This window comes from Rutilus rutilus (genome assembly GCF_951802725.1).
Source record: "Rutilus rutilus genome assembly, chromosome: 15".
In the NCBI taxonomy this organism is placed as follows: Eukaryota; Metazoa; Chordata; class Actinopteri; order Cypriniformes; family Leuciscidae; genus Rutilus; species Rutilus rutilus.
In genome coordinates, this window is record NC_140220.1 from 20,497,994 (window position 1) to 20,786,351 (window position 288,358).

The window sequence follows — 288,358 nt, forward strand, 5'->3', positions numbered from 1 at the left end:
AATGCTAGCCACATCTTTCCACTTTGTTTTACACTAGCAGCTACAGTAGTGACGGTACAGGAGTCCATGCTCAGTGGCTAAAACTGTTTAAATGCAAGTATGAAAACAATATACCACTAAACATTATTAGCCAAACTCATGCAAAACATGCAGTTTGAAAATAGCTTTCAGTTAGTGGGGCTTCTGTAAGAATGTATCTGGAAATGGTGTATTTTTTCTACGACCAATCAACGCGCCCCTCATTTGCATTATTATAATGACCGTCCACGACAGCCAAAACATCGCATCAGATCTCGCGAGACAATAATGCCTTTAGAAATAAGGGTCTGAGGGGCTCTGTGTTGATTTTTTTTCCACTTTTCTTTTTTAGAAGTGCCTGAAAGACTATAATAGAGCATTGGGTATCCAAGGTAACACAACATTATGACTCCTTTAATTGTTTACTAATAAACCAGTTTTTTATGTCAGTGTCGGCTGGAAAGATGAAGTTGACGATGCTGACTTGTGATCTTTGCAGTAGTGAACACGCCAGAGAGAAATCGTTAGCCTCATAGCATAATTGCCTAAGTAATATTTAAAAAAAACGACTTAGGCAATTATGCTATGAGGCTAACGAAATGCACATTTCAACGGGATGACATAAGCAGAGAGCAGTCTGTTTTCTTTCTTTTTGAATTGTTCTGTTTAAAAGTAGACATTTCAAGCTTTCTATATATTTCTCAGGTCTGTGAGGCAAGTAGGCTATACCTTATACGCTGAGTTTCGGTTCATTAATGAGACGAGCTCCAGTTCACGCGCCGGCGCCTCCGTGTCGTGATTATCTATTTTCTAATATATTTACTTATTATTTATTAAATCCAGACAATTGGTTGATGAAACATTGATTAAAATTAAGATACAATTAAAACAAAATGAAATTAAATGTAAAGACAGGCTTTGTGCTTTCTGTTTGAGGTCTCTGTGAAAGTTTTAAAGCAGTCTTTTAGTGCCGCTTTCAGAGCGCTCACGTCCGTAACGGAGAACTGTCCCGTCTGTAACATTGTTTTTTTTTGTGTGTGTGTGAAATAAATTTCTAAATAAATGCGACTTATAGTCCAGTGCGACTTAGGCTTTATATGTTTTTTCTTCTTCATGGCGCATTTTTTGACTGATGCGACTTATACTCCAGAGTCCGGAGCGACTTATAGTCCGGAAAATACGGTAAGTTATTTATTCTTTCTGTGCGGCCCAGTACCAAATGTTCCACGGACCGGTACCGGTCCGCGGCCCGGGGGTTGGGGACCCCTGGTCTAAGTCATGGAGGAAACCATATACCTCCCGTGTCTTTGTGCCCTCGACGTCGACTTTTTCGACTGTCGTGAGTGCGAAGTTGCGGGGATATTCGGAGATGCCTCGGGTTGAAGAGACGCTCGCGAGCTATCTCTCGCCCGAATCGGCATCTTCGATTAAGAAACCTACCCTCCCCACGAAGCCATGTATAACAACATCAGCGCTCATGGGTAAAGTATGCTACTATGGCAGTGTTACAGGCGTACCAGGCTGACCTGTTGAAGGACTTGAGTGCGGGCAGTGCGATCGACGAGGAAGCTTTCTCTGAGCTTCGTCGAGCCACAGATCTGTCTCTCCGTGCGACCAAGCACGGGCCGTTCAATGTCGGCTTTAGTCAGCATGGAGAGGCACCTGTGGCTTAATCTGAAAGGTATCAAAGAAAAAGATTGTTTGTTTCTATTAGATTCCCCTGTTTCTCCCTCTGGCCTGTTTGGCGACTCTGTCAATACTGTCGTCAGCAGGTTCAAGGAAGTCAAGAAGCACGAAGAAGCATGTGTTCAGTTCCTTCCTCGCCGCACTCAAGGGGAGGGGCCATCGGCCACCCAACCTCGCCCCGGTCCTTCAAAAGCCAGGGAGGTGAAGAAGCAGAGTGTGGCGGACCGTGCTCCCCCTCGTAAAGATTGGGGACAGGCTCGTCGCGCTCAGCAACCTCCCAAGCCAGACCTCAGGACTATTATTAATAGAAAGAGGAAGTCCTGATGGTCTGGCGCCCAGTCTGGTGGGGGTAGCCCCCCGTGGGACGGGGCGCGTTCAAGATCTAATCGCCCCTTCCTGTTACCCCCACGAAACCTCTCCATCCCTGCCACCTCTCGTGCTTCGGGGGGCAGCGGTTTCCAGCGAAATGTTATCTAACATCCCCTCAAAAGGAAGTGTTAAAATTGATACCACTCTCAGAGAGTCTGGCAGCGTGGAAACTTCTGCCAGGCATTTCTGCGTGGGTATTAAGCACAGTACAGATAGGATACAGAATCCAATTTATTCGTCGTCCTCCGCCTTTCAACAGCGTGGTCTCCACTTGCGTGAAACCGGAGCTGATGCACGTACTGTCACAAGAGCTACAAAATCTTCTGAGCAAAGAGGCCATAGAACATGTTCCTCTTCCAGAGAGAGATTTTGGCTTTTACAGCAGATACTTCCTGGTTCCCAAGAAGGATGACGGGGGTGCATCCAATCTTAGATCTTCGAGGCTTAAACTGTACAGTCAAAGCGCTCAAGTTCAAGATGTTAACCGTCAAGACGGTCGTGTCACAAATTCAACATCACGATCGATCTGAAGGACGCATATTTTCGCATAAAAATATTGCCACAACACAGGAAATTCCTGAGGTTCGCTTTCGGGGGCGAAGCGTACCAATTTCGGGTTCTTCCATTCGGCCTAGCCTAGCCATGCCACAAAATGCATGGATGCAGCACTGGCTCCATTACGACTCCAGGGCATTTGCATTTTGAATTACATCGACGATTGGTTAATACTAGCACAAACACAAGAGATGGCACTTCAACACAGAGACATCGTGTTAACTCATCTAGTTTCTCTAGGGTTGAGACTCAACACCAAGAAATGTGTTGTTTCTCCTGCCCAGAGAACGACTTATCTCGGGATCGTTTGGGATTCGATCACGATGCGGGCACAACTGTCTCCCGCTCGAATCGAGACCATTCGGCAGACCATGAGCAAAGTCAGGCTAGGCTCCTCTGGGGCTGTTGCACATGAGACCGTTTCAGTTGTGGCTAAAAGCCAGGGGATTTCTTCCAAGGGCCAATCCTCAAAGGCAAATAAAAGTAAAGCGCCGCAGGCTTCGTACACTATCTCTGTGGCTCAGAACCCGGTTCCTCACCTTGGGTCCCACTCTAGGGGCGCCTTGTCGTCGCAGACTGTTAACGACAGACGCCTCCCTGATGGGCTGGGGAGCGGTCTTAAGTGGTCGTCCAGCTCAAGGGGAATGGGAGGGTCATCAGCTCGATTGGCACATCAACTGCCTCGAGCTGATGGCCGTATTTCTGGCCCTGAAATATTTTCTCCTTCAGTTGAGAGGTTGTCATGTCATAGTGCGGGTGGACAACACAGCAGCAGTCTCTTATACAATTCACCAGGGAGGTCTGCGCTCGCGCAATCTGAACAGAATAGCGAGGCAGATTTTTCTCTGGGCCCAGGACAAGTTCCTGTCACTCAGGGCAGTGTACATTCCAGGGCATCTGAATGTGGGAGCGGATTTACTGTCCAGACAGAAACTACCGATGGGGGAATGGAAACTCCACCCGGAAGTAGTGAAACAGATTTGGACCAAATTTTACGAAGCAGAGGTGGACCTCTTCGCCTCTCATCAGACAGCTCAATGTCCCCTCTATTTCTCTCTGAGTCACCCAGCCCCCCTGGGTCTGGATGCGATGGCGCACACATGGCCCAATATTCGCCTGTATGCATTTCCTCCAGTTTCTCTGCTCCCGGGAGTTCTAGCCAGAGTTCGCCAACAAGGGTCTTGCCTCTTACTGATAGAGCCACGTTGGCCGAACAGAGTATGGGCGATTCCGGAGAGGAGGGACCTTCTGTCTCAGGCGTAGGGCACAATATTCCATCCCAGGCCCGACCTGTGGAATCTTCATGTTTGGCCCCTGATGGGTACCAATTGAGAGACACTGACCATTCTAAGTGCTAGGGCTTCCTCCACTAGAAAGAGTTATGCCAGCAAATGGGGTGTTTTTGAAAGGTGGTGTGTTGCACACAATGTAGATCCGGTCAACTGCCAGATTGCTTCAGTTCTGGACTTCATGCAGGAGAAGTTATCAACAGGCACATGCCCCGCCACTCTCAAGGTTTATGTGGCTGCTCTTTCGGCTTGCCACGCCTTGGTTGACGGGGTGCCACTCGGGAGAAATCCTCTGCTCGCTCGTTTCATTCGTGGGGCCAGACGACTGAGGCCTCCAGTAAGAACCAAGATCCCTTCATGGGACTTAGCTATAGTCCTCGAGGGTCTGGTTGAAACCCCCTTTGAACCTAAAGAATCAGCGTCTGACAAACTTCTGACTCTAAAAAATGTTTTTCTTATGGCAATAACTTCTTTGAAAAGAATTGGGGATATGCAGGCTCTGTCGATCTCGCCATCCTGCTTAGACTTTGCCCCAGGAATGGTGAAAGTGATTTTGCATCCTCATCCTGACTACCTGCCTAAGGTTCCTTTCTTGACTGTACATCCTGTCACTCTCGAGGCCTTCTGTCCTCCGCCATTCATAACGCCGGAGCAGGAGAGATCTCACAGACTGTGTCCAGTCCGTGCTCTTCAGGCTTACATCCACCGCACTAGCCAGTGGCGTAAGTCAGAGCAACTTAGGGCTCACTCCACCAGGGAGGTCGCCTCCTCTAGTGCTTTGGCAAAGGGTGCCCCCTTACAACTTGTTTGTGATGCGGCAGGCTGGTCCTCTCCGCACACATTCATAAGATTTTATAGTTTGGATGTTCATGCTACTCCGGGCTCTCACGTCCTTGAGTCGACGTCACAAGCCAATGTCTGAGGCCTTCTTGCGTTCTTGTGAGCACACCTGCACAACCGTAGGGGTCCAGACACTTTCAAGCACGGCGGCGTGGGTATTCTCGTTCCCAATGCGCTAAGCAGTGCAGCATCGATTGTAGCTTTTGAAAGGAAACGTTCCGGGTTACTTGACTGTAACCCTGTTCCCTGAAAAAGCGGAACGAGATGCTGCGCTACTTTGCCGTGCTGAAGATGTCCCGGGACTGCTCTTCAGACAAAATATCCTGACGATGCACCTGTGGCTCATCTATTTATAGCCTCGTGTCGCGGGTGCGCACCGATGACGTCATCGACCGAGGCTATATTACCTCCGGGTCAATTCTATTGACGTGTTACACACAATATTCACAGCTGGTCACGATTAAAGACATTCCCAATGCGCTAAGCAGCGCAGCATCTCGTTCCGCTTTTTCAGGGAACAGGGTTACAGTCAAGTAACCCGGAACGTTTCTCAATGTTTCAAGGCATGTGATTGGCTGTCCGCTACTGATGTCACAATTTCATGTGCACGCACTCCACGAAAGGATCCAAGCCTGAGTTGACAGAGAAAGTTGATGATCAGCGTTATGGTACCAACAAACCCAACTATTGGGTTGATTTGGTTTTGTCGAATTGAAACTTATCCCGTTACCCTGAGTGTGTTCAACTACATGTTATGGGCCCCAAGTCTTAATACACTAACTGAACTCATTGCCCCAAGAATAAAATCTAAAATCTTATGTGCAATATTTTATGAACTTGATTCCAGACTGATGCCATTACTGTCCAGATATTTGCATTATGTTTTATGTAGCTCAAACAGTAGGACACTGTGCCAATAAGGTCATGAGGTTGATTCCCATGCAGGGATTGAATGAACTGATAAAATAATACATGCGATAATGCATTTGGATAAAAGTATCTGCCAAATGCATAGTTTGATGCAACAGAAACCAGTGTTTAATTCCCTTTGTTTGCAGTTGCTTACCATACTATTCAACTGTTGTCACATTTGATGAAACTCAGCCAAGATGTATGGACAGAGGCTGCAGTTCAAATATGTAATAGCTGGTGGTGTTGCCAAGCGACAGGTTGAATGCAGGTTTTGCTAATGGTTAGTGTTTATTATATTCATAAGAATCAGATGGGCTACAAGCAGGTCTATAAGCACGGATGAAGAAAAACCTAATTTTTACTCCCTGGTTTTCCTCTTCTTCTAATTACTTGTGTCCGCTCACTACATCTGGTCTCTCATGCTTTTGAGATTTAATTATAATCTCTTTCACATAAAATATGTTCTTCAATCCCACACACTGTTTCATTATATCAGTGTCTTTACCTTTGCAGACCAAACAGCACAGTTGATGTGTTCATTACAACAAATTTAATGCAGAAGAGCATATATGGACAACGGTTTACACCTTAAACCATGATATTGTCGATATATATATATTTTTTCTTATTTTTTCTTATTGCTCACGCTCAACATTTACACAAACTCCTTGTCTTATTGGAAATGCATCTCAGCCTGAGCACAAGGAAAGCTGGGGAGAATCTCTGAAAGGCTATCGAGCAAGAAAATGTCATCTGAGCTGTGAGCATTTGAACCTTGAGAGAGTTTGGGTGATATTCACTCCTACACAACTCTAGTCAATCTGGCTGAGCACACGCTGTTCCCTGCTAAACACACACATAAACACACATGCACATACATAAATACGCTCAAGAGCTCACAGATGCAGGCAAAGGTCTCTGTGTTTAGTCTTAGAACTCTCTGTGCTTTTGCTCATTAACCCCAGCATTGCTGTTATACAGAACATATAAACCCCAAGCTGCATATTAATTAAAGTCTAGAAATGTTTGTCAAATTTAGCTCTGTCTTAAAAATCCATTTAGAGTCTTCATTGTTTAATAAAACACTGGATATGCATGAGTCATAATGTCCTTTAAACCTTCATGGACCAGTAAATATATAATATTGACCATATTTCCAAATGTGATTTCAAGCCAAAATGGAGTGAGACAGTATTGTAGCCTGTACATGAACTATTATATATTTTAACATTTCATGAATGGATTTGAAAGTGCAAACATAATTTAAAAATGTGAGAGATATTCAACTGCTGTTTGAACCATGCAGTTAACAACAATTTAATGTCACACTAGCACATGTTTGAAACAAACCCCCATAGTCAACATTTGAAGTGGATAAAAAAAGTTCATCAAAGCTGTCCTAAGACAAGAACGGGTATTGTCCAAAATTCATGTATAACTTTGATGAAAGGTTTTGATCCACTTCATATGTTGACTACTTGTAGTTCACTTGAACGAGTGAATGAAAACAAGTGAGTGAATTCGGACACAGAGTTCGCCGGAAGGGTTGCTGCTATAGTTTGTCATTCATTTTAAACTTAGCAAACTGACAGCTCCAGCAGTAATGAAAAGATTGATCTTGAACTAGCATGTATAAACCTTAATTAAACAATTTAATAAAAAGGAATCTATACCTGTATGATATTACGCTGTAGCCTCATTGGACCAGCGTTTTAGAAAAGGCATGGATGGATGATTCAGCGGTGGACGCATCTTCTGGTCAGATGAGGGAATTAATTTGGCGTGCGACTCTCACAGTGCATTATGGGTATTCATTGAGAGTAGGCTATAGCCTACGGTTGTACACCACTGATCTATATGAGAACATTATACAGATCAGTGTTGTACAATTGTTATTGCGGTGCATTGTGGGATTGAATGAGTGCACTCGATAATGTCCACTATGGTTTCGGACACCACTAAATGGCTGTCCCCTCAAATGATGCCCTATTTAAGGGTATAGGGAACAAGGTGTGTTTGACTTGAAGCACGCTGCGCAGACCGATCTGCATATGACATCAAAGTACCGCGAGATTGATTTGAAAGTATTCCCTTCTCTCTAATCGCTCTCGCGGTATGTCACACACCGATCGGTCTGCGCAGCGCCGCTTCAAGTCAAACACACCTTTTCTTAATAGATGTCAGAAAGACCTGAGAAAACATTAAGAAATGTAACAGCACAACAGCATTGAACAAAGACAAATTCAGGGAAAATTACAGCATTTTCTCATACAGTATTTTTAAAAAGTCTAAAATATCAGGGTGTGAAAGATTGCTATTTTAATTTTATTAAATAGGCTATAATTATTATTTATTCATATTTATTACATTATTAGAATTGACTTATTTATTATTTTTCTTAACCCTAATAAATAGCTAATACAAAATTTAAATAAATAAATCATGTTTTATCTATTCTGCATTACACAGGCTGAATCAAATCTATGGAATCATGTGACTAATATAGGTAATGTTAATTATATCAGTCATAAATCAGGCTATATCTTAATGCAGGAACCATAATTAGACTGTGGATCCCGCATGGAACGCTGTCCCCTTGGAGCAGCGATGAAAAATTAACTTTCACAGTTCACATTGCTCGAAGAATGATATACAGGATAATGACAGATGTGTGCTTCTGGGTGCGTGGAAATAGGCTACGACGTGACTCACAGTAAGGCAATTCCACATCCCGTGAAACGGTTGCGCTCTGACCTGACGCAATAGCCCTTTTTAGGAGACATTCGTCAAATAATTATTAGGCTACTAGGCCAGCAGCGAATGCCTGTTGCTCCTCTGATTGAATTGAAAGAAAAGTGCATGGGCGGAACTGGAATTTCAACACCGGGACTAATAAAGCTCAGCCATGGTAAATCCTTGATAGCTTTGACGTTTCTTTTTAATGTATCCGTCAGCAAATGAGGGAAAATACCATTTCATTTGGAGAAATCTTAAATGGAGCTATCTGATCTCGCAATTGAACGAAACTGCATCTCTGGAGGCGAAATCTCCAATTCCATCAGGTGAGTGAAATATAGGCTATGTGTTACGTCAATCAATTCGCGTGTTGTTTTTAACCATATTTGCACGTACAAACGCAATATTTTATTATGTTAAATGTTTTCTAATTTATTTACAGCATGTTTCTTTCCCCCTCTCCCTTTTTCAGAAATATCGAAATGCAGGTCTCTAAAAGCCCTTTCATCGCCACTGTCAATGCAGTCACATCGAGGCAAGAGCTGCGGTGGATAATCGAGCCAGTGATGGCCAGTGAGAGGCTGGACCAGACCACAGAACCAACAACAACCGACAAAAGAAATTTACAGGTATAAATACTTAAAATATGAAATATTAAGGAATTTTCACTGAATATTTTTTCAGGGTTAGTTTTATTTTAGAAGTGATTTCTGTATATAGATAAAACAAGCACAAAAATGATAAACAAAACATAAAATAAGACAGTTATAGTTATAGTTACAGTTAATGTCTATAGACAGTTGACTGTAGCCATTGAGATGACTTGGAAAAAGTGTCCCAATTAACCTAAATTCACCCCTATTTGTGTTTTGCAACTTCGAAACCTTGTACTGAGATATAGCGCTTGTGACAAATTCCCACTTCCCAGTTTGACAATTAGCTCCTCTATATATAATAGGCCTATAACTATCAATAAAGATCAGTAAAGCAATGAAGGACAGAGATAAATTATTCCAGTTTTTAAAATAGTTTTTTTTTTTTTTTACAATTGCTAAAACATTTCTCAATGGTCATACAAATTCATACCAATTTGCACGTTTACTTACTCTTTTCAAAACTGTTAAACTTAAGTTCAAAACTTAACATAATATAAAACTGAATATGACAGTAATTTGCTGCATTTCTACTGTAATACCATATTGAAATATATTCTAAGTCTAAAAAAATTAAATACTATCAAAACTGTTAGATGTAGCTGAAGCCCTACACAGGTGTTAGTCTTTCAATTTCATTACCATCTATACAAAAGGGACAACTAAAGAATATTTTTGTATTGTAATGTAAACATGGATCATGTAACATATACTGCAGTGACTTCTAAATAGCAGAGAGTGTCACTCTTGTTTTGTACAGAAACTTTACAAAAGAAAACTTTGTTATTATGTGTTGTTAGTGTTTTTAGGTAATTGGTTTTGCTAGTGTTATGGAAGAATATCTTGATTTGAGACAATATGGTAGCTTTAGTGCATTTTAAATGGGAAATTAACTGCTGTGCCAAGTTGAAAGTTGTTTGAAGAACTGTGTGAAGAGTTTTGAAAAAGTGACCCAAGTATTGAGAAATGTGTCCTAGAGATTGAAAAAAAGAAACTGTAAGTTATGTTATATTGTTATATTGCTTACCAGTTGTTTTGTTCCATTATTAGCTCAGTCCAGATGAAGAGGAGAAGAGAAGACGGAGAAGAGAGCGTAACAAGATGGCTGCTGCCAAATGCCGCAACCGTAGAAGAGAACTTATTGACGTTCTGCAGGAGGTGAATAATAGGGCTGTACTGCAATTTCTTTTATTTAGTGTTCAGGGTGGTGAACATGTATCTTGTTTGTCCAGTTCTAACTTGGGACTTTTGTAATTGTGCAAATAATCTGTCACGAATGACATATAATGAATGAATCATCCAGGTATTAAAGGGATAGTTAATAATAAATTATTTCATCAATTACTCACTCCAATGTAATTTCAAACCCACAATACTTTTGCTCATCTTCACAAGTGAAGATATTTTTTATGAAATCTGAAATATTTCATTGTCATTTAAAAGTCAATTCACCCAAAACTCGGACACTTCAGAACGTTGTTACGATTTCCTGATTGGTCTAGGGCAGGGACGCAACAGCAAAATGGATTGTAGTGAATGAATACACAACAGCATGAAACTACCCCGTCTCAAGCCCAAGAACTGTTTCACAACAATAACCTAAATAACCACATTATATTTCACAATAGACAAGTGTTTATTTAAAGGAGCCGTATGTAAGATTGTGGCCAACACTGGTACTGCAATCACTTTCAAATTACTGTAGAGCGGTGTATCCCCTCCCCCTCCCCCCTGACTCGAGGTTGCCAGATAGCCTGCAGGATCCAGCAGGAACGTAGGCTGCTACGCAGCAGTGGTAACTAGAGCAGAGCTGGCAACCCCGAGGCCGAAACACTACTGACTTTGTGATTGGTAGATAGGTGGAGGGTGGGGCTTCAGGCCAAAACACAAGATGACAACATCAACATCAGTTGAGGGCTGCAACTTCACTTTTTAAATGACAATTTCCTGGCCGGACTACTGTTGTCAGTGATATAAGTATTTGAAATGAACATGATTTCTTAATGTCTAGTGACATATCAGGGCCATTTTATGATTAATTGAAATACATTTCTTACATACAGCTCCTTTAAGCAAAAGAAAAGAATTGGGTATCTATTTTTTTAAACGGGGTATCAAAAATAGGGTATTGCTTAACATAACCAATCAAACTCCTCATTAACCAAACTAAAAGAAAAGAAAAGAAAAGTACAGCAAAATAAGCTAACTGTCTAGATAACATACCAGAGCCTGGGGCCCAACAGATGGAGGCAGAGATAGTGACAGTGGAGACCCCCGCAAAGCCATGAGGACAATGACCCAGAATTTGATGAGCCAGCGCTCCTCGACTGGCTCTTGAGAAGTCTGCCCCCATAGCCGGACTTCAGGATGTACCTGGTTATTGGCTCTAGCCTCAGGTTGAGGTTCTATCCGACTCTAGCTCAGAGATGGACGCATTAGGAGGCCTTGGTTATGTGGTGGGAGGCGGCTCTCACACATGGTCAGTGACAGGCGCTAACTCTGGCTCACGACAGGTGCTAACTCTGGCTCAATATCTGTGGTGGGCTTGGGAATCAAATTCAGATCCGCAACGTAAGATCTCCCATGCTGTCTAGGACACTCCAGGCTGGGGGCGATGAGATCTGTCTGAAGCAGGCAGAAAGATTGCTGCTGTCGATGGAACGTGTGCCAGGGAGTTGGAGATGGTGTTGTTATCCTCAACGACTCCCACGGTGAGGGAGGATCCGCACAGTCACGAGGTGTAGTCTACGAACTCAGCGAAAGAACAGCGATGCTCCCTCAACAGCAGCATCTGGTCAGGTATATTGTCCATCCCACTCCAGAAGAGGTGTTTGAGTGTTTCTTGTCCCAGCATGCCTCGTTCTAGAGCTCTAGGAAGCCCTCTACATTTTCCTCCAGCGTCCAGCCGTTTTGGAGGAAACAATCCTTCTCCATTTTGTTTAGGTTGGATATTCTGTCACAAACACTGTGGTAGTGAACAAACGCATGATGCAGGATAACTCACCAAAAGATACTATAATGAACAGAGAGTAGAATCAGGAATATACACAGTATAAATACACTAACTACATTTACCAACAATGAGGACCGACAAAGCACTGAACAGAACAGGGAGTAAATGAGGGCCCTAACGAGAAACAGGTGAACAAAATCAGTAACTAAGGAAACCAACTTGGGCTCAATAAAGACTAAACTAAGGGTCCGTTTACATGACACTGTTATCAACTAAAACCTGAAAACTTTTTATGCAGTTTGGCCATTTATTTACATGTCAATGGCGTTTTGGGAGCCTGAAAACACGGTTCCGTTATTGTCTCCATGTAAACTACAAAAACACGAATTTGTGAAAACAGTGACATCATGCATGTGCGTATTTCGTGTACATTCTATAGGCGAGTTTGTTTCTTTACAAAGTGACATCGCCAACTTCTGGCATGGCATGATAGTGCAGCGTTTTTAGTCGTTTTCGCTGATCCGTGTGAACGGAGATCGCTTTAACAACGTTGTAGTCTGTACGCGAAATATGCAAAGGAAAAACGTTTTTTGTACATCGTAGTCGTGTAAACGTACCCTGAAAGGGTATACATGAAACCAAGACACATGTACTGAAAACAAGATAGAACCCTAACAGTTCCGAAGATTAACACAAGTCTTATAGGTTTGGAATAACATGAGAGTCAGTAATTGATGACAGAATTTTCCTTTTTGGGTATACCCTTTAACAACACATAAATGAATGTTTTCATAGTTTCGATTAATAGTTTTCAGTCACATGACTGGCGCAAAGACCTGGGGGGCAAAACATCCATAGAACTGCGGCACAGGCCTGTTAATTTTGTTAATCCACGAATATATAGATCACTTCTCAAAATACGAAAAACAAAAATATGTGAACAAATTGCAAGTTTTGGATGCTTGTGATCCATATACAGCACCTGCTGCAGTATTTCAATCACTAAAAACAGAAGGACATTCGAAAACACTAAACGTGAAAATATGTGATATTAAAAGATCATCGGTAGGGTTTATACTGAATTTGATAAGCAATACAGACAAGCAGATGAACCCAGAATATGAATGCAACACATTCTTTATAATTGTTTTCTATGGAAAAACCCTTAACGAGAATCTGCATGTTGCATTTATATTCTGGGCTCATAATCAAACCTGCACAAAAATAGTATGCATAAGTGTAGAATTTGGTCTCACTATATTAGTTCTTAGTACAAAAATGACTGGTAAAAATTACTGGTGGGCAATGGAGGAAAGCCTCGTTTCTAAGTGTTTTACGTAATGTGAAAATTATGAATTGAGAAAATGGAAACAATTCCATTGGACAATCCAGCAGTGTGTTTCAGGGAATTTGGCACTGTTACGTAATTACCAGAAGCACATGCTAATGAGAACCAGCTGTGAATTTGTTTTCAGGAGACCGAGCGCCTGCACATGGAGCAAGTCGTGCTGCAGAGGCAGGTGAGCGTCCTGCAACAGGAGAAGGAACAGCTGAAAATGCTGCTGGCGTCCCATGCATCCATCTGCACATTGGCACAGGACAAGCCTCATTCCTTGGACACCTTTCTGTCAAGAGAGCTACTACCATCCAGAATTTCCATCGCGATAAAACATGAACCTTTGGATGATGTTAGCGGATCAGAGAGTTTGGCGCTCCAACATGCAGACATGCAGTGGAACTGACAGAGAAAAGCCATGACTTGCACTAAATTCAGTGAAGAAGATGATGCACTAGCGTTTTTTTAATTCAGTGTCTTTGTAAATACCTCATTACCCTTACCCAAGAGACATTCTGCATTCAACATTCAACTTTTCCTGTGGTAAGAAACCCATTCCAGATGGGGGTGAAATCACTTCTGGTGCTCTGTCATAATATATATTTTTTTCCTTATTTGTTGATTGACATGATAATGTCTATTATAACATTTGTCTTTGAAATAGTGATATTTTGTAACAATGGCTGTTAATGTTTGGTATTTTTTTAATGTGGTAAGCCTGACTCTAAATGCACTGACCGAGAACATCCTGATGTTGAACATATTGAACATTGTTGCCAATCGTGCTGACTGAGGTACCAAGGTAACGTTATCTAGTTGGCTTTAACGTTAATGATTTGTAATGGTTATAAGGCACCAGTTTGAAAATTATAAACCAAATCAATGATGTTTAACACATCACAGCGCATCATTTTCTAGCCAAAGTCTGTTTATGAATTTATAACTGTCAATTATCTTTAAACCCCCCCCCAAAAAAAACATGTTTACATTTGTGAACTATAATAATTATATTAAATATCAGAAATATGTAATTTCATTTTTGTGTGTGCTATGCTGCAAAGTTATCAGCAAATCTCTGTTTTGAACAGAAAGCACAATAACTGGTTATACTGTTATACTTTTCAGATTATATGTTACTTCATAAGTATACAAAAACATTATATTCTATATATCCTGTCTGTAAAGGACCCACTGACTATCATTGTATAGACAAAAATATAACAAAACACTAAAACATTTTTCAAAATATCTCCTTTTGTGATTCACAGAAGAAAGAAATGCACATAGGTAGAGTAAACGATGACACAGTTTTCATTTTTGGCTTATTATCCCTTATAACTTTCAGTACATGCAACAAGACAGAACTTGCCCCATGGAGGCTATTTTGACTTCTGCAAAGGAGTGGCAATACTCAGGGACATGAAGAGCCCCCTTCCCCATTCCATTACAAAAGGAGGAGGATTTCCACTATGCTGTGGGCATGAGTTCCTGTTTGGGATTTGGGAATTTGACTTTCAATTCACACAGGCTTTTGCGTTTTCTATTTAAAGGTCACAGGATATTGTGAAAAATCCCCCAAACTTTTAATAGCTTTCTTCAGGTGTGAAGAAGGAAGAGTGCTGTCCGGTGTTCACACGGAGATGGAACCTTGAGTCACATTTCCTTTGAAAAACAAGACGTAGTATTTTGCGCAATCAGTAAGATGGATACCTACTGTAGGCCATATGTTACTCAATCAGTAAGAAGGAAGGAGATAACTCCTTTTATCTCAACATAGAGATCAAGACAAAATAAACCACCGATGAAAAAAAATTACTGACTGAAAGAAGTGTAATTTCATAGAAATAAATAATATTGTATGCAGATTAAAATAGTAAACTATTTTAAATTGTAATATTTGACAAAATTACAACAACAAAAAAAGTTTTTTTTTTTTTTTCTGTATTTTTTTTATCAAATAAATGCAGGCTTGATGAGCATAAGAGACTTTCAAAAGAATTAAAAATAGAAATGTTTCCAAACATTTGACTGGTACTGTCCTGAAGTGGAACTTGTCCATTGTTCATGTGATGATAAACAAAAATAAAAAGTTTATTGGCATCAATGGTTCGGTTTCATGAGGAGCCTTAAACATCATTGAAAAAAAATAAAAAAATAAATGTTCTTTGAAAATTGTTCTTTTAAGAACTGTTCCTTGAATGGTTCTTCTGTATGGCATTTTTGGAACCTTATTTTTAAAAGTGTACTCTGCAGTATGACAGGTGTGAATTTGCGGATAACTGACTTCATACATCGATTAAACACCTTAAAGTATAATTAGGCCTACAAAAATGACTAAGAAGATTTGAGTTTTGAGTTCTCTTTGCCATCGAATGTTTTCATAGTCTTCATACTTGCCGCATTGAATATGTCTATATTTAAACTAAAATGTATCTTGGAACCTATTAAAGAGCAAAAAAAAAAAAAAAAAAAAATCAGGAAAAATCGTAGCCTCTAGCAAATCCGGACAGGTTGACACTCCTCGCGTTCACACTCGCAGGCGTGGTTCCGAGATCCACTTCCTCCTCACCCGCATCATTACGTTTGTAACACATCACCAGAAACTTGGGAGACTAGCCTACAACAGTGTTTGCTTGGATGTAGCTAAGCAGAGAAAAACAAGTAACGTTAGGCTACTCCAATATTATTATGGCAGACAAAGGACCTATTTTGACCTCTGTCATAATTTTCTACTTGTCCATCGGAGCCGCGATATTTCAAATTCTCGAAGAGCCGAATTTGAAATCAGCTTTTGAAGATTATCAAAATAAAACTGCCCATTTATTAAAGAAATATCCTTGTTTAAAGAAGCGTGATCTGGATGAAATAATTGAGGTAAGCTGATTTTTGATTCCACAAGTTTAGGCAAACGGTTTGGTGGTTAGGTAAACATTTCAGAAAGTTTTCAAGTGTTTTGAAAGTGTTTATCAAGCGTCGATTATTGCCGACGTAAATCATAACCGTTGCTATGGTGTTTCTCAAGCACAAGCGACTTAAGACAGTCTCGTCTGAACTTAATGTGAGTTAAAAGAGCGTTTTCAACCCTTTTTACCTGGTTTTGTTACGCATACGCATGGGCTACAGAACCTTCATCCAAGTATGGGCTATACGAAACCAAGCGAAACTTTGTCGTAAACGTGTCACATCTCTGGAGGTGACGGGGTTCGCGATCTTAAAAAGACTGAAGCGCTATTGTTTCATGTTTGTGGACTTTTCCCCCCACGGGCAATAAAAGTGGCGAAGTCATTCTTAGGAATGTGCCTTTGCCAGTCAATACAATGTACACTCGTTCAGGCGCGACAACGCACCAGGAGAAAGCGCGCGACCACGTGCTCTGTGGTGCGAATATGAAAACAAAGCTAGTTTGTTCATTTAATGTTTGTTCCGCGTTGATACAATTTATTAGTAGGCTACTATTCAAAACTACCTTCAAAACTTTTAGGTCTAATCATAGTAGCCTACTATTTCCCCCCAAAATTACCTTGTAAGTTTTAACATTAAGTTCCATAACATAGGCTAAATGTAACAGTTGACTATTTTCTTTTACATCTCATTCTGGTTCATTTGACTATCATTTAATCCAGCAGATAGTAGTTAATAGTTAATTAATAAACCAAGGTTTAATCAACATCTAAATGACATGTTTGAAACGGGATAATTGCCTGCTTATTTCATTTGGTAACCACAGATGTTTAATTTGTCTCCAGAGAACATGATATACTGCAACAGAGAAGAACCAGTCAATTCCATTGCAGACGCTACAAAATTACTGAAAAGACGAACTAGTTTAAATTCAGTCATAGGCTATAAGAACATGAAGAACCCCAGTGAGTATGCAGGCTATAGTATTGAGTAAATGCTTGTTTCACAACTTTTAGTATTTGATTTACAGTATTGATACGGGCAGTAATGGCATATACTGTGTCATATCTACACTGATCACAACTTTTAAAACAGTAAGGATGAATATTATTCATGTAAGAGTTTTTTTGGTTTGTGTTTTCAGTTTGTTTTGGGATTGTAGCCTATATGTTTTCTAATATGAGACTTAACATTTTAAGTACTGTAACATTTGTCATTTGGAATCTCTAAGGCTCTAATTGTTTGATATTGAATTAGCTGATTGTTAAATTTGACCATAGTGCTAACATGATTATACAATTTTTTTTTTTAAGAGCCATCATATTTGTTTCTTGGGCGTGATGTAACATGATGTGGCAAAATAAAACCTGTTCATCAGGTTTTCCTACTACAATACTGAGGTGATGTTAAAGGTTCCATGAGGATTTTTGTAGTGACCATTTTTTGTTTCCCAAAGAACCTTTCAGCAAAAAGTTCTTAACATTTTAACAATCTAAAGAACCTTATTCCTATATAAAGAACAAGTTGTGCAATGGAACCTTAGATGCCAATAAAGACCCTTTATCTGAATGTAATATACTGTTATTCAAATAAGTGAGCTGGAAGATGCTAAATATAAGTTGTTTTTGTTGTGTTTAAAGGAATAAGAAAAGTACATATGAATTGTTTCAGTGATATATAAAGTCAGAATGAGATCAAGACGGTAGGGTGTCCTACTCTTTTAGTCATTTTGGGTAGGGTGTGTTTGTTTGCTTAGCCGCTAATTTAGGCATTTAAATAATAGCCATGTTTACCGTCTGCAGAGATAGGCTGACTCTTGTTAGTGTATATCAAGACAAGGCTTTTTGTTGATATCTCCACAAACACTAAACACTCTTCCTCTTTTCCTGTTGTTTTGGCTGTCTGACGTATGGAAGCCTGTTTCCGTCTTTGAGTAAAAAATAAAACGGTTAACTGTAAGATAAGAAATGAAGTTGCAATCGTGAAATACAATTTTAATTTAGTCACAGTTGTGACATTAAGTCTTATACCTAAGTCAGTTACCTTTTTACTCAGAGTTAAAGCAGGTTTCTATTGCTACTAATGTTTGCAACACAAATGAAATAAACCCTAAAGCTGCATCTGATTATAGTTTGTAAAGGTGAAGAGTTCTTCTTTCATCCCCATTGTTTACATACAAACATTGTGTATTTCTCTTCTAGTTTCAGACTCTGTTTGCAGCATACTCATTTGGCATTTGTATTTATTGTTATATATTGTAGTTAATATTTTGTTTAATGTTTCAACATCAGGTTGTGGCCAATGCAGCTGGAAGAGGTGTGACTGTAACAACAGAGAAACAATTCAACAACTGGAGTTGGGAGAATGCAGTTATTTTTGCTGCCACAGTCATCACTACCATAGGTAGATATTCCTATAGAGACATGTTTTGACTGTCTTCACTGACTTATAGCAGGCTTAAGTTAGAACTAGGGATAGCTCGATTCCACTTTTTATCAGAGCTTTTATCGATACCACTTTTATCGATTCTGTAGCCTTGTGTATCTGTCTATACCAATTCAATACTAGTACGTATATATATATATATAAAATTCTAGGCTGTCGATCTACGTAATTACATTTAAAAAAGTTGATTGCTGACGCAGGGCAACAACTTACTGTGTGATAAAGCCTATAGGATGCAGCTAGATGCCCCTAAAATTCAAAATGTCAGGGCAAAAATGCCCCTGTATGAGTTGTCTCGTCATGATAGTAATATCACCCAAGTAACGAGCCCAATATCACGAGTGTTGTTTTTGTCCCGAATAGCACGAGTGCAAATGTGATATTGATTTTATACAACAGTTCAATAAATAAGAAGTTAAAATTGTGTTATCTTTTAAACACAATATTGTTTGCTTTGCACAATTTTGCCAATTTTTTGAACCAATGATTCAATGGCTCGTTCACCAAGAGAGCAGTGGCAGCTCGTTGGGGGAGGCAAATTTGGGGGTGTAAATCCATAGCCGGTGACTTGTGCCTCCGCTGGTAAAAAAAAAAATTAGCCAATCACCATCGAGTATTTCGCTTACAGCGATTAGGAGTGTTGAGAAAAGTAACATGGCAGAGGAGGCTAGCCTCCCTTGGTATATCAACCTATCATCGACAAGATGTAAATTACGTAATATTAGTTTGAACTGCTACTGCTGCTGTAAATATGGAGAGTAGAGATATAGAATATTTGATCGCAAACAAATTTACTAAACTACCATTCAAACAACAGTTACAAAATAAAAATGAAGGAAGACTCCATGCCTAAATTGGATATAGGCTATACAGCAATCAGCTTCACTAAACGGCCGAACGTGCCCTTTTAACACAGACATTTAAAAGAAGGATGGATTTTTTCTTCAAATGATAGGCTAGGACTAAGTGGGTGAACTTATATTTACATTGTCTTGATGTATGTGTCGTTTTCTTTAAATATTCTGTCTGCAAGTGACCAAAAAAGCAATTTTAAAGCAGTTAAAAAAATCTGTGAATTTTTCTCTTAAAATTGTGTGTGCCTCCTCTATTTTAAAATCTCCCCCTCCCTTTCTTTATCCCCTCAGACTCGCGTTTCGAGGTTTTCTGAGGCTCGCAGTTGTTACACTTACAGTGGTGAAATTACAAACAAGAAATACACATTCTGAGACATAAAATTAATAACTGGGAAATTGGGAATTTTATTAACATTAAATTGTCCTTCCATTTTCACCTCAGAATTTTGGGTAGGCTGGGCCTCCTTTGCCTCCCCTGACGAGCCGCCACTGGTTCTTTGGTGGTGGTTTGGTGTGTCCCTAATTTAACAGCGAGTTAAACCACCATTCAGAATCAACTCCAGAAAATTTCTTTTAAACAGTAACGTTGATTTAATTCTGAATAAGCTGGGTTAATTCATCCTTAAAAGAACGATTTGTTGAGTAAAAATAGTAAATCTTTAGTTTTCAGTGTCAAAGCAATATTATTAGTATTTGATTGAGTCGAGTGTCACTTGGATTTGTAAGATCTCCAGATCTCCTAATGACAGAAAACAAATATTGAACATGGACTTGTCTACTCAATGATTTCAGGTTACGGTAATGTTGCTCCGAAGACAACTGGAGGCCGTTTGTTCTGTATCCTGTATGGACTCTGTGGCATTCCTCTTTGCCTCACCTGGATAAGTGAGCTGGGTACCTTCTTTGCCGGCAGGGCAAAGCGTCTGAGTCAGGTGCTCCTCCACAGAGGCCTCACTGTGGTAAGAATATCATGATCAGAGCCTTTCACTTGTCTAAAGAGAAAAACAATGCTTTTACCGTTTCCCTGTGATTGTTTTCTCCTTCACTACAGAAAAAAGTACAGTTCATCTGCACTATTATATTCCTTTTATGGGGTTTCCTGGTTCACTTGATCATCCCAGCCTTTGTGTTCAAGACCATTGAGAACTGGACTTACTTGGAAGGCCTGTATTTCTCTTTTACCACCGTGACGACTGTTGGTTTCGGTGACTATGTAGCAGGTATGTAGATTTGTACATTTTTGCTTTCGTGAAATGGTCTTAAACAATTACTCAAACTGCAATATGTAAGGTTTTGTAATACATTTATATCATGCACACTTGCACAGATTGCTACACAAGCTGCAGGACACTATTAGCAGCGTGTCTAAGTGTTCAAAGCGCCAAATGCGAGTAAAAGTCCGTTGAAACGGTGTTACTCGCCAGTTGCCCGGTAATTTTTATTTTTTTTATGCATTTTGACAATGCATGGTGGTGATAATGTGATCATGATTTAGTGCAATCATCAAATCGCAACAGTTGTGATGTAATTATAGAAATATATAGTCTGATGGGGTGCATGTTTCATGAGAACTGTAACAGCACTGTGTTTTCAGTTTCGATTCCAGGAATCGGATGCTTATATAAAATTTCTGCTTATTGATTCCTGTGTGTGCATTTTAATGTTATTTTTAAATCATTCAAGCGCATGAATATGCGAAAGAGAACTCAATTCAGCACTCGCGTGCTGTTTTCTATGAGCAAACATCCGCACAGAAAGCCGTCTCTCATAGTGTGCAAATGCTGAATTGGGTCTTTGGCATTAAAAAGTTAGAAAACCCCTGGTATAGCCTACTCTTTGAGCCCAGTGGAGAGGGGGCGTACCTTAAAAGTACATGGCCCACTTTCAATCTGAGATGTAGTGCAAATCTTGGGTTCGCCATTCGGAGTGCATCTTCGCTCTGTCCATCGTACACCATACATTGTTTCCTGCGATTTGTGATTCTGTATAAACATATGCTTCTTAAAAACAGCTTCTATGTGGTGTAAAAATAGCTCTATATAGGTGTATGTTTTGAATAAAGAAAATTCACTTTTGTTCCTGTATAGGTGTGAACCCAGAAGCCGACTACCCGAATCTCTACAGATTCTTTGTGCAGCTATGGATCTGCCTGGGTCTTGCCTGGTTGTCACTGTTCTTCAGCTGGAATGTGCATATGGTGGTCGAGGCTCATAAAGTGCTGAAGAAAAGGAGGCTGAGACGCCACAAGCTGCCCATTGATGACGTACCGGAAAAAAAAGAAGTAAAAAAAGCCCAGAAGCTGCCACGTCTCACTGGCGCCATCGACATCTTTGAGTTCATGTCTGAGAAAGTTGAAGACTACACCGATGTCATCCGAGCTATTGGAGCAGCCGAGAGAAGGAAAAAGAAGCAGGAGGAGGAACTGGCACGGTCCAAGAGCTGCAGTGACCTACTGCAGGGCCTGATCATCCCACTCGATCACTCTCCTCGACTGAAACGGCGGTTCAGCGTCAGTGCGAACATGCGTATGGACATTTCTGGAGAGTTAACGGATGGCCTCAACAACAACCAAGAGGAACAGGCACTACTGAAAGAGAACCACAGAGACCAAAAAGACCCTAAGATTGATAGAAAGGGAATTAAGAGAGCTGAGAAGCCTGGACTCTGTTCATGGGAAACCAGAAAATCTGACCCATCAATCTTTCAGAGCCCTGTTCAAAACCCTACCGTTACTACCAGTAATAGGGGTTCAAGATTCTCAGTATCCAAAGTCTCAGAAGACCATTTAGTAGGAAAGAGAAAAAGCATTGGTTGAAGAAGAGACCGATCTACGAGGTCTTCAAAAACAAATTCAGCTCTGCTTTAAATCAGTAGTAGGGGATCAAGATTCTCAGTGTCTAATGTGTCAAAGACTATTTGTTAAAGAGAAAAAGCATTGGTTGAAGAAGACTGATCTACAAGGTCTAAAAGACTGCAATGTCTTCAAAATCAGTAGTAGGGGATCAAGACTCTCAGTGTCTAAAGTTTTGGTAGACTATTGGGGAAAAGAAAAGGCATTGGTTGAAGAAGACTGATCTACTAGGTCTAAAAGACTAAAGCAAAGACTGATCTACAAGGTTGCAGATAGACTGGTCTACAATGTCTTCAAAACAATTCAGCTCTGCTTTAAATCATGAATTTTCAGATGTGAAGATCATTATGGTTGAGCTGATACTAGAGGAGCTAAAAAGAGTAACTTCAAGACCCAAGAATGTTGCTCTGATATGCAGACAGGTGCATCCTCTTGCGAAATCAAGCTGCAAAATTATTCATCGCTTTTCACAGTATTGAAAAACATTCAGGTAACACGCAAGGTCTTGCAGACAGTCTGTGACCAAGATAAGGATATGAGGGTTGGCAGAGGAAATTAAACCGATTTCCTTCCGTGCTCTGGACCTTCACAGACATTGGACAGTTTGGGTGTGGTACTGTGGTTTTAACCATGGGTTTTTCATTCTTTCTCTGGATTTATGTTAACAAAATGACTGCCAGGACAAATCTCTGGCTATGTTTGAAATGGAATACTAGCACACTGCTAACTGTGCAGTATATACTGAATAAGGCGCTCTTTTTTTTTTTTTTTTTTTTTTAAAGTTAATACAACTGTAGCTCGTATGCCATTGCTGTACCACTAGCGACACAAAAGGAATTGGAAAAATGATGACTTTTCAAGCAGGTAGCTTGGTCAGACAACCAGATAGCCCTGCCCTGAACTCACGCCATTGGTTGAGCCAATATTGCTGTGTCGGGATGCTCAAACAAACAGAGCAATGTTTTAATACCATTGCAGTGTTTTACAGTGTTGTCAGATGGAATCAGTTAAATATTAAGCTGAGATTGTCAATATCCATATTTTGTATAGCTAGATGGAATAGAAAATGACATCTATTGAACCGGGAACTTCCCTTTAAAAATAGTTTGTGAAACAGTATGCAGTATGAGTATAATGCTGTTGTTGTCACATGACCTCATTGTATGTATAAATCTGTTTTATCCAGTTATCATTTATGAGAAGGTTTTACCCAGTTTTATGTAAACAAACAGTACATTCTGAGTCCGATCAAATAACTATTTAAGAAAGGGCTGTTAGAATTGTGTGTTAACTGTTTGAGTGTGCTTCCAGTTTATTTCCTGTCAAACTGGAAATGAAAGGTCAAATTGATCTCATCTCATCTACATTGTGGGATACAGTATTCCACACAGTGTTGTTTCATTGTACTGAACATTTTGGCAAATGTTGTAGATTGCTTTTGCAATATTTGCATACTGCAAATAGCATGCCATGTAGTTAATGTAGCCTATTTTGAATTCTTAAGCATACCTTCTGTCTTGAATGCTGTGGCTGTTAAACTGTTTGGATGCGTTTAAACACGGGCCGACTGAGGAAGTACCTACTCAGGCTTCCAGAAAATTGCCTCCTCGTGAAAGATTTGTCTATGGAAGATGTTATGGGACGTAACTTGATCTTACCACCTGACTGACTATCGATTTTTATCAAGAATTTTGCCTTCCATTCTTTTTGATTATCCTTTGTATTTTCTGTTCTGTTTTGTAAACCACTTTTGATAATAATAAAAAAAGTATTTTTTCACAGTATGCCTCTTTTTGCTGTTGCCAAACCTCATCCGGCCTGTTGTCAGAAGTGATGAAATTAGTTATTAAGCATGACTGAGCATAAACACCTAAGTTCTTCTTAGTTAAGTCCTTCCCATTTGCATTTACAACATTTCTAAAAACATTTATCTTCTCAGTAAGATAAGGTATAAAAGTGTATTTGAATTACATTATCAGTTAACTGTAAAGTTGTTTTTCCAAGCATAGTAAATGATTGCATAAGTGTTTTTAAATTCAGATTTTATTAAATGTTTACATTGTTCATAGATTAAAAATGAACCTGAATCAGCGTTAACATACATAATGCAGCATTTACTTCCACAATATGAAAACAGATGACAAAAATAATGAGTTTAATTACTCAGATTTGCATCAGTAACATTTAGGCATCAGTTAAATAGTTACATTTAGACAGTCTTCAGCAGCCCTACTTTTTGTACATTTTCATGTTAAATATTTTGCAACATTGCTGGTGTGAAACAGTCCTTATATCCCTTCATAAAATAGAATTATGTATGTGAACTTGCGCTTTGGTCCTATATTTATTATGAATTTATTCTCTTGATGCTTCAGCTATTACCATGCAGTGCATATTTGCATTTGCATATTTGCAAGTCAAGTAAAAAGGCAAAACCTCAAGTAGTTTGAATGCTTATGCAACTGCCAACAGTACAGTTATAGTTATGCTATGATGTGAATAAACAATTGGTACAGATGGCAGAGCCAATGGCAGTGGGTCAGTTCAGTGTTCTGTATAGTATTCATAAGGCGTCTTTTTTTTCAGTCGGTCACTTTTCTCAACACTGTAAAAAAACAGCAGCTCCATTACTGCTATCCTGAGGAATACAGTCTCAATCACTAAGTGGTCAACAGCACCTCCAACATGGAGGATTCCTGTACAGTTCAAATTAAGGTGCAGTCGCATTTACGTTTAGGAGAAATTCCATGGACGAAATAATCATTCCAGTAGTAATCAACGCGATTGGGAATTTAGCTTGAAGAGCCCATGACTTGAAAATTCCCCCACGTGGATTTTGCATCAGATTCACGATTTTGCATCAGATGCAAAATTTACTCCGTTAACCGATATAAAGCTGCTTGTTTTAGAAGTGACTACTAAGCAGTGTTTCATGCATTGACAATGAATGATAGATCAACTTTGCCCGCACAATTTCGCTGATATTTCGTTAACGTGACTGCGACGTCACCCACTTCTTTCGGAATAGTTCGCTCAAAAATCAAACGTTCTGTAATAATTTACTCATATTCATGCCATTCTAAACCCTGTATGACTTAATTAAAGTTGATCAAATAAGGCGTGTCAAACTCCCAAAATTACACACAAAAAAATATCATAAAAAGTAGGCTACTTGATTTTTGTACTAAATTGCCAGTTTTCTGAAGCCTAAAGATAGTTTTTTTCTGTGATGAACGAATTGCAATTTAAGTTGATAATCTTGACATCAACTGAATGATTCAGTAATGAACTAAATGACTCAATGATCTGATCATTCCGGTTGTTATTTCTGACTAATATACACAAAGTGTCTTTTTTGAAGCTTGACAAGTTCCAATTGAATAATTGAAATTGCATGGAAGAGAATTAACATTTTTTAAATGTACTCCTTTTGTGGGGTTTGGAGTGACATGAAGGAATAAATTAGGATTGAATATTCAATTTAGTGTGAATAAATCCGTTAATATTTACTCATACTAAATCCTACTAAAGCCAGTGGTGTCTAAACTCCTGCAGAGTTTACCTCCAACTTGCCTCAACACACCTGTCTGGAAGTTTCTAGAATGCCTACTAAGACCTTGATAAGCTGGTTCAGGTGTGTTTAATTGCAGTTGGAGCTAAACTTTGCAGGACAGTGGCCCTCCAGGAGCATGATTGGACACCCCTGTACTGTACAGATGACCAAAAACCACATTTCACTGCTTCCCCCTATGGATTAAGGAGCGTGTGCCACTGGCAGACTTGCTGTCCCTCTGACTCTTTCATCTGGGTCCAGTGCTCCTCTTGTTCTTCTGTGGTGCTGTTGAGGCCCAGAGCGACCCAACCCACCCGCTCTCTCCTCTTCATGCTGCTCCGCCTACTGTACACCGACACCTGCAGGGTGACCTCAGATAACTGGAATAGTGCCACCTGGAAGACAAATGTCTCTTTGTAGCTTGGGTTGGGCTGGCCATGGCAGACTGAGGTCTTACATTTGGACATCTCTTTCCCTTTGGAGTCCACCATTGTAAGCTTCACATAAGTGTCTGATGGAATGGGAAGGGAAACAGTGAGTTAGCACCACCTGGTGGTGATGTTGATCTCATGCAACAAGTCAAACACATGGGCTATTTTCAGAAAAAAAATACTAGCTAACTATTTACTAAATACTGTGCAGTATACTGCATACTATTTTAAAGTGAAACAGTTGGCATTATAACATGATGAATATTACAGTAGTATGCTATATTATCACATGACTTTTTTATCACCCATTTTATTTTCATGCTATGCACAATATATATACAGCAGAAATAGAAAAGGTATGATGATAGTATGCTACTCATAACATGGAGATATTGGGTGAATCATAATTTGCGTACAAACTATATATTATGTCAGATTATAGCAAATGCCAAATCTTAGCACATTGGCAAAATTAGTTCCCGCCTCCAGTCAATTACACCAGCTCGGACTACCTGATCTACTCGCTCAACTGTAGTAAACGCTACACAATGGCAAGTGAAAATAATTGGTTTAATTCAGCCATATATGTTTGAACCAGAAAATGATTCAGAAGAAGAAGAGGAACAAATTTATCTACAAGTTAATGTATCAGAATGCTAATGCGTTTTTTGTATCGCTCTCTACAACACCAGATACATTACGTAATTGATTTGATGCCTTGGCTTGACTACGTTATTAAACAGCTAATAATGTGATGCTAATGTTATACAAACCATGTTCCCGTTTACCATCTCAGAGTCAGACAGCTGCTTTCTAAAAACCAGCATCCTTAGAAACGCTTTGAACAACTTAGAAAGGGATTAGCTACATGTTTGTGACGGTAGGAAACAGGCGTGTCAAGCTTTTTTGAGACTGTTTTTGGTACACTGCAGTTTTAAGGAGAAAATACTCAGCAAAGGTGTTTACTGATGAATTTCCACATGGTCTTGTTTTAAAGCACATTAAAAACACCACATAGACATACAGGGGTTGGACAATGAAATTGAAACAACTGGCCAATATAGTGTTGTAGGTTTCAAAAGCTCAAAAGAGGACAAATTGTTGGTGCGGGTCTCACTGGCTCATCTGTGACCAGGACAGCAGGTCTTTGTAGTGTATCGAGCGCCACAGTATGCAGGGTAATGTCAGCATACATCCATGAAGGAAGAACCACATCCACCAACAGTAACTGTGGACGCAAGAGGAAGCTATCTGAAAGGGATGTCTAGGTACTACCCTTGATTGAATCCAAAAACATAAAACCACATCTGTCCAAATCACTGCAGAATTAAATGAGCACCTCAACTCTTCTGTTTCCACCAAAACTGTTCATTGGGAGCTCCACAGGGTCAATATTCATGGTTGGGCTGCAATAGCCAAGCCTTTGGTCACTCGTGCCATGGCCAAAAGTCGAGTTTCATTGGTGCCAACAGTGTAAATCTTGGGCTGTGGACAATGTGAAACATGTATTGTTCTCTGATGAGTCCACCTTCACTGTCTTTTCCACATCCAAGAGAGTTACGGTGTGGAGAAGTCCCAAAGAGGCTTAACACCCGGACTGTTTCTGCCCAGAGTGAAGCACAGGGGTGGATCAGTGATGGTTTGGGCTGCAATATCATGGCATTCCCTTCTGTCACTGCCAAGGACTACCGAACCATTCTGGAGGACCATGTGCACCTAATGGTTCAAACATTGTACCCTGAAGGGGGTGCCGTGTATCAGCATGATAATGCACCAATATACACAGCAAGACAGGTGACGGAGTGGTTTGATGAATGTGAAAGTGAAGTTGAACAACTCCCATGGCATGCACAGTCACCACATCAAATTTTTTTTCAGCCACTTTGGGGTATTTTGGAGGAGTGTGTCAGAAAACGGTTTACTCAACCAGCATCACATAGTGACCTGGCCACTTTTCTGGAAGAGGAATCTTCAAAATCAAAATCCCTCTGGCCATTGTGTAGGACATGTATCTGTCATTCCCAAGACGAATTGATGCTGTTTGCCTTCAAAAGGAGGCCCTATATCATACTAATAAATCACTGTAGTCTAAAACCAGGCGTTTCAGTTTCATTGTCCAACCCCTGTATAAACAACATTAAAAACTTTACGTTCAACTCTGTTAAACGTGTTTAAATGTCTGAATATTAAATCATTACGCATTTTTTTGGGTAATGAAGTTAGCAAGATGATTACTTTGACATCACCGTTGCATTACAGTTAGTACCAGTAGAATTTATATATAAATGATGATTCACCAATGGGTGAATTATAAATATTCCTCATGCCTTTATCAAGTGATATCACTGAAATAGGTGTCCTGAGAAATTACACTTTAGTTGTTTCTATAAATCTCACAAATGTCTTTCTCTTTTGAGTAAAGTAGAATCTGAGTGTGAGCTGCAGGTGCTGGCTAATTAGATAACTGAAAAACCTAGAGAAAGCTAACCGTTAACATTCCCATTCTCCACGGCAATTGCTTGGGATCTCGCAGAAGTATGCAAGTAGAAATTTGCCATCTTTACTCATGGGCACTCAGTTCTATAGCCTGATTGTTTTGAGCCAATCAACTGAGCCATAAATGCCATGTGACCAATTATTCTAGAGCTAGAGCCACAGGAAGGCATAGGCTGCATCCAAAATCGCATACTTCTCTTCTATATAGTAGGCAAAAAACAGTATGTGACAATAGAAGTATGTCCGAATTCACAGTACTCATAAAAGAGTAGGCAAAAAGTATCTGGCTCAAATTGTAAAAGGATGGTTTGGAGGGAGTATGGAAATAAATGTTGTGATGTACTTTCCATCAAGAGGTGCATACATTTTTGGTCAAGATCTTGTATTGACAATGCAAGAGTCCAGCTCTCTGTAAAGTCTCCTCTAGCACATCCTAAAGACTTTCAATTTTCAGAGTTTTTCCTTTGAGTTTTCCGCGTACAGACCCATTCACACGGATCCAAGAAAACGACTAAAAAATTGAGGCAGTTGAGCACAGCAGGTAAAGACGGAGAATCTGTTAAATGGGTGGTTTTTACATTTTGACATGGCAATAAACTTACCTCTCATGATATACAGTTGCCCACTAATGAAGTGTTTTACACAACAAAACAGGCCAACTAAAGGACAGGACACAGAAAAAGGAATATGATAGAAAATACAGTGACAGATAAAAAGAGAGCAGTTCAATTTACAAGCAGAACAGAAAAAGGAAAAAACATTAAGACTGCACATGCATGAAACAGGTTTGCTTTTAAAAGGATTATGCAGGTGTATTTCTTACTTGGCAGTTTATCCGTGGCAGAGTTTTTAAAATGGTTGCCCTTAATAACCTCGGCGGACAGTCTCCCTGTGGTGGAGTTGTAGAGGAGACCCAGCAGAAGCTCCGGAGTGGAGGATTCTCCAGTTGAGCGGTGCGACAGAGCTCCTGCACTCCGAGAGACGCTCACCACTGATCCACAGCCCTGAAGAACAGTGACATTACAGGATTACCATTATAAAATGGATTGTTATGACTCTGAAACCTGATTGGCTACGGATAATGTATCCTGCATGCACACAAACACTGCTTACAGGAACTGAGGTGCCAGGCTCCAGAGTGACAGGAAGAGCGAGCTTGCCCTGCATATTGAGTTTGGTTAAGTAGAACACCTTCTCCCCTAGGACCTTCTCCTTTTTCATGCGCCGCACACTGTAGAGACGAAACCGGACTGCATAGTCCCCCAAGGCCTCCTGCTCCACACACGAGAACCGAAATGTTTCTGTGAAGACGGGACAGGGTCCCTTCTGCACTCCTGTTTTGGCTCTCTGCTTTTTGGTGGGTAGTAAAACCAGGTGGACCTGCCAGGAAATGTTTCCAGTGCTCTTAAGTGTTGGAATATCTGTGGCAGCGGTCACTGTCACCGCAAGCCGTTGTTCACCAGGGTTGTATTCGAAGGCCACATCCAGTGTGCCATATTTCCCCAATGCCTCTGGTTCATATGTTTCTGGAAGGGGTGGGATTAAGCTATCCTGTCAGAGAAAGGGAAAGACGGGTCATGTTTGATGGGGGAAATGGATGTGCATGTAAAAAAATTAACAGCTCAAAATTTTTGAGGGTACCTGTGTTGGTGACACGGCAAGTTACTGTATATAATTTTGTTCATGATCATTTTTCCACTCTCCTGCTTACTCTTAGAAATAATTTGCCCACTTGTTGCTTTTTTGTAAACATTTTGTTTACATCTATGTAAACAATATGTTTATAAATCATTGTGACTGCATATCAACAATCCACACTGTAATGTGCTACTGAAACTGTTATGATTGGGCATAAATGATCAGAAATCTTGTTAAGAATGAAGGTTAGAATGGTGGCAAATGCTACACACATCCATGAAAAGTAAAAAGCTAAATTACCTTTCCATTTTACTCTTACAATATTAAATTGATCACGGACCGTTTCTAAACACTGAATAGTCAGTGTTATACAATAGGCATTAACATACGAAATGCGCCCGGAGACGACAGAAAAACACACGGAGAGCAGCAGTTTTAGTTTCTGCTCTGACAGCCACAAGATCACGACAAACGCTGTGAGTGTGTGTTAGAAATCAGGAATGGTAAGAGAACATTGGGCTTGGTACGTTTTTCGTCTTCCAACCAAACACGATCTTTAGCCGAAAAAATGTAAGTTCAGTCTGGCTACCGTGTTTCCCATAATGTTTACGCATTAGCTCAGTAGGTGCAGAGTCTTTTGTGGCTGTTGGCTTTTGTGGCATTGGACCACATGAGCGTTTACAATACGAAAGAAATCCGGCCAAATGCGTTTTCGACTACCTCTGGAAGTGGTCGAAAGTGGACAAGCTCAAAACGTTTTAGACCCCGTTTACACCTGTATTTAGCGTCGTCAACTTGTGATACGATCGACCAAAACGCATCCTAATGTACCACCAGCTGTAAACGGGGCATTAGTTTCAATAAATGCTCTTTTTGGACTGGAAGTAAGTTTTGAGTTCTGAGAGTAACAGTACAGAATACTATGAAACTTTATCTCCAAAAATCAATCAAGCAGTCTGATCTTTGGAGTAGCCTGAAGTAGCCTGGCTTTACGTACAAGAGGTCTATATCTACATTCAGGCTTTCAGTGTCTCCAATCACAAGCAAACTCAAAGGCAAACTTACCAGATGTGGCCAGAATGAACCAAACCTGCCACAGCCAGAGAATCCATGAACTGTTGTCCTTGCTCCTCATAATTAAAACCATCAGTGATATGACTCATTCATGTGACAATGAAGTGATATTTTAATAAACAGCTGAAAATGTTACTGTTACATTGGTCTCTAAAAGAGAGGACACTAGTGAATGGGAATTCAAACAGACGGAAATGTAAAAAAAAAAAAAACATGGAGAAATGGATGACAGGGGCCAGTTGTATAAACATCGCCATTATGTTAAGACTGTGTCTTAAGAACTAGGACGACACTAGCAGTTAGTTAGGGGTAATCAGTCTTACTTTAAAGTTTCAAAGTAGACCAATCTACATTTTTATGTACCTGACTTGATGGTTATGAACAGTCTTGATGACTACCTTGTAAGAATAGTCTTAGCAGTTTATGCAACCGGCCCCAGGTGTCTTAGTTTATCAGTTTGGCATTGCATAAGCATTATCGTGGATGAACACAATATTACTCAAAGAAAAGAAAATGGATTAAAAAAACTAATCTCATGTCAAAAAACAAGGGATTGGTGAAAAAAGTAAAAAAAAACAAAAAAACATGCAAATATTTGTCACAACATACACTGAAGTGAACAGCTCTCTTGGAGACATAACAACACTGTGTGAGGATTTTGATAGTTTCATTGGTGAATAAGAGCATCGGAGGGTGGGGCCAGGATTCTCATAGAAGAACACATCGGAAACGACGGGACGAGGGGCTCACCTCCGGGCCCAAAACGGCTGTGCTGTCACTGGGTGCATCCTCCTCATAGCCCTTATTCAGGTAACTCTCTGTGTCCTCAGGGTCTTCACTGCCCTCACTTCCACTGCCCTCTGCCGAATCACTGCGGCCCCTTGAGCCACACTTGAAATCGTCTTTGTCCAGGTATGGTGGAGGCTGGAGTTCATTCAGGGAACTTGAACCTTTTTTCCTTTTAACTGGTTAGTGAGACAGAAAAGCAAAAATGATTACATCCTGATTGCAGCATAATTAAGATTATTTCATCATTCAGACAGTGTACAATATTTACCCTGCTCAGCTGAGGCTTCACTGCTGCAATCCTCATTTTCAGCATCCCTGTTTTTCCACCCACTTCTATGCTGGTGAGAGTCTTTGTGTTTTTTTGGTGTTTCGTCCTCACTCTCAGATGATCCTTTATCTGGACAACCCCCGTCTAAGAAAGAACAGAGAACTTGATTTACAGTCAAAATACCCTAATGTAAACTTTTTACACATCAGTGGTATGCAAAAGGTGAGAGTCATTGTTAATTTCTCACCCTCTTGTAATTTATAACCCATACCCATGTTACAAACAAAACTATTGACACCAAACACAAAAGTAATGATTGTTTCCAAACAGGTTTCCCTCCTACTCCACACCCCAAGTACACTTCCATTGTTTGAGGAAACAGGTAGTCCTGCCACAAAACTGACACAACTTTTTAAGATAGAAGTTGACAATCAATAAATGGCTCATTTAAAGTCATCGTCAAACTGGGATATGCAAGTATTTTACAGTGAACACATTACACTCTTCACCTATAAAAAGGAAAACATCAGTAAAGGGAGGGCCATCACTAATATTCACCAGGCCTGGAACATAATTTTCATGGGTGCGTCTCAATCAGCTCCCTAGTTCAGTAGTCAGGGCACTGATCAGGGAGTCGGCCATTATAAGGGCTATCTCAATCGCAAAATCCTTCCAGTGCACTGGAAACGTTTGCCCCCTAAAAAAAATCCCATAATGTACTGCAAAAATCAAGGAGCATCGATGCTCACTATGCTCCCTTACCGGAAACTAGGTCACATTACTGAAGCGTGAAGCATAAAAATGTTCTACAACGTTGCACGTTTATGTTGTCTGTAATCATGTCGCTGGAAATTGAGTAATAACTGTCCCAATGTGTGGTGAACCAGGGTCCTTATCAGTGCCCGGATTCATATACACAATATAATAATAATAAATAATAATTCGTTACATTTATACAGCGTTTTTCTGGGTACTCAAAGTGCTTTACATGGAAGGGGGGGATCTCCTCAACCACCACCAATGTGCAGCATCCACCTGGATGATGCGACAGCAGCCATATTGCGCCAGAACCCCCACCATACACCAGCTTACTGGTGGAGAGGAGACAGTGATGAAGCCAATCAGTATATGGGGATGATTAGGAGGCCATGATGGACAGAGGCCAAGGGGAAAATTTGGCCAGGCTGCCAGGGATTTTTAATGACCTCGGTTTAACATCTCATCCGAAGGACGGATATACTGATTCACGACCTCGGGAGCTGATTGAGACGCACCATATGAGCTCAGTTCCAAGCCTGCATCAACACACATATTTGTAGTTATCAAGTATCCATAAAGATCTTAATTTGCTGTTTCACGTGTATTTGATTAATGCCCGGTACATATTGTACGGTTTTGGGCTGTCCCAGATGGAAGATTACCAATCGTGGCGATTTCTGTGGTTTTGGCTCCTACGTCGTACAGTGAGAGAGATTCAAAGCCGGCCGTTGTCACGGTCTTGCGACCAAAGATAGCCTGCAATAATTTTCTGACAGTGTCAGAAATTTAGCATGATTTAGCATCTTAACATCTACTGACTAGCCATTAAAAATGCAACATGAAATGCCGTATTGATCAAAGCGCTAAAACTTAAAACTACTTACCTCAAGCTCCTTTTCCTTAGCCATGACCACGTCCCTATTCTCATCTTTTGCTTCCTCCTCTTTTTTCAGCGCACATAAAAAACGCAATTGCCAAAGTGCGATTCATCTTGCTCTTTTTGTTTACCACTAGCGCATGCTGATGACGTTTTATTCTTCTATACTAACTTGCGTCATAGCCTATGGGCCCTATTTTAACGATCTAAGCGCAAGGTCTAAAGCGCACGCGCAAGTGCACTTAGGGCGTGTCCGAATCCACTTTTGCTAGTTTAACGACAGGAAAAATGGTCTGCGCACCCGGCGCATGGTCTAAAAGGGTTGTCCCTATTCTCTTAATGAGTAATGGGTGTGTTTTGGGCGTAATGTGCAATAAACCAATCAGAGTCTCATCTCCCATTCCCGCGAGTTGCTCTCGCGCCATGGCGGATTGCTATTTACATGGCGGAATTTGCAAGTGGAAAGACGCTTCTCTAGCGAGGAAACGGATCTGCTAATGCGCAAGGTTAAAGCACACAAGCAGACCATCTACGGGACAAGCCGGATTCCACCTTATGTACACATTAATAATATTTTACATGATAATACTTTTATTTTTAATATTTGGCATGTTTGTGTGCTGCTGCGCGTGAGTAATACGCTTTGTGTGCCCTGAGTGTGTAATAAGCAGAGTGTACGTGCGTTGTGCACCCGCCTATAGGCGCATATTAATAATGCGCCCTTTATATAAAAACTTTGACTTTAGACCATGTTTCAGTTGGTCAATGGCGCATTCTATTTCAGTTGCCTCAAAATAGCAACGCACCAACCATGCGCCTGAACACACCTCATTTTCAAACCAGCAGTCCATAGGCACACAAATGGGCGCAAATGCATTTGCTATTTAAAGGAACACTCCACCGTTTTTTAAAATAGGGCTTATTCATCTTCTTTCCAACATTTAGATAGGTGGGCAAATGCATTTTTGTCTCAGTGCATGCATTGTTTTAGTTTGACAGGGTCGGTGCGAGCTTATCTTAGCTTAATGAATGGAATCCTTTGTTGCCAGCTAGCATGTCCTGAGTAAAAGTGATAAAAAAAAAACGTAAAAAAAAACGAATTACTTCTTGTGGCCTGCGTATTCACAACGAGTACAAATAGCGATGCAGATTAACACTAGGCGATTTCCTAGGCAGATATTGACTTGGGACTATATTAGGGTGAAGCACAGGCGAAGCACTGGTACTTGAGCGCAGAGATATCACGCAACACATGAAATCCCACGACTTCTGTCAACATACCGGCGTGAATAGTAGCTGGCTATTTTTCCTACAGTACATGAATGGCGATGAACATGGCTGATTTTGTGAGAGACGAAGAGGGTGACTTCTCAGACAGACCATACCTCTATGAACCAGAGTTTTCAGAATATGAGCTGCGTGCTTTGGAAATAGAACGACAGGAGGAGGAGGTTGCGATCGCTCAACAGGTGGGGTGGGGTGGGGTGGGGTGGTGCAATGGATAAGACACATGCCTTTGGTGTGAGAGACCCGGGTTCGAATCCACTGTGAGACACCAATGTGTCCCTGAGCAAGACACTTAACCCCCAGTTGCTCCAGAGGCGTGCGACCTCTGACATATATAGCAATTGTAAGTCGCTTTGGATAAAAGCGTCAGCTAAATGAATAAATGTAAATGTAAATGTAAATGTCAACAGCCTGAGGACGTGAGGATGAGAGCCAACACGAACTGGTGGTGTGAATGTGGGGGAATATGCCAATCTATGCCGACTGAAATAGAGTGTCTGTGCTGTGGCGAGTGGGACAAGTTACTGCCATCGATGACCAGGCTCAACGCGTCAGATCAAGATGAGCGTGTCCGCAGTTGTGTCACAGCTACCGAGGATTTCACGGCGTTGATCCATCCTGCAGTAGTATAGATCGACCCATATTATACCTGTATTCACAAGTTGTGGGATTTCATGTGTTGCGTGATATCTCTGCGCCCAAGTAGCAGTGCTTCACCTGCGCTTCCCCCTAATATATTCCCAAGTCAATATCTGCCTAGGAAATCGCCTAGTGTTAATCTGCATCGCTATTTGTACTCGTTGTGAATACGCAGGCCACAAGAATTAGGTATTGTTGTTGTTGTTTTTTATCACTTTTACTCAGGACATGCTAGCTGGCAACAAAGGATTCCATTCATTAAGCTAAGCTAAGCTAAGCTCGCACCGACCCTGTCAAACTAAAACAATCCATGCACTGAGACAAAAATGCATTTGCCCACCTATCTAAATGTAGGAAAGAAGGTGAATAAGCCCTATTTAAAAAAACGGTGGAGTGTTCCTTTAAACAACGTGGCGCAGGAGGTGAAAATGATAACTGCATCGGGCTGAAACAAGCAAAAAACTCTTGCGTCACGCCTGGCGCCGCATTGCGCCGGATGTATGATAGGGCCCATCTATTCAATATGTGTCATCATCGTAGTCTACATACATGTCATACCCAAGTTTATTAGATCCATGACGTACAGTGTGATTTGTAATGCTCTTATAGGGTTGCCGAAATCGCAGTCTGTAGCAGGCATAAGATTGGAGGTCAAATTTTCAGGAAGGTAGATCTCCAGGTACACGATTGAACACCCGTGGACTAGGCCAGTGGTTTTCAATCCTGGTCCTGGAGACCCAAAGCTCTGCACATTTTGTCTCCCTAATCAAACACACCTGAACCAACTCATTAGATGATTAGTAGAGACTCCACGACCCGAAATGAATAGCTGCGTCTGAAATCGCATATTTCTTGAGTAGGTGCTTATTTTGAAAACATGTAATCCGGACATACTACATTCACCATGCTGTCATTTTCATGTGACCTTCCAGCATCAGTTGCGCCACTTCACTGCCATTGACAAATCCTCTCACGGGATAGTAAAGTGTCCATCGTAGGCGCACTTCAGAATCTCACCGCAAGTAGTAGGTCATCCGGGTTCTTTTTGCCTACTCTTTTTGAGTACTGTGAATTCGGACAAACTTCTTTTGTCACATACTGTTTTTCGCCTAGTATAAGGATGTATGCGATTTCAGATGCAGCCAGTGTGTTAGAAAAGGGTGGCATCCAAAATGTGTACTGTTGGGAGGACTCTGGGACCAGGGTTTGGGACCACTGCAATAGTCCCTACTTGGCCACCCTGGCCACGAGACAATTTTCCAGGTTGTCCTCCCCTTGTGACAGCCCAGGGCTGTGTTTCTCAAAAGCATTGTGTCAAAAGTTAATTGCAGAGACCATTGGTGCCAATGGTTCAACAATCTACTTTAGCATACAATGCTTTTGAGAAACACAGCCCTCATCAGGAGTAAAACAGAAAATATTATGAAGAGAAAAGTTTTAAAACCTATAAAGCACTATCCATTTGTATGTGTCAATCAAGGGGTGCAATGAGAAACCAAAGAGAACCAGTGATACAAAACCAGAAGAGCACAGCAGCACAGCAAGTCCAGCATACAGTCTCACCTCTACCCTCTTTGTCCTTCTTTGCCTTTGATTTTGACTTTGAGCTCTTTGACTTTGATTCCTGAGTGCCCTCCTCCTGTTCTTCATCACTATAGACTTGTCCTTTCTTCTTTTGTTTTGATGTTTTACCTTCTTCACATGATGCTTTGTCTTCATCTTCATCTTCTTCATTTTCATCTTTTCGTCTGCCTTTAGATTGTGTCGTTTTCTCACATCTTTCAGAACAATCATCTTCCTCAACACTATTGTGCTCTCCATTCTTTTCATACTTTGATGCTGATGTAACAGGATCAGCAGACATTTCCTGAGAGTCCTGTTCTTCCAGACTATCATATGGGTGCATCCCATTAGCATTTTCATTGTGGTTGTCGCCTTCATTTTTGTGTTTGCCGGACAAGGAGTTACTTTCATCCTGAGAGGCAGACTCTACCTTTTGTGATGCTTGGGCACTGTTCCCTGTCTGGTTGTCTGTGCTCTGAGATGAACTTTGTGGCTGGTTTGGGTCCCTCCTTTTACGATACCATCCTTTAGCAGGGGTGTGACACCACTCCCACTCATCATCCTCAGCTTTTCTTGCTTCCTCTTGTCTTTTTTTCTCTCTCTGGATTTCCTCTTCATCTATTTCAATAGTCCACATAGAGTTCTTTTTTGATTTTCGGCTCTTTCGACCTTCTCCATCAATGTCTGCAGCATTAGCTTCTGTCTCCTGCCGCTTCAGCTTGCTTTTTCTCATGTCCTTTTGGACTTCGTCAGTAGACCCTTCAGCCTCCTTTTCATCCTCTTCAGTTTGTACTTTATTGATGATTGTATTGACCTGCTCCGTTAGTTGGTCACTGACAGTGTAGGTGACGTCACTCACTGCAGAGGACAAATCGTCCACAGCAGTCGAGACAGTGTTTGAGACAGAGTCCAGAAGGGAACTGACGGAAGGGAGACTCTGTTGGAAGTTCTTGAAAAATGCCATTGCTTTGTGCCTTTGGTATGTGTCTGCTAACTGACCGCAAATTCTGTTGAAGAGTCAGCTTGAACATTAATCTTCAGTTTCATCAATAACATTTTGTTTGTAAGTATCTCATATTTAAGGAAAAAGGATATACAGGACATACAGGTGTTTTAAAACCTAGTGAGCTAACTTGATATAGGCTGCCTATAAGGGCAACCTGCTCACAGATCTATTTGCTTTCGATACGTTTGAAAATTAGAAATAATTTTAATTTTAAATAATTTTAAATGGACTTTGATGGCTAGAAATGCTAGAAAGACTGCTCATTTAACCCTCAGATTGTGTTAGAGTAATTTTGACCCGGAGAGGATTTTCTTTTCCCCGAAAATGCTAGTTAACGTTATCGCATTAGACTAAAACTTACTAACTTTGCTTGCCCAGTGAATAACTACTTCCCCCCAAAAATGTGAGAATTTTTTTTTAATTTGTTGTGCCCACCCTTCCCCCACATTGGTGTTCACAATTACTTATAAATTACTTATAATTACTTATCATTACTCTATATGATCACCAATTATTAGATGTAATTTTTCTGTCAACTTGTTTTCCTTCAACTAGCACAGGTTTTGTATTTCTTTTTGGACCTGACCAAAATGTTGGCAATATTGAATACAACTTTTAAACATTCTGTACAATTTATCACACTACTGTGCTTTAATGTTTAACCAGGAAGTTTGTTTTGAAATGCTTTATCTTGTACAAAAATGCACAAAGTCACACTTGTGGTGTTCCAAAAATGACCAGCCTGCAAAAAAATTGCTTATAAATCTCTCATTGAAATATTATGACCAAATATTGGATTCAATCTTTTTGTCAACTTATTTTCTTTCAATTACCACAGGTTTTGAATTTATCTTTTTAAGTATATTTAATTATACCCAGGCCTTCAGATATGATACACAGCCATATATATAACTGAATTGTGAACACACTGACAACTCTCCAAATATTTACCTTGCAAATCCTTGTTAAAACCCTCAAAATGTGGCAAATCACTGCTTGGGCTCTCCACTGACAGCTTGCTGCTGAGGTAAAGAAAAAACAGAGCGATCACGGCCATGAAGAAAGCAATGGAGGACAGGACACCTAGCAGTTCAGGAGATACTAAAGGAGAAAAGAGAAACAGAGAAAGAGAAAGCATAGGGTTGGAGGACAAAAGCTGAGAAAGTAAAGGTCAAGAGCTGAGAACTTGATCTACCCAGATAACAGATAAGCAATGTAGATGGTGATGGATGCTACTGTGATGACAGGGCAACAAACCTTGGTATAATTTTCTTAAAGGAAAAGTTACATTCTCAATGTCAATATGGAACAAATCACACTGCCATTGCTCGATTACCATTATTTGTATTAACATGGACAGATGACAAGACATAAGCATTTTAGAGATGTTTACTAAACTTTCAGACAAGTAAACATGCTAAAAATTGCATAAGATCACTGAGAGCAAGTTTTTAACAACCATTAAACCTGTACAACTGCAACTCACTTATAAGTCATACACAAGTCACTCTTTACAAGTGCAAAGTATAGACCAAAAATAAAATAAAAAATTGTGGGGACCAAAAGTTATGAACACAAATAAAGATGCTTCTATTTTGCAAGATAAGAATATTTGAATCTAAACCTTTAGTGAACCTCCTATTTAGAGTAGAAACACGAGAGTAAAGCACAGACTTTCTCTGCTTCTTCAACAGACCATGAAATACATTAGTCGCAGTTTATTTAAACCTAACAGTGCATTACGATCAGCAAAACTGTAAAAGCACTCAACACTCCAGCAAATATTACCACCGTTTGCAGGTAGCAGGAGTCCATCAATGTGTCTTAAATCCAATTATCCCGCTGTTCAGACAGTTTGTGGACAACAATACCTTTATATATCCTCTTCCAATGCTCCTTATTCCTCATAGACCAGTTAAGCCATGATATTTAAAAGGTTGTGCCTTCTATCCCTTACAGTGAGTGAATCTATAGCTCCTGTCTTCAATCTATCTCTCCCAGTGCTGAATAATTCACTAGTCTAAGGTAATCGGATGCCCCTTGACACTTTGTGCACACAATACTATTGGACCTTCCATTGGAACCTACCCTACATTAAAAGAAACTGGAACTGGATTGACAGGGATATAAGTGGCAAAACACATGTCCTTATGCTAATTGAACCATAGATAGACAGAAATATAATTTGAAACACCACCAAGTTTAGATTGTAAAGCAGTGTTTGCAGTGAATAGCATTTAGAATAGCACTGAATAGCATTTTATACTGTACATGTCAAGAACAAATATCTTTGTACATGTACTTAACAGTATACTTCTCAGATCTGTGAGTTACCCCATTTGTGACAATGCAACCAAATGCAATTTTGCTAATCCAAATGAACTAAAATCCCATAAGGCAAAGCCTCAATGCTCAATATTTGACATTTCACCCTTAATCTTTCACTGCTGCCAACTCTTATGTAACAAAATCTTCCTCTTTGCTATGTGGCAGTTATAGACAGAGATAAAGACATGATTATTTAAATATCAGGGACTAAGTAGTAGAAATTGTGTTGTTTACACATAGGTCTTCCGGCTCGTAACATAATCCTTCGCCATGAATTAATAATGACGCTTGTTTTTGTTCACCAAACTTGATAGGTCATTCATAATTGATAGAAGTATGGGACAAGGGAGGTGAAGGGGCACAAACTATTTACTTATATTTGATCTAAAAGTATAAAGCATTACAGGCAAAGCAAGTCAGGCACAATTGGTGCATGTTATCATGGAACAGGAAGATGCTCTCACCTCGTCTAGCGCAGATGAGTTCATGAACACCACAGCTCCGCCCTCCACCTGAGGACAGGATACACCTCTTTTAAGATAGCACTTGTGATCACGAAAAAGCCTATTGACTCTTTGACGTCATAGCTATATATTTGTCACTGACTTTACAATTCATATTCTAGATGCACACTGCAGTGACACCGTTCAAAATAAGTATATGTTGCCGTGACATTTTGATTAATGAAGATGCATATCTCACTTACACACACACACACACACACACACACACACACACACACACACGCACGCACGCGCCCACACACACACACACACACACACACACACACACACTCTCTCTCTCTCTATCTCTCTTGAAGGAGCATCATTTTGTACACAGTGTGCTGTACTACACCTTTCTGGCTCAAGCTATTCCATTTTCTTTCCATTATTGTCACATACTATTCTTAAAGCAATAATTCACCCAAATATGAATCACTGAATCAAAAAGGTTTTTTTCTGATCATTTAATCACCTCATGTTGTTCTAAACTTGTTGACTTTGTATGACTTTGTTATTTCTTTGAAAACACAACAGTAAAATTTTTGAAGAATGCCATTGTCTGTCTTTTCAATGCAATGAAAATGAACGGTGACTGAACGTTGTAGGCCTACCACACCGTATAAAGTGGTAATGTGCAATTGATATAAACAGCTATATTTACTTGATTAAAAATTTTTTTGTTGGTATTTTTTCTTCCAGTGCAGATTCGAGAAGTTTAAGTAATTAAACATTTAAATTAAAAATGTAAAAAGACTAATTTTGTGTTCCTTCGAAGAAATAGTCAGACAGGACAAACATGAGTGGCAGTGACCGGATATTTTTAAAGGCAATTTTGCCTTACTGCTAGTTTCTTTACTTCATAATCTCAGGCATTTCCACTTCTAATTTTCAAGCCCATATGCAAGTTATTTGGTGTCTTGAGATTTTTTTAAATTTGTTTTATTTTAACTGACCATGTAGGCTAAGTTATTGCCCCCCCCCCCCCCCCCCCCCCATCTAGGTACCATCTAGGCTGGCTAAGTTAATTGTTGTTGTTTTTTTCCATGTCAATGTCATGTTACATGTCAATATCATGTTATCTTTCAGCAGTATATATCAGTAGCCAACCCTATTATTAGGCTACCACAGTGCATTTTGTAAAATAAAGCTATTATATTATTAAATACCTTCAGGTATTTTATTTTATTTTTTACACATTTTTCTTGTTTACTAATATGTTAAAACTCACAGAAGAGTACAATGTATCAGTAAGTAAGCCATCTTGTAGCATTACTAATCTAACTTTACGTGGCCACCTGGCTGGTCAAAGACATGAACTACACAACAGATGGAGACCTCGCTCACATGCTGTTATAAACACTGTCGTTTTATAACGCGACGACATCACAACGAAAAAACAAACAGACTCAAAATTAAGCACACTATAAATGAAGACTTTAACCACTTCATTAAAAACACGTTATTGTGTTCTACCCTTTAGCTGTCATTTCAGAAGCGCTTACGTTACTCCATATGGCTGTCCGCAATGGTGCAGTAGCACTAGCTATGGCCACGTCAAAATAGATTTAAACTTACACTTAAAAATAAATCGCTTACGTTTAACATTCCTATAAACGTCTCGCGCAAAGTACGTTCAGACTGACCCTGTTACATGTTGTTAGCCATAAAGATCACGGTGTACTCTAGCCACGCTGGTCAGTGATGATACTCACCCTCAAACGCCATGATGCTGTGAATGGGACGTGATGAGGGGTGGTTAGATGTGAGAGGAGGAGAGGAGAGAATCAGTGTAGTGGGACAGTGATGCATGCTGCAGCACGCATGACACATACACTGTAAAAAGTCCCAACGTGCAATTGCAATCATAAAAAGCTATGTAAACGTGATTTTAACCCTTAAAATGGCTATCCCGAATTTCATCAAGGTTGGGATTCATAAGCTACAGGTATGAGAGGTCGTTCAGGATATGTACGCTATTACAGCGGTGAATGTGTCATGTTGGCTCAAGAAATGTAGGCTATGCATGGTTTAAGGCAATAAAAAGTCTTAAAAAGTCTTATTTTTTACTTATGAAAGGTCTTAAATTTTCGATGGCAATTTGACTTAGACATATCTAAATGTTTTCCAAATGAAAACTATCTAATTTAATAGCGTACTTTTATTTATTTATTATTCTTTCTTTGTGGATTTGATTGTTCACGTGACATTTCGCATCACATTCGCGGCAGCATTAATGCTTGGTTTGTTCATTTATACAACAGTTTGTTCAAGTATAGGCTACATTAGTTTCCTTGAGTAGGCTACGCAATGGTTTCCTCAAGTACATATTGGTTTGTTCAAGTATATATTTGTTTGTTCTACTAAATATTCGTTTAGATATATTTTTTTCTTTTCCAAGTATACATTCACATTGTTTTGTTCAAGTATATTGGTTTCTTAAAGGGATAGTTCGGCCAAAAATTATATTTAGCCCATGATTTACTCACCCTCAAGCCGTTCGAGATGTATATGTCAATTTTTTTTCTGGTAAATTGCCAGTTATTTTCGTTTATAAAGTTTTAAATATGTATATTTTGACGTCAAAACTGCACGGATTACCCTCAGAAGGCCTTCGTTTATCCCTCTGGAGCCGGATGGATTACTTTTGTGAAGGATGCATGCACATTTTGGGACTTGAAGGAGGTGGACCCCATAGCTTCACATTATAACCACTGAAAGATCTAAGACATTTTCTAAAATAACTGAAAATGTGTTCGTCTGAAAAAAGATTGACATATACATCTCGAACGGCTTGAGGGTGAGTAAATCATGGGCTAAATATCATTTTTGGCCGAACTATCCCTTTAAGTAGGCTATTGGTGTCTTCAGGTATTGGTTTGATCAGTAAACACGGGTTTGTTCAAGTATATTGTTTTGTTTTTTTTTCAAAAATTGGTTAAAAAAAATGTGTGATCAAGTATAGATTGATTTGTTTATTTTATACAATGTAGATGTAAAACTTGCCTAAATGCCATGCACAGATAGGTGAACACTTTATGTGATAGTTACAGTCATGATTCGTTATTGTCATGATAGGTTGCAGGAAGACACACAACGATGAAGAATCAGATTCAAAGCAGCCTTTAATGGTATCCACAGGTAACTTAACACAAAGGCAGTCAAGGAAACACAACCGTAGTGTTAACGAGACCGGACAATTCACAAATGAAACACAAGGCCTTAAATACAAGGAACAAACAAAGGGCTAATTAGGACACTGAACAGAATGACTAATCAAATGAGTAACCATAGAAACTAATAACGAACTCAGGCAGGAAGGAAAACAGCAATGACATAAACCAAACTCAAACAGAGCATAACTGTGACAGTATGCCCCCTCCCGGTGTTAAAGGAGTGAGGAGATATGGCGGGGATTTCCTTGATGAGGCCATGGGGATGACTGATGGTGACTGAGCCGATGGTGGTGGAGCCCTAAGCGCAGACGGAGAGCCGATGGTGGTGGAGCCCTAGGTGCAGACGGAGAGCCGATGGTGGTGGAGCCCTAGGTGCAGACGGAGAGCCGATGGTGGTGGATCCTTAGGTGCAGATGGACAGCCAATGGAACCGGGCGACTCCGAAGGCTTCGGAGTCCGTGACGGAGCTGCATCGACAACCCCCCGAGGTGGAACCGGGGTACCGGAGGGCTGAGGCGGAACTGGAGTGACTGGGGGCCAGGGCAGAGCTATAGGAGTGGAGAGCCAAAGTACAGCGGACGTAGTGTAAGAGGTCCGGTGGTCTGAGGGAGCCCAGTGAAGCCGTAGGGCCAATGGTTCCTGGTGGAGCCGAGGGAGGGAGGAGCGAATGTAGAGGAGTCAGGGCAACAGGCTGAAGTGGAGTGACGGAATCAGTGGCTGGAGGCGAAGCCAGGGGATCCACTCTCCTAGTGGTAGCTGGCTCACAGAAGGCCTGAGGTGTATCCACGTCGCCCAGGGGAAGCTGAGGAGGAGCAGAATGGCTGATGGGAGGCAGAGGAGAGGAATTAGGTGATTCCAGAAGTGGAGGCGGGAGAGGGAGGCAAGGCGGGACCCACGAAGATGAAGGAAGGCATTCAAAGTCGAAGAGACAATCCTCTTCCCAGACCCATTATCCAGAAACCCATGACTCACCCTCGGTGGCAGGAGTGTGGGCGAGTCTTCAATTCTTCCTCTCGAACTTCAGTCTATCTAGCTATACTGCGAAATGAAATCTTTTATTTAAACATGCAAGAATAGAATGTCGCTGACTGACAGTGATTTCTGGTGCACTCATGGCCGGGATGCAAAGAACATATCTTGCCAGGTTGCTCAGGGCAGGAAACTGGGAACTGTGTGAATGCCACCACTGCAGAAAGTTTTGTTCACTTCAAGTTCAAGCGTGGATACTGTCACAGTCACCAGCTCAGTCTCCCTTAGCACTACACTTCCCATCATCCTCCCTGGCTCACACCTGATCACACTCCTCTTTCACCCGCACCTGCAAACCATCACCCTCATTATCACACCCTATATCTTCAGTCACTTTTTCTCTCCATCATTGTCTGGCTTCATCAATGATCACGTCGATGCTGCATAGCCATACCGATTACATAAGATATAATCACCTATGATCGCCACGCCTGTATCCTGTAATCCGTCCGTCCGTCCGTCCGTCCGTCCGTCCGTCACCCGTCCTCGATATCCTGCTCACCAGCCATCCTATCTCGTCTCCACCTGCACAGAAACCATACTTCAGTCTTCAAGCCAGCTAAGTCACCATCTACAATCTCCAGTCAGCATTCCACTCACCATCGCCTGGTTGCCGCTTTCATCTCCACCCTCTGCTTTCAATAAACACGTTTCATAATATTCACCTGTCTGTTCCCTTCTGTGTTGTGACAGAAAACCAGACTGTTGTCAAAGGATGTCGGGAGTGGCCGGGCTATTGTCAGACCTCCCGCTCCCGTCCAAAGTACACCAGAATTACAGACTGCTACCGTCTTTCATTGGGAAATTTAATCCCAAGGAATTGGAAAGAGAGCCACGGGAATGCAGACCTCTAAATCCAATACTTAAATGATTTCACTACACTGAAGAAGATTTTGCTTTGCATTCTCTTTGTAGAAGACAACAGAATCAAACATGGGTAATTTTAACCCCTTTTATGTATTAATGTAGATTTTCTGGTTAGTGCATTCTAGGGTAAACATTGTCATACATTTTTCAAGCCTGAAAACACAATTTTAAAATGAGCTGATATTTACAGGTTTCCATGACTGAGGGAACCCTGTGACCACACCTGTGTCTTTGAGATACATTATTCATTTAATAATGTTCTGTCTTCTTTTGCCTTTTTACATCAGATTTAAGAAGACTTTTTAATGTAAGATTCACTACACTTTCTGGGAGAAAATGTGCAGTATAAATGGACATGCTCTGAAGTCTCTACATGATCACAACATTGTACTGCATGCTTTCCTGTTTTGAATGAGTGATTTCAACCAATGCAAAGACAAGTTATAATTGTAAGTTCCTTTATGTTTTTAAGCCTAACATTTTTTATGCATTTTGGCTGTACATTTACACGACAAGAGCGTTTTGGATGCCTGAAAATGCAAACTTTTGAAAACAGTTTTCAAAATGCAAGTTTTTGAAAACAATACCATTATCGTCTGTGTGAATTACAACAACACGAATTTTTGAAAACAGTGACTTCATGTGCATGCGTATTACATGTTCAGTCTACATGTTCATGTCTTCAGTTTATGTGCTAGTGTTTCTTTACATTACAAAAGCCCCTTTCACACAGCGCGATGATCCCGGCAAATTGCCGGGAAATTGCCAGAACGCCTTCTGTGTGAACGCAAACACGACACGGGATTGATGCCGGCATCGATGCCGGGTTGGGGACCTTAACATTGCCGTGTTCAGTCCCGGAACGCACGCTGTGTGAACAAAAGCCGTAATAATGACACGGTCGTAGTGATGACGCTGAAGCCGGGATCGTATGCCAGCTGTGAAACGGTACGTAAATGCGCAAGTTTATGATCAGAAATCATAGCAAAAAATGCACAAGTATGGTTTCTCAAGAGAGAAATTGCAGCTCATAAGCAAACTTAAGACGCTGCTGAGACATTACATGTCACGTCTGTCACGTGTCTTTACGGGATTTTTACGGGTTGTGTGTGAACCAACCTGATTCACAACTCAACAACTCTGATTCCGGAAAATCACTGGCAGTGTGAATGAACCAAAATCAAACGAACCCGGGTCAAATCCCGTGTCACTTTATCCGTGTATTTTCCGGAATCTCTGTGTGAAAGGGGCTATAGTGACATTGCCACCTACTGGCCTGGCAGCAGAATGCAGATTTTATTTTATTGTATTATTTTCACTGTGATCATTTTGACAATGTTGTTTTCTGTAGAAAAACTTTTCCGTTTTAGTACATGGTTTTCGTGTAAACGTACCCTCAATCTGAGTAAAGATTATGATGGCACATGGATTTAAAAAAATAAATAATGATATGCATCATGGATAAATCATTTTTAATACTGAAACATTCCATAAAAAAGGTCCATTGTAATTTCATGGTGACTTTAAGCACTACAATTATTAAATTGTATCGTCAGTTACATACGGAACAGACATTTAGCAGTTTTTTTAAGTGTTTAAAATATTGAAAATCAATGTGTAAAAGTTATGAACAAAAAAACTTTATTTGCAGTTCTACCACACTTATGTAGTGTGTCCCAACAGGTAATCAAAAGTTCCACACACACACACTTGTGGTCTTTCAGCACAATTGAACTCTTAGGCAAAATACAGGAAATATGTCATTGTAAGTAGACGAGTGGTCAAGTGCAAAGACCACAAGTTTTTTTTTTTTTTTTTTTTTTCTCGCAGAATGCTATAAGAAGAACCATTTTTGGTTCCCCAGAGAACCTTTCAGTGAAAGGTTTTTAAAAGAACCATTTTTTTTTTCTTAAAGTGAAGACCATTTAAATCATCTAAAGAATCATAAAGAACCTTTTGTAGAATATAAGTTCCATTGATATTAAAGGTTCTTCATGGAACAATATGCCAATAAAGAACCTTTATTTTTAAGAGTGATTGTAACATTCAACAAAAATGTGTGGTCAAAGTTTAAAACACATTTTTATATTATATTATATTATATTATATTATATTATATTATATTATATTATATTATATTATATGCCCAAACAGTAGGCTATCACAGGCTATCACAGCTATCACATACTGACACACAGTAGGCTATCACAGAAAAATGAAGCTGACCTATATATTTAAAATATTTTTTACAAAGGAGTTAAAACTGTGGCATGATCTTGGATGAAACGCATATTTGTTCACAGTGAATAAAAATACCCGGCTGTGGCCTGTGGGTCTCGGAATAGTCACTGCTGTGTGAGTGAAAACACAAACGTCTTGCGTCAACAGGGAACTCCTCCTCCTCAGCATCAAACCCTTTTACATTTCCTCGATGTCTGATATTCATACAGCCCTGACTCAACATAGGAAGTTTACCAAGCACACTAACATTATCAGACCTGTTAATAAGAAACAATGAGCGAAATAAAACCAACAGTAAAAAAGGAAGCTACAGCAGAGGAAAAAGACTGGGCAGCTGCTAAAGCGCACTTTGAAAGCTTGAAATCAACGAAACCGCGACCCGTGAGTATTCTGTCAAGTTCAACAAGGCAACAATGTTCATATAGGTTTGAGTGCAGGCTGCAGCTAACACTGTTTTTGGACGTGTCTTTTAACAGCCCAAGCCGAAACATGCCGTTACTATCGCAGTTTCTTCACGGACATTGTTTGATATGGTCGCGGAAAGGAAGATATATGAGGAAGAAGGAGTGGAGAAGTATGTTCAACATCAGCAAGAGCACGAGAGTGAGCCATTGAAGCCAGGAGTTGCTTTTCCTTTCGTTAAAGTGAGAATAACACTTCAACATTGTACAGCATCCACACACACTAACTGGGTAATAATAGTAACCCTGAACCCCAAACCTTAACTTAACCCACGTAGTTACACATTAGCCTACGCAGTACTTTTGTGGGTATGGTCACTGTAATAAGTAGGCTACATTGAATACTGTAAAGTGCAACCCTCTACACTGGAAGTGAATCTAGAACGCTAGATGTCCGATTCAAGAATGCTTGTTCTTTTGAATTGACTCGATTGCTTCTGTTAAAAAAATCGTTCTGAATATAATAATATAATAATAAATTATATTACTGAGTCCTCGACCCAAACGCTTATCGACTCATCGAATTGAGAACCTTTTGGACATGTCCCATCTAAAAGCATGAAAAGCATTGAAGTTTATCAAGGTTTTGCCTGATAGGGTAAAAATGAAGTTGCTTTAATATCTGTATAGCAGAAATGTTACAAATACTGGAAAATATTTATGTAAACTTATATTCAGCACACATTAGTTAATTTTTGTAAGTTAAAAATTATAAATGTTCTAAATTACATTGTAATGAGCTGAGTCATGATGGCAATAGGCGACACAATGGTGAACACACCCTTTTTTAAACTCAACAAAAAGTGCAAACATATTTCTTTAGTGGAACATTTCAAGCATATGGGTGTTGTGATGTAGGCTAAATATCATGACATAAAAGAATCACTGAATCACTGTTTCTTTGAAATGAACTGATTCACAGAATTCACACCATTAGAGCAATCCAATTTTAATCAGTGAAGCTGCCCATACTGCAAGTGCACAAGTTATAATAGAAACATTCTATTTACAATAATGTATAATCCTGCAATACCAGCGACAATTATTATAATTTTTTTTTGCATAACCACCTAGCCAATTCTTTCTTTCCAAGAAAACTGAATTTATAACCAGATTATAGGAGCTCATATATTGAACCAAATTAGGTTAGAAATGTCGAGACGGTCACCAACAGTAATGCTTAGAGTTAAAGGTAGGGTAAGAAAATTCAGAGCGGTTAGCAATAGCTAGCTTTAAAAGCATTAGATCCACGCCTCCTTCAAAACACATGAACACACACAGCCAGAGCAGATTCAGCAAAGCGTCATAGGAGACGGCGTTAAATTACCTCATGTCTCAAAGCACATAACATTGCAATAACAAACGTAAACAATTTACAAATCTCTGACCTGTACCACCTGACTGCTGCCGATTCATTTCGGTGTTGACAGTGTTGACATAGAAACGCACAAATTCGAGTCTGAGGATGTGAACATCTCAGAATAGAATGTCACAGGTCGCCATCTATAAATTACGGTTACGACATGGTACGCAGCATAAGCTCATTGTTTTGGTTCAGGAGGAACTGTAAAAGGCGGCTATTGTTTTTTTGTGGCACTCGATGTCTGTGTATCTACAACTCTGCATAGCCTTATCGAACGTGCTGACAATGTCCAATCATTGCATTCGGACCGAATGCAATGATTGGCGGAATTTTTTTTTATCCCGAGACTTCCACAGAAAATATATATAATTTTTTTTATATTTAGACCACATTATTGATTGCTATCAGGATGTGAAGAGAGTTTCAGTCAGAAAAAAATAAATTTTTATGAAAAAATGAAATAGTATAAACTGCTAGTACATACAAAAAACTAGGGTCCTAGAAATGAGGTCCTAAAACTGCAGCCTCAGGTATTGCAGGATCATGCTACTCTCCATTTATGTCACATAGCTAGTAAAGATTTTCCAGAATAACATGTACACACAGATATTTGCTTCCTTTCTTATAAAAACAAAACATTCTTCCTTGTAATGTGCACACAGGCACTGATGACTGTAAATGAACGGCTGAGGATTCTCTATCCAGACAGTGAAGAGCTGTTTGACATTGTTCTCATGACTAATAATCACGCCCAAGTTGGGGTGCGACTCATTAACAGCATAAATCACTATGGTAGGTGTGGAATTTCTCACTGCATTCTGGTCTGGATGTTACATAAGCCTGGACAAACTGTCATAATTCTGAGCAACCCTTAAAAGTTTACAATCGAAGTTGAACTGAAAGTTAAGACTTTGGAGTTTATCTGACAATTAAGTTTGCACATACAAGGAGTTTGTCTTAAGGATAGAATTAAATACAGAACAATGTACAACATACAAGGGAAAATATACAGTCAATAATACACAGTGGAATGCAATGAAATTCTATTAGAAGATAAAGTAGCCAGTAGCTGAATGATAATATGGAAATTCCCCTCTTACAGATCTAACGATAGAGCGATTCTGCATGACCGGAGGTCAGAGCCCAATTGACTACCTCAAGGCCTACATGACTAACCTTTACCTCTCAAAAGACTCCTCAAAAGTCCACGAGGCCATTGAGGAAGGTAAATTGATGACAAAAACAACTGTAATGTAGCTAAATCAAGGATTTACAGTACATTTAAAGTAATGATGGGTTCTAGGAATGTTATTCTTACTTTACTACCCAGTGTTTTTTGCTTCGCATTAAAGGGGCTGTTGTAACATTTTGTTCATTGTAATAGGAATAGCGGCAGCCATCATGTTTAAGCCTGATATGGAGACTCAGCGGTCTGAGACTCAGCTGCGTGTGGCCTTTGATGGGGATGCTGTGCTCTTCTCAGATGAGTCAGAGATCATAGTGAAACAGCATGGCCTGGACACATTCTTCGAGCATGAGAAAATGAATGAGAACAAACCGCTTGCACAGGTATGTCAGGTATTTTGACTAAACGTGGATCACATGATATTCTTCTATGCATGGCATCTACTGTATACACTGTGTATCAGACATTACCACCTTGAGGAATAAAGGTGAATTGCACTTAGAGTCATCAGAGATAAAATTAGGGGAAAGGTATTGAATGACGTCCCGGGTCACTAAAGACCCAAGGTATGTGTTTAAGGGTTAAAGGGATTGTTCACCCAAAAATGAAAATTAGCCCATGATTTACTCACCTTCAAGCCATCTTAGGTGTATATGATATTCTTCTTTCAGGCGAATACAATCGGAGTTATATTAAAAAAATGTTTTGGCTCTTCCAAGCTTTTTAATTGCAGTGAATGGCCCTTTCTGTTTTGAAGTCCATAAAAGTGCATTTATCCATGATTAAAGTCCTCCACACGGCTCTGGGGGGTTAATTAAGGCCTTCATAAGTAAGTTAGTGTAAGAAAAATATCCATATTTAAAACTTTATCGACTAAAATAACTAGCTTCCGGAAGACGGCCTATGCAAGTCAACTTACCCCAAAAGAGTAACACTTGGCGATATATGACGTAGGATGTAGGTGTAGCGTAAGCTTTGACGCCTCTCGCGGTTAAAACAAACAGGGCTGGGCAACAAACTCAAGCTCCTCCGACATTTGTCTTTAAAACTTCTCATTTTAGACTTCTAATTCTTGACTGGTGTTTTGTTTTGCTCTATCCTCTGTGCTTCTGCGTTCGTCATTACGTCGTGCGTCAAGGTCAAGGGTTAGTCTTCCATCGTAAATCAATGCGTACGGCCGTCTGCTGGAAGCTAGTTATTTCAGTCGATACATTTTTAAATATGGATATTTTTCTTACACGAACACATCACTTTACTTCAGAAAGCCTTTATTAACCCTCCAGAGCCATGTGGAGTTCGTTTATGATGGATAGATGCACTTTTATGATGGATAGATGCACTTTTATGATGGATAGATGGACTTCAAAACAGAAACGGCCATTAAAGCTTGGAAGAGCCAGGACATATATATATATACATTTATATAACTCCGATTGTATTTGTCTGAAAGGAGAATGTCATATACACTTAGGATGACTTGAGGGTGAGTAAATCATGGGCTAATTTTCATTTTTGGGTGAACTATACCTTTAAGACTCTTATTTTATGTGGATTGTGGACTGCTGTAATTGCTCCAGCATCTGTTTTAAATAATAGATGATCAGGTTCTCTCTAATCCCATTGGCTGATACGTTGCTCTATTTCGTGTTCAGGGTCCTCTTAAGTGCTTTCTGGAGGCTCTAGGGAAGCTCCAGAAGAAATTCTATGCCAAGAACGAGCGTTTGAACTGCCCTATCCGTACCTTCTTGGTGACGGCCAGAAGTGCAGCGAGCTCTGGGGCCCGTGTGCTGAAGACACTCAGAAGCTGGGGCCTGGAGATTGATGAGGCTTTGTTTCTCGCTGGGGCCCCTAAAGGGCCCCTGCTGCAGAAGATTCGCCCTCACATATTCTTTGATGATCAGATGTTCCACATTGAAGGGGCCAAGGAGATGGGCACTATTTCTGCCCACGTGCCATATGGGATAGGGCAGAAATATAACAAAGGGAAACTGATTGAACCAGAAAAGCAGCAGGTCAGCCTTAGTCACTAGGGGAGTTTATTATATAGTTAATATTGTGTAGATGAAAATATCTACCCCTGTTTAATGATATGTAAGGAAACATATTAGAGGAACTGCTGTGTACTTGTAAACAGTGTAGAAATATATTTTATAGACAAATATTTTTGCAAAACTTGTTTAATTAGCATTAATGCTGGAAAAGTATTTTTTGTTTTTTTGGACATGTAAAGGCCTTATGTTTGATACTGCTATCTATCTATCTATCTATCTATCTATCTATCTATCTATCTATCTATCTATCTATCTATCTGTTTTATACTATCTATCTATCTATCTATCAGTTTAATCTATCTATCTATCTATCTGTTTGTCTGTCTGTCACCGTCTGTCCATCTTTCCATCCATCTGTTTACAGGATCTATCAACTATCAATATATATATTTTAAATCTTTATTTGGGTTTTTTTATATTTACTATGCTATATTTATATGGAATGTTTGATAATTTTGGGAATATTTGTTTTACTTTGATTTGCTTTATATATCAATAAAGAGCTATTTTATAAATAGAAAATTAAACAAATAAACACTTCACGGACTCATTTTGTAATGTATTTAGTCAACTTATAACAGATATTATCTGTCTGTTCTGAATTTCATTAGATTTCATTAAAGTGAGACATTCATAATCATTATTAGAGTTTTCTTTGCAATACAGGCTGATCATCTGCACATTATATGCTGCTTTATGGTTGCAATCATTTACTGTTGTGATATGTTCTCATCAAAGTTCTCCGAGGTTAATTTGCTTTCCACACATTGCTTGTTTTGCAAATGAGAGTTACATAATGTGTTGATGTCTCTGCTTGTATTAAAATGATCAAAAACACAATTGATTTTAAGGTTATGTTGCATGTCATTGAATTTCATAATTATTTTGTCATGTGATATGTCTCATAAATGTCATTTATTTGTCATGTGTAAGCTCCTAAACTCCAGATGGAAATGCATTGCTATTTGTATGTTTACAAATGTGATCAGGCGGTTTCAATAAATGTCATTTTATGCTGCATTGGTTTGGAACAAGACTTGTCATTGGGATAGCTAATTAAGGTTTTAAGGCAAAAAAAAAAAAAAAAATTGACACTTTCATGTCGTTCCAAACCTGTATTGCTTTTTACTGTGGAATACAAAAGGAGATGCTACAAAAGAACCATAAAAGTCATCCACAACACTTGCAGAACACTATGTTCCAAGTCTTCTAAAAGCCATATGATAGCTTTGTGGGATGAACAGCTAAAAATTTAAGCTATTAATCCTCCACATTAGTTCTCACAGCTCTTGGTACAAGTGTTTTATTGCTACAAGTTCATATTAAGTGACTTACATTACACACAATATTACCTACATTATCTGTTTTCGCCCCGTCAACCAAAATGTGAACTGTGCCAAACAATGTGTCTCTGAGCTCTGAGCTCTACTATTTCGACAACACTAGCCATTGCAATGCCCAACTTCCAAAAATACAATCAATTCCCAAGGACGAAATCAAATCAACACTGATTTGATCAGAAAGTCTGTTTAGGCAGCTGACTTTGTTGCCTCACTGTATATATCATAATTGTTGCCTCACCCGTAGAGCTTATGTAGCTCCGCCCCTTTTCAGCGCTGTATTGGTTGCATTTTGTCTTCCGGTTTGTATTTCCACTGTATAAAGGTAATGTAACCCGTGTCGTGGCAAGTGTGTTACCCTCACCCTCCTCAGTAAAAGACACAGAGGGGCGTGAAAGAAGACACTGCTTCAATCTATGGACCAACGATCAGAAGACCAGAATTCGCTCAAGAGACTGTGTTAGCAGCAAAGAAGCACAGGGACACACTGTTTAAATTGGGAAAACAGGCAAGTTGTATTTAAAAGGAATAATAAGCAATTCAAACGAAAGAAAATGTTCAAAAAGACAATAAAATTAAACTCAACACGTCAATAAAAGAAAATAAACCAGAAGAAAATAAACCAGAAATAAATAAACTCTTATTTATATCCTAATTATAACCCCTTTTTTTTTGTTAGTCTTTCTTTTTATCTACTATAATTTATACGGTCTATTTAATTTTAAATCTAATTTTACCTAATTAACTTATTTTGGTATAATTAAGATATATGGTTTCTTTAGTTATTTGAGTTATTCCTAATTTGGCTTATTTATATTAAGAATACTTTTCCCTTTTGGTCTGATTTAAATGTAACTCTTTTCAATTTCAACCTTTCGAATTACCTTTCAGTTCACTCTTATTACCCAAAAAAAAGAAAAGAAATTATAAACTCTTAATAATTCAAAAGAAATAATCACAATATAAATTGAAACAAAATAACAACAATAAGGAAAATAATTCACAGTCAAATTATCTCAGTGTTCACAGAAATCTCAATGTGATATGAGATTGTACTAGTTCTCAGCTCCAGTTCAATGTTCCTTCACGAGATCCTTCTTCCGCAAACTCAAATTAACTCACGGTTCGGTAGGATAGGAAGAGAAACCATGTACTCGACCCTACCACACAGTTCACAGTGCGATTCTCAGTTCGATCCTTATTTGGGCATGGCTCGCCAGTTCCTGCTTGCACCAACTCTCGAACTTTCGCAGTGAAGCAGGGACATCTCACGTGCAGCTTCCCCGATCCTCGTTCCAGAAAGCAGCATCCAAACTCAGCAAATAGAAAATGGCAGACAAAACCAAAAGAAAATCCCGAAAGGATATAGAAGAAGGAAAAAAAAGGAAAAGGGAAAAAAAACCCAACCTTGAAAAAAAACAAGGCCAAAAGTACAATTAGGCCCTTTTCTCAAAAATACACATATTACCACACTTAATATCAATATATTCAACTATTAACGTTTCAAACTTCACTTTTCATATAATATTAACACATTAACTTCTCATATATACATAAAAACAGGATTTCAAATGACGCGCTAGGCCTCATCTGCTCAATCTACACGTGCGTCACACTCATCCGTTTGCTCAAACTCAGTTATTCGACAAAACCTATAAATTCACATTTCACAAATCATCAAAAATAACTTCTCCCTTTATAATATCACTTATTTAACACATTTATGAAGAAATCTTCTATATTTTTCCCTTTTTTTTCCCAGAAGGTTGACTCTTACATGCACTAAGCTAAGTATAACACACATATCTGGCATTTGAACACATTTTATCGGATATTTATACATAAGAACCTTAGTAATAACAATAAAACGAAAACTTCACTTACCAAGAGTACTCTAATATCAATTAGAAAAAGTTCGCGGCAGCTCTTTCAGCTTTAGGCCCGTACTTCAATGCACGTACAAAAAGCTAGTTTCACTTTTACTCAAAATCAATCATCACAGTATCAAATTCTGTTTCTATTTCTCAAAATCTTAATGTTCTATATCTCTAAATCTCTCTAAACTACTACTAGCTCGCTCAGTCTAATTCTTTCTCTTCTCAGATCGCGCTCACTGCTTCATTTTTAGGTGCTTCTCTGGGAAAAATGATCATTGCATCATCTCTCGACTCCGATGACTCCACCCACTAAGGCGGCCAACTCTGATTCGTTTATTAGGACCAATCATCGTCTCATTAAATCAAATCACTCTTCTCTAATTTATGTATTCTTATTTTCTCTTTTCTTTACAGATATTTAATAAAATAACTGTTCATTCACACAAGTGTCAGTCTCTTTCTTTTCTATTTCAAAAATAAAAACATCTTTAGTAACCTGGGTTACACCCTCCCCTCTTGAATACATGCACGCCCCGCTGCATCTACACGTTTTGGGATTGAATCGAAACCACAGGTACATCATCAACGGAAGAAGCATTTACTTCCTCTAAGGCAGTACTGAATGCCACACTTAGACTTTGCAACAGAGATTGAATCACTACGGTAAGTGGATTCCCTAACTGGGGATATTCAAGCCTTTTAGCAGGTCTTCGCTCTCTTTGCGAACGTCTGGGAATAACTCCCTCTTCAGACTCTGTGTCATTCTCTCGTTCACTTTGATCAATTTCAGTATCTTTAGCTTCACTCAGAACTGGATTCTCTTCATTTCTGTTTTCACCTTCACAACCAATTTCTGTTTCAGCTTCCTGAGAAGGAAACTCAGAGCGGGGATCAATTTCTGGTTCTCCTCTCACTGGAATCTCTAAATCAACACGAACAGATTCCATCCCAACAGGAGGAGCTTCCGCTTCTCCAGATTCAGGTAAGTTCTCTCTCAGGGGTTCATCCACAGGTAAGTCAACAGGGACATTCCAAGGATTTCGACAAGGTAAGTGCTCGGGGCTCACCAAAACTCGGGTTTCAAAATCCAATGTATCCCTAATTGCAGGATTAATGAATCGATCAGTGTCAGACTCATATTCACACTCAGATTCTGGCTCTTGTGAATCATTATCATCTGCACAGGCTCTAGTTCTGGGCCTGCGAACCCTTTGCTTAGGCTGTTTCTCATGTTGACTCGGCTGCAAAAATCCACAAGGTAACAACAAGTCACGATGTAATGTCCTGAGGGGACCACTCTGCCCAACTGGTCGGACAGTGTACACCGGTAAATCGCCCGCTCTCCTAACCACTTCTTGAACTCCTTGCTCCCACTTGTCTGCGAGCTTGTGCTTTCCTCGCAACCTAACATTGCGCACAAGAACTCTGTCACCCTCTTCCAAAGTTGAATCAACCACACGTTTATCAAACCTTCCCTTGTTGCGCTTTGCTATCTTAGCAGAATTCTTCTTAGCTATTTCATAGCTCTCTCGCAACCGTTCTTTCAAATCTTTAACGTACTGAGAGTGAGATTTAGCTGGAGATTCTGCTGGCAATCCAAAAGCTAAATCTACAGGCAACCGAGGAAGACGTCCAAACATAAGCTCATAAGGAGCATACCCTGTTGTATCATTACGCGTACAATTGTATGCATGTACCAAGGGCTTTACAAACTCCTTCCACCTAGACTTCTTCTCATTCTCTAGCGTTCCCAACATTTGGAGAAGCGTCCGGTTAAAACGCTCTACCGGGTTACCCCTGGGGTGATAAGGCGTAGTACGAATCTTGTGAATACCCGCTACATGACACAACTCTTTTATTGTACGGGATTCAAAATCAGGTCCTTGGTCACTATGTAGCTTTTCGGGAAACCCATAATGTACCAGGAAGTTTTCCCACAAACTCTTCGCAACTGTACGAGCCGTTTGATTCTGGGTCGGTACTGCTACGGCGTATTTCGTGAAATGATCCGTAATAACCAATATGTTACTGGTATTACTGCGGTCTGACTCTAATGACAAGAAGTCCATACAGACCAACTCCAAGGGTCTACTGGTTTGAATGTTAACCAGGGGAGCGGCTCTGTCTGGAGGTCTTTTTCTACGCACGCAACGTTCACACGTCTTGATCTTCTTCTCCACGGCTTGGGACATTCTTGGCCAAAAGAATCTGGACCTCACCAAGTCTAAAGTCCTCTCAATACCTAAGTGCCCCATATCATCGTGAAGACTACGCAACACCATGTCTCTTAGTCCAACTGGCAACACTAACTGATAGTGAAAGACTCCATTCTCTTGCTTCTTTCTATACAACACTCCGTTCTTCAACTCAAATCGACTCCATTCTCTCAACCACAATGCTAAATCAGATGGCTGACCCCTCAGGGTACCTGGCTTAGTTCCATTTCTCATCCACTCAACTATCACCTTGAGCTCTGGATCTTTCTCTTGCCATTCTGCCAATGCTGCCTCAGAGAGATTGGGAAGAGCAGGCAACCCATGCTCAGTCTCATGTTGCAACTCCTTCGGCAAAGCATTAACACAATGAGCGAGAGACTCAACTAATGTAATAGAAGGGTGTGTCAAACTGAGACTTTCAGGTAAACTAATCACCTGATGCCTTTCACATATGGCCCTCACTACATCTGCCATGAGAACATCAGACTTGTTTTCAGGATCTGCAAGGTGATGAAGTGTAAACTTCTCAATTCTTTCTCGTTCTTTCTGAGAGACCAAATCATCAAAAGGCTCACCATGTGGACGCCGGGAAAGACCGTCCGCATCCTGATTCTGACTCCCAGCCCTATATTGGAGCTTGAAAGTGTAGGTTGACAAACTAGACAGCCAACGGTAGCTGGTAGCATCAAGTTTTGCAGATGTTAAAACGTACGTCAAGGGATTACTGTCTGTTACAACAGTGAAGTCTGTACCATACAAATAATCACTAAACTTAGCTGTGACAGCCCACTTCAATGCAAGAAATTCCAACTTATGTGCCGGATATTTCGCCTCACTTTTTGTCAATCCCCTACTGGCGAACGCTACCACTCGCATCTGCCCGTCCTGCTCCTGGTACAATGCCGCACCCAGCCCTGTAGTACTAGCATCAGTGTGGAGCGTATACGGAAGTCTGGGGTCAGCAAAGCCCAGGACAGGAGCAGAGGTCAACTTTGAAATAACATCATCAAACGCATTCTGACATGCATCAGTCCATCGATCACCAAACTGCTCTTTCGTGTTAAAATACTCGCTCCTCTCTCGCTTCCCACTGCGGCCCCTGCGCAGTGGAGGGTACCCTACAGTGAGTCCCGTGAGAGGCTTGACCATTTTCGAGTAGTCACGCACGAACCTCCTATAGTACCCCGCAAAGCCTAAGAAAGCTCTCAACTCTTTTAAATTTGTGGGCCTCGGCCAAGTTTTTAGAGCTTCAATCTTAGCCGGGTCAGTCTTTACTCCGTCCTTTGAAACAACATGCCCCAAATACTTGACTGATGTCTGAAAGAAACGGCATTTTTCAGGCGCTAGCTTCAACCCGTACTCCTTAAGCCGGTTTAGGACCTGGACTAACCGCGACTCATGTTCTTCTAAAGTCTTTGAAAAGACAATCAAGTCATCAATGAAAACTAAGACCTGCTTCCTGTGAAGATCACCCATACACCGCTCCATTAACCTCTGGAATGTACTTGGCGCATTTGTGATTCCCTGAGGCATCCTATTGAATTCCCAGAAGCCTAGGGGACATACGAAAGCAGTCTTGCACTTATCAGCTTCATCCATTTCGATCTGGTAGAATCCAGACTTCAGATCAAGTACCGAGAACCATTTGGAACCAGTAAGCACAGAAAAGACCTCCTCTAGATTTGGTAGCGCGTAAGCATCCTTAATCGTTTGAGAGTTCAACTTCCGAAAGTCGATGCAAAGCCGAACCGAACCATCTTTCTTCCGGACCACCACTATGGGCGAAGAAAAGGAAGACTCGGACTCGCGAATGACTCCGGCAGAAATCAATTCCTGAAGATGCTTTCGAACGGCATCGATGTCTTGAGGGTGAATTGGACGCGCCCTATGCTTAAAGGGTGTCTCATCTGCCAATCTAATCTGGTGCTTCACTTGACTAGTACAACCAAAGTCAAGATCATGCAAAGAGAAAACTTCAGGCATGGAATTTAGCCGGTTCGAAATTCGCTCTTTCCAATGTGAAGGCAAAGGAGAATCTCCAAAGTCAAAGGTAAGGTTGGCAGAGGTAGGTGCTGATGACTCTACTCCGCAAGAACTCTTGGTGCTCTCTATCACTTCCTCTACAGCGTAAATCTCCGCAAGTATAGCTTTAGGAGGAATTGTTATATCAGTCCGAGTGTCATTCTTAAGCAGAACTGACAGCTGAGAGGATCGTCTGGATGGCAAAGTGTGTACACAACTCGCCACCGAAAGACCGCTGAACGCTGGGGTTGAAGGCGGTTCAAGAGCTATCAATTTCTCTAAGCAAGGTTCCTGAAGCTGAACATAGCCATTCAAGACTACTGTATTTCCGGCAGGCACAACCTCAGGGATACTCCCCATCAATTTCACATGTCCTAATGGTTCACTGCTAGCTTGCCTCCTCCTCGCTTCAAGGACTTTAAGCACTGCCTGATACCTATGAAGATTCGAACAAGGATTATTCTGTTTCTCGTTGATACAGTGACCATAAAGCACATCCAAGGAGTTGGTACCTACTAGAACTTGCGACAGACTATTGAGGTCCGGAACTACCAAAGCTAAGGTAGGGATTTCAACTTCTGCACCCACGAACTCTCTCGGAAACTTCAAGACCAACTCTATGTACCCTAGATATGGAACTGCTTGTCCATTGGCTCCTTCTACCTCTAGTAGGTTTCCCAATGACTTCAACGGATGATCAGACAGGTGCGACTCGTAAAACGACTGGGGAATGGTAGTAACCTGAGATCCTGTGTCTAGGAGACAACTAATTTCTTTACCCCCAATGACAATATGCGCTGTGCACTTTACTCCTACTAATCCCTCTGGCAGGTTCTTTAAGGGTGATCTATTCTGATTACTCGCGACGGCCGCTTGTCTGTGACACTTAGGGCGGTTAAAGTTACACCTCGTCTCTGTATGCCCCGCTACAGAAACGTCCCTTAGTTTAAAGACAAGGAAGAATTCCCGTGCAGAGAGTCCCACTGGGCCTGCTGCTCTCTCAGCTTACGACGCTTTTCTTCAACTCTCAAGGGGTTTGCTGGATTATCACAGGCAACAGCCAAATGACCGTTCTCTCCGCATCGGAAACAATATCCGGGACGAGGCCGATTGGCCATTGGTTGGGCCCTCCTAACATCTCGACCAGTATCTGTCTCTATCAAATTCTGAGGCGGAAAAACTCGAGGACCAGCAGTCACACGGGAGTGATCTCTAAAATTTCTCTGAGCAACATTCTGAGCTTGCAGTTCAGCTACCTGTCGTCGTAGGTTAGCGACTTCTAAGCTATCTGAATCTTCACGTTTTGCTTCTTGAGTCATGGAAACTTGCATAGCGGCTATCTGAGCGCGCAACTCTTCCACTACTTTTCTCAAAGCATCAAATTCTGTTTTCTCAGAACATCCGTTCTGGCGTTTCTGATCTGAATTTCTACCTAAAGTAGCAAGTTGAGCCTGAGCTTCTGCAAGTTGCTTTCTCAGAGAATCTGTTTCAGAACTACTAGCATTTGGTATTTCATGAGAATACACTGACACTTGCTGGGTGGCAGCTCGAGGTTTCGGGTAACCAACAGGAGTTTTTGGCAACCCAAGGTGCTTTTTCATTCTCTCTTCTTTGGAAGTACGTTTATTCTCTTCTGTTCGAATTAACACAACCAACTCAGCGAAAGTGAGTGGCTGGGTTCCGCTCTTCCCTAACTGAAGGCTGTCAATGAGACCATTATCCCAACATCCCCTCATAAACTGCTTCAAAAGACAACGATCATGATCTTTCTCCGCGATACCTCCCCTCTTAATCGTTGAACTCAGAAGAACTTGCAACCGGTGCAAGAAATCTGATGACTTTTCACCTTGGTTCTGTAAAGTGCCCATAAACTTGGCCAACAGTTCGTCACCATCCTCTACGGAACCATACACTGATTCTAGCAACTCAAGGTACACCGCAGGCAAAGCTGGAGGTCGCACGTGCTTCACTACGTCTGCGGCAGGAGACAACAAGCTATCTAGGATCCTACGTACTCTTTGCAAATCGGAAATAGCCGGATCACTTAGCAGGAGTTCTACACTTACTCGCCAAGTGTCAAAGTCAGGTTCATTTGGAGGACGCGGGCACCTCCCTGAGAAATTCCTAAGACGGACTGAAGTTTGCTGTAACATCGCAGCATCAGCTGACTTCACTATGTGCTCTACAACCATCTTCTGAATACCTGGTGGGTCTACAACGTTCATGGGGAAACCAGAACGAGTAGTCACTGTAACACCATCAACAGTGGTTTCTGGAAAGGCCATAGGGCTCGTCTGTCTCTTGATTGGGTTTTTGAATTCTAAACCTCGCATTCCTACTGTTTCTGCTTTACTGGAATCATCACAGCTCACATTTCGCGCTCTCTCTGGAGTACAGTTGGTAGAGTGAACTTCCTGGAGTTCATTCAACTCCTCCTGAAACACATTTGAAAGAGGTTTCTCACTGGCCGTCTGGTTACAGACGCTAGCCAAAGCTCGTACTTGAAACATGACACTTGGATTCGAAAGACTTCCCAAAGTTATGGGTAACATTGGCGCTAAGTCCAACATTGCAGAGCTGTGAGCATATTCTACAATGGCATGCTGATGGAACTCAGACGTTTGATCGTCAATTATCAAATTACGTTTAACTGAGCCATACCTTTGCAAGAAAGTACTCAGCTCATCATCTGTTTCGGTCAACGTGAGACCTTTGACAAGAAGCGCATTTGCTACGTCCACACTCTCTCTCTCAATGATTTCCATTGTCACAACACAAGATCAACGCTTCTGAGAAAAATTCGGTTACTAATTAGCTTGTTTCCTACTACTATCCTTGTTGCTAAGCAACAGTCTCCTGGCTGGCTCGCCAACTTTCTGTAACCCGTGTCGTGGCAAGTGTGTTACCCTCACCCTCCTCAATAAAAGACACAGAGGGGCGTGAAAGAAGACACTGCTTCAATCTATGGACCAACGATCAGAAGACCAGAATTCGCTCAAGAGACTGTGTTAGCAGCAAAGAAGCACAGGGACACACTGTTTAAATTGGGAAAACAGGCAAGTTGTATTTAAAAGGAATAATAAGCAATTCAAACGAAAGAAAATGTTCAAAAAGACAATAAAATTAAACTCAACACGTCAATAAAAGAAAATAAACCAGAAGAAAATAAACCAGAAATAAATAAACTCTTATTTATATCCTAATTATAACCCCTTTTTTTTTGTTAGTCTTTCTTTTTATCTACTATAATTTATACGGTCTATTTAATTTTAAATCTAATTTTACCTAATTAACTTATTTTGGTATAATTAAGATATATGGTTTCTTTAGTTATTTGAGTTATTCCTAATTTGGCTTATTTATATTAAGAATACTTTTCCCTTTTGGTCTGATTTAAATGTAACTCTTTTCAATTTCAACCTTTCGAATTACCTTTCAGTTCACTCTTATTACCCAAAAAAAAGAAAAGAAATTATAAACTCTTAATAATTCAAAAGAAATAATCACAATATAAATTGAAACAAAATAACAACAATAAGGAAAATAATTCACAGTCAAATTATCTCAGTGTTCACAGAAATCTCAATGTGATATGAGATTGTACTAGTTCTCAGCTCCAGTTCAATGTTCCTTCACGAGATCCTTCTTCCGCAAACTCAAATTAACTCACGGTTCGGTAGGATAGGAAGAGAAACCATGTACTCGACCCTACCACACAGTTCACAGTGCGATTCTCAGTTCGATCCTTATTTGGGCATGGCTCGCCAGTTCCTGCTTGCACCAACTCTCGAACTTTCGCAGTGAAGCAGGGACATCTCACGTGCAGCTTCCCCGATCCTCGTTCCAGAAAGCAGCATCCAAACTCAGCAAATAGAAAATGGCAGACAAAACCAAAAGAAAATCCCGAAAGGATATAGAAGAAGGAAAAAAAAGGAAAAGGGAAAAAAAACCCAACCTTGAAAAAAAACAAGGCCAAAAGTACAATTAGGCCCTTTTCTCAAAAATACACATATTACCACACTTAATATCAATATATTCAACTATTAACGTTTCAAACTTCACTTTTCATATAATATTAACACATTAACTTCTCATATATACATAAAAACAGGATTTCAAATGACGCGCTAGGCCTCATCTGCTCAATCTACACGTGCGTCACACTCATCCGTTTGCTCAAACTCAGTTATTCGACAAAACCTATAAATTCACATTTCACAAATCATCAAAAATAACTTCTCCCTTTATAATATCACTTATTTAACACATTTATGAAGAAATCTTCTATATTTTTCCCTTTTTTTTCCCAGAAGGTTGACTCTTACATGCACTAAGCTAAGTATAACACACATATCTGGCATTTGAACACATTTTATCGGATATTTATACATAAGAACCTTAGTAATAACAATAAAACGAAAACTTCACTTACCAAGAGTACTCTAATATCAATTAGAAAAAGTTCGCGGCAGCTCTTTCAGCTTTAGGCCCGTACTTCAATGCACGTACAAAAAGCTAGTTTCACTTTTACTCAAAATCAATCATCACAGTATCAAATTCTGTTTCTATTTCTCAAAATCTTAATGTTCTATATCTCTAAATCTCTCTAAACTACTACTAGCTCGCTCAGTCTAATTCTTTCTCTTCTCAGATCGCGCTCACTGCTTCATTTTTAGGTGCTTCTCTGGGAAAAATGATCATTGCATCATCTCTCGACTCCGATGACTCCACCCACTAAGGCGGCCAACTCTGATTCGTTTATTAGGACCAATCATCGTCTCATTAAATCAAATCACTCTTCTCTAATTTATGTATTCTTATTTTCTCTTTTCTTTACAGATATTTAATAAAATAACTGTTCATTCACACAAGTGTCAGTCTCTTTCTTTTCTATTTCAAAAATAAAAACATCTTTAGTAACCTGGGTTACACCAAGGTCTTATGGATTTATAAATGAACCGCTCATTTTAAATTTTAAACCAGCTGATTACTCTTCGACAGTGATGCTGCGTTCACGCCATGTCGTAATTACCACAATTAAAGCTCTGAATGCTTTCAAATCGCTCTTGCGGTACTTTGATGGGACACACCGATCGATCTGCACAGCGCCACTTGACTGCAAGCCTGCAACCTTAACCGAAAAAAGCGTAGGCCTAACATCTGCTAACTCTGCGATACGCAGGGAAGGACGTTTTTAAAGGATGTCAATGGAGGAGAGGCTTCACTACGCTGAATAAACTGATTTTGTGAGGGAAGAGCTTATAATTTCATGAGTCGACAGCCCATCGACTAATCTTCAACATGTTTGTAAGTAAGTTGTTACACTTTTTAAAATGGTATAGCCACACACCCGTTGTTACACTTTTTAAAATGGTAGAGCCACACACCCTCTTATATCCCAATAAAGAGACCATCTCTGGAACACACCTTAAAGGGATAGTTCACCCCAAAATTTCATCCCACAATTTACTCACCTTCAAGCCAGGTGTATATAACTTTCTTCTTTCAGCCAAACATAATCAGAGTTATATTAAACATATATTTGCTCTTCCAAGCTTTGTAATATGACTGAATAGTAACAGACAATTTGAAGATCCAAAAAAGCGCATACATCATTAAAGTAATCCATACGGCTCCAGGGAGTTAATAAAGGCCTTCTGAAGCAAAGCAATGCATTTTTGTCAGAAGAATATCCATATTTATCACATTATAAACTATAATCACTGGCTGAAATTAAACCATCATATAAAAAAAAAGAAGAAGATATTAATCATATCTTAAAATCCAATTTATTGTTACTACTGTAAATCTATATTAAATTATTATGGGATCTCCTTCAATGCTTTCAGAATCTTTACTTTTTACAATTATTTTGTTTCTGAAGTCTATTTTTAATTATATTTTTATATTAACATTTTAATGAGAGTATATTTATTGAACACATTTTTTTTTTTTTTTATTAAAATAAACCAAAAATAGTAGAAACTTTGCTAAAATGGTTGTTTTGAACAGGTATAAACTTAGACATTATTAAAAACATATTGTTTTACCTAAAATACTTGTACCTAAATAACATGTGCCTTTTGCCCCATGCTGCGAGTTGGTGAGCCCCGTGTGAGGGGTAAAAGGCCCATTTATCCCTTTTATTTAAACAAAATAAACAACTTTTAGGATTTATTTTCATTTCATTTCACTTTTTTATTTATTTAAAATCTGCTGCTCCAGAAATGTTCAATACAAACATACATATATTTTTTCTGCAATCATGCACTAATACAATTTTTAAGGGCATCACATTTTGTTGTCCACAGAAGTGAGTAAATACTGACAGAACATTAAAAGACAAACCCTTTAAATCATAATTTCTTTAATAAAAATCCCTTTACTAATCAGAAGAGGGCACTATGAGACTAAAGTATGTTTGTGCCATTAATCCAAAAGCCTTGATATCGCCATAGCCCACTCTTTTTTTTTTTTAAAGAGTACATTTAATGCAAAATCCTTTGTATTTACTGAATAACTTTTAATGATATTCCAAAGAGTGAATAGAACCAAAACTGAAGCACAAGGGGGCCAACATCCCTTCCCAGCCCCTTGAAACATTTGTCCGTTCTCTTTTCTGTTGGGCAACAGACTGCCTCTCTTTATGAGCTCTGCCTGTCCTCCAGTTTCCATGGATACTTCAGCACTGACTCCAGGAGAAGTGAGTGGGCTCAGTATGTTTGAGACATAATTAATGACAATGGATTACAGTCAGTGAGCACCCTGAGCTCCTGCAAAAGAAGCTTAACCTCACATACCTATAATTAGTGTTCATGAAAGAGGACTAAACATAAAACACAGACTCAGAGTCCTGGCTGAATTGCACTATCCTTTCAGTCAGAGGTGATATTTCTGCGGCTGAGGTGATGTGCGTATGTGCCAGTTTGCACGTTCTGGGTATGGGGAGAAAGTGTGGATGCGACACGCGTGGGTGTAATAGCATTAGAAAGTCATGCTTGGGAGCTTGGATTTTTCAGAGTGTAACTGTGAATGTGAAACATGAATTTTAGTTTGGTGTTGTTGGTGATGTTGATACAGCATACGTTGCGTTCAAAATGGTCACCGTTTCATATTGTGATTATAAACTCATTGTAGTCATTAATATAAAACATATTTGCAAAACTGATTCAAGTGATCCAGTTCCCAAACTGCTTTGAATCTGAACGCCAAGTGGTTTCAACAAAAAAGATACTGAGGAAACATCTTGAAACAGATCTGAAATACTATTTTTGTGAGCCCTTGAATGTTGAGTATGTTTACACTGTAAGCCAAACCCACAGACTGAGCAGACTGGTGTTTTTCCCCTCAGATTTTCTGTAATGTAACGTAATGAAATGCATTCAGGTCAGACCAACCCTCGTCTTGCCTGTGGGACTCCCAGAGCACAATGGTTTCCAGGTCAACAGGAACCAGAACCAGTAGTCGGTAAAACACCATGACAGCATGTCTTTCACAGTGAAGCATTTAAAGGATTCATAAAAGTATGATTTACAGCTCTAGTTTCCACCACCCTGTGAGTTCTCCTGAATTATATTTAAATCTGTCCCAGTGCGACACATCGACTATGCTGCTTCATGGCTTCTACAAAAACATCATGCCTGGTCCAATAAGGCCACCATTCCCCTGTGATCCGAAGCTCCAAGCCCCACCCATCTGGGAAAGCCTGGCTTCTGTCTGTTATTTTCCACACATTTTAATTTGCTTGTGCAACACATTTTCTAGGTAAAGCCAATGCTGAAAGGTATAGAGCTCCTGTGGGGTGTAATGATTTACTGTTTTAATTCTCTCTCCATCACTGGTTCCCACAACGTTACTTATTCAGCCTGCTGGTTTTTTCAGATCTTTAGATTTTCTGTTTCTGAAGCACACACAATATCATCATATAAGAGATAAGCAATGCACTAACAGAATAACTTTTGGAAGCTTGTTTACACCACAGAATAAAATAAATAAATACAAAAGGAAATAGAGTGCATTTGTGCCCGCCCCATTTATTAGCAGCGCTGGTTCCGGAAGTATTTTTTCAATACATTTTTCCAGAACGCCCTCCACGTGAGAAGGTGTCTTGAAAAACTATCCAATCATGGCAATCGATATTGACCGGCGACAGCCTATGACGTCACTACTAGTGCGACCCCGGAAGTATAAAAGGGGCGCCTGGAGAACATGTCATCCTCTTTTCGTCTTTAGGAACTGTTTTGTCTGATTTACAATCACCTGAAAAAGGTGCGAACAATTATGGCAAGTTATAAGCGTTTCAAGAAGTGTGTGGATCCGTGACTCAGGTTTCTGACACCAGATGACACACACAACTTGTGCGTTTACTGTTTGGACTCAGAGCTCTTGAGGGATCTGATTGTGCAGAATGTGAGCGTTTTCCTCTAAGAAAACTCCGCTCTCGTCTGATTCAGCCAGGCAGTTCAGGTCCCACTCGCGCTGAGGCAGAGCAGAGACTAGAATTGTGGGGTTTCCGAGGGAGCTTGCCGAGGAGTTTGAGAGAGCTGTTTATCTCTCACGCCCCTCGGAGGCTTGCGAGTTTGAGCTGCCGGATGAGGATGTGTTGTCACTAACATCCTCTGATCTGACAGCGAGTGCTCTGCTGGCAGCCCAAAAAAAGCACGAGATGGCTGATGAGGGTGAAGAGGATTTACAACCCGAACCCTCACAGCCACCCTGCCCCGCGTATGATGAGTTGTGAGTGTTATGGAACACGGGAGGGAAGAGATCGCTCATGGCAGACTTTACGAATGGTTTCTTTCCAGCCATAATGCTCCAGCTCCCGTGAGCCTTCCATTCCTGCCTGATCTATACAATAGATCGAAAAGGCATGGAAGAACCCGTGTTCAGAGCGCATCCATAGCCATCAACGAGTAAACTACGCTGATGTTGAGGGGATGCGCGAACACAGGTATGTGTCGATGCCTCAAGTGACGATAAGTTCGCGAACTACCTCGCAGTTGGAGAGGTATTGACACTAAGTGCTCTGGCCCTGCTTTTTAAACAAACATCGCACTTAAACTGCAGGGCATACACGATGGCGGGTCTGGCTGGTGATGCCTTCCACACAATGGCTGTGTTGCAAGTATACCACGCTAATCTGCTGAAAGATTTCGACCAAGGTTGGGGTCTTTCCCCTGACGCAGTGAAAACGAGCTGCGCCACACTACAGATTATCTCTCCGGGCCACCATACAAACAGCCGTCGCAATCGAACGAACTCGATGATGGCGATGGTGGCCAGGGAAAAGGCATCTGTGGTTGAACTTGGATGACATTGGGGAGAAAGAAAGCTTTTCTTCTCAATGCACCAGTGTCGCCTTCTGAACTTTTCGGCACCTTCGTTGAGACGGTGATGTTAAGTTCAGAGAGGCGAAGGCGTGCTTGGCTGCATTAAATCTTGCATAACACTGCAGTCCGAATCTGCACACTTCCTACATCCCAGGCACTTCTTGCATCAGCTCTGAGGCTGGACCTGTGATGAGTGATTGCTTCAATTTGGAACCCTTCTGTAGGTCTGACGTCGGGTTTGGTAGTAAGTGCACTCTTTCGAGCTCTTTATGGTGATAGGCCTCCATTTTGTGAATGTCGTTTAGGCCAGTGCTCTACGGGCAGCAGGTTGAGCTCTGTAGGTCTCCACCCTTTACGGGAGTTTTTTTTTTAGTAAGGTTGTACAGTAGACCTCGATTCCCTGTTAGAAAGTATTAAGGGGTTTGTTAGGTAGGGTTTTTATAGGAGTAGAAATAAGGCCCTAAAGTTCCCATATATAGGTAGGCAATGCATACCCTTCCCATAGACCTCCTTTGATTAGAGTCATCAGGCTTATAAAGTGGGTAGTGCCAATTTGTGGTAGTGAACAGGTTGGCCGCATTATACAAAAAAGATTTCTAGTCAGGCCACCGTTCATCCGAGCATCAAACAGACATTTCTGCGTGAGATGGCTTCCTCCCTATCGAGAGTCTTTCTACTGAGGCCACCGCTCTGTCAAGCTACAGATAAAACTACAGAATCAAGCATTGGTCCTCGTCAGGCCACCTTGATAGCCACCTTATACAAAAGCAGTAGTTCTCCTCTCACTTTTGAGAGTCGTTTTGAGATTATAGCTCTGAACTTCAGACATATATATTCGTGTGTTGGCCCTCAAGGGGCCGCCTTGATATCTGGCTTAGGCTTAGTATCTATGATTTTTCGTGGCGGTCTGCTAAGCATTCCTCATATATATCTCTCAGTATCTGAGTGTAGGTTCCTTAAACCATCAGGAGATTTTATTCCTGTAAATCTAGTTTTTCCTAGTGCTAGCCTCCTCTTACTCAAGAGTCGTCATCCAAGGCCCGCCTTTTGCACCAGGTGTAAATGCTAGTGGTGTAACAGGGTAGATAGCAGCACAGGTAGCAGGCTACCTTCAAAAATCCTCCCATGCAGATATCTATGGGCATTGTCAGGTCTTTCTCTCTTGAGAGTAAGAAGCAGTGTGCTCAGGCCTCCGCCCTTTACCGCATCTAGTGTGGTAGCTGACAGCAAGGCCTCAAGTTAAAAAAAAAAAATTCTTCTGAGACCCTTGAATATAAGTATTCAAGTCATAAGGTTGAATGTTGTTGGCCACTTACTGAGGCCTCCATTCCCTTGGGTTTAGTAGAGAAAAATAATATCTGTCTTGTAAAATTACAAGATAATAGGACCCGACCCAGATATATCCTTCAGGGTCATGCTGATATTGCTCCCCTCGTGAGGGTCATTAATTAGAGTACTTTGCTACCCATAGCTCATATGTTATCACCCTTCACCACCCAGGCTCAGGTAGAGACAGATTAGTGACTCCCTCCCACTTGGGATGGTTGAGTATGCTCCTTTAGAGCCAAAGCACTGCCCGGGCTGACGCCCGTGACTGTCAAAGCTGTAGGCCTTACAGTAGGCCTTATAATACTCCGGTAGCGTAAGATTGTACTCTCCTTGCTTTAAAGGATTGATAGCACTTCTGTTGAGTACACTGCCTGTTGGCAATGTTAAATAAGTATAACCAGGCCTACAGAAATGTCTGTGAGAGCAACCTAGGTTTCTGATGGCTCTGCATACATCCTCGCTATCAAGTAGTTAGGCCTTAACAGGCATCCTTGAAGGCAGCTCCCCATACGAGTTGGATGCTTAGCATTGCAAAGGCATTAAATATCATGTTGCAGGCCCCATGGAGCCTCCCTGATTTTAGCACATTTGATTTTAGGTTCCCCTCCCTGTTAGATCAGCCCAAGAGCTGGAGGCACCCCCCTTATTAGGGTCCCTTTGGAGTGCCCAGCCTCCACAGGGCTTTGAAGCACTGTGTAGATCCAGGATCGAGTAGAGTTACTCCCCTCGTTTGCAAGGGTTAACAAGCGCTATGCTGAGTTCTACTCTCCAGGATGCCCATCTCTATGATCTGGTTTGTGAGTGAACTACTGCCATTATTTGTAAATTTGACCAGGTCAGCCTCCCTGGTGGCATTGGGGTTGACTTTATGTTCCCCTCAGAAAGTGACTGGACGGGACTTATTTCGGACTCCCTGGCCATATTCCCTTAAAGGAACCCCTTCCATGGAAGCTGTTGGTTCCAAGCCTGTGAGCGGCCTTGGTAGGCCTTCTGTTGTTCGGTGGCCACTTTGAGGCTTATAGCTTGGGCAATGACCGTAGGGAATAATGTTACTGTATGTGATCCGAAGGGGGAGTGTGTTCTTGGCATTTCAGGTTGAAACTGCCAGTTCTGACGTTTTTGTCACAAGCCATAATCGGCATGCATTCCCCTCAGCATGGTGGGATTGAGTGGGATCCCTTTCGAAAGGGAATATCTAGGTTACGACTGTAACCTCTGTTCCCTGAGAACAGGGAACGAGACACTGCGTAGTTAGCCATGCCTCAGGGATGCCTGCTGAACAGTCCCTTCAGATGAAAGTGGATGACATGTTCTCTAGGCGCCCCTTTTATACTTCCGGGTCGCACTAGTAGTGACGACATAGGCTGTTGCCGGTCAATATCGATTGGCGTGATTGGTAGTTGGGGGCCTTAAGCACATTTTCGCGCAAATTCATCTAAAAGCGCCAAATTTGGCACAGATGTAGCTCAGGTCATTCTGAAATGATTTAGCTAGGGCGCCGGAGCCAGCGACCCTCGGGGCCAAGATGGCGGCCAAATCCAATATGGCCGCTGCCCGAAAAGGGTTCCGGCTATAACTTTTGAACCACATGAGTTACAAATACAAACTTGATATCTTGATATCAGCTTAATTGATCATGGGAAACACATAGGAATGTTGATATTTATGACCCGGTGCATTGGACCCCTTATTCCTACAATTCTAATATGGCCACTGTCCAAAAAAGCAGTTTTGGCTGTAGTATGGGGCCTTACACCCCATTGTTCGCGCAAATTCATCTACAAGCACCAAATTTGGCACAGATGTAGCTGAAGGCATACTGAAATGATTTAGCCAGGGTGCCCGAGCCAATGGTCACTGAGACCAAGATGGCGGCTAAATCCAAAATGGCTGCCGCCTGAAAGGGATTTGGCTATAGCTTTTGAGCCAGATGAGATACAAATACAAACTTATTGTCTATTTTACCTTTTTGACCATGGGAAACCCATAGGAATACTTACATTTACGATTGGGTATATCAGGACCCCGCAAATTCCCTAATTTCAATATGACCGCTGTCCGAAAAAGGGTTTTGGCTACAAATTTTTAACCAAATGCGCTATAAATGAGGATGTGGTGTCTATTTTATGTTTATTGACCACAAGAAGTCCAGTGGCATATTTATATTTATGCTTATGTAAGTCTGGAACCTGTATTCTTTTCAAGACTGTGGATGAAAATCCTCTTTTTACCACAACTTTGAAGGTTATTCTCAATGTTGATTCATTTCCTTATAAAAGTGAAATGCTTTCAGTGTACCACAGGTGAATACATTTCAAAGTGTAATCATATAATAAAGAATAAGACACAATTATTATTGCAAGGCAATTTTTATATTATGTCAAATTGTTATAAGAAGAATATAGTCAATTTGTCCAAAACTCTTAAAGGTTTGCTTAGCATAACAAAAAAACAGCAATAACATAAAAAAACAACAGTGAATTATCATGGTCTCTCTCGTGAATTCTCATTCTCATGGTCTCTCTCACATGAATTATCATTATCACTCACAATCACCGGATCACTCATCATCTCCACCATCATTGTTTGTACAAGCACCCTCACATGCACATATAGAAGTGCAACGAACTCCAACTTTACAGCACTTGCAGTGCCCTCTACATGCCGTAACCTCTAACGTTAGCTTGTTGTGACAGCATGGTAGCTTGTTGTGAGGAACATAAAGCAGGATATTTTTTCTATTTTGCAATTGTTGTCATATTAAGAACAAAACACTTGTAGTAAAAAGTACACCTGGTTACTTACAAGAGGAAGGAAGTTGGTAGGAAAGGAAGTAGTTGGCTAAACACTGTTGTTGGTCATCTTCATCTTTCACCGTTGTTGTCCATCTTGCTCACAAGCATGGAGTAGCACTAAACAGCTGCTCCACAACAGTCCATACAGTCAACTATTCTCAATATTTGCTCTATATTGTCTAAATCTATGCTGGAATTCTGACTCTCCCTCATATATGCCTTCCCTACATTCTCAATTAGAAAATTGGTAGCTAAATCATTTCAGTATGACCTGAGCTACATCTGTGCCATATTTGGCACTTTTAGATGAATTTGCACGAAATGACCGATTTATGTGCTTAAGGCCCCCAACTATTGGATAGTTTTTCAGACACCGGTTCACGTGGAGGGCGTTCCCTAATAGCGTCATCGACGCAGTGTCTCGTTCCCTGTTCTCAGGGAACAGAGGTTACAGTCGTAACCTAGATGTTTTTTTATTGACAAAACTTTATGTCCTTGTATAATGCAGGACCAGGCAAGATGTTTTTCATTGACAAATCAGCATTTTTTGCAGTAAAAAATGTTAATGAAAATATTTCCAATTTTCTTCTTTAATGTCTTCTGTAACAATGGAGTTCAGTCATAATTATGTCAGTGTTTTTCAGACATTTCCATGTTTTCCATTACATGAAGCTGCCATTTTTTCTTCTTCAAAAGAACAGCATTTAATTGAAATAGATTAATTGAAACAATGTAAATGTCTGAATCAAAAAGTCAAAATTGACTAATTTTGTTCATTTTAATGTATTTTTGCATAAAAGTATTAATTTCTTTCAAAAACATACTTTTCTGCTTTCACAACCCCAGAACATCATTTTAAAAAGGCAATTAATTAATAAAAGACAGGTCTAAGATACTGTAATTTTAGAGAAAAACAAATGTCTTCTCTGAAGAACAAATGGAATTGCTGGGCCCCTGAAAGATAGGATCTCTCCAGACGAACCAAAGGTAAAACTCCAAAGGGTAGTGCAGTTTGTCAGATGAAGAAAATGTGCAATTAGCTTTGAGTAAATAAAGGTAATGTTATGGTTACTGCAACAAGTGATGAATATTCAGTAATTTTTAGAAGTTGGGAACTGACTCCCAGTCTAGGATCCTAGACTTGCCTGTTTCAGCGTATGTCCAATCAAGGATTCCTGATGGTAAGACTGTCTATTAGAGTAAACAGAGAGCATATTTTTGCCGAGCCATCACCAATTATCCCCGCTTGTGCTGATGTAACAGGAATCAATTTCACAGCTACGATCTCCCAAGGGTCCCATCACCTCATCGTCTTCCCGTCAGAGGATGTGGGGCTAAATTTGCCTCTGGCACCATCGGAATATCGAGAGATTATTAAAGGCATTCATCATAGGAGAATCAAAAACTGTCCACTTATTATGAAGTACAGTTCATATAATAGAGATCTGCAGCACTTGTGGGATAAATATCCCCTTTGCTTGGGCTCTTCCCACACTTGGCAGCGAGAAGGAGCCCAGAAGGAGCTGTTTGCCTGAACGTGTGCATAAGGCTGGGCTTGTAGCACAGCACCAGGGGGAAATCAAGAAAATGCCCTCAAGCCAAGGCTATATTTAGTAACGTCCACAGCATAGCACCATGGGCTTGGGGTAGTTCTGGGTAACCATGGTAAGTCTCTTAGGGCTACATCCTGCAACTAAATAGTTACATTTTGTGACCATGTTTGCTACCAATGCAACATTGTTCTTTTGAGGTCCAATGACAAAAACGCCCAAGTCAGTGCTGGATATATCAGTTATTTGCAGGGTCAGTTTACTAGCCACTGACAACATTGACTGGCTGCATTCACCATAAAAATTGTACACAATCCCAAAACCTTCTCAACTCAAACAGTAGAGCATGGAGCTAACAATGCTAAGGTCATGGGTTCGATTCCCAGGGAACGCAAGAACTGATAAAAAATGTGCACCTTGAATGCAATGTAAGTATCTTTGGATACATGCATTAAAACCAATGAGAATATGTTTCTGTGAAGCCCATGAGGGGAAAAGGTGTTGGAACAAAATATAAAATGGGTGGAAAAATCAGCACAATCTAATGGCAATTTGTAACTATTTTGAACATTGCCAAAATGGCGGCTAAATAGTATGAATTCGTACAAACTCATTTGTACGTTTTCGTATGATCTGTTTACACCCCAGTGACGGTACAGTTAGGAGTGGGGTTACGGGTGGTCCTTCATGATTACTTTTTTCTAAAAATCATTTGGTTTTGTACGATTTACATTGTACAAATTTACATATTTTACCTTGTAAAATATTTGAGATCAGGTTGAAAAATTCACTAAAGAAATTTGCATTTGCACGCAGAGATAAAAACTTTTGCGGGTGCTCACAAAGAGCGAAGAACTGTTTACAAGAAATAGTTTAGGGAATGTAAGAGAGAACGCAAAAGCATTGAAAAATTTGGCAACAATATAAACAATCAATCAGTTGAGATTCATGATATGTAAGAAGTTGAAATTGGATGCATGTAAACTTGACATATTAAAGGGTTAGTTCACCCAAAAATGAAAATTCTGTCAGTAATTACTCACCCTCATGTTGTTCCAACCATGTAAGTCTTTCGTTCATCTTCGGATCACAAATTAAGATATTTTTGATGAAATCTGAGGGCTGTCTCACTCCTTCATAGGCTTTCAGAGGGACCGAAACTCGTCGGCCCAGAATGGTTATTAAAAACATCGTTAAAATAGTCCAAGTGACTACAGTGGCTATACATTAAGTTTATCATGCGACGACAATACTTTTTGTGCGGAAAAACAACAAAAATAACGACTTTATCCAACTATTAGTGTTCTTCAATGTGGGCCTCTGACGAGAGTTCACGGGAGCGCCAGGACGCATGCGCGAGAACTGAGATTACGGTGTTCTTCTTCTACTACTACTTGTTACTGGCTGCTCGCTCCTTGGGAGTATTACCGACCATCTACTGTACAAGATGAGGTCCCGACATTGCCGGAAGCGCAAAACGGTCTGTTTATAAGCAGAGGAAGACGCGCGCTGTATGTAAGCTATTGAATTCGACACTTATTGTGATTTAGGTCTCGATGATGTCGGGACGTCATCGTGGACAGTAGATGGCGGTAATACTCCCAAGGAGTGAGCAGCCAGTAACAAGTAGTAGTAGAAGAAGAACGCCGTAATCTCAGTTCTCGCGCATGCGTCCTGGCGCTCCCGTGAACTCTCGTCAGAGGCCCACATTGAAGAACACTAATAGTTGGATAAAGTCGTTATTTTTGTTGTTTTTCCGCACAAAAAGTATTGTCGTCGCATGATAAACTTAATGTAAAGCCACTGTAGTCACTTGGACTATTTTAACGATGTTTTTAATAACTATTCTGGGCCGGCGAGTTTCGGTCCCTCTGAAAGCCTATGAAGGAGTGAGACAACTGTCAGATTTCATCAAAAATATCTTAATTTGTGATCCGAAGATGAACAAAAGACTTACATGGTTGGAACAACATGAGGGTGAGTAATTACTGACAGAATTTTCATTTTTGGGTGAACTAACCCTTTAAAGCTACACTGTGTAGGATTTACTCCCATCTAGCGGTGAAATTGTATATGACTACCAACTGAATATTACTTTCTAGCCCCTCCCATTCTGAGGTCGTTTTAACTCCTACGGTGGCCGTATTATTTCAAATCTGCCGGCAGTCGCGACTAATCTCCCCCTCGCATTCGTCACGGTGTCACTGAGTGTAAAAACGCGAAAGGCGAAGCTTGAATTTCCAGGTATGTCCCTCTTTGTCTAATGTATTTTCAAGATGGATGCGCAACATGGCTTCCGCCATTCGAGCGACTCGCTCGTATGTATTCTTAATGGATAGATTATACACTTACGAGAATACTTAATTAGTTGGTTGAAGTGATTACTCATTAATGAGAACATATAATTTTGAAAGAACAAAGTGTTTTTTGCTAAAAATCTACTTAAAATATTACACAGTGTAGCTTTAAGTTAGTAATTCGATTTTGCTGTGTTATTGAGAATTATGAAATCTATAAGGTTTTGGTTGCAATTTATATCATTTAAGAGCTAGCTACTTTTTTTTTTTTTGCTTTTTTGTAGCTTTCCCAACAATGGATACAGTAATGATGCAGGGTGTAGAAAGAGTCAGCAGTGATTTTTACTGTTCTCTCTTCTGGAACAGTTCAACTTCTGCTCAATAAAAACAAATTACTCATGAACAGACCCTGTTTTAGTGCCATTATTTTTCTTACTCCCTTCTTGTTTCCAAACCTCCTCTAGTCCTCTGCCCCTCTCATTTAGATAAATATTCACTATCGCTATGAAGCTTAAAGTCTGTGTTAAGACACATGGCAGTAAAAGTAATTTGCGTGGTGGTTTAGATAAGATGTACTGAAGGCATATGAGGCACAGCTGAGCTGGTGGTTTGTTCAGGCTGTATCTGGGGTGTTTTTGCATGAGACACTTCACAGATGTAACATCACAGAGGAACATCTTTCATTGGATTGAACTTTTGGCACACTTATTAGCCACACAAGCAACCTAATTAAAACTATAGTCATCAGTGACTCATCACTTCACCCTCAAACAGTGGAGGGAGGAACGGTCAATAATGTGTAATGGTGACATCTAAAAATAATGAATTTCTATTTACACACCTAAATGATAGAACAATCTCATTCTTGTGTGACAGGTGACTTTATATTTGATGAGCGTTAAACTCTCAGCTATAAAAATGGGTCTCTGTGTGGTTATCTGGTTATCTGTGATCAATGAGCAGTAGAAAGCATTGACCTGGAAGAAAGACGTTCGAGAGAGAGAGAAAAAACACCCAGTCTGTTGTGCTATCAATAGATGTCCTAATTAAGGACAAACACCTAAAGCATGACTGGCTTTGGTATATTTTTTGAATACAGAGTTATCAAAATGCACGTCATACAGTACATCTTTGAATACATTTCTTCTGATGACAATGTTTTTAATTTCTAAATAAAAATTGTGATATACGTACATCAGGAATGTCAGAGGGATTTAACAGTCATGATTTAAGTACAAAAAGTGTCAAGTGAAAAAGAAGGGGCGAGAATCCAATGGCAGTAAAGTTTATTTGAGAAAACACAAAAACAGAGTAGATCCAACCACGGGTGCAGACACAGGAAGTGGAATCAAGGAACATAACATAAATCAAAACAAGATATCCAAGCAAAAAAAACGAATGCAAACAAGACAGAAACAAATGCAACAGTTTTACAAGGGGGGTGTAAAGACAGTAACCAACAAACAAAGACTGAAACACTGAGGTGTATGTATGTATATGTGTATATATATATATATATATATATATATATATATATATATATATATATATATATATATACATATATATTTATAAAAGATAACAAGGGGCTAACAAGGGACAGGTGAATGTGATTAATAGTCATGGAAACAAACAAAGCAGCAATGTTAACAAAGGAAACAGGAATAAATCACAAGGGTGAGATACTAGATGTGTCCGAAACCGAATACTTCCTACTATAGGTGAAAAACAGTACACCAAAAGAGTAGTATGTCCAAATTTATATTTTTGAAAAACAGTAGACGAAAAGTACCCGGATGACCTACCACTTCTGGGGTGATTCTGAAGTGCGCATTCGATGGACACTTTATTATCCCATGACCACAGGTGAGGATTTATGAAGCGGTGTGACGCAACTGACGCTGGTAGGTCACGTGACAGTAACAACATGGTAGTTGTAGTACATAAGAATTGCATTCATATCACTCATATTCATATTAACTATATAAAACATTATTTTTTAACAGCTGCGAAGTAAATTGTGTACTCGGAGAGTATGCGATTTTGGAAGCAGCAACTGAAACAAGGGGAGCAGAAAACACACTTTAAAATAAAAGTCCTACAACACAAAATTAGGGAAACAAGACACGAATGTAACACAAAGCCTCATCCAAAATTTTCCTTTCAAAAATGTCATTCAAGTATAAGCAGTAGGAGCAGTTTTGTTAAAATAATGTTAATATAAAAAATAAAATAAAAAAAAAACAACAAAAAAACTTTTGTACTCAAATCAAAGTCATGTGGCACAACCAACAGAAGAAGAAGAAAAAATAAATCCAGGAAAGGATATCACAGAGAAGACCCATACAGACCCTCATGACTATATGTTAATACGTATTATAAGATTATTTCAACTTTTTATAATATATGAAAAAAAGACATTATCTGTATGAATTAATAATTTATGATATTTGTCAAAAATACTAAATAAAAAAATTATAATACTGCTTTCAAAAAATGTGTAGACTCATGTGTTAATAAGGCTGTAAGGATTTTTATTTTTATTTTTTTTATTGACAGTTTTAGCATTTGACATTTGTAGAATCATTAAAATTAAACCTTTCTTGGAAATGGTATAATTTTTCAAATCAAATATAAAACAACATGACGAGTACACATCTAAGAACATTTCAACTTTTTTTTTTTTTTTTTTTTACTTTTATTTGCCGTGGACCAAAATTCTATGTTAATAAGAGTGTGTATGATAGTGTCTCCATTTTTGTTAGTTAAATAAAATCTGGATGGTAAACTCACACTTCTATATTCATTGCAGCCAGGGCACTGAGTGATTCTCTTGCCTAAATATTGAGTTTTTCCCAGCCACTAATGCAGACGGTGGGCAGTGATTGGGGCTAAACGCTTTAAAAACTGGGTTTCGTGCTCATTAATTGTCTAGGCATCAGATCCAGTGGACATTTCCTACCTCCTGCTTAGGCCAACATTATTACTGAGTTTCATGGGATGATGGATCCTGCTTGCAACATGCACCACCAGCTCCAGTTAAGGAGAAGATCATGCAGTTCCACGACCTCCTCTAACTCGTCCACCTCCCCTCAGCTATTTTATTCGTCTCGAGGACGTGTAGGTTGGTATCTTGCAGCCGGACAAACCAGCTGGAAATCATGCAGCCTCACCTCCAGTCCCAGTGGAAGGAGTACCAGCACCAGCAGCAGTCCACGGGCATCTAGCTGGGATAGTATGAGCTCGGAGGCAACCACCTGCCTAAAGCTCAACACTGACAGATCCCATGAAGCAGAGCAGCGTTGTGACCAACCAAGAGGCCGCAGCCCCCTTAGAGAACTCAGGTTCAAAGCAGGGAGCTGCCAGCAGGGGGCAGTATTGACCAGTGGGGAGGTAGGGTGGGACTCCAGTAGGGGTGTCAGTGTGACCTCTGATCCGGCCGTGTCGCATCCGGCTGTGTTACAGCATCAGCTGGAACAAATAATCGAAGCCAAATTGAAGTTCTCGCAGTTCTTGGATGAAGTGAGCAGCCGAGTTCTTCGTCCTACCAACACGTTTGTGTTTTCCAGGCAGACGGAGTCCTCTAGGTCGAGCTCTTCTATCTCCATTCATAGTAATAGTAAGTCCAGGACACCAGACCACCAACAGCAGCCAGGGGACGTGGATTTTTCTCAAAGCCCAGTTCAGCCTCAGGACATCCCATCAGTGGACGGGATGCAGGAAGAACAAGGTGCACCAGAGACTGTAGGAAAAGCCTACCTTGAGACGGACATCGACTGTGTGCGAAGGGAGGATGAGATAAAGGAAGTTAAGACCAAGAAAGAGACGGCCATTACGTTTGAGAGCAATGAGAGAAGAGAAGTTAAGACTCCTCCAGAATGTCATTCACACCGCATCCTGAGAATCAGACCTTCGAGCCCGCTGCTCTATAGAGAAGAAACCCTCTCTAGAAACCCCTACCGATCTGTTTCCCTTCCCAGGGACATCAACATGGTAAGTTATTCCTGTCCTGTTTTTTTTGTCAAATTTTGATCAGTACATACACATAGGAAAGGGTGTGGAATCACAAATCTCATCCCTTTAATATATCACTTGCTTCTCCTTGACATCAATAATGTTAAAAAGAGAGCAATATATATGGACACCGTGATTTCGCCAAGTAAGACATGTTCCTGGGTTGACACATTTTGTTGATCCTGGAGCAACATTACTGTCTGAAAATTTTGTGCTAACCCTATCTCTACACTGTAAAAAAAAGTTTCTGCCTTACATTTTTAAGTACAGTAAACTTGGATGTTTAAGTAATTTCAACTTATTTAAAAAAATGAGTTGAATTTTGTATAACTTGAGTTAAAGCAATGTAAAAACATGTTGTTATAACTTATTGATCATATAATTTTATACAGTGTACCCCTAAACCTAACACTAACACTACCCATAACTTACCTCTAAAGACAGAGGCAAATGATAGGTTAATAACACTGATGTAGAAGCACCTAACTCTGGTTGTAAGCCTAAACTTGACATAAACTTTATACAGTGCTATGCATAAGTTTAGACACCCATACTAAAGTTGACTAAAAAGAGGAATAAAAAATAATCTTTTGGAAACTGAACTTAATGCCTTAATTTAAAAAATTAGGAAAAATCCAACCTTTAAGGGACACCAATTTTCTTTGTGAATGAATAATGCATCGTAAATAAATAAATGTTCTTCCTTAAAATACAGGGTGCATAAGTTTGGACACCCCTATGCTAAATTCCCATAGAGGCAGGCAGATTTTTATTTTTAAAGGCCAGTTACTTCATGGATCCAGGATACTATGCATCCTGATAAAGTTCCCTTGGCCTTTGGAATTAAAATAGCCCCACATCATCACATAGCCTTCACCATACCTAGAGATTGGCATGGTTTTATTTCAGTTAGCCTAATAGCTAGTTAGATTTGCATTGAGAGATGATCTTATGGAAAGTACCCCATGCCAGTCTCTAGGTATGGTGAAGGCTATGTGATGATGTGGGGCTATTTTAATTCCAAAGGCCAAGGGGACTTTATCAGGATGCATATTATCCTGGATCCATGAAGTAACTGGCCTTTAAAAATAAAAATCTGCCTGCCTCTATGGGAATTTAACATAGGGGTGTCCAAACTTATGCACCCTGTATTTTAAGGAAGAACATTTATTTATTTACGATACATTATTCTTTCACAAAGAAAATTGGTGTCCTTAAAGGTTGGATTTTTCCAAATTTTTTAAATGAAGGCATTAAGTTCAATTTCCAAAAGATGATTTTTTATTCCTCTTTTTAGTCAACTTTAGCATGGGTGTCTAAACTTATGCATAGCACTGTACTTGTCCCTCAAATCTGAAAGGTTGATTGGTGACCTGTTGCACTTGACATCATTGACATGTTGCACTTGGTGAAATCACATTCACCTATGTAATTGTTATTGTTAGAATTATTATTTTGCGAAAACATTCTCTCAAGACCAAATTATCACAGCCAGAGTTTCACAAAAAAAAAAAATCTAGATTTTATTTCGCCTTCAGAATTTTGGCAAAAATAATGTATATATATAATATTGGCAAAAGTTTTTTCCACAAATAAAACAATTAAGTCCATAAAGTCTCCTGAGAACCTCTGAGCAATGAAACTTTCCTTTAGGTATTGGTGCCATCCAAAAAAAAAAAAGCTTTTTAACAACTATCTCAGCAGATTTTTGGAGATATATAAAGGCCGGGCTGTGTAGGATGAGTTATCATACAAACCGTAGTAAACAATGCAGTCTGTCCCTGACTCATAAATATATCAGAAGGCATTGCTATTGAATCAAGCTTTTAGTCAAGCTGGGCTCTGAAAGGATAAGAGTGCCAGAACTCACACAGAATTGAGCCATGGCACTTTACTATCCATATTAAACTAAAACACAGTGTGTATACACTTGTGATGTTGTGAGCTAATACTCTGTTCCTCTGCATGTGAGTTAATAGTCGATAGCCATATTTTAAAGAGACAGAAGAGATGCAGAGTTCGTCCCATTCTGTTCTGGTGTGATTTCAGCAGAAGAAACCGTATGTGTGAAGAATAATCAGATCAATAACTAATCCGGCACTAAGGGAAATGGGTTTCTCATTAGTTTGTGGATCACTTACTGTATCTGCCAACTAATTGGATCGATGTAGCTTTACATAACTGTAGTGTAGATAAACATGTGTCGTGTCATACTGAATTGGTGTGATCATACACTTTTCAAGCGCAAAATAGCCATTATTTATTAGGCTTCATTATTCTGGATGTTTACCTGTTAAATTCACAAAGCATTCATTTGTAGAACACACACAAAAAAAAATCGTTGCCTTAATTTATTATCTTATTAAAATGCAGTCTTTGCCGTCACCTTAGCAACTGCTTGAAAAAAGGTGGGCGGTGAGGGGGCAGAGAGACAAGTCTGTGTGTGCCTGAGAAGAGAGAGAGAGAGAGAGAGAGAGAGAGAAAGGGCCTGACAAATGAAACTTGCAGTGCTCCCTTGCCATTTGATGGAAAGTGAGATCTCAAGTCGTTGCCAGAAACAACCTTCATTTGAAAGAAGATGCTGATCTTTATATTAGAAGATTGAGTCAGTTTCCTGATTTAATCAACTCTGCAGTTAATAAGTGTAAACCTTCGTGTCATCAACTACAGTAGTACCAAATTTGCATATAAACGTGAAGTTCGTCAGAACTACAAAGATAAAAAATATGGATCTTGATCAGAAATGTAAGGGTGGTGCATTATTTTATTTTTTTCAGTGGGAAAATTGGTTGCAGTTTAGAGCACTTATGTGTACTTACAATGTACTTTAGTACTGGGTAATATAAGGGTTTAGGGGTAGGTTGGGGATTAGTACCTAGTTATTAACACATTATTGTAAATACGGTCACACTTTAGATTAGGGTCCAATTCTCACTATTAAATAACTATTAACTATGAATTTTGCCTCAATAAACTCCTAATTACTGTTATTTATAGTTAGTAAGGTAGTTGTTAAGTTTAGGTGGGTAGGATTAAGGGATGTACAGTATGGTCATGCAGAATAAGGAATTAATATGTGCTTTATAAGTACTAACAGCTGATATCCTATATGCATGCTAATAAGCAACTAGTTCATAGTGAGAAATGGACCATAAACTAAAGTGTTACCGTGTTTACTATAGCAAGTAGCCTACATAGTATGTATATGCAGAACCGGAGTGTAAAATAAAGTGCTACTGAATTAAAAAAAAAAAATTATCACAGCATTATACTGATTTTATGATTGACTGTAAGTGTAAACACTGTGGTTTTGTAGTGGTTTTGTCATTCTATCAAAATATTACTGTTTATTGTGGTGGTACAACATGGCAACATTGGCTTAAGCAGGGGTGTGAGTTGTTTATGCAAACCAAGGGCTCAGGGTTTGGCCGATGCTGTAACTCAGGCACTTTTATTTGATTTGATTTTCATTTTTTTAAAAAAATTTTTTTATGAAAAATATTATAACATGTTGATATGATGTAATATGTTGAATGATATTATGAACATGTTGAATAGTTGACTCTATTCATCTTGGTGAGATGAATAGAGTGAAGCAAATCATTTCAATATTTATTGTGTAGAAATTAAATCGGTAACATTTTTCCAAAATTACGACCCAATATGAATTACATATAGTTGTGGCATCATTTCCACCGTGACCAACATTTTGGGTCTTTTTTTATTATTTTTTTTACTTTGTGTACTTTGAGTTTGTGTACCAAGTCAACAGTGATAACAATCAACAATCAAGTGGTCAAATTATTTAAAAAAAGAAAGAAAAAATATATATTATTTAATTGTGTGTATTTAAGATGCATGTTAGGTATGAAATGACCCTTACCAAGACAAATGATTTGCCATTTCATTCAAAAATCAAATATAATACAGTACATCATTTATGTGGTGGAAATATTCATGACTAAAAATTTTAAATGTTACAAAATTCTCCTGGTAAGTACGTTCAATGTTAGACATTGTTGGTAAGAAAAGTAATTAAACCACTGAGTGTATGAAAAGTGTTTCATGAGAGTTTTTTAAAAACATTTTTAAAGGGCCTAAAGTGCTATGTTGAAGTAACGCCCATCTGCATCATCTTTATTCATTCATAAAAACTGGGCGCGAACTACAGCTTCATCTTTACTGTCGGCTTTATTATTTTGTTGCCTCTTAAAATTGAGCTTGTGCTGCTTTTAGTTCTATTTTGTCCTTAAACTTGAATTTATTTCTTAATTTAGTAGGACAGTGCAAGGAGCCAGATGGTGGGCTTTGCATAACTATTCCCATAGTTATTCCCAAAAAGCAGGCATGTTTTCTATCATTTGTTTTGTGATAAATATATAAATGACAAAAATGATATTATATATTATATTAGAGGAGATGTGTAACATTTTTGAAGACTTCAAAAATCCATGGACCATCTATTGCCCATTCATGGCATTTAAAGTCCAGGTGATTATAGCTAAAAAATATATTTCTGAGTCTTAGTGTTAAAGGTGCAGTATGTAATATTGACAGCTATTCAAAATATTGGTGAGGGTTGTTTCCCCCGTGCCCTCCTCCTCAGACGCGACGCTCACACGGGTTGCCAGATTGAGGACACGCAACAGGAGCAATTGCAATTGACAATGGAAGGCAGGAAGACTAATGCCTGCTACAGATTTGCAATTTCTGCAATCTTATAAGATAATTACAAATCACACTGTACCACATGGATCTAATAAACTTGGGTACGACATGTATGTAGACTGTACAACGATGACACCTTTTGAATCGTAGGCTACGACACATATAAAGAACGTCATCAGCATGTGCGAGTGGTAAACAAATAGAGCAAGATGAATCGCACTTTTGTAACTGTGGTTTTTATGTGCGCTGAAAAAAAGAGGAGGAAGTGAAAGAGGAGAAAATGGACGCGATCATGGCTAAAGAAAAGAGGCCATCTTGGCATGTCAATTTTGCAAATGGAGCTTGAGGTAAGTAGTTTTAAGTTTTAGCACCATGTCACATTGATTAACACGCCATTTCATGTTGCATTTTTATTGGCTAGTCAGTAGACGTTAAAACACTAAATCATGCAAAATTTCTGACACTGTCAGAAAATTAGCGCAGACTATCTTTGGTCGCAAGTCTGTGACAATGGCCGTCTTTGAACCTCTGTTACTGTACGGAGTAGGATCAGCGTTTAGGAGCTACGACAACAGAAATCGCCACGATTGGTCATTTTTTATCTGGGACAGCTCAAAATCGTACAATGTGTACCGGGCATGATTACACACTTGTAAGTTGATGAGTTGATTTACATAGAGCTTTTTAGGATGCCAAGGCTTTTTAGAATCTGCGATCTCTGACCCAGTTTGTTTGCTGGCATCCTTGGCTGTAATACGCTGTGTTTTCCACCAACTGGCAACCCGGGGTGTCAAAATACTGTCTAAATTGGCAGCGGGCGGGATCACACAGACCAAAACAAAAATAGACATTCTGAAATGGAACGTACATTTCAAAGCTGAATAGCATTGTTTTTCAGAGAAACGATTATGTGAACTTAATTATACGTATGTGAGCATGTTTCCTTAAATATCTGCAAACATATTATGGTATTTTTATGCTTCAGTAAAGTCAAAAACTGACATAAAGCACCTTTAAAGAGGCAAAGATCTTCCGGGGTTGCCTGCATCAGCCGATCAACTGTCTTTGAATGGGAGTGCTGGGTATATTTTTTACACGTCCCGTTTGGTGCTACAAGTGTTGTAGAAATTACATAATTCATAGTTAAATATTTATATGACAAATCGAATAATTCCCTGTAACAAATTTTCTGTGTAATTACAAATACAACAGCGGTGTTAGACATCCATGTGAAATTCTTTATTTATCTATAAAGAGATTTTTGGTCTGTAAAACGAATATATTGACTATGTATGCAACACAAAAAAAATGTGCGTAAAATTAGCATAATGTACAAACATAGCATAATGGCTTTATAATTTTTTTATATTGGCATGTACATTATTAAACTAACTTGAATGTCTTATACTACACTGGATCACGCACTTCCTGCCTGGTGTTGAATTAATAGGACTGCTGGAACGGTCCTTGGTCACTGCTGCACACTAAATCTGAATGAGAATGTGAATTCCTCTGACATAATCTCACTCTTGCATTATTCATGGGGCGGCACAGAGACAGACCGAGCAAGAGAGAAAGCTGTAACACGCAGTGGATGTGAGAACCGGAGAGCCTCCCCATCCCCATCAACAGATGAGCCCACCTGTTTCCCTCCTAAACCTCTCTCTCCCTCTCACACTCTTTTTCTCACCTTCTCCCTCTCTCTGTTCTGCTGTCTGTCCTCACATCCTTTGGATCTTCGTGAAGCCTATGAGTGAGTTTCTCTCGGGGAGGGGGCGGCGTGCATGATGTTGTGTATCTGCATTCTGGCTGCAACTGTGCCTTCCATTCGCACTTAAAATCTGTCAAGATTTTTCCCCTCCTCACACATGAGATCGGTGCAGAAGTATACTGGCACTGGGAGAGAGAGCGAGAGAAAAGAGAGAGACAGAAGGAGAGAGAGTGCGAGCGAGAGAGAGAGAGAGAGAGAGAGAGAGGCTGTGTGTGTCTCAGACTGCGCAGTGATGCCTTGGCAGCTTCGGGAACCAGGCACACGTTCGTTTCAGTAATATCCTCTTATTCCTTCTTCCAGGCTTCGGAAGAGGAGATGCAGACCATAAGGTAAGCGGCTTCACCTTTCTGTCATTTTCTATTCTTCTACCCCTCTACCCCTTTTTGTCTTCCTTTTATTGACGACGCTCTTTAAATGCCTGTTAAAGCAGTTTAAAGCAGGACTGCAGCAGGAATTCACCCTCGTGATGATGTAGGAAGCAGGAATAGCCCGCGTTCTCCACCACAAAATAGGGGTTTAGTTAGTTGAAAAATCTCCAGCTTCTTATGAAAGCTCAGTTGTTTTGGTTGGTTATGTATCATAGACCACATCCATTTGACTATTTACATTTGCATTTCAGAACTTGCATGTTTCGTTTCCCTCTTTCCCAAGCATATAAATTGATCGGAGAAGACCTGTAGAGATAGCAAGGCGCATACTGGCCATTCCCAAACTGAACTGCGCCTTTCCATTGGCTGGAGAATATTCAAGCTGTGCATGTGCTGTCATCAGATCACTGTTCCCTAAGGCGACATGAGAGATGGGGCTCGGGAAATTATTTATGAGCATGCTAGGTGTTCACTGCTGCTGCTGTATATTATAGTATAGAAGTCATGTGGGGGGAAAAGGGATGACTCAAGCTCTGCTGGCCGGATTTATTGGGGGTTTCCCCTCCGCATGAATTATTAATAAATCACAGGGAGAAACAGAAATGTTTTGAGTCATGCTGATGGATTTTAGCTTACTTGTCTTCGTATTGCTACGAGAAATGAGAAACTGCAAAGTAAAGGTGCTTGCAAGGACTCGGCATCTATGATGAAGAGCACTTGTCATAGTGGATTCACTGCGATTGGCAGAGAAGATGCCAGTTTGCAGAACAGTAGTCTAACATTCATTGTCTAACCATTTATTTACAGATTAAATTTACTGCAATGAATACATTAAAATGCAATCAAACAATGAAGAGATAGAAGAAGAACATTGGTCGACTCTATCATCTATGTGCAATCACAGTAGGGGATGCAGTTCTCATGTACTCTGTATAAAGTCTAGAACAATGCCGGGCAACTCTGGGCAAACACTCGAGTTCCAGTTTCCAGCGGAGTTCAGCTCCAACCATGATCAAACTCATCTGGCTGTAGCTTTCAATCCTGGAAAACTTGATTAGCTTGTTTAGGTGTATGGATTGGGGATTAGTTTTGGAACTAAACTCTGCAGGACAGTGGATCTTCAGGGCCAGAGTTGAGAACTCCTGCTTTAGTATTGGTTCCCATCCCTGGTACTGGATGTACATTCTCTCTTACCTGACACACCCATCTTAGGTCTTTACTAACGAACTGATGAGTTGAATGAGGTGTGTTTGATTAGGGAGACATCTAAGGGCACGTTTACATGACAATGATGTACTAAAAATGGAAGAAAAAAGTCCTATGCATTTTCGGTGTACAGACGACAACATTGTCAAAACGATCCCCGTTCAAAGGGATCTGCGAAAACGACTAAAAACGCTATATTATTCTGCCAGGCCAGTAGCTGGCGATGTTACTTTGTAAAGAAACGCTACGCACCTATAGACTGAAAACATAATACGCATGCACATGTCAAACCCTTCTTTTTTTTTTGCCGTTTTAAGGCCCCCAAAATGCTGTTGTTGTGTAAATTAACGGCCAAAACGCACAAAACTTTTTTACTTTTTTTGTTGAAAACAGTGTTGTGTAAACGGCCCCAAAATGTGCAGTGCTTGGGGAACTTCAGGACCACTGGTCTAGTATACGCAATGTTTTAAATTAACAGTGCACCAAATTATAATCTGTCAATTTTGATCCTGCCTGAGCTGGATTGAATAATGAACAATTTATTTTAATTGATTAGATGCGAAGCAGTTGTTGGATAACTTCCATTAAAATCTGCATAGATGAAGTTGCTGCATTGTGTGGAATAACCATATGCAAAGTATGTTGAGGTCTGGATCTTTAGGTCAGCAATGATTCTGCAAAGGTGATACATGAGGAGTGGTGGACAGAATATGCAAACATAAGGTGAAACACCAATTATCATCCCAATTTATTGCAAATGGCCAATGTGGCCTTGACCCCTCAGTGCAGCAAATCTGATGTAACACACTGAAATCGCTGCTTCTTGGTCTTTTTTCTCCTCTTCTACACAGTAAAAAAGGACTTGTACCATTCATGTTTATTTCAGATATTACATTTCAAAGGACAGGAAGTAACATTTGTACAAGTCACAATATAAATAACCATCATAATGTATTTGTGTGTGTGTGTGTATATATATATATATATATATATGTATGTGTGTGTGTGTGTGTGTGCGTGCGCAGTATATACATACATACATACATACATTCACACACATGAAATCTATCCAGTCTGGACACAATATTTATTATAAATTAGTATAGGTTAAAGAAAATACAACAAACCCTACCATGATGGCTTTTTTTATATTACATTAATGAGAATTAGGGGGAATGTGCTCACATTACCAAAAAATAAATAAATAAAAATGATTCAGACATATTGTTGCGAGATATATCTGTAAAATGGATGCATGCATGGTTAGCCTTTTCAAAATATGGTAATATTGTTGTTTTGCAATACAGTTTGAGTTTGCTATATATGAAATGTATAGAAATATATCACAAGGATGTGTATGCGACTATTGGAGGTAATTTCAATAACTTAAGTTAACAAAGACTAATCTAGCAGAAATTTGCATAATGTAATCAGGGGTTTAAAACACATTACGACAAGGTTTTTTGAAAAATATAATTATTTTGCACATTTTTAAAATAATGCTACACCCCTGAATGTCATCAATATAGTATATTAAAAATAACTTATATATAAGCATAGTTGGTCTACAACAGTTGCATATGATCATTCTGTTGGTTTCAGTTGATGTTGTTTTGTGTATTTACTCCATCAGTTGAATGATATCTGCAATGACGTGGCTGAAAACAATCCATGTTTTGCAGCCTTGGGCTCTGATGTTCTCTGTCTGTTCTGAAGAATCGTTTATTAGTACATGTTTTAAATCAATCAGCGCAGCTATTTTTAACACATGTAAGCTTGTCTGTTTGCTCTTGTATGTGTTCAAATGCCCACATGTTCAGAATTTGTTCCGTACCGTTCAGCCTGCCAACATTAAGCCTTATAGGCTTAATATTTTATATCAGATCCCTGCCTCTCAGAGGTATTGGTGGTGTGTGCATGTGTATTTTCATTTGTTTAAAAACACAAGGAATGTATACATCAATGAAATTGTTGAAGCACGAAACTGTTAAGAACATGCACAACTTATATTTCACACCAAAAGTATATAATAATAATAATGAGAAAAATACATTTTGCTCAATTTTTTTTTTTTTTTGTAATAGTTTTTTTTTTTTGCTTGTTTTTCCCCCCAAAAAGAAGTGTTCATTAAAGTAATTTCATATAGTATTAATTCATTTATTTTGTTTTTATTTTGGTGTGAAATATGATTAAGAGATGTTCTTTATGAGTTGCTGATATAACCTGTCCAGTGTTGGGTGTAGCAAATTACTAAATTATCAAATTACTGTAATTTAATTACTTTTCCTTGAAAAAGTAAAGTAAGGGATTACTCTTAATCTGTAATTTATTTACAGTTATTTCTGATGTAATTACATTAAATATTGTATAAAACAATTCTACATAAAACAATTTAAAAACATCAAATTTTAATGTTAATTTTATTTACTTATTGATTTATTTATTTTTATTTTAAATGTAACCTTCTCACTTTACACACTTTGGTCAGTTGAAGAATAATTTGGGCAATTGTATATTGTTTATTTGGAAGAATCAAAAGTGCAGTTTTGTGTCTATCCTTGTATTGGTCAACTGGTCGATGTTGATATGGGATTTAGAAAGTAATCCAATACTTTTTAGAGAGTAATTACATCATTACATTGTTGATGATGTAATTAGTAGCTAGTAGAGCTGCACGATTCTGGATAAATTGAGAATTTTAAATAGATGTCACGATTCTGAACAGACTACTAAACAAAATAACATGTAATTTACTAGAGGTTCTGACAAAATGATAATTGCTGCAGTCTATTTAAAATGTTTAATAAATCTGAATTAATTATTTAAAAAACTGGTTTGACTGAATGATTCAACAACTCATTCATAAACACTTAATTGTTTCAGTTAAATCAGTTTTTTTGAACAAATCTCTTGAGTGAATGATTCAATGACAAATAATTTTTTTAACAGTCTATTGTCGCCACCTACTGGCCTAACAATGTAATCGATACAATTGTTATTTGAAGCGTTGCATTACTTTCAAAAGGTGATTTATTCTATTTTGATTTCTTCCATACACATCAGTGTTTATTTCCGAACTATACACTTTTATCCCAGCACATCTTTAATAATATGAATATATTCATAACAAAGAAATAACAATACTGTGTTGTTGAAAAGACTATTTGTGGAGCAGTTTCATACCTATACCTCAACTGCTCTCTCTGGATCAGCGGCAGCACCGATGCAGATTCACTGTAAAAAATTTCTAACCTCCCTAACTCAAACTTTTCTAGTGACTGATAACATCTACATTTTTCAATTGGCCCAAGTGAAATTCTGTAAATTATAAAATTAAATGTACAGATTTTCACTTGGGCCAATTGAAATTTACAGAATTTCACTTGGGCCAATTGAAAAATTTAGATGTTATCAGTCACTAGAAAATTTTAGGTTAGAAGAATTTTAGGTTAGAATTTTTTTACAGTGTTTGAATGTGAATAGATAGGCGAATCGTTGTCATTTAGGAATGAGATCGCATGGAAGTTTGAATTGAGATCTTGATCTTTTAACGATTAATCGTGCAACTCAAGTAGCAAGCAATTAATAACTTTTTTAGAGTAACTTACCCAACTCTGGGTAACCTGTCCACCATCCTTTGCGTTTTTGAGAAGTTTTGCGTACAGACGTCAATGTAGTCAAAATAATCTCTGTTCAAATGGATCCGCGAAAACAATAGAAAATGCTACATTCTGCTGCCAGGCCAGTAGTTGGCGATGTCACTTTGTAAAGAAACACTATATGCCTACAGACTGAACACGTAATACGCATGCACATGACATCACCGGTTTCACAATTCGTTTTTGTAGTTTACATGGAGACGATAACGTTATCGTTTTCAAAAACTTGCACTTTGAAACACCTTTTCAAAAGTTTGCGTTTTCAAGCCCCCAAAACGCAGTTGTCATGTAAATGAACGGCCAAAACACAAAAAATGTTTTCAGTGTTTGTTGAAACCGGTGTTGCGTAAATGGCCCCCTCGTTTTGAAAGTACCAAATCGTAGGCATTAAGCATTGATGAAAAGCTTAACCCGTTCAAAAAGTTCCTCTGGGGTGACACATTCCATTCTCATTCGGTGTCAGGACATGATGGCATCCCAGCAAACTTTCCTATCCTAATTTTCCACAAAAATGTATCTCGTCTCAGAGCAAAAATGACTCCCAGTTGATTTGCTGGGCACCATGACACATTTTAACATGGCCCTCGGCACAATGTGTTGTCGCTGCTTCCTGGAATCCCATTCCACCCATCAGATTTCCGTTGCTCATCCTCAATTCTGCCCGGATAGACTGTCCTGATTCATCTCCTTTTCGTTTATCTGCCATCTGCAGGCCGCATAATCCACTTAAACCATAATTATTCCCCACTGTTTGCAAGTGGGTGGCTGGTGGAAGGAGGGATGATGTGAGATTGAAAGTGAGAGTGAGAGATAGAGGCGAGAAAGACAGAGAGAGTAACAACAAATCAAGTCAGTGCAGATAAATGACTGGATTGTTCCAGTGTGCCTTGTGTGAGTTTTCGGCTTTTCTTTTTAAAATCAGAATGAAATGGCATTCACAAATCGTTGTACTTCCATAATATGAATATTCAGTGAGAAAAAAAATGTAGGGCAAAGCTTGATTGTAGCTATTGGGAATTGAGTGCATTGTAAAAAGTGGGCGTTTCATGCCAGAAAGAGCCAGACCTGAATGCGAGTTTACAGTTGATTGTGGAGGAGTACTTCCGTCTTGATTTTTGAGGAGGATTTTTGGCCGGGAATGTGGAGAATGAAGCTCTAAGTTGTGTTTGCTAAAACAGTATACTGAAATAATGCGTAAATACCTATTTATCTAGGCTGCTTCGGCTCTAATGTTAATTGGTGATGTCTGGCCAAACAAAATTGTTTCAAAGTTTCATTTTGCACTTTTTCCTTTTTCGGAAGACATGAATAATGAAACCATGAATGTGAGAAATTAAACAGGTCCCGACTGCGACTAAAATGGTCACAGATGCACAGTGCTGGGTAGTAACTGATTACATGTAATCTGGATTACATAATCAGATTCCAAAAAATCAATACTTGCAATTAGACTGTATTGCATTTTAAAATACTAATAATCAGATGACAGAGTCAAGTCACTTTTATTCATATAGCGCTTTTACAATACAGATTGTTTCAAAGCAGCTTTACAGCGATAACAGGTATATTATTCAATGATTGATTACATGATTAATTAATATTCACAAAACCGCAGTAGATTGATCATTTGTTTATCATTTTCTGTATCTTCATATTTTTATCAATTTGGTACAATATTTTACTAGTAAAATCAATGTTATAAACAACTTAGGTCAAAATCTAAAAGTAATTAAAAAAGTAGTCGTTACTAACTAATTTGACTGCAACAGTAAGATATTTTTGTTTTAAGAAATTAATACATTTATTTAGCAAGGACAAAATAAACTGATCAAAAGTGACAGTAAATACACAGGCTACTGTTACAAACTATTTCTATTTCAAATGCTGTTCTTTAAACTTTCTATTCATCAAAGAATCCTGTAAAACACGTATCACAGTTTCCACAAAAAATAGTATGTACTTCAACATTTACAATAATAAAAAAAAAAAAAAAAAAAAGGATAGTTCACCCCAAAATGGAAATTCTGTCATCATTTACTCTTGTTGTTCTAAACCTGCATTAAGCTCTTCCTTCTGTTGAACATACGGGAAGATATTTTGAAGAATGTTGGTATCCAAACTGTTTCTGGTCCCCATTGACATCCATAGTATTAAAAAAAAATACTATGGAAATTTGTTGTTACTGATTAAAGATACATATTCAAAAAAAAAAATAACATATATATTATTGGAGTAAATAAATGTCACATGCGATACAATTGTAAACTTGGCCAATTTGGTTGCCATGTTGACTTTGAACTCAGACAGTCTGACTGCTGTTTAGTTGATCCACGAGTGTTTGGTGCATCCTGGGGTCTATGTCTATGCAACAATAAGTGCGTTTGTGATGAGGGGTTTCCTGGGAGATAATCTCCCTGCGTAAGAAGTGCAGAATACAAAGTGGAGGTGAGATGAGAGGCCGTTTCACACCTCTTGTTTTCTGTCGCTCTCATTTCTTTCTTCCATCTCACTCCTGCCCCTCTAATCTTCCAGCTCCACTTGTCTTTCATTCCCTCCCCTCGCACCTCTAAAATGTCAGCTGCTCTTTCCGAAAGATCAAATGCAGCCAATGCAGTGGATGTAGCCCCTCGTGATATAAGACGCATTGACTTCCATGGCCTGCTGTGGGAGTATACTTGCCCCTCGTGATGTGGTAAATGTTCGTGGGCGAGGATTTAGGGAGATGTGTTATATTGACGCCCTGCAGTGATTCAGATGGGAGAGAGAGAGAAAAAAAAGCGAGTGTGCGATGAGTCAGAGGTGGGGGAAACCAAAGAGAAATGCATAATCAGTTGTTGCAAAAAATCGCTCCATCCTCACCTGATGGACTGGAAATAAGGACAGGAAAACAGGATAATGAATGTCTTTTATTGAGAGCATTTGTTCAAAAATAAAATCAGACAAGTAAAAAAAAAAAAAATGCATAAGGTACTTTCCATAAATAGGGTTAAATAGGGTTTTATGCTGGAAAATATCAAATCAAAGATGGATAACCGAGGTGTAGTTGGTGCTGTATACTTGGGCATTTTTTTGCTTTATCTAATTTACATTTTTCAATTGAGGCCATAATGTGGTTTAAATCATATTTATAAAATTGTAAGGGTTATAAACACAACATCAGAATATTTAGATTCTAATATTGGAGTCCCACAAGGATCTATCTTAGGCCCACTGTTTAGTATGTATGTAAATGATTTACCAAATGTCTGCCTGTCAAATGTATGCTAATGATGTTGTTGTGTGCGTAAATGCAAAAAGTCAGCAACAGGCTGCTCAGAAATTGACTTTTACGATGGATCAGGTTTCACAATGGCTTACTAAATGTTGTTTATGCCTTATTGCCAAGAATACCATTTGTATGTGTTTTTTTTTATTATTTGTTTTTTTTATTGAAGTGTGAAGAAAGTTAATACAGTGAAATTTAATTTAGCCCATTTTAGATTTTTTAGAAATAGTTTGGAAGGAAGCAGCAGCTTTATGTATGAACTCCATGATTCTTACACACCGTATAACAACCTGGACACAAATTTGCAAGTCTTAAAGTCTTAAGGTCATCATTGTATTGTTTTAACTAAGTTTTAGTTTTTGAGTTGGGAACATTTGAGATTAATATTCATAACATCAACCTGCAAAGGGATCACGGATGAAAATTAGCCAATTTGGCAAAATCTGCCGCATTTTATATATTGATGTATTATTAATGTATATTGTCCTTGATTAAATAAACAAATAAATAAAAAAATTAGTATCCCATTTGTGTGTAGATTAATCCAAAACAGAGCGTGACGCAGAAGGATTGTGATTCCACGGAGCAAACCCTACATATTTACATATATGTTGACGCAGAACTAATATATATATATATATCATATTATATATATATAATGAACGCATAACTAATGGCTGCATTCCAGACGAGGTTGGACGTGGGAATATCACAAATTAAATGTCACACATCAGACCTCTGAGTTCTAGGCAATCAGACATGTTCACATGCTGACCCCATGATGTCGCCACGACACTGAGTGCATATCATGTTTTTGTGTTAATTATGGCAAAAACATAGCCTGGCAAGCCAGACCTACATCAAGATGTTAGGTCTGGCAACTCACTATTGGCACGGCTCAATCCGAGGGGCAGGATAAACGGTTGTCTCTCAAAATCCCTCTGCACGCAATAGGATAGCGCTACAACCAACCAGAGCAACGAAGAAGGCTAGTTGGTATATTAAACTTTTGCCGAACACATCTTCCTTTTTTAAAAATGACTTAAGTGCCGTTCTTTGCTCTTTTCTCAAAGAAAAACTTAACTCCAAGTCCTCCAGAGTCGCGGCCAAAGCTGATTCGAAAGACCGTTGTTCGCCAGCAGCAGCAGCAGCCATTCTTTGTTTTCAAGTAGCAGGGAACCGTCACAACTCTGTCGTCATTATGTTAAAGGGCACCTGTTATGACTCTTATCACAAGATGTAAAATAAGTCTCTGATGTCCCCAGAGTGTGTATGTGAAGTTTTAGCTCAAAATACCCAACAGATTTTTTTTTTGAGCATTTTTAAATTGTCCTTTTTTGGAGCTCAGAAAAACATGCTGTTTTAGTGTGTATCCCTTTAAATGCAAATGAACTGCTGCTGCCGGCCCAGGGGGCGGAGCATCACGAGCTCGCGCTCAGAGCCAGGACAATCTAATCTGATAATATCAGAACAGAAACTCTCAGTTGCGGTGTTCATTTCGACTCGGAGTCGCACAGTAATGCCCACAGAGCCAGAGAATATATGCTGTATGGAGATAGAACAGGTATAGTTTAGTTTAATTATGGTTATAACTTATTTGTCATCTGCTTTTATCCACTATTAATACAAGCCTGCTGTAGCAGACCCCGTCCGAATGATGACCAAAATATACTGACGAGTTCAGTGAAGTTTATTGTACATCACACAAAAGATGAGCGTTAGTTTTACTCCAGAGAATCACAGTAAGAGCTGAATAAACACAGTATATAAGTGCGCATTAAAGTCTTATCCATAAACTCTCTCTCTCTCTCCCTTTCATTATCATCAACATACACAGCGAAGTACACAAAACACTCGTTACAACTAACAGTAAACAAATATATACACACCTTTTCAGTGGGTGCTTAATCAACTGGAAAACCTTATATCCGTAAAATGACTCGAGCTGTCATAAAGTGCGTGCTCTCACTTTCATTTATGCCGTGGTCAGTAACGTTAGGCCTGTCGTTCTGAAGACCGTAAGCTGGATCACAAACAATACAGATCCATCCTCGAGTAACAACGAGAGTAAATGAAGACTGCTATGTTCATTCTTACATCCAACAACAAAACACCTCAATCGCTTAGGAGACATTCTTGTCTACAGCTGCTCAAGCGTCGAAACAATGGCAGACTCTGTGTCCAGCTCACTCAGGGCGGGTCTATGCTCAAACTGCAGTGTCAATCAACAGTCGTGGGAGGGGCCTGTGCAAAGTGACGTCACATTGCCCCGAATCTGAGAACAGCTCGTTCTGAGACAGTGCTTATGATTTATGAGGATTATAAAAAAAGCACTGGGTGGATTTTTATCATTATAGGGTGGTTGTGTACACACACTGCCAACACACATTTATGTTCAAACACCATGTAAAAGTGAATTTTGCATAATAGGTGCCCTTTAAGCCCGCCCCGCCTACTCTATACACGATGTGATTGGCCTGACCTGAGTTTGGTTTTTCCAGCTCGAAAGTCAACGGAGAGTTGTTAGACCACACTGGCTGCACAATTAATTTTGCTGCCGCTAGGGTGCATCTAGATTTCTAGGCTAGCAAAAACAGAATAAAAACAACTTAAAATCGCTTTGAAATCAGCTGTTGAACAGCAAAAAACGAAGGTATTATTACATAAACTTAATGTCTAATGTTAAAGTTTGTTTCTACATTCATGCTCATCGGAAGCAGGACTTGTGACATCTTGGAAGTGACGTCAAATGAAGCATCTCAGTGAGGTTGGGGTTGATCAATGTATCTCGAGTTCACATGTCGAATGTCCGACTTTGAGTGGCGTTCCAGACGTTATTTCCAAGAACGAGGTGGAAAAAAGCTTGGAAAGTCCAAGCTGTCTGGAACGCAGCATAAGAAAACAGCTCAAATTGATCATTAACAAGACAAGGAACAGGTGTGGAATTAATCAGAAACCATGGTAACAAACGAATGAATGAGAACTGAGGGGTCGTTTACACAACACCGTTTTCAACTAAAAAACGGAAAACGTTTTATGGGTTTTGGCCGGTCATTTACATGACAATGCCATTTTGGGGGTCTGAAAACGGGTTTCAAAGTGCACGTTTTTGAAAACGATAACGTAAACTAAACGGTGACGTCATGCTCATGCATATTACGTGTTCAGTCTGTAGACGCGTAGTGTTTCTTTACAAAATGACATCGCCAACTGATGGCCTGGCAGAATAATACAGCGTTTGAGTTGTTTTCGCAGATCTGTGTGAACGTCGTCGTCTGTACGTGAAAAACAAAAGAAAAACGAAGGAAAACGTTTCCTTTTTTAGTATCATTGTCGTGTAAACATACCCCTAGACGGAACATGACTATTAAACTAAACAGGACATGATCGTGACACAAAAAACATGTTTTTTTATTTTAATTTTAACCATTATGTTAGATTATCTTATTAACTAACATTTTAGCATCTAAATAAATCTGTTAACTGCAAGAAGGGTTATTATTAAAATCATAATAAACGTTGTTATATGGCAATACTGTACCGCAATAGAAAATGGTCAAAAAAGTAGTTTTTCTGTAGGATTATGATTTTCTTTTCTATTTAATTGCACATTTCTTTTAGAAATTGATATATTTATATTGGAACTCATGCAAACCAAAAAATAAGTAGATCCCTGTCATTAAGTCCCTATCATTCCCAATCATTTGGCTAACTCATCCTCACTCTTATCACTCTCACCCTTTCCATAAAATGTTACTATATTCAAAATCCAATGGGGGAATACATTACTACAATTCGTACAGTGTTGCGATACAGCAACATACGTACCTATTTTTCCAAAGTGGTACAGCGTTGCCACATGGAAACATTGATATTTTCGCAATTTACAGTAAAACTATGTCAGACAAAGTTGATTTGTGAATAAAAATATCTAATTTACTTATCAAAGATGCTGCAAAAAAATCCCCCTTGAGAAGAGATGTTTAGAAATGAGGTTAATAGAGCAATTTCTGGAGCACTTCACCAGGTGTCTACCGTGTGAGGGTGACAGTGGGAAAGAGAGTTTTGGAGGGACGTGACTTAAAAACAGCACATCATTGGCTACCTTAAGGCCTGCCCTTTTAATTCCCATTGTGCAATATATTGTATTTTGTTCTGAATAACAAGAAAACAAGCAGAAATTAACTGTTGCCATATGGCAACACAGTACCAATAAAGGGTTAAGCTAGTTGCCAAGGAAACATTTCTCATTTTCATTTAAGTTGAAGTAATTAAATAAATAAAACTACATAAACTAAATCTAAACTATACATACATGAAAAAAAAAACTAATAAAAATTACAAAAACTTACTAATGCAGATAATCTAAAAATAAAATCCAATCCAAAATATGAACAAGAACTCTGATAGTATGTCAATGATACTGAAATAGCATTGACTATTAGATACTGCCTGTGAAATTAAACCACTTCAAATGTCTGCAAAAGTCTCGTTGTATCTAACTACACAGAAATTCTCATATTTTTCTAAATTAACATTAACCAAGGTGATCAAATGCATGAAATAAATATGAATTAATGATCCCTAAATTAGATTGTAGTAAATACTTTTCAAATGTATACATGTAATGTAGTAAAGCGCTCACAATCACAAAATCCCAATCCCCATTGTGCACCCCAAAATCATTTTGCCCCACCACTTTTGGAGTATGATGCAACATGGTATCCGCCAATTAAAATCATACCACAATGCAGTAAATTTCACATATTCTGTTATGTAAGGTCTTTTAGTTAAAACTGAATTTAATTATTTACTCATTGTTAAAACATGTAATATTTTGCTGTGTCTCGCATTTTGCATGTCTCCCTATTCCAGAAAAATGTATTCTTCCTTTAAAATGTGACAACAAATAATTAACATCATTTGGACCCTTTCTATTATATGGCGGAATAATCTCATAAAATGTTCTCAAATTTTGCAGATATAGTAACTGCATTCACACAAGCTCAAACATTCAGCCATGTTACTAAAGTTATTGTAAGAAAAATGATCAAACAATTATTTTCTCCAATATACAGTATAAGTTTTGGTCCCCAAAGTAACTAGCATCTAATGAGTCATAGTTAAATTTAGGCAAACCATGTTAACTATGACTTTGTTTCCTTCCTCATATTTTTACGTGCATTTTGGAATATTACATAAAGAATAAAATAAAATAAAAAACGCTTGATGGAAATGCCAAAATGACCAAAATTTCTAAAAATGCAGATCAATTGAGGCGGATCATTTCTTGTCAGTTAAGAAAACACGCTCATAAATGTCCAACAAATTCCATTTTTACTACAGATATTTTGTGCTAAATTCCCAGGAAGAAATGGGATGGAAACGGTGCTTTATTCGCAAATGTTTTATTTTCCAATTTTGCGCACAAGTTAAATCCGCAACTTTGGATGGAAACATAGCTATTGTATACCTGTTCTGTTTTTCATTATATATGTGTATGTGTGTTTACCATATATTCATTTAATGTTTATTGCAATGTTTATAACAAAAACACCTTAATCAGAGTATTAAACTGTATTCAGGCATGTTTTGTTAATTTTGGGAATGGTAACCCAACTTTGGTAACAGGGTTGCAAAAATGTATCATACAGTATAAGACCTCATATAAGTCCTTTTCTGAAATTTAAGCACCTCCTTTCAAACTTTTGAAGAGTTTCAGGCCTTGTTTCGAACCCTATTAGTGGAAAGTGTGGTATAAATATTCCCCAAGCTGCAGGGCTCTATAGATGAACTAGACGGATCTACGTTCACAGAAGGTTGTGCATGTGAATGTCCTTTTGATGAAGTCGCAAGCTGTCTCATCGCGTTCCTACATTAATTCATCTCGTTGCTCAGGAACGCACCTGTGACCCCCAGTCACACGAAACATCAGTGCAGTGGCATCGGCCCAAAGAGGTTAATTACGCCTGTCGCTGCATGCTCATTCTCGCCGTGACAGTTTCACGCATGAAGCTTCAAGATGAACGGCAAATTTGATGACACTTTCTTAATTGCTGTGGCTATTATTTTGTAATATGATTGCAAGCGCCACCCCGGCACTCTCTTTGCTCTGTTGGCAGGATCTCCAGCGGTCTGTCAGGACTGCATGGGAAAGCTAACCTCAGACTCGAGCAGGAATAAGCCGAATCCCTGATAGGGAGCGGAGAATTTATACACAGAACCCTCATGAGAGGTTGCCTACTGCGAAAAACCATGAAAAAGATATATATTGGGAAAACGGCCCTTAAAACCCCTCGAAATGGTTGTAAACATCAGAAAAAGAGGTAAGATGCTCTCTCAACCCCGTCGTCCGCCCACCACAGTCATCCCATCAGCCATGTGCATCCGTCGAGTGCCCAACTCATAGTGCTGTGACAGATTGGTTCCACCCTCACCATCATGAGTGCTGTCGCTACAAGTGTTGGCCAATGAATGTGCTATTGTACACACTACATACAGTGCGATAATCATGCTCTCCAATCCACTTGTGACTTTGGAAGTGTTATTGGTTTGCTAAATAGGGCTGTTTAAAGGAATTAGTAAACCAATACACGAACCAACACTTGTCCATATATAGTGGGTAACAACAAATCATGCAGTGTCATATACAGACCACTGTAGATCTACTTACCTCCATCTTGTCTCCTTCATATGACAAATTCATATGAAGTAGAGTTCAGGCTAGTTGTCACACTCTATGTCAGTAACTGGTTTTGAGTAAAAAATACAATGGCGTATATTTAGAAAAGGGTAGGTTAGGGCTGTAAGGTATGTTTTTTTGGGTTTTTTTTTATCCCCCTGAAAAATATACACTGGAGAAAACATTTGACAATTAGCTTGGTCTGCCGTTAATCTGTCTTTCAGTTATTTTGAGATCCTGTAATAATTTGGACAGTTTCAATATCTTTGCTAAATTTATTTTATATCTGTCTTTTGTACCTCCACATGTTAATCATAATCTGGATGGCAGATTGACTGTACGATAATGAAAGCTGATTTTAGCTGGAATCAGATGAGATCGCGCAATTTGCATTCCCATTCTGATTGGTTTATTTTCAGTGGTTAATTCACACCTACCACAAAGAAAATTTCAAATAGAAATACATATTTATACATTAAATGAGACATTGTAGGCTTATGTGAATATTGTTCACTTAAATTAGAATTGGGGTTTAAATGTTAAACAAATTAAAATTGTATATTGTATTTATGTTGTTTCTACAGTAGGCCTGGGATCGCAAATGTTAATGTTGCATGTGATTATGTGCAATTATTTGCAGAAATGTATTATTTACAGTGTGAACAGTTTTCTAACCACTCAACAACCCTAGTTTTTAATTTGTCACTTTATTACTTTGTTCATTTTTAATTCACTTGCAAAAAAAAAAAAAAAAAAAAAAGTGAACACTAGTGCATCGCCCGATCTCACGGGAAAACGTACAAATTCTACGAGGTGGCTTATTCGTACGAATTCATACGACCTGACTCGTACGAATTAGTACGTTTTTTGCAAAATCGTACATATTTTACGAATTGGCCAATTCGTATGAATTCATACGAATGACCTACCCCTGACCCCGCCCCTAAACCTACCCATCACGTGGGTTTAGACAAATCGTACAAATTCGTACGAGTGAGGTCGTACGAATTAGTACGAATTAGCCAACTTTTTATCATTCGTACGAATTCGTACGAATTGGTCGTGAGATAGCGTTGCAGCGGCGACCCCGAAACGTGATTTCGGCTGAGCTAAACATAATTTCAGCCGAGCCATCTCCGAGCGCCAACCCCCCACCCCCTGCTAAATGTGAATTCGGATTGTGGTAATAATATATATTATTACCACAGTGTTTTTTTTACATTTCTTGGAGTATTATGAATAACATGATATGAATATTGTAATTATTCATCATAATATTTTCATGGTACCAGCTTACTACATTTTGTAAAGGGAATTTTCATTTTTAGTCTGGCTTAAGGCTCCCTGTGCGGTGTGTGTGTTCCGCTGTACATGTGGCCTGCTGAGAATAAGTGTGTGTGGTTTTGCATGTGTGCTCGCTTCCAAATACATGTGTGTATCGATTGTCAGTACATTAATCTCTCAGGCGTGTTGCATTCACTGCTTCAGACACGTGATGTCTGACCGCCTGATCAAGCTTGGTTTGTGGCACGCCAGAGAAGTCATTATCGTTCACCACACATCTGTCCATCAATACAAACCCATTAAAAACTGTCAGTGGTTTTCTTACGTATCGTAAAAAGCTGTGTTTGGCTCCATCCATCTCTCTCACCCCATCCACTTGTGTGTTTGACCTATAAATAGATGAACATGGCATTGGTCATGTGACTAAGGATCAATGTGAGAAATGGGAAAAAAGAGTGTTGGGGATTAAAAAGGTCATCAAAACACTCCTGACACAAGTGTGTCTAAATGCGATTAGTGGGTTATATGACAGTTATTGATCACGTCAGTGACAATGAAGCGAAATGCATTCGTAAATCTTGCCCAAACTGAGGTTTTGCTTCTTTTTTACATTCCCATTATTGATCCTGAATCTCTGCCTGGTCCATGTAGAAAGGATTCAGGGAGTATTTTTGTCAGATTTTGTGAATGTAATCACATGCGCACCTCTATGTAGCTCTCTGCAGGAACAGAAGGAAGACCTGCGGAAGCGTCTCTCTTACACCACTCATAAGCTGGAGCTTTTAGAGCGCGAGTTTGACTCCACGAGGCAGTACCTGGAGACAGAGCTGCGCCGAGCCCAGGAGGAGCTCGACAAGTTCACCGACAAATTACGCCGGTAAGGAAAGTGTACACAATAGCATCTGGCTTTAAAACAGTGGAGCTGTTACCATCCACATATGGTAACTAACTGAACATGTTTTTCAAACAGGACAATGGACTTTAAACTTGGAAATTGTCTTCATCCCAACTAGCCTACTTTGTACTTAGTTGGTGATGGAAAAGAACATACTTTTTAGTGTGTAGCAAAAGAACATGGCAGTATGTTAGCATCTATTTAAATTCATCACTATACAAATGACTCAACTTTAAGGTTAATACTGTGGCATGAACATGTTTTCGTCATGTTTATAAGTTTCTTTCACAGTATGGATTTATATTAGTCAGAACACAAAGCATACACGGTGTCTGAATATGCTATACTAATTAAAAAACATATGTGAAATTAATAGTATATTAGTATTCATAAAACGTATAAAACAGTAACGTAACTGACACTGTAGGTTACATGATAAAGCCATTTAATTCATATTACACACATTCATACAATATAGAACATCATTTTTAATGGTCATGAAGTTTATTCCTATTCTAATATATGATTTTGGATGCACCTATATATTTAAAAATCATTGTTTGATTGTTTACTAATAGAAAAAACTCACCAAAAAGTGAACTGAAATTGCTGAAAAGAATTTTGTGGTCATATACTGTAGACAAAAATCAAAACGGACCTTTTTGGAGGTTGATAGTCTGCTTGTATTTGGTCCCAAATGAATACAGGATGCTGCTGTAACAATGTCATACTTACAGTGAAACATGATGGCAGCACTGTGATTGTACAGAGATATTTTGCAGCCGTTGACCTGGATGACATGCTATCATTGAAGAAAGTATCATTTCTGCGACATACCAGACCATTCCTAAAAATAATGTCTGACTATTTGTGTGTGAGCTGAATATAAATCGTAATTGGTACTGCAGCAGGAAAATAATTCACACAGAATCCAACACCAATGCAGAATCAGGTGCGCATCAGAATGGCTAAAAACAAAATTAAGGTTATGGATTGTCCCTATTGTCAAAGCCCTGACTTTATTAATCCAATAGAGATTACTTTTCACAGCGGACTTTATGAGTGTATTATAAAGGTGCATTCAGTATTTTTTTTTGTTTCTCATTAAAAAGAAATAATAAACACTAGCCTACTTAAAAAAAAAAAAAAAAAAAAAAAAAATCAGTAACGTAAAATTCATAAAAGCTGTTTTATTTTACACAGAGCAGGTCAACTCATTGGGGCCGCCATGTTGAGATCACATGACCTGTCAAATACTACCCACACTAACACAAATAAGCAGTCATGGCTGACTCCCAATTGCACATTTATGCAATGTAATCAGTAAATCAAAATGTAAATCAAAATATTCTCTTACACTCAATTTTCTGTGAAATAGTTGAGAATACCATTTATCTCCAAATAGTGAACAACAGAAAATATCACTGACTTCTTCAGACCATGTACTTTTAAAAATTGCTTTTGGCAGGGGTTAGTGGACAATATTATCCAAAAAGAAACTTGCACAGATGCACACTTCGAAAATCCACTGGAAAACTATATCATCCAGACACCTTTGCCTTAATATTTCAAACATACTATGATTTGGGATGCACTATTTCTTACCTAGCGTACTGTTTCGGATGAATAGTAAGTGAATTGGGAGGCTAAATGAAATTGTTTCACTTAGGCATGTGCTGGCCAGTGCCAAGTGTGTAGGAGTCAGTTGTACAGTTATGGCTTGGCAATGTGTTGGGCTCCTCGGTCCATTGTAAAATAAATGTTGTGAATTGATATTGCAACAGATACCATAACATAATGCGGAAGATGAACAGGTGCGCTGATGAGAGTTTTGGCAACCGACTTAAAAAATAAATAAAACCTTTATGTAACAGATGTGTCTAAGGAAATAAGGAAGGCGTAAGACCTTCTTGCGTGCAGGATTTGAAGAAAGACGTTTTGTTCATGTGTTTCCCACAGAATACAGAGCAGTTACTCAGCACTGCAGAGGATCAACCAGGACTTAGAGGATAAAATACACCGAAATGTGAGTGCACACATTGGCCACACTCTAAAAAAAGCACAAATTATTCAAGAGGTGTCTGGGCGCACTGCTTTTTGTTTTAATGTGCGAATGGTTTTGTCCGCATATGTGTTTACAAGTACTCATTGCTCTTTAAGCATTTTCCTGCTTAAATGGGTTTTTGGATGAAAGTGTTTACATCGCTGTCCGCACTTCTGTCGATGTGTGTACATGTTTTGTGGTGTGACATATTAGTGAATGTGTTAAATGTACAATAGCGCTGAATGCACTAAGAGTCTATTTGAATATCAATACACTGCCACTGGTGCGCCTGACATTAATTACAGTCCATTACAACAACCTGTCCGCCTTCACATGACAGTGTGATAGTGAGTCTATTATGCTCGCTGAATCTGCATCACAGCCTGTTTGTTAATTTGAAGTTCCAAACAATTAAATTATAATTAGCCTGCCTGCCGCAGTACATCCTATGACCAGTACATGTCTGTATTAGGATCCACCCTCAGGGTTTACTCCAAGTTTGTAATAGTAAACACTTTTTTTTTAGCAACATATTGCATCAATGATGACCCTGAAGGTTATGGGTCCAAGTATGAAAAGAAAATTATGTGAAAATCATCTGATATCAGCCTTCTATTGATGTTCCTTAAAAGTACGCCGATTAATTCCCATCTGCTGCAGGGTGACTTAACACGTGCACTGACTTCTCACTGTGTGAACTTGTCGATATTCCTACTGGTGGTCCATTAGGGCCTTTATCATTGCAAATGTATATCATAGAGTTGTTTTTTTCTGAAAATGTGCTCCTTTCATCCAGTCACAGCACCACGATGATGAGAAACGGGCTCTCAGCCGAGAAATCATCGTCCTGAACAATCATCTCATGGAAGCTAAGATGACCATTGAGAAACTGAGAGAGGATAATGTAAGAGAAATAATGACAATCTGATTTCTTTTACTCACGGAGGCTTAATGGAAGCCTTTTGGAGGACTGTGTATTTGCTTTGGATTATCTAATGTTCCTTTTCTACCACTCTCAATAGGACTTATACAGGAAGGACTGTAACCTGGCTGCACAGCTCTTGCAGTGCAATAAGTCACACTACAGAGCCCAGTTATCTGAGGTAAGTCAGCATGCATGCAGTTTTAACAAAGAACAGCAGTTATGAAACTACCTATAAGTGAAATGGTTTAGGCGGCAAAACATACGTGCTACAGTAAAAATTGAATATATTCTGAAATATAATCAAATATGTCCACAACAATGATGAATAACAATAGAATGCAGTCTGTCAAAGTGCTGGATAATTGTTATTTATAGCACAACCTATGGTCTCTTTATAGAGCCTATTTGCACATCCTCCACACAATACCTTTTCCAAAAGATATTTAATCTAAATAAACCCAACCATCCCCTTTAGTGCCATATTGTTTAACCTTTAACTCTGTTAGCTAAATGTTTTTGGACTGATATGAATGGAGCAAATAAAGTAGCAGGATTCTTTTTATTTAGTGATATACTAGTATTTAGGTCAACTATAGTAAATCAAGTCCTCGTTTAAAGAAATATTGAGGTTCTGTCCCAATTAAGAATGAGGGACTATTCTGGAAGGGCGAACGTGGGAGGAAGTTTAAATAATAATAGTGTGTGCCAATAAACTTGGCATTTTATTCCATGCCTCATATGCCAGTCCCACGATGTCTAGAACAGAGACTCATGTTGGCATGCTGCCTGCTTTAAAAACCTGTTCATACTTGGCAGATGTACCTGAATGGAAACATCAATGTGTCTGTAACAACGTGTTCAGGGACTTCAGCCTTGAATATTGTTTTATATGAGAATGTCAAAGAATTGGCACTAAGTATTCGTTAAAATAGTCAGTTGGACATAGCTGAAGGTGTCACATGGTTATGAGAGTTTCTGTTTAACCACAGAGAAATTTCTTTAAAAGCTGCTCAAAAGTCTTAAAAGCAAGAATACTCAGAAGGTCAATACAGGTGAAACTCGAAAAATTTGAATATCGTGCAAAAGTTCGTGTATTTCAGTAATTCAAAAAGGTGAAACTAATATATTTAGTATATATAACTATATACATATGCATGATTATACTTTTCAGAGGGCCGACATTTCTGTATTTAAAATCCTTTTTTTTTATTGATTTCATGTATTATTCTAATTTTCTGAGATTTTGAATTTGGGGTTTAATCAGCTGTAAGCCATAATCATCAAAATTATAACTTTTGCACGATATTCTAATTGTTTGAGTTTTACCTGTAGATGTCGTGTAACTTAGATATCAAATCAGATTTATTGAACCAAGCACTATATCTATATCCTCTTGGTTTAAAAAGGACTACAATTTTTGCTTTGTCTTGGCTCCTCTTATCATGCTTATATAATTAGCCATGTTCTGTTAGGTAATTAGCTGCAATTTACTTTCTTCTTGTTGCTATGGTGAATGAACTGAGGTAAGAAAAGGAAAAAAAAAGAGTTGTGATATTGATGCCTAGTACTCTGTGTGTAGTGTCAGTGGCAATGAAATCTGTGGTTCTTCCCTCTGGCCAATTTTCGCTAAATGAAAAACTAAAAACCATGTACTTACGTAGACCATTAGTACAGATTTGAAGTCTTAATATCTTTGGCTGTCTACTTTGCAAATGTACTTCCATTTCCAGTTCCATTCACCAATCTTGTATGTTTCTTACAGCCTCTTAAGGATATTGACCTGATCTGAGCTATTATTTCCCTTTTATCCCTGCCTGATAGGTTTCCATAACAGCCTACACTTTTCTCTTTGTATGCGAATCTCTCAACTCTTATTGTTCATTGGGTACATCTAATGGAAATCTGTTTCACTCTCTCTCAGTTGCCTGCAGAGTTTCAGGAGCGTGTGAGCTTGCACATGGAGGGTTCTTCCCTCTGCCACTCCCCATATGCCGACACAGTGCCTGCCTCTGTCATTGCTAAGGTCCTGGAGAAACCAGATGAGGTCTGCAGCAGTCAAGCCTCTCGCTCACCTAGCCCACAACCCCAGGAACGCCAGGGCTTCCTTGTGGGCACCAGCCTTGTGGGTAGCACTGAGCGCCTCGGCCTCCGAGCTACTTACAAGTCAGATCTGTACAGCAGTGATACAGCACTTTATTGCCCTGACGAACGGAGACGAGAGCGCAGACCCAGCATGGACCTCCATGGACAGCGGAAGGTTTATGAACCCCAGAACTCCACTGATAGCAACCCAGAAGACGGATCCATGGCCCTGCAGCCTGGCTTCTCGCAGGACCACTTCAGGAAGTTTACAACCTCTCTGGGAGGCGGCTCCAGCTCTTACTCCAGCTTTAGTGCAGGAGGGTCAGAAGACAAGGGTCAGGATCCTCCAAGCAGTGCTGCATCTTCTCCTCGCCACCCTGCCCTTTACATGGAATGGAGGGATGGGGCTGAATACGAGCACAAAAGCGACTCTTCCTGGGAGAGGGAGAGTCCAAGTGCCTTCACAAAGGCCCATGCTTTCCAACCACCTGAGGCAAGCCACCATCAGAATGGTAGCTCACCCATCTACAGCAGAACAATGTCCTCCTGTTACAGTGAACCTTACGAGCCCCTGCCAACTTCCACCTCACCCAGCATCACCTATGGTGACAGTCGCCGTGGAAGTGCTTTTGCTCCTGAGGAAGAAGAGCTGATTGGTCGGTGGAGGCAGCTGAGTGTGGAGGATCTGAGTGCCCACTCATACCGCAGTCCCGGGCGGGCCTCACCTTACAGCTTCTCTGAGCAGCACTTCTCTGTCCGGCCTGCAAAAATCCGCCTTGGTCCTCTCTACAGTAGCTTCCAGGAGGGTACTGATGTATATCACCATCATGCTGGGGTACTAGACCCCTTCTCCAGCCCCAGCCCTGACTGCAGCCCAGGCCTACGGCAGCAGCAAAGCCAGCCTCACCTGTACCACTCCAAGGAGGATAGCCAAGAGTCCGAGCAAAGCCTATACAGCCCCAAGGACGGTGTGGTGGCAGCTGGGGGACAGGCAACAGAGTACGTTGACGTAAGTCCCAACAGTTCAAATGAGTCACTGGACCATGGATCTCTGGAAATGGCTGCAGAGCTGCAGCATTATCAACCCGAGAGGCACAGCGTGTCCCCTCAGGGAACCACCCCACCACCTCCTCCACAACAACCGTACCAAAAATTTGGCACACTAGGGCTGTCACGCAAGGACAGTCTCACCAAGGCACAGCTCTATGGTACTCTACTAAACTAAGAGTAGGGTTTCCTGGTTAATCCTCTTTTACAGCTCTGTGGGACTCTACTAAGAGCAGGGTTTCCTGGTTACCTGCTTTTGTCAGTAGGATTTGAATGTTAAGCTACAGTTTGAGCCAAACACATGATGGGATTTTTTGTTGAATATTCAGTCCATCTGCTCTCTTATCTTTTTTCTCTCTATTTCTGTATCTGTTACAGTGTTTTCTAAACATCGAACATAACCGGCTCATGTTTCTACAGTTGATATGAAGCTCTAACACTCAGCACTATTTGTATAGCCTATTTTGAAAGTTTATTAATGGTTCTGTGTGGTTTGTGAGAAAGTATTTAAGTGCATTGGGTGCATTATGGATTTTTGGAAACTTGTCTTCAGAGAGAGATTATCTTTGTTTTACCAAAAGCCTTCTGGGCTCAAAAAGGGTTTGTGAATGGACAGCACATGCTTTGTAAAAAGAAATGCTAATTTTGACAAGAAATTCGATCTTTTATTATATAATTTATGAATAGCTGTATTTATTAAGTATGCTATATCTATAATTGTTTAATAAATGTAACACTATGGAGAGATTGAACAATCTATATAATTGTAAATTCTTTTTATTGCTATAAATAAGGCAATCGGCACAATTATACACGCTTAAAAATGCCTCAAACGAGTTAAGTCATAAAAACAATTTGAGAATTAACTGACTGATATTGACGGATCGTTTCACAGATTTGTGAACAAGACTTTTGAGAATAACTCAGCATGGAATCATAATACCCCTAAGTCAGCCCGTCAAGATTAAGTCTTAACCAAAGTGATACTTCTAATCTATTTCTTTTCCAAATAGATCTGATACTACTCAAATCTATTGCTTCATCAAGTGAGTACAATATCTTGAAAGCACTGGGCATTTTTTTTAACTCCTGATGTGTTTTGTTGGGCAATGGAATTTCTGAGGTGATAGTTCTTTTTGATGTTTTCTCTCCTTTCTTCCTCAGTGCTGTAAGCCCCCTCCCTCAGGCCCTCTCTACCTCACGATTCAATCCCTCTCTTCTTTCTTAATCAGCTGGGATCCTGTGTCAGTTGACACAATGATGCATGACTCTGTTTCTTCTGTTTTGCTTTCTATATCTAATAAAGCACAATAGTTGCACCATGTCTGCCTCTTTAACTCCCTTTTGTTTCCTGCTCTGCTCCTGTCGGAGAGTGAGGCTGCTGCTGAGGTGTATTGGGGAGAATTTATAACTTAAGAGTTCTGTTTCATACATGAAATGTTTCCTTGTACAATGTGAATGACAGCATACAAAGGAAGGACCTTGGTCCTCCTCCACAAACGAGCAACTACTTTTTCAGCATTCAATTTATTCAGTCTTTACAGTATAACAGAAGCCCTGCATTTACACTCAAAACATTCATGTTAGTATGTATGATTAAGGACTGTAGCCAGTAAAATCCCTACAGCTCCACGGTGAATGAAATGTATCTAATAATGGCTAATGCACAGCAGTAAATAGCGGAGGCAATGAAGTTTAAACAGCCATTACTCTGGTTAATTTTTTTATTTGAGTAGTGACACCACCCTACAGTATCTGCAGAGCCACAGCCTACGCATTTCCTTTTTTATTCCGTTTGGACACTGGGATGTCACAAACATTTTCAAATATATCTTGAAATAAGTCACAGGGTGGGAGTTGCCGGGTATACTATACAGCATTATGAAAAGATTATATTCAGAGAGGCTAAAGTGTCACTATTTCACTTCATAGACGAACAAGTCTGTCAAATGAATTACAGAACAACATTCAAAAATCTTGAATCTATGTCGAGAGATATGCAATAAGTGTTCATATTATTCTGTATTCATCTTAGCTCTGAGCCATATGTTTCTTGGGCACGTTGCTCCTGTCATTTGTATTCAAGGGATATGTTGGACTCAGTACTTTCAGGCTCTCATTCACAGAGAAGAGTGAGTCACAAGCCGGAGGCCATCTCTGAAAACACTGCAGCAGAGATATGGGGAACAGATGGACATTTTAATTTCCTGTCTCTTATCCAGTAAGTCCCTCAGGTACTTGGCCAAAAACACACACCAAAAAATCCATTGCACTAATGTTTTGAGGTTTGAAATTGCCACATTTATGAAAGGCAGTTCTGCTTCTTCCCTTCACCTTCAACAGCCCACCATGCTTTCACTCAGGTCCCACAGCCGCTTGGCTGTATGGTCATCTGTGGCTTTGGAAAGCAATTGTTCTTCTTTGCAATTAGCAAAGCATTTTCCAGACACACCCTCAACTTCAGGCGAGCATGCCAGGTATAGTGGGGTCTGAGCACCCTCCAGTGGGCTTTTGAAGAACAACCAAGAGACCAGGAAGAAAAGAGGCTTAATCAGCAGGGGTATGTTGACGTGTCGGCCCAATCTGGTCCTTACGATACCCGGAGTGAGGGCATTTACAGTGACCCCAGTACCATCCAGCCTGCTGGCCAGCTCACGAGTGAAAAGTAGGTTGGCAAGCTTGCTCTGGCTGTAGCAAAAAGCCTTGATGTAATTATCTTCACTGTTCAAGTCCTCGAAGTTGATGCTGCCATACTTGTAGAGTTTGGAGGAAACCACAACGATACGGCTGGGGGCCGACTGCTTCAGGAGGTCAAGCAGGAGATGTGTCAGAAGGAAGTGACCTAGGTGGTTCACTCCCAGCTGCATTTCATAACCCTCTTCTGTCCTACTGTAGGGGCACTGGTAGAGACCAGCGTTGTTGATAAGAACATCAATCCTTGGCTCCTCCTAATATTGTAACACAATCAGGTTTAGAAATTTTAGTTCATACACATCCAATCACACTTTATTAATATTGCACCTACTGTATAAATGCAATACAGAAAATAAACATGAAAAATGATTAATACATATAGCTGTTTATCTTGGTCGAAATTTAAAAATACTGACAGATTGTGATACCCTTCAGGCAGACTGTTTCTGAGGCAAGAATCGATGGTGAAAACAATAACCTCAAGGAGGCTGTCTGAGGACTACAGGGATCAACTTGGGACGGTGGCACATCTAAGGCCCTGTTTACACCGGGTATCAAGATGCGTTTTGGTCGATCAGATCTCAAGTAGACGAGGGAGAGACATACCCGTTTACACCTGGTGTTTTAATCTGTCTCTTTTGTCCACTTTCAACCACTTCTGTCCTGATTTCTTGGAGGGGAGGGTCTATGAGCGGATAAATGTATGAACCTTTTTAAGATCTTTTGGACAAAATCAGGGCAATTTAGATATGAACAACTGGAGAAGACAGAAAAACATACGGAGAGCAGTAGCTTTTAGCTTTAGCTTTGACAGCCGCTAAGATGACGCGGAGCAGTAGGCGGAGAGTAGGTGGACTTTTGCATATGTTTGAACGTATTTGATCACATGACGTCTAGTACACAACGAAAGCATTGCGTTTTTGACTACCTCTGGAAGTGGTCGAAAGTGGACAAGCTAAAACGTTTTAGACCCAGTTTACATTTGTATTTAGCGTCGTCCACTTGTGATCCGATCGACGAAAATGCATCTTACAGTTTTTCTCGATTGCTTAAACACTAAAACCAGGCTTTTGAACTGAAATTTCAAAACAATAATGCCATTTATCAAAAAGCACACCCATTTCACTAAACTATAAACACTATTCCCTGTTTTGACACATGAGTCAGATTTGTTGAACTGTCACTGCAAAACTCTACACACAAATCCCTTCATTTCTCATTGCCTAGACCATGTTGTCATTTAGAAAGCACTAGTATTCAATATTGTTCACTGAAGTCAGCACAGCTTCAGCTCAGTTAGCACACAATTACCCAGGTGGAAACACTAAGAGTCAAAATTGAACACACATCAATCACATCCTTCAATAGATAGATAAAAGGGCCCAAATCTTTTTTTTTAGTTTTGGAACAATGGATCCAGAAAGACATGAAGGAAGAGGCAAGGGCAAGAAGACAAGCAGTCTCAGATGAAATTCAAGCCACTCTAGTTGCACATCTTTATTAATGGTATGACTATGAGGGAGGCTGGGCTACGAGTAAGGCCAATTTTGAGTCGCTTTACTGTCGCCTTGAGAACCTTCAGGGAGGTGTGGTGGCAAACAAAATTCTATCACTGAATAAAAGACAAACATTTCCAAAAGTCTTTGATGAGGTGTATTTTCTTGCAAGAAAAGGCCAGCAGTCGTACAGTCACACAGAGTGGCTGTTTTTTGTTTTGTTGTGTGTGTTGTACTGTGTAGTACATGAATGAATAAAAATGTGCCAATGTATCCATTGGTTGTGTCTTTTGTGTTCATCATGTGGAAAGGTTTGTGAGGGGGGGGAAATCACAAGCAACATAACTTACCAGTTTTGGAAATGTTGTTTTGAATTTATTGCACCAGTGTGTTAGACTATGTTGTAGTGTGTGTGATTTTGAGGGCTTGTGTGTCCTGTCTGAGGGCAAAGTTTGGTTTTTCAGCAAGTGTGAATGGTTTTGAGTGTAAAGCTTCATTTTGACCTGAAAATAGGATGTTTGGGGAATTGGGTGAGACGTTATGGATTTGTGTTTACAGTTTTGAGAATACGAGGCATGGAATGTGTTTAAGCAATCGAGAAAAACTGTAATACCAGGTGTAAACAGGGCCTAAGAGGGAAAATGCTATTCTATTTTCAGAATTTTGCATATCTAGGCATTTACGCACTGCAGAACATGGAATAAGATTGGCTTTATTTAAATATCTTAATAAACACACATGCTTTAAAGGGGTCATGAATTGAGAAATCAAACTTTCCTTGATCTTTTGACATATAAGAGGTTATTGTACTATAAAAAATCCTATAAGTTTAAAATCTCAGAACTTCCTTGTTAGTCTAAAAACAGCTTTTATTGAAACAAAGCTCCCAAAATGACTTGTATTTTGTCTCAGTGTGATGAAAGACCGCCTCTGCAGAAGAAGATCAACTCCTACTTCTAGCCTACATCTCTGCTATTTTAGCCCCGCCCACCAATTCACGGATGTCATGTCAATTCACAGGATCGAGCAACAGAATGACAGAGATGCCTATGAGGATTACAAGACGTTTTGAAGGGCCTTCCTTGAAGTGCCTTTTAATATGCAAATCTACTATCCAATCATATCAGTGGGCATTTACTTCCAATTCTTGAATGCAGCACGCCTATCAAAGAGAGGGTCAAAAACAGGATAAAAAAATAGCCTATTACTTCTAAAATAGGATGTTTTTATGTCAAATTATAAGTGGACCTCAGAGAACCTTTTAAAGAAAGAAAGAAAAAAAAAGATTCATGACCCCTTTAATAAACCTACATACACAGGACATCAGCGCTAGTTATTACATTAACTGCATCCTGTATGTCATCTAAAAGGTGTTGAGCCAAAGTAAAACCATGCTGACATGCATTATATCAAATAGGTCACATATGTTTTAAATGTCGTAATTTCATGTAATTCATTAATTACAATTTCTGTTGGCCAAAATAATGGTTTGACAGTTTTATGCATTACATGTTATTTTTGTAATTGTTAAATTTCACTGAAAACTATTCAACTTTAAATTGTCTAAACTGAAGCCCATTTAATGTGACGTCCTTCTCAATTAGGGTAGACCTTCATAAAGTGTCAATAAAATGAAGAATTTAAAAAAAAAAATTTCATAGCCAATTATGGTGGATATATTCAACTAACCTAGGTGCCATTTATGAACACAATATGTATCAAGGTAACAGGATACCACAATTACTATGCTGCTGAGATTTTATCATAATAATATATTATATTAATAATAATAATATGCAATCCCTTTAATATGTCCTTGTAAGAAGCAATGATGATAGTGGGATAATACCACAGTTTAATTGAGCTAATAATTGTAGAAACAATTGTAGTGATATATCATATTTCAGGACACTGGATAGCTCATTTCTACACACATGCTCTCTGCTTGACCTTTACTTACACAACATGTAAACGTTAGCACTCCTCATGGCTGATAGACTAATTCAGCCATTTTCTCAATATATTTTGCACGGTTTGTACTATTTCTGCGTTAATTAATACTTTATGGTGCAGTGGCCTATATTTAATGTAAATGCAACACAGTTTCAGGGACTGAAAGAGAAGGCGAAAAATGTAAACAAACCCTGATAACTTCCTCGCAGAAGCTGCGCACGGAATGGAGCGACGCGAGGTCCAAGTGTTTGATCACGATCTCTCCCTGATTTGGACCGGCCTGTTTCTTGATGTCCTGGGCCGCCTCCTCAGCCCTCTGCCTGTCCCGACAGGCCATGATCACACGGGCCTGCAGCTTCAGCAGCTCCGCTGCCGTCGCCTTTCCTATGCCGCAGTTCGCCCCGGTCACTATCACAGTCTTTCCGCGCATCAGAGCCGATGGGTACGTCAGTAATTTCAGCGCTTTCCGCCTGAAGAATATTCTCCGGGCAATGAAGAGAACTCCACCCCCAAGGACAGCGGCTAAAACGACCGCTGCCGACATCAGTGCAGTGCAGTGCAGGAATACCAAAGTGTTGAATGACAGCGTGTACGCGTGATAGCCGTGCACCACATTACCCAGAATGCACTGCTTTGTTATGGTTGCAAATATATTTACTATTTCTTTTTAAGTTTACAGTTCAAGCCTAGTTTATTACACGGCATAGCCTACAGCATGCATATACCTACATTTGTAATATTTTATATAATAATAATAATAATATAATAAATAAATTTATATTTTAGATCATTTATTAAAAAAAAAAAAAGTTCCAAACAATTGTTTGTTTGAGTGTTTGCAGCTGTGAAAATTCATCTAGCCACACTCCAAACCGCATGTCTTTTTATGTAGGGTGGCAGGGATTGATGTACAAATATTCAAATGAAAATTGACAACATTCAACATACTGTAAAATAAATTAAAAATGTGTTTAGACCTGTCAGTCAAGCCCAAGTAAATTTTGGTTACGAATGTCGTGGGATTAAATGTTTTTGAGGTATTTATAGCACTCATTAATGGTTTGTTTTAGCCTTCAATATGAGTTGTGGCAGATCCTTGTAGGCTATTTTCTGTGCAAACAAACATATTAATTATTATATTAGACCTATAACAACATAATCATTATAACAGCATCGTTTCCCATCCATTTAACTTGCCACAAAATGTGTAATTTCTACCAAATTTTAAGAGTTTTTTTTTTTCAGTTTTAAAATAGTCTTTCTTTCTTTCTTTCTTTCTTTCTTTCTTTCTTTCTTTCTTTCTTTCTTTCTTTCTTTCTTTCTCTTTCTTTCTTTCTTTCTTTCTTTCTTTCTTTCTTTCTGCATCCCAAAAGTGAAATGAAACAAGACAACTCAATACACTTAACAATATTTTTTAATTACAAATATTTTTTTAATACATGAACATATCTTAAGTGCAAAGTTTGTGTCAGTAATGTATAATAAATAAGTGTGCTAAAATGCTACACAACTAATCATATGTTATAACTATTGACAAAAACGTTTTATTCTAAACTAACTAAAACTGTAATTTAACGTCGCAGTCCAAAAAAAACAAAAAACAATATCTTTATCTACTACATTCTTAAAATATATATATATAAAAAAACATACATAAATACAGCAAAAAGGCTAAACACATATTTCTGTTAGTAATTAGTAATACTAGCTCATTTTGAGAAGAATTAGTATGTAAGTGGCACTCTGTAGATTAACAAGATCAGTGCAGATTCAAGAAAGAGAGGAAGATTCAAAGGAAGCAGACGAAAGGCTCAAATCTAAGGTTGCTAATACTGCTGGTGTGCTCGTGGTTCTTAGGACTGGCTTTCAGTGTTTGGGTCCTCGTATATGTAACTGCCAACACCTCCGGTATTAACTCCTGAACAAAAACAGGGAGAAAACATCATGCCTGTATCATGATGAGCATATATATATTATTTAATATATATATTAAATTGGAAAATGTACCTTTTGGCCCAAAAAGAACAGCATAACAGGGTTTATGGCAATAGGGCTGGCCATCGTGCTGTAGTTTAAAACAGAACCCATGTACACTATTAAATAATACTTGTTTTCACATTTCATTTCAGTTTAAATCTGAGCTGCACCTTTATGATATTACAAAGCACTGAGACAGGACATATACACTTCCATGCAACCCATACAGATTTGAATCTGACCAAATTAAATTTCAAATATTATGCTAAATATAAACAGCATGGTGCAGGGAAATATGTTTTTCAAATTGAAAATATATTCAAGTAAAACCTTCAAATACTTATATATATATATATTGCACAATATAAAATTATTTAAAATGAAAATATGAAAACGGCCAAAAATATATGAGGAAATATATTTTTTTAAATACAATTTTGATCAAATAAAAACATAAAAACAATATAAATGAAATTCTCATAATTCTTAAATTATCATAATGTTCCTCCACTCATTATTACATATTTGGGTCTTTAGCGACCTGGATCTATATCTAATTTGGATGAATCTCAATTACAATATTTTAAGAACAATTACAAAATAATAAAACAAAGCATATTTATTCACCAGATCCACCATCAAGTGACAGTGACAGTAATATTTGATTGCGTTCAGTACTTGCTCTGCAGTAAATCACTGAGTCATTTTAAGTTTTGCTGATGATACTTCCTATTCGTTTTCTGCCTGCAGTAACTATGAGTGAAACGTCACTTCATCATTGTGTATCAGACATTGCCACTGTGTACAATAAAGGTAAACTGCACTTATTCAGTCATCAGGGATTCAATTATTGTTGTGCAGAAAAAATATATACTTACACTATTACATACCTCGGGTCGCTAGCGACCCTATACACTTTTTTTTTACAAAAAATTATAACAAATAGTTTTTTAACTACTTTTATACTTTTAATTATACTACAATTACTTTTATAATTGTATTTATTTTCTTTTTATTTAGATTGTTTATAATAGATTGTGGAATACTAAGAATGCTTATGTCCAACTTAAATTAATGACGGGGAGGGTAGTGAATGACATCCCGGGTCGATAAAGACCTGAGGTATTCGTTTAAAGGGATAGTTCACCCAAAAATGAAAATTAGCCCATGATTTACTCACCCTCAAGTCATCCTAGGTGTATATGACATTCTTCTTTCAGACGAATACAATCGGAGTTATATAAAAAAAAATGCCCTGGCTCTTCCAAGCTTTATAATGGCAGTGAATGGCCCTTTCTGTTTTGAAGTCCATAAACGTGCATCTATCCATCATAAAAGTGCATCTATCCATCATAAAAGTGCATCTATCCATCATAAAAGTGCATCTATCCATCATAAACTAACTCCAAACGGCTCTGGGGGGTTAATAAAGGCCTTCTGAAGCGAAGCGATGCATTTGTGTAAGAAAAATATCCATATTAAAAACTTTATGAAGTAAAATAACTAAAGGACACATGAACATATACGAATTCAACTTAAGTCTAAGCGCAACTTATGCGAGTAATGCGACGTACTGCTGATATTTACACTATGCCAAGACGCACTACACTACTTCCGACGTCACAAGTTGCTTAAGTTGCACTTTAGGCGCAAGTAGACTGTGTATGGCCATTTGGCCTGGAAGCTAGAGTTTTACTTTGTAATGTGTTAAATAGGAATATTTTTCTTATACAAACTCATCGCTTAGCTTCAGAAGGCCTTTATTAACCCCCCAGAGCTGCGTGGAGCACTTTTATGATGGATGGATGCACTTTTATGATGGATGGATGCACTTTTATGATGGATGGATACACTTTTATGGACTTCAAAACAGAAACGGCCATTCACTGCCATTATAAAGCTTGGAAGAGCCAGGACATTTTTTTATATAACTCCAATTGTCTTCGTCTGAAAGAAGAATGTCAAATACACCTAGCATGACTTGAGGGTGAGTAAATCATGGGCTAATTTTCATTTTTGGGTGAACTCTCCCTTTAAGGGTTAAAAGCACAGCAATAAAGCTGCAGTGTGTTTGTGCCACTCACCTCTGCATGGCTGCCAGGAGCCAGAGTCTTCTTGCACCTCTCACAGCGCAGACAGGGTCTGTGCCAGTCTTTACCCAGGGAACTGACCTTTTCAGCTGAAACACACAGGAAACACAGGCCCTTCTGTAAGCATCAGTCGACCACAACAAAATGCTAATGTATGTCCTGGCACTGCTGAACACACATGTCCCTGCACAAATCCATTTTTGGTGAACTTTAATGTCTGAATGTCAGCGCTTACCAAAGTATACTGTTTTGTTGCACCTTGGGCAGATGTTCGGCTCACCAGAGAACGAACTGAAACTTGCAGCTGGAGGAAATTAGGTGAATAATTATTCTTATACATAGCATTAATTTAAATAACAAACATTTGTTTCTTATAAATGTAAGACAGTACAATACAGAATTCATTGTCACCACTGATATTGTTCTAAAAAACACAGTAGAAATAGATTGCTAGGTCATTATTGGGGTGTTCTTTAAGGCAAGACACTACAGGCAAAAACATTTAGAGATTTTGGGCTATTTGGCTTTTCATTACATGCTGATTCAGACTAGTGTAAACATCTAAAAAATACACTTTAAAAGGGATAGTTCACCCAAAAATGAAAATTCTGTCATTAATTACTTGATTAATAAAAAGATTCACCATAAAAATAAAAAAACTTAAGTGTCTGTATTATGATCTACAGTAGTATAACCAGTATTTCAGACAAACTCACCCTTCACTGGACCCCTGGTAGCCTTTTTCTCTTCAGCTTTGGGTTTGGTTTCCATGGCAACAGGGGCAGCCTCATCGTTGACAGGTGCTTCATAGACATATGATCCCGCCCCACCAATATTCACACCTACAGAAAGAAGACAGTTGCTTCTTTTCTGATTCTGTTATATGGGAGGTTTTTAAACATTTTCAGTCTGTAAGAATTCAACAAGGGCTTTAAATTCATGTAGCGTTAATCCATATTTCAAGATCTGAGATTTAAGAGATGAAACTGCTCCTGTGCAGGCTCTCTGTCTCATTAAGAAACAGTAGCATCAAAGGAGAGAGTGTCCTACTTGCTGCAAGCCCCACAAATTATGAATAGTTGGATCCAAGAAACTAATTAGATGTACTGTACCTTTTGGTCCATAGAGGGCAGCATAGCATGGCTTGTGGCAGTATGGTTTCCCATCATGCTGTTAACAGTGGATAAAGCACATCACTGAGATTAATTAGGCATCCAGTTCCTGCCATCCTTGTCTGCTGTCATCAAAAATTAACACTCATGCTGTCCAAAGATTAGAGCATGAAATATTCTCAACATCGAAAGAGCAAACAACTGTACCGGCCCTTGTGAAAAAGAAATAATTATTACAGAAATAATATACTTTAAAAAAACATCCTTAAGTGCAAACTGAATGTTTTGGACACTTAACGGCATCTTATTTACAATTGAATGAATGTGTTATAGTTTGAATTTATATTAAATGCAATTAGTTTAACTTAATAGTGCTTTTTTGACCCACATAAGTAGGACTTAAGTACATCTTGGCATTTTCTCCATGGAGGCAGTGCCTCCTCAAAAAAAAATTATGAGAAAATAATCCATATTACAAAAATAAAACAACGCAAATATTTCAAAATGTGACATTAAGAAGTGTATAAATCACTTTTTTTTTTTTTTTTTTAAGTAACACTGTCCAACAGCGGGTAAAGTTACAGTGGGACACTGCGTGTGTCTTGCCTCCCCTGAGCCCATTGACTTTTAACAGAGCCTCTAAAGCATGTGGAGGGTTTAGTGGGGGATAATTAAGAATGAATGGGGAAAAGTCACGTGAGAGGAGGCAATGCCTCTATCACGGTATGATTGGTTATGATTAGTTATGATTGGTTCACTTGATAAATCCCACCTCTTGTTTTCGTGCGTGCAGATTTGTCTTTTTTTTTTATGGTAACATAAAGTGATATTTAACAAGTACCATGTGAAGACATGAAAACAACATTAATAAAATTTATATACATATATATATGTATAAAAACAGAGGACTTTACCTCTTCATTTCAGAACACATGCACATCACGGATGTAATTTCATAATTCAATTCAATTTCAATTCAGATTATTTGTAAGGCACATTTAAAATCAACCTTGTTTGAACAAAGTGCTGTACATAAAAAAGAGAGAAGGAAAATAAGAGCAATAAACACATAAAAGTTACAAAAGATTAAAAGCACAGAAGAAAAGGACATGGATTTGGAGCCAGCCACTGCGAAGGCACTGGCTTCATCTGTGGGAGACAGGAGATGATGATTTCGAGTAAGTGATGAGTTGTGAGTAAGCCGGGAAGGTATTTAGGGGCTAGATTGTTGAGAGCTTTTAAACAAATAATATAATTTTAAAATCAATTCGGTATCGGACTTGCAGCCCGTGCAGAGAGCATAAAATTGGTGTGACATGATCTCGTTTGCGGCTTCCCGTGAGCAGGCAGGCAGCCGCATTTTAGACCACTGGGAGATGAGAGATGGAGGAAAGAGGTAACCCGACATACAGTGAATTACAGTAAACGAGTCGTGTTGAAATAAAAGTGTGAATAACAATTTCAAAACTATCCCTGCTTAAAAGGGTTTAACATTGGCTAACAGACGAAGATGCTAAAAGCTAGTGCTAACTATGACATTAATTTATTTATCTAATTTAAGACTACTATCTAGGTAAACTCCTAAATCTTTTTAACGTCAGATGTAAGGTACGGCGTGAGGGTGCCTAGATCGATCAAATTATCATCAGAATGCTCTTTTGGCCCGAATTGGATAATTTGGGTTTTAACATTTTTAAGTAGCATAAAATTGTTAGTGAGCCACAATATGAGTTTGTGAAGACTTCCAATCTCTTATATGCAGAATTATAATTGTGTGTTATAGGTATGTAGAGTTGGAGAGGTGTCGTCCGCATAGCAATGGTACGACACCCCAAATCTCATAACTGATTAATTGATCCCTGGGGTACACCACAGATGAGGAGAGTCGCCAAGGATGAATGAACATCTATACTAACAGAAACTTCTATTAGACAGGAAAGACTTAAACCATTTGAGTACCGTACCTGTGATACCAATAGAAAGTTCCAGCCGAGATGAAAGCATCTTGTGGTCTAATTAGTCAAAAGCGAGCTCAAGTCTAAAAGCACTAAGGCCACTGTACTTCTATTGTCTTTGAAATATGGTCTTTTAAGAAATGAGGTACACTACAAGTGCGCATATTTCAAAAGGGGGATGATATTTTCGCAGAACTAAGGCTCTTTGCACCGCTGATAACAGTGGGTCTCATTCACTAATAATTGCATGGATTATTTCTCATTTGTACGCACATGAGAATTTAGCCTAATTTACAACACGCGAGTATGCACGTGAATTTGTTCTCAATCTCGTTCTAATGTTAGAGTATTCTAAATGAGCGTGTGCGTGTACGAGATTAGTCATTTGATAATTTGCATAAAAGATGCACAAACCATCTCCATATGAGGGCTTGCCACACAACCTTTCCTTTACAGCCTTTCGTCACTCTTGTCAACATGGGGCTCTCTGCAAACGTGCTCTCGCCAGATCCTCGAGCAATGTCAATTGTGTCATTCTCAAAACCAGTTCAAACACAATAAACAACTTTTATACAGACTTTTCATTAGCCAGCTACACATATGTGTATATTATTCAGAGATAACTCACAGCTGAGGTTATAACGCAGCTTTTCCTACTCTTTCACTGTATATGATGAAATATGTTTCATTTCAAATTAAATTGTATTATTAATTCATTTTATTTTATTATTTTATATTGAAATAATATAATATAATATAATTATAAATGTGTTAAAATGAAATATAACTTCTTAACACAATTATAAGGCCGCTGTCAGGGATTATGCTCTGTTTGTGTTTTCGTTCTGTTCACATTCTGCCTCCTTTGTTTACCCTGAAGTATTTACCCTCATGTATTTAAGCCCTCAGGTTCAGTCTGCTCCTTGTCTTGGATTGTTTTATATTTATGTTACGTGGTTGTGATACCTGTTCCTTGAGTTTACCAGTGCCATTTGGATTTATTTATTAAAGGATTTGCTCTGATAATCTTCATTGCTGTGAGCTTCACTACAGCCATCTAACCGTGATAGAATCCAAGACCCAAAACAAGACTCAAAGATGGATCTGGCGGAGAGAAGAAGAAGGGCTGAGGACCATCTCCTCTACACCATCGTGGAGGAGTTTGTGGAATATTCCCATCTGGTGAGCTGTTGCGATTCTATACTCAGTGCCTGCTTTCGGATGGGACTGCATGGCGATTTATTTCAAATTCTTTCTACCAGTAAATGCAATGTAGCCTAGCCTTGGTTGATTATATTAATTACGTCATCTGGCTAAATGGTTCTGATTTCGTGGTTGATGAAATTAGAGAGGACAATATAAAAGATCATCAAGTCCCATCCCAAAAATATTTGGGTGCTCCAGCTCACCCCAAGCCTGCGACTGAACCCTCCACATCCCTCAACAGCGGGACTATCCTACCCATTCCTCCAGTCTTCCCTCGAGCCCAGAAGATGGTTTAGAACAGCGCTGACCTAGTAGTGAAAGTGGCGGATCCTTCTATTATCTCCATCCGGGTGGCTCAGTTGAAATCTTCCCCTCTCCCGTCCCCACTTCCAGAGTCCGCTTTCAAGTCTGTTTCAGTGAAAGAAATTCCCAAGTCCGTTCCAGTGAGAGAAATTCCCATGTCTGTTCCAGTAAGAAAAATTCCCACGTCCGTTCCAGTGAGTGAAATTCCCACGTCTGTTCCAGTGAGTGAAATCTCAGAATTTGTTCCAGTAAGAGAGCCCGCACCAGAGGACGCTCTGCCAAGGCCCACTCCTAAGGACGTTGTGCCAGAGCCCGTGCCAGAGTCCGCTGTACCAGAGCCTGCTCCCGAGAAAGTAGCGCCAGATCCGGCTCCAGCCCCTGAGCCCGCTCAAAACCCTGAGCCCGCTCCAGAACTATACGTCCTCGACCATAGTGGTCGAGCCAAGCTCCCGTGGCAAGGCCTGATCCTCCCTGGCTCTCTGAACAGCCAGCACCTCCCTGGCTCCCTGAAAGGCCGGAGCCTCCATGGCTTCCTGAGCTGCCGGCACCTCCATGGCTCCCTTAGCTACCGGCACCTCCCTGGTCCCTTAAACTACCGGTACCATCCTGGAGACCACCTGACTTTCACCTGCTATGACTCCAGGACGCCCCCCCTCCCTCCCCGGCTGGACTCTCTTTGACGCGAGGTCGCGCCTTCCGGGAGGGGGGAGTAATGTCAGGGTTATGTTCTTTTTGTGTTTTCATTTTGTTCACTTTCTGTTTGCTTGTTTTCCTTTGACCCAGTTTTCCCATGTGTTTTCTTTGGTTTATCTTATTCACCTGTCCCTCATCAGTTAACTCATCAGCCTCCTTTGTTTACCCTTATGTATTTAAGCCCTCAGTTTCTGTCTGTTCCGTGTCTTGGATTGTTTTATGTTTATTTTACGTGGTTGTGATACCTGTTTCTTGGGGTTACCTGTGTCATTTTGATTTATTTATTAAAGGATTGTTTGCTCTGATAATCTTCATCGTCGTGAGCTTCACTACAGCCACCTAACCGTGACAGCCGCACAGAGACACAGTTGTCCCTACATTTTTTGTAAATTTAGAATACATTTTAGTATGAACGTTTTTGGTGAATGATTTGTTTGTGAAAACTTTTGTGCGCAAATCTAATGCACAAATTTGTGCGTACACATGCTTAGTGAATGAGACCCAGTGTGTTATAATCAGTGAATTATCTGCATTATTATCTAAAACAGACAGCCCTGCCCACACTCCCGCTGCTGAGGGTGAGCTGCAGCTGGCTGCAGCTGTAGCTAATTTTTGATGAGCATTTGGAAAAGGATTATCCCTGTAGTCTCCCATCTCCACTAGTTTCGCTCAGCTCCAAGTCTCCTGTGTCTCCACTGGTTCCACCCTGCTCCAAGTCTCCTGGATCTCCAGTAATCCTGCCTAGCCTCCCCTTCCACCTCCTCTACTAATGACAGCCAGTTCCTCTGCCCCGCCTCCGCTGTTTCCCTTCAGTCCCTCGGCTCCTACTCCGACCCCACTCTGCTGTGTGGATCTGCATGGGATCTTCCCGTCTCCAGCTCCGCTTTGGCAAGAGGATCCCCTGGCTCCAACTCCAGCCACCAAGCCTGTCACTCTACCTCAGCTTGTCGACCAGTTGACTTCACCTTGGCTCCTCCCTCCATAGGCTCCACCAAGAACCGTTGTCCTTACAGATCCACCGGGCTCCCTCATCCCTCTAGCTCTGCCTTGGTCAGTTATTGCTCCGCTTTTGACACGGACTTCTGGGCCTTCAGCTGTGCTTTATCCCTCCACTCATTTGGCTCCGCCAGGCTCTGCTTTTCCTCCGGCTCCACCTTGGTCCTCAGTCCCACCGGCTCCATCTCAGTCCTCTGGCACCCTGGTTCCACCTCAGATGCCTGTCACTGTCCGCCTTGGTCTCCTGGTCCATTGGTGTTGTCAGGTCTCATCAGCTCTACCTGAGTCTCCACCTCTATGGGCTCTGTCTCCATCTGTCGTCCCTCCACCTGCCAAATCTCCGTCATGGCTTCTCCCTCTTCCAACTCTGCCGTGGGCCTTCGTCCTGGCTGTGGTCTCGGTTCCCACCTGGCTCATCCTGCTCTCCTCTCCTCCCTGGCTCCTCCTTCCATCATTGCTGCCTTGATTTCTCCCACCACCATCTCCTCTTGTCTCCTGCCCTTTGCCAGCCCCTCGTCCTCCTCCAGAGTCTCCGCCCTCCCTCTCTCATCAGTTTAAACTATCCTCGGCATGAGGACGTGCCGGAAGGGGGAGCCAATATAACAGTAATGGTCTGTTTATTTCTGTTTTATTATCATGCTGTTTTGGCTTTTCCTGTTTGCCTGTCTGCCTGCCTGTTTTCCCTATTAGTTTACATAGTCCCTAATTAATTACGCACCTGTTTCTGTTCAGTTCATTCATTACCACTTCTTGTATATTTAAGTCCTTAGTTTCCTCAGTTCTGTGTTCCTTGTCGTCTTTGAATAATGTGGTTATGTTACTCTGTTCTCCTGCATGTTCTCTCTTAAATATTATTATTAAAATACTGTTTATTTTGTACTCCTTTTGTAATCTCCGTGCGCTCATTATAACCACCTAACGTGATACCAATAAGATAATCTGAAGAGTTTGGTTCCAAAACGTGATAAATCCATTTTAATTTGAGTAAAAATGTGTTTTCTTTACCAAGAAAGTGGCAAGATGAAAACCACTATTTTCTGTTTCAAGCTATCACATAGCATCTTTAGGTTTTAATAACATAAAAAATTCTAATCCAGATTTTGATTTTCAAAGATTTATTATAAAAATGTATTATTTTTTCCCCAAAATGCAATAAATTCATGACACTTTTTTTTCAAAATGCAATTAATCCATTGAATCAATATAACAGTTATTTTTCATATTGAAACTGTTGAAAATACACAACAAAGTTGATCCACATTTGACAGCCTCAGAACTCGGTCAATACTAATCTTATATGCAGGCACTGGACTAAAAATACATTCAATCAGCCATCGCTTGGAAATACCTCCTGAACTTTTTTGACGGCGATCAGCTGTAATGGCTTGGTCCTGCTCGGTTTTTGTTGACTTTGAGTAAAACAATTGAAAGTTTTTCAAAAGATCCCCTGGGGTCAACGTGTCAGCGTGACAGAAGTTTGATGCTGTTGTGTGAGAACAAGCATTCTTTCCTACTCCCGAGTGCCTCATCTTCTTAATCTCCTCACGTAAATGATTAGATTTCGATGACTTACGTTTCTTCCCAACCGCATAAACCACCACAGGTTCATCAATGCCATTTTTTGTTTGTTTGTTTATTGATCAAAATGTACAAAGTAGATAAGGAAAACTAGGATGCTGGGTGTATTCAAAGCACCACCGTTATGGTTTACAATGCGTGGAATGGTGCGCTGTGATTGGTTGAGCGGATTTATCGCATTCTGCAGAGAAGGGAGACTGGCGTTTGTCGCGGTTTGAAAAAGAAAGGGAGAAAACATGACAGAATAACACGCCGGATATCACATTTTACGTAAAATTAAAAATGTACTTTTCAATACCGACCTATACAATAGTGATTTTTGAGGGAACCCCCTTTTTTTTTGTGGCGTTTATCGCGTTTTGGAACCAAACTCTTCATCTGCTTCTGCTACATAAAACTTATGAACAGACTATTTTGCTAAGCAACAGTGAGGAAGAGAGAGGAGAGGAAGAGTCCAGAACCGGCTCTCTTGAACGCTTGGTTTTGTGTGATTAACAGCATTGCTAATACAAAAATCTGAATGGCTGTTTGAAAACATGTAAATATTGTTTAGCTTTTTTCCCCCGACAAGCAGGTTAGAAACAGAAAGTCGCACAGCACTGTTTTGTGGACCACAGCAACCGGGATCTATAACAGCCACCTACTGTCAGAGAGTTTTCATGTTTTTGCATTGTTATTATTGTGTTGATATTTGGAACAGCACTCTTGCTCATGTAATATTACTTAAAAGGGATAGTTCACCCAAAAATGAAAATTCTGTCATCATTTACTCACCCTCAAGTTGTTTCAAACCTGTAAGAATTTCTTTTTTCTGCTGAACACAAAAGAAGATATTTTGAAAAATGTCTGTAACCAGACAGTTGATGGACCCCATTGACTTCCATAGTATTTTTTTTTTTCCTACTATGGAAGTCAATGGGGTCCATCAACTGTTTGGTTACAGACATTTTTCAAAATATCTTCTTTTGTGTTCAGCAGAAAAAAGAAATTCTTACAGGTTTGAAACAACTTGAGGGTGAGTAAATGATGACAGAATTTTCATTTTTGGGTGAACCATCCCTTTAATTGTATATGTTTCAGACTGTAAACCAATATTAATATACAGGAAGGAAAAGGGGGGATGGGTTTATGTTTTTTTTTTTTAATGGGGTTTTATCTTCTTCAGCACTTTCTTTTTCTCAGTTTTTTTGCTGCCTTACTCTCACCTCTGCATGTCCTCCTGGATTCAGGGTCTTGTTACAGCGTTCACACTTCAGACAGAATTTGTGCCAGTCTTTCCCCAGAGATGTCACTTTCTCCGCTACAAAACACAAAAAGATTTATCCCCTTTACAGATCATCATTCGTTTGAAGATGTACATTTAAATGATGGTTTAAGAGGCTCTTTGGATAAAAGTGTTAACTCTCTCCACTGAAGCAACTATATTCATTATAACAATTGAGCTGAAATTACTTTGTAGAGACTCTTACTGTAATGGTGCCTGGCAAAGATCAGAGCTTCTATGAAATGGTGGTTCGAGTCTTGTTTGAGACTGCGTCTCGTTAGAAAAACAAAAAAAGGCTATGAACCACATATAGATTTATTTAGATAACACATAGTTAGTTATGTTGCACATATTAAAGTCACCATGAAATCAAAATTGACAATTCTTATTTTTTAAATGGAATATTGCAGTGTTTATTATAAATAATTTATCTGTGCACATATTTTTTCTTACATTTCATGTGCACTTGTAATCTTTAATAGAAGTACCTTCCCCTTCTTCTTGTAGTGACATCTCTTCTCTTCTCTGATGTTTACTGGCGCGAGGGTGGGACAACCTGTCACTCACATGAGGGTGACCAATAGCAAACCACAACCGTACAATCAATTCATGCATAAAATCATATCCTGACCTTTTTTTGTCTTGTTCGTGAATCCGTTTCACTCGAATATACGTCACAACATGGACGAAAAGACTATCGCAGTTTCTTTTTCATGCCGACTTTAATGCGTGTCCAATAAGAAATAATATGAATATGCCTAATGTCCATCTGTTTATTGTCTCATAGATTACATCAGGGATATGTGGATGAGTGAAGGTCTTATCAAACCTGACCCCTTCATATCGAGGCCAGTATATTCCAGGCACATGCCTGAGGGAGCACAGAACACCCTCATGAGCCGTTCTTCACAGAGCAGACATCACATCACGTCAGTGTGAGTCAAGACTGAAGAACAGCACAATAACATTTTAGGTCAAACTTTGTGAAATCCATTCAGGGATGTTGAACCACATATAGATTCCACATATAGGCATTTTTTCTGCGCATGCGTCGCGACTGAGTGCGTTGTTGTGTTTGGAGCTCCGTCGAATTAATTCAGAAACCTTGTTTTTCTTCTTTACACTCTTTTACAAACGAACTTTTTCATTTTTATAGCGTGTGAACATATCTGGAATACTATTCTCCTTAAAAAACAATCGGATTGCTCTGATATCGCTACATATATCCAACCTTTCGAACTTCCGCTACTAGCCTTAGCCCGCTAGCATTACACGCGTGGTCGCGCCTATCGATCGACTTATTTACACCCGTATCACTGAAAGCTATAATTCGCCATTATAGCACATCTGCTATAATGGCGAATATAACGGATGTGTGTCTAACGTTACCTTTGAGTGCAGGTGAGGACACCTTCGAGCTGCATTCTGTGCAGTTAGAGCTGGAATCCGTGGAGAAGCAGATCCGCGACCTACTAGAGAGACAGGCCGAGCTACGAGATCGACGTTTCGCGCTTGAAACATCACGCGCCGATGCTCAAAAGTCAGTGGTTAGTGCTAACCTTTTGACTCCGACCTCGTCTACTCCATGTGTTTCTCTGCCCAGGATGCGATCATCCCTGGTTTCATTCACTCCGGCACCGACACAACAACATGGACCCTGGATGATTCCACAGCGGAAGACGCGGGCCAGGACCAGAGCTAGGACCTCTCCGCCCCTCCCGGCCTTCGAGATCTCCACCCAGAACCGCTTCTCCCCTCTACGCGAGACGGAATGCGACGCTGTGATCATCGGCAGTTCCATCGTCCGGCATGTCCGTGCTACCATAGGTAAAGGTAAGGTTCGCACTCACTGCTTTCCTGGTGCTCGTGTTCTCGATGTCGCTGCACAGGTTCCCGGGATTCTGAACGGTGACGAGCCCGTCGGAGCTGTCGTGCTGCACGCGGGAACGAACGACATCAGGCTACGGCAGTCGGAGGTTCTGAAGAAGGACTACAGGAGCCTGATCGAGACGGTACGCAGCACATCGCCTGAAACAACGATCATCGTGTCTGGACCGCTTCCCACCTACCGACTAGGACACGAAAGGTTCAGTAGATTATTTGCTCTAAATGAATGGTTAATGTCATGGTGTAATGAACAGAGACTGCTCTTTGTAAATAATTGGAATCTTTTCTGGGAGCGACCTAGGCTCTTCCGTGCTGATGGCCTTCACCCCAGCAGAATCGGAGCGGCTATTCTGTCGGACAACATCTCCAAGACGCTACACACCATATGACTAGTAAGTCAAAGTCCAAATCACACTCTTTGCTGTCCAAACTTAATTGATATAAGTACCAATGTAAAACATTATATTGAAACTGTGTCTATTCCTCGTTTAGTGAGATCAAATAATAAATCTACTGCAGGATCTAAGAAAAATCTAATTGTGATTAAACCAGAAAATCTCAATATTAGTGAACAAAAACAATTTATAAAGCTAGGTCTTTTAAACATCAGATCGCTTACACCTAAGGCGGTTATTGTAAATGAAATGGTCACAGATAATAGTTTCGATGTACTTTGCCTTACTGAAACCTGGCTTAAACCAAATGATTATTTCGGTCTTAATGAGTCTACTCCTCCTGGATACTGTTACAAGCATGAGCCCCGTCTGATTGGTCGTGGCGGTGGTGTTGCTATAATCTATAAAGATATTCTTACTGTTACTCAGAAAACAGGTCACAGGTTTAATTCGTTTGAAGTACTTGTGCTAAATGTTACTCTCTTAGATGTAAGAAAGAAATCCATATTATCTCTAGCCTTGGCTACCGTATATAGACCGCCTGGGCCTTACGCTGATTTCCTAAAAGAGTTTGCAGACTTTCTCTCAGATCTTTTGGTCAATGTCGATAAAGCATTAATTGTTGGAGATTTTAACATACACGTAGATAATTCAAATGATGCTTTAGGGGCTGCGTTTACAGATTTATTAAACTCCTTTGGGGTCAAGCAAAACGTAACTGGTCCCACTCATCGTCTTAATCATACGCTAGATTTAATTATATCACATGGAGCCGATCCAACCGATATAGATATTATACCGCAAAGTGATGAAGTCACTGACCATTACATGGTCACTTGCATACTACGTACCGCTGAAATTTGTCATGTTGCGCCGCGTTATCGACCAGGCAGAACAATCCTTCCAACAACTACAGATCATTTCTCAAATAGCTTACCTGATCTGTCTCAGCTGCTCAGTGAACCCAAACAAACAGATGAACTAGAGGAAATGACTAGCACTATGAGCACCATTTTCTCTAGTACATTAGACATCGTTGCACCAATTAGATTAAAAAAGGTTAGAGAGAAAACTAAAGCACCATGGTACAACAGTGTTACGCATGTTCTAAAGAGAGAAACTCGTAATTTAGAGCGTAAATGGAAACAAACTAATCTAGAGGTCTTTAGAATCGCATGGAAAGACAGTATGTCACGTTATAAAAAGGCCCTAAAAGCAGCCAGGGCTGAGCATCTCCGCAAACTAATAGAAAACAACCAAAACAATCCAAGGTTTTTATTTAACACCGTCGCTAGACTAACAAATAAACAGACGTTACCGGAGCAAAATATTCTGTCACAGTGTAGTAGTAATGATTTTATGAATTTCTTCACTGAGAAAATAGAAAGCATCAGAAACACAATTGTAAATGTACAATCTTTAATGGTGTCTTATGATTCAGCCTCAATTATCACCCCGCAAGAACAATTACAGCGCTTTGCAACTATAGGACAGGAAGAGTTAAATAAACTTATCATTGCATCTAAACCAACAACGTGTTTATTAGATCCAATACCAACTAAACTACTGAAACAAGTGTTACCTGTAGTGGAAGAGCCTCTTCTCAATATTATTAACTCGTCTTTATCCTTAGGTCATGTTCCAAGAATATTCAAGTTGGCAGTTATAAAACCTCTTATTAAGAAACCACAATTAGATCATAATAACCTAGCAAATTACAGACCCATTTCAAATCTTCCATTTATGTCTAAAATATTAGAAAAAGTTGTGTCCGCTCAACTGTGCTCTTTCTTGCAAGAAAATGATATCTATGAAAAGTTTCAGTCAGGATTCAGACCGCACCATAGCACAGAAACTGCGCTCGTTAAAATCACAAATGATTTACTTTTAGCTTCTGACCAAGGCTGTATCTCAATACTAGTTTTACTTGATCTTAGTGCTGCGTTCGATACTATAGATCACACAATACTCTTAGACCGACTACAAAACTACACTGGTGTTCAGGGACAGGCATTAAACTGGTTTAGATCGTACTTATCAGACCGTTACCATTTTGTCTGCGTAAATGGGGAAAAATCGAAGATAACGTCAGTAAACTACGGTGTACCGCAAGGATCTGTGTTAGGCCCTCTGCTATTCTCAATATATATGCTGCCACTTGGTAATATTATAAGAAAACATGGAATTAATTTCCACTGTTATGCTGATGACACTCAATTATATATTTCATCACGACCAGATGAAAACGCTAAATTATCTAAATTAACAGAGTGTGTTAAAGATATAAAATACTGGATGACATGTAATTTTCTGCTATTAAATTCAGATAAAACGGAGGTATTACTTATTAGTCCAAAAAACTGCCCACAAAACCTCTTACAATACAACTTTAATTTAGAAGGGTGTCCTGTTACTTTATCCTCTACAGTAAAAGACCTGGGTGTTATATTAGACCGCAACTTGTCTTTTGAAAATCATATTTCATATGTTACAAGAACAGCCTTTTTCCACCTTAGAAACATTGCTAAGCTACGTAACATGCTATCTGTTTCTGATGCAGAAAAGTTAGTTCATGCATTCATGACCTCGAGACTAGATTACTGTAATGCTTTATTAGCTGGTTGTCCTGCATCCTCAATAAACAAGCTACAGTTAGTCCAAAATGCCGCCGCTAGAGTTCTTACTAGATCAAGAAAATACGATCATATAACACCAATTCTGTCGTCTCTACATTGGTTACCTATAAAGTTCCGTATCAATTACAAAGTATTGCTACTGACCTATAAAGCCCTAAATGGTTTAGCTCCCGTGTATTTAACGGAACTTCTATCGCCCTACAATCCATCGCGCTCTTTAAGATCACTAAATTCGAGGCTTCTGGTCATTCCTAGGATATCTAAGTCCACTACAGGAGGGAGAGCTTTTTCACATTTAGCTCCTAAACTGTGGAATGGCCTTCCTGATATTGTTCGAGGCTCAGACTCGCTGTCCCAGTTTAAAACTAGATTAAAGACGCATCTCTTCAGCCAGGCATTCACATAATACTTACATTTTATACTACAGTTGAGACGACTCGACGCGGGCGATGTTTATGCCCTAAATCAATACATGATTAACTAACTGTATTTCTCTATGTACATTTCTGAAATGCACTTTCTGTAAAGCTGCTTTGAAACAATATGTATTGTGAAAAGCGCTATACAAATAAATTTGAATTGAATTGAATTGAATTGAATGTTTGGGGAAGTATGTTTATTTTTATGTGTTCTATTACAGGATGTTGCCTCAGGGTAACAAATCCATTTTCTTCACTTTGCAAGCACGAGATGCATATAACACAATAAAACAGCTAATATAGCAGGGACGACTTTGGATAAACCAATAAAAAGGGTTTCTTTTCTTACACTATATTCTAGTGAATAATTGTCTTAAAAAAAAAATAATTCTCTCTCTCTCTCTCTCTATATATATATGGCATGGTACACCATGTGAAAGGCACATTTTCAATGTTGATAATAATAAGAACTGTTTCTTGAGCATCAAGTCAGCATATCAGAATGATTTCTGAAGGATCATGCGACACTAAAGACTGGAATAATGATGCTGAAAATTCAGCTTTGCCACCAGGAATAATGACATTTTAAAACATATTAAATTGGAAAACAGTTATTTTACATACTGTTTTGACACCTCTGCTGTTTTTACTGTATTTTTTGATCAATCAAATGCAGGTTTGGTGAGAACAAGACCCTACATGTGTAATGCGTACAGTATATAATTAAATGCATCAAATTGAATGGAATGCAGTGGATATGGACCCAGTCAATATAGAGAGTATACATATCCAAATTTTAAGTGAAATTTAGATAAAATTATATTATTAAAAACTTCTACTTTCTGGCATGTAGCAGTTTGGCATCTTCCATTGGCATGTAGTGTTGTTTCTAGGCAACTAGCTAAAATGGAAATATTTATTTATTTATTATAATATATTATTAATTTATTTAATTTTTGCCTTTTGATCTCCATTTCATGCTAAATGCATGCAATTTCACTTTCTGTCTTCAATCGTATCTGGCAAGAAATGAACAGGTTGAAAAACTAAATGTTTTGTGGTGCAGACAAATGTGCAGAGAGTTGATCAGACAGTAGTCCTTCAAGATTTGCTGTTCTGCTTAATGGTTGCATGATGTCCACTTAACCTGATAATCAAATGAGCTATTTCCACAGTGAGGATATGCATGGCAAATTTCAGTCTGACAGAAAGTTGCAGAGGTCGCAAACACTTTAGAAACAAAACTGAAAAAGAGTTTTAGATAAACTAATAATCGAAATAGTCTAATAACTTAAAAGTCGGCATGAAACAAGACGCGATTGTATTTTCTTTCCTATTGTGACGTATATTCGAGTGAAACGAGTGAAATCGAAAAAAAAAAAAAAAAAAAGAGCGTGACTTGATCTTGACAAATGGGACAAGATTGGATCATTGGATGGTTGTGGTTTGCTATTGGACGATCTCATGTGAGTGACATCAGGTTGCCCCGCCCTCATGTCAGTAAACACATTATCAGATAAGAGAAGAGGAAGGAATGTTATTTTGATTAAATATTACGAGAGTACATGAAATTTCTTTTTTTTAATAATTTATGCGATAATCATGTGCATGGATAAATTATTTATAAATAAATACTGCATAAAAAACAAGAATTGTCAATTTTGATTTCATGGTGTCTTTAAAGGGTTAGTTCACCCTAAATGAAAATGCTGTCATTAATTACTTACCCTCATGTTGTTCCAAACCTTGAGACCTTCGTTCATCTTCGGAACACAAATGAAGATATTTTTGAAGAAATCCGAGAGCTTTCTGACTCCCCTTGAACCACTTTCAAGGCCCAGAAAGGAAGTAAAGACATCGTCAAAATAGTCCATGTGACTACAGTGGTTCAACCTCAGCGTCAGAGACTGACAGGGAAGAGAAGAAATTGTTGAATAAAGTCGTTTTCTTTTTTTGCACACAAAAAGTATTCTTGTCGCTTCATAACGTTAAGGTTGAACCACTTTAGTCACATGGACTATTGTAACGATGTCTTTACTACATTTCTGGGCCTTGAAAGTGGTTATGACGTTGTTGTCTATGGAGGGACAGAAAGCTCTCAGATTTCATCAAAAAGATCTTCATTTTGTGTTTCAAAGATGAACAAAGGTCTCACAGGGTTATTAATGAGATAAAAGAATTGTTTGGGGGAACTAACTCTTTAAGGAAAAACAGGTTACTAAATACTGATTGAAGAGAGAAAGTCCTGCACACATCAGAGGATAAAGAAGTGGTTCGCTTCAGCAATAGCCTTATGGCATAACTGCACAATTATGTGGGCAAAAAGGGTGTTCCTCCACTGAAAGCCATTTAAAAGTAGCCGTGTGCCAGGTTGAGTACTTACAGACTTTATGTGGTATTCAATTTAATAGGAATGCTTTTTCCAGGTCACACTACTCAGCTGTTCAAGTCTCATGAGAGCTAGTAGCAACCAGAGACAAAGTAGATTCTCACTTGTTAATTATTGGCTATAGTGCTCAGTGGGAGGGAGTCAGCTCAGACTCAGCATATGATATTAGCACGGACACATTTTTTATATGAATTCAATTCAATGATATTAAAGTCCTCCTGTGGTGAAATCAAGTTTTTAATGTTGTTTATATGTCTATGTGGTGTGCTTAATAGAAACCATGTGCAAATTCATTAGTCAACAGCATTGCTGAGTATTTTCTCCTTAAAACTGCAGTGAACCAAAGACAGTCTCAAAAACACGGTTTGAAATCGCTGGTGTTTATGACGTCAACTAGTGTAACCAATCAGATCGTCAACGAGTGGATCTCTGAGCTGGTGTGAGTGAGTGGAGGCGGGGCTCATTTGCATATTCATAGAACCTTGTATACTAAATGAGGCAAGGGTGTAGAGTTACATTCAGGCTATTTTAAGGCAAGAAGAAATGTGTTTTAAAGGAATTTTTTTTTTTTAATATGTCATTTTGGTGATTAAAGATGAGTTTTAAGGAATACAATTGACTACAGGGGGACTTTAAGATGCGTTTTGGTCGATCGGATCTCAACTAGACGAGGGAGACACATTCCCGTTTACACCTGGTGTTTTAATCCGTCTCTTTTGTCCACTTTCAACCACTTCTTTCCTGATTTCTTTAAGGGGAGGGTCTATGGGCGGGTAAATGTATGTTTTTTTTTTTTCAGATCTTTCAATCTAATGGACTAAATAAGGTTGCACAATTTACATATGAACACGAAGCAGAAAAACACAAGGAGAGCAGCAGTTTTAGTTTCTGCTCTGATAGCCGCTAAGACCACGCCTAACGCTGTGAGTGTGTGTTAGAAATCAGGAATGGTGAGAGAACATTGGGCTTGGTACGTTTTTCGTCTTCCAACCAAACCGAAAAAGTTTAAGTCCCATCTGGCTAGTACGCTTCCCGTAATGTTTACGCATTATCTCAAAAGGCAGAGAGTAGATGGTCTTTTGTGACTGCTCGAATGCATTTGACCACACGAGTGTCTACACTATGTAAGCAATCCGGTCGAATGTGGACGAAAGTGGACAAAAGAGATGGATTAAAACACCAGGTGTAAACAGGTTTGTGTCTCCCTCGTCTACTTGTGATCCGATCGACCAAAACGCATCTTAATACCAAGTGTAAACAGGGCCATACATGTTGAGCGTCATGGTGTGTTGCTCAAAACTAATGCTGTTCATTTACAGTGAGAGTATGTTTTAGTATAAAAATGAAAGCTTGTAGGGAGTTTTACAAAAAAATATTCTAGCCGACAGCTGTTAATGATAAATAATAAATTAATTTAATGACTAATTACACTGTAGGCACAAATGCCAAATGACACCTGCAGTTTAAAAGAAATGTCCATCTATTCAGCAAGAGAAGATAAAGAGGAAGAAAAAAGCAGAGCACTGTTTAAAGGGATACTCCACTTTAAAATGAAAATTCTGTCATCATAATACTCACCCTCATGTTGTTTCAAACCTGTATGAATTTCTTTCTTCTGCTGAACAGAAAGGAAGATATTTAGAAGAATGTCAGTAACCAGACAGTTTCTGGTCTCATTGACTTCCATAGTAGGAAAAAAATATACTATGGAAGTCAATGAGACCAGAAACTGTCTGGTTACTGACATTATTCTAAATATCTTCCTTTCTGTTCAGCAGAAGAAAGAAATTCATACAGGTTTGAAACAACATGAGGGTGAGTATATGATGATAGAATTTTCATTTTAAAGTGGAGTATCCCTTTAACATAGTCCAATAAATCAAAATGTGGCACACACTACATTAACAGGAAGCTTTTTGAGAATGAAAGGAAAGGCCTATAAATAATGTATACACTGGACAGAATAGAGTGTAGAAAGTGTTAACCGCATTAAATGGGTCAAACCAGATTAAAACTGAATGTTCAATCTAGTTATGCACTTCAATTTGTGGTGGTGTTGTATTGGCTGATGCTAATTATTTCATTCATAGCTGATCACATTTAAAAATGAAAAGGTATTCAGTCTAGTAGCCTACATAACGAATATGAACCTGAGTTTTATATTGAAAATCCACCTGATTATATTTACCTATTGTATAGTCACCCGTTTTAACTAAATAATATAGCCTAAACTATGGGATTCTGAGCTCTAAGAGTCATGTAGCCTAATACACAGTTATATGCTTTCATTCATCCCGATTCTGCATTTCATGCGTCATACATTATTAAATCAGTAATAACCAAAAGCTCTCTCCCTCTCGTTCATATTGGTGATTTCCATGGTATTTATTTCACTGCACCACTTCAATATTCATTGTATCTCAAATCTCAGCAGATAAAATAGTTTTATTAGCTGCAGCGTCTGTAATCAGGTGTACAAATCTTAATCATAAAACGTAATTAATTTCAACACATATCGTGCACTCGTGATTAGACAGTTAATTATCAAGCCCACACTGTGTGGTTTGTAGACGTTAGTTACAACGCATACCACGATAAATGAGAATGAAAGTAGGCTAAATTCACACTACATCATGACATCTACGTTGCAGACAGCATGTGCATTGTTTAATTCATGGGATTTTGAAAAGGAAGCAAAATTGGCGACTTACCAAAATAAACAGTTTTGTCACATTTGGGACATTTTGATGCCATGTTCCGTGCAAAGCTAGGGTTTCCTTTTGATATGAGCAAGTTCTCTTTAATTTAGATCTGACACAGTAAATGCGACTCCTTCGTTCTTAGCGATGCTCGAAGCGCGAGCGCATCCTCTTTTTCAACATTGCCAGCGCGAGCGCGGATCCTCCCTCGATGACGTCAGGGGGCTAGTGAATGTGCTCACCCTTCATTTCATTAAACTACTGATGTCTGCTCTCTCCCCCTCTGTCTGCGGAGCTATACAGCACAGACATAATGGAAATTATATAAAATATAATGTAAATATTAATATACAAATATTAATATATAAAACAAAACTGAATAATTTTTATTATGTGAACAGCTTTGAGTGAAAAGGCTATTGATCAACCAATACAACACCACCACAAATTTAAACTGTAAGTAAATACAGACTATCTCGTTTAAGATGATTACAATTTTGAAATTGAGATCTCATGCAGCTATGACTGAGACATACTAAATTATTTAATATTTTTACTGAATAATTAAATGTCATTTAAACCCTTTTTCTTTGTCAATGTTCTTAAATCAATGTGCTGATTCCAAATCCAATATCAGGTAACACGGCTGCTTATCCTTTATTATATGGTGAGGTGTATTATTTTATGTATCAGTAATATATTTTAGACTTTTGCCCTACATTTTGTCATCTTGAATATTTTTTTTCAAATTTCCAAATAGTAATATAGGGGTAGCAGGACACACTCTTATAAATAAAGGTTCTAAAAGAAGCATTTTGGGTCCCCCCCCCCCCAAAAAAAAAAAAACATAAAAACATTTCAGAGAACAATACTTAAAGTCCCCCTGCATTCAATAACTGCATCCCTTAAAGGGATAGTTCACCCAAAAATGAAAATTCTATCATTGTTTACTCACCCTCAAGTTGTTCCAAACCTGTATGAGTTTCTTTGTTCTGCTGAACACAAAGGAAGATATTTGGAAGAATGTTTGTAACCAAACAGATCTCGGTCCCCATTGACTACCATAGTATATTTTTTTCCTACTATGGAAGTCAATGGGGACCGAGATCTGTTGATTACAAACGTTCTTCCAAATATCTTCCTTTGTGTTCAGCAGAACAAAGAAACTCATACAGGTTTGGAACAACTTGAGGGTGAGTAAATGATGACAGAATTTTCATTTTTGGGTGAACTATCCCTTTAAAACTCATCTTTTATAATCAAAATGACATTTAAAAAACAAACAAACAAATCGTTCCCTATCCCCTAGTGCACTATTTGCCATTCACCATGAGAACAAGTGACCAATTTTAGCCACAGCTTTAGTGTCTATTTGGGGGCGGGGCTTTACATTCTAGAGAGCATTTGATTGGACAGAAAATCTGATAAGAAGCTGAAGTGCAGAGTGATGTCATCAAAATCATTGATCCATTTTGGCGGAAGTGAGAGACTGTACGTTTTGAACGCTTATATCTTCTAAATGTGAATTTTGTCATTGTTTTGGAGCACACTAGCTTATAGAAAACAGTAAGGCTAACATATTCATACTAAAAGCCAAATAACTTCAATATTGCCTTCATGGGGACTTAAAAGACTGAATGAATAAATCACTTTTGACCCGCTTATAAAAGAGAAAGCAGGAGAAAGAGTATGGCGTATGTGTGAGATACAAATGAAGAGAATGCCACTGACATTTTTCAAACTGTTTGCATGTATCCATTTTGACCCTTGTGTGCCATTACAGTGCTGTTTACAGAACTAGAATAACAAGTGAACAAATAAAGTAAATCAATAAATGAAGGAACTGATAACAAAGAACAAGGGCCATTTACTGTAGACAGAAACAGGTGGATCATGTTGTTGAGCACATGCAAAAACCTTTAAACATCGGTTCAGAAGGATTGATTTAGTTGAGAATGTTTAAGCTTTATAAAAGTCCTGCATGTTTCTGTATTTCAAACAGTTTCCCCCACAGGGTATTTATATATAATTAACAATTGACAAAATTATGTTTTGAGTTCTGTTGCATTAAATATTTTACTTATAATATATTAAGTATTTTATATTAAAATGATATGTTATATGTATATTTATATCGGCCAGATTTATCTGCAGTAATTCCTCTCAGTCTATTTTAACCAGGCCCTGGCGGTGGATCTTTTGCCAAGTGTCATGGACAGACAGGCTGCTTATCTCTATCAGGTACAGAGATAGTGAAAGACAGGCCCGATACTTTGTCCATACATGGGTCTCCTGTGTGTCCCAGTCAAACTTCACACCGGCCGTCAGATGCCATATGAGAGCATTCTCAAATACTTGTGGCTCAAACGTCTGTGACGGGTCAGAGAGTTTCTCCAGGGCATGTCTTTCCATTTAAAAGGGCATTTGAGGCGGTTTGATTTGATTTTACATGTTAAAAATATTTCTGGTGCTGACTTTATCACAATGATCTCCTCAAGGACTTGGTCATCTGATTTGGTGACTATTATGCACTCTAAAAAAAGGAATCTTTATTTTCAAAAGCCACAATGACTCTAAACTATTTTTAAGGATTGGTAGGCCTACTGTGATTCCCATACATTTATCATGTTAAAAAACAATTCTGGGAAATGCTTTAAATTTGTCATCTCATCCCCTCACATTTTTGGAACTCTATTCTCTCTCTCTCTCTCTCTCTCTCTCTCTCTCTCTCTCTCTCTCTCTCTCTCTCTCTCTCTCTCTCTCTCTCTCTCCAAATAAATAAATAAATAAATAAATAAATAAATAAATAAATAAATAAATAAATAAATACTGGGTAGGCTACCCTAAAGGGTCTAATATGTGCCATTTAGGTAGTACACTTTTGGTACCAATATACTTTACTAAGATGCACTCTTTAGGTACACATACCGCCCCAGTGACAGCTTTTGTACTTTTTTTTTTCTGAGAGTTATGACAACATATGTAAAGCAATTTTCAAAGTTTTTTTTTTTTTTTTGTTATACAAGATTCAACTTTTTTTTTTTTAAGTCAGTTTAATGTAGGCTATTTAAGTTGATTGTACTTAAAACCTAAACTTTTCATTTTTAGATCTTCTGACAGTTTTCTGTTTCTCTTTGTGTAGATCCTGAAATTGGTTGAATCTTACCACACCTTCTCCTCCATGCAGGTGTAAATTAAGTCTCTTCTCAAGAAAATTCCCAAGATTATTAAAATGAGGAAATCATAAAAAGACCTCCATCGTCCTGACGTCAAGAGGGCAGAGTTGACAGCGAGGCATGACAAAAATAACTTGGGAGGATCACCAAGGTTATCAAAACATTAAAGAGATTCAAGAGGAAAGCATTTAATAAAGCCAAAACAAACAATATGGTAAATTTGATTATGATTTATTTTCAGCAGTTAGCCATTACATTCTTTAGTTATAAACACAACATCATCATTATTGCTCATGGCATCCCCTGTCAATGTTTAATCAACATAATTCTTTCAGTGTCATGATCAATTATCAAATAATTATGTTATTGTTCATAACAATACTTCATGTTCATTGCCCACTGAAAATGATTTGTGTCATCATAAATGTATGATATGATAAATATCACACATGTAAATGGGAGAAATGTAAACCCTCATTTACCTTAGTTCTTCATTATTTTGTGAAAATATTTTGGAGTTTAAAATACCTTAACCCTTATGAAAATTAACCATGATTTTTACTACAAATAAAACCAACAAACTGGTTATTGTAGTAAAATCACCATGGTAACCACAAATTAACCAAACTATTTTTGCTACACTAACCATAGTTTAACCATGGTATTTGTAGTAAAACTGTGGTTATACAAATGGTAATCAATCCGCCAAAAACATGTTTACTACACTTTTTCTATGATAAAACCATGGTTAATGTCAGCAAATGTATACTTCTCTACAGTATATGCCAAAATATTTACTATTTTAGTTTGTCCAGATTTACATTTTTGTTTATGAGCCCTTTCAATTTTAAATCTTGCTTCTTTTATCATATTACTAAGTTTTTCCATATTAGTATAATAAACTACATTACCCACAATGCACATGCGCTGGTTTTCTGTTTGTTTCCGGGCGCGCTTTGCAAAACTTATAACGGTGTTTTAGTTTTAGTTTTTATTAAACCAAAACCTGAAGCTGTCTGTATCATGTGTACAGTCGTTACCGAAGGTTGTCATTTAGCCTAGCATAGTTATATCACGATCGCATAACTTTTTTAAGGTTTTGTGTGTGTCAATGGCAAGTAAGAAGTTACGGAGGACGGGCGTCTCAGCTGATCTCTGCGAGCGACTCAAGCGGCATCAGGTGGAAACCTGCCAGGTAAGAGAGTTCAACCATCCTGATCTGCTGTTTTATCATATTAATGGCAGCTGTTTGAGGAACCGTCGTACAGTGAAGACTTAGTGTAACTCTGCCTTGTGTAAGGATGTTCTGTCCGTCACTCCCGTGGAGCTCATGCGGCTGGCCGGACTCAGTTATCCCGCTGCTCTGGAGCTCCTGCGTCTGGTCAGTAAAGCTTGTTCACCGACCGTGAGAACCGTAAGTCACTCACACACCCCATCAGGTCCTGTTGACTTATCGCGCGAAGCCTTTCATTAGTAGTAATGTTGTTTTGTTTTTGATGGCAGGCACTGGATTTATGGAGGAAAAAGGGAGAGCTGTGTTTCTCCACATCACTTCCTGTCCTGGACACGTTACTTCAGGGAGGTCTGCCGCGGGGTGCTCTCACTGAGGTACAGTACAGTGGTTTACTTTTGTAGCATTCTAAATGGACATTATGCGATTTACTCCCCCACATGCCGTTGAATCCTTTTTTTTTTTTTTTTTTTACCACATAAGGAAATGAAAATCTCTTGTAAATCATTATTATGAGATAAACAGTCGAAATTATGACATATGAAGCCAGGTGCACACTATGGGTTAAACCGTTTTGACTATTTTTCAAATAAAAGCTTTCCTGTTTCATAAATCGATTAACTTTTGCTTAATAACAATGAAAAAGGCCCTAATTTCTCTAAGTTTAAAAAAAGTCACCCCAGATAAACAATTGGATCAACCATATAACAAATGTTACTGCTTATAAGTAAGTAGCCCTTCCTAAAACTTTCTAGAACTGTCTAGAATTTTCTAGAACAATCAAAATCTGAGAGAGAGAGAGCTCAACTTGATACTGTTTGATATTTGTTTCAATAGCTATATATAATGTTGCACAAGATAAGTGACACTTCCTTACAAAAGAACACGTTATCTGGACCAATAATCTTGTGAGATCTCAGCAGTCACATAGAAGAAGAAGAAGAAGAAATGTGCCTTTAGATGAATCTTAACTAGAAGAAACGCACAAAATGTCACGTCAAATGCTAACTGTTGGACAGTACCAGTTTCTTGGAGCAGAAATCAAAGGAAGCAAGGAGCGAATGGTGGTAATTTTAATTGAAGTGACAAAATTATGGAAGAACAAATTGAATTTTCCAGTTTCTGATTTTATGTAAATTTCCTCTTTCATTGTTTTTAAGCGAAAGTCCATCGATTTATGATACAGGAATAGTCAAAAAGTTATAATCCTAGTGTGCTCTGTGTGATTATGGCGATTATTTGGCCGTCTGAGACAAATTTTGTGGATCCTAAAAGATTATCTTGCAGTCTTTGATCACTAGTTTGACATGTTCGCCGATAGCAGATTGATTAATGACCATTGCGATCAAATTTTACCTCAGACGAAACTCTGGCAGTGTCAGAAATTTTAAGGCACAGTCCTACAGTGTGGCTTCTCCTACAACCATCAAATAAAAAAACAAAAGGAGCGAAGAACCTGAAGACGTGATTAGTGAGACAACAACAAACTGCCACTTGCTATACACACACATCTTAGTTTTTTCTTTTCAAGAAAAGCCATGATCAAAATTAACGCTAGAGATAGCTTCCATTTCTATCCCACATCTCAGTGTCACCGAACGTGTCACTGATTGATGATTTAAAACTCCAGATGGGTTTTCTTGCGTGCGTCTGTTTTTAATGCGTCTTGACTGCTGTACAGTCTGACATTTATGACATCTGTGATCCTACAGTGTGACATGGATTACAGTGGGGATCATGTTAGTACATTGATTCTGACAAGAAACAGTCATAAAGGACTTTTATAAATCGTACAGTGTGCATCCGGCTTAAGTCATAGTCAGAAAAGTCGAAACTATGATGTAAAATGTTGAAATAATGACTTACTAGTACCCTGGAAATCCATAGTTCTCGCGAGAGCACAATTTGAATTTGCTCAGCGAGTCACTCTGGCATTGAGTAATGATGCTCATTAACTATGCCCTTGTAGCCGAGCTGCACCAATCACATCGAGTTATCTGATAAAGGCGGGCCAGAGGCGAGCTAAACATATGACGACAGCGCTGCAACGTTGAAGTCATTAGTAAACATTGCAAGATGGCTATGGATGAATACCAGTTGTTTGAAACGGCTTTGGCCGCTACATTGAACGAGTTAGACTTGGCTTTTTATCTAAAACAGGAACAGAAGACGCCGCTCGAATCGTTCCTTTGCAAGAAGGACGTTTTTACTGTTTTGCCGACCGGATACGACAAGAGTCTAATCTACCAGTTAGCTCCGCTGGTAGCTAAGCGTATGGGGCTCTGGATACGTCACCCCGTGTATTGTTATGATTGGTCGTAGTGTTATCCAATTGCGTGCCGTGAGATTTTCAAATGCATGCTTGGTGCCCGCCCCTCGAGTTGAGGCGTTTTTCATTACTCAATGCCAGACCCTTAATCTTTCGGATTTGGGTCTGGATTTCCAGGCTAACTTGCTAGTAGAAATAGTTGGGAAAAGTCACTAGAGATGTATCGATGTATCGGCCGCCGATATTTATCGGATGCTTTTAAACTATTTAAAACCATCTGAATATCGGCTATAGCATGAAAAAGGCCTATATAACAAACTGATGGTTTATTAATTAACTGCGTGAAGGCACTGAGTTCTGTCAGGACCACTATCGTCCAACACGATTGACAGTTAGCATGCAGTTAGGATTGGCGGTATGGTTCTGTTCTGGGCAAGAACTCCCTGCGCATCCATGCAGCCTAGCATGGATAAGAGCAGGGAGAGCAGCAATAACCGCCCTAAGGGTAAACAGAACAGAACCAACATGAGTGTATTGCAGATATCATTAATTCAATATTTTTAAAGTACAACATGATTTGAGAATTTATTCTGATTCAAGGGGAATCAGAATGCCATACTGACTGACGAGAGGAGGAGCTGGGGATGGAGGAGGGTAATTAGCTCCTGAGAAACGCGATAGCTGCTGATAATACTGAAGGAGCGTCGTATTCCTGTAAGTAGACGTAGATTAGCTGAGAGTCAGCTGATGCAAGCTTGACTAACGTAACCTGCCAGAACTGACACTACGCTTGATTTATATAATGTCTGGTGCATAATCCAACATTTTTCTCTGGGTAAAATAATCAAATACTTGCTAAAACAAATTTTTAATTGTACAAAAAACAGCAGGGCTTGACAATATATGTGTATATATAGCCATATGTATAGCCTAGGTATGTATACTTTCGCCTCCATATGCTTCTATATCATGATGTTCTCCATGATGTTATTTTCCTTATGCAACACAATTATTTTTTTATATTTTTATATTATTATGCTGCTTAGATGTCAGTAAGATCAAATGTCATTTATCACGATGTTAAACTTGCATAATAGTTGATTAAAAGCTTTATCGGAGGAAAAGTTTATCAGTGAAATACAATACACAAAGCAACTGTATAGCTTTAAAAGTATAGAATATAGCACACAAGATGTACAGACTATTTTATAGTGCTTTTCCATTGTCACTATGAACTTAAAAAAATAAAAAAATAATTCTGTGGCCACATACAAACTGCGAACTGTTTTGGTAGTGATGATCGCATTTAAATGCGTTCTTTAAAAAAGCGAATCCCCTATTTATTTGGCTTTTAGACAATTATTTTAGTTTATGTCATTGAGAGCCAAATATGTTTATATATAAAATATAAATGCACATACTGTATATATTGTATAAAAACCTGTTTGTACTGTGTAAAGTATTATTTGATTTTTTAAATATATAAATAACATATTATTAAATAGCCTAAATAATAATAGAAGAATAATATCTGGCCAGTTTTTAGAAAGCTAAATAAAACAATCATGGCAGTATTGGTCATTTCAACATGCTATATTTATTTATTTATTTTTTTTTTTTTTTACTCAGAAATAGCCATTTCTACCTGATCAAATATTTTAGCGCTTTACATAATTATATAAAAACTAATTTATAGAAATGTCAATGCTATTTTTGTACATTGAATCAATAAGTTTATACATTTGATCAATTTCCATGACTGTTCCAGGTCTAAAAAATACCTCATATATATATATCGAGGTTTTCCAAGACTGGGTGAATTCTGGTTCTTAAATAAAAATGTTAGTTCAGTTCATGAGGGTACATAGTTGGGGGCCTTAAGCACATTTTCGCGCAAATTCATCTAAAAGCGCCAAATTTGGCACAGATGTAGCTCAGGTCATACCGAAATTATTTAGCTAGGGCGCCGGAGCCAGCGACCCTTGGGGCCAAGATGGCGGCCAAATCCAATATGGCCGCTGCCCGAAAAGGGTTCCGGCTTTAACTTTTGAACCACATGAGTTACAAATACAAACTTGATATGTTTTTCAGCTTAATTGATCATGAGAAACACATAGGAATGTTTATATTTATGACCCAGTATATCTGGACCCCTCGATCCTCCAATTCCAATATGGCTGCGGTCCAAAAAAGCAGTTTGGGCTGTAGTATGGGGCCTTACACACCATTGTTCGCGCAAATTCATCTACAAGCACCAAATTTGGCACAGATGTAGCTGAGGGGATACTGAAATGATTTAGCCAGGGCGCCCGAGCCAATGGTCCCTGAGACCAAGATGGCGGCCAAATCCAATATGGCCGCCGCCTGAAAGGGTTTCAGCTATAGCTTAGAGCCAGATGAGATACAAATACAAACTTGATGTCTATTTTACCTTCTTTGACCATGGGAAACCCATAGGAATACTTACATTTATGATTGGGTATATCAGGACCCCCCAAATTCCCTAAATTCAATATGGCTGCTGTCCGAAAAACGGTTTTGTCTACAAATTTTTAACCAAATGCGCTACAAATGAGGATGTGGTGTCTATTTTATGTTTATTGACCACAGGAAGTCCATTGGCATATTTATATTTATGCTTGTGTAAGTCTGGAACCTGTATTCTTTTCAAGACTGTGGTTGAAAATCCTTTTTTTTACTACAACTTTGAAGGTTATTCTCAATGTTGATTCATTTCCTTATAAAAGTGAAATGGTTTTCAGTGTACCACAGGTGAATACATTTCAAAGTGTAATCATATAAGAAAGAATAAGACACAATTATTATTGCAAGGCAATATTTATATTATGTTAAATTATTAAAATAATAATATAGTCAATTTTTCCAAAACTCTTAAAGGTTTGCTTAGCATAACAAAAAAACAGCAATAACATAAAAAACAACAGTGAATTCTCATGGTCTCTCACATGAATTATCATTATCACTCACAATCACCGGATCTCTCATTGTCTTCACCATCATTGTTTGTACAAGCACCCTCACATGCACATACAGAAGTGCAACGAACTCCGGCTTTACAGCACTTACAGTGCCCTCTACATGCTGTCTTGCAGCCACAGTGGAGGAGAATGGTGCAGGCTTTACTGGCGTCTCCGAGATTAGTCCAGTAAGGTTCCCAAGTCTTGCTCGTAGAGTCCCGAAACCAACCCCATGCATTAAACTCTGGGATATCTTGCTGGACAGCGGTTGCCTGATTCCAGTAGAAGCTGGCCTGCAGCAGTGCTCTTTTGATGTGCTGAATCAATGCAGCTTGGGTGGGTGCCAGGTTTTCGAGATACTTGGTACCATTCGAGAAAAGGTGATGTCTAGCTTCATCTATACGGCTGGAACCACAGCTCTTGCTGTACATGATGAGCTCATGTGACAGATTCATAGCTCATGGTCCAAATGGTCCGGCCAACTACTGAAAAAACATTCCATGACTACGTTAACACCAATATTGCTGGGTTTGTGAGGTCACACATGAGCTATGAATCTGTCACGTGATTGGATATTGTGTTTGATACATATCCAGAGGAGAAACTCAAAACACAAACTCACCAATGCAGAGGAACCGGATCAAGAACTAAAGTAGATGGGAGAGCTCCAATTCCAAAACGTAACTGGATATATCTATTATATATATATATACTGGATATATTGTTATATATCTAACTATTTGGATATATCAGTGAAGAGATAACCAAGCATGGCATGTCAGGTAAACTCCTCCTTTCCACCAAGAAAGATGCTGTACTCTCCAACAGACCAGGGTATGACATGTCTGCCCTTCAGCCTTGTAATCATCCAGAAGCAGATACAAGAATAATCCTGCATCTTGCACATGCTGGGGCCAATGGCCATAAAAAGGCATTTGTCCGGTCTGTCGACAGCGATGTTGTCATCCTTGCCATCCGCTTCTTCAACACACTCGGCCTCACAGAGCTCTGGATCAGCTTTGCAGGTGGAAAAAACTATAGGGACATTCCTGCTCATGAAATCAGCAAGGATCTTGGTCCCCAGAAGTCACTAGCCTTACCACTCTTCCACGCTTTAACAGCCTGTGACACAACCTCAGCCTTCCTGTGCCATGGGAAAAAGAGTGCATGGGCAGCTTGGGAGGCAACACCAGATCTCACAGAATCTCTGGTTACCCTCACCTTGGAGCCTGAACAGATCAACAATGACTTCCATGTCCAAAGACTGGAGCGTATGGTCATCATCATGTACAGCAAGAGCTGTGGTTCCAGCCGTATAGATGAAGCTAGACATCACCTTTTCTCGAATGGTACCAAGTATCTTGAGAACCTGCCACCCACCCAAGCTGCATTGATTCAGCACATCAAAAGAGCACTGCTGCAGGCCAGCTTCTACTGGAATCAGGCAACCGCTGTCCAACAAGATATCCCAGAGTTTAATGCATGGGGTTGGTTTCGGGACTCTACGAGCAAGACTTGGGAACCTTACTGGACTAATCTCGGAGACGCCAGTAAAGCCTGCACCATTCTCCTCCACTGTGGCTGCAAGACAGCATGTAGAGGGCACTGTAAGTGCTGTAAAGCCGGAGTTCGTTGCACTTCTGTATGTGCATGTGAGGGTGCTTGTACAAACAATGATGGTGAAGACAATGAGAGATCCGGTGATTGTGAGTGATAATGATAATTCATGTGAGAGACCATGAGAATTCACTGTTGTTTTTTATGTTATTGCTGTTTTTTTGTTATGCTAAGCAAACCTTTAAGAGTTTTGGAAAAATTGACTATATTATTATTTTAACAATTTGACATAATATAAATATTGCCTTGCAATAATAATTGTGTCTTATTCTTTCTTATATGATTACACTTTGAAATGTATTCACCTGTGGTAAACTGAAAACCATTTAACTTTTATAAGGAAATGAATCAACATTGAGAATAACCTTCAAAGTTGTGGTAAAAAAAAGGATTTTCAACCACAGTCTTGAAAAGAATACAGGTTCCAGACTTACACAAGCATAAATATAAATATGCCAATGGACTTCCTGTGGTCAATAAACATAAAATAGACACCACATCCTCATTTGTAGCGCATTTGGTTAAAAATTTGTAGTCAAAACCGTTTTTCGGACAGCAGCCATATTGAATTTAGGGAATTTGGGGGGTCCTGATATACCCAATCATAAATGTAAGTATTCCTATGGGTTTCCCATGGTCAAAGAAGGTAAAATAGACATCAAGTTTGTATTTGTATCTCATCTGGCTTAAAAGCTATAGCCAAAACCCTTTCAGGCGGTGGCCATATTGGATTTGGCCGCCATCTTGGTCTCAGGGACCATTGGCTCGGGCGCCCTGGCTAAATCATTTCAGTATCCCCTCAGCTACATCTTTGCCAAATTTGGTGCTTGTAGATGAATTTGCGCGAACAATGGTGTGTAAGGCCCCATACTACAGCCCAAACTGCTTTTTTGGACAGCGGCCATATTGGAATTGGAGGATCGAGGGGTCCAGATATACTGGGTCATAAATATAAACATTCCTATGTGTTTCTCATGATCAATTAAGCTGAAAAACATATCAAGTTTGTATTTGTAACTCATGTGGTTCAAAAGTTAAAGCCGGAACCCTTTTCGGGCGGCGGCCATATTGGATTTGGCCGCCATCTTGGCCCCAAGGGTCGCTGGCTCCGGCGCCCTAGCTAAATCATCTCGGTATGACCTGAGCTACATCTGTGCCAAATTTGGCGCTTTTAGATGAATTTGCGCGAAAATACCTATTTATGTGCTTAAGGCCCCCAACTAACAGATTAAAATGGTTTTTCAGGCAATTCGAAAAATAAATATTTCGCAAAACTGCAATGGAAACAGTTTTTGCGCATTTACAGGTCACCTGACGTAGATGACGCGGTATGTTTGGACAGAATATGAGACAGAGTTCTTTATTAAATTCATAATAGACAGAAGAATTACAGGAACACTGGATTCTGAACTTCAAAGAAATGCCACAATCAGGACCTCGAAGCAGAAATGACATGAGTGAGAAACACCTAGAAACACCTCAAATGTGCCGCTCTCAAATATAGGCTAAGGGTCTTTCCTTGCCATTAATGACTGGATAACACACATAGGCCTACGTCTCCTCTGATTAATAATAATGGCCAGTGCGGTGGCTGAGATACATAAACCTACCAGCGTTCGTTGCTATGATTTTTGGAGTGACTTGTCGCGAGAAGAAAAAATTAAGCTTTAGTCGCATAACATCGGTTAATGGAAAAATCGCAAGAGTTTTGCGCAAATCTGTAATGGAAATGCGCCTACTGTCATTTTATTTGAGTAAACTGTCTCTAAGTAATCATGACACCGTCTGTGTTCTCAGGTGACCGGCCCGTCAGGCTGTGGAAAGACTCAGTTCTGTATTATGCTCAGCGTTTTGGCTACATTGCCGAAGAGCATGGGAGGTCTGGACAGTGGAGTCATCTACATCGACACAGAGTCGGCATTCTCTGCTGAAAGGTGTTTAAAAACGTTTGCATGCTCTCTCTGATCTGCACTTTTTTGTGTTTCCTCTTAAACTAACCGTCTTCCTCTCTAAGACTGATAGAAATGGCACAGGCCAGATTCCCAGAATTCTTCTCGGTGAAGGAGCGTCTGCTGGAGATGGCATCTCGTGTTCATCTTTTCAGGGAATTGACCTGTCAGGATGTCCTGAATAGGTTAGAACACCTCCCAAACACATAATATTTAGTTCCAGTTACTGTACTTTTAAAATAATAGTTTTTAATTTAAAAATTACACTTGTCATTATTTCCTTTTATTCATGAGATTCACTCCAGCTCAATTTCTATGCACTGCTTTTAGGTGTTTCCTGTAGCTCTTAACAGTAAAGCATGAAGCTTGCAATGCCAATGTCTTTGGTTCGATTCTAAGGGAATGCATGCCATGAAGTGATTAAATGTACACTACCAATCAAAATGAATTAATAACTTTTTTATGTTTTTGAAAGAAGTCTCTGATGTTCACCATTTAACTAAAAAAATACAGTAAAAACAGTAATATTGTCAAAACATATTACAATTTAAAATAAGTAAAAACATTTTTTATTAAAAATGACTTTTTAGTACATATCTCGTTTTACAGCAGTGGGAAAAACAAACCATTTTTTTTATTACTAAACAGTGCTTTGTTGAATAAACTATTTCTGTCTTTAAATAAAAAAGTCAATTAAAGTCAATATTACTTTTTACACACTTTTTTCACATATTTGAAATGCTTACACTTGTCTTTTGGATAAAAAAAGTGAAATATTTTATAATAAGGTTAGAATTATTGCACAACCCGTCTTTGGCTACTGGATGATCTGGCTGTGGCAAAATAAATGACATCAAAATGACATTTTAATATATAATAATCTATAAAAATAAATCCTACCTTGGTAAGCCTATATAGTCTATATAGTGTATATATAGTAAGTAATATATAAGTCTATATAGACTTCTTTCCAAAACATAAAATCGCAATTATTCCAAACCTTTCACCAGTAGTGTATAGAATAATAAATGCAACTGAATTCGCTTTGGATCAAAGCGTCTGCTAAATGCATGAATGTAAAAGTAAAATGTAAATGCAATGAATACAAATCCTGAATTTAAAATTGACTACAAGATCATGATGGTCTCTTATGCTAGGCCAGGCTGTATTTAATCTTGTGAACACACATTAGTGGGGCGTTTTATTGCTGCTCTGATGTTACACAGACTGGAGCGTCTGGAGGAGGACATAATTGCTTGTCGAGTGGGGCTCCTTATTTTGGATTCTGTGGCCTCTGTTGTAAGGAAGGAGTTTGACACGTCGCTGCCGGGTAATCTAATGCACAGAAGTAATTTACTGGGCCAGGAAGCTGCTGTACTGAAGTACCTCTCACAGGAGTTCTGCATCCCAGTAAGATTATTTACATGGTTGTGTATGTCTGAATTTTTCAAATATCGCACACTTGTAGTGCATATGGTCAACCACAAGGTGTGGCTATACATTTACGTTTATGCATTTCAGTGCTGTGCTATTGGTCACCTCTATATTTCAAACACCAGAGGGCGTTAGAGAGCCCAGATGAATTAGAAAAACACTCTAGGCCTTTTCACACAAAGCCTGCTCCTTTTCCATGTTATTTGATCTTGGGAATTTCCACACTACTTTAAGATCTTCAAAGATACATACGTGAAGCCTTTACTCACCTCCTGCATCACCAACACATTTATCTAGAAGAGGAAAGATAGGATTGCACCGGAATATGGTTTTCTGCTTCCTACTCATGAAGAGTGTAACAGCTGGAGGGCTGTTCCAGGGTCAGGTTGTGCTCTGTCTGTATTCTTCTTATCCACTAGTTTGCAGCTGAATACATAAAGTGGGTTCCGAAAGTCTGAGCAAATTATTTTTTGAATCATTTACATTTTTATGATTATTGTATAGAGAAAAGTACAGTATACAATAATAGGAAGTTCATGTTAATGTAAGCTAATTGCTTCTGTAGTTCTATTTACTTTTGTTTTATTGAATACATATTTCCAGCAAATTATATTTTAAACATTTCAATTATTATTATTATTAATATATTTATAATAAGAAAAATAAAATACTAAGAAATTCATGTTAATTTATTTTGATTGCTTTTGTTTTTTTTATATATATTTTAATTTAATACATAATCTAGTTACATTTTAAAATGATTATTATTATAGAGAAACATAAAATATGAAGAAATTCATGTTAATTTGTTAATTGCTTTTGTATTCCTATTTATTTTTTGTTTTTATTTAATACATTCTAGCAAATTATATATTAAACATTTAAATTATTTTTATTATTATTATTATCGAAAAATGTTTGTTAATTTCACAGTTGAGCTGTATAGATAATCCAACAGACAATGCGTGACGCAGAATCAACAATCAGGAATAACTTTAATAAACACAGAAGAGAACACAACTACCATAACTTTAACACGATGTTGAAGTGAGGAAAACTGAGGGCTTAAATTAGCCTGGATGCCAGACGAATTTAGCCCCGCCCACAAAATTTTTAGGTCGGGAAATTCGGTCTGGACTTGATCCGTTGTGGAGCAATTATGCTCGAACCAGAGCGGTTCGGACCAATCAAATTGTCAGGGCGGGCTTTATATGATGATCAACAGTAACGTAATCATCCACGTCACCAAAGAGCGCTTGGGTTGAATTTGTTTACAACAAAGATGACTGCCGCTGGAGAATTGAGATTTCACGAGTTCACACTTACAAATAAGTCAGATAAAATAAATGCGTATTTGGCGTGCTGTCCGAGGAGAGGGCTCCGGGCTCGGTATTCGGTCCGAACCCAAAGTACCGATCAAGGCATTTGTCGATCGGAAAGATGAATGAAGAACATACGTCACTTACTCCGTTGCTCTGATTGGTTGTAGGTCTATTCAATTGAGTGCAGAGGCATTTTCTTTCCTGGTTCGGTTGAAACACGCCCCTTAATCACAGCCCAATAGAACAGTTTCAGACTCATATTCTGACTAGAATCTGAGTATGACGACGTCAGGCTAGGCTTAAATATCAACAGAACAGGGAACAGGTGTGTACTAATAAGGAACCGTGACAGCTAATGAATGAAAGATGAATCAGGCAAAACAATGACCATGACTAGAAACTAAATGGAACAAGACAATGAACCAGAGCATGACTATGAACTAAAGACATGATCGTGACACCCCCAGGAAAGCACGTCCTCACGCTGTAAATGTCCAGCAGAGGCAATAGGGGTTCTGGAAATGAGGACCTGGAGACAGACATGAACTTGAAGGGGCTGGAAGAAGATAAACCCAAGGGGGAGACAATGGTGGGAGGAGCCAGGACAGAGATGGGAGGAGCCAGAGGATGACCCAGAGCCAAGACAGGTTGAAGGCCCACAGCAGAACTGATGGATGGAGGAGCCAGCCTGCAGTCAGGAGCCTGACCAAGTGAGGTGGAGACTTGACCAGAGGGAATCTAGGTGTAGCAGAGGAGACGTAAAACCAGGGTGACATCGAATGCCGGGAGGGCCATGGTGGAGCTGCAGGCCGGCGTGACCTAGGTGGAGGTGTGGGCTTGGCAGACCAGGGAAGAGACGGTGGGAGTGAATACAAGAATGATACCAGATAGAAAGAGGAGCCCGGTGGAGCCAGAGGGGTGGAGGATTGAGGCACATCTGATAACTACAAGTCCAAGGCGGCAATTGACCAAGGTGGAGCCAGAGGGACGAGGAAGCCTGGCGGAGCCTGAGGGATGACAGGCCACGGTGAAGCCTAGGGAGAGCCAAGGTGGAGCCGATGTGTCGGAGGGCTGAGGTGGAGTCCGGCGTTGGAGGCTCGAGAGGGAGATGAGGGATCCACAGACCACGGCAGAGCTGATGACTGAGAAGCCCCAGGTGAATCCGTGCAGCCAGGCGGAACCACTGGAGAAGCTGAAGAGAAACAGTGGCGATGAGGCAGAGGAACTGGATGGTTTTGGCAAAAGAGGAGGAAAAGGGTGGGACCATCCAGGACGAAGGAGCTTTGGAACTGGGCAGAGCCAATGGCATTGAAGGAGACTTGGTGCAGGACAATGAATGAGACTTGGTGCTGGATGACGAACGAGACTTGGTGCTGGTTTGACTCAATGGCGACAAAGACGACTTGGAACTGGGCTTAACCAGCAATGACGAAGACAACATCGGACTGGATGGAACCAGCGGAAACTGTAGACCAGCAAATATTTCCTCATCCAGCTCATAAAATAATTCCTCAGTAACCTAGCTCATTTCAAGCACATCAGCAACGAGAGCGTGGGCAGTGCTCCAATCCATTCCAAGGAACTCTACTAATATGCCCTCGACGACAGACGCTGATGCCGGCTCACACTCCTGGACAGATTCCGCGATGGGCTTGGGCTCCGGGGTGAACGTGGCCTCTGGCAATGACCCTGGCTCTATTTTCATGGTGGGCTCTGGCTTGTGATCCGTTGCGGGAATAACTGTAGGATGGCTGGGCTCCTGGACCAGAGTGGAGCTGGCGTTGCCCTCATTCGCTTGGCAGATGGTAAGTTTCACTGCACCAGCACCCACTCCACATACTTTGCGAAGCTCCCTCAAGCACCATCCATAGGTAGGTATGCCTTTAACCCTGTTGAGGCTTGTTGAGGCTGGTGTTCAAGAATACGCAAAACAAGCTGTCAGGGTAGTGGGTAAGGCATGCCAGATCTAGGAAGTCATGTGATCCTTGAGGAAGCTATTCCCCTGCTCCAGCAGTAGGAGACAAACAGCGGGGATATCCATAATTTTATTCCCCTTTCGTTGTTTTACCGGATGTATGCCGTACAAAGGAAAACAAAGAAAATAAGCTGCTTATTTGAAAGAGGAATGCCTGGGCTGCTTGTAGATACTAGCCCCACGATGTTCGAAGTCAAAGCTTAATGGTCCGATGCTTCTATAATAGTTAATGTTTGTTAATTGCTTCTGTTTTTCTGTTCGCTTTTGTCTTTGTTAAATACATATTTCTAGCTAATTATAATTATATTATTATTATCCTTATAGAGAAACATAAAATACTTTTTTTATGCATATTCTGATATTATAATCAGCAATTTAAATAAAGAAATATAATTTTCAATTCAGTTATACTACAACTGGCTAAAAATACAAAATAGAAGCGATTAACTAGATGTCTTAGTATTTTGTATTTCTTCCTTTTGCTTTACTTTTTTCTAGATTCAAATTTGATTTTGAATTCCAGATTTTCAGATTTAAGTTTGGACTCCAGTGTATCTACAAACTATAATTTAAAATGGGTTGCATTACAAATGCAGTTACAGATCATGTTTATTGTTACTTGAGGCAAATTAGGATGGATCTATCATTTTATTGACTATTTTTGTGCTTTGTTGACATTAGGATCAGGTTTTAATGTAAGTGTGTTTCAACAAAATACCGGGCATTCCCTTATTTCAAAATGACTAGTCAACTATTCTCAGAGGACATCTCAGGCTGTAACCCCAAAACTCATCTGATCTGCAGCTATTTGCCTCTCGTCCCCCTCCAGCCATGCTCATTTTAAAGATAGCTTTTGTGTTTTAAATCAGTGCAGTAAATGTCTGGCTTGACACTGCCAGTGGCCACAAGTGAGTTTTAATACTGCTTTCCACAGCAGTAGAAATGGGCCCCAACATGAAACCACATGGTAGATAACTCCTAGAGGTAGGTAACTATGTTATAGCCCCCCTCACACACATAAAAGCTCATAACCGTAAAATAGGTCAACCCATTAAGTTTCCAAAATAAAACCTTACACTTTAGCACCTAGAGCCAAACCGTAATGAGGTAATTAAGTTTGTTCTCCCAAGCTTTAGAAATATAAAGGAATGTTGAAATGTTTTAGGTTTTGGTTTTTGATTGTTTTTATTTGTGTAGTTTTGATTAACACTAGAACAGCCATGGCGGTCATTTTGACCGTTTTGAATTTTATATCTGCAATAACTTTGTTGAAAAAATAAATAAAATCCTGCTGGTACCTGACTTTTCCTAAAAGTGTCTGTATTTTCATTTAAAATGTTTTTCATATAAATTACACATAAGGCAAAAAAACAAATTAACATATTTACCTATTTCGGCCATAGACGGTAATATTGACCGCACTGAATTTCGCGGTATTATTATTCATATACCAATATACACAACAATAAAATGTGGTAAAAAAATATACAAAACATATTCCACAACAAATCATTTAAATGTAATGATATTCAGAACAGAACAAGAATGAAAAAATAACTATAAACAAGCCAAAATGAAATAGGCTACTTTCAAGCGAAAGTGAAAGTAAGCGGCGTTGGGCTCACGTAACTCTCTAATTAGAATCAAAATGTTTCAACATTTGCGATGTATTTGGATGGTAAACTATTCTTTATTATAGGCTTTGTACTTCACTCACGTTCCAATATCGACAGAAAAAAATCATCCTCTTCACATGCGCAAAATGGTACGAATTGTAGGCTATAGCCTACTGACTATATAAACAGAGCAGTGGAATTTTTGTGTGTTAGGTTGACTATTTTATTATTATATTTTATTATGGCTATAATGAACAGGCTGCGATGTCAAGATTGCAATGCTGGAATACGGTGTGTGTGTGTGTGTGTGTGTCTGTGTGCGTGCGTGCGTGTGTGTAAGGCGCGGGCGCGATCAACAGTGTAAACATGAAAACAGGCTACTCCGTCATTTTGTTCAGGACATCTACGGATATTATTATTTATAGATGTATAATTAAACTTGTTTAAATGTACAGTTTGGTGTTGTTTTGTTTTTAAAAGATATCCTAATACAATAAATGCATTAATCTCTCAATTGGGTATTTATCATTAAAGATATAGAGTTTGGAATCTAGCGGTCAAAATGACCGCTTGCGGCAGTTCTAGTAGTTATGGAATTCTGGCACTTCTAGTGTTAAGAGAGCCGTGGAAGACATACACTAGTGCAGTGGTTCACTTTAGGCCGCTTTAAATACCACATTTGATCAAATCAGAACATTGACCTAGTTCCAACAATCTTCGCTTTTTGTGTGCAAGCTTAAGTACTGTTAATGACATACTGCTATATTTTAATTAACACCAATATTCATGTACTTAAGATAGATCATGTTGTAAGGCTCTCAACAATCCCTTGTTTGACCCCTCTGCATATTTCTGGAAGAGCCCTATCAGATAAGCCTCTAAAAACTCACACATTACACAATAACAACATTTATTACAATGTAATTTCATGCGAAATATGTAAATGTTGTTTTTTTTTTTTTTTTTTTTTTTTTTTCAGAATTTATACAGTAGTGGCCATTGACATCTTTGACTATTGACAAAATTGCCATCACCTTTTTTCATTCGTGTGTGTGTGTGTATGTATGTGTATATATATATATATATATATATATATATATATATATATATATATACACATACACACACACACACACACACACACACACACACACACACACATACATGCGCACACATACACATATATATACAGTATCTCACAAAAGTGAGTACACCCCTCACATTTTAGCAAACATTTTAGTATCTACTAAAGGGACAATGCTATAGAAATTAAACTTGGATATATTTTAGAGTAGTCATTGTGCTGCTTGTATAGCAGTATGTATTTACTGTTCTCTGAAAATAACTCAACATACAGCCATTATTGTCAAAATAGCTGGCAACAAAAGTGAGTACACCCTAAGTGATAATAGCTGTACGTCGTTTAACCATGATGTCCTATTCATCATGTTCATGTTTTTGTCTGCTTGACAGGACCATACAAATTGTTTCTTGTATTAGAGCAGTTAGAATTTGTGCTTTGAGTAGAATTCTCTCATACTGACCACTGGATGTTCAACATGGCACCTCATGGCAAATAACTCTCTAAGGATTTGAGAATTAGAATTGTTGCTCTCCACAAAGATGGCATAGGCTATAAGAAGATTGGTAACACCTTGAAACTTAGTTACAGTACAGGCCAGGGTCATACAGAGGTTTTCCAAGACGGGTTCCACTCGTAACAGGCCTCACAATGGTCAATCAAAGAAGTTGAGTCCCTGTGCTGTGCGTCAGGTGCAGAAGCTGGCTTCAAAAAACAGATGCATGAGTGCCGCCAGCATTACTTTAGAGGTTGCAGAAGCGGGAGGTCAGCTTGTCAGTGCTCAGACCATACACTGCACACTGCAACAAGTCGGTTTGCATGGCAGTCCTCCCACAAGGAAGCCTCTTCTGAAGCTGGCTCACAAGTAAGCCCGCAAACTGTCCAAGAGCATGAATTACTAGAACCATGTCCTGTGGTCTGATGAGACTAAGATAAACTTGGGTGGTTCAGATGGTGTCCAGCATGTGTGGCGACGCCCTGGTGAAGAGTACCAAGAAAATTTTGTCTTGCCTACAGTTGAGCATGATGGTGGTAACATCATAGCATGGGGCTGCATGAGTGCTGCTTGTACTGGGGAGCTGCGCTTCATTGAGGAAAACATGGATTCCAACACGTACTGTGACATTCTGAAGCAGAACATGATGCCCTCCCTTCAGAAACTGGGCCGAACGGCATGATAACGACCCCAAACACACCGCCAAGATGACAACTGCCTTGCTGAGGAAGCTGAAGGTGATGGAGTTGCCAAGTATGTCTCCAGACCTGAACCCTATTGAGCACCTGTGGGGCGTCCTCGAGCGGAAGGTGGAGAGGCGCCATGTGTCCAACATCCAGCAGCTCTGAGATGTCTTTATGGAGGAGTGGAAGAGGGTCCCAGCAACAACCTGTGCAGCTCTGGTGAATTCTATTGCCAGGAGGATTAAGGCAGTGCTATAACAATGGTGCTCACACAAAATACTGACAATTTGGACACCGTTTTGACATGTTCACTAGGATGTACTCACTTTTGTTGCCAGCTATTTTGACAATAATGGCTGTATGTTGAGTTATTTTCAGAGGACAGTAAATACATACTGCTATACAAGCAGCACATTGACAACACTAAAACATATCCAAGTTTCATTTCTATAATATTGTCCCTTGAGAAGATATACTAAAATGTTTGCTGAAATGTGAGGGGTGTACTCACTTTTGTGAGATACTGTATGTAGGCCTATTTGCCTGTTTAAAATTTATTTACCACATAGCCCAATAAATAGTATTATGTAATAATAGTTATGTCAACATTTGTTAAGTAGCGTGATGATGGAATTCAATATCTGCTGAACTTGCATAGTGTCAGCAGACTGTTTATTCTCATCTTTCTGTGATCTAATCTAACTGGACTAAACTGCAGTACAGATGTTTCCCTTCTGTCTCCCTCAGGTGGTTTTAACTAACCAGATCACCACACATGTGGGCGAGAAGGTTCACTGTCCTCAGAGGAATCAGGCAGATGGTAAGAACAGCCTTCCATCGTCTGCTGGAGTCTAAACTTGATTTTTGAGGAGAATGTTTTTGTTTAAAATGACCGTGTTTTGGGATTTGATGGTGGAAATTTAGACCAGAAATTCCTGTCAAGAGGCTCTTCTGTTTCATCCGTCCCTAATGAGCCGTTCTCTGATCTGGCTAATGGAAGTCATCGTTCCAAGCCATTCCGAGATGGTATGTGGGATAAATGAGCGTCAGATATGACCTTCCACACAAGCAGCTGTTGTAGGTTTTTCGGAACTACATCATTGACCCTGGGAAGATGGTATTACTCTAACCAGGGGGCTGAAAACACGATCCACTCGCTCAACAAACATGTCTGGGCATTATGCGAATCCCACGACATCTCTGATTCCATGGCTGTGCAGTGACCCGTGTCTTCTGTCACTGTATATGGAATAGTGCAAGTATACTCTGGCGTACATCCAGGTGTACAGTTGAAGAGGGTCTTGTTTTGGGGCAAAGCTTTGAGGAAAGAGAAACAGGCACCGTTCTCATGTTATCTAACAGACACGTTTCTGTCCTGTAACTTTACCCCCAGACATCGTTTTTTTTTATATCTCACTGTTCCACTCGGCAAGGTGGAGTTACCAGGAACTCTTTCTCCCACTCATTTGCTCTGTATCTTTCTCTCACACATGCACACAAATGTTTTTCCATCTCTTGGGATTATGTAGGGAAAGAATGGCCCTTATACAGCCTCACCCTGTTTATCTCCATCCTTGGTCTTGTCTGACCTCTCACTTAAAGGGATAGTTCACCCAGAAATGAAAACATTGTAAAACATTCCAAATGTATAAACACAGAAGCAGAAGTTTGTTAGATTGTAACAACCCCCCCATAAAAGTACAATTTATTCATGCTTGCGTTCAAATCAACATTTAAATGCATCTCAATTTGTCACAAGACACTAGAGAACTAGTATTGTTGTCCTGTACATCTTTGAGATGCCATGTTTGAATGTGCACAAGTGAGATTCTTCTGATCAAGTGAAAGATTTTTGCGAGTTTTTCATGAATAACTACTCAAATTTCTGTCTGTGATATCTCACAAAGAAATCATGGATTCAGAAGACTTTAAATAAAGTGGGCAATGTTAACAATATTATTATATCATCTATAAAAATTTTGAAAAGAAAAACGCCATAACTTATTCCAGTGCAATGATTTACTTTAACCCTTTAATGCACAAATGTTTCGCCAATCATTATTACATATTCGGGTCTTTAGCGACCCGTATCTATATCTAACACGGATAGATCTCTACCTGCCGCAATAATATAAAACTCTCCTGATATTAGAGTAACAATTACGGAAGAATAAAATAAAGTGTATTGTTACCTTCTGGAGCTTGGAAGGGTCCAGTTTGAGCAGATTTTTTTATCATCATCACTGTCCTCGTCAGAGCTCATTTCCCAGTACATTCAGCATCTGGCTCATATTCGCCATCTCAAACATATTCTCAAAACTATAGTTTTCAACATCTTCAAAAGCAATATTTTGATAGCTGACAGCTTCTTCACCAGATCCACCATCAAGTGACAGTGACACTAATATTTGATTGCGTTCAGTACTTGATTGCAGTAAATCACTGAACCATTTCAAGATTTGCTGATGATATTTCCTATTCTTTTGTTTTCTGCCTGCAGTAACTATGAGTGAAATGTCACTTCATCATTGCGTTTCAGACATTGCCATCTTTTGGAATAAAGGTGAATTGCACTTATTCAGTCATCAAAGATTCAGTTGTGCAGAAAAAATATACTTACGACTAAAATAGTATTCTGCCAGGCCAGTAGTTGGTGATGTCACTTTGTAAAGAAACACTACACGCCTACAGACTGAACACGTAGTATGCGCATGTCACAGTTTTCACAAATTCGTGTTTCTGTAGTTTACACAGAGATGATAATGTTATCATTTGCAAAAACTTGCACTTTGAAACTTGTTTTCAAAACTTTGCGTTTTTAGGCCCCCAAAACCCTATTGTCGTGTTAATGACCGGCCAAAACGCATAAAATGTTTTGACGTTCAATCGGAAATTGTGTTACAGTCTATAGTTAACAAACCCCCAGAGGACAGTTAAAGAAGTCTGTATAAGCAGTTCATTTAAAACAGCCTACTTTAATATGAATTAAACCGTCCAATCTCATACAAAATACCACTGAAAAATATATGCAATATCAAAGTCTGGGGTAACATGAAATGATTTTGTTTTCCGCTACAGATATACAATAACATTGTGTTATATTAAAATGTAACATTAACAACAGTAATTTGAACATACCCTTAGTAAAATTAAAGAGCAACATAAATGTGCAAAAAAGATTTAATAAAACAACTAGTATTTTCAGTGCTGACTAGCAGCAGTATCGTTTAGTTGACTTGTCTCACTCATCCTTAATTAAGACAGCCAGTTCTTGAGAAAATGTGTTTTCCTCTTGGCCTTGGTATTGGAAACTACTTTTGAGGTCTTTTGTTGAAGTTGTAGACAAAAGGCCACACCTGCAGTTTGTATCTGCTTCCATAGTTAATCTGAGATGTTGACTATTGTCCAGAATAGTAGTTGCTCTCGGCTACAACTGGCTGCTGCTTCAAGCTTGTGATGAGGCCAATACACATAAATCATAACAGACCTCAGCAGATTTACTCACCATTTCCGCTCTAGTCACCAGCCATTGGCTTCAGATTACTTTTGGGGTCAGATTTGATTCCAGTGCTTCTAGTCTAAGGTCTGTGTGTAAAAGAGGCCACTGTGATTTAGTTCAGAGCTCCTCTGAACACTGATAAGAAGGCTATTTTGTGCAGTACGATAGGAAAAAGCATGATAGAGCAGGTTTCCTTTGTTTAATTTTCTCCTGCATTTCTGTAACTTTCTAGAGGATTTTAGCATGCTGATATTATGTTGTGAAATTTCCTACGAAAAGGGAGTTTTCTAGGAAATTTCACATTGTTATTATGAAGATGCTTTATGAAAACATCAAGCAAGCTCAAATCAGGGGTTTAAAAGCGGTGGTAGCTTTAGGTAAGATTTATTGTCCAGTAGCTACACTAAATCCTATTTTCCCATAAAAAACGGCAGCTGGGTTTGCACTGTTAAAAATACAGTGACAATATTATAGATATTACAAGAATTGTACATTTTACAACTTACATTTTATTAAAGTCCCCCTGTGTTGAAAATCAAGCTTTTAATGTTGTTTATATGTCTATGGTGTTTTTAATATGCTTTAAAAGCATAACCATGTGCAAATTCATAAGTCAACACCATTGCTGAGTATTTTCTCTTTAAAACTGCAGTGAACCAAAGACAGTCTAAAAATCGCTGGTTTGAAATTGCTGGTGTTTCTGACGTCACAAAGTAGTGTAACCAATCTGATCAACGTGAGTGAGTGGAGGCGGGGCTAATCTGCATATCAATAGAACCACGTATACTAAATGAGGCAAGGGTTTAGAGTTACATTCAAGCTATTTTAAGGCATGAATAATTTATTTCAAGGAAAAAACATTTAAATATGTAATTTTGATGATCAAAGATGAGTTTTAAGGGATACAATTATTGTCTACACGGGGACTTTAAGTAATATGTTAAAATACCAATCTACTTGAACTCCCAAAATCTACTTTTTATCTTAAAATGCATTGAAATAAAAAATGAAGACAAAATACTATCAGATGCTAAAAATACTCACATGACACTAAAATTAACTAAATAACAGAAAATGTAATACAAAACGTCTAATGTACGTTAGCAACTTTTTTTCTTGTTTAGAAAAAACAAACTTAAATATGTCATATGTCATGAGACTTATAGAAATTTCATTTTACCGTTTTTGATTGTAAATTATATAGAAATTCTTAGTTTTACCTAACAAAAAAATTATAAAATTGACAGTATTTTACATTCAGATTACATATAATGCAATGTTAAACCAATTTGTATACAGTAAGGTAACTTAAAGTTAAAGCAGTTAACCGTTTTGTACTGTAGCATTTTTACAAATCATGAGGAACGGAACTAGATTATGCACGATGCAAGGGTTTTGATGTTTACTTTGAAACAAAGAAAGAAATTTTTTCTCTTATCCAAAGCAAATTGATAATTGTGCAATCAAAGTTTAAAGCAGCTTTAATTTAAACACAAAAATGCAATCACCTGTTGAGAAACAACTGATCAATTTGTGCTAGATCTGACCTCAAAACGATGTAATTAATGGGCCTCCTTAAAACCAACTAGTCCTAGTCATTCAAACAACCCACCAATGAAAGCATATAGTTTTGCAGATATGCTTGTAGATGTACAACAAATCAGCAGATGAGCTTTATAAACATCAATGAAACATTCACAAATGTTTTTTTTTTTTTTTAGTTGGAGGATAACATTAGAGAGAAGACTGTTGGAAAAATTGCACCTCTGCATGATTATTGGCGCAATTCAGCTTTCAAACTAAAATCAACCCAGAGGACAAAAGAACTCTGCACATTTTTTAACCACATTATCTTTGAATCTACATCACCACATGAAAGACGTTCCCTTGTCTATGTCCAGCCCAAGTCAACAACTCTCCCATTCCCCTGTTTGACAATCCATCAATAAAAACATTTGGACGTGCTGAATTTGGTGCAAACGCAAATTGGATCCTATAATAACTGATTTGCAGGGTATTAAAAAGACAGCTGATTGAATTCTTTGAATAGCCCTGCTTTCACAGTGTGGGAAAGCAGCGCCCATGGCTTCTGTTGGGATCGGAGAGAGTAGGCGGATTATACTGGAACCCAGAGCATTGATTTAAGAAGCTGGGTCTTAACAGGGCGTCACATTTGTTTAGTCTGGCCCTTTCCAACCTTATTACCATGAACTCGCATTAAGTTGCATGGTCATTAGTCTGCGATTCTTTCAGACATTGTTAGGGGAATCCACTTAGAATGAGTTGTTCCTGTTGATAGCGCTGTATATTTGCACATGGTTTTAGTGCCTGAGTCACCATATATTAATTATGCAAATAAAGTAACCCACGAAATCTGTTGAACACAATTCACACAATGCAGTTCCCCATCTTGAAGGTCGGTTCTGTACTGCGGAGAATACAGCAGACTAACGTTTTTTTTGTTGTATTTTACTGTGACTCGTCTCTTTAAAATGTGCTCATTTACACACATCAAGTAAGTGTTTATTAGCAATAATAATTGGCTGACTAACTACATTATTTTACTTATTACTCTGATACTCACCAAATAAATATGTGGACATGAAGTATTGGTTTGAGTTTAAGTAGTAAGTACAAGTATATATTGTAAATGAAAAAGATCAAAATGAACATCCCAACAATACTTAATATTGAAGTCCACTAAGGTCATTTTCACTACAGTCCTATAATCGATAACTGAGATGCAAGATGGGTTGCAGTTGCGTTTGTATTAAATGAGGAAGCGAGTCTGTGGTGTGATACTAGACACAATTATAGGTTTTCAACAAGAAAATGAAGATTCTGTTATCTATTACTCACCTTCATATCGTTCCAAACCCATAAGACTTTCGTTCATCTTCGAAACACAAATGAAAATATTTTTCATGAAACCCGAACGATTTCTGTCCCTCCATTGAAAGTCCATGTTACCAAAACTTTGATGTTTCAAAAAGTTCATAAAGACATTTAAAGTAATCCATATGAATAGAGGGGTTTAATCTATGTCAGGGTTTCGTAAACCTCTGGGGGTTCACGTGGGAAATGCATGGGGTTCATGAGTTTTTTGAAAAACTAATAATTAACATAATAATAAATGTAATTAATAAACACTTAAAAAAAGATTAAATTGATTAAATATTTTATGTTTGCCTACGTGTCATGTGACCAACATCAGAGAACTGTGAACATTGAAATTATTGAAATAAATCTCAGGGGGTATTTCAAGTAAATGTTTTAGGTTAAAGTGGTTCGGCTGTCAAAAAAAGTTGCGTGAATCAACACATACACATAGAACGAAACAAATATGGTAAACGTACTTGCTTGAGGCGCAGAACGAACCTAATTGGTTCTTGTGCGTCAAGCAAGCATGTTTGAGCTTCTGTTTACCATATTTTATGTGCTCTGTATTAGTGCTGCACCATTAATCGTATCGCAATCGTGATGTCAAGCCTACGCGATTATATGACACAAAATGCTGCGATTTTATATTAAATAAACAAATTAGCGCTGTTAATGCAATTAAAGTAACATCTGTTAATTTTTGGCATCCTTTGGCTATAGTGTTACATGATCCCGCTCTTATTCATGCAAATGCTTTTAAACCATTCATGCGCGATAAGACAAAAAAGAACGCGCTGTCAGTGAATGTCCTCCTGACACACACACACACACACACACACGACCCACAGATAGACGCGCGCCAGTATCGTACAGACAGCGCGCCAGTATCAAGTTCTCTTTCGCGGTAGAACGAACAACACACGTATGCCAAAATGAACGCGCTGCCTGTGAATGTCCTGACTGTGACACACAGAAAGACTCGCGCTAATATCGTGCGTGCGCACAAAACAGCATGCCAGAATACAGTTCTTTCGAGCTTGAACGAACAATAACACACACAATTATGCCCAAATGTTTTTTTGTCAAGTATCTTCATAACAAAAGAGTAGTCTTATGATGAACGTGAAGAGTTGTGACTTGTGAGAGAATGAGGCACGTGTGAGATCCGCGTCTCTGACAGCAGCAGCTGGTCTTAAAGGGACAGTACACAGTAGCCGCTAATTATATCTGTCGCTAAAGTTAATCAAAGAACAAAGGGAACAGAGAAAAACACTCACTGCTCTTGATTAAAGAACTTTTTTCTTTAGGCAGATTATCACTAATCTGTGTGTGCATTTATTTTCCTTGAGAACCAAGCAAGTTAACTCATGAAACCATTTATTTATTATATTGCATATCGCAATCGCAATATTGACCTGTATTATCGCAATATGACATTTTCCCCAAATCGTGCAGCCCTACTCTGTAATATGTGAATAAAAGACTAAATGAAATCTGAACATCATATAAAGCGATCGAGTCTTTTCAGAAGACTTGGATTAAACCGCTCTATTCATGTGGATTACGTTTTTGTGGAATAGACTTTCAATAGAGATACAGAAATCTAACAAGTTTCATAAAAAAAATATTTTCATTTGTGTTTTATACCTGCATGAAAGTCATATGGGGCTTGGAATAACATAAGGGTGACAAAATTATGACTTTTTTTTGTTTTATTTTGGGGTGAACTAACCGTTTAAAGTAGTGGCGGTTTGAGTTACGCCGAATGAAACGGTCTCATATGCGTTGATTTTAGTGAATTTTAGGAATGCCACAAAGTTTTCCAGAGAGCTGAGTTAAAAGGTTGTAATGCTCTTTTTATTTAATGACTTATTGATCAATAGAAAATATACACAAACATAATGTTTAAGTGAAATTTAGCTTAGGAAATCTTGAAATGGTAAATAAAAATGTAAATGTATTATAAAATGAAATTTCAGTTGTTTGCTCCAAAAAGAATGACTGACTTTATTTAAACAGTATTTCAGTCTATCTAGCCTAGCACCTGGTCCGACTGGATTGCGTGTGTTTAGTAAATAAAGCACAATTTGGTGGTAAAATTCTGTGTGAAAAGCGGTGCTGTTTAGTGAATTCGCCCTTTTTATCTGTTAATGTGAAACAGAGCTCAAAACCCATCTGGAGCTGTAAAGTGGTTGGCTATTGTTTCCAAAAAAATAAAAAAATTCTTCGGGGGGGTTATTGAGGATGTTGTTTTTTTCAGAGGAGGGGCCTTCCAGACATCCAGTTCACTGACATGCCGTGCCAGCCTTTTCAGGTTTCTCCCGCATTCGACTTTCCACAGGAAATGTTTTGAGGAAGTGAGAGTTGCTGATGTGACAGTTGTGAATAGTATTGTCAGATTACAGCATGGTGCTTAAAATGTTACACAACACAGAATCATGAGAAAGACACTCAGACCGTGACCTCAGAGGCCCTGGCTGTTTCTGGTTGCGGCGCAGTGGGTGAACATAAACACACAGGTGTGTTTACATAGCAGTTCGAAGAAGACCCGGATGAGTGTTGTGTCAATAGTAACACTGGTAACTTCCTCAGGTGTCTGACCCAAAGAAGCGTTTCCATTGTTCTTCAGGCTTATCATCTGTTCTACACTCAGTCCTTAAACCGCAATAATGACTCGATGGCTCCAAGTATTCAAGTGATTCACTGTAGATGAGTGAGTTATAGCAATTGGGAAATGGTGCAATATGGCTAAACAGCTTTATGCTGAGTCCAAAATGAACCTCCTAATGGTGGGTGAAATGAGAAAATGTACTAGCAATAAATGTTTGTTACTGACTATGAAACTGTATTTTTGCATTTTATATATACACTATCATTCAAAAGTTTGGGGTCAGACTGTCGGTCAGATATGACACTTTAAATTATTAAAAGTGACAGGAAATACATTTATATTGTTACAAAAGATTTCTGTTTCAAATAAATGCAGTTCTTTTGAACGTTCTGTTTAGCAAGGAACGCTGAATATCACAGTTTTCCACCAAAAGTTAAGAGGCACAACTGTTTTCAACATCGGTAACAATAATAAATGTTTCTTGAGCAACAAATCAGTGTATTGGAATGATTTCTAAAGGATCATGTGACACTGAAGACTGAAATAATGATGCTGAAAATTTCAGCTTTGCATCACAGGAATAAATTACATATTCAATAGAATTATTATTTTTTTTTACAGTATTTCTGTTTTTACTATATTTTTGATCAAATAAATGCAGCCTTGATAAGAGTCTTCTTTCAAAAAGATGAAAAAATCTTACCCCAAACATTTGAACAGTATAGCTAATTCACCTAAATGATGACATTAAATTTGCAACTTTGGATGAAAACGTACTCGGTTACTAACGTAACCTCGGTTCTCTCTAGTAGAGGGAACAAGTACTGCGTAAGAGTATCTTACGCTAGGGGAAAATCCTTTTTCCGCGAGATATTGAAGCCAAAAATTATCCTTAATTTTGTAATAATGCAAAACGTGTTGTGGCAGCATACAGACATAGGCAAGACGGCTCGCGCGCCTTTTGGCTGTTCTGCGGCAATTGCAGAAGCCTATCGAGCAAGGCCTAGCGTGACGTCAGACCCAATGAGGGCGCTTCGCGCCCGCTGCGTCATGTCCCGCCGAAACAGGCGTGGCCTAGGCCTATAAATATAGCTCGCAGGCAGCTGATATCTGGTTTTTCATCGTCGAGGCAACCAGAGCGTATGCATGCACGGCAAGATACGCAGTACTCGTTCCCTCTACTAGAGAGAAACGAGGTTACGTTAGTAACCGAGTACGTTCTCTTACGAGAGGTCTCTCGTACTGCGTAAGAGTATCTTACGCTAGGGGACCCAATGTAAGACGCCGTGCGTGCTGGGATCTAACACCAAAGACCCAAGGGCGAAACCCGGGGTTCATATAGTGCACAATCACCCAGGGAACTCACAGGGAGTCCGGGAAGAGGGGGGGGCGAAGCCGCGCTCTTCCACATATAGCAGCGTCACTTAGACGCGGATTACATCATACAGACAGGGCTGGGTACGGCCTGAACTGATGGGGAAATGTGGGTCTTATACAGTTTGCCCATAGCATTCTCTCTTTTTTTTTTTTTTTTTTTTACGGTCGATCAGTGAGCTGTGCTCTGAACCGATAGCATCAGAACAGACAATACTGGTCATTTAGACCGATAGCAGCCTGGCCTGTAGGGCAAGAACCTCTAGGTTGTAAAACCTTATAAATGTAGACGGGGAGGCCCAGCCTGCCGCCATACATATATCTTGCAAGGCAATCCCACTTGACTAGGCCCACGATGAAGCCATGCTTCTCGTGGAGTGCGCTCTGATACCCAACGGGCATTGCACGCCCTTGGAAGTGTACGCTAGCGCAATAGCGTCAACTATCCATCTGGATAGGCTTTGTTTCGACGCGGCTAGTCCCTTAGAACGCCCACTAAACGAAACAAAGAGCTGCTCTGTCTGTCTGAAAACAGAAGAGCGAGACACATAAGCTCTTAATGCCCTGACTGGGCAAAGGAAGCTCGCGTCTCCTTCCTCATCAGAGACCGGTAGGGCTGACAGGGAAATGACCTGTGCCCTAAACGGTGTGTTGAGGGACTTTGGAACATAACCGTGCCTAGGTTTGAGTATAACTCTTGAGTCATTAGGCCCAAATTCCATGCACGTCGCGCTCACTGAGAGCGCGTGTAAGTCCCCTATGCGCTTCACTGAAGCGAGAGCCAGAAGAAACACCGTCTTGAAAGACAGGTGTTTAAGATCAATCGTCTGCAAAGGCTCGAATGGGCCACCTTTCATGGCTTCCAGCACCATAGAAAGGTCCCATACAGGGACTGAGGGAGGTCTGGGAGGATTCAGTCTCTTAGCTCCTCTAAGGAAGCGGATAACTAAATCGTTCCTTCCTATTGACTGACCAAGCGTTGTTCTCGAGAACGCTGCTATAGCCGCCACATAGACTTTGAGCGTGGAAGGGGTCCTGCCCTTATCCAACAGCTCCTGTAGGAAGGAGAGTACCTCCGTCACCCCGCAGTCTGGGGGTGACACGCCACGAGCTGCGCACCAGCCGGAAAACACTGACTATTTCGAGGAGTAGAGACGTCGCGTAGACGGAGCTCTAGCCTGCGTGATCGTGTTTAACACTCCCTTTGGGAGGTCAGCGGGTACCCGTTGATGGCCCAAACATGAAGGGACCACAGCTCTGGGTGAGGATGCCAAATCGAGCCGTAAGCCTGAGAGAGGAGGTCTCTCCTCACTGGCACTGGCCACGGGGCAGTGCTCGCTAGCTGCATCATAACTGGGAACCAGGGTTGGTTTTTCCAGAACGGCGCTACGAGCAGTACTGAGCATCCTTCTTCCCTGATTCGCTCTATCACCTGAGGCAGGAGAGAGACAGGGGGAAAGGCATAGAGCGGGCAGCGGGGCCATACATGAGCCAGCGCGTCCCTGCTCTTGGAGCAAAATTCCAGACATTGAGCGTTTTCTTGAGACGCAAACAGGTCTACTTCCGCTCTGCCGAATTTCTTCCACAGCAGTTGGACTGTCTGTGGGTGTAGAGACCACTCGCCTGCCGGAACATTGTTCCTGGACAGTCTGTCTGGTCCTATATTTAGGAGCCCTGGCACGTGCGCCGCTCTCAGCGAGCGCAGGTTGCGCTGAGCCCACACCAGGAGGCGTTCTGCTAGCCTGTGCAGGTTCCGGGACCTGAGGCCGCCTTGGCGATTTATGTAGGACACCACAGACATGTTGTCCGATCAGACCAGGACGTGGTGTCCTCTTATTTGTGGACAAAAACACGTCAGCGCGTTGTCTACTGCCATTATTTCGAGGCAGTTTATGTGCAGAAGCTTCTCCCGTTCTGACCATTGGCCGAAGAACGGTCTGCCCTCGAGCAGCGCTCCCCATCCCGAGGTGGATGCGTCCGTAGACACCACCCTCACCCTCGAGGAAGTCCCCAGGCTTACACCTGATTGGTACCAGTCGTTTGCTTTCCAAGGTTTCAGAGCTGTGATGCATTTCTGATTGACCTTGAGACGAAGCAGACCGGAGGCCCACGCTCGGCGTGGTACTCGCACTTTCAGCCAGAACTGCAGTGGGCGCATGCGGAGCAAGCCCAGCTGAAGCACTGATGATGCTGAGGCCATGAGACCTAGCATCCTCTGAAATTTCTTGAGCGGGACAGATGCGCCGGAGCGGAAAGAGCTCGCTGCGCGCTGAATGTCCAGTGTGCGCTGTGGTGATAGCTGTGCTATCATGGACAGCGAGTCCAGCTCTGTGCCCAGAAAAGATATTATCTGTCTGGGGAACAGAGAACTCTTCGCCCAATTGACTCTGAGACCCAGATTCTCGAGGTGATCGAGTAAAATGGTCCTGTGCTCTACGAGCTCCGAGTGAGATTGAGCTAGAATCAGCCAATCGTCCAAGTAGTTCAGTACTCGCATGCCCTGTAGTCTGAGGGGTGCGAGCGCTGCATCCATGCACATCGTAAATGTACGGGGTGCTAGGGATAAGCCGAACGGCAGGAATGTGTACTGATATGCCTGGCCCTCGAAGGCGAATCTCAAAAATCGCCTGTGACGTGACGCTATCTGTATTTGAAAATACGCGTCTTTCAGATCTATTGATACAAATCAATCTCCTCGGCGAATTTGCGCGAGGATTTTTCTGGTCGTGAGCATTCTGAACTGTCGCTTCGCAAGCACCCTGTTCAGTTGCCTTAGATCTAGTATGGGTCTGAGACCCCCGTCTTTTTTCGGTACCAGGAAGTATCTGCTGTATAGCCCTCCTTCGCTCTGAGCATGAGATAAAGGCTCTATGGCCCCTTTGCTCAATAGTTTCACAATTTCAGCTCGAAGTAGATGTGCTACTTCTGTTTTCACCGTGGTTTCGACGCGCACCGCATAGCGGCGAGGGCGTCGGCGAAACTGCAGTGAATAGCCTCTTTTTATAATGTCTAGCACCCACTTCGAAACCCCGAGTAGCCTTGCCCATGCATCTGCACGAATAGCTAGGGGTTGAATGCGAAGCGCGCTCCGTTCGCTCAGCGACAGAGGGGCTTCGGTGTGCTGTAACATAAGCATCGTGCTCATGACATTTGAGGCAGGGGGCGTGCTGATATCAACCGAGAGGGGGAGGGCTGGGCGAGTCCCGTATGAACTGTCATGTCTGTGCGTGGATGTGGGCGTGGGATAGCGGGCACATTTACAACACTGAGAGCATTGTCCGCCTGAGCAGAGCGAATGCACGTCGATTTCATGTGCGTGAGCCCTGTGTGACGGGGCTGTGCTTGTGTGTAGGAATGGGCACTGGGCAGTGGGCATTTTGTCCACACCATCGGCCGTGGCCGGGACACCAGAAAATACACTCTTTTTGGGATTTATCTGGGTAGCCGTGAAAACGGCATTTGTGTGCAGGCAAGCGGGCAGTGGAACCGGCTTGTTGACTGCGAAAAACACTGGACCAGTCGCATTTTTTGGAACTGGACGAACGATGAGCTTTGGTGGAGGTCCGGCCGCAGCGGGACTTGAACACCGTCTTTTCCCTAGGCGTGCTAGGACGACTTCGGGGCCTCGGGCTTCACCACAATCCTATGCCATGGCCCACGCGGGGCGGGGCGGCGGCTGGATGAGCGAGAGCGCGGTCTCGCGCTTCGGGCCTGTGACGCTTTCTGTACCTTGGCGAATCTTTCCGCGAAATTCTTGACGGAAGATCCAAAGAGGCCAGCAGGAGAAAGCGGAGCGTCGAGGAACGCGGCGCGCTCGGACTCGGACATCTCGGAGAGCGTTAGCCACAGGTGTCTCTCAGTCACGGTGAGAGAGGCCATGCTCCGTCCTATGGCCTGTGCAGCAGACTTAGTAGCGCGGAGAGCGAGGTCCGTAGCACTTCGTAAGTCTGGCACGCAGATTGCATCTGGTCCTTTCTCGTCCAGCTTTCGGAGGAGATCGGCCTGGAAAATCTGCAGTGTGGCCATGGTGTGCAGCGCTGACGCAGCCTGCCCGGCGGCGGTGAAAGCGCGGCGGAGCAAGGATGACGTCGTGCGGCAAGCTTTAGAGGGTAGCGCCAGCTTAGTGCGCCGTCCAGTGGAGGGCGGGCATAAGTGGGCTGCTATCGCCTCTTTGACCGGCGGCAGCGAATGGTATCCTCTGTTCTTGGCATCGTCAACAGCGGAGAATGCCAGAGAAACAGAAGGGCGCATTCTAGCTGAATAGGGGGCGTTCCAGGACTTAGTGACTTCTTCGTGTAACTCAGGAAGAAAAGGCGCTGGTTTGGACGCAGGCGAAGCGCGCTCCCCGGGCAGAAAGTACCCATCCAGCCGGTTGTGAGCAGGCTGCTCAGGCGTAGACCACTCGAGGCCGAGGCTCGCCGCGGCCTGTGCGAGCACGCGCATGAGCTCTGTCTCAATGCTAGCTCTTTTACCTGACGATGCGCGGGCAGGGGGCGCGAGATCCTCAGAGCTCGCCCAGTCCTCACTGCCTGACGCCAGGATAGAGCAGGAATCATCTTCTCCCGGTGGGGCTTCCTCGACAGCTTCGTCGACGGAAGCGGCGGCAGACTGCGGCCGCTGTCCGTCAGGAAGAGAAGCTGACGAAGTCGGTGAAGCAGACGGGCGAACCGGCGAGCTTTGGCGGCTGGGAGAAGGTTCCGGGACCCGCTGAGCACGGCGCTTTTTACGGCGCGGTGCCACGGCGGGCGGGGGTGCAGTCTTGGCGAAAAATGCCAGGCGAGTCCTCAGAGTCGCCATGGGCAATAGCTCGCAATGAGGGCAGCCGCCGTCAGCGAGCGCGAGAGCTGCATGATCCTCACCCAGGCAGGAAACGCAGATCAGAGTGTGGCTCTGCACGTGCCGCTGGAAGGCATCTTTAGAAAGACACTAGCTCTTTTAGAAAGTGTGTGTCGCAGCGGCGAACAAACACACAGCACAAAGAGTGAAAGGATATGAGCGCCGGATAGCGCAGCGGGAAGGCGATTGAAGGCGGCGCGGCCAGCGACTTCAGTGACAACTCGTCCCGCTGAAAAGGCTTCCTCAGACGGCGCGGCTTCTTTCCGGATCCAGCGATGCGTGTGCTTCGCTTGAAGGATGAAAAATCAGATATCAGCTGCCTGCAAGCTATATTTATAGGCCTAGGCCACGCCTGTTTCGGCGGGACGTGACGCAGCGGGCGCGAAGCGCCCTCATTGGGTCTGACGTCACGCTAGGCCTTGCTCGATAGGCTGCTGCAGTTGCCGCAGAACAGCCAATAGGCGCGCGAGCCGTCTTGCCTATGTCTGTATGCTGCCGCAATGCGTTTTGCATTATTACAAAATTAAGGATAATTTTTGGCTTCAATATCTCGCGGAAAAAGGATTTTCCCCTAGTGTAAGATACTCTTACGCAGTACGAGAGACCTCTCGTAAGAGAACAGCTAATTTGTGCGCATGTTTTCTTGTCAGATAAAAAATGTATATGACTCAAAAAAATAAATAAATGATATTGTGTAATAAAGAATATGTCTTTAATTTAAATCATCATTTAAGGGAGGTTCAGGTGATCATTGTTACAATTTGGTTTAAACCATCTTACAACTTTGGAACAGTTATGTGTCATCTTACATTTTACAGTTCTAATAAAGCAACTTGTTAACTGTTAGCAAACTACAGTTTTATTTACTGACCAAAGCCAATTTTTACCCTAATTTGGCACTTGACAAATGTAAAGTTTGAACCCTGACTGTATGAAATCTGTTTTGTTTTTTTGGGCCTTCAGTATCTACTGAGGAGGACTCTGGGTTTGTGACAGCGGCGCTGGGAAACACATGGAGTCACTGTGTTAACACACGCCTCATTGTCCAGTATGAAGACACAGAACGGAGACAGGTACACACCCTTTTACTCCTCTGTGGGAATTAGCAAAATTTAGTTTGCCATAACGAACGAATTCAAAACCAACCAAAAGACACCTAACCAAGTGACCGAAATATTTAGTAGATTTACGCATTAAAAATATACAGTTTATTCTCTTGGGAAAAAATGGACCAAAGGGAATGATGACATCATTTTGAATCACACCGTTTTTTTGTCTAGTTAGATTATCTCTAGAATGATAATGTAATAGAGTGCAACAGTTGGGTTCCGGAAGTTAAAATTCTGTTCATTTTCTGTTTCTGTTCATAGGGAAATTTATTTTTAACAAAAACATATAAACCTTTAAAGACACACCTTTTGTGAGCTACGACGTTGCCATCCGTTCACTTTATTAAAACTTATTTTTTTAAATAATAATGTTTAACAGCAGAATTTGTATTCTCATTTGTACACCCATGATGCTGTACAGAAAATTCCACCGCATTCACGGCATTCAAATCATGCCAAAACATGGTATGGACCACCCACTCTTATGAAGCACTGCAAATGATGTAATTGTCTCCCTATGCCCTCAAAATATTTGTATATGCGCATATTTTGCAATAAACTTAAAATATGTTGTTTCCATAGATAATCAACACATTTAAATTAATACATTTAAATTTAACCATTATTTTTTATTTGAAAGTCATTCGCAATGCTTCATGGGATTGTTGTTCTTTCCCTCATTGAAATCAATAAAAGACTTGTGCCTTTTGTCTTTTAATCCGATTTTCAAATACCTTTTTCTTTAAATAAAAGTTTTTGATATTGCGATTCACCCTCATAGCTGGTTCAAAAATAAATGGAAAGAGACTTCCAGAACCAATGCAACTTAAAAGTGGGCCACCTACAAGTAGCAAATCATGATTCAGCAAAAAATAAAATAAAGGACACTATCTTAAGTTTGTGCTTCACAACTGCTCTGCTCTGCTTCAACAGGAAATACGTCAACACAATAAAATAAAACTGCACTCATCCTGCGATTTCATCTTTAAGACAAGCTTAAACGAAAGAAAACGTCTTACTCCACCACCCCTTTCATTGTCTCGGTCTGCCCTACTTGTTTTCGTCCTGTCAAATAACGGCATACCTCATTGCCCGTACACCCTTAGAGCCCTGAAGACTTTGTTTTTCTCTTTTCCGACTGAGCTCCCGCCTAAAGAAAGGCACACTGATAGAGAGGCAGTGGTCCAAAACTGCTGGTACACAAGGAAGGCAATGGTGCCTGGCTCTTTTGTGCGGTTCAGTGGCTCTGGCAGGGCCACTTCAGTGAAAAAAAAACCCTCAGAAACTCCCTGATTTTCCGCCATTTACTGTGGATGTTATCCATTAGAGGTAAAGTCATGCTACTTCATATGTGAAAGATGTGCGTTTGGGTTAAAGTGAGGGGAACTGGGCTGGTTTGGGTGGCTGAAAAGCTTTGCGTCAGTGTCACGGCGCATCAGTGGGGAATCGCATTCACACAAAGCAACTGGCAGCACGTTTCCTCATTTTTAACCACAAGATAAGACACCCCTGCAAAGGTGAAACTAAGGAAATGTACCAGTTTATTTTTATACAAATAAGCCTAGAGCAAGTCTTGCCGTCTGTGGACGGTTAACTTGAGACGGAAATGCCTTTCATTTCATGAGTACACAAGTTATAAGGCAGTACTATTAGGCAGAAGGCACAAAAGCTTCATTTGTTTACTTTGGTTTGAGGGGTCTGATTAATTTCCGATGTTTGTTTTTGTGCAACATTTACCAGACAGTTTCACCCTTCACTTCGCGCCTGTTTCCTCTTTTGGAGTTTCTACAGTTTTGTTGAGTAGTTTTCACTAAGGTATCTCATTTTGATCAAGGCACACCCCTAGTGCAGGGTTTCGATATTAGAGGCTAATGACAAAAGGAGTAATGTAGATTCACCAGAATCTCTAATAGGCTTTGACGCAGGTTGCCAGCAGACACTGCTGAGTCTGGTAACCCAATGCTGCTGCTTCCCTACAGGCTGTTTTCCAGGATCCTATGCTTGCTTTTATGCCCATTGACGTAACAGTCAGATAGATGCCCTTTTTGTTGCAAAAGGGGAAGGAGTTCAGACATGTTTAATAATGAAGTCCAAGTAAGGTTATTCATTTAGTCTGATACATTTTGGAAAAACAAACAAAAAAGTGCTTTATTTTCTGAAGTACTTTTTTGGGGGTTTTGCTGTGGAGTAAAGATATAAAATAATATAATATAAATATAACCAAAATAAACAATACGTTATCTTCTAAAGCCATTTTTTTAATTCAGTGATTCACAAAAAAATTTTGTACCACAATAATAATGTAATGCCTTTTAATGTTTTTTTTTTCTTTTTTCATTTGGGGTCTTTTTTCCCCAAATAAGTGTTTGTGTTTGTGTGTGTGTTCACTACCATTCAAAAGTTTTTATATTTATATTTTATATCCAAGACATTGTTACAATATATATACGTATATATATATAATTTTTTTTAATATTTTTGAGCTTTCTGATTTCTGAAGGATCATGTGACAGACTGGAGTAATGATGCTGAAAAATCAGCTTTACCTTCACATGAATAAATTACATTTTAAAATACATTAAAATATATCTTAAAATTAGGGATGCGCCGAAACAAAATTTCTGGGCAGAAACCGAAAATTCTCTATACACTTGGCCGAAAAACGAAGCTGAAAATTACCTTTTTTAATAATTACTGATTTATTTTACCATAATTGTTGTTGTATAATTGAATTAATAATAGACTTTTTAATTGAATTCAATAATTTTATTGAATCTGATTTTAACACACCAAAATTGGATAGAAAATATATTAAAATATTAAATATCAATATATTATTCTTCATTCAGTTCTATGCAACATAATTAAATTTAACAGATTAAATTTTTGACCAATTATCAAAATAAAGTATAGTCCTAGAAAACTATTATTATCAGAGCATGTGAGCAGATGGCAGAGAGCGGATCACAGAACGAGAGGGTAGCGTCATTTTACCAGCGTTGCCCAGCACAGCTTTACCACACTGTGTTACAGCACAGTTATAGGGCTATTGCAAACAGAAACAAGACTACTACTACACAGAAATTTCATATCAGGACATTATTTGAACAGACTTTGCTTTTCTGGTGAGCGTGAGTGGTACATAAGTGGAGCGTTTGCTTGGGCCGTCAGCGACTGAGCAGAGAGCGCAAACACACGGAGCGGAACATTAAACAGAGCAAACTGGGTGCCGGTACAGATGTAACTGCTTAGCCAGAGTCGCTTCGAGTTCATCTTGTGTGTGCATCTCGCAAAGTTACAAAAAATGTTGCGTGGGAGTAAAACCTGAGCGGCAGGGCCGCATATATTTTCGCCCTTTTTCTCTTTCGGCCCAAATCCAAAAAATGACATTTTCTGAACTTTTAGTGGATCCCTACTTAAAATAGAAATATAATTGACAGTATTTTTGATTAAATTAACATAGCCTTGGTGAACATAAGAGATTTAAAAAAAAAAACATTAAAAAAAATTACTGACCCAAAACCTTTGAACAATTGTGTGTAATTATTAAAATAATCATTGTAATTAGTAATTACATAGTTCTGGCATGAAACTAGATGGTGCAGGCTGATAGGTCTTTGACTCATTTTATAGCGATCACATCATTATCTACAAAGCACAGCTGATTGGTTGTTGTTGCATCAGCGGCCAGTGAGCTGCAGCTCAACATTCAAACAAACACCGGTAGTGTTGCTGTTAGGAGTCTGCAGCGTGCTTTCAGAAACCCTCCACCTTCCCCAGCTCCACCTGTATAGATCTGCTACTGGCTTAATTCATGTATATTACATGTGCAGAAGCAGCATGTCTTACATGATCACAGCAGTATGTGAATGTATTGGCACTAGCAAGTCTCGGTACTTGCTCTGCAGCAGCAGCGTAGCAGATCTATTCCGCTGAGACCAAATACATTTTCACTACCATATCTTGCGATGTTGTCATGACATAATTAATGATAAAACATGATTAATATATTAATTTAATGAATTAAGTCCATTGTTAGCCCTAATTATTAGCGATTAGACTTTGGCCTTGTATTGATACCGTGGCCATGAAGTGACATTGAGCCCTTCTCTTACTACTTCTACATCTCTTCTTGTTTCTTGTTTTAGATTATCATTGCCAAGTCACCCGTGGCCCCTTTTGCCGTGCTGAGCTACACTGTTCAGAGAGAGGGCATCCGTCTTGAGGGTGAGTGTGCTTGAAGAACAGTGTACTGACAAAACTGAACCTTAAAAACATGACACCAGTGTGAGGCAGGTAAGGACATGTTATGAAGTGGAAATGCCAGAGGAAATGAAAATGATAGGAATTAATGTGATGTTCCACTAAGAGCACAGGAACTCGTTTTAGGTGACATAAAATGTACATATTGAAATTGTTTATGGGAAGTACACATCCTCAAAAAGTATGTATAATATATTTTAAAGGGGTCCTATTATGCTTTATACATTTTTAACTTTCTATAAAGTTTAATGTTGCTGTTTGGGTTATTCCCAACTTTGCAAAAAAATCTGCAAAGTTACAAAGCAAAGTCACTCCAAAGGGAGTTGTTCTCTAGATCAGTGCAGTATTCATTTTGGCGGCCATTTCTGATTTAGTCTTAGTCTTCATCTTCAGACGAAAATGCTTATTGATAGTCACATTTTAGTCATTTTGTCTTTCATAGTTTTAGTCTAGTTTTATTTGACGAAAAGTCATTGCATTTTTTGTCAACTTTTAGTCATTACTTTAAGTCAAACCGCAGTTACCGACATTAATTTTGGTAGCTATTTTATATGTAGTCTTTATTAAAAATGTCATTATAATTTTTCTCTCTAGTGGCCAATTCAGTTAAGCTTATGAGAAATTAAAATCAACGTACCAGTATGTATTGACATTGCACTCTTTAGCAGTAGCACTTGTGCAATTTTACATAGCCTATCCCTTTTCCTTAGTTCAGTGGTTCTCGAATCTTTTAGAGTGCCATACCACCTGAAGCATTTGACGTCCTTCTGTCCCCCCTCTTCCACTTAGACTGCAGTCACACCTTTTCCATTAAGGGACAATATTTGCTAGCCTGGTAATACCAAACTCTGCTACTTCGCTTTGCTTCGTAGACAGAGTCTGGCATGGCATAATTGAAAAGCGTTTTCTTTCTCGCGGGGAGGCGCTTGTCTGAAGTTTAAAATCATTGGTTCCCGTAAGCCAATCACATAACGTTTGGTTATGGCGTGTGTTATGCGCATGCTCAGCCGCATCTAACTTCCACTGTAAACACATGTAGTATGATGCGAAAACAAAACCATCGAGCGAAATACCGGAGTGAACATGGCTGTGAACGACTTTTGCAGATTATGTGAAGTAAATCTACGCATCCACGGTACAATCAGTGTCTACGTCACGGCTCTCAGCCCGCCCTCTGTTCATTGATTGGCCGGCTGTTTTCAGGCCGGAGGAAAACGGAAAGCTATTACGCTGTCTCAGACTGAGTACAGAAGCGAAATGAAATTGAGCGGAAGTAAGAAGTCTGACGTAGTCAGGCTAAATATTTGCCCCCTTTAATCGATTTTTCCAGTTCATTTTTTACCTTTATAAAATAAATAATGCTTTAAATAAAACAATGGTCAATAAATATGCAATGATGGTAAAAAAGTGATACTTTTAAATATTAAATTGAAATCGCCAGTAGGTGGCGGTAAGTCACTGTCTTTATGAGTGAGTCATCAAGTCATTCATTCATTCATTCAGTAACGAAGCAAGTGGCTGTTTATGAACGGATCATTGAATCTCACGATTTGTTCAAAGCCACAGATTCGTTCACGAATAGTTCTGCTATGGCTTTCGTTGCAAAACAGAACAATGATATAGCCTACTGACAATACTGTTTTAAATGTAGTACATCACAATTAAACATCACTTAACCAAAGTTACCCTTTTGTTTGTTGAACTGTTGTATAAAATCAATGTCACATTTTAAATCGTGTGGATATTCGAAAAACGTTGCATTCTTGCTCATATAATATGATCACCATTAAAACCACTGCTGGATATCAGCCTGCATTTTGATCGCAGATTTAGTCGCACAAACAGCGCAAGCGACTCGTGACAGAACACAGACCGACTGAATGACACTTTAATTTAAGTAGAAAATCTCAGATCAAGATCGCTGAACTCCAGCTTACTTGTCTGTGTTTTCAGATCATCCGCGCTTCTTCAACAGTGTAGAGATCGCGCAAGCGTGTGGTTGCCAGATACTATTGAAAAGACCGGGTAGAAAACGTGTTCTTTTAACAGAAAAAGAGCTCTGACTTGGGGTTTAAATTAATGAAATCTGGCAACCGTATGCATGAACGCTCGTAAAAACAGACTGTAATGTGTTGTCTCCTCCTTTATTCGACAAAAACAAGTGGTTTTGGTCAAGTTTTTTTTTATTTTTTTTTTACACATTTCAGTTTCGTCTGTTTTCGTCAACGATATTGCATGTGTTGATATAGTCACAGTTATCGTTTAACGACGTGGGTGTCGTCTCTCATCGTCTTGTCTTAGTCAGGGGAAAAAAGGTCGTCAACGAAAGTTTTTCGCCATAGTTTTCGTTAACGAAATTAACACTGGATCAGTGTCACTGTTTCTGACCTCCCTGAATCGCTCCATTGTAGTCTTGAGTTTTCTTCTGACACGCTCCCAAACACGCTCTAAGCGGTTGACCAATTACACAGCGTTACAGACAGACTGAGAAGAGAGGTGCTGCAACAATGTAAAATATTTGAAAAATAATGTGGTTTTTGAACATTCAAGCTCAAAAACGTATTATTCTAGTGGACCCCAAAAACAAAATCAAGACTTTGATAAAGGGCATAATAGGTCGCCTTTAAGTTTTAGATTTGTTTTTGTCATGCAATGTATATTTCAGTTGTTGTTGTGACTCTAGTTTTTAGTAACTGAAAGTCACACTGTTTATTTTAGTCATTAATCTGAATCATAAAAAAATACCATGGTTGGTTTTTCAAAAAGCTAATAATACAAGTACACTCATTTGTGTGTGTGGTTTGTGTTGTTAAACCTTCTGGGTCAGAACTTCTGCCCACTGCAGTTTAACTTCCAGGACCTCTGGCTGTCCTGTCAGGATCATTTGAATTCATCCGTGGGCTTCACGGTTTAACTCGGGGCGGTTTGTGTGGATTCCCAACACCACAAAACTTTAATGGGAAACAGGATATCAGAGGAAAAACACAGTGGGGCTGTTTTGGCTCTTCAGCAGAGGTTTATAGTGGTGTATGTGGTGGACTTTTAACAGCACTTGGAGAAGAATTCAAAAGTAATTCACCTTGATGTACTCGAGTTCATTTTCGGGTTTGGAATGGAAGTAGTTTGCTTGTGCAGTTTTAGTTAAAGCTATGATTGATATCAGCGGTTTCAGTTCAGCATAAATTAATAACAATGAATAATCGAACAGCTCACTTCCTGTTGATGCCTGTGCCTCATGCTGATATGAGCTCACATTCAGGAGCTTGTTCTTGTTTTTGCTGGGTTTTATTAGAGGAAGCAAGTACTAAATTAGCACATTCGGTGCTTTTGTTTAGAGAGATGCTGTAGATTTTGTCTTGGCAATTAATGTAGCGAAAAACATTTAGGGCTGCAACAAACTACTATTCTGATTTTCTATTAATTTTATTTAGGTGATTAAAATAATTAAAGGTTATTCCGCATGAAATACGACATCTGAAAAGTTAGAGAATCTTCTGTTGCTGAAGAACCTGCCACATTTCCTTTAGAAATGGAAAATATACATTGAAATATGTCACTGATATGTCATTGAAAGGTTTAGGGTTTCAAGATTTGTAAAAAAAAAGTCCCTTATGCTCACCAAGACTGCATTAATTTGATAAAAAAAAATACAGTAAAAACAAAACATTTTGTGAAATATGATTCTATTTTAGAATTTAGTTTTTTTTTTTTTTTTTTTTTTTGACAGGGACATTGCACATTAATAAAAACATTCCTGTAAATGTACCAGAATTAGCCAAAGGCTATTTTTCATCCGTAGTCCCTGGACAGGATGTTACAAGTCACCCTAAAGAAAATGTGATTAAAAATACATCATAGAAAATTGTATACTTACACAATACAATAAAAATCTATTTAAACAATTTAGGATCAATTAAAAACAATGCAACAAAATACAAACAATAATAGGATGGCTAGCAGATATAAGATTCTAGTGTTGACAAATCTGAGTACTGATTAACCAATTCTTCAATTGAGCATATGTGTCTAGTAGGGGTGGCACGGTACATGAAAAAACATCCGAACCGTTCGGTTCGCTTGTCTCGGTTCGGTGCGTGTGTGCGTCGCACGGTTCGACTTCGACGCATGCGCAATGTAGCCTCGTGCCCGTGCTAATACAATGCTAAATCATAAATCAGATGTATGTAGAATAACATGATGTCCAGCAATCGATTTAAATAGTACACTGGGTTTATTATCCAATTTTTTTCAATGTTGGACCATAGATGTTATGGTAGTAAAGATGCCTGAAGGAAGAACCTGAGAAAACAGAAGTCTAAGTTAAAATATTTTGTAACACTTTATTTTAAGGTGACAAAGTTACACTTTACTGCATGTACTTACTATAGTATTTTTGCTGGGTAAAAATACCCAGTAACACATAACAGTAAATTATGCATAATTACAAGTAACTAACCCTAAACCAAACCCTAACCGTAACTCTATAATAAGTACATTTAGTTAATTAATATTACTCAGTGCTTATTTGAGTAAGTACAATGTAACTACGTCACCTTAAAATAAAGCATATAACCAAATATTTATTTAATATTTTCGGTTTAAATTTTCACCCCAAATGTGTCGTGAATTTTTGGTTTCAGTCAAGAATTCGTTTTTCGTTGTATCACTACATCTAAGCAATTCCCTATTTTTGTACTTTGCTGACAAAGCTTCTCTATGAAGAGATTGTGTGGTTGTGCGTCTTTGTGTTGGGGTGAGAAAGTCTTGTGTGTGTCCAGTTCAATCCAGCTATTGAATAGTTTTGCTGTGGTCTGGCTCTCTGCATCAGTTGTGTTAATCAGTCTCTCTCTTAACAAGTGCATCTTTGATGTGTGGCTCGCAAAGCCTGCCAGCTTCAAATAAAGACCCTGTATGAGAAAGACCTTTGAAACACTCTTCACACACTTCTCTCTGAGCTTCTTACACGACGTCCTCAAGTCAATCGCACACGCATACACTAATGCTTCCTGCCAATATTTGATCTCAACACGCCTCTGTACTTCAGTTTAATCCAGAAATGATTATTGTTGGTTACTGGTATGTGGATGATGCCAAAAATGCTAATGCAAATTATTGAAATAATAGAATCATCAACTTCCTCATCTGAAACAAACACCTCTTCCTCCAACTCCGTTTTATAATATGATTTATTTCTGCCATTACATTCTTCAGTGTCACATGACTATTCAGAAATCATTCTAATATGTGTTGCTGCTCAGTAAACATTTCTTATCATTACCCCAATTGAAAACTGTGCTGCTTAGTATTTTTCTGGAAACCCTGATAACCAAATAAACAAATTTAAGATTATTTGATTAATAGAAAGATCAAAAACAGCATTTATTTGAACAATAAAAGATTTCCGGTAACAGTTTATTTTAAGGTTACATAGTTCAGATGTAACATATACTTACTAGGGGTTGCACAGACCAGTCAACTAATCGATTTTAATGGTCTGCCATGTCGCTTTAAGCTCGACGCTGACTAGTTGCTGATCATTCATGGCCTATAGAGGGCGCAACAGGATAAGAAATCGTTGAAGTCACTTTTACGCTCCGTTTCAAACAGTTAAAATGACAAATCAATGCCATAAGCCCCTTTCACACAGAGATTCCGGAAAATACACGGATAAAGTGACCCGGGATTTGACCCGGGTTCATTTGATTTTGGTTCATTCACACTGCCAGTGATTTTCCGGAATCAGAGAGCGCGTTCACACACAACCCGTGTATGTCCCGGAAAGACACGTGACATCGATGTGACTTGTAATGTCTCAGCAGCGTCTTCAGTTTGCTTATGAGCTGCGATTTCTCTCTCGAGAAACCACGCTTGTGCATTTATTTCTCTGATTCGATCATAAAATTGCGCATTTCGTACCGTTTCACAGCTGGCGAACGATCCCGGCTTCAGCGTCATCACTACGACACGGCATTATTACGGCTTTTGTTCACACAGCGCGCGTCCCGGGACTGAACGGCAATGTTACTAGGTCCCCAACCCGGCATCGATCCCGGCATTAAACCCGGGTCGTGTTTGCGTTCACACAGGAGGCGTTCCGGCAATTTGCCGGCAATTTCCCGGGTTCAGTGCGCTGTGTGAAAGGGGCTATAGAGTCTCAGTTCGAGGTTTAGGCTTATTTGTCATCAGCGACTAGTCGATTCGATTTTAAACATAAATGTTGACTTAAAAAAATCTGAAGTCGTAAAATGAACTTTAAATGAAACTCCTAATACTTACTAGTAATAACAGTAAATCATGCATAATTACACATAATTAACCCTAAACCAAGCCCTAACTCTAACCTTAAAAATCATCAATGCATTCACTCATCCATAAACATTTTTAGATCCATCGGCATGACGACAAATTCCGCTTATGCGTCATCAACCTACCAACCAACCAACCTACCTTCCATAATTCCGCTTATGCGTCATCAACCTACGCCTTTGTTATTGTAAGAGGTTTTCCCCTAGCGGTTTTCCCCTCACTTTCCTCAAAATTATTCAGCAGCACAACTATTTTCAACATTGATATGAAGAACTGTTTCTTGCATATTAGAATGATTTCTGAAGGATCATGGGAAAATTCAGCTTTGCCATCACAGGAATAAATTACATTTTAAAATGTATTCAAATAGAAAATCTACATGTAGTTACTGTAGTAATAACTATAACTTATTACTCAGTTCTTAAATGTATAATTATAGTGTAACACGGACACCTTAAAATAAAGTGTAACCTAATTTTCAAATTTTTTGGGGAAAGCCTTGTGAAAAAGTATGCTTAAATGTTGCGTCAAAATACTTGTAACCAAAAATCTGTTGTAACCAATTGTGCGCATGAATTAAATGTGCAATTATTTGGGTTTGTTGCAAGGTCTCGACTGCGTGCAAATAAGCAATCATCAGTCACAAGTGATTCTAGTTTTAAATGAGAGCACTTGTGCAGGTCCACTAAAACATTAATAAACTTAGGAACACAATTATCAGCTTGTTTTTCAGTTGTAGCCTAAATAAAGAAAAAAGGCATGCAGGTGATCCCTACAAAATAAGTATTTTTAAAGTAAATTATTTTTATCAAAATAATCTTGATCACAATATATGCAGAGAAATAACTGATTGTGATTGCATCATAATCGTGCAGTCCTAATACAAGGCAGAATGGAGAGGAGAGAAAGCAACAAAAGAGATATTACCCAATATCTCGCATGTCTGGGATTTCACTTATGGATACAGGATTGTTTAACAGCCTGCTGGGACTCACCATGGAGCACATATGGAACATGCTGTCACTGCAGAATAGAAGAGCTGGACGGCACTGTGTGTGTTTGTGTCTGCCTGTCTATCTGTCTGTCTGTCTCCATATGGTCACCCTTTTTATCTCACCATGAGCAAGAAGTGACTCAAACTTGCTTTCATACGTTACAGTAAATGCCGTAGTGCCAGATGATATAAGCATGCTAACATTAATCATGAATTTCCCTCTCTCTCCTCTCAGTCTTATATAGCACATGCTGATTCATTTGGCTTAGCTTAGAGCTTCACGCCTAAACAAATATCAGGAGCCGTCATTTAATAACTCAGCAGATAATGAGCTCTGAAGACTATCACTACGAAAAATGATGGCCATAATACTGATGAGTAATACATATAAGGTCTATATTACTGTTTACCATCACAATCTCAAAAAAACAAAAGGTAAGAACAAACTTATGCCTCACATGTCTTATTAATCTGTCACCATCCATCCATAATAGTAACAGATTCATGGATAATCACCTAAGCTTTGCCAATTGCCACTTTGAGGACAACATTTTTGAGCTTTATGGTCTAAGGGTCTAACAAAGCGTAACTAGTCTTGGTTCTACCATTAAGATCGACCTAGGACAATTTAGAACTTTGGGCTGAGAAATATACTGTGTACATTCTGTAACACTCTGTTTAGTTCTTGTCTCTATGAACCCCCTCCTTCAGAAAAGTGTAATGTGCTCTGATTGGTCAGCTGGACCAGTGTGTTGTGATTGGTCAACCTCTTTGAGTGTGTTTCGGAAATGCCACACCCTTTACCATTACTGTGTGTTTCAACACACAACTAACACAACTCAGCCAGACCATCTTGTGATGTGTATGTTACCGGAAGAAAACTCAAGACTACAATCAAGGTGTTTAGAAACAGTGCTTACTGATATAGAGAACAATTTGGAGTGGCTTGGTACTTTGTAACTTTGCAGACTTTTTTCATGCTCAAACAGCAACATTACTCACTAAGGAAAGTTGAAAATGTTACAAAGCATAACATGTCCTCTTTAAATTGCAATCATAAATTTGTAGAAAATATATATTTTTACAGTATTGGACCAGTTAACACAGTCAAAAGTCAGATTTCTATCATCTGAGTCATTACTCAAACACAATGAGGTATTTCATTACCATTTCCCCTGTATGAATTTCAGAATTTTTATCCAGTCAAAGGGATTGTAAAACATATTTTGCTAATATGAGTTCTTGGTTTTTAATGTCTTTCGCTTCCTCTTTTGTTACTTGTGGTTTGCCATATTTTGCTTTTTATTAATGCTTCCAATGCAAGAACTAAGAATGCGCATAAGAAGCTCTAGGATTTTAAAGGAATTTTATATATTTGAATCCAAGTTTGCTTGCTTCCAGCCAAGGGCAAAGGCCAAGTCATTACAGAATGACTTGTGAATATTGGTTTGGTACTGTAATAGTTCTCTGGTAGAACCGCATCTTGACAAAAAGAATGTAATGTGGTGTACCACTCATGACTTGCCGGGAAATTTGGAAAACGTGTTTCTTTACTGGTCATTTTTATATTTCAGTACAACATTCTGCTGGTGATGAAATGTTGTTCTACTTGCTGAAGTTGATCTCTTCTTGAACGCCTATGAGAAATGCAGACCGCATCAAGTCCAACTTGGTCCCATTCTTATCGAATTGAAATAATTGGACTTGTCACACCTTAATTATTGGCAAAGGAAAATTTGCTCCAAACAGCAGACTGACTGTCTATAATAAACAGACAGCAGGCTACATGTCCAAACTTTCTGTGCTTGTGCCCCTATCTGGAAGAAATTCATGTGTTACTGCAGATCTAATGCAGACTCGTGCTAGGTTTCCTGAGAGTCTCGCGTTGCCAGACCTTCGGACTGATGGCAGAAGGTCTGGACTCCATAGCAGATTTCATTGGATAAGGATCGCCCAGGGGCCTTCTGACTGACATGTAAAGCAACCAATCACAGTTAGTTTTGTTCCGTGTAATGCTTGGGGCGTGAACATGTAACGTCAATGTCCCTGCAATAACAGACTGGTGTGTAAAACTCTTGGACGTATTTTAAAGAGTCTATGCCGCGAACTTAACATACTTTACAAACTTTTGAAAATCCAGGTAAGCACTCACTGTCACAATTGTAAACACAAAGGCTTGCTTCTTCCACGAAGGGATTTGGCGTCACTGCATCTTTGTTTCCAGGTGGATCGTTAAAGAACGTGACATACACATCTCCTGGACATTCTGTAGATTTCAACCAATCAGATGACTTTGAAAATCCTGAAGTGTTTCCAATTAAGTTTGCCATATGCATCAGACATTCATCCAGTGCTCCGTGGGCGTGACATCTGAGGCTGAGACTAGGTTTCCTGTATTTGCTTGGCCAGTGATATGACCCGGTCAATCCATGAGAAGGATATGAATGCAGCTTTTCTTTGTGGCACCACTACAGGGTATCATGTGACAATCCACCACCACAGAGATATATTCGGTTGACACTGGTACCCCTTTTAAATCCACGTGGGTTGTCTTTACATTGCTTATTGATATTGGGTAGCACCACCAGAAAATGTAGGAATGGCTACATGGACTGTTTCATGGACCATCAACACCTACTCTCATTTTGAAGGCAATCATTTTTCTGTTCTTTTGTAAATGTACAGCCAAGAGAAATCTACTGAAACAGGCCCCTTTATCAGCTCCCTCAACTAGTAACAGATTTCCTTATGGCGCTTTTCCACTGCATGGTACGGCTCGGTTTGGCTCGGTACGGTTCGACTCGGCGCGGAACGGTTCGGCTCGCTTTGCTTTTCCACTGCGTGGTACGACTCGACTCAGTATGGCACGGTTCGGCTCGCTTTAGCTCGGTTGCTTTTCCACTGCAGTTAGTACCGCTTCAAAGTGATCGTTATAGTTGCCGTCTTTACTACCATGACATCATCATATTAAATGCGAATTTTTCATTCCGTGTTTCCCCATCCACTCCTCGGCAACCAACGAGAGGAACGTCTGCACCTCGTCCACTGACCACGATTCAGCCAAGTTTTTTTTTTTTTAAGTTTATACTCTTTTTATGAAGCAAATACTTTTAAAACAGGTGCTACAGCGTTGGCTGTTGTCTACTGGCTATTTAAATCTAGCGGGTTTCGTGTGTCGTAAATACAATGACGCTGGTAGAGATGATTCTGTCTGACCAATCAGTGATCTGCAGTGTTTTCACGTCACATTTTAGTATCGGTACGGTACGCTTGGAACCTCAACAGAGGTGGTACCATTTAAAGCGAGCCGTACCGTACCATGCAGTGGAAATGCGCCATAAGTGAGCCGTTCCGAACCGAGCCGTACCATACCATGCAGTGGAAAAGCGCCAAAGCGTGCCGTACCGAACCGAGCCGTACCATACCATGCAGTGGAAAAGCGCCAAAGCGTGCCGTATCGAACCGAGCCGTACCGTACCATGCAGTGGAAAAGCGCCATATGTGTCATCTTTCCTTCACTACATTTTTAAAAATGACCTGCCCCTTTCATGAGCAAGCAGTTAAGTCTAATGCTGGGGTGTCCAATCCTGCTTCTGGGGGGCACTATTCTGCAGACTTCAGCTCCAATCCTAATTAAACATACCTGAATCAGATTATCAAAGTTTTCCAGATTACTAGAAACTTCCGGTGTTGGGGCAGGTTAGTCAGCCTTCCAGGGGCAGGATTTAACACCCCTGGTATACTTCATGTCTGCTCATGTGCATACACACAATGAGTAAAGTGCCAAAGATGGAGAAGATTGCAAGAATATACAGTAGGAGTGTCACCCAAGAGCTCCTTAAACTGAACCATTCACTGAAAATCGCTGCAAAGCAGTTAGGGGTGTGAACCTACACTGGTCTCACGATTCGGTTCGGTTCGATTACGATTATCATGTCATCGATTCAGTTCAATTCGATATCACGATGCATCGCGATGCACCGCATCCTCAATTTGACATTTTACTTCAAAAGTGATGTATGCGCTCATGTCTGTGCGTGTGCTCGCCTGTTCAGGAAGTCGCAGTGACAGAAACAGTGACATTCCAGACAGTTTAAGTTTCAAGGGAGTAAAGCTTGTTTATGCCAAAGGAAAATCTGTCAAATAAATTTTGTTTTAAGAAATGTTCATTTAATAGCAGCGCTCATTAATCAGTGTATTATGTTACCAAAGATGCGCGCATCAACCGTCGGCGAATCCGCTGTTGAAGGTGACGATCATCTATTTATAATCACGCGTAACACAGAATAATTGTAATTTGACCATCAGGTGCGGATACTTAAATCAAAGAAAATTATTGGGGTGGGTGGATGATTTATTTTTGGCTGCGGATTTGGCGTTAGAGCTCATCTCTAAAGCAGTCAGACTCTGCCAGGCATTAACAGCTCGGGGTGAAAATGGCTAACGTGATTTATCAAGTTAGTGGTATTACTTCCTGCATGTTCTATTTGACCGTGACATGAGCGCGCACAGCTGCAGGTCGTGCTTACCAGATTGTTCATAAAAGCCGAAATGTGCCCAGATGTAGGCTTTTAAAGTAGTTGGAGCATTTTTAATTTTCTCGCACTCGCGTCTCACCTCCCTCTGCCATTGTATGCTACTGCACCAAAGCACGTACGTGACAAATGACGTCAGAAAAGCGTCAGTACATTATAATCGGTTAAGGTCTATTACTGAACCGATACCGAATCGTCCTCATCTGCATTGCGATGCATCGTAGAAACGATACATTTTTACACCCTTAAAAGCTGTATTCAAGACTGGACTCAATCTCAAATCCGAGACAAATACCATATTTTTTTAATGGTCTTGGTCAAATGAATTGGAGTTGGGAGCATGTGGACTCGATCTCGATGTGCTCTCGACCCTCTTCTTGTTTTGGTTTTAACTCGAACTTAACTCTTTTTTGGATTCAGTCTTAACTCAGATTCCAGTGAGCCTGTCTCAACTACAACACTGACAGACATTGTTATTTTTCAATGAGAGTAGCCAATTTTTGGTGACAAGCAACATAAACAGTTGTTGATGCCCCTAAGTTGAGAAGAGTAGCAAAACAATGTAGCAATAGGCCTGCAGATTTGGGGCATCTTGCATGCACCTCAACTCCTTTTCCTTAGCTAGACCACACATAAAAAATCGACTGCAACACGGATGTGTTGTTGCTTTGCCCCCCAATTTGCAGGTGTATGAATGCCCCTTTATCCCTTAATTTCTTGGAGTGAAACTACCTTGCCATTCCTGGGGTGCTGCTTAGGCTACTGTCACTCAGGGTTGTGCCTTGTGCTTAGCCCTCCTGGTCAACAACTTACTAATTTTACATTAATCATCAGGTATTCAAGAATATGCAAAGCTGGTCTTTTACACACAGGATGCTCAAGTCTCGGATAGGGCTGAACGAACGTTGCGATTAGCTAATCGCAAAAGACTGCGATGTGGATGCGATATGAAAAATATGTCCCAGAGCAAAAGCATGACTGCCCTCTTTGTGTGGCAGTCTTACTAACCAACTGAGTGAGCGCACATCCGTTCTACCCCAAAGAAGCTTACCATCTGGATAGAAAGTCGTGTTAATTTCGTATAGGCCTATACGTGATGAAAATGTTCGTTGACAACCTTTTTTTTCCATGACAAGACGAGGCGAAGACGAGACGGCACCAACGTCATTAAACAACAACTGTGACTAAATAAAAATGCAATATCGTCTACAAAAAAAGAGTAAATGTACACTTTGTTTTTGTCAGGAAAAAAAAATTAGACGACAAAAAAAATGACAGACTGTTTTTAACAAGCCGCTATGAGCATTCATGCTTGCGGTTACCAGATTTCAACAATTAAAATCCCCCAATCAGAGCTTTTCTGTTAAAAGAACATGTTTTCTACGTTTTCATGTGACGTGTTTCACTTAATCTTTGCAATCTTGCAATCTTTGCAACCATGCGCACGCGCTCTCTCTACACTGCTGAAGAAGCACGGATGATCTAAAAAAAAAAACGGACCAACAAGTAACCTGTAGGTTTGCGATCTCCATTTGAGATATGAGATTTTCTGCTTAAATGAAAGTGTTATTCAGTCAGTCTGTGTTCTGTCACAAGCTGCTTGCGCTGTTTGCTTCGACTAAATCTGCGATCAAACCTTCTCAGTGATGAACTGCAGTAAATCCAAAAATGGATCTTGACTATAGCCTATTGATTGTGGTTGCTGACTAATTGCACTTATGCACCTCTGTATGCCAATAAGGGTTTTTTTTATTTTTTTTATAGAAAAACATTAACATTAAAAACATTTAAAGTTTCTTGTTTTACCAGTAGGCCTATATGACAAATAGCCTATAAATCAGGAAACTAGATGAGGTAAAATAAACCATGTGTATAGGTTGACATTCTCTTGATTTGTGCTAATAGGTGAAAGTGCAATAATTCTGATGAAATACATTTCTCAAATGACAATAATTATTATGATAATAATTTTGAGCAAAATAATTGGGATTATCAATGTAACCATTATGCAGCTTGACGAAAACAAATACAGGACATACATGGTTGATGAAATATGATAACTAAAAAGTTCATTTGACACAGGACTAAGACTAAATAAAATAAAAAATAGCTGACAAAATGAACACTAATATAAAAGTATAGCCTACTGCATCTAGACTACAAGGTAGTGGAGGGGTCTAAAGTTAAAGGCATGTTGTACTCCTTCAATTTAGAGTGTGTGCTCCACACTATTGAGAATATTAAGCTAAAGCTTGACTTTACAAAATTAAATCACAAATCAAATCGCAATATCTTTCAGAAAAAACGCAATTAGATATTTTCCCCAAATCACACAGCCCTAGTCTCAGGCATCAGTGGCTAGTCCTTACCTAAGACCTCAACAATACTTTGCACAGTTCACGCATCCTTCTTACAAACTAAATCTTAAATATTACGTCCTTGAGGTTTAGCATTTGAAGTAGTACATGTATTCTATGCAGAAAGTAAAACTCATTGACCTCAAATGTGTGATTCAAGGTAGGTTTGCAGTTCAAGTCTGAGATAACCTGGGGTAGTCATGGGGTTAGTCACACACCGCTCTGTACCTAAGAGATGAGTGTAGGTGTATATGCACTTTAATGATTAACCTTTACACCAGTGTTAGTGAGGTCACAGACGGCAGCTTCTGGTGTAGGTCAGAACACAACAGCTGCTTGTAGGGATTAGCTGTCTATTTCTCCCTTCTAGCTGTATATCCCCGCCCCTCTCTCTCTGGCTTTTAACACACGTCCTCTTTCAGATCAGTAATTTTGTCCAATGATTTGTTTCTTCAAGTTTCTAATTACCTCCTAATATACAGTATTGTTCACTTAAAGGCTTTATGTACACCTCTCGCCCTTAATGCATTCAAAATGAATTGTATTATCACTGACACTGTACCAGATTTGCTGCCTTTTGCTTATGGCATGATGCTGCATTTGAATGTTGCACTCTTGCTGAACTCTTAGCAAGTAGCTGAATTGAAACATCTAAGCAGTACTTTTCATTGTATAATTGTTTCCCTTTCCCTTGACCTAATGCTCAGAGCAAGCTCAGGCTCAGCTGATGTGATGTAGCTCACTTACATCTTTGAATTTAATTAATTATTTTAAATTGTAATAAAAATGATTATAATTATTATTATTTATTCTGTTGTCTAAATAAAGAAAACCATTGAAAAACACTATTAATGCCTAATTAAGGGTAATCTGTATGTAAAAAAAGAAAAAAAAAGAAAAAAAGAAGCTCAACAAGGCTGCATTTATTCCTGTGATGGCAAATCTGAATTTTTAGCAGCCATTACTCCAGTCTTTAGTGACACATAATCAGAAATCATGTTGATTTGCTGCTCGAGAAACATTTATTCCTATTAACAATGTTGAAAACAGTTATTGTGTATCTCCAATATTATACGATATTAATGAATCAAAACATATTTTATACTAGCTGATAACTAGCATCTGAACTGAGACTGCCTCTCTGAAAATGATACATTTAAGTTTTCTAAGAAGCTGAACTTCAGATGTGCTGGCACAGCTAAAACAATGCGACTTTATAATTGTCTTAGCCCCATCTATGCACTATTAGATACTTTTATGTAATTCCTTTAAATGACAGTAGTGTTGGATAAGATTCTTTGGTCCAACCTCATAGGATTATGGTTGGACTGACAGAACTTTCTTTCTGTAATGGGCAGGAATAAGCAGGTCTGGAATAATGCTGCCCCTGTTGCTACTCTACAGCTTAAGACTCTGCCTTTAATGAAAGGGGTAACAGGCCTAAATGGCTGGAGGCAAGGGGAAGCCTTTGGGAACGGCAATATCCTTTTGGAATTAAATTGCCAAGTTCAACTTTGATCCTTTGGAGAGGGGATTTTATTTAGGCCAGCATTGGTTTTGCTATATATTTGCCTTTTCTACCTCTCTCTGAAAACTGCTTTTTTTTTTTTTTTATCCCCAGCATATGGTTAGAGATCAGTACAGTTGTTGTAGAGAGGAGTGTAGAAGACTGTATGAAGAGTAGTGAAAAGGCATTTTTAGTTTATTCAAGTTTTGTTGTTACAGTGTTTGGTAAGAAACATTTGGGATCATTTGTGTAAGTGTATTGCTCTACATTTGATAAGGTCCTTACACGGTGCTTCTTTCAAGTTATGTGCATTGGCATGCTTTGAGTCCATCCATCCATCCATCTTACCACTTATCCTCTCTAGAGTTGCGAGGCTAGATATGTTTTAATTTGTTCTAGCAAATTTCCTCAACAAATACTTCTAGTTTCAGATAAAGCATGTGAAGTTTCACCTCAGATGTGCCTTTGTGTACGTAAAGAATATCAAGTGCTGGGAATCCCCAGTGTAATCGCTTCAGGCTGAATTAGCCTGGATTTAGGGCTGCCTGACGCCGCAAAACACAAAGCAAAGTCAATGAATGACTGTAAAGCAATCACCATGAACTACAGAGTCTGTAGTTGGGTCTTTTGGCAAGCTGTGTTGGGTCATAACACAACTGTTTTACTTGCATAATATTTACTTACTGGATAATTATAAAGGAAAAGATTTCAGGTTCAAGACCAGTTGATGAGAGCCGCTGGACAGTGAAGGGTTAAGTGTGTTTCCTGCAGGAGAATAAATTAAATGTGGCCATAATCACATTGCAGGAATGCAGTCAGTGTACTCTTGTGAAACACCCCCTAAGCCCTGGCTCTGCTCCACTCTCTCAGCGCCTCACACAAAGATGGCTTTGTTCTCTCCCCCCTCTCCCCTTTCTCTCTCTCTCTCTCTCTCTCTCTCTCTCTCTCTCGACTTTTTATTTCTTTGACTCCTTCTAACTCTCATTTGCTTTGCTCTATCCCAGTTTTACTTTTTCTCTCTCTCAGCCACTTAGTCAATGTTCCTGTTTTCCACTTTTACTTTCTCTCTTTCATGGATTCTGGTTTTTTTCCCATACCTTCCCCTACTTTTATTTTGTTTGGAAGGTCATATTTCTGGACTGCTGTTTCATTTTGTTCATGTTGTGTTATTGCTTGTTTTCTCTAGAAGAAAAGCTTTATGATTTATAAAGAAAATAAGTTGCTGAAAGCAGCAGCACAAGAAAACATTCTTTTTCTTTTTTTTTACATTGCCCCCCCAAACACTTCAACTATATTTGTGATTCTCATATGGGATAATTAAAAATATCAATGACTATGTTATTTTCAAAAGATGCATTAATGCAAAATTTAGTTCTGCTTTGTCATTGATGATCAACTTAGTACTGACCAGTTTGCAGAATCTCAATTGGGACCTGACCAAATTGTCACAAAAACATAACTTGCTTGCTGCATTGGACTTCATGCTTTAGTTTTGTTGTAAGACACTTCCTCAAGTTCATATTAGAGAGACATTGAGAGAACTCCTGCTGAGAGGCAGTTCATTCTCGGTTACTGATTTACCCAGGCGTTGGGCAATTTTTGGTGAATTCTTTCCCTCCTGCCAGATCAGTTGGATAAAAGACGTGCAAGAACTGGCGGGTTTTCTTCTAGGAACCGTCATCTGCTCACATCTCGGACTGCAGCTGCTGCTCTGTATTCCAGCCACACGTGCATCCATGTGAATATGGAGGCAACAAACGAAAGCCTCTGCATAAGCCATGTTTCTCTTAAGATTCATTCTGTTCACAGGTGCTGATTTACCAGCGCCCATTGAGACGTAGTGTATGTGTGTGCGTGCACATAAACACATGTGCAGATTTCTGTCTGTACTTATGTGAGTGTCATTGTTGAACAGAAACCCCCTTTCTATTTAAGTGCTAAACAGAATGACTCACCCTGTCACAGCTGCAAATGTCCGCACTCCCAGAACTGTGTTTCGCTTTCAGCAGAGGGCATTGCATACAGTACATGGGTACCAAAACCCAAACTCCTGAAAGTAAAATGGGCTTTGCATTACACTCTCAGGCTCTGAGTCAGACCTGGACAGATGACTGTCAGTTGAATTCATACCTAAAAAGAAGGAGGTTAAGTTGAGCTACATGAACTATCCTGACCCTACCTCACATTAAAAAAAAAAACAAGCCTGCAAACAATGGTGTTTACTGTCAAGGGTGGTTATCATCAAATTCATTAAATTTATATTGAGATTATGTAAGGGCAATTACACAACTGCAATTCCCCCTTCCTGTCCTTCATTTTGGCTCTCTTAAAAAGCCACAGTGTCCTCAAATCTCACAGAGGAAATGGAGCATTTCTGAATCAGAACATTTTTGCTGATGTCCCCAGCCTTGGCTCACAAAGGACAAAACGAGGCCCTTATTAAGCTGCCCCTTTGCCAGGCCACATGGAGGATTTGTGAGTTCAATGGGATCTGCAGGAACAACAAGGGAACAACGAAACTCTTCATCCTGTCAGGAAAGCATGGCAGAGGATCCTAAACCTACGGCCTATTTTTCTAGACAAACTAAGCAACTTATTTGAAGCCTGGGTAACATGAAGGTGCCATTTTATTTACCCAGCGTGTCTAAGCTGAAGCCTCACATTATCTTCACACAGATAAACTTGAAACAAAAGGCCTTGGCTGACTCAATGTTTCCAGCAGGGTGAGGAGTAGAGGGATTTTACAGAGCTGTACCATGTGTCTTGGCCAGTACCACACTGACTCATTATTAGCAATCAGTGTTGGATCTGGATGGCTTTAGCTGCTGTGGTTCTGCGGGGTAAAAGCTCCCATGATTGTGAGACGTTTTTCAAGCTGCTCATCTCTGTAATTTAGCGATTCGGTTTGATTATTGTGGGGGGTTTGTTTCGACTGCACCCAGAATAGCTCAGGCCTATGAGAAAAGGGGGCTTACTAATGATTTATGTTTCCTAAGACTTACAACATGCTACTCAAGTGCAAAAACACATTCTGGTGGGGCTGATCCACTAGAGTTCTCTCTGTGCCCAGACGGTCTTACTGATGTGTCCCTCTAAGGAGAAGTTTTCTGGACTGCAGTGCTCCAGGTGAAGGGGCCCTTTCTGTGTTATGTTATACTGCAGCAGGTTTCACTAAGGTGTTCATTTCCAGAAACCTTTTATCTCCTCCTCGCAGCCCTCCAGACTCCATCTGAGCTTCATAAATCAAAGTGGCAGAGTTGCGGGGGTCAATGCGAGAGCACTCGAGAGGAGTCTTCTCTTGTTCACTCTGTGCTGGTCATTGCGAACCAGATCATTTATTTTACATATGTACTACTACATGTTCACTTGTGCTCGTTCTAAGTTCTCAAAGCTCTTGCATTCCATTTCCAAAAGGGCACAATGAAAAATGGTGAGTGATAGGCCATGTTCGCGCCTCCTGAAGCTACAGGTTTCTTTCCGCTATTTCCTGTCTCACCAATCTTGCTAAGACTTGCCCTATGTGTTCTGCTTCATGGCGTAATAAAAAAAGCGTAATAGCTCTCATCTATTCTTATTAACAGCACAGTGTGCGCTTGTTTGAGTGTGACAAAGGGTGAGAGAAAGGCTGGATATTAAGGGAATTTGGAGCAGCCCCCTTAAAGGCATATGTAAACATTTACGGTTTGTCTCAAGCTGCTGGTGTGATTACAGAGGCCGTACTGTACAGAGGCAGTCGAATGGAAAATGCAGAGCACATGAGTATGAGTGGCCTACTTGCTGGAGAGCATTTCCCGACCACTCTGCTTCATGGTATTAGCAGGGCGCTGCCTCTCGAAACTAATGTGTTACGTCTCATATAGAGGCTTGTTAGGAGATCCAGTCAACATCCGTCTGCACTCTGTTCAAGTATGTTTATGGGTTTGCTTATCTCCAGATTGAATAGATGTTTCGGCAGCGTAGAATGACGCAATGGAAACCGAACCAGATGAAGCGAATAATTATGTTTGTAAGCAGTATGTTCATGCTTATAGCTTTGGAATACCAGTCATGTGAAATCATCACTAGTCATAGTTTTGAAGGACTCATCCAGAACAAACCCTCTTGTTTTGATGTGTCATGTGTTTTGCTGATTGTTACTTCTATGGGGAATTGGAAAAATCACTCATGCCTGTTATTACTCCAAGCATGGAAGTTGCCAGTGTGTGGGATGCTAATATCACTCTGCAGAGGTTATGCTAGCTTTAGTACACAAGTCTTAAGTGTTTTTACACTGATGGTGATGTGCAGTGTCAAAGCGATGGACATCATTTGCTTTCAATTAGAGTTTGCAATTTAAAAAGATAAGCAACGCGGAGCCTACCAATATGAGTGCCCACAGTGATCTTTCACCCGATACAGATTTTTATCTCTGGCGATAGGAACTGCTTCACTGAGTGTTGAAGTTTGATGTTCATGTCTTTGCCTTCTATTTTAGGGCCCCATCATGAGGTTTTGACACAAAATGAAACAAGACTAGCACCCAGCCTCATGGGAGGTGTTGTTCTCATGAAAAGCCAGAGCTTGGGAATAAAGAGGTTTCGTAATAAGCATCACAGCCACAGGAATGACAGTGGCAAAACATAGCTGGATGTGTATTTAGCCATGTTCTACACTGTCTTCCCCCTCAAACCTGGCCACATAAAATGTGGCACTAATTTCCCTCAGCTGGTCACTAGGAGTATGTTTTCTTGGGTTTTATAGGAATACATATTGGTCATTTAACTGCTTCTGTTCCTTACCAAGACTTGAAGTATCGTAGATTGCTATGGAGTTTCAACCTAAAGGATCAGTGGAGCCTTTATTTCCTCCCACAAACTTTCACTCAAATTGATACCTGTTTGTATACTGTATATCTGTGTATAATGCCATGATGTCAGTCTGTGCCAAAGCAAAACCAACCCCTATTTTTCTTGTCTAGTATTTTGTGGAGTCATTTTTTGAAGCAGTTACCGGAAACATGAGCCACTTGCATCTAATCAGGTAAACTAGGGAGACAGTGGACAAGACTAAAGGGTTGCTCATGGGTCCGTGCAAAATAAGAATGCCCAAGATAATGAAATGGGGAAATCTTTTAAAAATGTTTTTAGAAATTAATTATTTGTATTCATGTTGATTTCATACTCACAACAAAATTGACCTGAATTAACCTTACCTCCAAATATCTGATATTATAGTCATGGTGGTCAGGGGTCCTCGATGATATAAATTCCTGTTTTAATTTTATGCTTTTATGTTTTCCAGGGAATGAAAACCCAGAAAGTTCTTTAATCCATGGAACAGATCCAGGGCTTCAGCCAATCAGAGTGAGGACGGGGTTCATCTACAACCTCTCCCAGGCCGCGCCTTCTTCTTGCTGAGAACCCTTTGCTGCAGAACTTAGTGGCTGTTATTGTCCTATTTTTAAGGCCAGTAAACAAATGTGAAGTGACTAATGTTTTCTATGTCAGTTAAACACTCAATGCCGTCCGTTATCTGAAGATAACGAAGTGTGATGATGCATTTGAGACATCAAGGTTATTTCGATGGTCATTTGATGACTATACTGACACTTCAGTTTGCATGAGGCTATTGAAATTGTAGAGGCACACATCATTTAATATGTATCATGCACCATATATATTCCTAACAATTAAATAATATGATTGCTTTATGATTTCTTTCAGGTACAAGTCATGGTTAAACATTGCAGGAACATGTGGTGGATCAGCAGCTTCTTTATGGCAACAAAGAACGACAGACACAAAGCGGACAGAGCAAACTCCACAAGTCGATGGCCAAGACTCCCCTTCGTAGAACATTACCTCAGTTTTCATCTAGTTAGAAAACTGCAACATCAGTCAGCTATTGATTGACAGGCTTAATTTTCCTCTCGCTGGTCGTGTGATAAGACAGCAGTCTTGGCCAAACGCTTCTTGACCCTGACTGGCCGTTGCCATGGCTTCTGTTCCCATGACTCCTGTTCCCATGGTTCCTCTGCCTTAAAGGGAAGTTTGTCTGATTAGATGAACAATGGTGTTATTTTGGGTGGTTCCTCCTTTTTCAGCTTGTTTTGCTTTTGGTTGTATCTGCACATATAAGCATCGACACATTCTCTATGGTCTATTCCTTTCTAGTGAGTTAAATGCAGAAAGTACAGCTTTTATACTTTTAACATTAATAAATCGAATTGATTTTCAAATTCAACGTCTTCTAATCTCTAATTATTTCAGCTTCATTAGCAGATTGTGCTGACAGCGCAAACGACGATCTTTAGCTCTCTCCGCCAGCAGATAAAGTCAGTTTTGACTACCCATTCCGCAATGCTGAGTAGGTGTTCTTTCTGTCTGTCTTTCTCTTTCATCCTCTTTCTGTATATCTCTCCTCCCTTCCCCCCATAAGCAGGCTGATAGGCTGAGAGTTCACATGTTTTGACAGATCATTTAATGGTTGACCTGTGGCGATATCGCTGCCTGTGCCTGTGCCTGTACCGAGGGGAGGAAAACTCTCCTTCCTTCCAAAGAAACTCCTTTTTCCCCTGCAAACCAGAAGGCTCTGGAGAATGATACATTCATGGTGAATTTAAAAATCAGAGCAGAGAGTCATAAGATTCTGACGTGAGTCTAAAATCCACAGTAATCTGTACTCATCTCTCACATCAGGCTTTATATGAGTGCCACAATACAAACCAACTACAGCATGCACACACATTGCTTGGGGCTTTATTGTTCTGAGAGATAACACTGTTGAATGATTTATGTGTCGAATATCAGTATATTCAAAATAGCCTTGATTCTTTTTTTTTTTCTTTTTTTTTTTTTTTTTCCAGTGTTTGCTTTTGAATTGATAAAACTGGATACTCATGAAGTCCTGAAGTCAGTTCTGTTTCAGAACCTTTTGTTTTGTTCTTGGCTCATTTAGCCTTGAGGTTAAACCAACAACCACACATTCCCCTAGCTCAAAACTCCCCAAAATGCCCCTTTTATACACACATTAGAATAAATTGTTTCAATTTTCTGACATTGTGAACTCTTCTTTGTTTACTCATTGCCCTCTGAAACACTCAGAGGAACAAAAAGAGCTGATAGAGGAATTACAAAGTCTATGGTGCGAGTATTGCTCAACTGCGACTTTGGCCTTATTCCTCTCGCCTGTTCTTAAAGGCCCAGTGACCCAATAACAATAACAACAGTTTTATCAACAGTGACAACCCTAAATACGGGATTGCTGTTATGCTTTGCTGCATAATTTGTTTTTCAATGGGTTGCTTCACCTAAAAACTCAGAAATAAAGTCTCTAAAGATGGGGTCCATCTAGTCCATCAATGTTTTGATCATCGGTCTGAATCTGATCCAGATGTATTCTTTGACAAAAAACGTGATTTAAAAAAAAAGCTTTTTTCTTAAAATGTTGCTTTTTTTAAGAAACTTACCCACATTCAAGTGTTGATAAAAAAAGAATGCATGAAGAGAGAATAAAGCAGTTTTTTTGTTTAAAGGGTTAGTTCACCCAAAAATGAAAATTATGTCAGTAATTACTCACCCTCATGTTGTTCCAACCCCGTAAGACTTTCGTTCATCTTCGGAACACAAATTAAGATATTTTTTATTAAATCTGAGAGCTGGCTCACTCCTCCATAGGCTTCTAAGACACTATAACTTGCTGGCCCAGAAAATGTATTAAAGAGATCGTTAATATAGTCCAAGTGACTCCAGTGGCTCAATCTTAAGTTTATAAAGCGACGAGAATACTTTTTGTGCGCAAAAACAAACAAAAATAACGACTTTATTCCACTTTTCATTTCCTTCTCTCCGGGCCTCGAGTCTTTTCACGTAGTGTTTAAGCGTAGCGCGTCTGTGTTGCACGTCACCACGTATCACACACATGACCAGCGTCGCCCAATAGTGAGCCTACGTGGTGACGTGCAACACAGACGCGCTATGCTTCCGAAGATGAACGAAGGTCTCACGGGGGTGAGTTAACATGAGGGTGAGTAATTACTGACAGAATTTTCATTTTTGGGTGAACTAACCCTATAAGAGCAGAGGGTCTGTTCTTTCTTTTGATATATTGCAATGTTCAGATATCCATACAACAAAATATTCTGGGGGCCATAAAACTTTTGTGAAAATGATTAAAAAAAAAAAAAAAAAAAAAACAACGCTGGCAGGGAAAGAGTTAAAATATAAAGGCAGCTACTGAATTAAATATATACTGAAATATCTACTTTTTATAAATGAAAAAAAAAAAAAAAGTAAAATTTGGTTAGTAAATGACAGCAGGATTTTCCAAGACCAAAAAGCTAAAGCAGTGAAAATGCTAAACTTTGTACTACTCAAATGGCCATCTGGCTCCTATCTGCTATGATTGTATTCATGATCACAGCTTTCCTCAGGAACTTAGCTTGGTATTCTCTCTCCAAGGGAAATTACTTAAATGTTAAACCCAGCAAGGACTGACAGTGCTCGCAGAGCATGGATGCTTGTTCAGTGACGTAGGGAGCAAACACATAGACCCCTCCTTGACTGTTGCTACAGTAACAAACTGTCTGTTCTCAAGAGGCCTGTTCTTTCTATCTAGTAGTCCAGTCTTTGCCAGTACTTTTGAAAGCAGCCCAGAGATTCCAAAAGCCATTGACATCAGTGCCAGGGAAAGACATAGTTTAGGGGCTTTCACATCCTTACTATTGGGCTGGGACAGAATTTTGATTTCCTGTGTATGAGCACTTTTCCAGGAAAGCAGTTCGAGCATTTTAGCTGGTTCATTAACATCCCCCCCAACCCCCCAGCCCCCCGTCTGTATTGGGATCAGTGTGGAATGCAAGTTTGTGGCTTTTAGGAATAAGAATTCTTTTCAGGGAGAATGTCAAAAATATGGCATGAAATAATAAGCACAGCTGCGTTAGAGTGTATTACCCTTGCTTTGCCAAACTTACAAAAACAGTTCCGAGAGTCATTCTTGGTTCTTTTGTCACATTTATCGAGCTTGTCATTCGTGTGGAAATAAAACACAATGTCGGTTTGCTTATAAATAGGTATTTTATTGGTTTAAACTGCAATCTGTCGTTACAAAAGAAAACATATTGATGTGAACAGCAATAGCTGCTAACATAGGACACATTCAAATGTAGCTCTCTCAATGTCAATCCTGTTAACCTCGAATTTCCACTAAAATCTATATAATGAACTCTGGATTACAACCCTAAAAGGTACAAGACTCTTGGAATGTACTGTTAGGCACTTAGCAAGTAGAAGTGGTCCAAAATCTGTAAATAAATAAGAATTTTGAGTCATAACAAATCAAAACAACACATGCTTGCTGGTGTACGTAACATGGTTTCAAAATGGGCAAAATAAATACACAAATGCATATTTCACAATTCCCTTATTAACCGTCCATTTTAGACATGTCAGATCAGAGGTTTGGACCACCGCGGGGGTCATGAGATTGGTACTATAATGCATTTATTGTCTGTGATTTGTTCATACCAAAAGAAGTCTTAGTGAGAGGATCCCAGTCTAAACATCAGATTTATAAAATCACAGGCACAGGACTGTTATTGTCAAGAAAACTCAGTTTACATTCTAGACGGTCGGAGCCAAATAATAAAGGATTATAGAGGCATAAACATCTTGAAACTGCAGTCCAACATTAGGGAGAAAAAGAATAAATAAATGCAAAACAATCCTCTTGCATTCTCATTTTAAATTAAGCTTCACTTTAAAAATAAATCAAAATGTAGTTACAAAATGTCATTGCAGTATAATATATTAACTGTTGAAACTTAACGAAAAAGGTCTTCACAATCTTACGATTAATACGGAAGATCATAATTTAACATAAAGGAAAATATATTCTATTGTTTCATTATCCAGATAAATACAAACAAAATAAAAAAAAATGCTTACAATCAGCAATAAATACATTTTGATAAGTTAAATAAGCACTGACAAGCAAAACTTTCAGTCTGAAAGTTCTCATTTCCAAACAGAAAATACCAACAATAATTGTAATGATGTAATAACAACTATATTATAACAATAATAGGGGAAATACAATATTGAATTAATGATATAACATTTCAACGATCTGTTTACGACGAAACAATTAGTGGCCACTGAAGTCACATCTTTAGTGGTAATATGAACAGAAGGAATAAAGGAAAGATGTCCTCTCTCACACATGTTCTCTCTTACATAATCCAACAACCAGCAGACACTATTTTAGCGTAAGGGATCACATGTTCTAGGGATAATTACCATTTAGCACCACTAGACGTACAAAGATCTCTCAGAATGATTCATACAAATCTAAGATGGGTTTCCAAAAAATCGACGTGATTGGAAAAGTAGGAAAGTAATTGTTTGATAGGCACTTAAAGTCCAGACGATCTACCGGCGAGAGTTTTCTGCAAGAAAAGTGGCACTTTCAGGTCTGTAAAGCACATCGTTGCAATAATATTCAGTAGATTCTTTGAACAAGAACATCCTTGAACAATTTAGGAAAAACTATGCTCTTTAGTTTGAACAAAATGAACTAAATAGGGATTTGTTTAACATGTTCCACTGAGGATTCCGAGACACTCAACATTTGAGCGGGCCTAGAGGCGAACAGTTCTGGGTCGGTTTTTTGCATTACATCAGACATGTTAAGACGTGGGTATATGCTCAAAGTTGACGCTACAGGGTAATATGGTATCTGATTTGACTCAGTGGCTACGAGAACACTGTACTTTATTCCACTTCTCTGCTGTAAACAAACCGAGGACAGGAAGGGATTGCTAGGAGGAAAATTACTCTATCTTTGCTTTGTCCCTCTCAAGGCCTGAGATCTCTGAGGGGCAGGTTTTAATCATCAGAGATAGAGAGTCTGCTGAAGATGGGGAGGCGACGTGTCGCGTCCAGCACGGGTGACTCAGATCCGCTCTGGCTGCCCAGGCTGCTCTGGTAGCCCTCCTGGTCGGAGAGGGAGTCCGGAGGGCTTGGTGGAGACTCGGACATGGGCCTGAAGAAGGAGGGTGCGGTAGGTGAGTGAGGACCGGGCAGATCAGGAACAGTGGTGCCACCTAAACTGGGCCCAAACAGGTTGGCGAGCTCTTGGCTCGAGTAAGTGAAGGGGTTGCTGGGCCACTCGTTGATGTCTTCGGTGGAAAATATGGGCGGAGGTGTGACAGAGGTTGGGCTGTCCTGGGAGCCACCTGAGCTTGGGAAACCGGCAAAACTGTAGCTGTGATGAAGGCGTGGGCGCTCCATCTTGTTGAAGGCAGAGAGCGGAGGGGGTCCGCGGCGCTCCTCTGCGTTGTGGATGAAGTGGCAACGCGGCCCGTAGGGGCAGTAACCAATGCTGTGGAATGTGCGACAGAGCTCGGTCTTGTACTTGGGGTGGCGATTTAGACTACGAAGCTCGTGCATCCCGTGGGCAAACTGGCACTTGTCACCATATTTACAAGTGCCGTTCTCCTCGAAGGGTCTGCAGAGTTCGGTTTTATAGCGGCTTGAGTTGATCTGGCTGTTTCCGTTGGCACTAATGCACGTGATGTTGCTCGGCCTTAGACGCTCCCCGGTTTCAGAGAAGGACCGGTCACGAAAGCGGTTCTCCTTGTTGTTACTGCTCCCATTCATGGAAACCGAGCCTTCCATCTTGAGACTGTTAATATATTGGTTCTGCATTGATTTGGAGCTGGTAACGGACACAGAGTGGCGACGCTGGTAGAGTCCCATTGAAGGGGTACCCACCACCTTCCTGTCCAGCAGGGACCCGGTGGGGGTAAAGGGGGTATTGGCACCGGTGGAGGGGACAGACTGTATATGGGGACTGGAGAGGGGACTGTTGTAGGTCATCATCTTATTGTTCTGAAAATGAAGTAAACAGAACAATGTCTCAAAAATTTGCCATGATTATGACTCACTTTGCCCCGAATACCACCAGTGGGAGTTTATTACACGCTGATGGTATTTTCTGGCTTCAGGTCAGCTCTAAGGTCTGTTTTTAAGAGATAACACTAATGACCCAGCACTTTTAACCCACACAGCAATCTCTTTAAAAGTGAAAGGTTTATTAAGTCATAAAACTGAATGTGCAAGACTCATGTGTCATCTGAAATGGTGCACATTAGCATGATGATTTATTGCAAAACCAATAACTACGAAACACTCTCATTAAGTTACAAAACCTCATAACTTTTTCTGGCTTTCTATAAGGTAAGAGAAAATATGCATTTTAATAAAATCTGTCTTATGTATTGGGGATGATAAAAATGACCACCCAGGCTATGTTTGAATTCTAGGTAGGTCACATGTGTCTGAGACAACTTTGGCCATTTCGTTGCATCTTTTTTTAATCTTGTTCACTGAGTGTCAGGTTTTTAAAAGTGGCGAATCAAGTTTTATGCCAAAAAATTGTGTATTTTACTTGCCCCATGAACTAGCCTACTATGCTAAATGGTGAGCAAAACTTATTTTTTGGTAAAATGACAGCACATGGTAAGAAATTAAAGTCGTAATTGACTGATAATATTCCCATCAGTAATAACTCTCAAACATAATTAGCAGTAGGTTCAATTAAAATATTATGTGACATAACATTATAGGGTGGATATAGCCTAACTGATACCAAACACTACTGGCTCTCGCAAGTCACGTGATGGCGACACTATGTTTAAAATGAATGATGGCTTCAGAAGAATCACAATATTGCTCACCAACTACTTTTGCTTAAACATAGGTGTTTAAAACAATTATCCATTTTGATTAAAGCGAAACGCCACCTAATGACATTAGCCTAACATCTCCTTTTGTGTTAGAGGGATAATTCACCCAATAAAGAAAATTCTGTAATCATTTACTCACCGTTATGTTGTTCCAAACCTGCATGAGTCTTATGTTGAACTAAAAAGATTATATTTTGAAGAATACTGGTAACCAGACAGTTGACGGTAGCCATTGACTTCCATAGTAGGAAAAAAAATTAAAATGAAAAATACTATGAAAGTCAATGGCTACAATCAACAGTCTGGTTAGCTACCAATATTCTTAAACATGTCTTTACTTATTTTGTGTTCAGCAGAAGATAGAAACTCGTACAGGTTTTGGAACAACTTGAGGGAGAGTAAAGTACTAAAGTAATACGATAAATCAATAAAATTGCCTTCATTTTAGGTTAGAACTGCTACAGTTTAAAAAAAGGTCAATACAAGTAAATCCATTAGCCTAAGTCTAACCCATGTTTCCCATGTTAGAGAACTCGTTTTATTCCAAATCAAATCTAGATTTGTGGCCTTCCCTGTTGTGTATAATCGAATCGAGAGCAAATAATGCAAACCTTTATGTGAAGCATGACGCATAAACGCAGATGAATGTAACTAATCTAATCTATTAGCTTTCCTTAATCGATTAGCAATCGATGACTGCCGATTATTAGATGCACGAAACTAGATCAAGTTTACAAGCAAGATTCTCTCTCTCCCTCTCTCTCTCTCTCTCTAGCTCTCTCTCTCTCTCACTCACTCACTCGCAGACACACACACACACACACATAAGCCAGAAAAGTTTGACATCGGTGTAGAAAACAGCATCTCAAACTACTGCTGCATTTATATGAGATATTGATCTGTTTCGCATTCAAGTAAACTGATAAAATGCTTAAAACTACTTCCACAAAAATATTAATTACCTTATTCGTCACTTCGTAATCGAAGAAAGAAGACACGACGGCTGCAGTCATTGTGGAATCGGGAGTTGTTGAAAATACTTAAAAGTTGACAAACAGATGGTTTGTTAAGGCACGGTGGGAGTATTCCTGTGTTTGAAGGGTCTTTGATATAGTTCTGCCCCGCAGAGAGCCCCCTCTGTCCTGCCAAAACTTGCGCGCATATCCTTTATAAAAACTTGCGCAGTCTTCCTGGCGGAGTGGGCGGGGCTGTTTCAGGCCACGCCCCTGTTCCGCACGTCTCTCTGGCGCTTTGACGTGATGTAGACTCAGCTGATTACGAAACTTCATTTCTACGAAACTTCATTACCATACATTCAATCACAGCCTGGAGTTCTTCCCGAGCGTTTTACTTAACCCATTCAGTGCATTCCAAATATAGCTGTTATATTTAAATCAAACAACACAAATATGAATTTGACTATTTAAAGTAAGAGGTGACATTTCACCATTAGTAGCCGAAGTCATAATATCATGAATGTTTTTTTTTTTTTTTTTTTTTTTTACTATTCTAGTGGTCTCAGTGTATAAGCAAATAAACTGTAGGCTATTGTACACTATATTAATATAAAATCAGTTTAAATGTTTAATGTTTCCGTATATTTTTTGAAAATCACGTAGGCTACATTTGAATATACAATGATTTTGTATTCATTTATAATTTATTTAAAGGCTCCAAATAGCCTTTTTTTTTTGTTTTTTGTTTTTTTCATGCATCTGTCAGTTTTGAGATTTTTCTCTTTTTTTGGCTTTTCAAAAAAAAAATTTTTTTTTTTGATTTTTTTTTTTTTTTTGATTTTTTTTAGACTAGTGGAAGGAAACATCCAAAATACTCTTAAGTGTATATTTTATAGCATTTTATCTATTTGTGTCTGAAGATTTCAATTACAGTCTCTCAAAAGGCCGTTTCGTTGTTTTTTTCTCCTGCAGAAATCTCAGAAATCTCCACTTCAGCAGCACTTACATACACCAAACAGTATTATTCCTATCTATATTCTGAAGGTTTTTACACAGGGGTTTGTACATATATAATTTGCATAATACTAGACAACATTTTATTCCTAAAATGACAGTATTTTCTGATTTATGTAGTGATAAAAAGAGATATCCAATATTGCCAACCCTTCTTTGACTAATATTTAAAAAAATAAAATAAAAATAAACAAGAATTTTGAACTTGGCTTTATCCAATGTTCAGATTTTTGTTCTAGAAATGTATGCAAATTAGTGCATATTTAATTAGGCTATATAATGCATAATTTGCATATTTAATACTATATTATACTTTTTTGCAATTCCTAATGTAATCAATCAACTGGGAAGTATGGTGATATCTATTAGTTATTACTTTTTACCCTATTCACCTGGGGTGTCTTGCCTTAAAAATATGATCATAAAATAGGAAAGGAAGGAAAAAAAGAAGGAAAGCATGGTATTTATTTATTTATTGTTCCTTGATCCGAACATTTTAAAGAATGAAGTGAAGGAAAGAATGCATGAGTGAGGGAACGTGAAAGATGCATAAAATAATTTGGCTTGATTTAGTCATTTTTATTTAGGTTTTTTATTTAGCATGTAATTTAGTCATTTCCTTATCTCTGAAATATGCATTAGTCAAAAGCTTGTTATGTGCATAGATTGTTTTTTCCTTAATTTTCATTTCCTTCAATGATAGAGTTTTTTTTTTAAAACATTTTTTTTTTATTTTTTTTTTTTAAGGCAAACTAACTCAAAGGCATTGATTGATGAAATGGACGCACAGTATACAGTTCATGCTGGACAACAGAAGCCAGCATCCTTTACTGCTTCCAGGGTCTTGATCCTGTAAACCCAGGCATTGGCATGTTTAGCATGTCTCTTATAGTTTCTGGTTTCCTTTGTGTTGTTTTCTCCAAACATTCCCCGAAAATAATTTCTGCAGATTCAGCTGACCCATCAGGACCTCCTGTCCTCAATGCTTTGTCCCTCGCCAAAGACCCTGACCTTTGGTTTCAATTTTTATCAGAGCCTTAGAGCTGTATCCAAAGTATTCACAGAAGTGCTTTTCAAAGTCTATTTCAGCTTGTTTTCTGTATCTAGACTTTAGTAATCATGCTTAGATATTTTATTCATGGCAGAATGCTAATGAAATAAAAGTTACTTTAAAGCAGTAGCTCACTCACTCTCATGTTGTTCCAAACCCATGGCTTTCTTTCTAATGAGGAACACAGAAGATTATTTTTAAAAAATGTTTTGTTTGCAACAGGGTTCAGTTGTTTGGATCAACTGAATTTATTCATTTAGTTTCAAAGTATCAGGTTTGGAAAGACATAACAGTGAGTAAATGACATAATTAATCGTTTGATGAACTACAAAAGTCAAAACATCAGTATATTTCTTTAGAATTAAAGGTGCAGTAAGCGATTTCTGAGAAACATTGTTGATATTTGAAATCAACTCAAACAAACACACACCTCCCTTCATTGCTCCGCCCCCAAAATGCACATAATGTAAGAGAGTATGTCTCTTTATCATAGCTGAAGTGAAGCACTCAAAACTGTCCTGTTACGAAGAGCTAACGTTACAACAACAGCATATCTTGGTCCTTTGAAACATTGCTCACAAATGGAGCAGAAACAACGCAACCTCGCATCTGTTTTCAGGCCTTCCCACTTCGGTCTCTCCAGCGCTGGAAAGCTTTTCTAATATTAACGTGGGTCCTAAAGCTGTTGCCTGATCATAACCCTTCTTTTTCCAGTGATATTTGTCTTATAATGTCTCTCAGCCATCTCTCTTTCTACAGTCTTTCTTCAAATCTCCCTCTTGCTCACTCTCTCTCCTCCCCGATCATGAGTGGACACGGACCCTACTGCTGATTGGCTCACACTCTCCTCCCCCATCATAAGTGAACACACCCCCTACTGCTGATTGGCAACAAGCATGTTGTGCTGCTTGGTCTGATCCACTTTCAACAGCGTTTTTTTTTTTTTTTGAAATTACTAACCTTTAAATTCACCCCAAAATTTTAAATGTTTAAAAAAAAATTCATTTTTTTTTTTCACTCTCATGTTGTTCTAAACTCTTATGACTTTTATTGGAAGTTTCAAACAGTTTTTTATTTTATTTATATATATATGTTTTATTTCAAACATTAAAAAGGATGTAAAAGCACCATTAAAGTATCATAACAGTAGTCCATACCTCATAATCCAAACCAATTTGAAATGACACATGGGTTACTTTATTCATTTTGGGGTGAACGATTCCTTCAAGTCGTTGTGATTCTGTTAAATTATTTTTACTTCCGTAACCAGTCATACCCGACCCGCTCCGAGCGGGATTCAAACCGAGGCCTCCGGCATAGGAGGCAGGTTCATTAACAAGGACGCTAAAGACCGTAGCCACTAGCGTCAGTCGCTAGAGCGCCTCTTGAGATCAGGGGAGTGAGGTTTATATGCACAGCTCTGGCCTACATACCACTCACCCCCCTAAACCTCACCCCTATCTTGGTTACGGCAGAAAATGTAACCGGTCCTACTCAACCAACTCTGAGTGGGATTCAAATCGGGGTCTCCACTGTGAGAGGCGGGCACACTAACAAGGACACTAAAGACTGTACCACTACCGTCAGTTTTTTTCAACTAAAAAAAAAAAAAAAAATTACAAGGTTATTTACATGCCACATTTACTGTACCTGAACTCAGTATTGGAGGGAAATATTTAAAATAGCTTACCGTTTATCACACTCAAAGATTGTGTTAGAATTACGGAAGGACTTCAAATGGGAAGACATGTTTTTTTCATGTTGTATCTGGTGGGAAGGTCTGGTTTCAGGTATTCTCCATTTTATTAGAGATTCATGAGGGATGAGTTTATTTTGGACTTCCAAAAGGTTGTTCCATGGAAAATTTGTTTTCCCTGAAGCACATGAAAACCATAATCTCCGCTCAATTGAGTCCTTCCAATTACCCAACAGCCCATTTGTTGTTTTTGATGTATTTTCACATCAATAAAAGTATGTGTTCTGGATGTGACTGAATTTACAGAACAAAAGGTCAGATTTGAGCAGGACTTCCAACAAACTCAGAACCTGAACCGGCACAAACAGCCAAGTCAAATTAAGTTTTGTTTGTCTTTTGGGTGGGTGACCGCAGGGACTAGTCCTGTTATAGTCCCCGCTCGTGACCATAGGTCATGTTTTGCTTCCTATTCCGTTTATGACATTAACTCAGAGATTAATTGCTGAAATTATTCAGTGAAGTCAGCGGAATGTGAGTCAGATATGATTGTTCCTGTGAGAGTAGAACTCGCAATGGAAAATAAAACCAAAAGCAAGGTGGTGACATTCCATGGCTCCAAGTCTGGATATGATTAGCCTGTAATGTGCAACATATGGGAGCAAGACAAGAAAAGAGATGGATAGTCCTTTGTACAGACGTTCTCTAATGTAAAGATGCACACGTTTCCTTCTCTCCTGTCTCCCAAGTGTAAAAAGTGTCAGAGGAAATGGAAAGTAACAGAACAACGGCTAGGTTTGTGGCGCCCGAGAGGCGTTCAGAAACTGTGGTTAGCTGTGTAGCTGTTTCAGGTTAGAGCCTATTTCAGAGCAGCATTGCTAATGTGAAACAGCTTTTAGATTCAAACCTGTGTGAAAGGACTTCCACTTATGTTCATGCATTGATATGAAACCGGAGAACGTGTCCCCAGGCAGCTGTCGCTTATAGCTTATGCTTATTATCATCTGCCGTGTCCTGATTTACCTCGGTATGGGCATCTGAGGCTGAGGCTGTGGCCTTGGAGATGGCCTGAAATCACACTTGCATGATACTGATGCTCTACAGGTCGCAGCAGGCCACGTTCGCGCATGACTCGTGTCTAAATCATCATGCCTGAAAATGTATAAGCACCAAAGCCATGCCTGTCTTTACTCATAGTGAGTCACCCGAAAACATTTTTTTGTCTTTCAAAAATAATCAGAACCAGTTTCCCTCAGCTTTTAATGAAGGCAGTACAATGAGTTCATTGTCAACGTCATAACAGCTCTATCCTGATGATGCACATGTTGGTTTTTTTTGCGTGTTAGTGATCTATTATGCACCAGGGATTTATCATTTGGTGCTTATTCTTAACAGATTTCTCTGCTTCAATCATGGTGCCATTGGGTTCATGTTTGCAGTGAGTTTATTATAGTTAATTCCCAAAGCCATTTGAATTAACTGCTTATATTTGGTTCAGACGGATTCAAATAATCTGCAGTTTGAGCTTCTTCTTTTCCATTCTATAGGAAATGTTGCTGCCGTCCAAATGTTTTTCTTCTGTGATGTTATATGTGTGACCATTAGCTTTCCCTGTAATGCCAACTGCTGTTCCTCATATCTTGCCTCTACTTTTTTTTTTTGTCTCTATGTTTTTGCAAATTGGTAGCGAATTTGTATGAATTTGTTGGATTGTTTAAAAAAAAACTAAGCATAAAGTTTCACCTCTAACATCACCCCTTAACCTTAACCAGAATGGGGCGTAAGCAGGTCATCGGAAAACATGAATGAGATGCGAATTCGCTACCAATTTAACATTTTGGTTTAACATTTAAACAACGCTCAATTGGTACAAAGTGTGCCAATAAAAAATATCCCCTGCACTATTTACACCACAACCAGGACGGATCCATGCTTTCATGTTGTTCATGCCAAATTCTGACCCGACCATCTGAATGTCACAGCAGAAATCGAGACTCATCAGAGCAGACAACGTTTTTCCAATCTTCTATTGTCCAATTTTGGTGATCCCGAGTGAACTGTAGCCTCAGTTTCTGTTGTTATCTGACAGGAGTGTCACCGGTGTGTCTTCTGCTGCTGTAGCTCTGCTTCAAGGTTTGTCGTGTTGTTTGTTCAGAGATGCTCTTCTGCAGACCTCGGTTGTAAAGAGTGGTTATTTGAGTTACTGTTTCCTCCTTTCCATCAGCTCAAACCAGTCTGGCCGTTCACCTCTGACCTCTGACATCAACAAGGCACTTTCACCAGCAGAACTGCTTCTCACTGGATATTTACACCTTTTCTGACCATTCTCTGTAAACCCGAGAGATTGTTGTGCGAGGTGATGCCATGTGATTGGATGATTACATATTTGCGTTAACGAGCAGTAGAACAGGCGTACCTAATATTATTATTTATTTATTTGCAGATTTATGTAGCTAATGACAATTAGCCTATTACACATGCATGTTTCAGACAAAGACTTGATTGTGATTTTTTACTTTGTTCAGGGTGATTAATTCAATTGGGGTTTTTTCAGTAACTGTCATATTTACATTTGGCAGAAGCTTTTATCAATTTGTATTCAAGAAATTTGACTGAACATCTGCATACAGAATCAATCCTGGGAATCAAACCTATGATTTTGGGCTTGTTTGTGCCATGATCTAATGTTTGTTAATGCAAATAAGTTGGGGGATAGTATTTGGGATAGGAAGTCCCCTAATTGAAGGGGTTAAAAAGTCCATTTCTTTTTGCACTCATTTTATTTCTTCATCAATATTCAGTCATATGGACTTTTTGCCCTGTTGTACCCAGAGCCCAGAGACCTTGGCAGGAACTGTAGTTTTCCCCAGACTGATGATGTGTTTTGTTATTGAAAATGAGTTGGTTTAATTCTCAATAGTGTTTTTATGCCAGAATGTTGCAACTTGTTGAATCTCATTGCTGATATTGTAGACATACCCATGCATGATAAAGAGGGAAAGAGAGAAACAGCGAAAGAGAAAAAAAAAATCAAGGGGAAAAGGGAGTGCGGTGATTTATTTTGGTTTACACACTGTGGTATGTTATTTCACAAGAGGCCCTTGGCCAGATAAGGGCTTCGTGTTTTAAAATATGATTGATCGTGGAATTCTGCTCTATGGACTTATGACTATTACGCTCATATATTGTTTTATGTAACACAGAAAAGAGATAAAAGACATAATTTCACAAGAAAATCCAGGTCGCTGTCATACACAACATTTTTGTACAAAAAACAGTGCCAAAACTGTTGTGTCTAGAGACCCCACAACATCTGGGAGGTTTAAGGAACTGGAACAGATAGACACATCTGGTGTGATTTGTGTAGGCCAGAAATGTTTGTTAAAGCTGCAAGAAATCAGGCATGTGTGATAAACAGAAAGGACACCGTATAGTGCAAATGGAGACGCTTCGGGAGAGTTTTCAAAAATGTTGCAAACTTGGCTCCGATTTGTTGAGATACCAAAATGTGCTATCAAAAGTCACAGATTTGAACATAAAGGAACAGTTAAGGAACAAATCTGTGATAATTTACTCACCCTCATGTTGATCCAAACCTGCATGACTTCCTTTCTTCTGTGGAATATAAAAGAAGATTTTTTGAAGAATGTTTTAGGCCCAAAACCATTTGACCCTATTGACTTTCATTGTATGAACATTTTCAAAGTATCTTCTTTCTTTAACAAATTCACATACCGGAGATCTCAAATGTTTTTACAGCGCACATCCAAAGTCTCCTAAACTAAAAAAGCAAAATATGAGCTTCATTAAACATGCAAAAATGCTTTATATCACTAAACAAGAGTCTCAGACGAACTCACTGACACTCAGGCCAAAGCTTAAGGGTGTTTCTTTGCAAAGCTGTTTATCTGCATTGGATTATTCCTTTTAAACAAGTGTTAAGCACAAGGGAAGAATTAAATACAGCCCACGATATAGCTGGAAATGGATAAGGACCTTATTCACTGAGCCAGAAGACAGGAAAAGACAACAGTAGTTAATTTGAAAGGAGTGAAAGTAAGAGTGAAGTGCAGAGAAAGAGAGGGAGTAGGAGGAGTGTGCATTGTCACGCTGCTGGAATGTTGTGCGGGCGTTTGTCGGTGTGACTAAAGCATTTCCCAGAGATGTAATCTGAGCAGGCCGTCTTCAGTGTTAGATTGGTGATGGAGGCCCAGGATGTGGGCGTTTTTTATATATTTGTGAGAGAGAACAGTAAACAAAGTAGTAGGCTACTATGCTGCTATAACATTCATGGGTGATGAAATGCGGCCTGAAATTACCCTGTGCATTCTGTGGAGCTCAACACTGTGGCAAATTTTGATTCATGCATCCATGAATCAATTCAAAGCATGAATTCAGATTTGTCATAGTTTGTTTTAAAGGCACAGTTAACTCCAAATTGAACATGCTGTAATATTTACTAACCCTCATGTTGTTCTGATTCCAAACCCATATGAGTTTCTTTCATACTGTTTGTGTAACTCAAGAATGTCCTGGCAACTGTTCAATATAAAACTGGTCTGAAGGTCCACTAAAAACAGTCTTCACGCTATCTGATCATAGTTATGAGGATATGTTTGCACAAACTCTGCCCAATTTTGCACTGTAGTCAAGTCACGTTTATTTATATAGCATTTTATACAATAGATTACTTTAAAGCAAATATATTTACAGTATTAAATGTGAACAAAACAAAACAGTGTCAGTATAACTTTCAGTTAAAATGACACCTTCAATTTCTATTTTAAAGTGGCTCTCCAGTGTGTTTTTACTCAGGTTTTTACCGTGACGGACTGACCCGAAGATTTCCATATCAAAGAAGGCAGAGCCCCAGAGCCACATCTACATATGACATCATCGCCATGAAACCAATAGCAGTTAGACTTTTCTGGTTTCAATCTCCAAATGAACTACGTTTTGGCCTGATTTTGATCATAATGACGTCACACCAGTTCGTTCTATGATTTCGCTTCAAGTACATTTAAAGGGTTAGTTCACCCAAAAATGAAAATTCTGTCAGTAATTACTCACCCTCATGTTGTTCCAACCCCGTAAGACTTTCGTTCATTTTCGGAACACAAATTAAGATATTTTTGATTAAATCTGAGAGCTGGATCACTCCTCCATAGGCTTCTAAGACACTATAACTTGCTGGCCCAGAAAATGTATTAAAGACATCGTTAATATAGTCCAAGTGACTCCAGTGGCTCAATCTTACGTTTATAAAGCGACGAGAATACTTTTTGTGCGAAAAAACAAACAAAAATAACGACTTTATTCCACTTTTCATTTCCTTCTCTCTGGGCCTCGAGTCTTTTCACGTAGTGTTTAAGCGTAGCGCGTCTGTGTTGCACATCACCACGTATCACACACATGACCAGCGTCGCCCAATAGTGAGCCTACGTGGTGACGTGCAACACAAGACGCGCTACGCTTAAAGGGATAGTTCACTTTGAAATTAATTTTTGATATGTTTTAGCTTACCTCAAGGGCATCCAAGATGTAGGTGTCTTTGTTTCCGCAGTAGTTTCAATTTTGATATTTTTAGGTCAAACCGTTCTTGTCTGTCAGTCATATAATGCAGGTCGATGGTCATTGTCTCAAAACACAAGCACAGAGTCCAAATGAAAACAATTCCCCATCGTCCAAATGAAACAAGTCCCCATCATAAGTACACATTGATGGCCTAAGACACGAAACGAGCGGTTTGTGTGAGAAAACGAACAGTATTTATATCGTTGTTATCTCTTGAAAACAGCACACGTCCAAATGATCTGACGGATCTGTTTATATCTATACCCGCCCGCGCCGGAAACAAAGACACCTACATCTTGGATGCCCTTGAGGTAAGCTAAAACATATCAAAAATTAATTTCAAAGTGAACTAGCGCTTTAAACACTACGTGAAAAGACTCGAGGCCCAGAGAGAAGGAAATGTTATCACCCAAGGTTAATTTGCCATCCAGCACAGTAGGTGGCGATAATGCTCCTTAGGAGTTAATCGCCATTAAACAAGAAGAAGAAGAGAAGGAAATGAATAAAGTCATTATTTTTGTTTGTTTTTTGCGCACAAAAAGTATTCTCGTCGCTTTATAAACTTAAGATTGAGCCACTGGAGTCACTTGGACTATATTAACGATGTCTTTAATACATTTTCTGGGCCAGCAAGTTATAGTGTCTTAGAAGCCTATGGAGAAGTGATCCAGCACTCAGATTTAATCAAAAATATCTTAATTTGTGGTCCGAAGATGAACAAAGGTCTTACGGGGTTGGAACAACATGAGGGTGAGTAATTACTGACAGAATTTTCATTTTTGGGTGAACTAACTCTTTAAGTCTTCTAAAGCCATACGATAGATGCTGTGATGAACAGAACAAACTATAAGTCATTATTCACTGATAATCTTTCCCTCCAGTGAGCTAACATTGTGACTGAAGAATTGAATCAATACGTTAAAGGAACATGCCGACTTTTTGGGACTTTAGCTTATTCATCGTATCCCACAGAATTAGATAAATCCATACATACCCTTCTCATCTCCAAGCGTGCCGTAACTCTGTCTGACCCACCCACCGCTAGCCTAGCTTAGCACAAAGACTGGAGGTAAACGGCTCCAGCTAGCATACTGCTCCCAATACAGTAAGTGGCAAAATGCAATAGTTGGCGCATAAAGATGCATTTGGGAAGCACCCACCAGATCAGTCAGTCAGATATTCCTAAATGAATCGGGTTTTGTGAAGTGGATCAAGGATTTATTGAAAAGATATGACTTACATGAAACATTCGGTCTTGAATCAAACATTGCTTCTCTCATGAACTTTCATGTAAAAAATGTCAGTGTATAATGACTTAAATTTAGATCGATTCATCTTTAGCTTCAAGACTTTAGAAAAATGAAAGCATTCAAGTCATAGACCACTTTCATAGTACTTTATTGACTATACATTTGAGTGGGCAGTGAATCCTTCAAAAATCCACCTTTTGTGTAGAAAGAAAGTCACACAGGTTGGAGGCCTGTTGCATGAAGCTAGTTGAACAAACTCTGAGTTTCAGAGTACGTTTAGAGTTGTCAAAACCATACAAATCCAACCTTCAGCAGGCTCACAACGCTCGCTCGCACGTCCAGATTTTGCAGAGTTAGACCCGGAGTTACTGGGTCAACATATTTTGTTGATCCTGGATCAACATCCTGGTAAAAAATAATTCTCTGTCAACTCAGGGATTGATCCAGAGTTTGTGATTAAACCAGCTTCATGCAACAGGCCTCTGGAAAGATGAGTAAATAATGACATTTTCATTTTTGGATGAACTAACCCCATTAACGTATTTCTACTGTACCCTAGAAGACTGATTCAGAGTCTAATGTAACAACATACCATGTTGTTTAATGTAATGAAGGATAGTCATGTGCAAATTTTAAAAGCCATCTAACTCAGCCGAAAGGAGCCTTGGCGTGTCAAAAGCACTGTGTGAACAGCATTAAAAAAAACACTTGTTAAATTGCAGAAATCCAGGGAAAAACAAAGGCAGATTTAGAGGATTACGAAATGTATTACATTCATCGGTTTTGCATTAAGCTATTAAGTGTTTTGGTGAGAAAATATCTGCCAGGTGAACATGCAAATACAGTAATCAGTCACGACAATCTCTGACTGCAAGTAATTCTGTGCCTAAACACTATGTTCTTGTTGATAATGACACATGGTACAAGAAAGCTGTACAATTTATTTTCACTAGTTTGCAGCATTGTTACCTTTGGACCATGGCGTGTTCATTAAATGTTAGTTGAAAACATACTTTCATACCCTGAATGCAACAAATTTAAGGGAAGAGTTGTGCTTTAAGGTCATAAACAAAACCACTGACCACAAAATGTCCACTACATTAATACACAGAGATAACTGTTTGGCACCATTTGAAGACTTTACGGTAAATTAGAGCAGTCTGGGATATGACATGTTTATCCACCATGGTTTGTAATATGAAAGGGTTAGTTCACCCAAAACAAATTAAAACTCCATCATCAAATAATCACCCTCATGTCGTTCCAAACCCATATGAAAAAATATATTTTTAAATGAAACCAAAGCGATTTCTGTCCCTTCATTGAAGACATAAAAAATCATGAAGATATTTTATTGTATAAATATTGAGCGGTTTAATCCAAGACTTCTGAAGAGGCACGATCACCTTACATATAAACATTGAACAATGCACAATCAAATATGATAAATGGAAGCTTAACTGTACTTTCTTGACATGCGAGAACAAACCTCATCGGTTCTTGTATGTCACGTTTGAGCTTCCAGTTTAATCCAAGAAGCCTTGGATCAAACCACTCTATCCATATGGATTACTTTTACAACGTCATTTTGTACTTTTTGAAGCATGCAGATTTTGGCTGCATTGACTTTCAATGGATGGGCAACAATTATGAGAGAAAATTTCTTCAATTGTGTTTCAAAGATGAAAAAAGTCTTGATGAGGGTGAATTAATTTTTATTTTTTGTGTGAACTAACCCTTTAACCGAATAAATATAATGAAATACAATACAATACCCCATTTGTTGTGCATATGATAACATGTGTATGAGGTATCAATCAATACTTAGAAAAAATAAATAAATATAAATATATAAATACAGTATATATATATATATATATATATATATATATATATATATGCATATGATAACATATGTATGAGGTATCAATCAGTACTTTTTTATATATATATATACAGAGGATATATAATAATACTAAAGGATTATTAGGAACACCTGTTCAATTTCTCATTAATGCAATTATCTAATCAACCAATCACATGGCAGTTGCTTCAATGCATTTAGGGGTGTGGTCCTGGTCAAGACAATCTCCTGAACTCCAAACTGAATGTCAGAATGAGAAAGAAAGGTGATTTAAGCAATTTTGACCGTGGCATGGTTGTTGGTGCCAGACGGGCCGGTCTGAGTATTTCACAATCTGCTCAGTTACTGGGATTTTCACGCACAACCATTTCTAGGGTTTACAAAGAATGGTGTGAAAAGGGAAAAACATCCAGTATGCGGCAGTCCTGTGGGCGAAAATGCCTTGTTGATGCTAGAGGTCAGAGGAGAATGGGCCAACTGATTCAAGCTGATAGAAGAGCAACTTTGACTGAAATAACCACTCGTTACAACCGAGGTATGCAGCAAAGCATTTGTGAAGCCACAACACGCACAACCTTGAGGCGGATGGGCTACAACAGCAGAAGACCCCACCGGGTACCACTCATCTCCACTACAAATAGGAAAAAGAGGCTACAATTTGCACGAGCTCACCAAAATTGGACAGTTGAAGACTGGAAAAATGTTGCCTGGTCTGATGAGTCTCGATTTCTGTTGAGACATTCAGATGGTAGAGTCAGAATTTGGCGTAAACAGAATGAGAACATGGATCCATCATGCCTTGTTACCACTGTGCAGGCTGGTGGTGGTGGTGTAATGGATGTGGGGGATGTTTTCTTGGCACACTTTAGGCCCCTTAGTGCCAATTGGGCATCGTTTAAATGCCACGGCCTACCTGAGCATTGTTTCTGACCATGTCCATCCCTTTATGACCACCATGTACCCATCCTCTGATGGCTACTTCCAGCAGGATAATGCACCATGTCACAAAGCTCGAATCATTTCAAATTGGTTTCTTGAACATGACAATGAGTTCACTGTACTAAAATGGCCCCCACAGTCACCAGATCTCAACCCAACAGAGCATCTTTGGGATGTGTTGGAACGGGAGCTTCGTGCCCTATATGTGCATCCCACAAATCTCCATCAACTGCAAGATGCTATCCTGTCAATATGGGCCAACATTTCTAAAGAATGCTTTCAGCACCTTGTTGAATCAATGTCACGTAGAATTAAGGCAGTTCTGAAAGCGAAAGGGGGTCAAACACAGTATTAGTATGGTGTTCCTAATAATCCTTTAGGTGAGTGTGTGTATGTGTATATATATATATATATATATATATATATATATATACTCTAACAAGTTCTGTGAAAGTCTTTTAATCATTTTAATTTGACTTCCTTTAATTCAAATGTGAAATACAACTCTGCATCCTGTCTGTTACCTCAAATCAGTTCAAATTAGAGACTTGCACTCTTTTGACTTAGGTCATGTAAGCAACCACTCAGCAATCGCCCAGAACACCCTAGTGATTCTCTAAAAAACTACTCATAACACCAAGAAACTACAACAATAGTTTAAAACATACTTTTAAATCGAACAATCTTTTAAAATGACTAAGTAACTTTGTGATCAAAGCAGTTTAGATGCATCTAACACACTGTCATGCTGATTTGAGAAGTTATATTTGGTCCTATCCTTAGGGCCTTTCCCACTGCAGTATCAGCTGACAGTACCTATGCATTTAGGTCACTAGCTCTTTCCAGGGGATGGTTTTTGTGGTATTTGCATTTGTGATATAACAATCCCCATTGTTCAATTGCAGCTCCCGTCACTGTCCAGAGGGGAAATCAACACGTGAGGTTGCGGATCATCTACGAGACTCTTCTGTTGTCGGGAGGGAATCTGCAGTGCCTCGGGCTTCAGCCGGACTCCAGGAGATCTAGTATTTCACCTCACATGAAAGAGAAGCCTCTCTTTTGTGGCCGGAAGATTATCCCTATTTATTCCCATTCCTGAAATCTAATCCTTACAGGACAAGAGCAGCAAGATAAAGCTAGACAATGAATGACGCAGATTTGTCCTTTCTCTCGGTTTTGATCTGCCCCCATTTGATTCTTTTAGAGTGTTTAAATTAGTAGATTTGATCTGTTTTCTTTTACAGTGACATTGTAGCTTAATAGGAAGATATAAACTTACAAAGTACAGTAAGTGTTAGCTTACTTAAAACCTAGTTGTCTGGTTGAAACCTCATGAGTGACTCAACAGGATTGTTCTATGTAGACAACATCAATGACAATTGTTCAGCTCATGAACATCTTTTCAAAAACTTTTTATAGGGGAAGGTGAGTTCTTTGTAAAGGCGGTAAGTCTAGCCCTCACTGCTTCATTTACATTCGCATATAATTCAATTTGGCGTCCACCCTAAGGACTAAATAGGGTTGATGTTACCATGTTGCTAAGCTAATGGTGTGATACCTTAATAATAATAAAAAAATCATAGCTAACACACATTGGTCATTAATTTTAGTTTCTCTATTGAGAACTATAGAGAACTGTGCTTTTGGAACACTTAACTATTAGAAACATTTAATTTACACTAGATATAAGAACAATATCTAGTGTTTAATTATTAAGAGTTTGTTTGTTCTTAAAGTTTTACATTTATCCCCAACAAAAACTATATTCTGGTTTAGAAAAGTGGAGTGTTTTATCACAGTAAACTATATGTTTTGCTAACATTCCTGTTAAGTTATTTCTGAATGTTTTTTTGAAAATTCTAAAAATTTAGATGAACGTCCAACTAAACCATTCCAAAAAAGTATTTTCCATGAACAATATATAAATAACATTTTTGTGCTAGCATTTTGAGAACTTTTTTTAAAGACCAGATAGCTTAGAACAAATGTTCTATTAATGTTACTGGAAGAAAGTTTGTTCATAACTTTGAGAGAATCTTGCCAGAACGTTAGCTAAAGTTCTGAGAACATTCCCTGAGCTGGGAATATGCTAAATGCGTCAATAAGGTATGAAGATTAAGACATTTATAACATCATGATTTTCTGTAAAGCTGCTTTAAAACAATGTGTATTGTGAAAAGCTCTACACACACCAAAATATTTTTTGACTTAAACTTTGACAAATAACACTAAGGACATTTTTCTAAAATTGTTCTCACAATGTTTTACGCAAACATTCCAAAAGCATTAAAATAAAAATCACATTATAAGGATAGTCGAAGAACGTTTTCCCCCAAGTATATGGTCTATGACTAACAACAGCTTGTGGTTCTTACACATTTTGTTTATTGTGATAATCTTCAAATTAACATAACTGAATTTTGATACAATCAGCAGAAGTCAACAGTCCAACTGAGGAGGGAGGGAGGGTGGGGAGCAAAAGAAAACCCAAGGTGTGGGAGGGTGGGCGCCCTGGAGGCTGACAATGGGTGGTTTAGGGCAAATTGGCAGCCACCAGGGCGGAGCCGGCCCTTCAGGCGGCCATGGCGGAGAAGGCCGCTCAGGGGGCCAGGGCGGAGATAGCCCTTCAGGCGACCATGGCGGAGACGGTAGCTCAGGGCTGAGCGTCTCGGGGACAGTCTCCATGGACAGATAGCCCATCCCCCCAAAACAAACGGTGGCAAATTCTCAGGCACAGTGGTGGCCATCTTGGCTGAAGACTCTGGCATGGCTGCAGCCATCTTTGCTGAGGCCGATGTATGTGCAGCCCACACACACACAACATGGCCACAATAGTCAACACATCATTCACCAGAGCTAACTCCAGGAAACAGTCTCTGGGGTTTATCTCATGAGAACGGGCTTAGGCGTGGCGGCGGCCTCGACGGGACGAGACTCTGGAAGGGCGGCCATGTTGGGACGAGGCTCTAGTAGAGGATCATGGATTGCCGTGAACCGGGATGACTGAATGGTGCTGACCGTGTACGGTGTGCCACACCATCTCAACACAGAGTCCAGGTAACATTCAAGGGTCATGTTTGGATTTCCCGGTGGCATCCACGAGGTGAAGTGTGGGTCTAATCCACTTCAAAATAAGTCCATCAGCTGCTGATCCTTTAGCAGTTAGATGGCTGTACTCTCAGAACTCCTCTAGGTAGGATTCAATCTTACAGCTATTTTGATAAATGGAGTACAAGATCTCACCCGCTTCATCCATTTTGACAGGTGCTGTTGTTGGATCTGGGGGTACTGTGACCACTGTAATTGGCAGTACCTTGAGATCCATCTTTCAGCTTTGGTCCAGACTTCTGTAACGATGCATGCAGGGAAGCTAAAGACAGACGACTCAGGTTCTCACAAAACACTTATAAGTTTAATTCTTTCTCAAAAAGTAAGCAAACAGGCAGTGCAAACACATCTCAACATAACAGAGACTGGACCAAGAGCAAAGACAAATGTAAGGCTTAAATAACAAACTGAAATGAGCTAATAAATGACAAACAGCTGAAAACCAATGAACTAATAATGACGGTAACCATGGAAACTGAACAAAGGCGGGAAACTGAACAAATAGTCCGTGAGGCGGGCAGAAAATTGGTATCAAAAAGGGCACCAATTCTAATGTTTATTTTTCAAAACAGGCATGCCCCCTGACCACAAAAATGCATGATAGCAGTGCCATGTAGGTAGCTTAAGGTATGAAAATTACAAATTTTACATTTAAACGTGCTGAAAAAATATAATTATGCAAAATAAATCTCAACATTGATAAACTGTATTATATTGACATATCTATTGCTTTAGATCTCTTTTATGATATATATATATATATATAAATAAAATAAAATAAAATCATAATATAGGCTCTTTAGGACAGAAAATATACAAAAAACTAAGGAAAATATAACACAATTTTGAAATTTTATTAACACAAAATAATATTTTGTGCAAATATGGTTCAATATACCAACATTTTTAGGAAAATATTTTCATGAACATCCACCTAGTTGGATATTAGCCTTATTAGAAGAACTTTTAAAGAAAACTAAACCACAAGTCAAGTGTATCAAATCCTAGAGTGTACAAATGAGCAGCTTTAAGAACCCCTTAGTCACATACAGGTAACAAAGTTATTCAGTGTCTGTCCCAGATAGCAACATTGTTTCGGCCCAGATCCGGCCCACATCTGGAACTTGTGGAATGCGGATCTGGCCCACATGCAGCGTGGAATGATGGCACTTGGGCGCATCACTCCTGTTTGCCAGATCTGGGCCACAAGCAGGCCATAGCAATGCCACATATCAGCCAAGAGCACAGCCAACCTTATCTGAGCCACAAAACCTGTGTATATTAAATATGGAGTCATTTCAGCCTTAATAAGCCTGTTAACAAGCAGAATCACTGAAGGAAAGAAGAGAACAGAAAAAGAGATGAGCAGAAACACAAGAACTACAACTGACTTCAGTCACAGCCTCAGATGAAATCAACTGAAGAGAAAAGACATTAAATCTCTCAAGATCTCAGCAGAGGAGGATTAAACAACTCCACAAACAGCATTACCAGCTTCACTTATTACTAACCAGACTGACTTTATTTCTGTCAGACGTCTACAAAAGTTTTTATTGAGAATTAACAGAGGTTTAACTCTAATGTGTTTCATTTGAAGTCACCATAACAGTGATCAGTGTTTCCATTAGTTGGGCTCTTAACTCTTATTATATCTTTTGTCTTTTTTTGGCCGCTGTGACAGTGTGTTTGTCAAACACATTTGCAGCAGCAAAGAAAGCTAAAGTGAAATGATATCAGGTGATGATGGTTTTATAATCATCATAAAATAACCTCATTAACTGATGTCTTTTGAATTTAACAGTTGTGTTGTTCCATTAATATTTTCACATCACAAACCCTGTGTTACTGCAGCATGAGATCCAGCAATATTATAACAGTCAGTTTAAATCTTTTAATAAACATGAGATCAAAAACTAAGCTTATGCTGACATACACAGACATCAACAATCAGCGTATGAATCTCAACAATGGTGACAATCACAAATATTTAGATAAACAGATCAATTCAGAACATCACTGAAAAGCTACTAATTCACAACAAAAACAACAGCAAAAAATAAAACAAAATATTTAGAATTAAACAAAATGATAGTACAATTCAGCTGCATAAGTTATTCATGTTGCAATGCATGCTGGGAGTTTTGTACTATGCTGGTACCCAGCATGCATTGCAGCAAGGCACTTTTGATTGTCACCATTGTTGAGATTCATACGCTGATTGTTGATGTCTGTGTGTGTCATATTAAACTGACTTTTGCCTGCTCATGTTTGTTAAAATCTAACTGATTGTTATAATATTGCTGGATCTGATGCTTCAGTAACACAGGGTTTGTGATGTGAAAATATTAATGGTACAACACAATTGTTAGATTATAAAAATCTCAGTGAATCAGGCTGTTTCATGATGATTATAAAACCATCAACAGGTAACCATCATCACCTGATCTCATTTCACTTTAGCTTTCTTTGCTGCTGTAAATGTGTTTGACAATGTATGTACATTGTGTGTATGTACAATTTGGGCAATTAGCATTCAATTCACTTGTTGTTTAGTTATCCATGGTAATTAGCATACAATGAATTGACTTGATAGATTAATCAATAATTGTATAATATATTGTTACATGGAAGCATATACTGACTGGTCTTCAGTTTAAAACAATGAGTGAAAGCTGTACACCACTATGTTTTATGCAGAAAAATAATCATAATAACTATATTATTGAAACAAGTTAAAGTTTTGACAATATTCCAACCTAGATATCACCAAGTATAAATGTTTTGGTACCAAAAATAATGAATTAAAGAAATAACTGACTTTACGTTGAATTCGACAAATTTTGGGAGGGTCATACATAAAATTGGTGATTTTTGTACCCTAAGCTACCCACTAAGAATTGCTATCATGCATTTTTGTGGTCCCTCTGTTGAATAAAAAAGAGCAACATTGGTGCCCTCTTATGATACTAATTTCTGAAATTTGGGGGTCTGCCTCACGGACTAAAAGGAACATGTGAAACTCTGACATGAACAAAACAGGGAAACAGATAAAAAACAAACCCTGACAATATGAACTGCACAACAGTCACATGACTTCAACGTCACCATCACTAGTGAGTAGATGAGTTTACCTGTTCGGTTTGATGACATTATTGTACACGACAACCTCTGTAGTCACATTCAGCCACTTTTCAAGAATAACAAAAGCTTTTAAAAAAATCACAAGGGGTTAGGCTATTACTAATGTAATTTATGTCATAGAAAAAACGTGAAAATATCTTGAGCTTGTGTTCACCACATACCATATTTCATGCATTTGACCAAAACCCCATTCAAAAACCCATTGACTTCAGGACGATGGAACCGGAAGTGCTAAAATGCTAACTGATTTCAGGCTTTGGCCTATACAGAAATATGTTATCTCTGCACAACTCTTGAGAAAAAGAAAAAAAGTTACAGGGCATGCACAATGGAAATGAATAGCACACATTCTTAGTTTTTAGAGGATTTAAAAGCAGAAATGTACAGAAATGTATTTTAACAAAACACTTCCTCTGTTTTATTTGAGCTGTAAAGCATTTTTACTGTCATTCTTTAATGTTTATGACACTGCACTGTAAGGATGAGTGGAAATTAACTTTTGTGGTAATCAGCATTATGCTACGGTACAAATGTTGTCGGCTGAGCTTAACTTGTACTGAGCCTGGAGTATTAAATGCTTTCTATGTAGGCAGCGCTCTATTTTGGACAGAGCTAATGTGTGAAACAAATGAATTAACACTGATTGTTTTGACAAAGAAACCTTCTTCCCTAGAGGATCATAAGGGAATTTCCCATCATGCTTTTTCTTACTTTTTGGCACCCTATATCGCTACTACCACACCACTTCAGAGCGAGACTGTGAACCTTGCACTGTTGAACGGCTGCCAAATTCAACAGTGTGTGGTTTCGCAACACCTCCATCACCCTGATGAACCACACTTCGCTTTATATCTACACTTTAGCTTTAAGTTATTTGTTTACTACTGTATGTCAGCCTCGTAGAACCTCTACACCAGTTAACTAGCTATCGCTACATTTAACTTTAACTGCGCTGTACTGTCTGATGCAAATAACAAAAGAATCTGTTTATCTTCCTGGCCTGTATCCAAACGGCCATTCTGCAAGGTCATTGTCGTTGATGACCTAAGCTCAGTCTTCCTGTGGTTTACACATATCCGAACCTGAGGCGAGATGATGTCACTGTCTATTTGAAGTGTCTGAGGCATGACACAATTCAAAGCCTCCCAGGACATGATAGAGCTATTCATGTTTTCATGCAGTGGCACCTGCAGCTGAATGGCTGTACACACTGTGCATACTGCGTACCATGAGCGCTCAGACTGACCTGAGAAACGTTTTCCATGCGAGTTTGTCATCAGTTATTATGTGTGTCCCTTATATCTGTCGACTTAACCAGCGAATCCAACCGTTCATGAATTGATCGTTATTTTGAGTTGGTGAACTGAACCACCTGAAGTAGTTTCGCAGTCAGTAAAACAAACATGGTTAATGTGCTCGGATTATTTTTTATTAAATAACAGATCAAAACAAAACATGGCTTGATAATGTTGATTATTGATGTCAATCCATCTGTACCGCTTATTATATACAGTCGTAGAAGTACTGGATGATTACTGAAGTATAGCATGGTAAATGATTGGAGTAAAGAAGTTAGGGGAATGTTCTGATAATGTTAACAAACTTTTAAACATGTTTTGGGGACGTTAACTCTTTCCCCACCAACGCATACCTGTGAGCATCTTTATCAATGCATCTTTAGTGACCCGGGAGGTCATTCACTACCCTTGTCCTCATTCATCTTTAGTATTCCTCAATCAAATCATTATAAATTATAAAATTATTTTAAAAAGGCCTGTTTTCCTAGCCTGATGTCGTCATACTCAGATTCTAGTCAGAATATGAGTCTGATATTGCTCCATTGGGCTGTGATTAAGGGGCGTGTTTCAACCGAACCATGAACCATGGAGTAAGTGACGTATGTTCTTCATTCATCTTTCCGTTCGACAAATGCCTTGATTGCGGTTCTCTGTTCCTCTTTTAAAATGAATGCGCTGTTGATATCTTCTATAACAGACGCGATGGCGGAATCTACACATCTCAATTCTCCAGCGGCAGTCATCTTTTTTGTAAACGAATTCAACCCTAGCGCTCTTTGGTGACGTGGATGATTACGTTACTGTTGATCATCTGTCCATAATTGTATAAAGCCCACCCTGACAATTTGATTGGTCCGAACAGCTCTGGTTCGAGCATAATTGCTCCACAACGGATCAAGTCCAGACCAAACTTTCCGACCTCAAATGTTGTTGGCGGGGCTAAGTTCGGCTGGCATCCAGGCTACTGTTCTCCCGTTAATTTTTTATAAATATTGTAAAGGGTCACTAACGACCCGAGGTGTGTAACAGTGTTAGTATTTTTTTTTTCTGCACAACAATAATTGAATCTTTGATGACTGAATTGCAAATCACCTTTATTCCAGAAGGTGTCAATGTCTGATACACAATGATAAAGTGACGTTTGACTCATAGTTACTGCAGGCAGAAAACAAAAGAATAGGAAGTATCATCAGCGAAACTTGAAATGGCTCAGCGATTTACTGCAGATCAAGTACTGAACACAATCAAATATTACTGTCACTGTCACTTGATGGTGGATCTGATGAATATTGATTTTGAAGATGTTGAAAATTATAGTTTTGACAATGCGCTCTGATGAGTACAGTGATGATGGTATAACACATCTGCTCAAACTTAACCCTTCCAAGCTCCAAAAGGTAACAAAATATGCTTGATTTTATTATTCTGTAATTGTTACTCTAATATCTGGAGAGTTTTATATTAGCAGGACAGGTAGAGATCCATCTGTGTTAGATATAGATACAGTTCGCTAAAGACCCGAATATGCAATAATGTATTTTTATACAGGTTTATTAAAATAAACATTTTACTCTAGCTTCATGCATTATTTTTTATCAACACAGAAAATTGCATTTTTGTCAAAGACTTGCACAGTCCTGTACCTCTTCATGGGTTTGACATTTCATTCAGTTACATTGGCCAGTTTTGATTTAGGTTATACGTTAAATGTTGATCGCTTTAGCTTACATGTGAGTAAGCAATGCCTCTATCACTTGTTTCTGCTTCTTCTTTGCTTGTTTTTGGATTCTGAGATTCTCTACTCTTTCAGAAGATGTGTAATAGCAGCCCGAACTATATAACAGTTAAAACATGGATTGCTGGAAAATTCTGTTAATAGTGCGGAACCGTCGTGTCATAAATGACGAAAAATTCCGTCAATGGCGGAATTAATTTCGAATATTGCCTTCTGATAACTGTATCTTTCAGAACTAACCAACAAATTGTTAGCTGGGTAAGCAGCCATTCACACCAAAAGTGTTTTTATGTCTGCCCGCTGTGTTTTTCAATTGTTTTCCCAGACAGATGTCTCTGACCATTTTGTTGCTTTTTACAGTTTTTGGTTTTAATTAGTTTTGTTTTTTTTCTAAATGTGTCGAGACTTTTTTTGTCATGTTCAGATGTTATTCTCACTGATCGGTGGGTTCAAAGAGTCTCAAGTCTTAAAGTGTGCAATAATTACATGAATGCTTGACATTCTCAAGGAAATGAAAACTTTAAAAAAATCTTTGTGTCTGTGTGTGCCATTGGATGAATTGCTGCAGAAGTCCATGACACCTTCATTTACTTTCCCTGATTATTGTAAGTCATTCCTGTGCAGTTTGAAGTTCTGTGCATGTTGTCTCATACTCTGTTCTTGCAGAGACACATGACACATAACCAGACGTGTTCATGAGCTGATAAGAGCACTAAAGCAATCCAGACTTTATGGTTATTACATCTATTCAAGATCAAACACTGAGCTTTGAGCAAGTCAGACGGTGGCTATGGGATTAGGTCGTCGCGCACAAAAAAGCTGGACGTGGTTGCTGTGTGAAGCTATAGGGTGTGGGACAGGCGCGAAAGAACTGGGTCAGTATATATCTGGGACTTGTTTCTCCAGTAAACAGAGCACCTGTCTTACCTGCCGAGCTTGTGGCTAGTGTCAGATTCAGCTGTTTTCTCATCTAAATTTCTGTGAAGTGAAGGAAGCTTTCCCTCTGTTAGCACGTGCACACTCTATTTACACACTAGCCATGTCCCTTCTGTACCCTGGCACATCTTATTTCCCACCGCTGTGTGTAGTTGAAATTGGATAACAGATTTCTCTGTATCTCAGGGTATTTTGAGATATCATGTGTGAGATAAGATGGAACTAATCGATGTATCCAAATAGAGGAGGGGAAGCGCTGGCCAATGCGAGCCACAGGTAAGGGCAAAGACAGACACTGCCCAGAGAGTCCACAGAGCAAACACATGTTAAGTGGACCAGGGTTCACGAGGGAAGAAGGAAAGCAGGACAAACAGTGATGTCTACCATGCCAATCATCAAGTATATTTATCAATGGTGCATAGAAACACATTCATACATCCGTATTGAACACAAATAAAACAGATAAAAGTAAGAAACAAATATTGTTGGCAATATTTATAAATATAAATATATAGTTATTATTAATATAACAATTTATTAATTTATGACAAAAGGGAAGAAGAAAAACTAAGTATAAACTGTAGTCTTTGTTTTTGGAGCAGAACATATTTTGAACATTTCCAAACAAGGGTTAGTTCACACAAAAAGTACAATTATGTCATCAATCACTCACTCTCATGTCGTTCCAAACCCACAAGACCGTCGTTTATCTTCGGAACACAAATTACGATTTTCTTTTTAATTAAATCTGAGAGATTTCCATCCCTTCATTTAACGTCTATTCACCCAGAACTCTGCCATGGTTTGATCCAAGTCTTTTGAAGAGACATGATTGCTTTATATGATGAGCAGATTTAATTTAGGCTTTTATTATCTGATCATTATATAAAGCAGCCGTAACTAATCCTTTAACTGACTTATGTGAAAGAATATATGAAAAAAAAAATCACTAGCTTTTGGCCCAAAACATACTCTACGCAAGTATGTGACTACAAACACGGCTACTCAAGCATTCTATTTCAGGTCAACCACTGGCATGGCAGAGCAACAGTTTGAGGAAGTCTTTGAATTGGTTGAAGTTTGTTAAACTGCTAGCATGGACACGTCTGTTTTAATGGTGGACATTTACAGGTAACTATATTGCCCCCTTGAGTTTGTAACTTCAACAGTACTACAAAAACATATCATTTACAGTAGGCCTATGTATTTACAATCAAATTGTGCACTTGCAATGCGTTGGCGAAGCATTTGCGTCTGAGATTGCGTACGTGCGTAGAATGTTTCTGACCTTCGGCAAACTTGCCGTCTGTGAAAGCTAGCCAGTGTTAATCAGTTACCCATGTCTTGACCTCTGTACAGACCTTTCTCTTTAGAGCTTGACCTAGAAAAGACCTGCAAAGAATAATACAAAGACACACCCAGCAAAGTCACCAAGGAATACACATTTGGACAATTCTTGTTTTATATGGAATATTGCGTATATATTATACATTATTTATCCACATGGACACATTTTTTAACTCATGTGCCCTCATCATTTTTAACCAAAATAACTTTCCCCCTCTTCTCTTCTCTAATGACATGTTTTCTGTTGACCTGTCACTCAAATGAGATCCACCAATAGCAAACCACAACCATCCAATCAATTCCCCATGGACAAAATCAAGTCCCGCCATACATTTGTGCTTGTTCGAGAGCCGTTTCTCCTGGAAATACATCACAATAGGGAAGAAAAGACTATTGCAACTTCCGTTTCATGTCGACTTTAAAGTCATTAGTAAGAATTCACTTTTGGCGACCATTACCACTTTTGAATAATTTAAAATCTTTTGTTAGCCAACTTAATTGAATACATAATGAAACCTAGCTATCTACAGCCAACAACTTTATGAAATGCAACTTTGTGTGCACCACAAAAATAGCAGTCCTCATGCAGGAGACTTGATTCCAATAGATTTAGATGTTAGCATGTTGCTAAACTAATGAGGAGCTTAATAAACATTAATAAAATAGTCTTCTAATTTGACAATTGTTTTATTGATTATGTATAGTATTGAATGGAATATATCTACATCCCTTTTTGGATTAATGCTTTTAGAGTTTTTGCAATGCATTCTTGGATGTAATCAGACTTTGACCCAGAACAGACCTGCAAAGAACAAGGCACACCATTAGTCATGATCCCATTTATTTGTATCTTGTGTCCTCGTACAGTATGTATGGCTGTCGGTAAAAACAGCTGTTCTGTATACAAAATCACGTGTTGTTTACATCCGTACTGCTTCTTGACGCTGATGTAAAATCAGGCAATAGTTCTTTTATATTAATGTTTACGAGGCAAGGACAATAAATGTCACGGTGGTCTAAAAATTCCAGCTTGCATGTTTTATGTTTTCACCACCACTGCTTGCTTGGATGCCTAAACAACCATGAAGCCCTAAAGCAAAATATTAGTGTCTATGGAAATAGAAAAGATATGCTAGATATGCTAGCATGTTGCAATGACTTTTTTAATATTTTTATCTAGCACTAAACTTTTGTTTTTGCTCAACATCCCTGAACACAGCAGTATTGTCAATTTGAGGGTTTGTCTTAGAAATTTATTTGCATCTTTATCTACCTGCTGAACTGTAAAAAACATGCACTCTCTTGTAGGTTCGATATGACAGCATCTGCCAAAAACATCCATTTAAATGTAGACATGGGATTGGCTTCTTGGCAGTGGCAATGCGAAATGTCTTCGAAAATCAAGCTTAGAGGAGCAGGAATGCTTGCTTTGAGTATGTTACAGGATTCTGCCTGTCCACAAACCGCAGGATAAGGATTTATTGCCAAGTGCTCTCCCTGAAATTGTTGTTCAACCCACCGCATAGAATCACCCCAGAAATTATAATGAAATCACAGACATTAGCACCGTGACGGATTAGAATAGCAGCATGACTTTGGAAGTTTCTTTAGGACTTTTGGATAAGAACCAGTTGAGTGAAGATGGTCCAAGCACTTCAACAAACTTTTGGAAATTTGTTGTCGGTTTTTTGGGGAAAATGGAAAATTTGAATGCAGCTTACTCTGTGCCATTTCATCCACCTTGTAACAATCAGCACAGGTAAACATAGTATTTAGAGAGAAATGAGATCCGGGGTGTAAGTAGGTAGTCATTTAGCAGGTACAAACATTCATCAGCACATGTCATTTCCGATAATCAAGTCTGAGTATGAATCAACCGACCGTTGACGGGGGGAATTTTCCCGTAACCTTAAGAACACTCGAAGCCAAGGCTTGCAGACAAACACTCAATCTCCAAACACAACTTTTCTCCCTGGCTCAACCCTGCTTCAGTCCAGATGCTGTATTCCCACCCCCACAGAGGAGAGGGGAGTTGTGTTTTCCGATGGCTTCCACATGTCGAGCGGAGACATGGCTGAGTGATTCGCCTCCATCCAGGGACTCATCAGAGAGCAATATTATGTGCCAGGGGTGACGGTTAACAAGTGGGAATTGATCTTTGTTCTACCAGACACCAAGCTGCAGTTTTCTCTCTCTCACCTCATTTCCCCTCACCAATAAGCTCTTGAAGATTGTTTATTGGTGCAAGTTGAAGTCGACGACAAAAGATCTATGGTCTTAGGGTTCTTGCACGCAACCCTGACATTCTTTTAACTTTTCTCATATTACATCTTAAGCCGGGTGCACACTGTGCGATTTACAATAGTCCTTTACGACTGTTGCTTGTCAGACTGTACGAACATGATCATCGCTGTAAGCCATGTCACATTGTAAGATCTCAGTCATCAATGTCAGACTGTACGCGTTAAAAACAGATCCATGCAAGAAAACTTTTCCGGAGTTTTCCATCATCAATCAATGACACGTTCGGTGACAGTGAGCTGCACTACACACGGGATTGAAATGGTGGCTACAAAGAAATCTCTAACATTAATTTTGGTCATGGCTTGTCTTGAAAAAAACGAAGACAGTTTGACGGTCGTCGTAGGAAAAGTCACACTGCAGGACTGTGAGTCAAAACTTCTGACGCTGCCAGAATTTTGTCTGAGGTAAAATTTGATCGCAACGGTAATCTGCTGTTGGTGAACATGTCAAACTAATAGGCTAGGATCAGAGGAATCTTTTTGGATGTGCAAAATTTGTCTCGAGACGGCCAAATAGTGGCCAAAATCGCACAGTGTGTACCCGGGTTTAGTTCTTTCTTAGCGAATTTCGTCACGAGAATAGTATGTGCGTACTATATGGCCGGGGACGGACTAAAGGGACGGAATAACCAAATTCCGGATGTTGCAACAACAACAGATGCCTTCACTGACAAGCGTTTAGAAACACCTGCAACTTTAGCTTAAAAGAGTACAAAGACATTTTTATCGATCGTCGTGGATGAGTATGGAACTGTCCACTTCCATCGCATGTCACTGCGAGTGAGGGCCTCTCGGCTGGTTGAGGACCGAGGACTGAAAGGATAAAAGGAGGTGTGACGACAGTGAAGGATGAGAGAGGACCAAGCCTGGACTTTATGTGGTTTATTATGTTTATATGCGGCAGTCGTCAGTGAGGTGCTGCCGCTTTACTTTCGATTTGTTGTTTATTTTGGGGATTATGTTGAACGTTTGCCAGTTCCCGCCTCCTTCTTCCCTTATCAATTAACCTTGTTACGACAAAAAGTTCAGCAGCAAAAATAACTGTATCTGTGCCTTTTTATTGCTAATTTTTCACTGCGTGTCTTTAGTAAATCCTGACAGTAGTTTTTTAATGCCAAAAGAGGGTTTGTGCTGGTGCAAGTTAGTAAATCTGGCCCTTAGAGTCTTGGACAATGTAGAGTTTAAGCACGGACTGGTTTTAGTAACCTTCAATGGAAAAATCCCACAATGTTTTTTGCTCACTGCCCAGGGACCTTATTCAATATGCTTCAGTAATTTTCCCGACACACAAACACAAGTTATAAACAACAAAAACATGCCAAAAATTCAGCCATCTCTTGTAAACAATTCTTTTTGGGCCTGGTTTCTTGGGAAGATTCCCACAATGCTCTTTGCTCCCTGTTCAATCACCTGCAACCTTGTTAAAAATGCCTGAACATGAACATGTGCGCACACACACACACACACACACATACTTGTTTTCCTACCATAAGGGGGTCCACACACACACACACACACACACACACACACACACACACACACACACACACACACTACGACAACATTCATGAAGTGATTAATCTGTTTTTAACCATTTTTGTTTAAAGAAATTACCACTAAATGCAATTACTTACTGTCAATCTGACACACTGTATATAATCTTAGAGATAAGAGTGTAGCACAGTACTCTACTGTACTGTAATCTTGTGTTTTACAGCAGAGAGGGTTTATGTAACTCATTTCGCTCTCAGGGTTCAGCAGGACAAAGGATGAACAAATATGTCTTCCTGGTAGAGGGTGCGGCCCACATGAATTCATTTAGTGTTTAAATGTTGGCTCCTATTATTAAATGGATAAAATTACAGAACATTAAAGTTGATTAATAGCATTTGTGTTTTAAACCATTTGGAAAAAGTCAACACATACAGCAATGCCTTACTGCTTACAGCTTGCCATTGCCAGACAAATACAAATATAAAATATACAAATATAAAAGATGCCAGAAAATGGTTTTCTCATAAGTTTTGGAAGCAATAAGTCACAAAAGTAGTAGTGGGAAGTTCGGATCATTTTACTGACTTGGATCTTTGAATCTCGTTCATCAAAATGAACGAATCTTTTTTCGAGTAATTTCGTTCATTTCAGCAGAATGTATTTAAAATGTTATATGTTAGCCAGATTCCCCAAACACATCAAATGTGAACTAATCATTTCTGTTTCCAGTACAGAACCCAAAGGATGTTGCGCATGTGCGGTCAACACAAAATGAACAAATCACTCTCTGAGACAACTCGGTAGTCTGGAGTCATATTAAAGATTCGTTCAAAATGAACCCATCACTAAACAAAAGGTTGTAGTTTACAAAAAAAATGGAGGCAAGTAGAAAGGTCCTAATGTTGTTACTCTTTTATTGTCAAAATATACTATTATTTATTTATTTATTTATTTATTGTAATTAAGGAAAACCACGAGGTAATAGGATTGCACACAAAGTTGATATTTAAAATAGTTTTACAATACCACAGTGAAGTGAACTACATAGTATGGAAGCTTGTTTCCGCTACGGAATAAAAAAAATGTAAAAGATATTTGCAACTTTTTATCTCAAAATAACTTTTTTTCAATTGCGAGTTATAATGTCAGAATAGCGAGATATAAACTCACAATTTCGAGAAATAAAAGATAAAAAAAAAAAGATATTAAAGATATTAAAGACAGATTTAAAGATATTAGATATCAGACAGCAATTCTGACTTTTTCCCCGCAATTCTGACTTTTTGTCTTGCAATTGCGAGTTTACGTCTCGCAATTCTGACTTCTTTTCTCAGAATTGTGAGAAATAAACTAGCAAGTTATAAGTCCAATTCTGATGAAAAAAAGACTGATCTCAAATATGAGTTATAAAGAATTGCAGAATTGAAAAACTCATAATTCTGACTTTATAACACACAATTGCGACTTAATATCACACAATTCTGAAAAAAGTCAGAATTGTGAAATAAAAACTTGCAATTACCTTTTTATATTTTTTATTCAGTGGCGGAATCAAGCTTCCATAACATAGCAATATTACAGTAAAGATCAATTAATCAGCATATTGTGATATTGTTGGATACACATTCAAGAGGAGGGAATCCTCTTTACTTCTTTACCTCTTTTAAAAATGCCAGTCATCATTAATTTTATGTTTTTTAAACTGCCTACTTTTTCATGCTTAATTATTGTTTTGTAGATAGTAGTTTATATAACATTTAAAACCTAAAACATGAGATGTGCTTTTGAAAAAAAGTAATTGGACACCAATTTGTACCCTATTCATAGTGCCTAAATTAAACTGACGTTGTTTTGAATGCTCTTGCTGACTCATAATCAAAAGATTATTCTTTGATGTAACATACAACCTTAACCACAGAAGTGTCCCCACCCATTTCTCTCTCAATGTGTGTGTGTGTGTGTGTGGTGAGAAAGGAGAAAGGCTTTGTGTTTGTATAGAGAGGATGAGAGGTGTGTGTACGTGGTTATACATTAAGGTTATAGATTAGTCTCAAATGGGCTTCAGACTAGGGCTAGAACAAACCGTACTGTTATGTACAGTAACAACGTCCATAGGAGTGTCTTGCACACAGAGCTCCTGGTACAAATCAAAATGCCATTCAATTTCCTGTCTCCCTCTGTTTCTATTCTTCTCTCTCTCACACACACACATGAATTTGAACTATGCATGTTGTTATTGCTTGTTAAAGTGCACCATTAAGACAAAGTTGGCATGATTTTCAAAGACTTTAAGGAATTATGATTTGCGTCACTGAACGCACGGCCCATACAAAAGATTTAGGGCAGAAGGGAAGAGTTGAGAAGCCTACTTAACTGGAAGTGAAGTTGGGACGGATGACAGAAAACCAAGACTACAGTACAAACTATTGCTCTCATGCTAACTCTAATTGGACACCACAGTGATGTCTATAATCATGCCTATTTTCCAATCTTAAATCTACACGGGCATCTTTATGCACAGTCTACTTCAGACATCAGCACACAGCCTTCATGAATCAGAATATTTGCTTATTGAGTTTTGCGTGTGAAGAGGGCTGTTTAGCATTCACACTGCTGTTGCTCACTATCAAATTCACCATATGTTTAACCAACGAGCAGCTGGATGCTTCACCTGGCTTTGATGCCATGGGAACGTGTCTTGCATCACCTTTGTGGTTATTTGAGCATAGGCCTACATTTTTGGATTTATTGGTAAATAACTGCAAAGTTGGCCTTTTTGAAGATCAAGTTTTAGTCTTCACTTTTTGCAGAATAATACTAACACATTTTATTGTGCTCAATTGTGCGTTCTGTCCAAGGAAAACAATGGCAGCCGCTTGACATTGTTAAACTAAATATCATAACTGCAAGCTTGCATTCAGATCTGCATCCATTTTTTATTGCAATGCTGAACGCACACTTAGGATATTCACTTAACACGTAAATGTAGCTTGAATGCTATCAGTTGTCTGTTATAGTGCGTTAGCAAATGTTTCACATTATATTCTTTGCATGTTCTTAAAGTCAGCATTCATTTAAAATTGTGATAGTCTTTTCTTTCCTGTTGTGATGTATATTTGAGTGTAATGACTTCTCAAACAAGAACAAAAATAGGGCAGACTTGATTTTGTCCATGAGGAATCGATTGGATGGTTGTGGTTTGCTATTGGTCAATCTCTTGTGAGTGACAGATTGCCCCACCTTCGCACCAGTATAAGAGAAGAGAATAGATTTCGTTGTGAGAGGGAAAGATATTTTGATTAAGGATTACGAGGGCACATGAATTAATAATAATTTATCATAAACTGCAATATTCCATAGAAACTGTAAATTGATTTCATGGTGACTTTAATATTCATTATTATTCATATTAGCTCAACAGAAACTGAGCTGCTGACCATATGCAACCTGAGAGAAGACGTGAGCAAGAGAAGCCGTATTTGAGCGTAAGTTAATATTGTTAATTTGACAAAAACATTAACTTTTAGCGTGTTCCTAATCTCAGACCATGTTATTGTTAAGGGTTAGTTCGCCCAAAAATGAAAATTCTGTTATCATTTACTAACCCTCATGTTAGCAACTCAATCGCTTTATATGATGAACAGATGTATTTAGGCTTTTATTCACATATAAACACTGATCAGCGAACATAAACAGCTGAACATGCTTGACACATGAAATCAAACCTCATTGGTTCTTGTTGAAGCTCAAACGTGCTGCGTAACACAAGACTGAACCTCATTGGTTCTTGCTGAAGCTCAAACGTGCTGCGTAACACAAGACTGAACCTCATTGGTTCTTGCTGAAGCTCAAACGTGCTGCGTAACACGAGACTGAACCTCATTGGTTCTTGCTGAAGCTCAAACGTGCTGCGTAACACAAGAATTAACCTCATTGGTTCTTGCTGAAGCTCAAACGTGCTGCGTAACACAAGAATGGACATCATTGGTTCTTGCTGAAGCTCAAACGTGCTGCGTAACACAAGAATGGACATCATTGGTTCTCGCACATCAAGTCAACATGCTTGAGAGTCGATGAATATTTATATGTGAATAAAAGCCTAAATTAAACCTGTTCAACATGTAAAGTGATCAAGTGTCTTCAGAAAATTTGGACTAAACCGCTCAATTCATTTGGATTAGTTTTAGGAACTCTTTATGAATTGTTTTGAAGCCTCAAATTGGTAGTTGCATGGACTGTCAATGGAGGGACAGAAATCTCTCAGATTTCATTCAAATATCTTCTTTTGTGTTCTGAAGATGAATGAAAGTCTTATGGGTTTGGAGCAACATGAGGGTGAGTAAATGATGACAGAATTTTCATTTTTGGATGAAATAACCCTATAAAAAGCCAAATAGTTCATACGCCCCAGTACAATAAACATTTAATCCAGAAGGAGTTAAGAGGATACCGTGGTAAATGTGAGAAATATGCACTCACTGCACCCAATGGGCTCAAACTGCTCCCTTGGGTGCCTGATGGCTTCTAAGACCAGGCCAAAGTTCACACCCCACCTCTGGGTATATGGCTACTCTGTTGAGTAAACTGTATTGAACCCTCTGACCTGCTGTGGGGTCTGAGGCTGAAGGATAGAAGCCAGTGTTGGCTGCCCTCCACAGGCTGGGAGGTCTGGCCTCTGCAGTGGTGAAGTCTTGCCGTCTGTTGGCGGTTCTTGTGCCTTGTGGGTAACCCATCCTGTTTGTTTAGCAATATCAAACCATGGGTTTACAGAAACCCCATGGCAATGCTCAAATATTATTCCACACCTTCCCACGGACGAGAGAATAAAGTGAAACTAGGCTATATTCTAACCAAGCAGAACAACATAGGTTTGGAATCATGCGAAGACAAGGGTGAGGGGTTGTGGGAGCAATCTTGCGGAAGAGATTCTCTCTGTTCATGGAACCCTTGTATTTTTGGCCTTACTGAGAGTCAGACTAAAATGAACCATTATGTGTCAACATTATTTTAGACAGTGGGAATTTTCCATTGTGGTCGAGGGCCAAATTGCACTTCTCCCGTTCATTATGCTTGACGGGCATCACACGACAGTAATGCATTGATATGAAAGACCTATTTATGAAAATTATAAAACTTAATTTTAATTTTATTTTGTTTCATATATTTTTTATTGAAAAAAAATGGTTTATCTGATAAAAAAAAAAAAAAGAAAAGCTAAAATCTTCATCTGCTTTGTCATCTTCATCTAGTTTAATTTATATACACACTTACACTGGACCATTTTGAACCATTCAGGCTTTAGTAATGAACTATTATTTCAATTAGTTAGTTAGCAGCGCAACCTATTGGTGAAAATATTGAACTTCAACTTCAGGCAGTATTTTAGGTTGTTTAGGGTGGCATCATTATTATCAGTAACTAAAACTAATATTAAATTGAACGAAAATAAACGAAAATTTGAGCGAAAATAAGCATTGAAATTACTCACTACAAATAAATAAAAACTAAAACTGAAAGAAAAAAAAACCTAGTAATATTTAAAAATAATTAAAAAAAAACTACAAAAAGAAATGACAAAAGCACATAGTCAAATTACTAAACTATGAAACTAATTAAAAATATTACTAAAAACTATATAGATAATACTAAAATAACACTGGGTGGCATTTTCTTAAATGCCAAATACTTTTTCAGTCAATTTTGTTTAGTTTCGTTGTCATTTATTTATTTTCTGACATTTCTGTTACAGAACCAAACATCCATATAGTCTACATAAGTCTGCAGGTCTCTATATAAAAATAAAACAGAAACAAACAGAGTGATCAGGAATTCTGTACTGCTTTCATAATTTTTATTTTTTTATTTTTTTATATATGTTATTTGAATACTTACATAGACACTGTGATGGAATAACTGTAATCCCATACAAGTGTGACTGCTGAATAGGGACATACGATGTGTTTTTCCTATTGATTTGATCTATCACCAGTATCCCATCTCTGTAAGGACATTCTCATCATGAATAAGGAAACACTGAGCCAGCCAGATCATGTTAATTAAAATCCATAGAGCTGCAAGGATAAGTGTCAGAGACTCACCTCTCCCAGTCAGTGTAGTAAAAGTGGCTGTTATAGACGGCCAGGCTGAATGGATAGTCCAAAGCATCCTGGAACACACGTCTCTGAGTCCCATCTGGAGATATGCACTCCAGTTTCTTTGAGCCTGGGGATTTAGTTGACTTTTATCTTAATATTATACTGCATATGATTGTAACAGTCATGTTCAGTGTTGGTTTTGTTTTCACTCCTCTGGATGCCTGAGTTCTTGACATTGTTTGTTTGATACTATGGTTTCTAATTAGTTACACACCTGTTCTTTGTTTTGTTGATCATCATTTACTGTGTATATAAGACCATAGTTTTCTCAGTTCTGGATTCATCGTCGTCAATGTTAAATGTAAAGTTGCTTTATTCATTCTCCATGTTCATTAAAGTCTCTAGTTTCATGTTATTCCTGCATTTTGCTCTTATTTGGGTTTAACTACACAGTACTCGTGACAATGCCTTATATGTAGCTGATAAAGTCAGATATTATATTTTAAGAAGACTCGTACCTGCATCTGCCCAGCACAGGTGATTTGTGGTGAAGTCCAGTGTCAAGGCATTGGGCAACATGAGACCCACTTGCACCAGGACTTTCCTCTTATGTCCCTCCAATGTTGAGCTCTCAATTTTGGGAGCATCACGGTTCCAGTCGGTCCAATATAAGGTTCTGAAGAACACATACAGTAGATTAACACTTTCAAACAAAACAGGTAAGTGAATATATTGATGTTTATTGCAGTAATACATAATGAAGATGTCAATGTATATGCTCATTATTATACAAAATAAATAACATACACTACCATTCAAAAATTTGGGGTCAGTAAGATTTAATTTGAAAGAAATTCAGCGAGGATGCATTACATTGACCAAAAGTAACAGTAAAGAATTGGTTTATGTTACAAAAGATTTATATGTCAAATAAATACTGTTCATTTTAACTTTCTATTCATTATAGTATCCTGAAAACAAATGTATAACTGTTTTCACATAAATATTATGCAGCATAATTATTCCGTATTCAACATTGGTGATGATGATGAGAAATGTTTCTTGAGCATCAATTAACCATAATAGAAGGATTTCTGATGGATGAACACAAGAGACTTATTAAACTCTTATTGACCCACAACTTTTGAATATATTTCTAGTTCAGCCATAAAACTCTAGAGGGCGCAGGCTGATAGGTCCATCCCATTTAGTCAGGGAACAGACTCACAGAGAGATGGTGAATACACAATCAAGTAGTTTATTTACAAGCTTTAGTGCACAAGGTGAGTATTTCAGAAAATATCAACTGATGAGAAGACGAGGAACAGTCCAAGGTCAGGTGAGCTGCACCACACACACACACACACACGCATGTTGCTGTCTTCAAAGATTTAAGTACATGTATCCTTCACTTACAGGTTTATGAAACAAACACATGGAAAACTGGAGACTGGAGAGAGAATTCAAGAAGATGAAGATGTGGAGACAATCACAGAGGTAAGTTTCATAGTACAGAGAATAGTCCAGTACATTAGATAGTCCAAGTTGTAGACCAGACAATCATGAAGAGTGTGGTGCAGGCTTTAAAGGCCCCCTGAAATCAAAATGTAAGTTTTTTAGCTTTTGGTATGAATATGTTAGCCTTAAGGTTATGAATAAGCTGGTGTGTTCCAAAGCAATGACAAAATTCGCATTTAGGAGATATAAGCATTCAAAACGTACAGTCCCTTACTTCCGCTAAAATGGATCAAGGATTTTTAAGACATTGCCACGGACTTCACCTTCTCATCACAGCTTCTGTCCAATGAAATGCTCTCTAGAATCTAAAGCTCCGCCCCCTATGCTATAAAACCACCTGGCCAAAGTGACCGTTGACACATCACAGAGCAATATGGGTTGGAGGTGTGTGTTCGGTTGCTCAAACGCTCAAATTTTATTCCGTTTTCCAACTATACGTTGGTTAAGAATGAAATGGCTTGAATATATCCATACCTCTACTATTGAATCCAACGTATCATCAGCACTCGTATTCGCTTCCATGGTGCTGTCAAGTATGACTTGCAGTCTATGAGGTAAACTAAACGCTAGTGGCTGTTTGAAAAGTGGGAGGAGCCATTCAATATGTCCCACCTTAGCTTCCTGTTTCAGTGGAAATTATGTCAACGCATCATACAAACTGTGCCTTCCAAGGTGAAAGGTGATTGTGACAGTACTATAATTATATTACTATACTATAATTCACTGGGGTTAGGAACAGCCTTCGCGTGCCCAGCAGATTGAGTTAAGGACTTATCAGCCTGTGCCATCTAGAGTTTCATGACAGAACTTTGTATATTAAAATACATAGACAGCAAATTAAGGATTTTGATTTCATCTCACTGACCCACTCTTAGCGTCCACAATGATGGCTCTGGGATTGACCAAATCAGAATCAATCAGCACTTTTCTGTTCCTGCCATCCAGACCAGATGTCTCAATCCTGTCTTTCCCACTGTCCACCCAGAACAGTTTCCTGTGCACAGTGTCCACTGCAATTCCCTCTGGCTGGACCAAGCCTGAAATTTCACATTGTATGATTATGGAATCTAGGAGTCAGTTGCATAAACTGCTGAGACTAGTTTTACAAGTTATTCATAAAGCAAATAAGAAAAAAAAAAGGAATAAAAAAGAAAAAGAAAGTAAATTGGTCTAATTTTTGAATCCGAAAAGTTAGACTGATTACCCCTTGCTTAGTTGGTTTTTAAGAGTCAGTCTTAACTTAGTGGCTATAGTCTCCATAATGGATGGATGGACGGATGGATGGATGGAATGAATGGATGGGTGCATGGATGGATGAGATAGATAGATAGATAGATAGATAGATAGATAGATAGATAGATAGATAGATAGATAGATAGATAGATAGATAGATAGATAGATAGATCACCTTGGCTGATAATAGCCTCTGGCTGAGACCCAAATACTAAGACCACTCTGTTAATGGTATGTCGTCCAAAATCTGTCCAATATAACATGTTCTCCTGACAGTCATAGTCCATTCCAATCACAACGGAGTCCTGTAATGATATACAAGCATTATTTTTCACGATTAATTAGAACAAGTTTTTGAATTTGGATATAATCACGAATTGTGGTTAATAGGGTTTACCTTTAAGGCCAGTAAAACAGTGGATTTTTCTTGAACTGGGTCTGTTTCATCAAGAGGAATGACTACAATCTGTGAGGCTTGTGCATAAAGGATAGCAGGCCCTGAAGGGGAGGAGCTTATGACAGGATACGTCAATGCATTATTCAATGGGGGGGCATCACCTGAGATACCTGGCAGGTAAAAAGAACAGACATTATAATATGACAATCTAGGGCTACACGATTAAAAAAAAAAAAAAAAACATATGGTGACTGAGTGAGACCTGGACACATTGGTGAATGGTGAGAAATTTGGCTAAATAAAAAAAAATCCTGTCAGAAGAATTGCGCGATAACTTTATTATTTATTTTTCCGTCTGAATCATCTCAGTGAGCTTTTGTGAGGTTTTACACATGCGCAGTAAGGTGAGTTTAGCGTTTTCCAAAAGTTTCTCATCCACACTGAAACGTTGGAAAAGCCTGAAAATGCTAGTGTGGACGGAGAGCACTTTTAAACGAAAAAGCCATTTTCAAATGTATCGGATTAATGTAGACGTATACTGTAAGTTGAGAAATACTTCAAAAGTGTACAAAGTAACACTGTAAAAAGTGTTTTAACCCCAAAAAATGAATTGAAAAATATTATTAAAAAACACTCACATCAGTTACTGCCATATTTAAAATTGACAGGGTCACCCCCTCATGGGGGCAGCCATATTGAAATCCCATGAAACGAATACTGCTCACTTTATCTTAAGCTCTATTCGCACGGGATAAGTATTACCTGGTGACCTCTAGTCATTTGTAATAATTGCGGAGGTTGTCTGTGATCTTAATCCCGCGCGAATGTCTGTAGGCCTGAGGCCATGTCTTTAATTTGTAAAGTAAAAATTCCCCCGAAATTGACACCGAGGTCCTGTGATAATATTAGTCCCGTGCGAATCGGCATCTCTGTGATTTGGCGGGGGCGTTTATAATAATTGTTTCAAGGTTTTTGTTTCCTGTGCGCATCTTTCGCGAAGAATGGAGGCTGTGTTGGAGTGTTTTGATAGTATTTTGGGTACTGAGTCATATCGCTATACCCTCACCATACAACTATACAATTTGCTGAAAGAGAAAGCTGAAAACCATCAGAAGAGCAAAAACAAAAAGAATGATTAGATGGAGATGAATGACATGTATAGCAGCATGCGGTAAGGAACATTCTTCTGTTTATGATATTTCATACAGCTAGACCTATAATAACAAGACATTTCCAAGCAATAGCCTATCGACATCATATCGAGTCGAGTAAAATCACAGGCTTCGCTTATCCCGTGCGAATGCGCAGAATTTCTAAATCACACGAGGTCCCCAGATAATACTAGAGCAAATAGGGCTTTAGTATTCTGCCTGTTATCAGACTTCTGTTGAAATTCAGGGCTGTCGCTAGAGGGGAGAAAGGTGGAGATGATTCTAGGGGCCGCCATCATTTGGGGAGCCCCTGCGATTTGGTTTCGGTATTTTCAGCGTAATCAGTCCAAAATAACTTCATTACTCACAGGGGGGCTTTACATCATTGTAGGACCGGGTTCCAATAATTTCCACGCCTTGGTGGTCCACACACCAGCAGAAACTGCTGTTGCCGTAACATTGCACAGGCAGGAAATTCCCGTGAGCGTCACACAGGGGCATGTAGTCCTGAGGGGACGGCTGACCATTATAGTGACTCATAAGTGAAAGCCTCCAACGCTCGCATACAGTCTCCACACGAGGAACCAGGGCAGCTGAGTAAGAGACACAGTACACAGTGTCAATTTTACTGAGTAATGTTTCTTTTGGAAAACACTGTGAAGACATTTTCCTGAAATTCTTTAAATGATGTGACCATTGACCGCATCCATATATCTTGCCTCAATGAATGACTATGTGAGCGTTAATTACAGTTAGGCTGTCCCATGATAATTATGTCATATATAGTTGGAAGTGCATACCACTCCCACAACACACGTGCAATTCAACAGTGAGGAACAGGAAGTGTGTCCTTGTGTTTTAAATGGCTGGGATTTTTTGGCAACATATTGCAACTTTTTTTTTTAACAACCTCAATGTCAATGAACTGGGATATTAGAGCAGACTAAATATCTAAATCAAAAAAATGCTAGACTCTGTAGAGATTCACCATATGTATGTGTAAAATAATAATGTTAAAATATAATCTCAAGTTTCTCTGGGGAACGCAAAAGTTTTGCAAGAGTGCGCAAGCAAGCATTCAAATATGTTTTTCATAACCATGTCCCTTTAGGGGCTCTGTGTCCAATAAATTTGATTCTTTAAAGAATAGAAAGTTAATCAGAACTAGATTTATTTGAAATAGAAACCTTTTTATATACATTAATACTTTTATTCTTGAAATCATGCATTAAATTGATCAAAAGACAATAAAGAAATGTATAATTTTACAAAATATATCTATTTCAAATCAGTGCTGTTTTTTTACTTTCTATTCAAAGAATACTGAAAGAAAATGTATCACAGTTTGCACAAAACTTTAAGCACACCTGTTTTTAACACTGATGATAATAATGAGAAATCTTTATTGAGCGTCAAATCATCATTAGAATGATTTCTGAAGGATCATGTGACACTGAAGACTGGAGCAATAATGCTGAAAATTCAGTTTGATCACTAAATCAATAAATTACATTTTAAAATACATCATAGAAAACAGTTATTCCCAAATTGTAATAACATTTCACAATGTTACAGTTTTTACTGTATAATAATATGAATGCAGACTTGGTGAACATAAACTTCTTTCAAAAAGTTTTCCCAAACTTTTAAATATATATCCTAAAATATCAGCCTGATCCTAACAGACCGTGAGGGGGATGAAACTACAAATCCATACCTGGCTGATCACAATTGGCATGTACTGTGCCAGGCATTGTCCTGGTACCCACTCTCTCCTGACCTCTACTGTCCACACACCAGCAGTGTCCAGTGGTGCCCAGGCACTGCAGGGGTTTGTACTGCCCTTTCTCATCACACTGAGGAATGAAGGCTTCCAGGCCACGGTACATGCGTAGACTCTCTTGCAGACTGTCTCTGTGTTGCTGGCACACAGTTAATGACGGTTTGGGCTTCTCTAGTGTAGAAATAAACATAGGACCAAAGAACATGTATGGGAATTCATTACATGCAATGACGTGATTGATCTAAGTCCTGGAACTAGAGATGTTGTTCCGGGAACATGTTCTAGTTGTTTTCAACCACATGAATGATTAAACAACGCATTTGTTTTCGATTGGTTTATAAAGCGACAATGAACATAATATTTGACTTGATTTGTTTGCTGGACTTCTATGTTATAAGCAAAGAGAACCGTCTGATACTGAGCTGACAGGGGAGGAAGCATTGTGTGTTCCTTGATAAATGTGTGGTTTACGTGGTGGCTGGCAGAGAAAGCCGTCGCCCTTGTATTCAGGCCAACACTGGCAGTGGAACGAGCCCTGGGTGTTGGAGCAGGAAGCAAACGGATGACAGAGCTGCAGAAAACACTCGTCGATATCTGCAAAAGAAGAGAATGATGGGCCTCGATGATTGCTGCTAATGATGATTAACTGCTGATTTTTGGAACAGCACCCTTTCTAGCATATTTCTTAACCCGTCATTGACAGAATTTTCCGTCATTTATGACATAACACTTCTCCGGCAATATGCGATAGGGGTTGCATAAGAGTACAGGATCTCCAGATCAAAACAGGTGTTTAAGGCTATGTTTAGACAGCCAGCAAAAAATCTTTTTTTATATATATACAGATTTTATCCAGATGGGTTTTCAAAAGTCTGGACAGAAGAACAAAACAAAAAACAACAACAACATAAATCAGATTTTTTTTCCAAATCTGATTCAAACCACATTTGGAGGCGGTATGAATTATGATTGCAATCAGATTTTTACAGATGTGTCTCAGCCTGGATGATCTGGCCGCTCAAATGCGACACACAACACCGAAATTCTCATACACACATTACAAAACGCAGAACACTTACCCACACACACATGCAAATCGAGGTCAAACTCATAGCCAGGTTCACAGTGGCAGTGATGTCCACCCGGCATGTTCACACACTCAGAGTGAGGACCACAGGAACTGAGCCCATCAGCACACTCATCTACATCTGGATCACAGATTCAAAACCCAAGAGAGCCATTCAGCACTTTAACTAGGCAGTCATTTATTAAAGGCATCAGAAGATGACACACAGTCTCTAAGGGAAATAGAGATTAAGCATTTGGCTCAATGTCAAAATATAACAAAGATGAACACTGAAATATCTGTACCATAGCAGTTGCGTCCATCCCCCTGAAAGCCCATGGCACACTGACAGTGGTACTGAATGCCATCCCCTGGCAGACAGAGGGCCATGGGATCACAATGGTGCTTCCCAGTTGAACAGGGGTTCAACTCCACAAGCCCAGGGAGCTCACCTGATAACATACAGATAAAGAAATCTTCAAAGTCCTCAACAAGATCCAAAATTATGTAAAATAGAATTAAGAATGACCCACATTGTAGAATGGTTTGGTTAACAGTATGTTCTAACCTCCTACAGGTCCCACTTGGTTGATTATGGCATATCTAAGGGTGGTTCCTTCTGTGAACGTGACCATCAGATGCTCCACATTCACCTGCTGAAAATCCGGTATGGTCCATGGGCCATGCTCACAGTTACGGAAACTTACATTATGGTGTAGCCGGTAAGAGAACGTCTCGGATCCACCATTTTCTGACACCACCATGTACTCTTGCAGTGATGATGATGTCACAACTGAGCCAGAAACACAATACATATCCCATAATGCTCAAAGAACACATATTAAAACACTAACTTTAGACTTGAGTGGCTTATTGCTTTTAAAACATGCGACAGCTCTATGATAAAAGACACAAATGTCCAATAAAGAGTTACATTTGTTAATTATTAATCATTATTGAAATTAAACAATTCTTCAGGTAATATAAGAGAATATGATGTATAAGAATTCAAGAATTTGATGGGCCAAGGGGTGGTGATGTTTAGTCCAAAATAATTGACATTTGAATTTTTTGGACAAAAAAGGACATTTTGCTGTTTTGCTGTGTATCCGTCACAGTTTTGTTCAGTTAGTTCCATTTTCATGGACTTTTAGTTTGTTTTTTCAGTCACATGTTCTCCTTTGTCTTAGTTTCCCGCCAATCATTAGTTTCTATGGACACTGATTAATCATCACAGCTGCTTATCATTTAGTTCATTATCTGTCTATTTAAGTTCCTCTGTTTGTATCACTCATTGCATAGCACACTGTTTCGTATTGTTGGATCGTTGTTTGCTTTTCTATTCAGAGTTATTTAATTGAACTTAGACTTCCCATAAGTCATAATTGACTTTTCTAAATTAACATTATTTGTAATTGTGTTTTTTTTCTCGTAATTTCTACATTTATGTGATAATTAGTACTTTTTATCTCAAAATTATGACTTAATGTGTCATTATTTCAAATTTATGAGATAAAGTCATAATTATGACAGAAAATCAAAATTATGAGGTAAATCATAACTAAATAAAAAAAATATTTGTTATAATTATGACATCTCATAATTTTGACTTTATCTCATAGTGACATTAGTCAGTATATCATAATTTCACATTTCAGTTTTCTGTTTGTGTAATAATTATGACTTTATATGTTATAATTATGACTTACCAAATTATAATTTTTTCTTATGTGGCAGAAATGGGCTTCCATACTCCCTATTTCTGTTTTGAGTTCCAGACTGTCAGTCTGTGCGTTAGTGTTGGGGATTTATTGGTTTTTAAGTAAACTTACAGGTTTGGGACTTTTTTTTTTTTTTTTTGGTGGAGCACAAATAGACAAAGTGATTGGCGATATGGAGTCTAAAACGTATGTTAGTATAAACTTCTTGTTTATTGAACTGTTTGTTTAAAAACAATATCACACTTAAAATCATGTGGAATTACTGAACCCTAGTCATACCCTCCAAGATTGCTTACAAGAATTACCTGATTGGTTGTATTGGTAGGTCTCTTTATATGGCAGAATATGAACTTTAGCACCACTGGGAATGGTAGGTAAATCTCCATTGATCCTTATGTTAAATGTCAAGTGGTTGAATGAATCCAGTCCTTTAGCCTCTTGAATAATGGTAACACGCTGGCCTTGTGGGCTGAAAACCAGTTCTGCCCAATGAAAAAACTCAGCACCTGAAGAAAATATGTTTTTCTTCAGTAGAGTGACATGACAACTTTATAAATATTATTTAATGGAGCTTCAGATTAGAAAAAAATAATAATACCAGTTATGCTGAAGCCATTTGGATGGTTTTGGAGCTCAAGAGCAAACAGCCAGCCAAATATGGAGACCAGCGGGCTCACAACCATCAGAGCCCAACCTGCCTGAGCTGGGACAGGACTGATGGAGATGTACACGCGTCCTTCTCCCACCACAGCAAAGCCATGGATGTCCACATTGTTTAGCTGAGATTTAGTGTCTCCGACAGAAACACTTCCACTCAGCTTTCCACTTAAAGGCTGAGAAATACCTGTAAAAACAATCGTATCTTCCACTTTTGTATAGATGGTATCATAGTCATAAGAAATGATATGAAAAGAACATACTAAACTCACCCATGGGTAAACATTGTCTGCCACTCCCATAGTAACCAGTACGACAATGACAGCATGGACCAGTTGCATAGTCTGTGCAGTAACCATCCTGGGAGCAGAATTTCAAGTGCATGCCACACAATTTGGTTCCATTATTTGAACTAGCGTGTAGTAGGTCTTGGTTTGGTTTTAATGGCGGTTGAACCAGTGAAGCTGGGGTGTCCATTTGGGCCCCAGAAGTAGATTTATCTGCAGCTGTGTTTGATTCTTCTGTAATGTAGAAATCTTCATCTGTGGTGTTGCGCAAGCTACCAAAACCCAGAGAATCAGACTTGGAGACTGAAGCAGGAACTACCTTCTGGAATGGGAAGCGGCTGGTTCCGATGTGGAAAATCCACAGTCCATTTAACCCGGTGTTCCCTGCCCTGAGAGTTGCATAGGTAATTTACCATAAGGTTTAGTTTGTTAACACTGTTGTTTGCATGAGTTAACAATGAACAGTTATTTTACAGCATGTATGGTAACACTATACAGTAAGGTCTCATTTGTTAACAGCTAATGCATTAAATGGGACCTATTATGCCCTTTTTCAAAGTCTTGATTTTGTTTTTGCTGTCTACTAGAATAGGTTTTCATGCCTGAATGTTAAAAAAAAATATCTCAGGTTACGACTGTAACCCAAGTTCCCTGAGAAGGGAACGAGACGCTGCGTCGATGACGCCTTGGGAACGCCTCCGCATGATTACGTCTGAAGCACGTATGTCAACTAGTCCAATGGAAAGAGTGAACGTCACAGGCGGGTGACGTCATGACCAGGAAAGGATAAAAGCACATCCGGTGCAACCGGCGTTAGCTTCGAGAGCCGAAGCAAAGTCGATCACAGGGGTGCAGGAAGTATGGCAGGGTGACGTAGCGTCTCGTTCCCTTCTCAGGGAACTAGGGTTACAGTCGTAACCTGAGACGTTCCCTTTCGAGGGAACTCGCGCTGCGTCGATGACGCCTTGGGAACGAGAATACCCAATACGCCATACTTACAATTGCCTGTATGTGAAACTGTCGGCAATCTAAGTATAAAGCACCTGAGACCCTGGGGCAGCGTCCAGGTTCAGGCTATAAAACCTCACAAATGTGAGTGGCGAGGACCACCCTGCCGCACCCTGAGCTTTTGGGACGAGCACATTTTCTCTCGGCTGGCCACTCAATTTTTTATTTATCTACAGCACGAGTTATCACCTCCACAAGCTCCTCATATGCTGGGGAATTAGATGGCGAATCCTCTTCACGTGTGTTTGTGTCACTTTCTCCAATGCTCAGTACATCTACCTCCTCAGACCTAGAGCACCGAAGCATTGGGCTCTCTCCCCGGGCGGAAGTAGCCGCAGGGCGGGCTTCTGACACCGGCAAGACAGCACTGGATCCCCCTGGTAAGGGAGGAGATAAGGCAGAGCCCGTCTCCAACCCCGCCGAGAGATCCATTTGTGAACCCCAGGAATGCATTCTCCATGCTGCCTCCGTGCCATGCTCCACTCCCAAACAGATTACACAAAGTTCGTGTGTATCCCCACCCATCAGGAAACAAGGGCAGGGAGAAGCACACGACTTGAATAACTGTTTCGCCATAATGTTGTGACAGACAAACGATAAATAGTACAGACGGGTTTGACACAGAGCGCTTTGCTGAGGCACAAAAGCTAACGGCGGTTGCACCGGATGTGCTTTTATCCTTTCCTGGTCATGACGTCATCCGCCTGTGACGTTCACTCTTTCCATTGGACTAGTTGACATATATGCTTCAGACGTAATCACGCGGATGCTTTCCCAAGGCGTCATTGACGCAGCGCGAACATTCTTTTTTTACGTTACATTGTTGCAGCACCTCTCTTCCCAGTCTTTCTCTGTTTAGTTCCTGTCTCTATGAAACCCCTTCCTCTGAAAAGCACAATGTGCTCTGATTGGTTGGCTAAATCAATGTGTTGTGATTGGTCAACTGTTTCACGCGTGTTTTGAAAATGTCACGCCCAGTGTTTGAAGTGGAAAAACTCTCTTGTGCACCAGCTGGCAGCAGTGGTTCTGGCTTATGTTGCGTTCATATGCATCGTAATTACCGTAGTCTCAAGATGACAACACATGACGTTATATTCGGAGCTGTTGACGTCCTCGGACTGGGACAATGCGTTTTTATGGCACCACTATCAACACCTAAATGAATCTGCAGCGGTCCTGTGGTACAAGTAGGAGCTCTCAGAAAACTCCTACCTTACAAGCTGTAATTACGAGCTTTATGAGGACATGAACACTTTTTGTTGAAATCATGTAATTGCGGTAATTACGACATGGCGTGACCACACATTTAATTGGCTCCATAGGCGAAATCAAACATAAAAATTACATGACCACAGATAAGTGTTTTTGATATTAAGCAGACTGTTTTGTACAGCTAAATTACCATAGAAGTTGGCTGTACCATTAAAAATACGTGTTCTTAAAAATAAGATGGGTCCCCGAGTGCACAGGAAAGTTGGAGCATGCAACACAATTATCTGAGGGAGAGCAGAGCCAATTCATAAGAAAACACTGTCAATTTGAGAGCGTGCGTCCAGTTTTTTTGTGAAAACTAACTCAGTGAAATACATTTTTGAAATAAAGATTCTCATTTATGTATTATGGTGCAGAGCGAGCAGAGCAGAGCAAGTGTTTTCAATTCTTTCCTATGGAAGTTAAGCTTCACGCTCGTGCAGTGCATTGTGGGATTGACAGCGGACCGGAGAAAGCGTTGAGAGCAGCCAAGAGCATCAGTTCTAGACTTTATGCAAATATTAAGCAAAAAATGCGGTTGTATTGTTTACAAAGTGGATGCTTTGCAGTTGTTATATATACACACAATATATATATATATATATATATATATATATACACAGTATATACTGTACACACACATGTGTGTGTGTGTGTGTTAAATGTTCCAGTTTAGATGCTTTCATTGTGATTTTACTGGCTGGGTTTACAGAAGTTTATAAAATTGACAAGATGACTTTACTTGGGAACAAAGCAAAGCTTGCCCATTTCCAAATGTAATCGCATCTCTGATGATTATTGCACGTGTTGAAAAAACAAACATAGATTAAACACATTCGCTACAGATGCGCCCCAAAGCGGAGGCATATAGTGTTGCCAGAGTTTTGTACAATACGGGAAGAAAACTCAAGATTACAATGGAGACAATGGAGGCAATGGAGGTTTCAGGGAGTTCAGAAACAGTGCGCACTGTTATAGAGAACAACTCCCTTTGGAGTGGCTTTGTGCTTTGTAACTTTGCAGATTAAGATCATTAATTAAGATAAATAATGCTGTAGAAGTATTTTTCATTGTTAGGTCATGTTAACTACTTTAACAGAGTTAACTTATGTTAAAAAAAATCAAAACTTAAAGTAAAGCATTTACAACATTTATCACTATAGGTTAATGTTAATTACTACTATTTTTTTTTTTTTTTTTTTTTTTTACATTTAGTGTAGTCAATAACATAGTGTCCATAATGAAGAAAAGTATACGTGTAAAATGACTGTGAAAAACTTAAAGTTTGGGAGAATTGCACCACATGACATTTTACAACCTGAAGTAACCTTAATTGTCATGTTTAAATAATTTTACTTCAGAAAAGTTGTAACTGATTCATAAATTTTAGATGTTTTATCATGTTTTATACATTATTGTATTATCAGTTCAAATGAATTAACAATAAGCAAAAATAAATAAACCTATAATGCAGCATTAAATATGTAATGTTAATGAATTGCATAGATACTTGAAATGGATAAAATAATAAAAAAAGGTTTCATGCACTCACTTTTGGAGGTTATTGGTTGTCTCATCAGAGCCAATCAGACTGTAGAACAGCTCTTCTGTGGTAGATGTATCACCTCTACTAAAACCAACCTGAAGTTTAGCATGTCCTTTTGACATGTTAGTATAATTGTGACTGATATTTAGCATCTGCTGCTCATCCTCGGGATACAGGAACAAGGCATATGTATCTGATTTATTACCAGCCAACACAACCTGGAAACTGGTTACCTGCATGCAGGTCAGAACAACATAGTTAATATTGATAATAGCATTACAAAATCAAAACATTACTTTCTTTGAAATATTTAGGTAAAAAGGCGGTAACACTTTATTTTGTAACGCAGTTCGTTGTTATGGGAAGAAGGAGGCGGGAACCGGCGAACATTTAAAGTATAACTTTGCAACAATTACATGCAAATAACCCTAAATTAAACCCCAGATCCTAACCCTAACCCTATAGTAAGTACATGTAGTTAATTATTATTACACAGTACGTAAATGTATAAATACACTGTAACATGGACACATTAAAATAAAGGGTTACACTTTATTTTAAGGTGTCATTATTTCATTGTAATTATATGTTTAAGTACTGAGTAATAATAATTAACTATAGAGTTAGGGTAGAATTAGGGTTTGGTTGAGGGTTAATTTAATCTAATTATGCATAATTTCCTGTTATTATACGGTATAACATGTAACATATGTAACAAGAACACTGTAAAATAAAGTGTTACCAAATAAAGTGTAACCAAAAAGGCATGATGAAGGAATACAAAAGAATGTTACACAATGTAAAAATGGTGACTGGAGTAGCCTGTCCTCTTCACATGCAACGTTGTCCCATGTGGCGATGACCGTGTGGCTGGACTTAAATGTAGAACCAGTGAAACCACGCTGCACCATTTCAGAAGCCCAGTTTAATACATCCAATGATTCCTCCACACGGTAAAACACAGATCCTTTTCCATGTCCCGAACTAATGTCTGTCAGGAAAGGTGCTATGGCTGAGAAGCTCAGAGGAAACATGGTTCTTAAATACTGACTCTCTTCAGGAGGAAGCTGAAGGGACAAGAAGCCATTTGTGGCAACCTGAGGAATGGAGAAGAGTGTGATAACTCAAGACTTTTCATATTGTAATAATTGGATGCATTTTAATAATTATGCTCATGATTTTGTATGACAACAATAGCAATTCAATTCATTGTTAAACTTCAGACTCCACATGCTCAATAGATCTGGTTAAATATGCACAATTCATGCGAAAATAATGGGGAAATCAAACTTTTCTTTTTAGAATGTAATGGCAATGACAAAAAAAATAGTGTGGCTTACATAAAGAACGTTGAACTGCACATTGTAGAACTGTAATGGCTTTTTTAGCGTCAGGGCTTCAGACAGTTCATCATCACCTTCTTGAAGAACTGAATCGCCATCAGATAATCCAAAAGGGAAAAGTGCGTCCTTTTGAATCGCATTCATGAAATAAACATTTGTAAAAAGTAAAGCAAATACCCAGCAGTTCTTCATTTCGAGACGAAGCAGCTTCGAACTGGAGCACTTGAATATAATTGTCCCAGAAGAAGTTCATGAGATGTGACCATGTGGTGATTTAAAATGAAAGGATGCCTCAACCACAAACCACATAGTTACCAAAATGTCTATGGGAGGGTTTTAGTAGGCGAGTACAAAGCATCATCCAATGCTCATATGTGGTTGAATAGAACAGAATGGATAAAATAATAAAGAGGTTTCTTGCATTCACTTATGGAGAATAGAAAATGATTTTTGCAAACAGACACTTGCTTCAAGAAATGTGTATTTTAAATATTAAATATAAAAAAAAAATACTTTCATTTACAGAAATGAGGATAATTTTCAAAAACGTTATCTAATTCTTGGAACCCTTGGAATCCCCTAAAATATTTTATTGGCTTAAAATAAGATAAAAAAAACAAAACAAAAAAACACAATGGAAGGCAATGGGAACTGAAAATGTTTGGTAACTGACATTCTTCAAAATATCTTCTTCAACAGAGGAAATAAATAGGTTTGGAAAGACATGAGGGTGAGTAAATTATGACTTTTTTTTGGTGAACTACCCTTTAAATGTACAAAGCTTTAAAACAATTACAGTTTCATTTAAATAATACAATAGTGGCACAGTCCCGGAAGTTCACTATAAAATGTCCTTTATTTACATAAATGAATAAATATAAATTATACAGTCACTGAAAGACAATATTGTTCTGCAGTTGCACCGGTTATTGCTCTTGAACTCTCAGAATATGTAGAGCCCATGTAATTGTTCTACCAATGTTCTGGATTTTCTGCAGGAGGAATCTGCATGTCTTGACTGTGGTATTTAAGGTGCAAACAACAAGGCTCTTGGCTGTCTGAGTGGGTGAGATGGTTGAGTTAGTCTATTGAAATGACATGGTCTCGCCAATGGGTGGAACTTGCCTAGGATGAACAGCTGCTTTGTTTTCAGTCATTTTTGCTTCAGTCATCTGGACAGAAATGTCTTCCAGAAATGCTGTGAAACCTGTTTGTCAGAGGGTAGAAGTAGAGATTTAACCGAGTATCATCTGCATGAGACTGATAAAGAAAGCCATTAGATTTGATAAATTTGCTTGTGATTCAATGTAAAGAGAGATTAAAAATGGTCCTAGTACTGATCCCTGTGGAACTCCAGTTTCCATGTCAATATACCATGAGTGCTCTGTGAGCACACTTTGCTCCATTAATGATGTCATAATGAAAGTTATATAGTGGTTGCCATTTCTATTAAAAACAAATAAAATAAAATTATATATATAATATATATAAAATATAACATTTTAAGCAGGAGGGCAGTTCAAGATATTATCTGTTTTGTTTTGACATATACAAATGAAAAGTTTTGTAAATGTTTTAACCTTACTGCTGTGTAATGAGAAATGATGTCTCTCCTAAAACTTGTGTGCATCTTAAATATTTCCCTCTAGGAGGCGTCATGATGCAGTACAGATGGTAAACCAAGATTTTATACCCATTAAAGGAACCGTATGTAAGAAATGTATTTCAATTAATCATAAAATGGCCCTGATATGTCATTAGACATTAAGAAATCATGTTCATTTCAAATACTTATATCACTGACAACAGTTGTCTGGCCAGGATAATGTCATTTAAAAGTTAAGTTGCAGCCCTCAACTGATGTTGATGTTGTCATGTTGTGTTTTGGCCTGATGCGCCACCCTCCACCTTTCTACTAATCACGAAGTCAGTAGTGTTTCGGCATCCGGGTTGCCAGCTCTGCTCTAGTTACCACAGCTGCAGCGCAGCTACAAACGTGTCGGATAAAAAATGTCTAACGTTACAAAACCTAAAAGACCTCGTTATGAATCCAAAATACGTCGTGACAAAGTCCGAAATAAAACAAGGAGATAACAATATACTGTCACATACGAGCGTACATCTTTACGATTATATTTGGCTAATCGCCATTAGTAAATTTTTGCGATACATAATTACTTCGCAAAACATCTCTCATGAAGCATAAACATAATTAACAGAAAAAAAAAACGTACTGTCTAGGACTCGTCACTTGCCATTGGAAGCTCCTTGTAGCAGCCTACGTTCCTGCTGGATCCTGCAGCCTAACTGGCAACCTTGAGTCAGGGGGAGGGGGAGGGGGAGGGGGAGGGGGAGGGGGAGGGTTGAGGGGATACACCGCTCTACAGTAATTTGAAAGTGATTGCAGTACCAGTTTTGGCCACAATCTTACATACGGTTCCTACATAACTTCAAACATAGCATGTAATTTGCAAATAAATAACATGTAATGTCATTTTATTTTAAGTGCTATTTATAAACTGATATAAATTACAGATTATCTCGATTGCTAACACACTGTAACTGATTCAGTTGGCCCAATTTCCCAAACCATTCATCCAGTTCTCGAAACAAAGACACATTTCTCAAAACGTTTAACACATTTTACCTGTTTTCATGCACGTTCCAGTTTTCTCAATGTTTTCTGCAAAACTCTACAGAAAAATGCCCACACTTTGCACTTTGTTCTCATTCAGAAAATGCAAACGCATAATATAATTACCTCAAGTGTCACACTGTGAACTCAATTAGCACACATTTATCCATGTGTAAACATTACAGTTTTTTTTAAACTTGCTTACACACTAAAAATGGTATTGACTCAATGAAACCATTCACTCATACAGGTATACCTAATCTTCAGACCAAGTCTGCAAAACTGCAAGCACATTATATGTGTTTTGTTGGAGTGTTTTAGTTATTCAACAAGAAGTTCAATTTCACACCAGACCTTGAAAAGATAACCTCTTTACTCTTTTGTGTCACTCACAATGCATGCGCACACGGAACCCCTGTAACCTTGGTTACCCTGGAAACCTTGAATTAGAATACAGCATTCCCCCACCCCCATAAAGAACTACAAAAATTGTGTTTCAACTTAAACTATAGTTGAGGAGAGATGGCTAAACACCTATATGTGAAAGTCTGTAATAAAGTCCTTCAGGTATGCAGGATGAGCCCTTGCTCGAACCGGTCGACTCTCCAATGCCGCAGACTGCGGTACATCCTGGCCACCCTAATAAACGTTGCACAGTGGCTGAAAGGGTTGAGGCCCCAGTGCTGGCAGAGATGGTTGTGGGGCCTCCCTGACAGGGGAACCTTGAAACTCCGGGCCTGGCCGTGGCTGTACTGGCTCCAGTGGAGGGGCCGGAAGGGGCATGCTCTGTGCTTCTCTCCCACTAGGCTCCCTCGCCCATAGGCACCTGGTTGAGTTGAGAGGGGGCGGCACTTTCCCCAGTCTACTAGCATGCCATCGGGAGCCATCGCTCAACAAGAATGTGGCAGACTGTAACTGACGATCCACCTGGAGGGGTTTAGACCAAAACGATGACATTTTGCTGCTACGGTGGGGTCTGTGGACCTGAACCCAGTCCATCACCGTTATCTTAATCTCCTTGACCTTGTGCCTCTTGTCGAAGCTGTCCTTCATTCGCCTCTGGTTTGAAGTTACAGCTGCTTTGGCTGCTAACCACGTGCCATTTGCTGCCGCTGACTAGCCTCGTGCTCTGAGTCTGTACAATGGCAATTCCATCTACCGCCCGAGCATGAGCAGAGCAGGAGAGGCCTGGGTGGTGGTATGCTGGCTAGCTCTGTAATGCATCAAAGTTAGGTTGAGTGTTGTTTGGAATGTGTACCCCTGGACCAGATGTGCACGAATGCTGTTCTTTAGGCTCTGATTGAACCTTTCGACCCCGCCGTTCGCTTGGGGGTGGTAAAGTACAGCCCGGATATGCTTAATTCCCTTATTGCAAAGGAAAGTGGAGAAGTCTGCAGGGCCATTGTCAGAAGTGATGGCACGGGGCATGCCCCAGTGAGCAAACAGGCTGTCCATTATCTGTGTGATGGTATGTGATGTGACTGTTCCGGCTGGTCTTACCTCAGGCCATTTACAATGGAGATCGTACACGCCCACCAGAAAGCGTTGATGATGAGGAACTCTATGGTCATGAATTTCCCCAAAAATGTCCAGTTGAAGGTGATTCCATGGGCGAGATGGCCATGGAACAGGTTGAAGAGGGGTTGGAGCTGGTAGTCCAGTCTTCCCACTGAAGAGACAAGGTTCACAGTCCCTGACCAGCCCTTCAATGTCGTGGTCAATGCCTAGCCACCAGACCAGGTCCCGGCATCTTTGCTTGAGCTTAACGATGCCCAAGTGGCCAACTTTCCACTCCAACCTGCTCCTGTGACAGCACCGCTCCCAGGGCCTGTGTAGATGCATCACAGGTGATGATAGTCTGACTGTCAGGGTCAGGGTCGAGGTGGGCCAGCACAGGTGGTGCTGTCAGCTGGGACTTCAGTGTCCGGACGGCCTCAGAGCGTACTGCAGTCCAGTTCCATGTCTTCTCTTTTTTTTAGTAACTGGCGAAGTGGTGCTGTGGTTTGGGAGTACTGAGGCAGGAAAAGAAGGTAGTAGAAACAAGGCCCAGAAACGAGGCTACCTGGGAGGCAGAAGTGGGCTCTGGGATTTTTTTGAATCGCTTCGATATTTGACTGAAGAGGGACGATGCCCCTAGATGTGAGATGGAACCCTACAAAATCTATGGCTGAGGTTGCAAATGTGCATTTCTCTCCATTCAACGTAAGGTTATGTGCCATGAGAGCACTGACCACCCTACTGAGATGGTTGTTATGGGTCTGGATATCCAATGCATGAACAACTATGTCATCCAGGAAGACCGCAACTCCAGGAATACCAGCAAAGATGGTGGTCATCACCTTTTGAAAGCAGCTGGGGGTGAACCTTAAGTCGAACAGCATACGAGTGTAACGAAATACCCCAGCATGTGTAACAAAAGCTGTGAGGTCTCAAAATCAGGTAACCCTGGCGCAAATCCAGCTTCACAAAGACCGTCGAACCATAGAAGTGATTGGTTAGCTCCTCAAGTGTGGGTAATGGGTACTTGTCAGGGATAACAGCCTTATTTACAGAGCGCAGGTCAACACAGACTCATATTCCACCAGTTTTTTTTTTTTTTTACAATGACCAGGTCAGAAATCCAGGGGATCGCACTGACTGGCTCAATCACTCCCATATCCAGCATCATTTGAAGCTCAGCGCTGGCCATCTCTGTTGCCAGGTGTAGGTGACATGGTAGATATCAGAGCCCTTATCGTCTCACAGTGTGAACAGCCCCCTTCATGTGCTAACTAACCCCCCAACCCCCAGCACCCACCACCACCCACCACCAAATCATTCTTGTCGGTTATTGGCTGGAACATTGTTTTTTATGTTTCGTGGTGCAGGTTGGGCCAATTTGTTTTTGTTGCCATTTGTGGAGCCTGGGTTGTGTACAGAGGCCGCATTTTTTTACAGTGTGTTCAGGGGACAGGCAGTTAACGGATAGTGAGGAGATGTTTGCTTTATGTGACAAAACATGTTTTAGCCTAAAAAACGTGTGACATCGCTTAGAGCACCTTTAAAACTCGTCATTACAATCTGTGAAAAAGGTCCAGCTCGCTCATTGTGAACAAGGTCAGACCCAGTTAAGTAAAGAAGGTGCTTTTGTGCTCAGTCAAACTGCTTTAAAGTAAAGTATCTAGTAAAATATACCATCAGATATTGTTCACTGAATGTCATTATAGGACAGAAGATTGGTGCAAATGTCTAGAACTTTTGAATTTACTTGCTAGCTAAAGAGTGACATGCGCTGTCTAGTGAAGCGCGGATCGCAGTTATTTATGCGGCCAGGACGGCGGGTCAAGTAAAAAAAAAAATTCTGATTAATAGTGGGTGGGTCGCGGTGGATGATATAACTCATTAATGATGGTAATATTAAAACAACATGTAGGCCTACATGTGTATGTGAGTGTGTTGCTGAAATCTGAGTAGTTAATGAACTGCTGTTTGGCGGGGAACTGCCAAGATAGACACAAAATTATGTCAGAATGCCCCGCCTTGGAGAATATTCACGTCAACACAGTCGGTCGTGTCTTAAATCAATGTAAAGTCGTCTGTCCACTGCACACAACATTCGGACTCTCAGAATTCACCACCCAGTGGCAGGCGTAATGATCGTTTATTATGACAGTATGCGGCAACATGTAGGATTAAAACCGCATCTTCTACACTAAATGATGATATTCCGACATTCTCTGTACTCATTCTATTACATGTAGCCTATCTAACTCCACAGTTAGGCATACTCTCGCACTTCAAATGATTGTAAATTTTGTTTGTATTTTTGTATTTACAAATTACTTCTATTTTTATTAAATACTTTTTTCACAGCAGTATTTTGTATTGTATTTAAATACATTTGATGAGTAAGTATTTGTAATTTGTAATTAAATACTTTTTGATGTATTTGTGCTCATCTCTGCCCATATCCAGGAGGAGTGGGAGACTCACCTCATCCAGTAGCACAGTACATGTCCTAAAAGCAGCCTTGCCAGCTGATAGCCTACATGTCTAATCTCACCCCTAATTTCCACCAACTGCGGAACGGCTGCGGATCCGCGTCAGAACGGCGGCGGAGTCAGGTTTCCATCAATGTGTGTATTTTCACTGACTGCGGAACGGCTGCGTTCCGACTACGGCGATCCGCAGCCCTCCGGAGCAGATACGCAGAGCTTCTATTTTTGCCGGATGCCAGAGAGCTATGCAGCAATTCAGCACTTATATTGCGCGATCATACGTGAATTCACGAGATCTCATGGGTCCTCGTGACTTCAGCTGTCAGTCATGGCCGCAGCCGTTCCGCAACAAATCCGGACCTGGTGGGAGCACGGAGCCGATCCGCAGCCGTTATACGCAGTTGGTGGAAATCTGGTGTCAGTGTTGTCATTACAGACAGGTGAGAAAGTCCTCTGTGATGCTTGTGTAGCAGGGGACGACAGCATACTTTTGCAAAGTGATTTTTATTTATTTATTTATTTTTTACTCACACTCACAACGCATGCACAGACGGAACCCCCATAACCTTGGTAACCTCGAATTAGAATACAACAATATGCTTTACACTCAGTTTGCAATTGTTAAACAAACTTTTTGCAAAACGCTAAAAACAGTTTTCTACATTACCCCCAATTTCCACCGGCTGCGTTACGGCTCCGGCACGGCAGCGGAGTCAATAGGTTTCCATTAAAGTCAATGAGTGTATTTCCACTGAATGCGGTACAGCTGCGTTCCGACTCCGGCGATCCGCAGCCCTCCGGAGCAGATACGCAGAGCTTCTATTTTTGCCGGATGCCGGAGAGCTACGCAGCACTACAGGGCAGAATGCGCAGGACAGGAAGTCGAGCAAAAAAACAGAACAAACCAAAACAAAATAAAAGATCCGGTTAATTTTCTAAATAAAATACACCGTGATCATGGCGGATCATATTTCCCTACACTACACCTTGAAAACGTCATAATATGCCATTCCTCATAACGTTCTGTTTATAGAAACTATATATCGCGCGATCATACGTGAATTAGCGAGATCTCGTGGGTCCTCGTGACTTCAGCTGTCAGTCATGGACTCAGCCGTTCCGCAACAAATACGGACCTGGTGGGTATTGACGGACGACGGAACACGGAGCTGTCACGCAGCAGAGCCGTTCCGCATCTGGTGGAAATTGGGGGTTAGACACATCAATCAAAACTAGCAGCTCTTGTGTTTTGCAAGCCAATATTGTCATTATTCAGCTCAAGGCAGTTCAGTGTTGATTTAGTTCAGTTCAGTTCAATACGCTGATTTCACGCAGCCGTTATTTTGAAATCGAAAGCGAGGCTCCGGTGGGAAGAAAACCGGAAGTGTCGCCTTTAATCATAGGAGAGTCGTGAATGCGATGGCGTATTGTTGTGTTTAATGATGTTGTGTCAATTCTAAAACTGTACATACATTTCTTTCATACTTTAGACTATATACAGTGAAATTTATTTATAAATAAAATATTTTTTATATATATAATTCAGAGAGTAAAAAATGAAGCAGGAATGAACTATATATACATATCCTATATTAGATACTATCTTCCAATAGTGTAAATCGCGGCAGCAGCTTCAGGTTGGTAGTCCAAGGCATTGTTGTTTATCTGTACTTCCGGGGTTCTTCCCACCGGAGACTCACTTTCAAGTTCAAAATGGCGGCTGCGTGAAATCAGCGTATAGTTGTAAGTTCAGCAGTTGTATAACAATAGGCTCTATGCACGATCGCTTCCGCGTTTTGTCTCAGCCCGCCCAGTTACATCCGGTGCTGCGTCAGAAGCAGTTTTTGCATTAGGTGGAGATAATGGCAAATTACACTCGCTGTTTACAAAAACTTCCAGCGGTTAACGTGAATGAAGTTAACAATATTGTGAGGCAGTTAAACTGTCACACATATGAGTAAAAAAGAGAAGTTCTTTAAATTATAAATTACGAGCTACATCAACAACTTTGAGGGTGAGTATTCTCTCATATCGCGCGAAATCCGACTAGCGAATCAGTTTCTAAAATCGTTGTCTCCGTTTCTGAGAAAATGATTTTTATTGAAGTGAATTGTCCTATAGAACGCGCTATGCGGAAGTAAAGACGCTGGCTGAGATCCTACCGGAAATACGTCAGCAGCGTTCGTGCATAGAGCCTATTGTGCATACAAACTGTATAGTGTATTTCGTGCACATACTTACACGTGAGTTCTATGACAAACTCCTGTATACGCTTCACTGCACACTGCACAAGCAAAAGAGAGTAGATTTTACATTTTTTGGCTAATCATTTGATGTTTGTGTGTACTAAGCAAAAAACACAATTTTTTTTTGTTGTGTACTTACATTATCCTGACTGTTTCCAACACCTTTCAAACCAGGAGAAATTTGTAATTTATTTCGAAGACATGGACCGTTTCTTTATTTCCGTTTTTTTTTTTTGTCGCCATCAATAGCGTTCATATCCTGGTTTCTGCTCGTATTGCCATAGTAACCAGAGCCCTCTGATAGTAACCAAGGCGACTGACGTGGACAACTGTGTAGTTCGCAATGTCTATTTGCACGCTGTTGTTGTTTCGTTCATATGGACCATGGCAAGCAGACTTTGTAAACGAGAAAGTCGTTTTATAAACGAGAGCTCCACGTCCGAGACTTCGACCGCTCCTACATGTATTAAACAGGTGAGCACATTTACATAAAACTAATCAATGCTATATAGTTCAACAATGATAAAATGTTAGAATATGATCTGTATGTTATTCTAATGTGGATCTAGCTTACTGCTAGTCTCATACAGACAAACTAACACATACATTTCAACACATTCAAATGCAGTTTAGTGTGATAGTGTAATGTTAGACCAAGTGAAACAGCGCTGCGTTACCTCACAAGTTTAATTTGTCTAATAAACTGACCTGTGAGTAGTAATTCTGCACTTGCGTGTAAGTTAGTTCGGTAGAATGAAATGTCCTTATTCCTTTTATATCCGCGGGACTCGCGTCGCGTGTGGAGCTGATAGCTGTCTCTTAGCAATCCCGACCTGCTTCATATCACAGTCATGATAAAAACATCGATGTATTCACCCATCCATAAACTTTATTAGATCGGTCGGCTTGACGTTGACGACAAGATCCATAATTCTTAGCAAATGTATCAAACTACGCCTTTGTTATTGTAAGAGGTTAGCGACCCCTAGCGGCGAAAAATCCATACTGTACGTTTAAAATAGTTTTGAATGACGTGTTTGCTTTTGCAAGAGATATTGCGTGTTTCATGTTGTGTGCTTGTGGTTTTGTAGAGTTTTGAGAAATCGAGCCATAGTTTCAGAAATTGTCTGAAAGTAATAATATATATATATATATATATATATATATATATATATATATATATATATATATATATATATATATATATAATAAATAAAAAAGACCATAACTGAAGTTGGTCTACACAGGCTCATCTACAGGGTTTTATACTATACACATACAGTATAATTACAGTAGACAACAGCAGTACTTTAGATGGGAGAACTTTCACTATTCCACAGTAAATACTATAGCACATTTTGTACACCCTCAAACTCATAACTGTCAAATTGATTTTTAGCCAAGTATTTGCTGGGTTTGGAAATAAAGCTTTGAAAATTTAAGTATTTTACTGTGCATGGACGCTTCCTTACATGTTTTGTCAATTTGATGTTTCATAGGTCAGGTTGTCCAATACAGTACATGAGTATTGCTTTATCCACTTATGTAGGAGATATTTATTATTTTATTTTATTTTATTTATTTAACCCTTATTTAACCAGGGAAATCCTTTGAGAACAAGTCTCTTTTACGAAGGAGCCCTGGCCAAGAAAGCCGCAATAAAAGTTCCACATAGAATACAAAATATAATAAATACAATGAACATACAAGACATAATACGTTAACAGTACAATGAATCGACCAACATTAGAAAAAAAAAAAAAATCATCATGACATCCCCCATTGTCACCATTAGTCCATGAGCCAGGGCCCCAAATTTGGTCCACCGGTATCATCTGGGGGGGCAAATGCTATCATTGTTTTTTGGCAAGGTATACACCCCTAGTATTAGAAAAATCACGATAGCAGTGCAGCGGTGGTAGCGAAATCACTTTTTTCAGCTCATGAAGTTACTAACCCCCTAAAATAAATTCCGTTTTTGAAATCTGGTGTATATCTGGTTTAGGCTCATGCTAGGGATATTGTCAATATTCTATAATATGGTGCTTGGTATCGTTGGAAAGGGGACCTTTTAGGCTTTCATTTAAGCCCAGTACCGAATCTGTCTGACAAACAGAGAGGTCACATGACTTCTTTAAACCAGAAATAACACACATTTTTTCACAATTTCCGCCTAAACTGTATGCTTTCTTTTATCCCTGTGGCATGAAAGAACACCATGGACACAAAACTCAACAACTTCAATACTCAAGGCACTCTGATGACTCAGAAAATGTATAATATACCCATACTATTTATTTGTGAGAGCCTTAAATTAGACTTCTGCAGCCAGCACAAGTCTTCAAAATAGAATAGAGCCAATAGAATGGACAAATAGAATACCCTATTAGTCCAGGGCCAAATGGCCTATTTATTCATGTACAGTTGTAATAAAAAGTAATTGTTTCAATACTGTCGTCAGCATAACACTTGTAAGTGGTTTAACAAAATGTTTCTATCATGTATTTTGATATTCACCCACTTTCAGTTAAAATATCAGAAAGTAGCTCATGCAGGGAATGTTGATGGATTTTGACAGTTTGACAAGGTTTTGTCAGTTTTGTGAAAAGATTGTTGGTTCAGTTGACTGATTATAACAACACTACCAACTATGCCATCTTCAATCAACTTCCATTGAGTTCCAGGGGTATTAAATGTAAGTACAAAATACTTTTTCTCTTGTGCTTGTGAAATGGTGGGGAATAGTAGCAGAATAGTAGCAGTAGCTAATGTAAGCTTGGTGTTTTTCACACTTAGTATACTTCTTTTAAACTTAAAATAAGAAAGTATACTTTCAGTCTACATTTTATGTACTTCTCAGAAATATAATTAAAATTACACTTCAGTGTACTTGATTTATACTGAGAGAAAAGTCCAGGGCCCGTATTCATAAAGATTCTAAGAATCCTCTCAGAAAACTCTTAATGTAGCTTAAAAACTTTTACATATAGAGTCTTAGCTTAAGAGCGTTTCGGGGCCGATCTGAGAGCAACTCTGAGCAAGGAAAAGACAAAAACTTTCATCTTAGTGAGGAGGCGGGGTTGACCCCGTTGCTATGTATGACACAATCTTTTGAAGACTGTGATTGGCTGGTTGTCCAAGAAGGGAAGTATATGGTCTATTCTAAGCCTTCACTTAGAAATTACATGTGACTGTGTACATTACACACTGCTGCATTGTTGCATTTTCCCAGTTGCCAAATATCGTAATGTAGTGATTACTTTCATTTCTGGCGCTATGGCATTTCTGCGTGTCGGAGATGTTAGCGCGTCTCTAATAAGATCAGTCACAAACATGATCCCTGCACGATCTAATCTATAGCGCCTTATTAACTCACTGTCATTGAGTCCCATTGTCTGCAACACATTTCTTCTCCCTCTTCATCTTTCTGCCATGTTCTCCTCTGCTAAAGAAACTCTTCAGCCTCTGAAAAGTCCTCGACCGTACTCCTAACAATTTTGACCTTAAGACCTCTTTTAAGGGTTAAGATGCTTTCTGAATTACTTTTTTCTTTACTGGGATTTGTTCTTTAATTTTAAGAGTAAACGCCCACATTTCTAAGAATTTTCTTTGAATTTTGTCACTAGGAACTACTCTTTGCATTAAGATTCTTTATGAATACGGGCCCGGGTATATTTGGCCTGTACTTGAACTCAATCTTTTGATCCAGATATACTTAAAAGAATAATTAAGAAATCAAAGTATACTTGTCTTGTAGTTGTGTTAACTCTTTTGATTGAGTAGTCAATTCAATATATTTTTTTTTACATAGTTTTTCATATACAGTTTTATGAAACTTACATTGTTTGAAAATATTGATTAGAATATTGATATAAAACAGATATGTTTCTAATTCTGCATATCTGAATTTTTGTGTAGGCTAGTCCACTGGTAGTGTATAACAATTTACTCTAATTCTACTTTTTTGTTTAAAATGTTGCCTTTCTTTATGAAACTTACTGACATTCAAGCGTTGATTAAAAAAGGATGCATGAAGCTAATAAAATATTTTTAAAATTAAAGTACAGTTAAAGTTATTTTTCAAGTGCAAAAATAATATATAAATAGTAAACTATAAGTATAATGTTATGTTCACTTAAAGAAAACTTACAAGTATACTTGCAGTATAAACTACGAAACTAGTAGTTTACTGAGAGTACACATCAGTGTGTACTTTCATAAACTAAAAAATTTACTACTTGTATTAAAATAGTAAACTACTAGTATACTTGTAAGTAACTTGTAGTACAGATGCATTACAAATGAGAAACCTAGTTGTGTACTTAGTTTACTACTCTTACAAATACTACAAATACTAAAAGTGGGCCAATTTAGTCCCAATCAGTATTGAAATAGTACACAAGTTTACTACAAGTACACATTGGTATTAGTATACTTACTACATAAAGTATACTTAAAAATATACTTAAATTACTTAAGTATACTTCATAAAATTAACATGAAGACATGCACTTTTATGATGAAGAGATGCACTTTTATGATGGATATATGCACTTTTATATAGATGCTCTTTTATAATGGATAGATGGACTTTTATGATGCTCTTTTATAATGGATAGATGGACTTTTATGATGTATAGATGCACTTTTATGATGAGAGATGCACTTTTATGATGGAGAGATGCACTTTTATGATGGAGAGATGCTCTTTTATAATGGATAGATGCTCTTTTATAATGGATAGATGCACTTTTATTATGGATAGATGCACTTTTATGATGTATAGATGCACTTTTATAATGGATAGATGCACTTTTATGATGGATAGATGCACTTTTATGATGGATATATGCACTTTTATAATTGATAGATGGACTTTTATGATGGAGAGATGGACTTTTATGATGGAGAGATGGACTTTTATAATGGATAGATGGACTTTTATGATGGAGAGATGGACTTTTATAATGGATAGATGCTCTTTTATAATGGATAGATGCACTTTTATAATGGATATATGCACTTTTATTATGGATAGATGCTCTTTTATAATGGATAGATGCACCTTTATAATGGATAGATGGACCTTTATAATGGCTAGATGCACTTTTATAATTGATAGATGGACTTTTATGATGGAGAGATGGACTTTTATGATGGAGAGATGGACTTTTATAATGGATAGATGGACTTTTATGATGTATAGATGCACTTTTATAATGGATAGATGCACTTTTATGATGGATAGATGCACTTTTATAATGGATAGATGCACTTTTATAATTGATAGATGGACTTTTATGATGGAGAGATGGACTTTTATAATGGATAGATGCACTTTTATAATGGATAGATGCTCTTTTATAATGGATAGATGCACTTTTATAATGGATATATGCACTTTTATTATGGATAGATGCACTTTTATAATGGATAGATGCACTTTTATGATGGAGAGATGCACTTTTATAATGGATAGACAATAATAGATTTTTACAGCGATTGATTCCTGCCGGTTCCATAATGAGACTGGCGTGGCCAGAGACATTTTGGGCGCTGCGGCATATTAAATATATTATAAATAGTTTTTCCGCATGAGAAATACAATGTGTGGCGAAAGGGCGTGACAAAAGACCGAAATGAGTGACTGTCATGTGACACTTGAGAGCCCTGACTGCACTGTAGCAGTTACTGTTACACTGTTTCATAGATTAATCTATGCCAGTCTATGATTAATCTATGACAGCCAGTTTAACCTGCAAGCTAGCTAGCCTGCTAAAAACGCCAAGCTTACATTAAGCCTGTTTTATACTTCTGCGTCGAACTGCCGCCGTAGCTACGTCGTAGGCTGTGTGTAGTGCGCGTACCCTTCAGCGTACCCTGACGTGCACCTCTCCAAAAATGTAACAACGCGTCAATTCTACGCGGACACAAGCGCTGTGATTGGTCTGCCAGAACCCCTTCCTCGGGGTTTCATGCTGCCCAGGTGCGCGTCAACGCGGACAACGACACAGAAGTATAAATTAAAACCAACACGTTGCCTACGGCGTATAGGCTCCGGCGTATGTCCGACGCAGAAGTATAATGAGGCCTTAAGTCATTGCTACTATTCCCCACCAATTCACAAGCACAAGAGAAAAAGTATTTTGTACTTACATTTAATACCCCTGGAACTCAATGGAAGTTGATTGAAGATGGCATAGTTGGTAGTGTTGTTATAATCAGTCAACTGAACCAACAATCTTTTCACAAAACTGACTTTTTAAAAAACCTTGTCAAACTGTCAAAATCCATCAACATTCCCTGCATGAGCTACTTTCTGATATTTTAACTGAAAGTGGGTGAATATCAAAATACATGATAGAAACATTTTGTTAAACCACTTACAAGTGTTATGCTGACGACAGTATTGAAACAATTACTTTTTATTACAACTGTACATGAATAAATAGGCCATTTGGCCCTGGACTAATAGGGTATTCTATTTGTCCATTCTATTGGCTCTATTCTATTTTGAAGACTTGTGCTGGCTGCAGAAGTCTAATTTAAGGCTCTCACAAATAAATAGTATGGGTATATTATACATTTTCTGAGTCATCAGAGTGCCTTGAGTATTGAAGTTGTTGAGTTTTGTGTCCATGGTGTTCTTTCATGCCACAGGGATAAAAGAAAGCATACAGTTTAGGCGGAAATTGTGAAAAAATGTGTGTTATTTCTGGTTTAAAGAAGTCATGTGACCTCTGTGTTTGTCAGACAGATTCAGTACTGGGCTTAAATGAAAGCCTAAAAGGTCCCCTTTCCAACGATACCAAGCACCATATTATAGAATATTGACAATATCCCAAGCATGAGCCTAAACCAGGGGCCCGTTCTTCTTACGTTGCTTAAAACATCCGAGATCAAATGAGACATCCAAGATGATATCATTGTGCTAATCATGATCTGGCTAACTCGGTTCTTCGAACACACTTGCCGGATATGATTAGTATCGCTGGTTTGAGTCATCTGAGATAATTGCGCGTTCATGCGCTGGTTAAAAGGGGATATGTATCGATAGTAGAAACATTGATCAGCAACGCTGCTATTGGCTGCTCAGCGTGGGCGTGGCCAAAGAGCGCGCTCAGTTTTTCTCCTCAGCAGAACAAGAACTAATAGTCGAAGTTTATTCAGAATTTTAATGTTTAATTAAAACACCAGGGAACACCTCAAAGTCTGCAAAAGACAGGAGAGAGGGCTGGCAAAAAGTAGCAGACAATTTAAATCCGTTAGAAGTGGCCATGTTAGATGTTTTTATCACTTATTAGCCTATATTTTTGTATTTTAATAATTGCATAATTACTTTGTGCATTGTAATGTCAGTCACCATACTAGAACATGGGAACAAATAAAAGTGAAGTACAAAAATATTCTACATAATGGTATTTTTTGTTATATAGTCTCTTTTATAAAAGGCACTGTTAAAGGAGAACTCCGGTCAATTTTAACATTGAGCTCATTTTTTTGTACATTTGGAGTGCTGTCAATACAGAGAAACAACGACAAAAATCGGTGTTGCCTACACCGAGTTATTCTATTTTTAAAATTTGCACCCTATTGACTTCAATGGGGCAAGTAGTAAGCCTGCTTTTTAACCTCTTAACATCCTTTAAGTGTCATTACAAGTGCACAGAAAATGTGAGTGATTCCTTCCGAGTGAACACGGGTGGATCTGACTGCAGTAGATGTTAGAGATATTAATAAAAATGAAGTTAATTCAGCCAGCGCTCATACCTTTGTTTACATCTTGTTTTCGGTGGAAGGCCATAGTAATCGATTGTCGAGTTAAAAAAAATCATCTGTGTGTTCAACATCTGATTCGGATGAACTATCCATCAGATCTGATATTCTCAGAACACCACAGCACCGTCATCGGCTGGGCTGACAGTCTGAGTCTCCACTGTTGCTTAGTTACCTATGATCACGCGCGTGAACTCGACAATCGATTACTATGGCTGTATTTGTATTTTATTAAACATAATGAAAAGTGTGTTTTTTTGGCAATGTTGTGTAATATGGCACATGCAACAATGTCACAGGCCCTGTCAGGTGTGCAACCCTCAGACTTTTCAGACACTGACATCTTCCCTTTAGCCAAAGTTCATTTCATTGTGTGCCCTTGTCCTGGCTAGAGCTGCATTGTAACTGGTTTGGGTCAGGGAATGGGGTCATAAAACACCTGTCTGCAGGAACACGTCATAATCACCTATGAAAAAATGCAGTTCTGTTAGGATCAGCATAAGTGTATGTAATACAGTGAGCTTGATATTTAATTGTGTAACTTTTACCACTTTCAAATAATGTGCATAAATGTGAATCTCTGAAAATGCTTAAGTCATGCACAGACCCTGGCCATTTTGCTTTCACATTTGTGATATGGAAGATTTTAGTCAATTGCCTTCTTTTTTTATATATATAATATTACTAATCTGGAATATTAAGAAACACAATAGTAACTGGGCTGCACATTTACATTGTGAACCCTCTTTCTGTTCACTCCCCTTATTGAGGCCTTGATGGCAGTCTATAGCCTATAGTCTACCAATCACGTTAGTGTACTGTAATCGGCATGGACCATGGTCATGATTGCATGATCTTCATAAAAAATTATGATAGCCTAAAAAAAAAAAAAAAAATGCTTTAAAAAAAAATGCTTTACAACATTGGGTCTTCAGTGGCTTGGAAATTCCACAAAAAAAACAACAACCTAAAACTGTTTTTTAAACCTAAAAGCGCCAGGTAAAGTCCGAATGACACGACAGACAGCACTTTCCATCAAGTTCTCCGCATCTCCAATAGTGTAAAGGAAAGCCACTCGCAAATAATCTTAGGGCAATGCAAACAGTTTGTGCTGTAGCCTAGTTAAAGCCCGACTCCGACAAGTCTAAAATAAATGTGCGTTTCCAACAAATTAATAATGTAAACGACAATCTCACGAATCACGAGAAAAAATATATAGCCTATCTCAGAAAGAAAGTGCACTATCGCGCTGCGCTGGACTTCCCGTATCAGCTCCGCTTATGAAGCCGCAGTCTAATCCTGTTTACATGAAATAAGCCTGCTCCCGAGCAGGTTTAAGATTGCGCACCTGTTGCTATGACAGCAAGTCCAGGATGAGCGTCGAAGAACCAAACAATCCAAGATCATGCCAAATCCCCAACAATCAAATCCAGCTAACTGAGTTAGCGACGTACGAAGAACGGGCCCCAGATATACACCAGATTTCAAAAACGGAATTTATTTTAGGGGGTTAGTAACTTCATGAGCTGAAAAAAGTGATTTCGCTACCACCGCTGCACTGCTATCGTGATTTTTCTAATACTAGGGGTGTATACCTTGCCAAAAAACAATGATAGCATTTGCCCCCCCAGATGATACCGATCAACCCCCCTGGCTCATGGACTACATAGATTTATTCTAATTTGGGAGGCAGGGACAGTATTTACATGTATTCATTCTGCAGACGCTTTTATCCAAAGCGACTTACAAAATGAGGACCAGGAGAGCACAACCTAACACATTTTGGTTTTGGCTCAATTAGAAAAAAAAAAAAAATAAGAAAAAAAAAAAGTTACATTTTATTTTTTTACACAAACAATATACACCTCTCTGCTACAAATGAACACTTAAAGTTGTTTTTTTTTTCCCTAGGACCTACCATTTCCGTACAGTTGCACTGAAATTAACATATGCGGGGTTAATTTTAACACACAGAGTGGTTTGTTGTAACACTTGTGTGCATCACATAATTCAGTACTATTTGATCTGTATAGTTTGATATTGTTTGTACATCTGTATAGATATCCATACATCCATCCCTCATCCAATCTTCCTTCTATTATGGATCAATATCATGGATAGATATGAAAGGGCTGCATAGTTTTGCAATAAAAATCAAATATTGTAATTGCTTTTGAATTATATTTGTGTGTGGCAGCTGCATGCAAAATTATAAATAACAGTATAATAACGAGCTCAAAAATCACATTTTAAAGGGTTTATTGCATGAAAAACAGGCTTTTTAATAAGAAAGTTAACTGTGAAAAAAAAAAAAATCATACTTTGACATTTAAATTCCAACATTGTTTGTGAAATTCCAACAAAGTTAAATGTGGCAAAATAAATATATAAATAAAATAAATACTCAAACCTGAAAAGTTGTGTGTATGACACCAGTGTGCATGCAGGGAAGAGACCGGTCTCTCGAGGAGAGGCGCGCTCAGCATTTTACAGCGGTTGTGATGAGGCTTCATTCTCCTCAGGTGTGCCTCATCACTAGGGTGACCACCATCAAACAAACCAAATGTGAGACGATTATAAGTTTGTGTGGGACAATGTGGGACATGTTACCAACACCAAAACATAACCTGAAACTGTTATATAATGTCTATCTAACTTAATAAAACATTTGTATTCTGCCTTTCAGCTGATAAAAAATCTTTGTTCTTTAGTCCCTTCCAAAAAACACCATTACATCACAATGTAACATAACATGTCTTTATTTTACATGTCATTTAAATGCAACATCACTGAGCCCAAAGGCAGCAGGCATCATGCAGATAACTATTTTTGAAACAGTTCTGACCAAGTCTAAAATCCAACAAAATAAACAATGAACAAATAAAATATAAAACAACATGAAATCAGATCATTGACAGTATTATATACAGTCTTATATATTAAACCAAAAACTTTCATATTTTTAGAAAGGGTGAGAATTAGAACAACCATGCACAGCAGGCAACAAGTTGATAAATTCTGTTAAATTAAAATTGTATTTGACCGAATTATCCATTTGTTTTCTAGGGAACACATAGAACGAATCACCGGTCCACATTTTGATTGACAGCCGTCACAACCTACTAGTGACCGTGTTTACTCCTTTCTTATCAACCATTAAAAAAACCGGCTGTTGTATTTGTACGAAAAACTACGCCGCAAAAAGAATAAAATGCTTTATTAAAAAGGCAAAAAACCGCATGTACGTTTTCTTAGACTGATGAACAAGCTGTAGAGTAGCAACAGGGGCAGCATTATTCCAGACCTGCTTATTCCTGCCCATTACAGAAAGAAAGTTCTGTCAGTCCAACCACAATCCTATGTGGTTGGACCAAAGAATCTTATCCAACACTAGGCTACTGTCATTTAAAGGAATTACATAAAAGTTTTGCAACATAATCTTTAATAGTGCATAAATGGGGCTAAGACAATTATAAAGTCGCATTGTTTTAGCTGTGCCAGCACACTTAAGTTCCAAATTATTTATCTAAAAAAATTGTAAGCGTTTGGTAGCAGTGTTTTTAATTAATCCCACCAGTGTGTAACAAACATGATGCCTGTGTTTTTACAGTTTGTTCTGTCTGAGGGCAAAGTTTGAATTGGGATCCAAAAGTTAGCTGTTTGTAGCGTTGGGTTTGAATTTTTTAAACTGTGTGTGGAGATTTGAGAAAATAGCGAGTAGTTCCCAGAACTGTGTCTAAGCAATTGAGAACAAACTGTAATATTAATATATTATATTATTTTATTTAGCCTATGTAGGGTGATTTATTGTTTGCAATAGAAATTTATTAATATTTTCATTTAATAATTTATAAATAATTTAGCTATTTATTTAACATATTTATTACGTAATTTTCATTTAACTTACTGAATTATAATTGTCTATAGAATGAAAACATATTGCATTAAGCTTACTGCACTTCTGAGGCTATAGCATTAAAAAAAAAAAAATATATATATATATATATATATATAATATATATATATACAAATCATGTTTTAAATCATTTAATCGCATTTAAAATCTACCTGACTACCCAGCAAACACATTTACGTTGTGGCAACGTCTCTGGCACGTTGCATTTCTGCTATGGCAACGTTGCTGTCTACGTGCTCGCAACATTGTAACAACGTAGAATTGTAAGACGCGACAGGGCTGTAGCAACGTTGTTGCGCGACATTCAGCAACTGAGAGACGACGTTCTGTATTTTTTTACAGATATTTTTATATCTGTAAAATATAATATTTTTATATGCTGCTATATCCCCCACTTTTTATCGTTTATTGTTTATCTATATTATTATTTAATGGGGCTATCAACACCTGCAAGTGTACACTTTGAAGAGTAAAAATGACAGAAAGTTTCATTAATTAAACTTTATTAAAACTGCATATGGTAATCAAATTGCACTTCCAAAAGTAATACATTTGTAAAAAAAACGATTATACATTTATTTTAAGTATAATAAATAAAACATAAAAAGCAAAGGCAGATTAGAACATTTAATGAACAAAACCGGGTCTGTATGGCAGACAGTAGCCGAAAGCCGGAGTCCGGACGATAGAGGTCGGTAACCGAGGAAACATCCACAAATCCAGAGGAGCAAAGTAACGAATGAGATAGCGGAAAAATCAAATGACAAACTAAACAGTGCAAGCGAGGCTACATTAATCACATTAGAAATTAAAGTTGTAGGTTGTGTTTGATAGCTGAGGTAGGCTAAATTAAACGCAATAGGCTACTCACGTATCCTTGCTCGATGATGAATGAGAACACAATGAGCCCAACAGGTGTTTGGAATTTAAAATGCTGATTTTCCCCCTTCAGGGCAGTGACGAGTACATTATGTAGTCCAGTGGTCGTCCAGACACCCTAGGCACAACCTTAAGCAATGGCCATGAACGGTGGTTTAATGTCAACATTGTGACAACGCTGTAACAACCTTCACTACACAACGTAGTTATAGCAACCTTTTGGCCATGTTGTTAAAACGTTGTTAGAAGGTTGGGTACGTTGCGCCAACGTTCTGTGTTTGCTGGGTAAATACTACGTTAGCTGTAGTGAGTCATGAGCTGTTGACAGAGCATGCTCTACTGAAACTCCTCCTCACTCTCTGCTTACGCTCGTTGCTTCTCTCGTTTGAAAGTTATGGGCTGTGCCGTGCGTAAAAGTTCGGCTCCGCTATAAGTATGGAGCCTAATTCTTCTCTGGTATGATACATCATTTTACTCAAATACACTTCAACCAGCACACAATTACGCCAGGGTGGATAATACAGAAAAAGACGTCTTTATGGCACCAGACTCGATAAACGTCAGTTGCCAGGAGCGCCTGGATGTCTCTGGAGAGAGATATCCCTCAAAATCTGCGATCATGTTTTCCGCCGGTGTCCTTGGGAACGTGGTCGCAATAATTCTCTTGGAAATACGGCGGAGGAAACAACCCGCATCTTTGTTCCATGTCCTCGTCACATCTTTGGTCATCACAGATTTGCTGGGAACTTTCTCCGTCAGTCCTCTGGTTTTAACTGCGTACCTGAGGAATCAGTCTTTGATCGGGATGAGTGAAAACCGATTCGTTTGTGGGCACTTTGCATATGCGATGACATTTTTCAGTATGGTCACTCTCGCTATTCTTCTCTCCATGGCTGTGGAGCGCTGGCTCTCCTTAGGACATCCTTACTTTTACGAGAAGCGCTTGAGTAAACGCTGCGGGTACATCACCATAGCTGTCATTTACTTCCTTTGCGCTCTTTTCTGTGTCACACCTTTCTACGGTTTTGGGAAGTATATTCAGTACTGTCCGGGTACGTGGTGCTTCATTGACATGCACCCATCAGAGACCAATCATAAAGTGTTCAATATCATCTACGCGACTTGCTTGCTCGTGATGATTGTGTGTACGGTTTTGTGCAACGTGTCCGTCATCTATCATCTTTCACTCATGTACCGAAGACGCAAGGCTCACCGGAGCTCTATCAAACGGCAGAAAGGTCACAAGAGGCATCGGTCCATCGCGAAGGAGGTAGAACATCTGGTGCTACTCGGGTTCATGACAATAGCATTCGTCATTTGCTCTCTTCCTCTTGTGGTAAGGCAGTTACAGACTTGTCAAACACTCAAGTTTCGCCTACACTTTTTTTTTTTTTTATGAGAATGGTGTTCAATGTCCAAATTGCAGGCTGTAGCCTACTTTTATGTTAATAGTACAATATGTTTACATTTTTCAATTTTATTTATTAAGTTACCCAATAATGACTAGTATATTTTTTTCCAATTACAAGTAGGCTACTGTACTTTCTCCAATATGACTCTCATATGAAACATGTACTTATTCATTACATAGGCTATAGAACTTTATTTGCTTCTAGTCACTATCGCAGTAGTATGGTGGAAGCTTGTTTTCACCACAAAAATAAGATAGACTAATTGTGTAGGGTTTTTTTATCTCACAATTGTGACTTTTTTATATCTCGCATTTCTTTTTTCCTCAGAGTTCTGAGAATTAAAGTCAGATTTGTCAGATATAAAATTTTAATTGGACTTTTTTTTCATCATAACATCGTAACTTGCAATTGTAAGTTTATATAGCCTATTGCTATAGCTTATCTAGCTTTTCCAGCTAATATATTAACTAGGTCTATGTATTAGCTTATCTGAGAATTAAAGTCAGATTTGTCAGATATACAATTTTAATTTGACTTTTTTTTTCTCTCAATTGTGAGTTATAAAGTCAGAATTGTAAGATATAAATTCCAAATTCCAAGAAAATGTCAGAATTGCGAGTTTATATCTCACAATTCTGACATCATAACTTGCAATTGTAAGTTTATATAGCCTATTGCTATAGCTTATCTAGCTAATTCAATAGTTATTAGTCTATTCCAGTTTTCATATTAATAAAACTAGTGGGTATTCTAATTGTTACTATAGTACCATTTTAACTAATATAGCCTTCTAACTATAGCCTAGTCATTACTAGACAAATAACATGTACAATAGTTGATATCTCAACCATGTCAATAGAATTCATTGGCAGATGTGTGCAATATGTTAACAAAAATAGTTAGTTGTCTCTATTGAGTTAGTGACTAGTTGCAAAGACTATAATTAGCAGTATGAAGTTAATAAATACTAGTACTAGTGACTCAATGAATACACACTAGGAATATGAACTAGTATCTAATGAAAAGGTACTAGTGAATAAATAGTTTTTAAGAAACTAAAAAAGAAACTTGTAATTTGGATTACTTAGTAGTGACTTAAAAGTAGCCTACTACTACATACAATTTGAACTAGTTATAGTTTAAAGGAATAAATATTTGAACTGCTTGCCATATAAAGTGGCCCTAAAATGTAGTAGGCTATATTGAAACAAGCATAATTTGTTATCAAGACAGACATGTCAGAATAATGTTTGTTATGTTTACCCATATGAAGTAATATAAACACTGTTCAAAATGTGTTCACCAAATTATTACATTCACATTATGTTCTTGTTTTCATAGATTCAACTGTACTTCCGCATATTTAAAAAATACGTCATACCCCTTCTTTTTGTATCGGTCAACCCCATCATAGACCCCTGGGTCTTCATCATCCTCAGTCCCCCAGTGCCTCGCCTGCTCTGGGACAAGATGTGCAAGACCATAAAGTCCAAACCCACACAGGAGAAAGTCCGCAGCATTCATCCAGTCCTGTATCAGAAAAGCCCTC

At 39.1% G+C, this 288,358-nt stretch overlaps 12 protein-coding genes across 24 annotated transcripts in view; 7 read left to right on the plus strand and 5 right to left on the minus strand.

The window, feature by feature from the left end:
• Positions 1-8,269: 8,269 nt before the first annotated feature.
• On the plus strand, positions 8,270-13,931 carry fosl2l (fos-like antigen 2 like). Its single transcript, XM_084431578.1, has 4 exons — positions 8,270-8,731; positions 8,878-9,034; positions 10,109-10,216; positions 13,487-13,931. The coding sequence occupies exons 1-4, from the start codon at positions 8,664-8,666 to the stop codon at positions 13,751-13,753; spliced, it is 600 nt and encodes a 199-aa protein (XP_084287704.1). The 5' UTR covers positions 8,270-8,663; the 3' UTR covers positions 13,754-13,931.
• A 1,980-nt stretch (positions 13,932-15,911) lies between these two features.
• On the plus strand, positions 15,912-24,179 carry kcnk5b (potassium channel, subfamily K, member 5b). Its single transcript, XM_084431579.1, has 5 exons — positions 15,912-16,221; positions 18,540-18,651; positions 20,340-20,506; positions 20,599-20,767; positions 21,635-24,179. The coding sequence occupies exons 1-5, from the start codon at positions 16,036-16,038 to the stop codon at positions 22,360-22,362; spliced, it is 1,362 nt and encodes a 453-aa protein (XP_084287705.1). The 5' UTR covers positions 15,912-16,035; the 3' UTR covers positions 22,363-24,179.
• Positions 24,180-24,429: 250 nt separating this feature from the next.
• syt14b (synaptotagmin XIVb) lies at positions 24,430-43,355 on the minus strand. 3 transcript variants are annotated; one of them, XM_084431803.1, is made up of 10 exons: positions 43,322-43,341; positions 41,571-41,618; positions 39,730-39,797; positions 37,773-38,779; positions 32,648-32,791; positions 32,341-32,555; positions 29,992-30,429; positions 29,702-29,882; positions 29,481-29,537; positions 24,430-26,462 (listed from the first exon to the last, which is right to left on the minus strand). In XM_084431803.1, the coding sequence occupies exons 4-10, from the start codon at positions 38,734-38,736 to the stop codon at positions 26,146-26,148; spliced, it is 2,316 nt and encodes a 771-aa protein (XP_084287929.1). In that variant the 5' UTR covers positions 38,737-38,779; positions 39,730-39,797; positions 41,571-41,618; positions 43,322-43,341; the 3' UTR covers positions 24,430-26,145. The 3 variants fall into 3 exon arrangements, with proteins under 3 accessions (XP_084287929.1, XP_084287931.1, XP_084287930.1); XM_084431805.1 differs by lacking the exon at positions 37,773-38,779 and having other exon boundaries at positions 39,730-39,879; positions 43,322-43,355; XM_084431804.1 differs by lacking the exon at positions 29,481-29,537 and having other exon boundaries at positions 43,322-43,342.
• Positions 43,356-49,110: 5,755 nt separating this feature from the next.
• Positions 49,111-55,120, plus strand: nt5c1bb (5'-nucleotidase, cytosolic IB b). The gene is made up of 6 exons (XM_084432255.1): positions 49,111-49,300; positions 49,396-49,563; positions 51,406-51,535; positions 51,846-51,968; positions 52,128-52,312; positions 53,582-55,120. Exons 1-6 carry the CDS (start codon positions 49,193-49,195, stop codon positions 53,957-53,959), a joined length of 1,092 nt encoding a protein of 363 aa, XP_084288381.1. The 5' UTR covers positions 49,111-49,192; the 3' UTR covers positions 53,960-55,120.
• A 26,618-nt stretch (positions 55,121-81,738) lies between these two features.
• On the plus strand, positions 81,739-84,252 carry LOC311304758 (uncharacterized protein; the record flags this gene model as incomplete). Its single annotated transcript, XM_084431994.1, has 2 exons — positions 81,739-83,243; positions 84,057-84,252. The coding sequence occupies one exon, from the start codon at positions 81,739-81,741 to the stop codon at positions 82,765-82,767; it is 1,029 nt and encodes a 342-aa protein (XP_084288120.1). The 3' UTR covers positions 82,768-83,243; positions 84,057-84,252.
• A 4,898-nt stretch (positions 84,253-89,150) lies between these two features.
• Positions 89,151-114,206, plus strand: LOC311305306 (brain-enriched guanylate kinase-associated protein-like). 4 transcript variants are annotated; one of them, XM_084432925.1, is made up of 8 exons: positions 89,151-89,170; positions 89,489-89,517; positions 103,809-104,012; positions 106,368-106,529; positions 108,507-108,573; positions 109,388-109,495; positions 109,614-109,694; positions 111,438-114,206. In XM_084432925.1, exons 3-8 carry the CDS (start codon positions 103,915-103,917, stop codon positions 112,821-112,823), a joined length of 1,902 nt encoding a protein of 633 aa, XP_084289051.1. In that variant the 5' UTR covers positions 89,151-89,170; positions 89,489-89,517; positions 103,809-103,914; the 3' UTR covers positions 112,824-114,206. The 4 variants fall into 4 exon arrangements, with proteins under 4 accessions (XP_084289051.1, XP_084289053.1, XP_084289052.1 ...); XM_084432927.1 differs by lacking the exon at positions 103,809-104,012 and having other exon boundaries at positions 89,160-89,170; XM_084432924.1 differs by lacking the exon at positions 89,151-89,170 and having other exon boundaries at positions 89,405-89,517.
• A 149-nt stretch (positions 114,207-114,355) lies between these two features.
• Positions 114,356-119,404, minus strand: rdh14b (retinol dehydrogenase 14b). The gene is made up of 2 exons (XM_084432929.1): positions 118,979-119,404; positions 114,356-115,593 (listed from the first exon to the last, which is right to left on the minus strand). Exons 1-2 carry the CDS (start codon positions 119,330-119,332, stop codon positions 114,982-114,984), a joined length of 966 nt encoding a protein of 321 aa, XP_084289055.1. The 5' UTR covers positions 119,333-119,404; the 3' UTR covers positions 114,356-114,981.
• Positions 119,405-120,110: 706 nt separating this feature from the next.
• crip2l (cysteine-rich protein 2-like) lies at positions 120,111-142,569 on the minus strand. Its single transcript, XM_084433137.1, has 8 exons — positions 142,400-142,569; positions 131,904-131,998; positions 123,968-124,025; positions 123,572-123,697; positions 123,091-123,159; positions 122,850-122,944; positions 120,796-120,853; positions 120,111-120,706 (listed from the first exon to the last, which is right to left on the minus strand). Exons 1-8 carry the CDS (start codon positions 142,440-142,442, stop codon positions 120,642-120,644), a joined length of 609 nt encoding a protein of 202 aa, XP_084289263.1. The 5' UTR covers positions 142,443-142,569; the 3' UTR covers positions 120,111-120,641.
• rad51b (RAD51 paralog B) lies at positions 132,472-207,814 on the plus strand. Of its 8 annotated transcripts, none has more exons than XM_084433132.1 (14): positions 132,844-134,241; positions 144,569-144,628; positions 145,575-145,777; positions 146,683-146,758; positions 146,864-146,977; positions 147,067-147,171; positions 155,456-155,592; positions 155,673-155,792; positions 156,834-157,017; positions 164,962-165,034; positions 180,378-180,487; positions 184,672-184,750; positions 205,766-205,929; positions 206,188-207,814. In XM_084433132.1, exons 5-13 carry the CDS (start codon positions 146,894-146,896, stop codon positions 205,879-205,881), a joined length of 1,008 nt encoding a protein of 335 aa, XP_084289258.1. In that variant the 5' UTR covers positions 132,844-134,241; positions 144,569-144,628; positions 145,575-145,777; positions 146,683-146,758; positions 146,864-146,893; the 3' UTR covers positions 205,882-205,929; positions 206,188-207,814. The 8 variants fall into 8 exon arrangements, 7 of the variants coding, with proteins under 7 accessions (XP_084289256.1, XP_084289259.1, XP_084289258.1 ...); XM_084433129.1 differs by having other exon boundaries at positions 132,878-134,241; positions 146,660-146,758; XM_084433128.1 differs by having other exon boundaries at positions 132,898-134,241; positions 144,555-144,628; positions 146,660-146,758.
• Positions 207,815-209,519: 1,705 nt separating this feature from the next.
• zfp36l1b (zinc finger protein 36, C3H type-like 1b) lies at positions 209,520-214,367 on the minus strand. The gene is made up of 2 exons (XM_084433353.1): positions 214,172-214,367; positions 209,520-212,352 (listed from the first exon to the last, which is right to left on the minus strand). The coding sequence occupies exons 1-2, from the start codon at positions 214,220-214,222 to the stop codon at positions 211,348-211,350; spliced, it is 1,056 nt and encodes a 351-aa protein (XP_084289479.1). The 5' UTR covers positions 214,223-214,367; the 3' UTR covers positions 209,520-211,347.
• A 34,387-nt stretch (positions 214,368-248,754) lies between these two features.
• Positions 248,755-264,160, minus strand: nid2b (nidogen 2b (osteonidogen); the record flags this gene model as incomplete). The annotated part of the gene is made up of 18 exons (XM_084432718.1): positions 248,755-248,911; positions 249,011-249,134; positions 249,526-249,683; positions 251,391-251,562; positions 251,934-252,063; positions 252,156-252,325; positions 253,675-253,899; positions 255,024-255,260; positions 255,561-255,683; positions 256,169-256,297; positions 256,461-256,607; positions 256,724-256,948; positions 258,182-258,382; positions 258,475-258,720; positions 258,806-259,209; positions 262,632-262,858; positions 263,447-263,722; positions 263,966-264,160. The coding sequence occupies 18 exons, from the start codon at positions 264,158-264,160 to the stop codon at positions 248,764-248,766; spliced, it is 3,537 nt and encodes a 1,178-aa protein (XP_084288844.1). The 3' UTR covers positions 248,755-248,763.
• A 21,611-nt stretch (positions 264,161-285,771) lies between these two features.
• Positions 285,772-288,358, plus strand: part of ptger2b (prostaglandin E receptor 2b (subtype EP2)) — a 4,256-nt gene continuing 1,669 nt past the window's right edge. Inside the window, exons 1-2 of the mRNA XM_084432717.1 lie at positions 285,772-286,733; positions 288,151-288,358. The exon at positions 288,151-288,358 is cut by the window's right edge and continues 1,669 nt beyond it. Of these exons, the coding sequence (XP_084288843.1) occupies positions 285,936-286,733; positions 288,151-288,358 (1,006 nt within the window). The 5' untranslated portion in view covers positions 285,772-285,935. The remainder of the gene's footprint in view (positions 286,734-288,150) is intronic.

Coding starts and splice junctions, on each gene's coding strand:
- crip2l (XM_084433137.1), bottom strand. CDS start 142,442: ATGGCATCAAAATGTCCCAAATGTGACAAAACTGTTTATTTTG. Junction 124,026..131,903: donor ATCCAGGAGGACATGCAGAG/GTGAGAGTAAGG, acceptor CACTGTTAACAG/CATGATGGGAAACCATACTG. Junction 120,854..122,849: donor CTCCTGGCAGCCATGCAGAG/GTGAGTGGCACA, acceptor TTTAAACTACAG/CACGATGGCCAGCCCTATTG.
- LOC311305306 (XM_084432925.1), top strand. CDS start 103,915: ATGAGAGGTTGCCTACTGCGAAAAACCATGAAAAAGATATATATTGGG. Junction 106,530..108,506: donor TTCACCGACAAATTACGCCG/GTAAGGAAAGTG, acceptor TGTTTCCCACAG/AATACAGAGCAGTTACTCAG. Junction 109,695..111,437: donor ACAGAGCCCAGTTATCTGAG/GTAAGTCAGCAT, acceptor ACTCTCTCTCAG/TTGCCTGCAGAGTTTCAGGA.
- rdh14b (XM_084432929.1), bottom strand. CDS start 119,332: ATGTCGGCAGCGGTCGTTTTAGCCGCTGTCCTTGGGGGTGGAGTTCTC. Junction 115,594..118,978: donor TCTGCGAGGAAGTTATCAGG/GTTTGTTTACAT, acceptor TTACAATATTAG/GAGGAGCCAAGGATTGATGT.
- syt14b (XM_084431803.1), bottom strand. CDS start 38,736: ATGGCATTTTTCAAGAACTTCCAACAGAGTCTCCCTTCCGTCAGTTCC. Junction 32,556..32,647: donor TGAAGCCTCAGCTGAGCAGG/GTAAATATTGTA, acceptor CTCACTAACCAG/TTAAAAGGAAAAAAGGTTCA. Junction 29,883..29,991: donor AGCCTGGCACCTCAGTTCCT/GTAAGCAGTGTT, acceptor ACTGTTCTTCAG/GGCTGTGGATCAGTGGTGAG.
- kcnk5b (XM_084431579.1), top strand. CDS start 16,036: ATGGCAGACAAAGGACCTATTTTGACCTCTGTCATAATTTTCTACTTG. Junction 16,222..18,539: donor ATCTGGATGAAATAATTGAG/GTAAGCTGATTT, acceptor TTTCAACATCAG/GTTGTGGCCAATGCAGCTGG. Junction 20,507..20,598: donor TCCACAGAGGCCTCACTGTG/GTAAGAATATCA, acceptor CCTTCACTACAG/AAAAAAGTACAGTTCATCTG.
- zfp36l1b (XM_084433353.1), bottom strand. CDS start 214,222: ATGACTGCAGCCGTCGTGTCTTCTTTCTTCGATTACGAAGTGACGAAT. Junction 212,353..214,171: donor ATTACGAAGTGACGAATAAG/GTAATTAATATT, acceptor CTTCATTTTCAG/AACAATAAGATGATGACCTA.
- rad51b (XM_084433130.1), top strand. Junction 146,759..146,863: donor ATCAGGTGGAAACCTGCCAG/GTAAGAGAGTTC, acceptor GCCTTGTGTAAG/GATGTTCTGTCCGTCACTCC. Junction 157,018..164,961: donor CACAGGAGTTCTGCATCCCA/GTAAGATTATTT, acceptor TGTCTCCCTCAG/GTGGTTTTAACTAACCAGAT.
- fosl2l (XM_084431578.1), top strand. CDS start 8,664: ATGGAGCTATCTGATCTCGCAATTGAACGAAACTGCATCTCTGGAGGC. Junction 8,732..8,877: donor GAAATCTCCAATTCCATCAG/GTGAGTGAAATA, acceptor TCCCTTTTTCAG/AAATATCGAAATGCAGGTCT. Junction 10,217..13,486: donor TTATTGACGTTCTGCAGGAG/GTGAATAATAGG, acceptor ATTTGTTTTCAG/GAGACCGAGCGCCTGCACAT.
- nt5c1bb (XM_084432255.1), top strand. CDS start 49,193: ATGAGCGAAATAAAACCAACAGTAAAAAAGGAAGCTACAGCAGAGGAA. Junction 49,564..51,405: donor TTGCTTTTCCTTTCGTTAAA/GTGAGAATAACA, acceptor ATGTGCACACAG/GCACTGATGACTGTAAATGA. Junction 52,313..53,581: donor AGAACAAACCGCTTGCACAG/GTATGTCAGGTA, acceptor TTTCGTGTTCAG/GGTCCTCTTAAGTGCTTTCT.